Source organism: Fistularia commersonii, chromosome 7, assembly GCF_037954325.1.
Source record: "Fistularia commersonii isolate RoL2024-O1a breed Wild chromosome 7, RoL_Fcom_v1.0, whole genome shotgun sequence".
In the NCBI taxonomy this organism is placed as follows: Eukaryota; Metazoa; Chordata; class Actinopteri; order Syngnathiformes; family Fistulariidae; genus Fistularia; species Fistularia commersonii.
The window spans coordinates 1,931,425-2,219,782 of record NC_141290.1 but is presented as its reverse complement, the minus strand read 5'-3'; the positions used below and the strand labels follow the sequence as shown (position 1 = coordinate 2,219,782).

Here is a 288,358-nt window from a genome sequence, read left to right as displayed (position 1 = left end):
GAACCCAGGATCCGTGTCCGCTCAGCGTTCCCGCCAGGTTGGCGTGTTGCCTGCAACGCGTTGATTCCGACGTCATTCGAACGTCGTCCGGCGGGGGAGGAAAAAAAAAAATGGCGGAGGAGAGCGTTGGGGCCACTCACACGTCGTAGATCTTGATGTAGCCGTCGTCGGACGCCGTGACCAGCAGCTGGGAGTCGGGCGAGAAGGTGAGCGACCTGATGGGCATGGCGTGACCTTCTAGCGTGTGGAGGAGCTTCCCCGTGGCGATGTCGAAGATGTTGATGATCCCGTCGATGGCGCCGCTTGCCAGGTACTTCCCGTCGGGGCTCTGGGGAGCGAAAACAAAGGGGGGTTTGAGTCGGATTAAAAATTAAAAACAAACAAACATCGGCGTTTCACCGGGCGTTCCTTACGTAAGCTATGCTGAGGATGAATTTCCCCCGAGTGTCCAGGGAATATTCCTTCTTTCCGCTCTCCACGCCGAAGATGTTGACCTTGCCGAGGTGGCTCCCCGTGGCGATGTGCTTGGAGTCCGGGGAGAAGGCGACCGTCCACGCGTCCACTGGCGGAAGAAGACACGGGAACATTATCTTTTGTCGAAAAGAAAAGCGTCCCGCGGGTTTCGGTGTCGAGCCGAAGCCGCGAGTGTTCTTAAATGCCGGCAGAGGCCTCCGGGTTTCCGTGGATACATCAGAAACTGCACCCTTTTTTTTTTTCCTGTCTTTCCATTTCTGTGCACGAGTTGATTTCTTCTTCGGGCTTTTCCCTTCACAGCTAGTCAACCTTCTCACGCCTGAGCGTTTCATAACTACATGCAGAGAGCAGTATGTTCCTTTAATTGTCCCACGTTATGAACAGCCATACGGTCCTTTGGGCTTTTTCCTTTTGGGGTCACCATAGCAATTAGGGAGCGAAACTTGTATGTCTCTATAAGACGAGTGAATGGTTGTATGTCTCTTACTGTCATTCAAATAAGAGAGCGAATGTTGTGAGTCTCTGACGTATGAATGAGTGAGTGAATAAGATAAGAACGACTTTATTAATCCCAAAGGAAATTGTTGTGCCAGAGTTACAGAAAATATAACAGTAATAAATAATAAAAAGAAAAAGGCAGAATTAGAAATAAAAATAAACTACAAAGTGTCTCAGTGAAACTATAAAGTGTCTCAGTGAAACTATAAAGTGTCTTAGTAAACAAGTGATAAAACTATAAGTGTCTTAGTAACAAGTGAGGTAAAAATCGTAGTGTAGCTGTTATGAAATGAAATATTGCACAGTGAAATGAAATATTGCACAGCTTTTTTTTTTTTTTTTTTTTTAGGTTAAAGATAGGTTTTTATGGTTGTATGTCTCTTAATGTCATGTGAATTTGGGGGCCGATGTTGTATGTCTTCTTTTCATTTGGGCTTTTCCCTTCAGGTGTCGCCACAGCGGATCAACCATCTCCATCTAACCTGATTCTCTGTATCTTTCTCTCTCACACCAACTACCTTCATATCCTTTCTCATGACATCCATCAATCTTCTCTGGTCTTCCTCTAGATCTCCAATACCAGCATCGGTCTACCAATAAATTCACTCTCCTTCCTCTGTCCATGACCCAACCATCTCTGACCTTCTCTCCAAAACATCTACCATGTGTCGTCCCTCTGATGGACTCATTCCTGATCCTCTCCATCCTGGTCGCTCCCAAAGAGAACCTCAACATCTTCATCTCTGCCACCTCCAGTCCTGCCTGCTGTCTTTTCGTCACTGTTTCTAGATCAGGGGTTTCAAACTCAGTTACCCAGTGGGCCAAAATTTAAAACTGGGACAAAGTCACGGGCCAACATTGATATTTATTTAAAAAAATCTTCCTCCAGATATAACAAGTGACCCTTTTCACCCAAACAAGTTGTGCTTAAAAACTGTATATGGAACAAACAAAGCTTAATACTAGGCAATATATAACTTAATACTAAAATTGAAATTCAAATTAAAAAACACATCAATGGCATTTATTATTTATTTAAAAATTACATAAAAATCATGTGCTTCTTATTATTTGCAACCTTTTTTTATTTGCAACACAGGCTGATAAAAAATGTAAAAATGAAATAATAATTATAGTGCATCAAGAAAACGTCATTTTTAGCTCAGTTTGCTACACACTGATCCACTCTGATCATCTGCCTTTCTTTTTGCTATTTTTTAGAAGGATAGTGCGTTACCAGTATATTATATTATATTTCTAAGTTGGAAGATTATTGTGATCTTGAAATATCAAATAAAATTATATTTATTATTTTTCGCCGCTCAAAATAACGTCACACTCGCGGAAGCCGGTAAAGTCCCGATTTGCAGATGCTGTGCGCGGAAGTCCCATAAACCAGGTAAAAGAAATATTTATGAAGATATTTTGCAAATATTTATTTTTTTATTGTTTACTGACACTGTGATTTTTTTCACGATTTATTTTTAAAAATTCAGGTCAAGGCTCCGCTACACGCTCTGAAAGAGTTCATCACATAAATAAAATTGAATTTTCTCCGTAACACTTTGTGAATTTCAGAAGCAACACACTTGTTTATACAAAGTGTAAAGGTAATAAAAAGCAATATATACAGCGGTGCCTTTATTTTAGACGTCAAAAAAGTAATTGCGGCTCCCGGTGTTTTCTTTTCCGAGGAAACCGGGTCCAAATGGCTCTTTTGGGTGTTTCGGGTCGCCGACCCCTGACCTAAAGCATCTCAACACTGTCTGCGCTCTGGGATGTCGACCCAAAGTACATGAAATCCTCCAACTTCTCGATCTCCACTCCCTGCACCCTCACCGTCCCTGTCATTCACACATATAATCCCTCTTGCTGTGACTGACCTTCGTTCCTGCGGTTTCCAGAACAAACCTCCACCTCTCGTGATTTTCTGCTTAGGATTCATTGTTTTGTTTTTTTTAATGCCACCTATCTGGTGTCGCAGTGGACAGCGAAAATAATAATTTCACTGTTCATGTGACAATGAACACGTTGAATCTTCTTTTTAAAGAAGAGATCATCGAATGAACTGACCAACGAATGATTTATTGTATAAATATTGTGTAACATATATGTCGGCTAGTATCATGCAACTGCTAGCGCTACTGTTATTATTCGCATGAGATCATGAGCGTCTCTTTTGTGAGGTTTTCTTCTTTTTCATACAAAGTGTTTTGGTTTGTGGAGAAAAACATCATTTATCCCCCACTTGAGCAGAGTTTTCGACCGATACCCGGAAATTCAAACCCGTTCCTGTCAAACCGCTCGCCGAGTGCTTCGCTCGCGGGTTCCGTTTCTGTCGATCATCTTAAAGAGTCAACATGGAAAGCGTCACTTGTCAACCGCTCGAAATAATACCCGACTTACCCGGCCCCGCGTCCAAGGACTTGATCTGTTTCCCGGACTCCAGGTCCCAGAGGCGGATGTGAGCGTCCAGCGAGCTGGAGGCGGCGATGGCCCCGTTGTGACTGATGTCGACGGACACCACGCCCAGCTGGTGGCCCTCCAGAGTCCACTGCAGCTCCAGCTTCTCGTCCGACCTGCGAGGGGAAGTCGGATCCGGTACGTTTAACAAGAGCGCCGGGCGAAATGTCGAACGTGACACCGGCGGCGCGCCGGCTGCAACACCCGGCGTGACATATTTGTTTTGGGAGTTTCACACAAGAAGTGAAGACCGGAATTGTTTTGTTGTTTTTTTTTTTTTTTTTTTTCTTGGTTCATGCAGACTTTTTTCCTGGTAGTTTCGTCAAGACAAATAAGAATAACAAACCCGCACCATTTCCAGACTTTCACCAAGTCGTCCAGTGAGCCGGTGACGATGGTCTCCGAGCCGTCCGCCTCGCTCTTTCCCCACGCCGCCGTCCAGATCGCATCATCGTGCGCTAAGAGGAAGCAACATTTGCAATTTGAGGGGACGAGAAGAAAAAAAAGACAATAGCCTTTCATAGCCAGGTCACTGTGGCAAACTCCACTTAAGCAGGGGCGGATCAATACACCGGTAAAACAAGAAGGTATAGCCCATCTACATACACACATACATATATATACACTGCTCAAAAAAATAAAGGGAACACTTAAAAAACACATCCTAGATCTAAATGAATGAAATATTCTTATGAAATACTTTGCTCTTTACACAGTTGAATGTGCTGACAACAAAATCACACAAAAATGATCAATGGAAATCAATTGTATCAACCCATGGAGGTCTGGATTAGGAATCACACTCCAAATTAAAGTGTAAAAACAAACTCCAGGCTGATCCAACTTTGATGTAATGTCCTTAAAACAAGTCAAAATGAATCTGTGTTGCTTCCTGAGTGGACACTGATTTCACACAAGTGGGATTGACTTGGAGTTACATTGTGTTGTTCAAGTGTTCCCTTTATTTTTTTGAGCAGCATATATATGCATTGACGAAAAACATGGTAACTCGTGTAAGACGACTGTTGGTTCTAATGTTTTGTACATTGCTGAATAGAAGATATGGTAAACTGCCAACGTTACCATCAAGGCATGCTATGCTCATACAAACATACATATACACACACACATTTATACATATACATACATATATACAGGACTGTCTCAGAAAATTAGAATATTGTGATAAAGTTCTTTATATTCTGTTGTAATGCATTCTGGATTCATTACAAATCGACTGAAATATTGCAAGCCTTTTATTATTTTAATATTGCTGATGATGGCTTACATCTTAAGAAAACTCAAAAATCCGATCTAAAATATTAGAATATCGTGAAAAAGTAATTTTTTTTAAATTGCATTACAGAAGATAAAGAACTTTATCACAATATTCTAATTTTCTGACATACATGTATATATATATTACATGTATACATATATGTTTCCTCTCCACCCAAGAGAATAACTACCTTTTTGCAAATATCTTCTGAATGTAGAAAAATTCAATTTGATTATAATTAATAGCTAATCATTAAAAACAAATGTCCTTTTTTTTATTGTCAACTCTCCTTTTTTTGGCTGGATGACGTAATTTCTTGCTTACTTTGGTATTTTCTCTTGATGCTTATTCAGTCACATCTCACTTGTGCCTCGGGCGTTTTCTTACAAAATTTTAGGGAAATCTCATACTTGTTGTCAGTCATTTGCAAAATGTCATTTAAAAAAAAAAAAAAAAGAACAATTCAAGATTGTGATGTTAAAATAAAAAAAAATACTTCATTAAACAGAACCATCACATCACAACATGGGCAGCAGAGAAGAAGTGCATAACCACAGTGAAGCTAAAGAGGGTCACTTGGCAAAATATCTTTATCTTTATATGCAATTTATCCTTATTTATATATGTAAAGTAAGAGAGAGGCTTTGCACGTCGTGCAGAAAGATAATTCACATAAAAGCAGCAGAAAACTAGCATGACTGCAGGGAAAATCAGCGTGAGGGTGCATCCACTCACCGTGCTCTTGCTTGAACAGGATGCTGTACTGAAATGAAACATATAATTGGTTAAACCCGGCGTTATTATCTTTTATGAATTCATAATTATGGTAAGAATGTTGTGCTCACTTGCGTACTCATTGTTTGGTCACGGTCGTCGTAGAGCTTGTAAACGTGAAAACCCTTAAAAACATTTGTTAGCATTTATAACAACCACATCGGCCACCACAACATTGGGAAATGACGACTCGGGAATTAGTTGAGTGCACAAACAGACAGAGCTAAAATAAATCAAGTATTCATAATTGCCACGGCGGAAATATATGTAAATATAGTTAACAAACGCAGTCGCTCCTTTAAGATGACGAAGCTACACCGCTAATGCTACATCACAGTTAGCGAATTACGGGCTGCTAATTCCAAACCGTCCGCCGTATAAAGCGATCGGTCGACCAAATTTTAATCAAGATAAATAGTTAAATTGTTTCTTTTTGAGATTTGTGCATTTTCATACCTTCTATTTCCCTCGGAAATCTCCGAATCTGTTCCCCGAGTCGGTTGAATTATACGTGAGACGCCATGACAACATTGACTTCCGGTTTGCGTCTTCTTCGTGGGATAATTCCTCGTGGCCGTTTTTAACAGTCTTGCTCACCATTGCCCCCTAGCGGCCGGAGTGGGAAATGCACCGGATTGGGAAATACAGTGCTTAATATTTACTTTTACTGCTGCCACTATTGCAACTATTTCTGAAACTGCTAATAACAACAACGATAATAATAAAATTAATTATATATTTCTCATGATTAAGATCAAGATTCTCCACATGTACCAGTTTCAGAAGAACATTTACTTAAATAAATAGCATTCATGTAGAGCAAAAATGATGCACTGTTATCGTGCAAAAAGGCAGTAAAATGGAATATGTCAGTATTTGTAGAAGTATGACGGCATTGATTGTACGACTGTTACAAAACTTTATACAGATTGTGCAACCTTGCATGACTGTAACCCCAAAAACAACATATGACTATTCACCCTCAAATCAACATGGCATAAAGACTTAAAAAGAAATCTGGGCAATCAATGGTCTTCAATGAACGTCTGCATGTTTTCGGACTGCTTTTGGTAGAAATGTAATAAAAGAGGTGCACAATTTAAGAATTCATTTCCTAGAATGTGAGAAGGAAATTGCAAAGAGTGGATCTCTACTGTGCCACAAATGAGAGCAGGAAAGCAGGAACAACCGCAAGCATGAAGAATGAATCACATCGTGCTTCAATTGATGCCCAAACGCCTGATTGAAATTGAATATTAATGAAAATGAATGAATTAATTAAAAGTTAATGAATTGCTAAATTCATTATTGATTTTTACATTTTATTGTAACATAACGTTATTACTATAGGTCGACTCGCAACGTTATTACTATAGGTATTTATCTTAATTCATTTTAATTTAACATAATTACATTCTTATATATATAATTTTCATTTTATTTTATTGTATTTCATTTTAAAATAATTTCATTATTATATACATTATTTTTATTTCACTTTATTTTATTTGAACAAAATTTAAGTATTATATATATTATTTTCATTTGATTTCATTTTCACATAATTTCATTATTATATATGTTGTTTTTATTCCACGATATTTTATTTGAACAAAATTTCACTATTATAGATATTATTTTAATTTTATTTTATCTAAACAAAATTTCAGCATTATATATATTATTTATAAATATAATTTATATTTATAAATATATAAAAATATATTTTTATATATTTATTTCGTGTATTTGCAAGTGTATCTGAAGTGCCTATGTCCTCTATTGTAAGTCGCTTTGGATAAAAGCGACTGCCAAATGTAATGTAATGTAATTATTTTCATTTTACTTTATTTTCACATGATTTCATTCTTAAAATTTTATTTTATTTTTTTTTTAATTTAATTTTATTTTATTTAACATCGTATCATTATTATGTTATTTTATTATTCAGGTATTTACTATTGTTTACCAATTAATGAATTATCAGTGCATGGAGCAAGAGGCAGAGCGATTGTCCCCGGAACCGAAACACTCCCGGTTCGAATCCTGTCTCGTCGAAGACCCTGCGAACTCGTGGTTAAAAATGCAGAGGACGGATTTATAAATAATCCCAATAAAGATTTTTTTTCCGTCAAAGGATGCCACTCTGTCCGAAAGGGCCAAACGAAGCTCTATAAACACGACCCGACGCGTCGGCCTCCCTCTCCTGTATTAACGGGACAAAGGTTTTCCCCGGGAGGAGGGTGGGGGCTCCCCCGCATTTAAAAACGAAATCCATAAGGCGGCCGAGGACGAGAATCGCAGCCGCGGCTCATCAGGAAGCAGGGGAGCGTCGAGCGTCCGTCTGACAAAAACCCCCTCCGGGTGAGAGAGAGTCAAAGGGAGGCGGGAGGAGGAGGAGGAGGAAAGAGACGGCGGAACGGCACCGGGGGAAGCAGAGCCTTCAGAGCGTTGAACAGGTCCTTTTTCTGCAGCGTCGCGCTCACATCCTCAGCAGTCATGCCCAACTTTGCCGGCATCTGGAAGATGAAGAAGAGCGAGAATTTCGACGAACTTCTCAAAGCCCTGGGTACGTACGCCGGCTTCTCTTCTCCCGCCGTCGCCCTCCTCTTCCACTCCTTCCCTCCTCCGGCACGAGGCTGACCGGGTGCCCATGTAGAAAAAAAAGGGGGGATTAAAAAGATGCCAAAAAGAAGGAAAACGGGGCCGAGATGCCGCCGGATCCTCCGAGATATGAAAAAACGCCGGATGCTGAATTCCGGCCGGCACAGAAGTGTTATTGTTACCGGGGGGGGGGGACGTGAAGAAGAGGAGGGGTGCAGGAGGAGAAGGGGTGGCGGGGCGTTATTCATGTTAAGGATTTAAGTAGGCCAGGCATTTCAGTGCCTTTTTTCATCTGTCTTTCACTCTGTTTTAGTTTTAACTGATGATCGCCGCGCCGGGAGGTTTGGACCGGTGTTAAACTGGGTCATTGGATTCTCTTTTGCGCTGTTTTTGTCACGCTGTGAAGGGTGGGTGGAGGTGGTGGTGGTGGTGGGGGGGCGGGTCGCCGTCCCGGGGCAGGGCGGAAAAAAAAAAAAAAAAAAAAAAAGAGACAAAAAGCAAAACAAAAAAAACAAAACAAATCAAAAAAAAAAAAACCTCAACTTCCAATTTTTTTTTTTTTTTTTTTTTTTCACGCCGGTGGATGGACGGGGTCGGAGGTCGCCGTCCCGGGGCAGGGCGGAAAAAAAGAAAAAAAGAAAAAAAAGAGACAAAAAGCAAACCAAAAAAAACAAAACAAACAAAAAAAAAACTCGACTTCCAATTTTTTTTTTTTTTTTTTTTTCACGCCGGTGGATGGATGGGGTGGGAGGTCACCGTCTCGGGGCAGGGCAGGAAAAAAAGAAGAAAAGAGGCAAAATGCAAAAAAACAGAAAAAAAAAACTCCACTTCCAATGTTTTTTTTGTTTTTTTTCAGGCAGGTGGGTGGACAGGGTGGGAGGTTGCTGGGCGGAAAGAAAAAAAAAAAAAGACAAAATGCAAAAAAAACAAAAAAAAAACAAAAAAAACCTCAACTTCCAATGTTTTTTTTTTTTTTTTTTTTTACGCCAGTGGTTGGACAGGGTGGGAGGTTGCTGGGCGGAAAGAAAAAAAAAAAAGACAAAATGCAAAAAAAAAAACCCAAAAAAACCTCAACTTCTAATGTTTTTTTTTTAACACTTTTTATGCAGAATATTCTGCATTCGTGCAGGACAAACTGCCAGATATGCACTATAAATATTCTTGGTATTTTCATTCATTCATGAAACCGAAAAGCGATGCTTTGAAACGGGCAAAAAAAAAAAAAAAAAAGACAAAATGCGAAAAAAAAACAAAAAAAGAAACCTCAACTTCCAATGTTTTTTTTTTTTTTTTTTTTTAACACTTTTTATGCAGAATATTCTGCACTCGTGCACAAATAGGCGCTTTGAATATTCCCGGTAACGCGATGCTTTGAAACAGGGCTTTAGGACAGGTGTAAACTCATTGAGCGGATATTTTGAAGTGTAATCCATTCATCCATTCGTGATCCGTGCTGCTTATCCTGCACAGGAGGCGGGGCCACGGGGACGATCACGGCCGTGATTGGCCGAGAGGCGGCGTCGCAGTCAACCTGTCAATCACAGGGCCGCGTATAGCGACGTACAAACGTTCACCCTCTCATTCACACGTCAAATAGATACAAAAAATATAATAAAAAATAAAAATATAAACATGCAACCGTTCACTCGTTCACTCAAAAAGTCGTGGGAAAATTCATTCACGCATCTAAAGACAAGACGTCCATTCATTCACTCATTCACGCTTCAAAAAATAGGAAAATAGGAAAATTCACCCTCTCATTAAAGCAGTTGTCAAATATAAACATGCAACCATTCACTCATTCATTCATTCACACGTCCAAGAGTTATTTTCATTTTTTCACAAAAGTATTCAAAAGTCATATAGGGACGTAGAAAACATTCACCCTCTCATTCACGCGTCAAAACGATTAAAAAAAAATCGGCAAATATACAGGACTGTCTCCGAAAATTAGAATATTGTGATAAAGTTCTTTATCTTCTGTAATGCAATTACAAAAAACAAAAAATGTCATACATTCTGGATTCATTATGAATCAACTAATATATTGCAAGCGTTTTATTATTTTATCATTACATCTTAAGAAAACTCAAAAATCCTATCTCGAAATATTAGAATATTATGAAAAAGTTTTTTTTTTTTTTTTTTAAATTGCATTACAGAAGAACTTTATCACAATATTCTAATTTTATGAGACAGACGTGCACCCATTCACTCATTCATTCACACATCTAAATCCTACTTTTTTTTTTCTTAAATTAAAAATCATGTTATATAACATTACTGGAATTTCTCACTGAGACGGCTAATTATTGCTCGACATGAATCCGACGGAGGACTTCATAAATTAGCATAAACACACAAAACAATGGATGCAAGTTTTCTAAAATGCGGAAGGAATAGGGAACGGATTGAATCGTGCAAAGTAATCAAATTACTTTCTTGGAATTTGAGGTTAAAGTGCGAGCAAATGGAAACAGCGCAGCGAAGAAAAGGTACTTGCGGGGTGAAGTAAAGGTTGGGTGCGTTTATTTTTACCCATAAATCTATTAAAACCCGCTTATTATTACTAACGCTAGATTAGCAGGAGTCCTTTTTTTTAACGCCGACCAATCTGGTGCTGGAAACCGTTCACATCCCGGCGCAGGGGAAAAGATTTCGGGATTGTTTTTGCAACAGAGAGACAAAAAAAAACTTAAGACTCAAGGGTGCAAAAAAAAAAAAAAAGCATATTAATATTAAACAGCATCTGTGCTTCTAATTCCATGAATAAGCTCCTACGTGCCGTTCAAATCTGCATTCAAGCGTGGATTAACCACCGCTAGGCCGTGTGAACCGGTTTGTACGGAAAAAAAACAAAACAAAACGGATAAATACAAAAAAAAAAGGCGAAGACGCACTTCGGCGAAGATTTGAGGTCGTTTTTGGTTCCCTGTAAGTTTTCCCGCTGATTCCCTTGCAATGCGAAAATTTCATGACATATTTTCAAAGTGGGAATCATTCATTCATTCATTCATTCATTCATTCATTCATTCATTCATTCATTCATTCATTCATTCATTCATTCGTTCGTTCATTCGTTCGGTTGTTTGTGATCTATACTGCTTATCCTGCATTCAGGGCAGCATGAGGAGAGACATACAACCATTCACCCTCTCATTCACATGTCCAATAAACGTAATTCACCCTCTCATTCACATGTCATATAGAGACGGATAATATTCACCCTCTCATTCACAAGCCCTATCGATGTCGTTCACCCTCTCATTTACATGTCCAATAGACACGACCATTACAACCATTCACCCTGTCATTCACATGTCATACAGGGACATGGACCAGTTCAGTCACTCATTCACGTGTCCAATGGACATACAGTCATTTATCCTCTCATTCCCACACCATATAAAGATAGACAATCATTCACCCTCTCATTCACATGTCCAGTGGACGTAATTCACCCTCTCATTCGCATGTCTAATAGGCACCCAACCATTCACCCTGTCATTCGCATGTCATATAGAGACATAGAACCATTCATCCTCTCATTCACAGATCATATGAAGACACACAATCATTCACCCTCTCATTCACACGTCCAATAGACACAACCATTACAACCATTCACCCTGTCATTCACATATCATACAGAGACATAGACCCATTCATCCTCTCATTCACATGTCCAGTGGACATACTGTCATTCATCCTCTCATTCACATGTCATATAGAGACATAGACCCATTCACTCACTCATTCATGCGTCCTATTGACATACCGCCATTCACCCTCTCATTCACATGTCAAGTGGACATACAGTCATTCGTCCTCTCATTCACATGTCATATAGAGACAGATAATATTCACCCTCTCATTCATATGTCTAATAGACACACAACCATTCACCCTGTCATTCACATGTCATACAGAGACATAGACCCATTCACTCACTCATTCACATGTCCAGTGGACATACCGTCATTCACCCTCTCATTCATGTATAGAGACATTGAGCCGTTAGCCCTGTCTAAGGCCCCCCGTTGGAATCCAACCAGGGACCCTTTTTTTCCCCAGCGTGCCGTCTCGGAGCAAACATCTAAACGGCGTTTCCAAAGAAAGACCAAGCCACGACAGGCTGAGGGTCTCCGTCTTTCCGCTAAACCCGGATGCTTTATGTCTTCCTTCTCTTCTGGTGTCAACGCGAGCGTCTCCTCGGCCACATGCGCTCGGGCAGATCGCTTGTTGGCGCTTACGTAAGACCTCGGCCCGTCCGGAGCGGATTCCATCGCCGCGGGGCCGCCGCTTTCCATCAGCGTCTCCGTAATTATCTGGGGGAAGAAGGGGGGGGGGGGGGGACCCTGTGGCGGGACGGTTGGATGGGAACATGCTGGGCCTGCAGAGCTGTACCCAAATATCAGGCTCCAGAATTGAGCGCAGGCATGTGCTAAAAGGGGTTAGCTTGAAATTCGGCGCCGCCTCTTTTGCTAACGGGACCCCAGAGCGTGAACGCCGACGGCGTCTGAGTCCAAAGGGAGCCCTGTCACAGTTATATGGTTGTTATTGTTATTTTAGCGTCAAATTAGCCATAGCCAAATTAGCTTCATCCATATTTAATTCTGTAAAAACACCGAATCCCCCAGCTCATGGGTGGAGTCCTGTCGTTCTGATACGTTTTTATGTTTCAGCCGAGCGACACCGGAGCTGGGAGGATTCCTCCAAACTGGCTCTCTGGTGGAAATCAAGCTTTTGGGAAATATCAAATTCGGGGGAATACCTCACTTCTCCCCCTTTTAACGGAATAAGCCGGGAATGAAAAGGTTTATAGGATAGTTGTCATAACAATCTTGACCGCGGGGAATCAAAAAACATTAAATAATTTCAACCCAGGTTGGGAAATATCGCTCAGGGAATCTCACAGAGGTTCAGTCGATGTAAAGAGGTGGTGAAGCGACGCCGAATTTGAGCTCTGACTCGCCTGATCGGACGAAACCAACGTAAATCGTCGACGATTATCTGGGGCTCGGACCTCGGGCGGATCCTGGTTCAGCGACGGCGGCCTTCTGCCTCGACTGGTTGACAGCAAAAGGGGTTTGAGGGTTGGGAAGGAGCTTTTACTAATAATAGCTTAGCGCTAACAGCTACATGCTAATAGCTAGCATGATGCAAAAATAGATTTAAATGATACCAAACAATGGTGGACGCACTGCATTAGATCAAGCCGCACCCCTCGGGAAGTAATGCATGATGGGATATCCCTTAGCAGAGTTAGCTGATGGTCGCAAAGCTAAACGCTAGCCTGATGCTAACGCTTTTTTTTTTTTTTTTTTTTTTTTTTTTTTGGCTCATTCCTTAAAAACATGTTATTTTGGGGTTTTTGATCGTAACTGACGCGGACTCTCCTGTCAGGGGTGAACGCCATGCTGAGGAAGGTTGCCGTGGCGGCGGCCTCCAACCCCCACGTGGAGATCCGTCAAGACGGCGAGCAGTTCTACATCAAAACCTCCACCAGCGTGCGCACCACCGAGATCAACTTCCACATCGGGGAGGAGTTCGACGAGGAGACGGTGGACGGACGAAAGTGCAAGGTAAAGACTGTCATCCTCTAAGATCGGAGACGTTTTTTGGCAAAAGTAAACAGGAAGTACTTGTTTGAGGACTTGGTGTCTCCAGGAACCGCTTCGGGTCACCGGGAAATGGCTACTTTTTGGACGCGCTCAAGCACATCGATTCCCAAATATCTGATACAATTCTCGTCGAAATGTTCTCGTCGTGGCAACCAAACTTGAATTTCAAGAAATTATAAAAATTCAAGTTAAGAATTCACCGTGACCTGGATGACCGCGAACCTCCACAGAAGTGCTGTAACAATTAAAAAAAAAAAAAAAAAAAAAAAAAAAAAAATCCATTCTGAACAAACTGGATAATTTTCTAATTTTCAAAAATTTTGTAGTCATAATAATTAAGAAAATAATAATATTGAATCAGTTTGTTGATTTCTAAATTGCTAGAAATAAAAAGAGAACCTAGAATATAACACGACATGTAACATTTTATTTTTTTTTGCCTTCATGCTATGTATAAACGAAATATGTGTTGCATTTTTTTTTTTTTTAATCGATGAAGAGCTACAGAGAAAATTACATTTATGAGTGCAACAAAACATTTTGAACTCCGAAAAAAAGAGGTTGAAGGTTACTTTTTATCAAAATAAACAGAACTTAAATAATCAAACCAAAAACGCCGTCCTCTGTGTGTGCTGTCATACTTTAACAGGCGGCACAAAAATATTTGAACATTTTTCTTTAGATGTTACAAGATCGCCATCGTCTTCAAATTTAAAATGACATTTCAAAAAAAGGAACATTTTAATTAAATACTCACTATATTAAATTATTTTCAAAAACCACAAGGAGCTGCATCAGAGAGTTCTAAGAGCTGCAGATTGCCGACCGGTAGATCGGTGTACAAACGGCCCTGATCGCCAACAAATCGGTTTTTGATAAATTTGGAATTGAGCTGCGAACAAGCCTCTGTGAACGAACACACGACCGAACAAACACAAGGGCTTTCCGCGTTGTGTACATGGTTTATTGTTGCTTTTTTTTGTTGCTTTTTGTCAGAAAGCTGGGCTTCAGTATGCCTCCTCTCTCATTCAGTTGTTGATTATTGTATGAGGAGATCTGGAGTGGCAGAGAAGTATGCTAGAGTGGTGCAGGACATGTATGCTCGCTGTGAGACACTGGTACGGTGTGCTGTAGGGGTAACAGAGAAGTTCAAGGTGGAGGTGGGACTCCATCAGGGATCAGCTCTGAGCCCCTTCTTGTTCGCAATGGTGATGGACAGGCTGACAGATGAGGTTAGACAGGAATCTCCATGGACCATGATGTTTGCGGATGACATTGTGATCTGTAGTGAGAGCAGAAAACAGGTAGAGGAACATCTAGAGAGGTGGAGGTATGCTCTGGAAAGGAGAGGAATGAAAGTTAGTCGCAGCAAGACAGAATATATGTGTGTGAATGAGGGGAACTCGGGTGGAACGGTGAGGCTACAGGGAGTGGAGATCAAGAAGCTGGAGGTACTTGGGGTCAACAGTCCAGAGCATCGGAGAGTGTGGAAAAGAGATGAAGAGACGGGTTCGAGAAAAGTGTCAGGGAAATAGGGAGCCAAAAAACCCTTTTGAAATTTAAAATGAATTAACATGGCGTATTACTTTTTTTTTTCTTTGCCTTTATGCTTACGTATTAACAGAGCGCGTTGTATTTTTTTTTTCAAATCGATGAACAACTACAGAAAAAATTTCTGCACGCAACCAAATATTTTGAACTCAATGTCTATTTGACTCCTTCTTGTATTTATAAAAAAAAAAATTAAAAAAAAAGCCAAACTTAAATGATCCACCGGCAGCGAACCCCAAAAAAATGCCGTCTACTGTCGTGACAAAAATATTTGAATACGTTGTATTTAGATGTCACAAGATCGTCACCCTCCAGTTTAAAATAAAACTAAAATAAAAATACATTTTAATGAAATACTCGAGGCTCCGCGAAGCGAGGCTGCATTGGTATCATCGTCACGTCGGTGCGTCTCGATCGGAATGGATGAGATCTTCTTCGCCAACGTCTGCGGGCCTCGAGGGGGATCCGGATTTTGGGAAACGTCTAAAACCAGCTTTTGATGCTCGCCAGTTGAGGTTTAGATAAATTCATCAAACGGACGGACGTGACATCGGCGGTGAAGGACGTCTAGCAGGAGAAGCGGAGAAGATAACGAATGAGTAGAAGCAACCCTGAATACGGAAACAGGAAGCACGAATTTCCCGCAGGACAGTTAATTCACGTGCGCGTGTGCATGTTAGCGGCTGGGAACGGGCAAAAAACAAAAAAAAAAATTAGAAAATAAAAAAAATTGAATTTTAATGATATACCTTGAGTATAACTTACATGAAAATGAATGATACCATTTTTTGTATCACAACCTGCTGTTATTCAGTGATATTAATTCCTACATACCTATATGCATACATGCATACCCATATATGTGCATATGTACATGCAAACATATATACTGTATGTACGTACATTCATGCAGTCATTCCATACATACACACAAACACATGCCTACCCACATATGTGTATATATATATATGTATACATACATATGTACATACATGCATGCATGCATGCATTCATACATACATACTGAACATAAATACCCACAACATGTATGTATGTATGCACATGCATACTCACATACATGCATACATGCCTGCAAACGTACATATATATTCACATGCTGTGTATACATGCACACATACATATCTGCAAATTCACATACATACATACTCACATACTTTACATACATAGCAACAAACATACATACATACATGCATACATGCATACTCACATACATAGATACATGCATGCAAACATAAATACAGACGGATGTACATGCATTCATACATACATGCATACATATGTACTCACACACTGTGCATAAATACAGACATACATATCCACAGACATACATGCAAATTCACAAACATACATACATACATACATACATGCATACATACATACATACATACATACATACATGCATACATCCATACTCACACACATACATCCATACTCACATACATAGATACATGCATGCAAACATACATATGTATGATGTACATGCGTTCATACATACACATATATACTCATACTCACATACTTCATATTGTGCCAACCAACCACACCAACCAACATATATGAAAATTCACATACATACTCACATATGTGCATGCCTACATACATACATGCAAACATTTCCACAAACACACACAAATACCCACATGTGTACGCACATATATACATGCGCATGTATATCCATACACATTCATGTATGCATGTATATATATATATATACTGTGCAGACACATACATATACATACATACATACATATTCATACATACATGCATACGTACTCACATATATACATACATGCACACACATACAGATATGCAGATATATTCATTCATATACATGTACTTGCATATATACATACATATATATTCACATATTGTGCATACATGCATACATATACACAACATATATGCAAATTCACATACATACATACTCAATACATACATGCATACTTACTCACATATATACATACGTGCACACACATACAGATATGCAGATATATTCATTCATATGCATGTACATACATACATACATGCATATATACATACATATATATTCACATGCATACATATCCACGAACATATATGCAAATTCGCATACATACATACTCACATAAGTGCATATATACATGTGTGCATGTCTATATACACCTTAATTGTGACTGATGTGCGATTAAGGTGCTGTTGTGGAAAAACACTGAGCAAAAAAAAAACTTATTCTTTAAAATTGTATTATTTCAAAACCTTTTTTTTTCTTTAAACCTAGTATCTCATTCCTGCTGCACAAAGAAGAGAATCAGGGCTTCAGGACGGAAGAATTCGGCGACAAAGGCTCGAAGCGAAAGCGCTCAGAAGACGCGTTTTGTTTTTACGCAACGGCGAAAAGCATAGCTCAGCTTTCTGCAGACGCCGCGACGCCGCCATCGTAGGAGCTTTGTCACGCGAAGGAGCGTACAAACATTCCCATCGAAACAACATTTCTTTCTGTTTTGGCTCCACCTGGAGAAAACCTAAATTTCGGACACAATGAGCTCAGTCAGGATTCCGACCGAATTTCCAACGAGGTCCGGCGAGGGACGCGACGTTCCGCCGCTTCTTCCAGGTCGTTATTCAATTCTCGCTCATTGTGCGAGTCGATCAAGACAAACTAAGTTAGCGAAAGACGGGAAATACGGTCTTATCTTGTGAGACCGTTCAAGAGCGCCAACGATGGGTTCAGCTACGGGAAAGCTAGCTTTCGCTGCCGTGTGAAAACGTTCTGCTGCCGTCGTAGTTTGTCTTTTAATTCTCGGACAATTCGTTGGATGCTAACGTTAGCATTGTTAGCTCCACTTTGGTGTAGCCTGGTAATCGATGCTGCCTTATAACGTATTCGCCTTCTCATTTATCTTGAAACGTCCTTCCATCTGCAGCAACTTTTCTCTTCCTGGACATTTAGGGATCATTTGTATTCCTTAATTCCACTTGTCGATGTTGTGGATACACTGGGATCTAATGGCTGGATGATGTCACATGATCAGCATGAATAACGGGAAATGTAGTTCATGGCGAATGCACGCGTTTGATGTATTTATTTTAAGACGATCAGAACTTTACGATGTTCAGGTGGGACACATATAATGACATTTGACGCCGTTCACTCGGTCATTCACACGTCATCTGGAGACGCACTGTCATTCAGATGTCACACACACATACAAACATTCACTCTTGCTAACGTGTCATCTAAGACGTACAACCATTCACCTTCTCATTCGTTCATCTATAGAGGCATACAACAAATGTTTACTTTACTTTTTATATAACTCATTTGGCCAATCGATAGCATCGATGCATTCATTCATTTTTTTGTGTTTTTTTTTTTTTTTTGCCGTTTGCGCTCTCCCGCAATAATGTACCAATCCCTTTTCGTTTTTGTATAATTCCAACAGCAGTGATATGACTTTCCTGCCGAATGTATTGCTTGAGGTCGTCCAGCTAGTCTATATTTTTCTCGCTAACTCGCTAACTACTTTAGCGTCGCTGCATGTTTTTCAGAGCAGCACCTTTCTCACTGGAAAATGAAAAAAATCTCACCGCTTGTTCTTAAATTTGCACGTACTCCGACAGCCGTTCCAACTTAAAAGAACCAGATTTATTTTATTTTTACTTTGGTTTAATGAGTGGACGTATCACGTGCACCGGCCGCTCGTTTCGCCATAATCAGGGGTTAGCGTGTTAGCATTAGCGTCACTAGCGTAATTGCATCTTATCTGGACAGGCTGGACACCTGTTTGTACAGAAAAAAATATTATAAGTTAAAAAAATGTGTCATTCACCCTCTCATTCATTCATCTATAGAGATAATTAACCACAAAAAGGGAACGGCCGGACGGAACACCAACACCAGAAGCTCCACGGACACTTTTACGGGTTAAATATCCGGGGAAAGCCTGCGTTACGTAACACGGGTCGCACGCGAAACAACGTTTTCCACTTTTACTCTGCTTTGTTTCGGGAGGGAAAAATGATGATTCGATTTCCAGCGAGGTGAAAGATTCAGCGGATCGTTCCGTGTTTGCATTTATAAAGCGTTCGAAACAAGAGCTGCGGCATTTAATCGCAAATGTTTTACGCTCGTATTAAAAAAAAACGCGTAACAATTAGAGAATGAACGGTTCTGGATTTTTCTTTCTATAAGACACATGAATGAGAGAGTGAATATTTATCTGTCGCTATCTGACGTGTGAATGAATGAGTGAATTGTTTGTTTCTGTGACACGTGAATGTTTATCGGCCTCTATGACACGCTAATGAGGGAGTGAAAGGATGAATATGTGCAAATGAAAGGATGAACATTTACATTTCTATATGACACTTGAATGAATGAGTGAATGCTTGTGAACGTGTGAATGTCGATTCGTCTCTTTACGACGCGAACGAGGGAGCGAATAGTCCCGTGTCCCAATGGGATTCGTGAATGAATGAGTGAATGCTTACAGGTCTCCGTATCATGTAAATCAAGGGTGGGCACACGTTTTGGCTCAGGGGACGCATTGACTTTTAAAATTTGACAGACGGGCCGGGTCAGCACAAGATACATATAAAAAAAAAAAATGTAAAAAACGCATTCGTTAACCGTACACATCGGACTCATCCGACATTTGTTTTGAACAGCTTGATTTTGAAGTCTCTGACGTTTGCTTGCATTTCATGCACAAACCAGTTTTTCCCTTGTAGCTTCACGTCCAGCTCATTCATGTGTGTCAGTAAATCCACAGTAAAAGCTAATCAGCTAAGCTAAGTTAAGAGCTAATCTAAGAGCTAAGCTAAGCTAAGATAAGAGCTAATCTAAGAGCTAATCTGTGTGATTCAGCTCTGGAAAACTCTAAAGTGTTCTCAAGTAGCTGCCAAAATGAAATAAGGTGAATAAAAGGGTGAATGTTTACCGCTCTATGATAAGACAAATGAAAGAGTGAATGGTTGCATGCTATGCTAATGAACAAGTGAATTTATATTGGTCTCCATATAGTGGGAAATATGTCGAAATTTATGTATTCTTATTTTATATATATTTTACACTTTATACTTTTACACTTCACACTTTATTTATTTTTTCATGTATATTTTTAGCATGTCTTTTCCTCTAATTTCTTGTTCTCTAATCTAATCTCATATGACACGTGAATGAGAGGGTGAATGGTTGCATCTCTTTATGTCTTATGAATAAATGAATGTTTATTGGTCTCTTTATGACATGTGAATTAATTTGTATTTCTACATGAATCACGAATGAAAGGGTGATTAGTTTCATGTCTTTATGATTCCCGAATGAAAAAGTGAATGTTTATGAATGAGTGAATAATTAAATGTGTGTGAATGTTTACGTTTCTATATGACACGTGAATGATTGCACGTCTTCCTGTGATTCGTCACACCTGTCATAATGAAAAAAAAACAATAACGTAAGATTAATATTAACATTTTCCGCCGATCTGATTCATAATTGAATTTTCTGTATTATTCCAATCGTTTTTTTTTTTTAATGTTCTCAAGTACAAATCGCTGAATTCACGCATTTCCTGATCAAATGTACAAATATTTCTCAACATGTCGCCTATAGAATGCTTGCAGAAATATGTATTATAATATTATATACATTAGACCTTCTACAAGCTGTCTTTAGCCCAAACGTGTGACACAATTATTCTCGCTGATCGGAAAATAAACCGGAAAATAGAGAAAAGTCATGAGGTGAGGCAGGCAATTCCGTGCCTCACATCAATCAAAATCAAATCAATTTAGGATAAAATGAATAATATAACACAAATTTTGTTAATCGTCACAGGGGGCATTCTTTAGTCACATCAACATTAAAGGTATAGTGTCAATAAATATAAATATAAATAGAGACCAATTAGAAGACAATTTGAAGAAAAATAGCAAAAAGAGAACCACAAATAAATAGACAGCAGAGAGAACAACAACAACAACAACAAGGACCAGAATGGACAACAGAATGAGGAATAAAAGACAGTAAGGGTGAAAATAGACAACCAAAATGACAAGAAAAAGAGTGACAATAGCAATGACAAAAATAAAATAAACCAAACAAATATATTTTTAATTTAAAAAATAAAAATCCAAAAAATTAAATAAAAAAAATATAATTTTATAGATATATATCTCTCTCTATATATGTAATATATATATATTTTTTGCTTATTTGCATATATATATCTACATATATACATAAGCAAATAAAAGAAAACAAGGAGGCATTTACAAATTTATGTGCGTGGACTTCATAACAGAAATAAGGAAGGACCCCAAATTGTTTTCGGTTTATAAAAAAATGAGATGAGACTATCAGGATTAAAAAACTCTTTCGATTTCGCAGAATTTGTAAATATTCCCCGCAGTATTTTTAAAATAAATACAAACATATATTTTTCATCTAACTCTACCTTCCTTTTTTTTTTTTTTATGGCCTGAGCTACTTGTCGCAGCGTCGCCGTGACCTATTTATTCTCAGGAGGCAGCGAGGCCCCTCCTGTCTGAGGCCCCGGCGTGACGTCTCTCCACGCCGGGTCCAACCGGCCGCGTTGTCACCGCGCATTTGTCACATCGCTTTTGTTTGGGTTGGCGCCCCGACCTCGCGGCGCTTTTTCGTCGGGGTGCTCCGAAGACACCCGTCGGCCGGGGTTTAGGCGTTCGCGCCGCGCCTCACCTGTTGACAAGCGTCGACAATTCTGCAGACACTGGTTCAACCGGAGCCGATGAACAATTTCCATTTTCTCAACATTGAAACAGACGATGTATCGCGATGTTGATGCTCTCTGGACTCTTTGGAGTGCAGGGTGCTCTCCTAAGGCACCTTCTTCCACACTAGTGGTATCGGCCATTGTCTTTGGAGTAGTCTGGAGAAGACGGACAAGCTAGTTCCATCTCAGGGAGTCCCATGGAAGAGAGGTTGGTAGCTAAGCTATCACCTTGCAGAACTTTGTCCCCTTGCAGACGGCACTGAGCATGACACTCCGTGACTACGGTCATCTACTCACTTGGACACCATAGGAGTTACTCCTGCACTGCTGCCACTGCAAGTGATGCTGTTGTTGCTACTCGTCGACCACTTTGCACATTTTAATACTGTTTGTATATCGTCATATTGTCTGTGGAGGTTCTCAGTCATCCAGGTCATGGTGAATTCTTGTCGTGGTAACTGGACTTGTATGCCTTCACTTGCGATGTTTCAGCCCCCATTCCGGAGGCTGCTAGGGTTTTTGGTGGGTCTAGATTATGGGGGCTCGTTGTGTACTTGGAAGAGTTGGGCTTCTCGTTCGTTGGAACAACATAGCAATTCTGTGGGACTGCCTGGATTGGAATGTTGGTGAAGCTAAACAAAGGAAACCTGTTGGATCCCCGGTGAAAGTTACCGGGGGCTGCTTCTGGTGGTGGATCTTTCCTGGTTGTTTGGAGGGAGCAGAAAGTCCTGGTCCGTGTTTGCAAATCCGTCTTGGTGTTGATCCCTGTACGTTCTTGAAAGGTTGTGCCTGAGGTCATCGCTGGTTTTCTGTTCAGACAAAGATGGCTTCTTTGATTCCTCTCCGGAACCATCGACCTTCTCCGAATGGTCCTTGTCCTTCGGGTGTAGGTGGACCTTGGAGGCTTGTCCTTGGGCCGTCCGTTTGTGCAGAGGTTGTTTGGTCTCTCCAATGCAGACGTCATCACAATCCATTCTCTATCTTGTGACTGGGAGTTTTGTGCTTGGGGCGCACCAGTTTTTGCCCCATGGTGTTTGTCGAACACCCTTCGGAGTTCCTCCGAAACACCAGCGACACACGGTATGACGATGTTCTTTCGTTTGTTGATGTCTTCTGATATGGGGAAGGCCCAACTCTGGTAGCCACAGGAACTCGAGGCTTTCCCAATGTGTTGTACCTCGGTCCAGCTTCCTTCGGACGTTCTTGGCCCAGTGGAGTTCTGCTTACCCCGGTTTGTGCTCAAGGTGGTGATGTGAGTCGAAAAGTAGATACTGGTCTACTTTTATATTCGATTATGTGTGCAGTTGTATTGGGAAACTCCCCATAGCCTCTGGGATGAGGGGTAACGTGTGTCTTCAAGTGAAGACATACAAGTCCAGTTGCCAAGACAAGAAGAATTTCACAAGAATATTGTCAGATTGTTTAGGTGCAACTTGTTAATACAACTCCTACCTGTTTATATATTTTGTTAACACTTTTTATTCTCAGTTTTTTTTTAATTTTTGATCACTTTTCTTGCCCTCCCCCTCTGCGGAACGATACAAGGAATATTCTATTCTATTTAACTGTGTTTTTGAACGACGACAAAATAAAATTACCGATTGGTCGATTGTATGCGTGCTCTCGGATTACGAATCCGTATTCAGCTAAGAATTTTAAATTTATTTATTATGTCGTTATTTTGTATTTATTATGATTTATTTGTTGCTTTTTCGGGTGGCACGGAAAAAGCGCACAGCGGTCAGGGCTAAACCCCGGGAAAGAGATGTGCGTCAATGTTAATCCTGTAATTGACGCGAGACAACTTGCGAGTGTGTGTGTGTGGTGAGAGTGTGTGTGTGTGTGTGTGTGTGAGAGAGTGTGTGTTATGTACGTTCTCCTGCTCTTTCATCCTCATCCAATCACATTCCTGAGTATTAGTGTTGCACGGCATCAGCGTCAAGTTGGGTCGTCAGTTACGAAACATACATTGGCTTCCTGGGATTCGGCTCTTTTGGGTTTACGGGTTACAAGAACTGGGGACGGCACGTGGTAGATGTTCTGGAAGGAGGTTCGGAAGACGGATGGGGAAGATCTGGGTCGAATTCTCTTGTTTGCAAACGACATTGTGGTTTAAAGTGAGAGCGGGGAGAAGGTGAAGGAACATCTAGAGAGGTGGACTTGTGTCCTCAGTGGACTAAGATGGTCTCATCGCAGAAGAAGATTGTGCTGGAATTTATTCGGGACATTTTTAAGATGATTAAATTCGAATATATCACGGCTGTTTAAAAATATAGTCATTGTTTGCAGATGATACCGTGATCCCTAGTGAGAAAGGGGAGAAGGTGGAGGAACATCTAGAGGGGTAGAGGGATGGACTGGAGTGGAGGTCAGTTGGAGAAAGCGGGTTTACATGTGTTTGAACAAGAGGAACTTGAGAGGAGGTGAGGCTACAGGGAGCGGAGATGAAGAAGGTGGAGGAGTTGAAGTACCGGAGAGGGTGGAGAAACAGGAGGGATGGTGGAGATCTGGGTAGAAAGATGCTAGGGTAGAAAGATGAGGTGTGCGAGGAGATGGTTAGAAGGAGAAAGGTGGCTGTAGCCTCATCCAGGTTCTAGTCAACTCTTGTTTGGAACTGCAACTCCCTACCGCTGCCCCAATGGGGACCTTCAGGCTTCTGGAGATTGGGTGGCAGCCCACCTGGTGTTCAACCGTCCCAAATTCTCCCTCACAACTCCCCTTCTTGTGGCTCCCGGTAGCCTCCTGCATCAAGTTCAAGTCCCCGGTACTCGCCTTCCGCTAAGCTACATGTCCCTACCCGTATTTTCCTGCTTACCACCTCCGGGCGACCGTCCACCCCGTCACTCAGAGCCTCCGGCTGCCGATCCAACCGGTCTCGGCTCTTCTCGGCTCTCGGTGGAACGAACTCCCGAAAAAGGTCGGAACAGCTGAAAGCATACCTTTTCACCAAGCACTACCCTACTAGTCGCACCTAGCCTGCAACCCCCCGATGAACCCAATGAATATATGTACTATATGGATCTGAGACGGCTTTTGGTTGAGCGGTCACTTCTAACTCCCGGCTACCGGTACTTCGGATCTTGCACTTTTTGTAAGTCGCTTTGGATAAAAGCGTCAAATGACTGTCTTGTAATGTAACGTAATGGAAGGAAAAAGAGGTGTTGGGCTTGGCGGCCCCTCAGGTGGAGCAGTTGGCAGGAGAACCCCGAGCCGGTTTTTCCCCGACGCCGATTAAAGGGATTAAGCGCTGATCTGCGGCCGGTCGAGGAGCCGAGGGCCGATTAGCCGCCGCGGGGTCAAAAAGCTGTGGTTAATCCGTGTGAGTGTGACGGGCTCCGGGGCCTCCGGAGGCCCGAGGACGCCCAGCCAGCGGGAAGGGGAAGGTGGCAACTCCGGCTGATCTGGTTGGTTGGTTGATTTATAAATTAATTTACAAAAATTGTCGATCCACATGTCATATTTATTTTTAAATTTTAACACATCTTTAAATTTATTTTAATTTAATTATTCGGAAAAAAATATACTAGTCACTATTTTATTCTTTATTCTTTTATTTTTGTAATTATCAAAAAAATTCATATAAATACATTCAAATGAATTAGAATAAAAATACATATATGAAGGCGATTCGATTAAAATATACAATTAATTACAGGTAAATTTTGTGCTAACAGGCTAACCTTAGCCGGACTATATAATCGCTTTTGCGTGTTTTCACAAATACATGAACCCATTGATTAATAGGTTAAATATGAATGAATCGGTTACCTTATAAAGTAATTTACAAAACTTGTCGATACACATCTCATATTTATTTTCATATTTTCACATATCTTTAACTTTATTGTAAATTAATTATTTGGAAAAAAATATGCTATTCACTATTTTATTCTTTATTCTTTTATCTTTGTACTTATCAAAAAATTCAAGGAAATACCCTCAAATGAATTAGAAAAACAAAATATATATGAAGGCGATTCAATTAAAACATACAATTAATTATAGGTAAATTTTGTGCTAACAGGCTAACCTTAGCCGGACTATATTGTCGCTTTTACGTGTTTACATGCTCGAATGGTGGAGGTTTTCACAAATACATGAGCTCATATTGATTAATCGATTAAATATGAATGAATCGGTTACCTTATAAAGTAATTTACAAAACTTGTCAATACACATGTTACATTTATTTTGATATTTTTACATATCTTTGACATTATTTTCATTTAATTATTCAGAAAAAAATATACTATTCACTATTTTATTCTTTATTCTTGTATTTTTGTAATTATCAAAAAAATTCATATAAATACATTCAAATCAATTAGAATAAAAATACATCTATGAAGGCTATTCGATTAAAATATACAATTAATTTAAGGTAAATTTTGTGCTAACAGGCTAACCTTAGCCGGACTATATAATCGCTTTTACGTGTTTTCACAAATACATGAACTCATTGATTAATCGATTAAATGTGAATGAATCGGTAACTTTATAAAGCAATTTACAAAACTTGTCGATACACGTCATATTTATTTTCATATTTTCACATATCTTTAACTTTATTTTAAATTAATTATTTGGAAAAAAATATGCTATTCACTATTTTATTCTTTATTCTCTTATCTTTAATATCTCATACCCTCAAATGAATTAGAATAACAAAATATATATGAAGGCGATTCAATTAAAACATACAATTAATTAAAGGTAAATTTGGTGCTAACAGGCTAACCTTAGCCGGACTATAGTGTCGTTTTTACGTGTTTACGTGCTCGCATGGTGGAGGTTTTCACAAATACATGAACTCATTGATTAATCGATTAAATGTGAATGAATCGGTAACTTTATAAAGTAATTTACAAAACTTGTCGATACACATGTCATATTTATTTTGATATTTTTACATATCTTTGACATTATTTTCATTTAATTATTTGGAAAAAAATATACTATTCACTATTTTATTCTTTATTCTTTTATTTTTATACTTTATCAAAAAATTCATATAAATACATTCAAATGAATTAGAATAAAAAATATATATGAAGGCGATTCAATTAAAACATAGAATTAATTAAAGGTAAATTTTATGCTAACAGGCTAACCTTAGCCGGACTATAGTGTCGCTTTTACGTGTTTACATTCTCGCATTTTGCTTGTTTTTTGTTTTTTTTTGTTTTTTTTTTGCTCTTCCATTTATTTTCCTTTTTTAATGGCTTGAACCGGAACTTGGTATAAATCTATGGGTACAAAATGACAATAAAAATATCCTTGAATTCTTTAAGTAGGAGTTTTCTGAACCGGAGCTCAAATTCATCAAGTCGTAATCCGACGGGCTCATTAAAAATTGATCATCCTAATAAATAATTTACTTTCAGTATCTACCTTTAAATCCCTATAAATTCCATTTCACGCCGAAACAAATCTTTCAACCCAGCCGGTTGCCATGGAGACGGACCTTCAGCTGCCTGACAAACGATAGCCGGGAACGACAAACATTAGCGTTGGCGTTTGGACGTCGGTCGTTTAGCACAACCGGCCGCCGGCCTCCGACTTGTCGAGGATTTATTTTTTTTTTCGGTTTGAACCGCCGGGTTTTTCGCGATTATCACAAGTCTTTTCTTTTTTTTTTGAGCATTTTAAAACAACGGGATTTGTTTGCACCAAATCTGGAATGACTGAAAACAGTCTGAACACTAAGATCGTCTAAGTTGCACTTTTTTTTTTCCCACTTTTCATCTTTTTTACTTCTGTAATTTTGCTACATATTTATCTATTTATTATTCCCATTGCTATTTATATTTTTTTCTATTTTTTTCTATCTTATCTCTAACCAAAAGGTGCTGCTATGGTTGTAATGTTGTGCTGCGTCTTGCTTTTTAAGGTTGTTCTTGTCACTCGTCATCTCTAAATTTCAATAAAATACAATAAAAGTCCTTGAATCCTTAAATGAAATGAAAAAATGAGAGGATCCGGTGTTGAGCTGGTGATGAATCTTATTTTGAGACGATTTGGCGACACATAAAGGCAAAACAAATAAAAATACAGTGGACACTCGCTACTTTGCGGTTCGTCTTTCGTGCCCTCGCAGCTTCGGATTTTTTTTTTTACAATTCTTTTTACAATTTACAAAAAATTACAATTCTCAAAATTCAGATTTTTTGATCTGAATTAGCATTTTTTTTGGCAGTATTTGAATTTTTTTTTCGTGACAAAATAGCCATTTCCTAGCCTGAGAAGAAAAAAAAACAGTAAAAACTATAGTAAAATTATTCTTTTTAAATAAATAAATTCGAGATCTTCAGGGAAATTCATGTCTTGGAACGTAATCCTGCGAAAAGTGAGGATACACCGGCAAAATTTAGGTTTGACTGCAAAACAGCAGAGGCGATATCCGGGATCTGACGACGTGTTTTCCTCAAAAGTTCCCAAAAGCAAAGAGGGAGCCGAGTGGCAACCAAATCCAAAGGCAAACAAAATCGGAAAAGAAAACAACGCTCCGAAAAGGAAAGACTTTGAGGAAATTGCGTCGAGCAAATATCCGGGAGCCAGAAGAATCAAGCTGAGGATCTCACGGTCCGATGGTTGTAGAGCGGCGAGATTTGGCCTTACGGGTCAGAAAGCCGGGGGGAACCAAGAGGGGATCGTCCAAAAGCGACAGGAAGCCGAGAGGAAAGCTAATCGGGGGTGTTGACGACGGCAAAAGGGGAACATCCTGCAGGAGCAGGTGGAGCCGCCTCGGAGGTCCACCTCCGTTCCAGCGATGAGGGTCAAGACGGATTAGATCCTTGGACCTCAAAAGGAGGGGAAAGAGGACATAATCCTCTTGGGGGTTCAGCCAAACCCCACCGGTTGGACTCCGTCGGTGCGAAACGATGCGCAATAACTCAGGTTGAGGTCAAACTATGGAACAGCAAGACCAGTGGACCAGTGAGGCTACAGGGACTGGAGATCAAGAAGGTGGAGGATTTCAAGTACTTTGGGTCAGAGCAACGGAGAGTGTGGAGAAGAGGTAAAGAAACAAGAGTCAGGGGTACAAAGAAATTGAAGACTATCAGCCAGAATGTAAGGAAAGGTGGAGGAGACAGTGGGGAGACCGTTGGCATTGAGGAGACGACAGGAAGCAGAGCTGGAGGTGCAAGGGATGGAGATGTCTCTTCGGGAGTGACCAGGAGGAGTAGGATCAGGAATGAGTCCATCAGAGGGACATGGTTGGGTCACGGATAGAGGAGGGATGGTGAATATATTGGTAGACGGATGCCGGAATTGGAGGTCTAGAGGAAGACCAAAGAGAAGATTGATGGACGTAGCAAGAGAGGATATGAAGGTAGAGAGGAGGATACAGAGAGTAGGGTTAGATGGAGAAGGTTGATTCGCTGTGGTGACCCCTGAAGGGACAAGTCTAAAGGAAAAGAAGAAGATAGAGACATACAACACTGGCCCCTTAATTCACATGACATTGAGAGACATACAACTTTTGCACCCTAATTCACTGGCCATGGTGACCCCAAAGGGGAAAAGCCCAAACGAAAGGCGGAAGAAGAGCAATATGGCAGATGATTGAGACATACAACATTGGCCCCCTAATTCACCTGACATTAAGAGACATACAACCATTCATATGTCAAAGAGACATACAATACTTGCTCTCTTATTTGAATGACAGTAAGAGTCATACAACGTTGGCCCCCTCATTTGAATGAATTTAAGATCTGATAAAATGTGTGTTTAGTGGCTTTTGGAGGGCAGTAACAAGCAGAAGGTAGTGTGGGGCTAGCTAGCTAGCAGAAGGGTTACATCCGTCGTCATATAGAGACATACAACTTTTGCTCCCTGATTCACTGGCTGTGGTGACCCCGAAAGGGAAAAGCCCAAAGGAAAGGCGGAAGAAGAACGGTATGGCAGAAGATGGAGACATACAACATTGGCCCCCTAATTCCCATGACACTAAGACACATACAAAGCCCAGAGAAAAAGAAGAGGTCAAATCGTTTAAGAAGCAGGCGGCTCTTTTAGCTCGGACATTGCAGAACTTTCAGACCTCGGTCTCAGAGGATCCAAAGGCTGATGGAGGTCTGAGAAGTATCATAGGATTTGAGGTTGGAGCTGCTGGGCAGGAGGTCGAGAGGACAACCAAAGAAGAGACTTCTGGATGGAACGAAAGAGGACATTAAGTAAGACAACCCTGTCGTGAGAAGAAGGTTGATGGAGGAAGATGATTGGCTGTGGTGACTTGAAGGCAGCAGCATCACAATTCAGAGCTACAACTCGACCGGGTATCATCCCGTTAGAGGGTTTCAAGAGGAAGTGGAAGGTTGGCTGATGAAGGTGGAGCAGGTGCTCAGGCTGGCGCAAGACAGGAAGTACAGATGTGCAAATCTGGACTTTGTGGATGTTGGAGGCCTCTTGGTTGCCCGGGCATCTCCCAGGTCCTGAATGCTCGAGCCACAGCAGCACAGCTTCTACGGAACTCTTGGTACGAGACAATGGCTCATGAGCTAGCTGGACATGGGAGGGCTTTGGATCTTCCGGTATCTCCGACACCGAAACAAGTCCAGAGGTCCATCGTCCTCCGGACACTGAGCAAGGCTTTCAACCTCTGATGCCGGAGAAGACGTCCACTCCAGGTGGACAACTTGACCTTACTTGGTTTGCCTAGTGAGCAAGAAGTTCCCTCATTGGATTCCCACAGAAGTGCCTTCCTGTTTGGAGTCTCCATGTTGTCCCCAGGTCTGCATGAGGTTCCTCCTGCAGTCCAAACACCTGCAGTAGCCCAGATGTGAGTTGAAGGTCTCTATTTGACATGAGTAAGGGAGTGAGAAGTTGTATGCCTCCAGGGTGTACGACCCCATCTGTAGCCCTGTGATTGACAGGCGACCCCAGGTGAGCCCCACCTCTCGGCCACTGACAGCTATGATAGGCTCCGCCCCCTCCGGTAGGCTCCGCCCCCTCCATCACCCTGAGCGCAGGACAAGTCGGTATAGGAAAAGAATAAATGAATATTAGCGTTTCTTGATTGACCGATTTTTGGGACACCATCCGTAGACTCCGTCGTAGACGATTAAAAAAACATCCTCCCTTCCCTTTTTAGGTGCGTGACGGTTCGCACTCTCACGTTAGTTTGTTGTTGATTATGTTTTTTGTCCATTTTGCGAACAGATAAACCGCAAAGGCCTCGAGTCCCTTGCGACGGTTAAAAAAATTGAATTGATGAGAACACGAAGACCACGAGAAGAAATCGAACCTTCTAGCTCCGATGCCGAAGCGCTAACCACCACCGCCGCCGCCCTACAAATACATCAATAATCGGTATTGTGTGACGTTACTGGACGGAAAAGCTGAATCCAGGGGCGCAGGGAGGCCTCCACGCACTCTGCTCCGACACAAATCCGACCCAAAATCTCTAAACCGCGCAGGAAATTAGATGTTCTACCACTTCCGCGAGGCCAAACCCCAAAAAACTCGGGGCCCGATGTTCCGATTAAGCTCGTAAGAAACGTATCTAAACAAAACGGGAGTTCGCGAACCCCCGTGTCTGTTTAGAGAAGCGGCACTATGAGAGACTTTGCAACTTGTGGGAGAGAAAAAGAGCGAATCCATCCTCGTCACAGGCCGGGATTCATCCTCGCGCTCGAGCGAAGCCGTGGCGAATCGACCCGCTGGGTTCTGGCTTTTGTAAAAAAGAAAGGGAAAGGGAGGGGGGCGGCAGAACAGCCGGGTCGGTCCTCTTGGCAGAGGTTGTGGACGGCGACCCGTAGGGAGCCATGATGGCGTCCCTTACCTTTGATATGCTGATTAACATTTGCCTCGGAGCGTCTCCTGCTGCTTCCACCGGCGAGGAGCGCTCGAAATGTCAAACCCGGCGAGGAGGTCCCTTGTTTTTATTCGGAAACGTTTGCGACCAGGAGCCAAAAAAGACAATCTAAGTCCAACAGTCAAGCAGGACATGTCTCTTGCTTACCTGTACATGTGGTGCGATACTTGTATGCTTCTAGATCAGTGTTTCCCAACCACATTAGTGTGCCGTAAGAGATCATCAGGTGTGCCCGCTTTCAACCGTGAATGGTTGCCTGTCCATATATCGCACGTAAATGAGAGGGTGAAGGGCGGCATGGGGAGCATATATTTTTTTAATTTTTTTATATAGATTACACTTTATAGTATGTTTTATTTATATTTAAACGTCAGAGCATATTTTATTTTATTTATTTTAATTAATTAGTTAATTAGTCAGTCAGTTGATTCGTTGATTAATTAATTTGTTTTTTTTATCTATTTTTTTTAAGCTAGCTTGTCTTGTCTTGTCTTGCTGCTACCGCTAAACAATTTCCCAAGCGTGCATTGAAGTGCATCTCATCTGATCGTCTCATTTCCTGATCCGATGGGCGAATGAATGAGTGAATGGTTGTCGGTCTCCATATTCGGTCCTGCGATCGAACGGCGACCCGCCTCTCGTCCAATCACAGCTGGGATAACCTCCACGATGGAGCATTCACAACTACAGCAAAACGCTAGCCATGCTATCAGGAGCAAACTTCGAGATCGGGGTCTCGGCAACTTCGGCTGCAGAGACAAAGGCGGACCTTTTCCGATGGAAAAGGGACCGGAGATGGTTTCCCGCTCGGTGCCACTGAGGTCTGGAGGCGTCGTCGGCCAAAGAGGCGCAGATCATTCAAATCTGATGAAATCATTTTCCGCGGGTGTTGCGGCGCGACATAACAGCTATTGCGTCCAGATGTTCTTTCTAAAGGAAACACCGGCCCGCGCTCCTTCCAGGGACGCTGCTAGAATCATTTGGAGCTTCATTTTATTGACGTTGAACCGCAGAAGGAGTTCTGGCTGGAGGTTCAACGCCAACGTTCCAACGGCTGATCCCGAATTTCTTTGCATTTCGAAGAACGACAGTACGGAGTCAGTCCATGACTTGTATGACTGGACCTGAAGAAGGCGTTGAAGGGAAGCAGGAAACTTCTAGAGACCTGACAGCACCTCCTCTGATTCGAAAACTTTAATCAAGGGTTCAGATTTCTACAAAATTATTGTTTTTTTTTTTCCTTTCCAGTCATAAAACGGCACCGAATCAAGAAACTCCTGCCGAGATTTGGACCTTGTGAGAACGTTGCGGGTCCAATGAAGGCGTCGTTGGACACGACTTCCTGGCATTGCCCCTTACGTGATGCTCCTTCGTTATCTTTATCGCTTATCCTGCTCTATCCTCGCTGCGATTGGTCGAGAAGCAGCAGTTCACCTGTCAATCAAGGAGACAGACGACCTCTCATTCACAATGAGGCACTTTAGGGGTGAAACTTGGTGGCGCAGCGAGAAACTCCCTGGTTGTCCACGTTCTTCCCGTGTCTCCCCGGGGTTCTTTGGGTTCTCCGCAGTCCAAAAACCGACGTCGCGGTTCTACGTCCCTGTATGAGTCTGAAAATAGCGAACTGTCGATGTGAGGTGCGGGTGAGACAGTGAGCAGTTGGGTATCTCTTATGGACTGGTTAGCATCCGGCGCGATCCAGTCCCGTAGCCTCGGCAACCTTGAGTGCAAGATAGGCGGTAAAATCAATGAATGAACTACATGTTCACACCCGAGGAGCTTGATGGAGCTACAAGGTTCAAGTTTTTGTTTTAGGCTCGAAACAGGCAACTTTGGGCATGTTTTTGGACACTAGGACGTTGCCTCTCAAATAGTGGACCTCGGGGAACATGCTTATGGTGTAGTATTAGCTCTACGGTGTAGAGCGCAGGGAAGAAACGCTCAAGACACACCATGGAACGAGTCACCCGAAAGCGAAGACGAAGAAATATGACGAAGCCTATGTAGCGCTTAGCTTCACTGTGACGCTTCGCTTTTTTCTGCCGTAACATGCCGATTATCGGCAACAATCATCCCGCTTTGGGAAAACTACATCAGTAAACCAGCAAGCAATGTTATGTTCATAAAGTTACTCTTTGTTGCAAAGTTATTAATCCCTTGCGGGAAATTCGTCTCTGCATTTTACCCATGATGGATGAACCATGAGCAGTTAGCAGCTACCTAGCGGTGCCAGGGGGAGCAACAGCACTTGGACAAACAAGGACGATTGCTTTCCCCCCTGTGTCGCGCCACCCCCAAAATAATAATGAGGGTACAAGGTGTGCAGAGGTGTACGTACAACGGTTTTATGGACAAATGATACTATAGTCGCGGCGGAGAGAGTGGAGGCTGGGGCGGGAAATGTTCTTCCTAGCGGGAGGCGTAACAGACAATAATTTAGAAGCACTGCACTAAGGGGACTTGGAGTCTCAGAAGCATACCGAGGACCCTCTTGCTGTGCAGCAGAAGTGCGAACCCTTTGAGGGCTAAAGAGCGAAATCGGAGTTTCCATTGCCGCCGAACGCTTCGTACGTTGTTTCCCGACTCTTTACTAACTGCTAACGGCGCTGGTATCTCGGACCTCCGCACACCGATAAATGCTAAAGTTGCTATGAAAACAACAGGAGGCTAATTGCATTGTCCTCCCCTTTGTCGTCCCTCCCGCAGAGCCTCGCCACCTGGGAGTCGGAGAACAAGATGCGCTGTCGCCAGACCCTGGTGGACGGGGAGGGGCCTAAAACCTACTGGACCCGAGAGCTGAGCGGCGACGAGCTCATCCTGGTGAGTCCGGAGACGCCCGTGATGATGCTATCGCCCGCTGGGATAAACTAACTTGAGATCATCCCGCTTCCTGTGTCAGCGTGACGCTAGGAAAGCCGCGGTTATCATCTGATCTGCAGAACATGGGAACGTTAGCATGTCCGCGGCGCAGGCTAGCTCTCGGGGAGCTTCCGTTTCCCCGCTCTTTCCGTCCGGGAGGGAGAAACGGTTAATGAAAGCAACCGGGTAGTAGCGTGAAGGAAATGAGAAAGGCGTTTTTTTTTTCCCCAAAGAGCTGAGCTCTTCATCCGCCCCGTGGAGGAAAGATCTGAAAGCAGAACAAGAGGAGCTGCTCGGGCCGACGTGGCTGTAAAACCCCCGTCCTCGGACGGATTAGCAAGAGTCAATGAGGCTAAAGCCTCTCGGAGGACGCGCAAAACCCCGAGACCAACGGACGGGATGAGGAGTTCCCAGGAACTCTCTCTTTCCGACGCTCTCACAGCCGTCTTTTGTTTTTGTTATTCTCCCGAGAAGACTCGCTGGATGAACGTCCAAAGAGGCGAGAGCCTGAAACAACAACAACAACGCAGAGGGTTTGGGATCCCGGAAAAGCGTGTTTACGTAGGATAAAACGGGGAGCGCTGGTTGTTGACGTTAACCTCAGCGCTCCGGTGAGGCTAAAAGACTCGCGTCACGTCCAACCGTTACAAACTTTTATTGTCGCTCCGCAAGTTCCGATTTTGACCGTAATTAGTCCCAAAAAAAACAACCCTGAAGGGTTTTAATTAGAGGTGCTTTTAACCTCACGCTAACAATATCACAACAATAGCACTTTCAACTTACAAAATACATATTTTATTGCCTGTTTATATATTGTAGTTATCTTATTACGTATCTGTATATTTTATATTTTTGTATAATTTTTTTATATTATATATATATTTTTTTTTTTTTAATTTGTACTGCCGATTGTACTTGTTTTTAGTTTTATCCACCCCACTTGTAGTTTTTTATTTGATCTCATTCCTACTTGTTTTGAGTTTTATCTCCTGCTTCCGAACTGTCTTTAATTTAATCTCATTTTCACCTGTTTTTAGTTTATCTACTGTTTTTTTTATTTATTTCTACTGCCAATTGTACTTGTTTTTAGTTCTATCCACCCCCTTGTGCTTTTTTTTTTATTTGATCTCATTTTTTACTTGTTTCGAGTTTTATCTCCTGCTTCCGAACTGTCTTTAATTTAATCTCATTTTCACCTGTTTTTAGTTTATCTCCTGTTTTTTTTAATTTGATCTCATTTTATCGTTGTGCTGTGCTCTGCTTTGCTTGTAAACTTGTCGACCCTGAATGAATGAATGAATGAATGAATGAACACATATAGCTAAATGCTACGCGGACAGCAAAGTAAGAATTTCATCGCACAGGGAAACAATGTTTCCACAAAATGACAATAAACACTTCGATCTCGGATCTGCGTCGGTTCGATGTCGGGATCTTCTTGATGATGCCGTCGAATTAAACAACTCCGAGTATGACTCATCGGATTCCCAGAAGAAAGAGCGACGCCTCGGACCGGAGCGACCCGTCACGCGGCGACAGGCTGATCCTCCCTGGCAGTTCACACCGTATGTGGGACACATTTCCATACAATTTGCATGATCCGTTAAATTGGTTTTAATTGGAAGCACTTCGGCGGCGTCAACAGCGAAGGAACTACATTTGAAGAGGAGCTGAGCTTGTCCTTGCCTGACAGAACACCAGCTGATGGTTGATGTTCCTTTTCCGTGAAGCTTCAAGGACGTTGGAGTTCCGTTCGGTATTGTTGTTTTCCCGCCGGGTGAACTTGAAGGAACGTATTCTTGTGTCTTGCAGACCTTCGGGGCGGACGACGTGGTGTGCACGCGGATCTACGCCCGGGAATGAAGCCTCCCGTCCGGACAAGGGAACTCTTTTGGACCACAGTGTCGTTCGACAAACAGCGCGTCATGCTAACAGCAAACCCCCGTGTAACCTCCGATCCGCGTAGTCTCAGCTTACACTAGTAAATATCTCTGTAAACTTGTTATTCGTAGTAACCTGGCGGTCCACGCCCGCAACCCGTGGTGTCCACTAGCTGCCGTAGCTTAGCCCAGCATCATTGGTGAAGTTCTAACATTCGATAACCGCAAACAATAAAACAAGGGAGAAACTGCGTCCGGTGTCGTTCTTGTGGTATCGTCAACATAAACGCGCGTTGGAGACGTCAACCACCTTTTCTGAGGAGCACAGCGTCGATGCTAATGATGCTTCTCAAGGCAAACTGGAACAGATGAGCCAGCTGCAGGGCGACGGGAATAAAAATTAACTAGCCGCGACAGCTAATGTGTTTGCAACACGATGTTAGCGCTGATTGGAATTGAAATAATAGCGGTTTCCTGGAAAATGTCTTCAGCAGGGGTGTCAAATGTACGGCCCGCGGGCCGATACCGGCCAATCCGGCCCGTGGAGTAAATGTACAATTTGAAAAAATACATAAAAATCATGAATTACTTTTTTTAAAATAAAAATACAGTTCCCATACTGTCTGCTTGTCGGTGTTAGCAACACGGCACAACACTATGTGACTCACAACTTACAGCAGATGGCAGCAATGCGGCTTCCGGGTTTGTAAATAGCAAGTGGATGGAAACATATCACTTCATCACCTCTTTTACTTCCTCCCCCTGAATTTAGCTTTTCTTGAATTTAGCTTTTCTGTTTTGTGATGTTAGCTCGGATCTGATTATGGCCAATATGGCCACCGCTGTCTGTGAAGTGCCGCTTAAAGACAGTAGGACGCACTGCTAGCTAGCTAGCTAGCTAGGAGAAAATCATGGAAAAACACTAGCGAGGAGAAGTCGCCATCGGTAAGAGACCGTTAGCGATAGCATCGTCGGTGAGAAGGCGGGAGACATTTACGGGGATTTGGTTTAGCGGACGGCGGGAACGTTGACGGACGAGGCGTCGGAGAATCGTTCAAAGCGGTTGGGGGACGATTTGATGGTTTTAAAAAGTGGGTCGGCTTCGTTCGGTCCATAAATGAGGTTTCAACATAAAGCATAGCAAAGTGTGCATTTAGCAACACATTGTAGCGCTCAATGTGTAGCCAGTCAGTTAAGGATAAACAACCAAATAAAAATCTTAATTAAAAAAAAAAAAACACAACCTCCTCCACCCATCTCCTCCGTCACCACGGGCATCTTCCCTTAATGTTTATGTTTTATCATTTTTTATTATTATTATTTATACATTATTTTTCTATTGGCAAAGTACATTTTTCTTATTTAAAAATGGAAAAAACGAGGGGCTGCAATGGATTAGTAGCGTTTCAATCCATTTCAAATCGGGAAATTTAAATTTGATACACGAGCCGATTGATTTACCAGCTCGATCGGAAACTATCAAACTCCTGAGTTAAGGTATGACTGTATTAGCGACGCTCTTGTCCTGCGCCGTTAAGTCAGCACTACCGATCTACGTGCTAGCGATGCTATGATCTACGTGTTTAGCATTGAGGCGCTAACGGCTGGTGCAGCTGCTCCGGTGATTCTCGAACATTTAAACGCAAAGCAACTCAAATGCAGAGAAATATTCCCGGATGCAAATTAATCATCGGGTGGGATTAATTAATCTAAATTAATCATCGGGTGGGATTAATTAATCTAAATTAATCATTGAATTCGCACCACTCCAGCTCGATCACCGAAACTATCAAACTCCTGAGTTAAGGTATGACTGTATCAGCGCCACTCTTGTCCTGCGCCGTAAAGTTAGCATTACCGATCTACGTGCTAGCTACATGTTTAGCATTGAGGTGCTGACGGCTTGTGCAGCTGCTCCTGTGATTCGCAAACATTCAAACATAAAGCAACTTAAATGCAGAGAAATATTCGCGGATGCAAATTAATCATTGGGTGCCATTAATTAATCTAAATGAATCGTCAAATTCGCACCGCTCCAGCTCGATCGCGGTAACTATCAAACTCCTGAGATAAGGTATGACTGTATTAGCGACGCTCTTGTCCTGAGCTGTAAAGTTAGCATTACCGATCTACGTGCTAGCTACATGTTTAGCATTGAGGCGCTAACGGCGGGTGCAGCTGCTCCTGTGATTCGCAAACATTCAAATGCAGAGAAATATTCCCGGATGCTAATTAATCATCGGGTGCGATTAATTAATCTAAATTAATCGTCCACTCCAGTTTGGATCTTCGTCTTATAGTTTCCTCTTAAAAATGTCCGCCGGACTGAAAATCCGTCCTCTCTCCGCCTTGTGTTTACCTCTCTCACACTGTTTCCCCCCAGATGCCCCCGGAGAGTCGAGCCGAGCCTCGGTCTCGATTAAATTGATAAGAGCCGACAGGCCGGCGTGAAAAAACAGTCCGAATCTTCCCGTCACCGCGACGGTTCCAAAACGCTCGCCGTCGATCGATTCGAGGAGACGGCTCGTGTCTCGCGGTTCCTCGTGACGTTTAAAAAAAAAAAAAATTATATTCGGAGCAGAAGGAAAAACCACCGGCGAGATCGAAAAGGACGTTTTCATCCCGGAGAGGGATTGTAGCGGCGGCGCGGTCACTCCATCCAGCCGACCTCTTTCGCTTCGCTAGCCTCTCTAATCTGATTGCTCACTGGCGTATGATGCCCGTTGTTTTATCAACAAGTTTCGAGGAAGGGGGGCACTTTGGGGGATCTACATTCGGGGACCCCCACAGAGGCCCCGGAGAACGGCGATGGCGGCTTCCGAATGGGTTCGTTCAAGTTGAAATAGCGTTTGGGAAGGTTCGGAGCGGCACTCCTGTTCGAAAATCAGCTAAATTTGGACCAAATTTCAAAAAAAAAAAAACATGGGCGTGACACCGGACGTCACAGATCTTGTCCATTCCCGCATTGAAGGACGTGGTGGGAGCTGCAGCCAATCACGGCTGTCATTTGCCAGGAAGCCAGGACATTCAACCATTCACTCTGTCATTCACGAGTCCATGTGCATCCTACGTTCCCTGACCTTCTCCTGGATGCTTCTGGTCTGGAGAACCCTGAGGAGCCTCACATGGAGACTCCATCCCTGTGGAAACCTGCTAGCTGTGAGATGCAAGCGCTAACCGCTAACCGCTAACCGCTAACCGACCCCCCCCCCATTAATCATTCATTCAGTCATTCATCCTGTTGCCATGTAGAACCTTAGCCCATATTTTAGCCTAAGAAGACAAAAACTGTTAAAATATAGTAAAGTGAGACTAAAATTCATCTTATAAAAAATAAATAAACACAAGATCTCCTTTGCTAAGCGAGGATACCCAGCATCGCTAACTCTCGTACCCACGTGAGATGTCATACGGAATAACATTGGCTTGTTCTGTTCCTCATGTTGATTGGTTCATGGAAAGAAGCAGCTGATCTCCTTTAGCATCACGAAATTCACTTTTCGCAGGGGAACGTCTTGGAACGTAACTCCCCGGAAAAGTGAAGGTACACCGTATTTCGGTATTCTATCAACCAATGGAAAGAAAACTCCGAAAACATGTCATATTCAGTCACTCACTGCGTTGGCGTTCTTCCTGTGTTGGGACTCCTCCCTCCGACATGGACGCGACGTCGGACCACCCGCCCTGAAAACCGAACACAAACAGAAATGAAGCCAGAGGCGTGGATCTTTGGCAAACCGCGTTTCCTTCTGGAAATTTCAGCCCTCAATGTAACAGATAATTTAACAGATATTTTCTCAAGTGTTGTATGGAAACTCAAATAAGACGAGGTGCTAAAGTGAGCCAGATGTTACCCTTATGCTAGCTAGCTAGCCCAACGCTAACTTCTGCTTGTTACTGCCCTCCAAAAGCCATTAAATACACATTTTATCAGATCTTAATGTCATTCAAACAAGGGGGCAAACATTGTATGTCCCTTAATGTCACTCAAAGGAGGGGGCCAACGTTGTATGCCTTTATATGACATGTGAATGGTTATATGTCTCTTAATGTCATTATTAGGATTAGGGGGCAAATGTTGTATGTCTGTAAATGACGTGCGAATGAGGGGGCGAACGTTGTATGTCTCTTAATGACATTCAAGTAAGGGGGCCAATGTTGTATGTCTCTTAAATACATTCAAAGGAGGGGGCCAACGTTGTATGCCTTTATATGACATGTGAATGGTTATATGTCTCTTAATGTCATTATTAGAATTAGGGGGCAAATGTTGTATGTCTGTAAATGACATTCAAGTGAGGGGGCCAATGTTGTATGTCTATAGCTAGCTAGCACCATAAATGCTACCTTCTGCTTGCTACTGCCCTCCAAAACCTATTAAAGAGCCATTATATCAGCTCCGGGAGGCTCTAGCGCTGTTGTGAACTTAAACTGCTCCGTCGGCAAGAGGCGGATCAGAATGACGATGATGGCGTCCCCGTCTTGCAAACTTTCCGAAAAGTTCCTGTGCTACTTTGGATTTCTTGGTCAACATGCAGGTGATTAATCTTCCTTATTTATGGTTTGTTTGATGCAAAGAACCGTCTCAAATAAACCGAGCCTCTCCCGGTGGTCGGTCGCCGCGCAACACGTCGCTCCAGGCCGACTCTGAGCTCTCTATTTCAGCTTTTTACAAAAGCGGCGGAAATCTGCATTTTAAAAGTCCTGACAGATAAATCAGTCAAAAAAAAAAAAAAAAAAAGAGCCGAGGAGTCGCTCGGGGAGCTAATTCGCCGTTTGGCTTGTCGCGCCTGTTTCCTGCACCGCCGTCCAAAGAAGCGTCCAAAGAAGCAGGTGCAGGATACATGAAGTTTGGGGACGGCTTGCGGAGTCGACGGATACGGGGGAAGGGAAGGGAAGGGAAGGGGAAGACGTGGCACCACATCAAAAACAAAAAGCAAATCTGTCTCTGTCCTTCACGCCGCCGGGGGATTAAAAGGCCGTCCTTTCAGCGGTATGCTTTCGCGAGGGCCAGCATGGCGGCTCGGTGACTGTTCCCCATCCCTCAATGCCAGGGCTCCGGGGACGGGGCCCCGCACCGCCCCTGCCTTTTGACCCGGTATCCACTGAAAGAATGAGTTTCCCCCCGAGTGCACCACAATGCCCCGGGAAGCAGGAGCCAGGGCGTGCGCCCGCTGCGATGTTAATTTAATGACGAGCTACCGCTCAGACGGCGGATCCCGGCGGCTGAATGAGCGGATTGTTGGCGTTTTCTGGCAGGCGAAGGGGGCGGGAGGGGCTTCCCATCTTACGGTTGGGCGGCGAACAGTGAGTCCTCTGTGGTTCCAGCGGCTGCCTCCTGAAGGAGCGCCGCTGAACACAAAGCCTTTCCTCCTTGTCTCAATTAGCGCGAGTGAAACCCCTGTTTTGTGCAACGTGGCTTATTCCTTCCCCTGGCCGAGGGCTGCAGGACGGCAAGGTAGATAAGGACGGCGGGCAAATTGGAGAAAGTGACTCGTATTAATGTCTATCGAAAGTTTTGGTCGCTCACGGCAAGAAGGTCCCTGGTTGGATTCCCCACGGCGGGGCCTTGTGGAGCTTCCATGTTCTTCTCACATCTGCAAGGGGTTCCTCCTGCAGTGCAAACACATCCAGGAGCTTCATAGGAGACACTAATACTGTCCAGATGTGTGAATGAGGGGGTGTATGGTGGTATGTCCTTGTAAGATAAGATAAGATAAGAACAACTTTATTAATCCCGAAGGAAATTGTTGTGCCAGAGTTACAGAAAATATAACAGTAATAAATAATAAAAAGAAAAAGGCAGAATTAGAAATAAAAATAAACTATAAAGTGTCTCAGTGAAACTATAAAGTGTCTTAGTAAACAAGTGATAAAACTATAAGTGTCTTAGTAACAAGTGAGGTAAGGAGTGCACAATAGTATGATAAAAGGAAAAATTGTAGTGTAGCTGTTATGAAATGAAATATTGCACAGTTCTGTTGCACAGTGAAATGAAATATTGCACAGTTTTTGTTTTTTTTGAGGTTAAAGATAGGTTTTTATGGTTGCCGGCGGCTGAATGGAGAGGAGTTAAAAAGTCTGATCTGATTGTATGACGTGAATGAGTGAATGGTCGTACATGCATTTGATGTTTGAATGAGGGAGTGAATGGTTGTATGTCTCTTAACATCATTCTTATTAGGGGGCGAAAGTTGTATGTCTTTATATGACGTGAATGCTTGTTTGTCTCTTAATGTAATTAAAAATAGGGGGCGAATTGTTTGTCTCTTTGACGTATGAAAGAGTGAGTGAATGGTTGTATGTCTCTACATGACATAAGAAAGAGGGAGCGAACCTTGTATGTCCCTGACATATGAATGAGTGAGCGAATGGTTGTGTCTTTCTTAATGTAACGCGAATTAGGGGGCGAATGTTGTATGTCTATCGTCTTTTTCGTTCACAGTGAATCAACCCTATTCTCTGTATCCTCTCTCACGACTGTACATCCATGAATCTTTGGTTTTCCTCTAGACTTCCAATTCCGGCATCCGTCTACCAATATATTCACTACCCCTCCTCTGCACATGACCCAACCATCTGAGCGGCTTCTCCGACCTTCTCTCTAAAACATCTGCCATGCACTGTCCTTCTGATGGACTCATTCCTGATGCTTTCCATCCTGGTCACTCCCAAAGAGAACCTCAGCATCTTCATGTCTGCGACCCGCAGCTCTGCCTCCTGTCTTTTGGTCATTGTAACTGTTTCTAGTCCATAAAGCATGGCTGGTCTCACCACTGTCTTGTACACCTTTCCTTTCATTCTGGCTGATCATCTTCTATCTCATAGTAGTTGTATGTATCCATGACGTATACCTAAGGAAGTGAATGGTTGTATGTCTCTACATGACATGTGAATGAGGGGGCGAACGTTGTATGTCTCTCAATGTCATTCAAATGAGGGGGCGAAACTTGTATGTCTCTTTCTAACGCGTGAATGGTTGTATGTCTCTTAATGTCATGATTAGGAATTGGGGAGCAAATGTTGTATGTCTCTAGACAACGTGTCAATGAGGGTGCGAAAGTTGTATGCCTCTTAATGTCACTCAAGTGAAGGAGCCAATGTTGTATGTTTCCTAATGTCATTCAAATGAGGGGACGAACCTTGTATGTCCCTGTATAACGTGTGAATGGTTGTATTTCTCTTAATGTCATGATTAGGAATTGGGGGGCAAATGTTGCATGTCTCTCGATGACGTGTCAATGAGGGTGCGAAAGTTGTATGTCTCTTAATGTCACTCAAGTGAGGGGGCGAACGTTGTATGTCTCTGACGTATGAATGAAGGAGTGAGTGACTGCATGTCTAAATGTGGCCCCATGATAGGTTGGCGACCGGTCCAGGATGAACCCTTTTTCTCGGCCAATAACAGCTGGAATGGGCTTGAGACCCTTAATGCAGAATAAGCGGACAAAAACAATGAATGAATGAATGCTTAAAGTACATGGTTACATTTAAGGACTGAAAGCCACAGAGGAGGCAGGGGGTTCCAGTGCTGCTTTGGGCAACGGAGAAAATACATTTTTCCTGACCTCACCAGCATCATCTAACACCCTGCCTTCTAAAAACATAGCATCCTGAACACATATTTGTTTGGAAATGTAGTTTGCAGAGCAAAGGGCCAAGAACGGAGACGCACAGCCTTTCCTTATTAACAAATATCTCATATCTGAATCAAAAACGACTTTCGTTGTGGCGTTAAATTACAGGACGCAACCTTGAGAATTAAAAACATATCGATGTATATATCAGAATATATTACAAATGCTAATAATGGAGCGGAGGAACGCTCCAGCTGGTGAACAAGCAGCACATTAGCGTCCATCACTGACATCAGGTTGAAAAAGGTCAGCGCAATATGTGTGTGTGTGTGTGTGTGTGTGTGTGTGTGTGTGTGGAGTCGCTGTCACATTAAATCAGCCGGCCTGCCTCGCGCCCCCGACTTCCCCCGCTGACTTCATATCTCGTGATATATTCGGTCGCGCTTAAAACCAGCATAAATGTCATTTAAACAGATCCAACCGTTCGCTTATTTTAAGACGCCCGAGCCAGCGAGGAAGCGCTAACCTCCACCGCTGTCTGATATGATCACATAAATATTTTATCCCTGAAACAATAACAACCCACGTAAAATCATCATTCGTTTGTACAGCCAATCAGCTTTGGGAGGAGGCGGGGCTTAACCCAACATTTCATTCATTTTTATCCTTGTTGTCATTCTGTTGTCTTTCCCCATCCTTGTTATTGTTTTTGTCCTTTTAATCATCTCTTCAATTTATATCCAATTTAAAAAAAATGCATGTCTGCAAGCGATACAACCAGGAGAAAAGCTATGAAAGGAAGTGAACAGACCATTTGGAATTATTTAATAAGTATTCATGGACAAACTACAATTAACATCTGTGATTCAGATATTTTTTTAGGCCAGCAGAGAAGGCCTTGCAGGCCCTGACGGCCCACCACTGATATATATATATTTTTTTTTTTCAATCTTAAACCTCAAAAAAAAAAAAAAAATTTATATATATATATGTTTAAGTTTTAAGGTTTAAGATTGAATATATATGTATATATATATATATATATATATATATATATAGATTTTTTTTTTTTTTTTAATCTTAAACCTTAAAAAAACTCACCCACTTACTGTAAATTGTAATAATTTATCTGTGTATATATATTCATAACTGTGCAATATTTCATTTCATAACAGCTGCATGTACCATATTTTTTCATACTCTTGTGCACTCCTTATCTTTCACCAGGCACTTAAGACCTTGAGACACTTTATAGCCTTGACTTGTTACTTAGACACTTTATAGTTTATTTGTATTTCTTATTTTCCCCCCTTTTTACAATTTACTACTATTATTTATCGTTGTATTGGTTTTCTTGGAACTCTTGCACAACAATTTCCTTCGGGATAAATAAAGTTGTTCTTATTCTTATATATATGTACACACAATATAAGACAAGATTAGATTAGATAGATTAGATGAGATAAAATGAGATAAGATTAAATTTATTAATCCCCATTGGGGAAATTCTTCTGTCACAGTGGTCCAACAATTATCAATAAATATTGGTATGAATATAAGAAATAAATAAACAGCAGGGTGAAACAGCAACAAGATTAAGAATCTATAACAGAATGGAGAAAAAAAAGACAGCAAGGTTGAGAAATGATCCCCGAAATGTGATAATAAAGAGGTATAAGGAGTCTTGTATTTACTTTTTACCGAAATGCAATCGATATGGATTTAATAGGAATAGAAAGATGATAGTAAATAAATAGTAATAGTAAATAGATGATAGTAAATAAAAAGAAAACAGAGGAAACAACAATAACGTCAAGATTTAGAATAGACAACAGAATGGGGGAAAAAAAAAAAACAACCAAAACAACAACAACAACAAGAATAAGAACGTAAACAGTGACGATAGCGATGAGAAAAATAAACAAAAATAAGCAGCATGGGCTGAGACCGACAAGGATGATAAATTATATGAAATATCAAACGGATAAATAATTTGTTCCCTCCTGTGACGTCTCAGTCTGGATGGAAAAAAAAAAAATGAAAACGAGGAACATTTGCTCATCGAGCTGAACGGGAAAATGTTTTTCCCTTAAAAATTAACTCCGCGTCCCGATAAACACGTTACAATGTGAATAATCAGAGCGAAAACAATGGCGTTCTTCTTGTCGGGTCTTCTTTAATTAAACCCACAGCGGGGCTGTCACAATATTAGGAAGCTGGAGAAAAAGAAATAAATTACAATAACATTATTACGGTATAAAAGAAATTACACGGCGGGAAAATTAATGACGCTTTCATGCAAATGGCGCTTTATACGAGTGAGCTCAGGCGGAGAATCTGCAACTTTGTCGGGGTTCAAGGGCCGTTTTAGGTGAAATGTAGATTTTTTTTTTGAGTTTTTGAAACATATTGAATATAGCTGGGATTTTATGATGAAAAGAAACACGTTAGATACATTATTTCACTTAATTTTATTTCTTATGTAATTATACTATATTAATTATGTTTATTTATATAAACAGACAGAAATATCGAGATCGAGGAAATAAAGAAAAAAAAGCGGGGGGTTAAAAAAAATGTATAAAAAATACTTACAAAAAGATGTAATAAATAACAGAAATATCGGGAGTGAGAAAAAAAACAAAAAACAAAAATAAAGGTGGTTTGTGAAAAAAAAATAGAGACAACAAGATATAATGAGTAACAGAAATGATGGGAGTGAGAAAAAAAGGTATAAAAAGGGAGGGGGTGAAAAAAATGATATAAAAAAATACAGACAAAAAGATAAAATGAGTAAAAGAAATATAGGGAGTGAGAAAAAAGAAAAAAAAAGGGGGTGAAACAAAATTATTTAAAAAAAAATACATATGATATATACAAAAAATATATATACAAAAATATATAATGAGCAGCAGAAATATTGGGAATGAGAAAAACGGAAAAAAAGGGCGGGATTATTTATAAAAATACATTAAATACATACAAAAAGATATAACGAGTAACAGAAATGATGGGAGTGAGAAAAAATGATATAAAAAATACAGACATGACAGGAACCCCTCGTCGGTTAAAAATATGAAATAGGCGTAAAAAAATATGAAATAGGCGTAAAAAAAAATAGGCGTAATAAATATGAAGTCGTGATAAATATGTAATTTAAATATGTAATTTGCCCGATGAAGGTTCCTGTATACATATTTGAATCTGTATTTTGGATGTGTTTGAACTTGTACTAACAAAGTGGCTAAAATAAAATGTTTTCTATTTTTAGCTGTTGCATGAGGGTTCATTTTTTTACTTTTATTTATTTTATCCACTTCTTACTGTCCTTGTTTGTCGTTTAGTTTTAGTTGTCTACTTTCAACCTTACTGTCTTTTTTTGCCCCCATTCTGTTGTCCATTTTTATCCTTGATTTTTTCTTTTTTAAAATTAATAGGTCCGGCCTTTGTATTTATTTTTGTTTATTTTTGCTTATTTTTGTTGTTTCTATTGACGCTCTGTTTATGTCCTTATCCTTGTTTTTTTTTTTTTTTCTTTTTAGAAATTTTTACGTCCGGCCTTTGTATTTGTTTTTGTTTATTTTTTGCTTAGTTTGTTTATTTTTGTCATTGCTTTTGCCACTCTGTTTATGTTTATGTCTATTTTCACCCTTGCTGTCTTTCTTTCCACCCCATTCTGTTATTCTTGATCGTTTCTGATAAAAATTAGTAGGTGCGGCCCATATATTTATTTTTCTTTATTTTTGCTTATTTTTGTCATTTCTATTGCCACTCTGTTTATGTCTATTTTCACCCTTCCTGTCACCCCATCCATTTTGTTGTCCATTCTCATCTTTGATTTTTTCTTTTAAAAATTAGTAGGTCCAGCCTTTGTATTTATTTTTGTTTATTTTTCCTTATTTTTGTTTATTTTTGCCATTGCTATCGTTTATGTTCCTATCCTTGTTGTCGTTTTTTTTCTCCATGCTGTTGTTCATTCTTATCCTTGATGTTGCTGTAGTTTCTGCAGTCTATTTATTTGTGGATGTCTTTTGTTTTTTCTAATTATCTCTCTATTCATATTTAGATTCATATTTATTTGACACTTATAACTGTTATGCGGCTGTGATAAAAGAATTTCCCCTGTGGGGATCAATAAAGTTTAAATAAAACAAAATAAAAATTACGGATGTTTTGGGAAAACCCCTTCCGCGACAAGTTAGCAAAGTTAGCAAACGTGCTAACTGCTCCTGGCACACTCGATGTGAAAAGTTTACATCACGGGACGAAGGCAGGGAGGCGGACGAGTTAAAAGTTTAAATAAAACAAAATAAAAATTACGGAAGTTTTGGGAAAAACCCGACGACGGCGTTTCCCTTCCGCGACAAGTTAGCAAAGTTAGCAAACGTGCTAACTGCTCCTGGCACACTCGATGTAAAAAGTTTACATCACGGGACGAAGGCAGGGAGGCGGACGAGTCAAAAGTTTCCCCTCTTTTTTGGAAACACTTTGAAAGTTTTGAGCGTGACTGATTAAAATAATCAGGACGGCCAATAACCTCGGCCTCCTGTCCCCGTCCTCTCGGATTAGCTCGACGGGCGATTCCTTCCTGCTCGCACTCGAGAGCCCGTTTCGTCTGTTCGAGTGTGCAGGAGAGGATATTTCACAGCGGCGGCGGCGGCGGCAGATGCGCAGCCCCGGTGAGATAGCGAGGCTTTATAAGGCCGATTTGTCTTGATGATGATGAGAAAGCGCTGCCCCCGCAGGCTCCTCGCCCCTGTAACGGGATTAGTCTGGCGCTCTTACATAACCGCCGCCAGCTCCTGGGCTGAACGGTCGATTTTAAACGCTCAGCAACAGCAAACTTTGGCGGGTGAGGGGGAGGGGACTGCCCGGCAACTTTTTTTAACTGTTTAAATGCATATTTACAGGAGAGCTGGTGTCTCAATCCTGGTTTAACTGCGAACCAGCAGTGCACGAACCAGCAAGCAACCCTGACCGGTGCTGACACCACCTCAAATCTGAACGGCCAAGAATATCATTCACACGTCATGAGCCTGCATAACTACATGCATAGAGTATTCCTTTAATCGTCCCACATTTGAAGAGCCATACTGGTCTTCTTCCTCTGTTCCCTTTGGCTTTTCCCTTCAGGAGTCATCATAGTGAATCAATGAGGGAGCAAAAGTTGTATGTCTCTATATGACTTGTGAATGAGGGAGCAAAACTTGTATGTCTCTGTATGACGTGTGAATGGTTGTATGTCTCTTAACATCCTGCAAATTAGGGGGCGAAAGTTGTAGGTCTCTATATGACTTGTGAATGAGGGAGCAAAACTTGTATGTCTCTTAACCCTCATATTATGTTAAGGGTCAATTTGACCCATTTCACCCATTGACCCAATGGGTCAAATTGACAATTAACATAATATGAGGGTTAATATTGTGCCAATTAGGGAGCGAAAGTTGTATGTCTCTATATGACTTGTGAATGAGGGAGCAAAACTTGTATGTCTCTGTATGACGTGTGAATGATTGTATGTCTCTTAATGTCATTCAAAGAAGGGAGCGAATGTTGTATGTCTCTTTGATGCATGAATGTGTGAGTGAATGGTTGGACGTCTCTTGAAGTCATGTAAATATGGGGGCAAATATATGTCTATCTCTTCTATTGTCTTCTTTTTCTTTTGGCTTTTCCCTTCAACCCTATTCTCTGTATCCTCTATCACACCAACTACCTTCATATCCTCTCATGACATCCATCAATCTTCTATTCGGTCTTGGTCCAGACCTCCAATTCCAGCATCCGGCAAACCAATATATTCACTCACCCTCCTCTATCCATGACCCAACCATCTCTGACCTTCTCTTCAAAACATCTACCATGTGTCGTCCCTCTGATGGGACTCCTTCCTGATCCTCTCCATCCTGGTCACTCCCAAAGAGAACCTCAACATCTTCATCTCTGCAACCTCTAGTTCTGCCTCCTGTCTTTTGGTCATTCTTACTGTTTCCAGTCCATGCAGCATCTCTGGTCTCACCACTGTCTTGTCCACCTTTCCCTTCATTCAGGCTGATATTCTTCTATCTCTTCATACCCTTAACACGTTTCTCCACCCATTCCAGCCTGCTTGGACCCGTCTCTTCACCTCTTCTCCACACTCTTCTACACTCTGGACTGTTGACCCTAAGTACTAGAAATCCTCCAACTTCTCGATCTCCACTTCCCTGTAGCCTCACCGTTCCTCTCATTCACTCACATATATTCTGTCTTGCTTAACCTTCATCCCTGTCCTTTCCAGAGCATACCGCCACCTCTCTAGATGTTCCTCTAAAAAATAAACACTAAAAATAAACAATTAAAAAGTGTTAACAATATATCTAAACAGGTCAGACAATTTGATGACAATATATAAACAGTAGAAACAGTTTATACTGTTATACTGTTTTTGTCCTTGTTTTCTTTGTCCCTTTAATTGTCTCTTATTTATATTTTATATTAATATTTATTGTGATTGTTATGGCTAATGTTTCTGCGCTGCTGTGACAAAATCATTTTCCCTTTGGTGATCAATAAAGTACCATAATTTACAGACTATTGAGCGCACCTGAATATAAGCCGCACCGGGTGATAAAAACTAAAATAAATATATGTGAACACATTTCAGCCGCACTTGTTTATAAGCCGCAGGCGTCCACGTTGTAATTTTTTTATTTGACTTTTAATCAAATACATACCGGTAACATCCACAAATACGTACTGGAAATGCTTTTTTCCATATCAGTGTCTGTAACACGGCTGATGAACGAGATTAATATTAATTTTAAGGTCATTTCACTGGTTAAATGTTAAGGAGGCTAAATGTTTTGGCAGCTTGAAGCTCGTTAGCCAAAAAAAAAATCCATAAATTAGCCTCATTAGTGTTCAAGCCGCAGTTTTCATTCATTCATTCGATAATTCCTCATCTATTCTGCTTACGGGACAAAGTTGGTACCAGACCGGCCGGTGGAAGTTAGAATCGGCAGCTGCAAAATCAAAATGATCATCTCGGGATACATGGCTGGAAACTGGAAGTCACAGCGCGCCTCTTGGTTGGACACGATGATGAATTTATTATCTGTACCGCTTATCCTGTGCTCGGGGTGGCTGGAACCAACCCCAGCTGCAGCTAGACTGACTGGCCTTCCATCCCAGACCCAAATGTGGAGACATACGACCGTTCTTCCACTTGTTCACACACCTGGGTCATTTAGTCTCCAATGAACCTCCTGCATGTTTTTGGATGGTGGGAGGAAACTAAAGGAAGACAGAGGGACAACTTGGAGACTCTTTTTGGGATCCAACTAGGGGCCTTCTTGCTGTGAAGAAGAAGGACTTACCAGTGTCGTCCCTACAGAACTATACTTTGCAAATGTTGTATGTCTCTATATGACTTGTGAATGAGGGAGCAAAACTTGTATGTCTCTGTACTTCGTGTGAATGGTTGTATATCTCTTAAGGTCGTTTGAATTAGGGGGCGAATGTTGTATGTTTCTATATGACTTGTGAATGAGGGAGCAAAAGTTGTACGACTGTATTGTTTGTTTGTTTAGAAGTTTATTAGGACAGTGTACAATTACATTAAGCACAGAGGCAGAGATGTTTGTACCAGATTGTAGCTCGTAGCTAATTTCCATCTGTAGTCCTGTGTGACTATATGACATGTGAATGGTTGTCTCTTAATGTTGTGCAAATTAGGGGGCGAATGTTGTATGTCTCTATATGACTTGTGAATGAGGGAGCAAAACTTGTATGACTCTGTATGACGTGTGAATGGTTGTATGTCTCTTAATGTCATTCAAATAAGGGAGCGAATGTTGTATGTCTCTTTGACGCATGAATGAGTAAGTGAATGGTTGGACGTCTCTTAATATCATGAAAATTTGGGGGCAAATGTATGTCTACATTTGTATGTACCTTTGTATGTACAGTACCTCCTGCATGTTTTTGGAGGCTGGGAGGATTTTAAGTAAGACAGAGGGACAACTTGGACATACTTTAGGGATCCAACTAGGGGCTTTCTTACTGTGAAGCGGAAGGACTTACCAGTTTTGTCCCTACAGAACTATACTTTGGTCCAAAGTGTTTGGTTGACAGAATTGGTTAGCTTACCCATTCATCCCAAAACATGTATCAGCATCAGAATATCACCAACAAAAATGTATATATTCATTATATATGCGTGATGTTCATGTACTCACCCGCCTCTGCACTGCTGGTGCCGTTGTGATCTGTGAGATTTCCCTGGACATGTGAGACAGATGGACCCTTGCATCGCCACGGTAGCTTGTGGCGTGATCTTTGAGGATGAAGGACGACGAACTCCTAGCTTACAATAGGGGGGTCTGGCAATACCGAGCGTGCATTCACAAACCTCTTTAGGACATTTTGGGATTTGAATTTCCATGCCACTAAGGAGAAGAAGCAAGAGGTGCACAAGTTTCCTCTACCTCTACCTTAGATCAGATGGGAACCTGCAACTTCCCAAATAGTGGTTATCTTACCCAACCAAAAAAATCATACAGTACCACCAAATCACAAGACATTCAGTCATGTTTCAGGAGCTTTGGTCCATGTCGGGTTTACATCCTGAAGATCACCGTGCCTTAGTTACACGCAATGAAAAAGGTCTTGTTTCATTCGGAACTAATGCCCCGTCAGACCAATGGGATCATGTTTAACAAAGGGTGTAACGAACTATCTGATGCAACAATAATGTTAACATATCAAAGTAAAGGTACAGGGTTGGTACTTGAAATAGCTGCATGTATTAGCAAACACAAGTGATACTAGAACATCCCCTTGTAGTGCTTCAGAAGCCTCTGGGATAACAGTGACTGTTGCGTCTGCGAAGGCTCTCTGTCATTCAGGTGCTGGTCAATAGTTGTCAGTTCTTGTCGCGGCAACTGGACTGGAGTTTCTCTTCTCGAAGACGTCCCAACTCCCATCCGAGAGGCGTCATTTTGGGAAATAAAGTATGAATTCCAGGGACTCATCTCAGGGCCGCTGTGTACAGTAGATCGCAGGAACAAGAGGTCCATTCGTTCACCTGGGCCGAGCCTCGGGCAGGAGTTGCCAGGGCCTGGTTTGAGTTGTTGACCTCTCCGGAAGGTGCAGACAGGTCTAGTGTGCTTGTGTTGATCTGTCTTCGGGTGGATCTCAGCACAGCAAAGGTCGATGTAGCCTACAGGTTGCGTTGAAGACCCTCCTCCTCTGTTTAGTGAAGGTCTCCAGTTTGACAAAGGTGGCTTCTTCACTCACATCTTCTCTGGACAGAAGGCTGGACACTACTGTTGTCAAAGGAGTAGACCTTGTAGTCCTGATCTGAAGAGGCTCTCCCACATCGGGAGATCCGTTGGTGCAGAAGTAGTTTTGCACCACATTGCCTATCTTGTATCTGGGTGTTCCGTCCTTGAGGTGCATCAGTCTTTACCTTCGGGTTCTGCCGGGTTTGAAGTGCACCCATATTTGGTCTTTGTTGAAAACCCTTCTTTCTGAGTTTCCCCAAACACCAGCCATGTTCTGATATTGCAGTGTCCTTGCGCCTTGTTAGTGGTTCTTTCTCTATTCCCTTCTCAGGCCGAGTCTGGATGTCACGACTGTCACGGAGTAACTGGTTCACCTTATAAGACTCTCGTCAACTTCAGACCGTTACTTTTTGGGACTGCATTTAGCTCACATCTAGAGCTCAGTGGCTGCACTCCATGTTGCGCCGTGCTCTACGACGTATGCCTTCCCAAGCCAATGGGCACTGATCTAAATTTTGTTCAGAGGCACAAAAGGACCACCAAGTTTCTCCTCTCTTTCAAAACAGGTGCTGAAATGTTTGTCAGCAGCAGTGGAAGAAGAGCGGTTTGAGATAAATTGTGGAATTGGTAATAGTGACGCTAGGCAGATTAAATTTGTTTGCAAGGGAGAAAAGGTTGGATCCATTTAGGACCAGGCACCACACAAGGCAGCTGGGAGTTGATGACGGATTTGAACGAGCAGCTGGTTGTTCCAACATATATAGTTAGCACCTCGCTACCGACAGATATGTTGCCGTGGTCTGGGGCAGAGAGGATGGCGTACTTTATCGAATTTACGGTCCCCTGGGAGGATCGAGTTGAAGAGGCTAGTGAGCGCAAAAAAGCTGGGTATGCTGAGACGGCAGCAGCATCAAGGTATGCTAGGCATGGTAAGCACGGTAGCTGCTAAGGGCAGATTGTTTGCTTGTTGATCAACTATGTAGCATGGAAGGGTGTTTCCAGGACGCTAGATTTCACTGTCAAGCCTTCCTGAGGTGTCGAAACACTGACGAAGGAAGGTAACCTCTTGAAAACCCCAATGATATACTTCAGGCAGCTGTTGGCAAATGTAGGTACCGTAATTTCCGGACGATTGAGAATACCCGAATATAAGCTAGCTGATCGCTCTTCGTCTTCACGGTAATTCAATTGGTCCGATGTGACGAGGCTAAATGTTTTGGCAGCATGAAGCTCAATAGCCCCCCCCCCCCAAAAAAAAACATAAATTAGCCCCATTGTTGTTTAAAAAAAGTAGCGCCTTATAGTCCGGAAATTACGGTAAGTGCTGTCTGTTTGGTAGGGTATTAGCCTGCTGGTAGCTTGCGTCTTGTTCGGCATAGATAGCTTCTCTACACCCTGAATTGGGCTTCTAGATGTGGCACAAGGGACAGTAGCACCTTGTCCTGTGTATTCATGAAAACTGGATTCTTGGGCGCTATCGCAAAATGACTTAACAACACCTTAAGAGGCGAACGGGAAAAGAGTACGATTCCAAAGTTGTCCCCGGTGAACTCTTACTTGTATCACGTTCAGGTCGGTATCCTCAGTAAGGAAGGAACAAGGGCGCCCTCTACAGGACACCGGGGGGAACCACACCGTACATGTAAACCCCCAAAACAACCCATTCTGGATTTACCTTCAAGACCAAAGCCTCTGTCAACAAATGGAAAAAACAGGGCAATTTTTCTGAAAATACATTTGTAGATTTTATGTGAATAAAACTTTTTTTTCATGCTAGCTGACATGTTATAAAAGCTCAGCGGCCGTGAATCCAAATTACCCTTCACCTCCCCTCCTAAGGAGATGCCCGAAACAGAATAATGATTTGGAATTTCAAGTCTTTTGAATACTTATAAAAATGAATTTTATTTCTTGACGACTTCCTGTTAAACCTGAAGTCTTAAGCGTCTCCTGCCTGTCAACGGCAACAGGCCACTTTAAGAGATCTGAATGTAAAACATACAGAAACGTGAAAGGGTGAAATAAATACTCAACTCGGTGAATGTCCGTAGGCTACAAATGTTTTTTTTTTTTTTTTTTTTATTATTACTTTAAATAATGTCTAAATAAAGGGACTAAAGACATGCTCGTGTTGTGACTTCTTCTTCCGTTATCAAAAATATGGTTGGGGAAGGAGAGATAAAGGGGGGGGGGTCGCAGAAGAAATCTATCCAGGGGAGGTAAAGCGTGCTTCACAAGGCGGAACCGTTGTGGGTCGGATTTTTTAACCCCCCCAAAAAAAAAAGAAAAAAAAAAAAAAATCTCATTTAAAAACAGAAAAAAAAAAAAAAAAAACCTGGATACATTTCTACTTTTTTTTCCAACATTTTTTTAACTACAGAAATGAAAAAAAAATTAAAAAAAAAGACGTAAAAGAGCACACAAAGGGTGGGCGGAAGGGGTCGAGGGGGATAGCTAAGGTTTTATATTTAACTCCCTTTGGTAAAAACTGTAATAAATGGTCTTGCATTTGTTTGTTTTGTTTTTTTGTTTTTTTTTTGTCATATACATACTAACTTTAGCCGTTTACCCACTAAAGTCCACGGTGAGTTTTGGAAAGTGTTACTAGCACAACAAACGACGGATCCGTCATAAAAAGTCTGGAGGGTATGTACAGTGTATTTACAAGGCGAGCGCCGCGTGGACAGTCTCCCGTGTGTGTTTACGTGTGTGTGTGTGTGTGTGAGGCTGGTGTATTTGGTGGAGGGCAACGTTTTTTTTTTTTGTTTTGTTTTTTAAAAAAAAAAAAAAAAAGAAAAAAAAAAGGGGGGGGGGGTCGTCTCCCCGGGCGGCGAGGATCAGCTGTGTGTTAATAGAACTATATATAATATATATACACAACACATACACTGGAATACATGTCAATATCTGACATTAACAAGCTGTACAATTTTACAGGCTGAGACCAAACAGTGTTGTGAGGCTTTTTTTTTTTTTCCATAAAGATGCAATCGTGCTCTTTTTTTTTTTTTTGTTTGTTTATTTATTCTTATTTTTTTTAATTTTTCCTTTTTTTTTTTTTTATTTTTTTTTTTAAATCTAACCCGACAATACTGCTTGGGAACTCAGGCACGGATTCTAATAATGCTGCCGCGTGTTCTGGGGGGGAGGGGAGGAAGGAAAAAATAAAAAATAACAAAAAAAATAAAATAAAAATAAAAATAAAAAAACGTCCTTGCACGTACGCGATTGCGATTTGGCCTCGAAGACGCGGGATGGAGGAGGAAGGGTTTTTTTTTTTTTTAACGTCTGAACCGGATCTCGACTCCCCCTTGAGCTCCCGCCAGACCAAACCCTCATTTCTCTGCCTAAATAAGTGCACTTGTCCACCATGTTGTTTCTTTGTTTTTTTTTTAATTCTCTTTTCTTGATGCCGTTTTTAAAAACGGCGTGATCAAGAAATCCCTGTGTGATTGTTTCGTTACCGTTTTTTTTTTTTTTTTTTTTTTTTTTTTCGCGATGCCGCTCTGATGGCTTCAGGCGAGACAGAAGCCTGGATGTGTTAAAAAATACAAAAAGCACCGCAATATCTTTCCTTCTCGCTTCGCTTACGGGCTCGTGTTAGAAGTTTTGTATGTGTGTGTGCATGTGTGTGTGTGTGTGTGTGAGACGCGGCTCAGGATGCTGGTGAGAGCTCAAGGTCTGCGACTGGAAAATAAAAAATAAAAAAAATAATAACACCGTTTCCCAAGTTTTTGGCACCAAAAGGCCCTGTGAAAAAAAAAAAACAAACAAAAAAAAAAAAATGGGCCCAGCTAAAAACGCTGGTAAAAATCGCTAATTCTGCCGCCGCGGGCGCAACGTGGACGCTAACTAGCTTAGCCGCGCTCCCGTGTCGGCCTTAAAAACACATTAATAAGCCCAACCTCTCTCCCGACTTTCTCCCCGTCTTCTGGTGGCTCACGGCGCCTTGCCGGACGGCCCGTATTTCACGCGGTACTTGTTGATGTCCATGAAGTGGAGGACCTCCGGCTGGCGGCTGGTGCTGCAGGGCAATAGTCCGTCGCGCCCCTCGCCCATCAGCCACTTGTCCGTCTCGGCGCTCATGTCGCCGCTGACGTGCTCCTTGACCCACGCTTCCACCCACGCCTGGAAGCGCTTGTGCAGCCGCGTGCTAACCCGCTCGTGGGACTGCGAGGGGGGAAGAAGAGGTAGAAGACCGGTTATTAGCGGCGACGCTCGCCGAGGATACGACCTCGGAGGGTTCCCTCTGGCGACCGGAGGGAACTCGTATGCTAACGTCTGAGCGGTCGCTTCCTGGTTACCGGGGGGTGTTTTGGAGCGATAACGATAACAAACCGAGGTGTTTCTCGGTGTCACGTGAGCTAATGGTTGTATGTCTCGTTAGTTGTCTAAGTGAAAGGTGAACGGCTGGATGTCTGTATAAAGACTTTTATTTGTATTTCTTATTCGCCCTTTTTCTCTTTTTTTTTTACTGTTTTTACAATTTTTCTACTATAATTGTTAGATTTTTCTTGTAACTCAGACGCAACAATTTCCTTCGGTCGGGATAAATAAAGTTGTTCTTATTCTTATTATTCTTAACACTAGTGTTGTCTTGCGGGTCAAAAGTGACACCTTAACCTTAACCAAAAAGACACTTTAACTATTTTTTTCCAACTTGAAATTTTATGACTTTTTCTAAAGAGACCCCATAATTAGAAAAAGTGATACTTCTTTCTTTGTTTATGTTTCCATGTGGGCTGTACACCACTAGGGTACAAAGATTGTCTTATGGGTCATTTTTGACCCATAGGACAAGGAGAGTAAACAATGTTAAGATCGCACGAGGGTTAAAGAGTGCACGAGTAAAAGTTGTATGTGTCCATATGTGAGAATGAATGGTGGTGTCAAATAAAGGAGCGAATGTTGTATGTCTTTGACACATGACTTGTTGTATGTCTCTTAATGTCATGCCAATTAGGGGGCGAATGTTGTAGGTCTCTATCTTCTTTAGGGGTCGCCACAGTGAATCCACCTTCTCCATCGAACCATCTGACTTGTGAATGAGGGAGCAAAACTTGTATGTCTCTGTATGACGTGTGAATGGTTGCATGTCTCTTAATGTCGTTTGAATTAGGGGGCGAATGTTGTATGTTTCTATATGACTTGTGAATGAGGGAGCAAAAGTTGTATGACTGTATTGTTTGTTTGTTTAGAAGTTTATTAGGACAGTGTACAATTACATTAAGCACAGAGGCAGAGATGTTTGTACCAGATTGTAGCTCATAGCTAATTTCCATCTGTAGTCCTGTGTGACTGTATGACGTGTGAATGGTTGTATGTCTCTTAATGTCATGAGAATTAGGGGGCGAATGTTGTATGTCTCTATATGACTTGTGAATGAGGGAGCAAACCTTGTATGACTCTGTATGACGTGTGAATGGTTGTATGTCTCTTAATGTCATTTAAATAAGGGAGTGAATGTTGTATGTCTCTTTGACGCCTGAATTAGTGACTGAATGGCTGGACTTAATATCATGAAAATTTGGGGGCAAATGTATGTCTATCTCTTCTATTATCTTCTTTTCCTTTTGGCTTTTCCCTTCAACCTTTTCCATCTAACCCTATTCTCTGCATCCTCTATCACACCAACTACCTTCATATCCTCTCTCATGACGTCCATCAATCTTCTCTTCGGTGTTCCTCCACACCTCCAATTACAGCATCCGTCTACCAATATATGCACTAGCCCTCCTCTGTCCGTGACCCAACCATCTCTGACCTTCTCTCCAAAACATATTACATGTGCCGATCCTATCCATCCTGGTCACTCCCATAGAGAACAACCTCCATCGAACCATCTGACTTGTGAATGAGGGAGCAAAACTTGTATGTCTCTGTATGACGTGTGAATGTTGTATGTCTCTTAATATTGCACCAATTAGGGGGCAAATGTTGTATGTCTCCATCTGACTTGTGAATGAGGGAGCAAAACTTCATCTTTTGGTTGTTGTCACTGTTTCTGGACCGTACAGCATGCCGAGTCTCACCACTGTCCTGGCCACCTTTCCTTTCATTCTGTCCCGTCGGACCCCTGACATGTCTCTCCACCTGTTCCAACTTGCTTGAACCCGTTTCTTTGTGTGCCTCCCTGTGATCTAATTACAATCCTAGACTGTGGTTTGTTCAGTCATGGAGGTTTTTCAGATCTTCTCTGCACCAGAGTAGAACTTAAAACCCCTCTGCTCGTCTGTAAAGTCCCAAACGGTGCCATCGTATCTCAAAGAACCCTCAGAGCCACTAAGCCGGATCCCTGGGTTCTCAGGACGCTGGGCTACTTGTGGCCCCTTGAGGTTGAGGGCAGAGCAGGGGTCTGAGCGTTAGGCTACCGGCCTCCTCTTCTGTGGAACCGTCTTCCAATCTCCATCCGGGAGGCAGACATCCGCTCTTTGCTCGAGAACAGGCTTTCTTTCTACAGTTAGCACTAGCCTAGCCCCTAGTTATTTTGCCATCGGCTAACTCTGCGAAGAGACGGCAGCTGTTAGCATGTAGCTGTTAGCACAACTGTTATTTGTAAGATAAGCTGTGCCTGTCCCTCCCTTCCTTATACCCTTCTCTGCTTCTATCACGCTCTTGCTGTTCATCTCGGTCCTTCTCCCCTCCTGCCTCTATTTTCTTTTTCTAACCCCAAGCGGCCGACAACCGTCCCAAACTTCACAAAGTGCGTACAGATCACCTACCTGGTGGGCTCGCATCAGGGCGGTGCGTCGGTACATGTAATCCTCCGACTTGAAGACGTACACCATCTTGTACGAGTTGAGCTTGAACATGCACTCCATCTTCTCCTTGTCCAGGCTCTTCTTGGCGCCCTCACAGGCCTCCTTGTCCAGCTGCTCCCTGCCCTTCTGGTACTTCCTGATCCGCCTGAGGTTCCTGGTAACGATCCAAAAAGTGGTTTGCGCTCGATGTGGCGAGAAATACAATTCCATCGACAAACTGTAGGTCAGCAGGTTAGTGCCCTCAGAGGCCTCACAGTCAACTCAGTGAACTTAGGCTTACCTGGGGAGAAAGACCGGCTTCTGGGCGAGGTGTTCCCTCAGCTCGGGGGTGGTGGAATCCGGGTTCAGGTAGCGGCCGACGTAGTCAGACCAACGCTGCCGACGCAAGGATGACATTGAGTTTGATTTGGAATTCATTTGTGGGTTCCAGAATCCCGTTGGAGCATTTAGGCAGCCAACACTTGGATTTGTTACCATCGTCGCTAGGCTACCTGCCAGTTTTCAGAGGCAACCAACGGAGTAGGGATTAACAATTACCAGTTTGTTTTACGACTATTTAAGCTAATACTACATGATGTGTTAGCATGAAACTGCGAGAGCTCCGCTCGTGGCAGAAGGCCGCCCATACTGAACTGGGATCTGCCTGGCGTTTCTGCACCTTCTGCAAAAGGCAGTGTTTCCCCGCCGTCGTCTACGAGCCCCGTGATGGCACATTCCGAATAACACCGAAATGAAACGACGAGATTTTTGCGAGTCCCTCACCTCGGCCTCCATGGGCTCGTCGGAGTTCTCCTCCTCGGTGTCGAGCAGCTCCACGGTGAGCTGCACCTGGCCTCTGCTGCGCTGGAACATCACCTGGGGACACGGCAGAGTCGCTCATCCAGGGTGTCCTGGAAATCTAACGGCCGATCGGTAGTCCCGAAGTGGGTTTGTAGCACGACGGCGCTACCTTGAAGCAGTTCTCGTCCGCCATGAGCTGCTCGGCTTTCCGCTGGTAAGCCGACTCGGCGGGGCACCTCGACAACTGCGTGGCCGTCGTCCCGCCGCTAGCGCCGTTAGCGCTCTCTGCCAAGTAGAGGTCCGTCACCTGGACGCAGATCTCATCGCTTACGATGTGCTGGAGCTGTAAGGAAGGCAAATTCGAGAGTACGTGAGTCCCTCGGACGCAATAACGAAGGATTATCGTATCGGTTTCTAAAAGTTCGGGGGTTGTTCACCTGCCGGACGATGCTCTGTATGAGCTTGTCCATGGTGAACGCGATGTAAGCGTGAATGGTGAACATTTCCCTCAGCGAGTCCTCGTACTGCGAGGCCTCCATGTTGCCGTCCAGCAGGTTTCGGACCATTTCAAGGAACGCCGAGTAATAGTCTTCCACCTCGATGTCCACTGGGGAAGACAAACACACACACACACACACACACACACACCGGGAATCACAAGGCGTCCGCACATCTGCCAACCGAAGTTTCATTTATTTGGAACGGACAATTAGCGCAATATTGCACAATTTTGTAATTAAAGTAATTCATCTATAGTTAATATATCAATATATATATCTACAAATTTTCATTTTCATAATTATCCTTTTTTTTTTAAATATTTATTTTACATTTATTTATTTATTTGTTTGTTCGTTTGTTTATTTATTTATCGTAATTTCCGGACGATAAGCCGCCACTTTTTTCACGTAAACAACGCTGCGGCTAATATATGGGCTTTTTTGGGTTGGGGGGACGCTAGCGAGATGCTAACTAGCTTCACGCTGCAAAAACACTTATCGTCACACATTGGACGAAATCCGGAAATTCTGAGTCCGTTCAACTCCGACACCGAAGAAGACGACTTTGACGGTTTTAGCGCGCAGGAGGAAGCTCGAGATAGCGATCGGCTAGCAGGTGCGGCTTATATTGAGGTGCGCCCAATAGTCCGGAAATTACGGTAATTAATTCAATTTCCTTTTTACTTTACTCTTGATGTTCCCATGTTTACAACTTTGATACCCCATGTGCCCCCCAAGTGCCCCTTTGGGAACAAAATAAAGTTTTTCTGATTCTGATTCTCCCCAATCTTCTCTATCGATCTTATTTTTGTAAAATAAAACGTCACCAAAACAGATAGATTTGCAAAGCTCTTACGACGCAAACTGGAGAATACTCGACTCCCGATCTCTGCAGTCAATAAAAACTGGACTCCGAGGAGTTAAGGGTGCATCGACTCTGGGTTCGCGAAACAAACACTACAGTGTTCTGGACGCCTCGGGCGAAAACACGATGTGGGCGACCGCCAAAGTGCACGAGGCCGACACGGCTGGTGTGTGTGTGACTCCGGTTATTGATAAAGCTCGGAGGGTAACCTGATAGTCTGGACAGATCTGCCGCTAGAGGGGAGCTACAGAGAATCTGACAGTGATTCTGTTATCTTTTTGGGAACTGATGTAGGTGCAAGATACTTCTCGCAGACTGTGCCGTTATTTTAAAAACTATTGCGGTCGGATATTTTGTGCAACTTGCGAACAGGATGGACGGAACGAAGAGGTGCCATCTTTTGGCCTTCGACGCCAGAGGGGTTTCCAGGGCTCGCAAGGGAACATTTTGGAGTTCGCTAGCGGCTAACGGCGTTCTTCACGCGGGCGAAGCGGTGCAAGAAAAAACACTTCAAGCCATCTGATAGTCCATGGTTATTATTACCGCCGTGCAGAACACGAACCCTACGGCAGCTCGTTCTTCCCCTTCTCCTTCGTTTGAACTCGAGGCGCCTGTCGCGGTCCAGACCCTGGACCCCTTCCAGCGCAAGGGTACGACCCCGGACAAGTTGTTTGAGCTGCCTTCGAAGAGCCTTTGCGTCTGAATCCTCGCCGAACGTCGAGGTATCGATCCAGGACGGAAGAGGCTGGCTTCGGAACCACCTGACTGGGAGGTCGTACGTTGACTAAGGAGGTGAATTTGCGCCGTGACCGAGCTTGTGACTCGGTATGAAAATTGAATTTCCCCGTTTAGATGAAGTGAAAAGCTGTTCCGGCCCCCAGGTTTAGTTCCATGTTTTTCTTTTCTTTTCTTTTAGGCTTTTCCCTTCAGGGGTCACCACAGACAATCCAACTTCTCCATCTAACCCTATTCTCTCTCACAATGTCCATCAATCTTCTCTTCGGTCGTCCTCTAGACCTCCAATTCCGGAATTCGTCTACCAACATATTCACTTTCCCTCCTCTGTCCTTGACCCAACCATCTCTGACCTTCTCCATGCCGTCCCTTCCTGATCCTATCTATCCCGGTCACTCCCAAAGAGAACCATAGCGTTTTCATCTCTGCTACCTCTTGCTCCGGTGTGGTTATATGGTTTTAAATAAGAAAAATGTACTTTGAAAGAGTACCGCTCCATTCACCGCTCTGTCGCTTACCGTGTTTTCACCACTATAAGGCGCGCATAAAAGTCTTAGATTTTCTTCAAAATGTGCGGCGCGCCTTGTGTGTGTTGTTATAAGGTGGACGTAGTAGAGACACCATGAGAACGTTAAAGGGGGAAGTGTGGGCGTTGATTGGGTATAAAAGAATGGGTGTGTGCGTTATGCAGACCATCTTTGTTTTAACAACCCTGAAAACATCGCCGACAAACACAGCCAGCCTACCCACATGCTAACATGGACGAGGTGCCGCTAACTTTCAACATCCCAGTGAGTCACACTGTGGAGAAGAAGGGGACCGGCATGGTAGCGATACGCACAACGGGGCACAAAAAGTCTTCTTGGAGACCACAGTTTCCCCAAGTGATGGAAGGCAGCGATTGGATTGTAGACGCTCACGCTGACGTGCTAACGTAAAGCTGGAACAACAGTGCTAACGTGTCCGCTAGCACTGTTGTTCCAGCTTTCGCAAAAGCCGGCATCATTTCCGAGGAGCTGCTCGGCACGGAAAGTGACTGAAGGTGAAGAAAGTGAACCCGGCATGTTGGATGGAGATTTAGCGCAGCTGTTCAAATCAGAAACAGAGGATGAGGACTTCCGTGGGTTCGACTGATGACGATTACCGGTAAAAAAATGTCAATACCAAACTCAGTTTAGCTCCCGCTCTATTTTCAAATACCCACACTTGTATGCTTGTGTGTGTGTTGTTGTTGTAAGGCGGACGTAGTAGAGGACACCATGAGAACGTTAAAGGGGGCGCGCCTTATAATCAGGTGCGCCTTATATGTGAGTTAAATACAATAATGGCACCCGTAACTGAGACTGCGCCTTTTAGTACAGTGCGCCTTATAGTCGTGAAAATATGGTAACTTACTTGCTACACACTTCATGCTACACTGTGTTGCTAAACGTCACTTGCAATTTATGGCTAACGTTCATTTAGCGACGGAGCGAATCGGAATTTCAAACCGTCCCCTGACGGCTTGCTTGTTGGTTAACGTTCGAATCCCCGCGAACGTCTCTCGGCGAAAGAAACGCGCGCCTTGCGGTCGCTACTCACTGGGCTCCTTCAGCCTGAGCTGGACGGCCGGATTGTCGTTCTTCTCCTTCTTGAGTCCCAGCACCTCCCGCTCCCAGTCCCGTTCCCGGACGTCCTCCTCGATCTGCCGCTCGGCCTGCCCGTACAGCCGCAGCAGCCGCGAGCACAGCGTGTGGTGCAGGCGCAGGAAGATGTACCAGTTGTTGTTGACGTAGAAGAGGTTGTAGGCGTCGTCGCAGCCGCGCAGCTTCTGCGCCGCCGCCGCGTTGCCGAACAGCAGCTTGGACTTGGAGGGACTCCCGGCGCCGGGGATCCCGTTGTGCTTTTTGGAGGCGCCCTCCTCCAGGTCCATCTCCTCCTCCTCCTCCTCTTCCTCCACGTCCGACAGCTCGCCGCGCTGCGCGAACAGCATGTCCGGGACGAAGTGGTAGATGATCTGCTTGATCTTGTACTTGTCGTCCTTCTGGATGGCGGTCTGGCGCTTGACGTGGTGGATGATGAGGGCCGCCGCGTCCTCCAGGATCTGGCTGTCTTCGTACACCAGCGTCAGGTGGGGGCCGGAAGGCGTGGCGGCGTTGTCCTCGGAGGCCTGCTCCTGGCGCTGCGAGGCGGGAACCAACCAATGACAGCGCTTAGAGAAAAAAAGAAAAACTCATTCCCGACTTTTTTTTTTTTTTTTTTTGGACTTTCGATCCCCGTGGGCGCTCACTTCGTCGTAGATGCTTTCGATTTCGTTCAGCAGCGACTTGGATCGAAGCACTTTGGTGTCGTTCTGCTTGAAGTTGATCCCCTGATGGTCCAGGGACTTGAGGTAATACTTCTCGTTCTGCTCCCGCCAGATCTTGTTGAAGCCGCGCTGGGCTTCCCGCCACTCCTCCTCCTTGGTCTTTAGCCTTTAGCGCAGATGTGAAATAAATTACCGTCAATTCTGGACTATAAGACGCTACTTTTTGAACAACGGCGCGGCTAAAAATAACAACATAAATCCTATTTATTAGTGTTATGTTTTACTCGGAACTCTGGCACAACAAATTTCCTTCGGGATAAATAAAGTTGTTCTTATTCTTATAAATATATGTTTACATATTTTAGCTGCATTTATCTCTGAGCCGCAGGTGTCCATGTTGTGAGATGATATATTTACACAGAAACATTTTTTTTTTTAGTTTTAATTAAATACAGACCAGTAACTGGCTTAAATGCAGAGAACTGATTTCCCCATGAGGGATTAATAAAAGAAAAAAGTCGTTCTTTAAGCCATCATTTTTTTATTTATGGATGTCTTTTGCTATTTTGCTTCATTGTCGTCTCATCGTCTCTCTATTTATATTTATATTCCTATTTATTGATGCTATAACTGTTACGCTGCAGTGACAAAATAATAATAATAATAATCAATAAAGCTCATCTTATATTATTACTGTATCATGTCAGCTGTTAGCAAAAGTCAGCTTTATCGTCAATTTCTCCACATGTGCTGGACATCCAGAGGAACGGAGAAGATTTTCACCATCCAACGGTGACGTGGAATTAGCAAAACAATAATAATAATAATAATAATAGTAATACTAACAATAATAACAGTAATAACAACAATAATAATAATGACAATAATAATAATAATAATAGTAATAATAACAATAATAATAATGATAATAATAATAATAATAATAATACTAACAATAATAACAGTAATAACAACAATAATAATAATGACAATAATAATAATAATAATAGTAACAATAACAATAATAATAATAATAATAATAATAATAATAATAATGACAATTTCTTATTCTTCCTCCTTTCCACTATTGTCTATTATTGTTATGTTTTTACTTGAAACTCTGGCACAACAATTTCCTTCGGGATTGATAAAGTTGTTCTCATCTCATCTCATCTCATCTCATAATAATAATAATAATAATAATAATAATTGAGTGCAAATTAGCAGTAAAGTGCATCGTTACATTAAACAGTAAACATTAAACTATGAGGTGTGGCGTATAAAGTGCACGCGGCTACAAGCTAATACTTGACGGCATGAGAGGGTTTTTTTTGGACAGTTTTGTGCAAATGTAAGTATATATACTACCATAATGGGAAACGGTATGCTTGCAGGATGACGGTTTCCTCTGCAGCATGTAGCTTTTAACCCTCCTGCCATTATCAGCAGATCTTTGGTTGCTCCTCCGTCTACCACACTTGCGCTTTCTATCTCGCTCTTCCCTCCCAACCCGTCCTCGGCAGCCGCGCTTTTAGTCACAAATAAAATAAATCTACCCGCTCCCGTATCCCACGCCTACCTCTTTAAGACGATGGGGACGGAAACGGCTGGGTTTTTCTTGAGGCCGTCGATGATGTCCGGGGCCTTGTCGCCGTATATCCTCTGGATGGCTTTCCGGTGCAGGACCTCGGAGGAGCCCCCCAGCGTGTTGTCCAGGCGGAACTTGGCCTGCTCCTCGGCGGACATGCGGGACAGCTTCCGCTGCACCGTCTCCAGCGCCCTGATGGTCGCCAGGTTGGTTTCCAGCACCACGTCCAACTGCGAGGACGAAAGGACATGACCCCGTTAGCATGACCCCAACGTCACCGTCCAGGGTGAAGAGGTGGAGTTAGTGGACTCCTACAAGTACCTTTGGGTCCACCTTAACAATCGACTGGCTTAATGGCGTGGCTCACCTCGAACCGTTCGTCCTCGCAGCGGTAGATGTGCTCCTCGTACTGGGTCTTCTTGGAGCTCACGAACGTGGAGTCCTCGGACCAGGACGGGAAGGAGACCCAGGTGTCGTTCAAGACCTGAAAGAAGAAGCGTGGTCCGTGTTAGCTCTTGAAAGAGATGCAGAGAAGAAGAAGAAGAAGAAGAAGAAGATGAAGATGAGGAGGAGGAGGGGGGGCGGAGGAGAAGACAAAGAAGAAGAAGAAGAACGAGAAGAACAAGAAGAAGATGAGGAGGAGCAGAAGGAGGAGCAGTAGGAGGAGCAGAAGAAGAAGAAGAAGAAGAAGAAGAAGAAGAAGAAGAAGAAGAAGAAGAAGAAGATGAGGAGGAGGAGGGGGGCGGAGGAGAAGACAAAGAAGAAGAAGAAGAATGAGAAGAACAAGAAGAAGATGAGGAGAAGCAGAAGGAGGAGCAGTAGGAGGAGCAGAAGGAGGAGCAGAAGAAGAAGAAGAAGAAGAAGAAGAAGAAGAAGAAGAAGAAGAAGAAGAAGGAGGAAGAGCAGAAGAAGAAGGAGGAGAAGCAGAAGGAGGAGCAGAAGAAGAAGAAGAAGAAGGAGAAGGGGGAAGAGCAGAAGAAGAAGAAGAAGGAGGAAGAGCAGAAGAAGAAGGAGCAGAAGGAGGAGCAGAAGAAGAAGAAGAAGAAGAAGGAAGAGCAGAAGAAGAAGAAGAAGGAGAAGGAGGAAGAGCAGAAGAAGAAGAAGGAGGAGGAGGAGGAGCGGAAGAAGAAGAAGAAGAAGAAGAAGGAGGAGCAGAAGAAGGACCAGAAGAAGAAGAAGAAGAAGAAGAAGAAGAAGAAGAAGAAGAAGAAGAAGGAGAAAGAGAAGGAGGAGGAGCAGAAGAAGAAGAAGAAGAAGGAGAAGGAGGAGGAGCAGAAGAAGAAGAGGGAGCAGAAGAAGAAGAAGAAGAAGAAGAAGAAGGAGAAGGAGAGGAGGAGCAGAAGAAGAAGAAGAAGAAGAAGCAGCAGCTTCTGGTATCTGGAAAGAAGCCCTCACCTCTTTGCAAAGCGGCGTCCTTCCGGTGCACTTTGGCTGCTGGTAGCTCTTGGGCAGCGCCCTGTAGCTGGACCCCAGCCTCTTGCAGGAGGCGTAGTCGATCTCCATGGCGATGCCCTCCGTGGCCCTCTCCTTGGGGTACGTCTCGATGTGGGACATCTCCCGGTAGCCCAGGAAGTTCTTGAACCAGTTGAACAGCTCGGGGAACTTCCTGTGAGGACCAAGCGAAAGATTTAGGCGCTAAGAAACATACATGTGGATACCGCATGCGTCTTAATCGTCACTCACCCCAGGAAGGGCAGCACCAGCTGCACCAGCTCGGCCCTGGAGATCACCTCCTGGTTGAAGATGACCAGACACCGCAGGAAGTTGTCGTAGGCCTCCGCGCTTCGTAAGGCTTTGCGAACCTGCGCGCAAAAGAGAGGGGTAACTTTAGGGGACCGAAAGGGCGAGGAGGGGGTTGGTAAGCAGAGGGGCGGCTGCAAGAGGCGACTCGCCTTCTCGAAGAACAGGGATTCCGTGCCGATGCCGTGCTTGCTGGCTTCCGCCACCGAGGAGTCTTTCAGATTCAGGAGTTTGGGCTTCTTCTGCGGAAGGTACCGGCAAGTGAGCGCTTGAGAACCGACAAGGCGCGACGGTGAGGCGGTGACGAGGAGATACCTTGACGGTCGGTTGTACCCCCGGAGCCGGATGCCGACGGATCTGGCAGCCGTTCTGATTGGGTCTCTGCTTGTTGTTGAGCTGCAGCTTCTTGGCCGTGCCGCCGTGGTCGTTCCTTACGGACTCCGCCTTTTCCGCCGTGGTCTTGTTCAACAGCTGGAAAAGGAAAAAGCGCGACGCTGAGCGACCTCGGTGAAAGCGAGCCGAGGGGTCGTCTCGGAGGGGTTGCGGCGGACTCACCACCGAACTGTTGGCGTCGGGGAGAAACTGCCCGAACTCCGAGAGCAGGTCTTCCTGGTTTTTGAAGAGCTGGGCCACCTGAGCGTACACCTCCTGCTCCGTCAGGGCCGGAGTGTAGTTTCCTCCCGCCTCCTTGGCATTACGCTGCTCTTTCTGTGCGCACAGGATTACATACATTGCTACGTCAAGACTTCAACACGTTAAAACGGTCCAAATATTAGCTAGCGGGACATTAGCGGCTAGCCCCGCTCAAGGAACAGGTTCTTCGGCTCCAAACGTCACGCTAAAAAAGAAAGAACCGCCATAAAGAAGAGGAAGAGGAAGAGGACATGGACCTTCATGATGGTCAGATTATTATTCTCCCTGCGCTGCCATGTGAACCCCGTTAGCCGTTAGCTAACGCTGGTGATATTTTGGTGAAAATGTTGATGTTCTTGAGGTATCCGCTAACGGGCGTAGCTTATGAGTTCCACCAATCAGCAAGCACCGACATCACGAGTTGCTATGGAACCGTGAAAAAAGGCTCTTCCTGGTTCCTACGCTGTCCGAAAATACGAATTAAAAAAAAAAAAGTTCCTTAACAGGTTCTCGGAACCACGAAAAAGTTGCGAAAGTGGCTGCTGTTAGCCAGCAGATATTAGCCACAGCGACACCCCAAGCAGGAGGGCGCCTCCTCATATGATAGATGTTTAAATTGCAGCAGTGTGTGTGTGTGTGTGTGTGAGAGTGTGTATCGTTTGGGATTATATGTTTCATACTTGCATATTAAGCTAATTGGCTAGCACTTCTGATCTGGGGTTATGATTGGTTGCAAAGTATTCCATGCAGTAGCAGGAGTTGTTGCAGATGCAAAGATACAAATTTCATTCATTCCAGAAGTGGGTTCCTATCTTGATTTTTTTTTTTTGTATCTTAAATCAATTTTCCCCATTTAAAATAAAAAATAAAAAAATAAAAATTAATTCTTCACCCCTCCCACCAAAAGGTACATATCATGGATCCGTTATATTCAAGTGAGATATCGGGTCACATGTTCACCGCGTTCGTGCGTCGCTATTATTTAATTTCCATAGAAAGCAACCTCTTTCTGGGTTCCCAGCTTGCTCTCTTCAGCCGGGTGACGATTAAAATAAGTACAAAAATATAAAATATTGCCACGCGAGAAAAGCGCTAGCTAGCAGGACAAAGCGGGTGACGGATGCGGGGGAAAAAAAGCTGCGAGGCGTTCTTCAAGGTCAGATCGGCGAGCGGCGCCGATTCAGAAGACGCGTCCGTTTTTCAGAATTTCGAGGCTAAAATTTCCCCGCGGCGCGTTTTCGCGTTTTTAACCGAACCTGGTAGGTGTGGAGGATCTCCAGGAAGGCCTTGTAGATGTCCGGCTGACCCTGGAAGCGGTTCTTGATCTTGTTGACGTAGTTGATGGCGTGGTTGAACTCCACCGGCTGGTTGTTCTGCATGGGCGGGCCGGAGGGCGTCCCGCCGGGCGGCGGGTGGAGCTGCACGGGCGGCGAGCGCGGGGAAGGGTACGCGGGGATGGACGGGTTGCTCTGGCCGCTCGGCGTGATCGCCTGCGGCTGAAGAGGCTAAACGGGGAAAACGAAATAAACGACGGCGATCAGTTGAGATGTTTTGAACCGTCGGCCATGTTTTTTTTTTTTCCGGGCCCGTTACCTTGCTTATCTTGGCCGGGGTCGGTTGAGGGAGGAGGGGCGGAGCGCTGGTGGTGGCGGCGGCGGCGGCGGGGGGCGGCGGCGGCGGCGGCGGCGGCGGGGCGGCTTGGTGCTGGGCGGTCGCTCCCGTTATGGGGATGTTCTGGACCGAGATGCCGTGCGGCGTGATGTGATGGATCTGGCCCGGCGTCGTCACGTTGACCAGGTCGTTGGTCTGGACCTCGATCTTGTAGCCGGGCGGCAGGAAGGTGTTGAAGCCCATGATGAGGTCGGGGTGGCCTTTGAAAAGCTGCGACACTCGGCTGATCACCCCCGGGGTGTCGATGCTGCGAAAACAAACAAAATCCAAATAACGTGAGAAAACAAATATGAAGGTACTTTTTATCACCCTTTAAGAGGAATACGATCGTCGCTCTCATTCATTCTTATGTTGTAAATTCACACAAACAGGACTGTCTCAGAATATTAGAATATTGCGATAAAGTTCTTTATCTTCTGTCATGCAATTACAAAAACAAAAATGTCACACATTCTGGGTTCATTTCAGATCGACTGAAATATTGCAAGTTTTTCGTGTATTTGCAGTCGCTATGTCCTCTATTGTAAGTTGCTTTGGATAAAAGCGTCTGCTAAATGTAATGTAATGTAAAAGTTTTTTAACTATTTTAATGTTGCTGATTATGGCTTCCATCTGAAGAAAACTTTAAAAAATCAAAATATTAGAATATCATGAAAAGGTAATTTTTTGCTCTTTTAATATTCTAATTTTCTGAAATTAGAATATCTAATCATCTGGAATTTACGAAATGTTTCCTTTCAGTCAAGCAGGTTTTGCGGGACTCCCAAAAAATAAATAAAATTGTTAAAATTCAATCAAAATCACTTTTTATTCATTCATTAACTAGAATGTTTATCCTGCCTTCATTCCCACGTCACAAAGAGACGTACAACTATTCATTTTTATCCTTCTTCTTGTCCTTTTACCGTCATTTCCGACAAGCCGCTACTTTTTTGAACGCTGCGGCTTAAACGAATCTAAGCTAATTTATGCAATTACGTATTTGTGGACGTTAACGGTATGTATTTAATTTCAAAGTTAAAAAATGTTTCAATGTAAATATCTCATGTTCCACGTGGACACCTGCGGCTTATAAACAGTTGCAGCCTATATATGTACACATAGATTTATTTTGTTATTTTTAGCCTTAGCGGCTAATATTCAGGGGCAATCAATAGTCCTTAAATTACAATTATTTTCTCTCTTATTTACGTTTATATTTACGCTGCTGTAACAAACAAATTTAATCTATTATACTTAATTAATCCCTGGGAAACTCCTACTCTGAATATTATTCTATCTCTGTACGTTATGTAGAATTTATGTTAAAAGTATCTGTTTTCTTGGGCCTTTTCTCAAAGCATGTTAATGATTGTATTAAAATGAAAAAAAAAAAAATAGACAAAAATATAAACAAGTGCGGCCTATAAATTACATTACATTACATTGCATTTGGCAGATGCTTTTATCCAAAGCAACTTACAATAGAATATATATGCACACATATATTTAATTAGTTTACGAGCCGCTTTGCAATAGAAAATAAATGCACACATATATTTATTTAGTTTACGAACCGCTTTGCAATAGAAAATAAATGCACACATATATTTATTTAGTTTACGAACCGCTTTGCCACCTTGAGGTGGAATTATTAGCAAAAATAAAGACTATTTGATATCAATACACATGTAACGGCAAAGCCCTGTTTTGAAATCATCTTCTTTCCCTCTGTATTTGTAGTATTTGAGTATTTCTCACATGTTTACAAATCCCGGGTTTTATTTATCGACATTTTTTTCCTCACCTTTGAGACTTGAACTCTTTCATGATGTCCAGAAAGTCATTGTAAACCTGAGGCTGGTTTCCAAACTGCAGCTTGACCTGGTCCAGGTACGACAGAGCGTCCTCCACCTCGGGGAACAGAAAGCAGAGACGATTCACCGTTGTTTCGCTTCAGTTCATCCCCTGATGTGCTTTCGGGCTTAAAAAATAAAAACCTTAAACACTTTTTTGCATTTTCTTTTTTCCTTCTGATTTCATCTCATTTTAACTGATTTCAGGTTTACCTCAACCTCAACTCAATATCATTACAATTGTGAAAGTTATTGTGCATATATATATATATATATATATATTCTATTAAGGGTTGGGAGTCGATTAAAAATATTAATCTGGAGCTTTGTAATTAATTGATCACAATTAATCGCATTTCAATATTTGAAGTTGATGTAGAAATGAATATGCCATATCCTAAACGACATGTTTCCAGATGGTGGATCGTAGTTCTCATCATCTGATCTTCTACCGCGGAGAAGACGGCGGTCCGAGACGATCCACCTCGCCGGCGGATTGGTCGATTTATCCGACGTGGACTTGGGCGCTTTGTTTCTCGACTCGAACCCCATTGACCGGAGACGCTCTGCTAACTTTGTATTAGCGATGCCGTTGTCTTCTGCGGCCTGCGTGCTGGCCCTAGCATGTTTAGCGTTGGGATGCTAACGCTGCAAACTCCTTCCGGCGTGAATTGTTTCTACTTCTGGAAGATTTCCGATTTCCCCCCACGACCTTTCGTCACGCTATCTCACTGCGCATCTGTAATATAATAACAAGTTTTCTTGTACAAATTAAACTGCGATTAAAATGAGTTAATTAATCGAAATTAATGTTAAAGTCCCAGCCCTAAAACATACATTTAGTATGTTTATTTGATCACGGTAAATCACAAAGGAATCCCAGAGACTGTGAAAAAACCATCTTGAATGGATAATCAAATTTATACAAATAATCAGAGTCTTTAATTAAAATGCATTTTATTTTAGTTTGTTCGTTTTTAAAATGTCATTTTAAATTTGAAGATTACGTCGATCTTGTAAAATACTTTTGCGCTCTTAATAAACAACCGCAAACACCAGTAAAAGCATGACGGCGTTTTTTTTGGTTTGCTGCCCGTGGATAATTTACGTAAAATTACGATAAATTACGTTCTTTTTTTTTTTTTCGGAATTCAAAACGTTTTGTCGGGTGCAGAAATGTCATTTCGTAGAAATGTGTTTCCCTTTACGGTAAAATTCCTACTTCGCTGTCCGCAGTGCATTTGGACACATAACATGAAGGCAAAAAAAAAAAAAAAAAATTATAACGTTTAAATTTCGAAAGGGTTTTGCGGTGTTTTCTTAACAGTCCAAAAAAAAACAAAACAAAAAAAAAAAAAAAAAAAAAAAAAACGTCTCTTTTTCCGTTAGCTTTTTCCGGCGACCGACGCCGCCGACTGACCTTGAGCCTCTGGAACTGCTGCTGGCCCTGCGCCGAGGCTTGCGGGGCGGCGGCGTGGCTGTGCGCCGACATCCCCGGCGGGCCGTGGGACTGGACCGCCGGGCTGTGGTGGTGGGAGGCGGCGTGGACGGCCGGCGTGGGCGTGTGCCCGTGGCCTCCGCTGCTCTGCGCCACAGTGGGAACCTGTGGGAACGCAGACACCTGTAGCATGCAAACAGTAAACATCTAAGAAGGTGGGGAATCGGACGACTCGGACTCGGTGTTCCGACTCGGAGGTTATATTTCTGTGTTTGACCGGAAACTTCTCCTCCTTCCTTTAAAAGTCTGGACCTTCTGCATCGGGAACGTCCTCTTTATCGCCCCGTTTTGAGTATTCGGGGGGGTTTCCGGCAGAGTCGCGGAGGTGGAAATGAAAAACAAACAAACGTCCGAAGGTCTAAACCAGGGATGTCGAATGCATTTTGGTCCAATTCGGCCTAATTTGATGTCTTGGAAGCCGGAACGGGAAAATAATTACCTAAATCTGGAGTGTCAGATTCGCGGTCCTCGGGAAATATATTTTGTGCCCCCCCCCCCCCCGCCTGAAATCAAATCTTTGTTGGTGCAACCTGGGTGTTTTTTTTTTTCTCACATGCATCTGAAGGTTTTTAAACAGCGGGTTTAAAAAAAAAAAAAAAAAAAAAAACGGTTGTGGAAAAAATGAAAAAGTAACTTTGCAATGTTTTTTTTTTTTTTTTTTTTGGCTTCAAAATTTGAAAACAAAATGTTTTTTTTTTTGGGTGAAAAAATGTCGAGGGACATTGTTAAAATTATCTATTAAATTAATTAATTAAAGTACAAGACTAATTCATATTAAAAATAAATATTAAAAAATAATTGATGAAATGACAAAAATATTTTTGAGTTACAAAAGAAAATCTTGTCAGTTTGGAAAAACTTGCCACTAGAATTTATTAGAAAATTGATTGTTAGCATGTATAAGAGGATGTTAAATGTTTACAAGGCTATTCTAGTTATTAAATCAATCTTTTTAATTTTGCACGTTGTTTTTTTTTTTTTTTTGCTATGGCTTTTGTGTTTTTTTATAAAAAATAATAAAAGACAAGATCATTTTTTTCAATGTCCCTAGATGTTTTTTTTCCTCAAAAAAAAATCATTGTTTTCAAAATTTGAAGCAAAAAAATACATTGCAAAGTTACTTTTCCACTTTTTTTCCTTTCTTGGTTCTTTTTGAAACAGACTGTATAAAACCCTGAGACATGTGAGAAAAAACCCACGAGCCGCACCAAACATTGTTTAGTTTTAGTTTAGTTTTTAGTTTAAAAGTTTATCAGGATAGTGTACAAATACATTAAGCACAGAGGCAGTGATGTTTGTATCAGATTGTAGCTCATAGCTAATTTCCATCTGTAGTCCTGGGAAGACAATACAAATATAAAAAAGTACAAATAGACAATATATATAAAATCCGAGGGGCCGCAACTCTAAACTGCACGCCTGGTTTAAACTGTAAAAAAGTTGAGATTTAATTCGGTAATTTACATTGGAATTCGGTTGAAACTGCTCTTGAATTCTATGACCCTTTTCTTATCTGTTATTATCTGAAGGTGTGTTTGGACTGAGGCTCGCCGGGAATGTGAAATTTTGGGAAAAAAAAAACTTACGAGACTACGACGTAAAGCAAAATTCAAAATAAGCGGGACGTCACATGCAGCACCGCAGTACGAAATTCGCTCCCGTACGCTTGGAAGTTTACGCTTTTTATCATCGATGATCGTCAATGTCCTAATTTTGTTTATTATTGTTATGTTTTACTTGAAAGTCAGGCACAACAATTTCCTTTGGGATAAATAAAATTGTTCTTATTCTTTTTCTTATAATGGAGGCGATGGATTTTTTTTTTTTTTTTTTATAAAAAAAAAAACAAAAACAAAACAATAACAGCTGCAAACGGAAGTCCAAAAAGTAAACAAAGCAATCTTCTTCATGTAGCGTCGCGTGATGATGCACCGAATTCGTCCATTTCCGGACGACAAGCCACAACAACGACGCGGCTAATTTATGGATGTTTTTTGGGCACTTTTCGGAAAATAGTATTTCCGGTACGTATTTGAGGATGTTACAGGTGTGTATTAAAATAAAAGTAAAAAAAAAAAATGTTACCGTGTAAATATCTCATGTTACAAGTCGACACCTGCGGCTTCTAAACAAGTAGGCTCTATATGTTCACATAGATTTATTTAGTTATTTTTTTGCCGGTGCGGCTTATATTCAGGTGCACTCAATAGTCCGTAAATGACGGTAATTATTTATAGATTTATATCAATCCATCTTCTGACGCTTATCCTGAACTCAGGGTCACGGCATTATATTAATATTTATATTTATTGTTGCACTGCTGTGACAAACAAATTTCTTCCATGTCTGTACATATGTTAGGAGAATTTTTTTTTTGGGCCTTTTCTCAAAACATGTTGAGTATAATGTTTAAATTAAAAAAAAAGGAGAGAATCACATAATAAATATTTGTGGAACATATTTTGGTGAGCATCAGAAGACGATTTCTCAAAACGTCATGCTATAATAAATATTTTTTATTCTGTGTATAATAAATGATCTTTTATTTTGGAGCACTCTTGGTGTGCATTTTTTTTCCCTTTTCTCAAGCTCATATAAAAACAAACGACGGTTCACCCTTTCATTCACACGTCATAAAATAACTATTCACCTTCTCATCCAATTTTAGTCTTGCTTTTGTCTTCGTACGTTATTATATTTATATTCATGTTTTTTATTAATGTTGCGCCGCTCTGACAAATGAATTTCCCCTATGGGGGTCAATAAAGTATTTATTAGTCCGGAAATGACGAAAATTTGGGGTTGCAACCGGCGTAAGCCGGGATAAATGGAGAAAGTCAAAGAAAGTACGGGAGCTGGCGACGTCACCATGAAACGCCGTAGGTGGAGGACTCCCTCCAGCCTGTTATTCACGTCCCACGCTAAAAATGAGTAGCAATGCACGATCTGACACCCGGGGTGCAACGGAGCGGCGGGTTGTAATGTTTGTTTTGATCCGTCTTTGTTGGACAGCGAGGACATCGATCGCGCCGGATTGTAGGTCAACTGGATCGTTGAGCCCCCGACCGTGACCGATGGAAACCAAAAAGGGGGGCGGGGGGCTAAAAAGCGCTAGCCGACGCTAAGTGCTCCCTTCGAAGAAGCTCCCCGATTCATTTTTTTTTAAAATTCATCACATTTTGTACCTGGTATCCTTGGGGGACGGAGTACTGGACGCCGGTGGTGGGCTGCATGCTGTCCGACGCCGCCTCGTACGCGGCCGGCGCCGGCGCCGGGGCCGGAGCCAGCGCCCGGTGCTGAAATGTCTCTGCGTTGCCGGGGAGGCGCCGCTGCTGGGACGCAAAAACCGTTTCCTGATCCTCCAGTCGCCGCTTCATTGTGAACTCATACTCGAGGGAGCTGAGAGACCTGCGGGAGAACAGAGCGGCATATTGGGCGAATCCTCAAACCCGGGTTCGAGTTATCACGATCGATTTAGCCGCTTCCGTAAACCATTTGGCGTCTCGCGGTAACAAAAAAAATCCAAACTTACGTTTTACAGATTTGCACGACGGCGGCGCGGACGCCTGTGTTTCGGCGAGGGGGGTGAAATACTCATGGCGCCTTTGGAGAAATTTGGGAACGTGGCAAACATGGCGGCCCCGAGGGCGCGAAAAACTAGCGGCGCACGTCGCTCCGGGCCTCTGAGACGACTCGGGGAGACTTTTCAAAACATCCCCGGCGGCCATGATGATGAAGAAACACCGAGCGGCGTAAATCGGATCCTGCTTTTGAGTTGCGCTACGTCCCCGCGCTCGACCAATCCGTGTCGTTGCAACGGTTTTCTAGCGACATCACAGCTACCCAACGCCTTCCCGCTGCGTATAAATCTCTGCTTTTCCGCTGCCCTCTGTATGAAGTCATCACTTTCACTTTTAACATCCCAGGAGGGGCGGGGTCCTTGTGTGCGATCGGCTTCGTTTTGTGACATCACGGCGCGCCCCCCCCCCTTTTCATCCAGCCCCTTGCTAGCCTGAAGCTAGCATAAGTCCTTGATTTACAGGATGCGCCGAATACCGTGGCTTAGTTTCTTTAAATGCATTTTTTGAGAAATTAACTTTCCAATGAGCATTATTAATACTTGTGAAGAAAACCTTGTGAAACTCCGAGTAGGGCGTCATTGTTGGATCGATGTGATTCGTGAGACATGAGCGGGGGCCGACTTTCGCTTTTCTTGCCTTTCAAGGTTCGCTTGGCATTGATGCCGTTTCTGAAAAACTGTATTTCTCATTTCACGTGAAGTGATTGGGCGACACTATAATTGCATGTCATAATAGCTGCTAGAAACGACATAAATAAACACACGGGTGTTTGGCACGAAGGTGAAGACATCGACTAAATGTGACGATCTCCAAACCCCCAAAATCCAGAGGTCCGACGGCCACAAACCGATGGCTCGTTTGGGGCCTTGCATGGCATCGGTATGTGTGAATGCTATCAGGAGTAAAGCAAAATAAAATCCGCGACCATATCTTTATCTTGTTATTTAGACATGAAAACATTTCCTATGCTATTAAAGTAGCACTTCGTCTGGGATGGCTGAGCAAAATTAAACACTTTCACGGATAAATCAAACAAGCGCGACACCGTGAGTAGCGCTAGCACGTTGATGTGAAACGAATCGGACGACGTGCTGAATGCATGCTAACCGCAGGAGACATGGAGACTGATGGGCCGGTCGCTGAGCCAATCAGAGCCAAGGATACTGAATACCATGCTCCAATTGGTCGCCACCCTAGAAAATGCTCATTTTATCATAAACACAATTGTAATAACAAACGAATTTATACTGCAAAAGCGGTATAGAGAAAAAAAACATCATGTATGATTAAGTTAAGACAATTCATATTTCATTATATTTCTTATTCTTCCTCCTTTCTACTATTATCTATTACTGTTATGTTTTTTTTTGTACTTGAAACTCTGGCACAACAATTTCCTTCGGGATTAATAAAGTTGTTCTCATCTCATCTCATCTCTCATTAAATAAGGTAAAAAATCCACGGTACAGTGAGAGTGTGAAAGGTGGGAAGCGACTGTACATATATAGAAATATGTGTATATATATATATATATATATATATATATATATATATATATATGTAGAAATCCAATTCAGGATTCAAAGTGTTTATTGTCACATGTAGAGCGTGGAAATGTCTTTCCTTGTTCAATGGAATTCTTACTTTACTGTCCACAGTGCATTTTGGATATGTATTGACAATAAAAAGTGTAAACATTGTAAATATGAGCAACGTTGGCAGCGCAATTGCATCTCGGTGTGCAACTCAGAGCGCAAGGGTGAACAATGTACGAAGAAATTCTTACTTTGCTGTCAAAAAAAATAATAACAATAATAAACATACTCTCATAATTCCAAAGTAGCAATGCGGGGGAATTGCAAACGGTATGATCCACGTTACTTTTAATGAAAGTTTGTCAGTGAGAGTTTCAACTCGTCTTGTGTGACCTTCTCACACACACACACACACACACACACACACACACACACACACACACACACACACACACACACACACACACACACACACACACACACACACACACACACACACACACACACGGCAGCCAATCAAATAGACGCCCTACGTCATCGCTGCAACGAACAGGTGCTGGAGGGGGCGAACATGGGAGTCCACCGGGCCATTCACAACTTTCACTCGACGGGCACCAACTCCCGCGGTCTCTCCCGGTGAACGTCGTCGACGAAAACCGAGGAGAAACACCGGTGTTTTATAACGTCTCACTTATTAAAAGAAAAAAAGAAGTGTCCAAACCGAAAGCGGTTCTCGCTTTTGGTCACCGACTAATTCCTGGGTCGATAGCCGTCGCTCGGCTACGCTAGCGTTGTAGCCGAGAGCGGGGGTATACCGACGGCTCCGCTACGTGCTAGCCGCCGTTGCCTTTCTCTTTTTCTCTTTCACCCACCGTCCTCCTTCTGTTTCGGCCTAGCCATCACAAGCACCGACCTCGATTTAAACCGCGGCGGTTCCCCCCCCCCCTTTTTTTACCCCGACGCCCGCCATTTAAGAGCATGGCGCAGAGGATACGAGGGGGGGGAACCCGCTCCGTGTCAAGCAGGTAAGCAAAGTGGGGAGGGGGGGACAAAAAGTAGCCGACTCGCTTAGCCGCCAGCCTCGGTACCCAACCTTCGAGGGGTGGGGGTGCGGAGAGGTTTTGTAGTTTTTTTTTTTTAAGGTCCCGCGGAACTTGCCCTCGTCGGGCGGGTTTTTTCACCTCGACGCTGCGAATTAGCTGCTAGCTAGCTTGCTAGCTAATGTAAACAACATGAGTTGTAGCCCGACGCCGAGCGCCGTCCGGGGCTAACGGAGAGGAGGGGAAGCACATGCAGCTAACGATTCGCGATCGGTAGCCGAGGCGAGCGATTCGAAGCGAGGATTCGGTATCGATTAATTCAGGCGCCGGTAAACAAGCCTCCATTTCTCGGATAGTACACTCTAAGCGTCCGCTAATGATAGTTGTGTTGCTAACGGCGTTAGCTTCCTGAATGAATTCAGCTTAACTCACCCCTCTCCTTAACCTCGCAGGTGAAGCGTTGGTAATCCGTTATGATGTGATGTTTACCGCGGTACCTCCGGCCAGGGCGCGGGGGAAATAAATAAAGACGCCGAAGCGACGTTTGAGTAAAAGCCGATGTGTTCGTGGCGTGTGTAGGAAATAAACAAATCAACCTGTGAGCTGCAAAGTGAAAATCTTCCCCGAGAGGAAAACAATCTCCGTTCGGTTGGTTGTGTGTGAAGGCGTGGTCTGCTGATCAGACCACGCCCCCACGACGCTTACTATTGGACGATGCGCTCGGGGGAGCCACATAGGGGCGGGGCGGACGATCCGGATTGGCCGAGCGAGCTGTCAATCATGGATTTACATGCTGTTACCAAGCACACCCATTTTGAGTTGAAGCGCGACAATGCCCGACGAGGAGTCCCGACTTGTCTGCTGTGTGGAGCACCGACGTCCCACAAACACACAGAAAATGTGAAATAAACTTCATAAACATGATATCATTTGACAGCAAAGCAAAAGCAGAAAATTAAAAACGTCCGTCCCATTGCACCTATCTTCTTTAAAGTCACTTGGAACGACAGACAGCACGACCATCTGCAAAACGCCGAGTAGTTCAAATGCAGACATTACTTGTTTTTAAGTAGAAATATATGTGTATGTCGGCCTGTACAACACTGACGGACCAAAATAAACATTTTTATCAAGGAAAACCTTTGCTACGTGTATTATGTTCCCCACTGGCTGTTGTAGCTTAATCGTCTGGCATTTACTCATGAAAGATAAACTATTCTCTGTGCGTGACTGAACTTATTTTTAAGACGCTGTGCCACAGGCAAGATTTGGATGTGGAAATCTTACCGTACAAATAAATGGACTTTTGTGGTGTTTAAATACACACTCGCGTATTCACATATTTTCAAATTGTCTCGGAAGTCGGTGCTTTAAGGAACTATTTTTGTAAAACGAGGTCCGTGTGTTTTCGGGGAGGATCTTCAAGTAAACAACAAATGTAACACAGCTGCTGTTGCATGAGCGCGTTCTGCTCTCCATATTTTCGGGTGCGATACAAGTTAAACTTTGAATTTCGGTCCACATTTCCCAATATGGTGTTTTGTGAAGCGGTTAAAACCTACAAGCACCGAAAGTCCGGCTCCTTCCTGGACTCATGGTGACACTTGACTCTGTGGGGAGGAGGAGGGAGGGGACACTTCCGCCTTCCGGTCTAAGCTCCGCCCCCTTACAGCGCGGCGGCCAATCACGACGCGCGGCCGCCATAGCGACCCCCACTCCCACAGAAGAGGCGGGGACTTCCAAAATAAAGAATCGCCCACGACAGGCGGAGCTGCAGCGCAGGAATCCAGCCTGCAGCACACACACACACACACACACACACACACACTCACGGAAACACACACACACACACTGGCAGTCGTTCGCCCGACTAGCATGCTAGCGGTTTCCCCCCTCCGTGACACAAAAACACGCAGGCTTGCAGGGATCCGGCGATCCCGCCCCCCTCCCGGGCTGCACCGTGGGGAGGTGTCGCCCCCTTCCCGTGGTGCTTATCTCTCCAAAACACACACACACACACACATACACTCTCTCCACGAACAAAAGGCTTCACCGCATCCGCCGTGGGATCCACTCGTGTGGATACGCCGTGGGCTAAGCGACCCCCACCCCACGCAAACCCCTCTTTGCACCGAGTTGCCCTTAACGAACAATGCCAAAGTCAAACGGGGAAGGGGGTGGGGGGGGGAATCCACGGCACGCCGCGCCACCCCCACTCCCACCCCCCGCCACCTCCTCCCACCCCACGGAACCACAACAACAACACAACCCCCGTGGGGATGAATCTTTTGTTTACTCCAATGCACCGTGGGAGGGGGTGTATCTTACCAGGCTTTCAACACAACAACCCCCACCCACCCACTCACCCACTCGCAAACAATCCCCTCCACGCTGCAGCTCGACCCGGTTGCACCGCGGCGTGGGTTCGGTCCAGACCCGGAACCGACCCCAAGACCCCCCCCCACCCACCCACTCCACGGCGCGTCCACGTCCCGTGATTAAAAAACAAACAAACACCAAAACGTGTAAATAAATAAACCGTATCGTTCACGCGTGGACGCAAAGTGCGCGGACGTCTCCAACCCCCTCCACGGTTCACCCAGAGCGTATTTATTTTTATTTATATTTAGTTTAAACAGCTGTTACATACCCACGAAAAAGACTCCTCACTCCGGATTCGTGTTTGTGCCCGTGGATCCGGACACGCCCACGCAACGCCGCCATTGGCGAGACCGGAGGAGCGCGTCACGCCGGACCTTTGAACCGAGCGCGCCAACACGATCCACTGGGATCCACGGGTGGACCTATCCACGCAGATAGATAGATAGATAGATAGATAGATAGATAGATAGATAGATAGATAGATAGATAGATAGATAGATAGATAGATAATATTCATTTGAATTACTTTAATTTAATTTAATTTTATTTTATTATATTTTGTTTTAATTTTATTTTATTATATTTTATTTTATCCCTGCATTTATGTGTTTGATTTATACAGGGGATAGATAGATAGATAGATAGATAGATAGATAGATAGATAGATAGATAGATAGATAGATAGATAGATAGATAGATAGATAACATTAATTTAAATTACTTTAATTTAATTCTATTTTATTTCATTTTATTATATTTTGTTTTATTTAATTTTATTTTATTCTATTTTATTTTATTTTATCCCTGCATTTATGTGTTTGATTTATACATGGGGGTGGATAGATAGATAGATAGATAGATAGATAGATAGATAGATAGATAGATAGATAGATAGATAGATAACATTCATTTGAATTACTTTAATTTAATTTAATTTTATTTGATTATATTTTGTTTTAATTTTATTTTATTATATTTTATTTTATTTTATTTTATCCCTGCATTTATGTGTTTGATTTATACAGGGGATAGATAGATAGATAGATAGATAGATAGATAGATAGATAGATAGATAGATAGATAGATAGATAGATAGATAACATTAATTTAAATTACTTTAATTTAATTTAATTTTATTTCATTTTATTATATTTTGTTTTATTTAATTTTATTTATTCTATTTTATTTTATCCCTGCATTTATGTGTTTGATTTATACATGGGGGTGGATAGATAGATAGATAGATAGATAGATAGATAGATAGATAGATAGATAGATAGATAGATAGATAGATAGATAGATAGATAGATAGATAGATCACACATTCACACATTACAAAGGTAGTTTCATTTTTTTGACCACTTTTATTGCCTTTATTTGTTTCTTTAAAATATATATTTTGTATCCATGTATGTCTGAACCGTGTCCAGGAATGTCATGTAGGATGGTAAATATCATGTATTATGATTATTATTTACCCTAAATCATCTATATTATGTGATAATGAGGGGAAATGGTAATAAAAAAGTGACGCGACGCCTACCATGAGGCAGGGGAACTGTGTGCCTCACTTGGTGGCTCTTTGCAGCCGTTTTATGATCGCTAAGCACAAGAAATTAGTAAAAATCATACAGTTGTTGATAACAATGTAGTTGATATAGCAAAATTGTTGAAACATTTTATTAGCCACATACAGAGAAACATCAATCCAGTCTTAGTGCAGAGCATGCTAGCAGGCAGCCGTCACATCTACGCAGAGGCTCGGCAGTCCGCAGCCTCACCGCATGTCTCTTCTCAGTATTTGACCAGTAACTGTGAAAAATCCAGTTCTTTTGAATAAAAATCAATCTAAAAACCGGTGAAGCTAAATGAAAAATACAGTTAGAGGGCAAATTGCTGACAAACTTAACCATTTAATCCTTTTTTTCCTTTCCAGGTTTGGTAAGTGAGGCACAGCCTCTCCTGCCTCCCCTAACTCCACGTCACTTACAGCTTACCAACTAAAAAGACTTGAAGTATGAAAAGAGGTACTCTGTGTGTTCTGTTATCCAACTATTGAATATTAGAGCACATTACTGGCAATTGAAGCATTTTAATACTGCATTTTATCCAAGTTGGGTTCTTTTGAGACACTTGTACAAAGACAAAGGCTTCATTCGCTCACATGAATGTGTCGTATATGGTTATAGAAATAGTTGCTGTGCCGCAGAAGCTCAGAACTGCAAACTGGTAAAGAAAATGTGACCGTTTCCTATTTGCCGTGGACACGATTTGGTTCAGACTGCGTTTAAGACCTAAGAAGTTTCATGTACATTATGAGAAACTCCGGTCACCAAACTAAAAACGGTTTGAACTCCGTGGTGGCTTCTTGCTCAGGTCCAGATATGTCCCCAAAAGCAGAGGTAAAGGGTTGTGTGGGCGCCTGGACAATATTCCAATCAACTTCTCGAAAGGTCTTCACAGTCGGCAGCCAAGTTCTGCGACTGCAGGAACTCTCGCTGCTTTGCTGATGACTACATGATTCGCTAAAGCGATACGTTTGTGTGATCACAAGCACGTATATACATGCTATGACTATACATCTCAGATACTTCCACTAAGAATGGGGGTTCAGAACATGTATGCCTGGAGTGTCCAAACTTTTTCCAAAGAGAGCCATACTTGGTGAGGTGAAAATGTGTGAGGGCTTAACATTCAGCCTGACAGTCATTTCCGCTTCTGTCTCAGGCTAATGGAAAAAAAAGTCTAAACTGTTCCTTTGCCTCTGTCTCTTAATATCAGATGAGGATACTTCCACTAAGAATGGAGGTGCAGAACATGTATGCCTGGAGTGTCCAAACTTTTTCCAAAGAGGGCCATACTTGGTGAGGTGAAAATGTGTGAGGGCCGACTTTTTAGCCTGACAGTCATTGAGGCATCCGAGCTTTTACCGCAGGCTAGTGGAAAAAAAGTCCAACTCTGTTCCTTTGCCTCTGTCTCTTAATGTCAGTGAGATGTCTTCAACTCCCCGTACCAGCGTTACCATCCAGGGAAACATTAGCAATCTCTTGCTTCTTCTCAGGATACCATTTTCATCAGGCAGTCTTTATTAAATTCACCCTCAATAAAAGGTTTGCAGTGCTGAGGAATCAGCGTTGCTACCTCGTAGCTTACCCGTATGACATTTTCATTTGTTCCGTGGGGTCTTGTAAAAAAAAAAGCACAGCTGTGCCGTTAAAACAGCTTCCAGTTGCTTCCATTTTTCGCCCAGTCGTTCCCAGTTAGCTTGTTGTAGTTAGCGTGTTTCGTCTGGCGGTGCACCTCGATGGCGATATTAGACACACACAGTTGTTTTGTATTTTGGTGAAAAAAATATTCCAATTTCCACTTATCCTGAAAATGGCGCCCCCTCGCTGTCAACTTTCCAACCTTTTAGTTCCAGTCGCTGTTTTGGAAACAGGCCGGAAAGGATCGCACAATGCCCTTTGACCTTTGTGACAAGGGTCAAAGTTCCCCGCGGCGACTGTGGCAACAGGTCTACTGCCATCTTACGCTGTAACATAAAATAGCTTTTTGGACACTGTTTGGACACTGCCGCATTCGGCCCGCGGGCCGGACTTTGGATATGGGATACTTCCACTCAGAATGGAGGTGCAGAACATGTATGCCCGGAGTGTCCAAACTTTTTCCAAAGAGGGCCATACTTGGTGAGGTGAAAATGTGTGAGGGCCGACTTTTTAGCCTGACAGTCATTGAGGCATCCGAGCTTTTATCGCAGGCTAATGGAAAAAAAAGTCCAACTCTGTTCCTTTGCCTCTGTCTCCTTTGCCATGCCTGATGTTGGCGATATTTTATATTACAGATGAAATGCTATGCCAAAAAAAGAAAATAACAAGCCTCACACAAGCACACAATGACAGGTTTTGTATTTAATGTTGTATAGCTTGATTCAATAGTCATACGAATGATAAAGTAATAGGTTATAACAGAACAAATATAAAATTAATGTAGGTAACTGTATATCCTGGGCATTGTATGAAAACAGTTGAATACCATAGAAAAATAAAATAGGGCACATTTTGTCATCAGTCAGCGAAAAACAGGAGAAACAATCAGAATTCTTGAAATCATGAGTGCATGAGGATGGCAGACTTTCATGAACAATAAAATAATAAAAAATGCTTCACTACTAGCAAATTCAATATGAACTCTGTAGTAAAAAAAGAAAAAAATAAAATATTCATTTTCTTTTTTTCACCCAGCTACGACGTAATGCAAAGTACGACGGACAGACGGTTCGGGTCGGGAAACGAACCCTTGGAATAACGGCGAGACTCCGGGACTCGACGGGAAGCGAACGCCACGACCACAGTCTGTAGAACTTACGAAGTGACGCTATTGAAAATATAACTTTGCCGTTTCCTCTATACGGTGTAGGCACATGTTTGTGCGTTCTATCCTATGAACGTCTGCTTCTGCTTCCGTCCCGGTAAAGCTCCACGCGGACATTTACGGCGAGTCCGACGGTTTATATCCAGGCGTCACACGTAGACCAACAGAATTGCATAATGTCTAATTTCAGAGAGTCACTGAAAAGTGCTAAGACAAGATTTGTGTAAAAGCAAAAAAAAAAAATAATATATTGCACTACTCATGAGGTCTTCACTGATGATTTACACAGCTTCAATGGTGTAAGGACTGCTCTAAATGTGTGTGTGATTAGTGATACATTCTCGCTATCACCTTAGCACGATGGCGCCGCTAGCGAGCAAAGGCTAACATCGGACGCCGCCCGGGCTTTTTTCTAAAACGGAATTCACGGGTGTTTTTAAAGGGAACGCCGACGGCGCGACGGTTCGAGATGTGTTTCGCCTCTCCTCGCTGACACCTTTTTCGTCGATCAAGACATTTTGAAGTCCGGGAGGGGTTTTTAGCCACCTCGTGTTCGGTTGGGACGCTCCTGAGACGATGCCGAACCAGCTCGTACCGTCCGTGACGTATCACTTGAGTAGGTTGGCCGAGTATTCGACGGGACACACGAGATGCGGGAACAACGGCGAACTGGACACGTGCATCGGAGAAAGTGAAGGTACGTGTCCACGGTCTTGTTTTTCCCTGAGCCGAACGCACTGCGAAAGTGGTGGCGCGACCTTTAGCACGGTAATCCCGTTTATCCTGACGAGGTTACAGAAATGTGTTTTAAAAATACCTTTTTAGGTTGGAATTAAGCTGTTGGGTTGCAGTTATCCTGCACTCAACTGTGCCAGCTGTCATTGGGTAAGAGGCGGAGTCAAGCCTGGACCCGTCCCATGCCCACACAGAGGCATACAAGTCTTGTGGACATCTTCTCGTTGTGGCAACTGGACTCGAGTTTCTTCACCCCTTATCCGAGAGGCTTCAAAATGCAGTTGCCGTGACAAGAAGATTTCGACAAGAATTCACCATGACCCGGATGACCGAGAACCTCCCCAAAAATGAAGCATACAACTATTCACAATTTAGGGTATGCAACTGACCCCGCTGCCTGTTGGACACAGATCTTAGGGCAACATCTCGCCTGAAGTTGGAACGATTTTGGGGAACAAATCCGCCCCCATGTCAGTTGAAACTCACGTTTTTTTGTTGTTTTTTTTCGCTACTACCATTATCTGTTTTGTTTTCCATTTTGTTTGAATCCAATGGTCAGTGCGCCTGCGGCGGATTGAATAAGGCCGAGAAATGACACCGTCGTAACACTTTGTATTAGCTTGCACAAATTCAAATTAACAGTTGCTTGTTCACAAGCATATCGCTAACATATTAGCGCTTTGACTTCTAATAAGCAGGTGATATCCAACATAACCGTTAGTCTACAGCTACAATAACATGGACAGCTTTCTTTTAATAACACCCTTATTACTGTGTAGTGATTGGAAATCTTCCGTGCTAACGGCTATAACTGTCCCATTTTATGAAAAGAAAATCTTCACGGCTAATTCGAGAGCAGTTCGACGTGCATAAATTCATCAAGGTTCTCCCCTTTAAGAAGGTACCTTGCCTTCACGCTAACCGCCGACTCGAGGTTCGATCAAGGGCACGAGACTACGTCCGAGTTATAAACGCCTTATAAAGGTCTATATTAGCAAGATTATCATTGTACAACACAATGAGCTTCCTCGCCGATCAATAAACATTAATGAGGGAGTTATTGGCCATGCATAACTGCTTTAGGACGGCTAGCAAAGTGCTAATATGCTAAATGTAAATAGGCATTCTAAAAAGCGGCTAGTTAATAGCGAATGTGTACAGCTGACAAAGTGTTGAAAGCGAAGGACAAAACTTGAAATTTGGAGAATTTAATTTGTATTTTAATGGGAGTTTTAACTGACATGTTATCAGTACGAGGCAGGAGGTACGCGACTCATCTATGGTCCCTCAGCGATTTTAAAGTCCCAAATAAATAAACTAAAAGGTGATTGAACATCGGCTTTTCCTAACTCGCCCGGACGCGGACCGTAAAACGTTCTCGCCGCGGCGAAGAAAAGACGCGTTCCGGCGCTCGCTATTTGGTTCGGACAACACACAAGGGGTAACGACACGGGACTCCGGAGACGTCGGGGTTGGTGGATCGGTTAGGGGTGAGTCGACGCTGAAGCTCACTGATTGGCCGGGAGTAGACCTTGCCTTTGGGCATGCTCCAAAATGGCATTGTAGCAGAAGTAGTACTGGTCAGGGGTTTGAATGCTGAAGGCCCTCTGTGTTCTCATGCGCCGCACCGTCTGGCAGATGTTTAGCGATCCTACGTCTTGTAGCTGGGAAAGACAGATGTCCAGGGCACAGAAGGTACCTGTGGAGAAGCAGGCCTCGTTACCACCGAAAGGACACTTTTCCAAAACACCCTCAAAACCTTTGTTTCCACAGAACTTGTGAACCCGTTCCAGAACATGGCTGTTTTTTTTTCTTGCGTTCCAACCACCTTGTAACTGGGTACCTCCCTGGACCTCCCTGGGTTGTACCCCAAGGCACGGTTTTGACCTCAGAAGCAACTTCCATTGGCAGGTACTTCTTGCGGCCGGCCGGCGGAGCGGCATTTTCAAAAACCCGTGTGGTCACTTGTCAGATGTTTTTCTTGCGCCAAAATGTCCAGAAGCAGCTAGAAGTGGACTGACAAAGAGGTCCAAGCTCTTCTGGCTTGCTTCCCCTCGGAGGGGTTTCCAGGGCTCGCGGAGGAACATTAACATATTTGCCAAAAGCGAGCTCGCGGCGGGGTTGACTCCAAACGGAATCAGAAAACAGAACATTTCTGTGCGACGCATTCGTTCGAGTTAACAGTCAAATCACATTCCGCGAAACTGGACGGACTGAAGTCGAATATCTTGAAAACACCATCTGAACGGTCTCGGGGTGGGAAAACCCAAATGAAAGCAAATCTTTGCGAATCCCGACGACGCGAGTCGCCTTCCAGATCAGGTTACAACGCGGACACGAGGAAGACGAACATCTATAAACCTCTGGCCGCTGGCTAACATTAGCCCCCTGGGCTAATCGTCAAAAGGTAACGCGAGGTGGTACCAAAACGTGACCCTCACCAGTTCTCCCGATCCCAGCGCTGCAGTGGACCACCAGCGGAGGTCCCAGCGGGTGCCCTGTCCACTGGAACCCCAGGGCTTTTGTCATTTTCCTCTGCTGCCTCTTCACCGCCGCCAGGAAGTCGATGAGGGTCACCGCCGAGGTGGGGACGCCGTAGTCGGGCCAGCTGAGGTACTGGAAGTGACTCACTTGCCTCTGTTCGCACGTCTGAAAGGACGATAGGTTTGCAGGACGTTCAACAGCTGTTTAGTGCAGCTTTTTGGAGAACAACTTTCATGATATTCATTAATTATCTAGTTAAGTTTCCGACTTCCGGTCTCGGATGTTGAAATTTTTTCCCGAATGAGCAATCGTGCATCTACGCTTTATGTAAATATCGCCTGAAGCTCCTTCGCCTTCTAACAGGCAGAGTGAAAACACTAACACACTGCTTTTGCTTACCTAGCCAAAGCTGCTAACAAATGTGATGCATGTTCAGTTTTTGAAATGTTAGCGGAAAGATTTGCTTCAGGGAGCGAAAAACTGCCTTTGACAATCAATCACTTCTACACAAACATCACCTCCCCGTCACTACTCAGGTCTTTTTCCCGGCTCTGTCGATGTTCCGTACCAACATTAGCTTCTGGGTGTGTCAACGGCTCATATAGGCTGCCGTTGGTTTGTATATTATGAACCACAGTGGAGCCTCTTGGGGTACTCCGGTATTCTCGTGCAGAACCTTTTAGGATTTGAGCGGAAGGGATCTCAAACAGCATCTCCTGGCTATAAGTGAATATTTGACCCCTTCTGGGAAAGATAATCCCATTGACTCTGCCTTAGAAGCATGGAGAACCCAGGGAATTGGCTGAGCTCTTGCCATAACTTGCTTCTTCCTCTAAGATGGTTCAAGAGGGCTTTGAGCGGACTGGACTGACTCGCCAACTTCGTTGGTACTCTTGAGCTCGCCCAGCTGGGATCAGGCTCTCGGACAGATCCGGAACAGATGCGCTCATGCGTCACATCTGGCTCCAATAGAGTCCTTGGCTCTCGTGACAGAGCCCCGGGACTTGGGTGGGTGAGGCACATCTGGAGTCAATTGCTGTGCCCATCTTCTTCATCAGCGGCACAAGAAGGGAGGGAAGACGGAAGTTATCCGGATGTTTGCTCAGGAACAGAAGAACCTTGGGGAATGTGATCCGCTTGCCATGATCCCAGAAGATGGGTGCCCTTCTCTTCTTTTGGTTGCATTAAGAGACAAGACACGTAGCTCTTCTAGTCCAATAGATGGTGGCCTACAGGGTCAGTAGCCTTCTTCTAGTCCAATGGATGGTAGCCTACAAGGTCAGTTCCCTGTCAGTACCCAGAGGATGGGTGCCCTTCTCTTCTTTTACTTGCATTAAGAGACAAGACACGTAGCTCTTTCAGTCCAGTAGATGGTAGCCTACAGGGTCAGTACCCAGAGGATGGGTGCCCTTCTCTTCTTTTGGTTGCATTAAGAGACAAGACACGTAGCTCTTCTAGTCCAGTAGATGGTAGCCTACAGGGTCAGTACCCAGAGGATGGGTGCCCTTCTCTTCTTTTGGTTGCATTAAGAGACAAGACACGTAGCTCTTCTAGTCCAATAGATGGTAGCCTACAGGGTCAGTAGCCTTCTTCTAGTCCAATGAATGGTAGCCTACAAGGTCAGTTCCCTGTCAGTACCCAGAGGATGGGTGCCCTTCTCTTCTTTTACTTGCATTAAGAGACAAGACACGTAGCTCTTTCAGTCCAGTAGATGGTAGCCTACAGGGTCAGTACCCAGAGGATGGGTGCCCTTCTCTTCTTTTGGTTGCATTAAGAGACAAGACACGTAGCTCTTTCAGTCCAGTAGATGGTAGCCTACAGCATCAGTAGCCTTCTTCTTGTCCAATGGATGGTAGCATACAAGGTCAGTTCCCTGTCAGTACCCAGAAGATGGGTGCCCTTCTGTAACTTACATTAACAGACAAGATATGTAGTTCTTCTAGTACAACAGTTGTTAGCCTATAGGGTCAGTACCCTCTGTCAAAATCTTCTTGTCTTGCCTGCAGGTAGTACACGTGTTGTTCTGTGTCAAGTAGCCCTACCTCAGTGTTGTGCAGCTCAAGGGTGGTATGGTTGTAGTGGGTGTGGTGATCCACCCGTTGGTTCACCACTGCCATGTGTCCGTAGACCTCTTGGCCCCCTTCCCCCAGAGGCCAGTACTGGCCACACTTCCTCCGACTGCCCTCGTCCGTCCTGCGGCACAAAAACATTTCGCGTTTGGGGGTTGAAATTAGCAGCCGACACCTTTTAAAGACACCAAAAAAAAAAAAAAAAAAAGGAATGATTTTGTTACGGACCCCAAGATGTTCATTTACCTTGTTGTCATGACGATAACAAGCACATTTTGTTCCCAGACCATTCTCCAAAAATCACCGTAGGTCTTCTCCAGTGGTCCTGGAAAGGACAACGGTGTTTTGGGTCAGTCGGGTCAAACGCGAGATGAAACGAGCAGCCGCATAGAGAAGCAGTCTGATAAAGAGAACGACCCTCAAACACCGTCCACAGGAAATCCTCCCCAAAAGCTTGACCTTGATCGTCGAGTCTGTCGCTAACGTTGCACTCGGCCGCTAACTCTCCCTCATCAATGGCTGCATTCCTCTGAGTATTGCGCACTCCAAACTAATGTCGACAGAGTCACGTGTGGAGGCTGATGAAATAAGAGTCGCAATATAGGAGGGCTGGGTGGAACGAGGGTATCCATATTCTCCGAGGAACTCTTGTTCAACAGATTAAATTACCATCCCTGCTCCAACTCGCAAAGAATCGCAATATTTATTTATGACTAGCGTCACCAGGTGTGACACTGCGGTAACTTTTGGAGGCGGTTAACATTGGAAATGAGTGAATTAAAGACAAAAAAAGGGTGGCTTGATATGAATTTGTCCAGATATTTCAACTAGCATAATTTTCTGGAATTTATTAGCATCTTTATTATTATTTTTTTCAATACATCAATTTTTTTTCCAAAATTGGATTTATTTGATCAAATTTTAGGAAGCTGGAAATCAGATGATGTTTTAGGTCACATTTGAAAAAATTTGGGGAACGACCCCTTTCGTCCTGTAGGCACTTTTTGTGGTTCGTAGAACTAGTGGTTTTCAGGAACTAGGCCATTTCATGACCTCAGCTTCTGGAATTATTTTAGTTCCTAAAGAGAGGCAGCGTCTTTTTAGGGTTCCTTTGGAACTTGTATGATGAAGGTGCTTGATGGAACTCATGGGTCTCACCCATTGCCAGACTCTTGCAAAGTTTGGAGCGGCTATTTTCAAAAATACCGCGGACACTGGTCGGCAGTTTTCTTGCAAAAAAAAATGGACAGAAGCAACAAGGAATGGAGGACCGACCAAGAGGTCGAAGCTCTTCTGGCCTGCTTTGCCACAAAGGGGTTTCCAGGGCTCGAAGAGGAGACATCAACATTTTCGTCCGACATAAGTTTGGATTTAGCAAACGGCTAATGGGGTTCTTCCCGTGAAGCAGTGCAAGAAGATAAAACACTCCAAGCGGCTTCCACTTCCATGTTGTCTAGTCGTCCCCGGCTTCTTTGCGGTGAGTAGTTTTTGAGCACGGTGCTAAAGGACACACCGGCCCCTACCTTGGTTCCTTACTGCCTGTGCAAATGTAGAAAACTAAAAAGTTCCTACTTCCTGGAAAGGCTACTGGAAAGGCTACTTCCTGGTACCAAATTCCAGTTGGACACTTTTCTGTCCGAAAGCAGCTGTAGTCATAGTGTCACTGATCTGTTATGTTATCCGATTTCACGTTTGACACGCATTTCTGGTCTGCTTGATGTCTTTTTCGGGTGTTGCCTTGTTCACTGCGGGGTGTCTGCTCGCAGATGTGTAAAATGTTTGTTCGAAATTTGTTCGGAATCAGAATCAGACGTAACGATCGGGGTCCGGATACACAACATACCGCATATTAAAACAGCCGGGCAACATGTGGTTCCCAGTTCCGCTTGTTATGGTAGTAATAGTAGAAGTTGGGACGGATCTGACGGCGTGTTACTTCCATTGAACCTTTGAACATTTGTCATCGAAAATTTCCATTCGGCGCAAGTTTCACAAACGTGTTACCTTGAGTGCCGATGTACGCGTTCTTCTGTTTGTAGCCGTCCATGAAGCTCGCGTTGATGTAGTCGGGTCTCTGCGGAAGGACATTCTGTTGTTACTGTATGGCATACATGTCTTGTGGATAACATTTCTGTTAGCGGCAGCTGGTTGCCATTTGGCAGATTTCTTTTCACGGTCTTTTTATTTAAGTATGTCTTTCTTTTTTGGCACAAACCTCGTTCCTCCTGGGTTTCAAGGGAACTCGGGTTTGATCGAGGCACAGCACATCCCCGTAGCGATTCCTCTCCAGGTTGTAGGCTGCTCTGCGGACAGTTACACCGGAAAGGTTACCGCTGACGCATCCGGGGTGAGATGGATCACAATTACAAAACCAATAACTTGATGTGCATTCTTTTTTAATTGCTGAGGCAATGGATGAGGAGGTGACGGCCATACGTGTCCATATCAGGGATGCCCAATGTGTCCATGGTGATCTACCCGTCAAAACAAACTACTGCGCAGCGTATGAAATAGCTGTTAGCATACCCTTCAGCCCCACTGTGGCGCCGGCACTACGGAACAACCAATCTGAGATCTCGGTCCGAGTACCGTTCCACCGATGATTCTTTGGAAGTCAGAGAAGCTGGGCTATTGGCAACGACTGACTTCATCGGGGTAAGCGAACCTCCCAAAATGGACAAAATGTGTTGTTCTATACATGTTCATGCTGTTATTCAAGGTAGACAATGTTTATTTGAAATATAAAGTACATTCACTTGATATATACATGTTTTTAAGTATAGCCTTTTTATTGTTGGTAGATCATTTTGACTTGGTTGTTTTAAAAGTTGCTCGCGAGCCAAAAATAGAGCAGGCACCCCTGCTTTTTATGACTCATGAATGACAGGGAATGGTTATCTTTGCGGCCCTGCCATCCACGAGCGATGGTCTAAGGCAGGGGGTCGGCATTTCATTCATTTTTAAAATGTAATTCTAAATTCGAAAAGACTGTGACGATCTTGTAACATCTAAAGTGGAAAGAGTTCGTGGTGCCGATTGCTGCACTTTTGCATCAGCAATAAATCAGATGATCAAACAGATTATTTTTATGAAATGTGTTGCGTGGCGTGATGATGAACTCCCCGTAAGATGCCAGGAAACTCACTGAGCGCAGTGGAAGGTTCCAGGCGGCAGCTCCCTGCGGAGCTCCTCGTATTCCTGATGGACGCCGAAGCGTTGCAGCCGACCGAGGTGCGTCAGCAGCTCCTGCGGCCGCATGGACTCCGACCCCGGCACGTGGATGGACGTGTCCTCCACGGGGATACCGACCAGCTCATCCACCGGGTCCACCTGACCATTCTGGCCTGCCAGGAGCTGCTGGTTCCAGCTGTAGGCGTCCAGGGGGAGCAGGCCGCCGAGGTGCTGGGGGAGGCAGTCTCGAGGGAGGTGCTGACGCAACTCGGCCATTTTCACCATCTGGACCTGGAGTTTGGAGAGACCGCGCCCGCCAAGGGGCGATTCAAAAACCAGGACATACATGTTGAAGAGTTGAGTGCAAGATGGAGTCAACTTTTCCTTTGGGCTGCTCAACCGATCGCCTGCCTCACCCCAACTAACTTCATGTCCTCTTTCCCTCCATCCCTCTGGTCTTCCTCCCGACTTTCTTCAACCTCAGCGCCCTTCTGCCCACATCTTCACCATCCATCCCTTCTCTGTCCATGTCCAAACCATCTCAGCCTGACTTGCTGTCCCTCTGATGGACTCCTGATCCTCTCTATCCTACTCACTCCCAAAGAGAACCTCAACACCTTCATCAATTCTGTCCTATATGGAGTAGGAGGGTAAATCATACCAGAACAACCTCTGACTAAAATTGGAATTGTGAATGCCTGACAAAGGTACAGAACTCCAAACTCCAAAAAAGGTTCAAAACTCCAAATAGTACAGATAGGACATGATCCTCCTCTACGCTGATGCTGACCAGAAGATGATTCTGCTCCTTTCGAGGGATCACCCATTTCCAGCAGACCTCTAGCAGAAGCTACCGTCAGCTTCCAGGTGTCTTGGTCCTTTTTCTGTGATTTTTTTGGTTGTGCTACCAGACCCAACTTTAGGTCTTATTACGGAGTCCGCTGTGCCATCAAGGTGGCGGTTTGACATCGCAGCACCTCCTACGATGCTCCTTCAAGCCGTGTTGTCAAGAAGGTGCAGGGCAACATCGCCGGCCCCACAGTGACGAAACCTGAGATCAGCGTCCCGAATCCTGGTAATGTTCCCCAACTTCTACGGACTCCTTGCTGGACTCCCCCAATTCAGTCGCTCTGTGCTCAAAGAACAACTCCAGTAGGCCCATCTGACTTGACCAATCCGAACCTGTGGATTTTCCTGGCCATCAAAAGGTCTTTCCCTAGTTGCCTGGTTGTAGGAGAGGGTGAGGTGGGGTAGATGGTTGGCTGCGGCGACCCATGAAGGGAGCAGAAGGTACCCCTGCAATAACCTCATGGAGGTACTCAAGGGGGCAATGGCACTCGAGGTGGCCATTTTTACAGATTTACAAATTTTACGTCCTCGTGTAAATTTGAGCGATGAAAGACAAGCGGCCAGAAGGAAAGGAGAGGTGGAGAAGACAGGACGGAAGAGTTTTCTGGTTTGGAGACATTGAGGAAGAGCCAGGAGGCAGCAGAGGTGAAGATATGGACTCTTGGGGAGTGAGGATGGAGAGGATCAGAGGGACAGCGCAGGTTAGATGCTCTGAAGATAAAGTAAACTCAGATGGTTTGGAGACTTCAGGAACCTTCTCGGAAATCAACAAACTAAAGAAGAAGGCGTATTAGAAGTACTTGAGGCCAATATGGTTCAGAGCATACCCGCTCTGAAGGTGACGATAGAAGGATGCTGAAGGAGGTCTTGAGGAAGACCACAGAAGAGGTTTATGGCTGGAAGGCAGTAGGAGAGAAGACGGTTAGATGGTGGCAGGTGATTGGCTGAGGGGACCCTGGGAAGGAGCAGCCCAGGGAAAAAGAAGCAGATGTACCTTCACAGATTTGGAACCAAGATAAGAAAACCGGGGCAACTGAAACGAATCATTGTGTTTTCATTTGCACATTTGTGCAGTCGCCACTGTTTAGTCTTTGGGACGCTGCACGTCTCCGTGAGCTGTTTGGTGTAAACTCTGGGGCAGAATTATGGGATGTCAGGGACGTTATTCAAGGACACTCGAGTGAAGACGGGGAATAAGGAATGTGCAAATACCCCAACATGGTAAACAACTCGGTGGACCTCCTCCAGGCCCAGAACAACAACCAAACTACACCTTCTTCCTCTGGGAAACTAAACCACTCGCGGTAAATGCGGTCCACTAACATCTGCCAGGAGTTGCGACCCCGGGGAATACGTGAAGGTTAGATTGGAGAAACCTGTGATCGAATGATCGCTTGCGGATAGTTACCCTCTCCCTCAGCTTCTCCTTCAGGAGGAGGCTCAGCAGGTTGTAGGGGACCCGGAACCAGACGGGGGCCCCGACGATCAGCACCTTCTTGAGCCTGGCGGGGAACGCCCCCTGGTGGAGGGAGACCGGGGGCGTCACAAACTTCCAGGAGACAATCCTGACTGCTAAACATGCGCTATCGCCGTAAATTCCGGCGTTTAAACCGATATTTTCTTTCCCCGCACGCTTTGAGAACTAAGGCTTTTACAAGGATGCGGCTAGTTTAGGGATTTTTAAAGGTTAATTAAGGTACCTTCCTTCCTGTGTTTGGTCAAACCTGCTCGCGTTTATGATAGGAAGTAGAGCTGCTGCAAAATTGTGCAAAATTTGCGTTATGTACCATTAGTTGTAGATGTTACCGTCATTTATTGAATTAAAAGTTTGCAAAAAAATATTTCCTGTAACATCTTTCCGTGGTAAAACATGTCACTGCTGTGACAACTAAATTTATTTTATTGTACTTTATTAGTCCCTTGAGGGAAATTCCTTCTCTAAAAGTATCTATTTTCTCGGGCCTTTTCTCAAAACATTTTGAAGATAATGCGAAAATGAAATAATATATTTAACAAGAGAAGCAAAAAAAAAAAAAAAAGGGAATCACATGATCATTTTCTTTAAATGCTAATAAAATGTTAAATAAAAGAATCTGAAGAAAAGCGGATTTTTGTTTTCCTTTTTCTCAATTTCTTATAAAAGCTCTTCTAAAAACAGACGAACATTAACCCTCTCGTTCTTACGTCATAGAGAGACATACAACTATGGGGTAAATAAAGTATTACTATATTATTCTAATCCATTTTTATCCTCGCTGTTGTCTTAGTACTTTTAATGCTCTTTTTTATTTATATTTATATTCATATTTATCATTATAGTTGCGCTGCTGTAACAAATGATGTATTTTTATTATTATTATTATTGTTCCTATCTTTCAGACACATACAGTCATTCATCATATTTATCCTAGTTATTACCATCATTCTGTTATTCATTTATTTATTTTTTGTCTTCATACTTCTAATTGTCTCTTTTATTTATATTTATGATTATATTTATATCAATATTTATATTTATTGTTGCACTGCTCTGACCGATCAATTTCCCCTATGGGGATGTTATTGTTTTTGTTATTATTATCATTATTATTATTACTACTCACATTTTTCAGAAACATCCAATCATTCACCCTCTCATCCATTTTTACTCTTGCTGTTGTCTTAGTACTTTTTAATGGTCCTTTTTATTTATATTTATATTCATATTTATCATTAAAGTTGCACAGCTGTAACAAATGACCTATTGTTATTATTATTATTATTATTATTCCAATCTTTCGGACACATACAGTTGTTAACCCTTTCATTCATATTTATCCTTGTTATTGTCATAATATGTTATCTATTTTTTGTCTTTGTCCTTTTACTTGTCTCTTTTATTTATATTTATATTTATATTTATATTTATTGTTGCACTGCTGTGACCAATGAATTTCCCCTATGGGAATTAATAAAGTATTATTATTATTATTATTATAAATACTCACATTTTGCAGAAACATCACCCTCTCATCCATTTTTATCCTTGCTGTTGTCTTAGTACTTTTAATTGTCTTTTTTATTTATATTTATATTCATTTTTATCATTATAGTTGCGCTGCTGTAACAAATGATGTATTATTATTATTATTGTTATTATTATTATTATTATTATTATTATTCCAATCTTTCGGACACATTCAGTTGTTCACCCTTTCATTCATATTTATCCTTGTTATTGTCGTAATATGTTATCTATTTTTTGTCTTTGTCCTTTTAATTGTCTCTTTTATTTATATTTATATTTATATTTATATTTATATTTATATTTATATTTATATTTATTGTTCCGCTGCTGTGATCCACGAATTCCCTTTGGGGATCATACAGTATTACAATAATAGAAGTATTATTATTACTATTATTTTCAGAGACCGTTCACCTAATTTCCATATCCTGCATGTGACTATTTGATGGATTGAATTTTTTTTGCGTCCCAAAAAGCAGTCGGAGCGTCCGTTAGCCTCGTACCTTCAGCAGGTTGAGGATCTTCTTGCTCAGGTCCAGCTCGAAGTTGGTGTAGTTGGAACCCGCCATGTCGTAGATGAACACCAGGCCGTTCCTCTGGGTTTCAAAGCTGCCGAGGCAACGGATGCGTCACGGAAGGGACTAGTTTATCCAGTTTAACTAGTCTCATCATCGCTTCACAGAGGGTAAAACTCCCGACGAAATCACATAACATTATTTGCAAAATATATCTAAAAACTTGATTCATCCCCCCCCCCCCAAAAAAAAAACCCAAACGAGTGCAAAATAAATTAAAATAAAAAAAGGAAAAATAATAAAAATAGTGAAATAAAAATTGGAATAAAAGTAAAATTATTATAAAAAATAAAAAAAAAATCAAACAAAACTTAAGCAGGACAGACGATCGAAACAATTGCAAAGACATTGTTTGTCATTTGATCTGCTTTCGAATCTCACAAGGAAGCACAAATAAATAGAGATTAATATATGAGCAATGAATGTAAACAATACTTAAAATTGATTAGACAAGTTAATTTTTCACTTTCTAAAGTGTCTGCTCTGAAGGAGTGCCGACGCATCCGATTGGACGACGCTTGTCAAAGCGTGACGGCCTTTTTCGGAGTTACCTATCAGTTCCGGGTTTCTGAAACTAGGCTAGGGCCTTCTCTGCTGGCCTAAAAAATATCTGAATCACAGACTAATTTTGTACATGAATCCTTTAAATAATGGAAATTTAAATAACTCCAAATGATCTGTACCCTTCCGTTCATAACTCTTTATCTGGCTGTGCTGCATCCAATCATGTATTTTCATATTAAAGCATTTAACCAATCACATTACAGCCATTATTTGTTGCTAGGCAAGTCAAAGAAATCCGCCTGGAGGTCTGCGGAACTAGATTCACAGGCACTCTAGCAAAAAATAAGATTAAACTGTTGCTTGAACCTATCAAATTTTGAGTTGCCACACCAAGGCCTTCTAGAAGGCTTCGCTAATGTCAGCGTGTTAAACGACCCTTTGATTAGATAGTCAAAGAGCTAGCAGGCTGCTAGCGAGCTGCACAATCACAAATTTGTCAACCCGCGCTAGCTGAAGGAAGAGAAATAATTGCCGATTTATCGTCCAAGCCATTTACAAGACTGACTTTTCAAGAAAAGCTGGACATCGTTAAGAAAGGTCGGGCAATTCCAGAGCTAGCAGTGACGAAAAGCATTTAACAAGATGGTTTTTTAAAGCCATAAAACAGTTATTGAGGATTGGATTGATAAATTGAGCCCCTCTGAAGGCCTAGGTATCAAATGATATAAATATTTGTATAAATTAAGGAGTGGCTAACCTCTCAACGGCACGGTCCAGGAGGTAGAAGAGTGCCTGAAGCACGACGTGGTTGCCTGTTTTGTTGGGATGATGCAGTTTGGCTGTGTACAAGGCGATGGAGGCCCCCGAGGGATCACGAACACTCTGGAACACAACCGCGGCATGGGGTTAGCATTTTAGCATCCTCGGTGTTCAAAAGAAAAACAAAAAAAACAAAGAAAAAAAAGAAAAAACAAACGAAAAAAAGGTTAAATAAAAGGAGATAAAATAGAAGGACTCTCTCCGTCAGATGTCATTTTGAGACAAAGACGTGACATTATTCTCCAAAAGAATATTAAATCTTCGTTCAACCCAAAAACACTGAGGACTTTTTATTTTCTTTAAAAAAAAATTGCAAAATAACTTGAAACTATGAAAAAACATGTTAAAAATAATCAAATAAAAGTCCATTTAAATAAAAAAACAAAACAAAAAAAAACTCATTCACATGTTATTAAGACATAGACATTTGTGGATTTCTACATTATTCTCAATTTAATGTGAAACCTCGATTAACCCCCAAAAACGTTCAAGTATCTGGGAAAAAATTAAACTATAGAAAAAAACTAATAAAATAATGAAATAAAAGTACATTCAAATTAATAAATATCACTCATTCACATGTCATTGAGACGTAGACACTTGTGTATTTCTACATTATTCTCTAATTGAATATTGAACTTTATTCAACCAAAAAATTGAGGATTTTTTAATTTCATGAAAAAAATGTGCAAAAGAAATTAGAACAATAAAACTGAATGAAATGATCCAATAAAAGTACATTAAAGTAAAAAAAATTAAAAAAAATCACGAATATCAGACATAGACATCTGTACAAAAATTTAAAACAAAAATTGAATTCACTCCAAAAAACCTGGGGATTAGATTATCTAAAAAAAAAAAAAAAATGTGCAAAAGAAACAGACCTAAAAAAAAAATGTAAATAACGAAATAAAATCGCAAGAAAAGTACATAAAATAAATTAAAATAATTATAACTCATTTGCACGTCATACAGAGACCATTCACTCTCTCATGTAATGCATTTTATGTCTCCAATGAACCTCCTGCTTAGATTTTGCACTCTGGGAGGAAATCCTAGAGTGCAAAGGCTACTTGAAGGTGCAGAGAAAGCGGAATCGCCGAAGGATCTCGTCCCTCCATCAGAACGTGAAACCCTATTTTGCCCCCTTTGCAAGAAACGGACAAAGCGCGTCTGGAAAGAAGGTTCGGCAAATCGTCGCGATCATATGTTTTTCATTGAAATCATGTGGCGCCTTGAGCCACTTCAATGAGGTCAACCGGGTTTCGGAGGCGTGACGGCGGAGGAGGAACCAGGAACTCCCGACGACCACACGGGGGCGCTTTAGCGCCGCTTAGCCTCGGCGCCTTTTCCGCGGGGGCAGCTCTCCGCGATGACGCCGCCGCCCCCTCAAGGATTTCCCAGAAAGGGCCATCCGAGGGCTCCGCGGGAACGGGGCGGATGCTGGACGGAGCGCGGCAGAGGTATTCCGACGCCCTCCTTCCTCTGCAGGCGAACATGACGCGCGTTCTAGGACGCTAAAAATACACCCGGGCAGGATGTGAAGCGGCTGCCGAGGCTGGAGGGGGGCGACGCGAGACGTCAGGCGGGGGAATGCGCAGCATCGATGCTGATGTGGCGTGTCAGCGGGGAAGGAAAATGGGAAGTGGAGTGTGTGACAGTGTGTGTGTGTGTGTGTGTTGGGGGGGGTTCCTGTATCAGCCGACAAAAAGCTACATCTAGCTAAAGGGAAGCGATTATCGCGGTTATGGATAAATAATAAGCTAACGTTCAGAATATCTTGCTAGAAATATGAATTTGAACTCATTTAGAAATTGTTCCTCCACAACGTGGACATTTAAATGTCACAAAGAGACTATTTGCACATCCTTCAGGGGTAAACAACTAATCACCCTCTCATTCACCTGTTATATAAACAACCAACCGTTCGCCCTCTCATTTAAATGTTATTAAAAGACAAAGAACTATTCAGCCTCTCATTCATTCGTCATTGACGTACAAACACTCATTCTGTCGTTGCTAGTAGTGTAGAGACTGTTCACCCTCTCATTCACGTCTTTTTCGAAACATATCGCCATTCACCCTCTCATTCACATGTCAAGACGGGACAAAAAACAATTCACCCTCTCATTCACATCTTCTCGAGACACATCCCGTTCACCCTCTCATTCACACGTCTGTGCTATCTAGATAGCCTGCATGTCTCTATCGGATTCCTTTGTACACTCTGGCGGAGCCTATCTTCGCTGTGATTGGCTGAGAGGCGGTCACAGGGCCGCATTGGGAGACATTCAACCGTTCACGCGTCACATCGTCCAACCAAATGCGAGCATTCATCCTTTCATTCACACATCTGGGCACTGTTGGGTTTCCGGTGAACCTCCTGCGTGAGTTTGGACTTGCTAGAACATGCCATCAAGCCGAACTGCTAACCGCTAATCGCTAACCCCTGTGCCGCGCTATTGATATTAAATATGAATTTTATATTCAATATACAAATCTTGTTTTCAATCCATAACCTCGACGTTTCCCTGCAACCCAGAGGACGAGCTGATCTCATATTTTATAAAAAAGAAAATACACTTGTTTTTATTAGCATGCTATGTAGCTTCTGTGAGGAGCCGCCGTGGACCTACCAGCACGGTGAACTTCCCGCTCAGCAGCTCGGAGCGCAGCGGCTCTTCCTGAGGCTGGAGTCGGACGATTCCTTCTTTAAGGCGCGTTTCCTGGAGACCAAGAAGAAGAGGAGGGGGGTTACAGAAGGAGAGGAAGCTCGGCGAACCGATCCCATTTCTGTTGCGACTGTTGGATCGACGGCGTGGAGAAGGAATGAATAAATTAGCCTGTCCTAGGCAAATGGAGTATGACTGACATTAAAAGCCCGTCCAAGTTGTTTTGGCGATACATCTCTTTGGTGGAATTTCCACGCGAAAGTACCGGTCGGGGAAGGAGAAGTGCTGGATTTCACAACCTTTTGTCTTGACGCACGCGTGTGCGTTCATGCTAACCGCTACGATAAAAGGCTCGGAGGTTCAGAGAAGTACGTGGTCTCGCAAGGAAACCTAAAACTAGTTTAGCGAACCGCGGCGCGGAAGGCTAATCCTTCTCCCAAGTCACATTTGAGCCATTCATAAACCAGTAAGATCCTATGCTGGTGATCGGAGCTACTTTGCTAATAACTGTGCGCGGCGGTAAGGGAGGGTCGGGGGGGTAAGAAAAATCTGACGGAGCTATTCAGGTCATCGTGAGTCTGGGAACTCAAACCAGATCGGAGCAGATAAATGCCGTTTCTGCAGCAGAACGGCCCATTTTGGGACGAACTAGATCCTCGTCTTCCCCGGCAGGCTTTGCCGTTCGGCCTCGTGAAAAAGGCAAGTTGAGATCGCGCCTTGTTCTCGGGCCAGAAACCAAAGTGAGGACCGGAGACGGTATTTCCAGACAGTGTTTTCGGTCCCATAATTTGAATTTGTGTTGACGGTGAAAACTGGGACATGTGATTTTACGGTCTTTATCTGAAAGCAGATGGTTGTCTGATTTAAATCTTTTTTTTTTTTTTTGGACTGAATTGCCTATTTAGATGGTCTTGTTAGAAATGCTGGACTTGGCTTTCGCCAGAATTTCAATAAAAGAAGAATTACTACATTTACGAAGGACAATGTGCTGGTTATCTGAAATGTAATGTAATTTGGACATTCGTTCATTCATTAGCTACACCGCTAATCCTGCAGGCGGGGTCGTGGGGGTGCTGGAGCCGATCCCGGCCGTCACTGGGCGAGAGGCGGGGCTCCACTTTAGACCGGACGCCAGCGGGTCTTAGCGCCGCATATAGAGACCATCAACCATTGACACGTCATATAGACACATGCAACATTTAACCATTTAACCATGACATGCAGCCGTTCACTCAATCATTCATCCCGCATCTTATTCACACGTCATATATGGACATGCAACTATTCACATGTCATATATGGGCAGGCAACCATTCACATGCCATATATGGACATGCAACCATTCACCCTCTCATTCACATGCCATATATGGACATGCAACCATTTACATGCCATATATGGACATGCAACCATTCACCTTCTCAATCACATGCCATATATGGACATGCAACCATTCACATGCCATATATGGATGTGCAACCATTCACCCTCTCATTCACATGCCATATATGGACATGCAACCATTCACATGCCATATATGGACGTGCAACCATTCACCTTCTCAATCACATGCCATATATGGACATGCAACAACTCAACCGTTCATTCACATGCCATATATGGATGTACAACCATTCACCCTCTCATTCACATGTCATGTGGACATGCAACCATTCACATGCCATATATGGATGTACAACCATTCACTCTCTCATTCACATGCTATAGAAACATGCAACCCTTCACTCACTCCTTCACATTTCAGGCATAAAACCATTCACTTACATGTCACAAGAAACATTCACCCTCTCATTCACACATCAAACATCCATTCATTCACTTATTCATCCATCATAAAATGCTAATCCCACGTCTTATATGGACATGCAACCATTCAGCCTCTCATTCACACGACATTTCGAGACGCACAACAATTCATCCACACGTCATCATTTACCCTCTCATTCTACATCTACCATCTTCTGCAAAGACGTCCAGGAAGGTGTGGGTCGGTGATATCCGACCTCAGGCTGGAGGAGGTCCAGTTAGAAAGCAGTTTTTTTAAAAGTGCATTCCCTCTTCAGGTGCTGACAGAGCAAACATTCATGCCTTCCAGGATTCCGCATCACATCCCATATTTGATTAGGTTATTGCCGTTAAACAATTATAATGTAATTGGAAGCAGCAGTCAACCAGGGCTTTTCCCCTTTGCATCTCAACCCCTTTGCCCGGTCTCCAATTACTAAACTTCGCATCATTTAATCGCTTATTACGGACACAGACTCGACTGTTTTGTCTCCGGCGGGGGGGGAATTCCGTCAATATGGGGCGGCGTTCAGAATATTTTCATTGTGGAAGGTTTAAAAAAAAAAAAAAAAAAAAAAAAAAAAAAAAAAATTAAAAACAAAGAGACAGTGGCCCCATTTATGAAAAAAAAAAAAAAAAAACGGAAAAAAAAAACATTATTTCCAGGAATTTGCAATTTTCCTTATGAAAAAAAACAAAAACAAAGGCCACCAGTGGTGATCTGCAGGTGGGCGACCCCTGCTCCCTGCTCTGAATTATTTCTACAGGATTTTAAATAAAGCGGACTTATAAACAAATTAATCAAAATTTTTTGAGAAAATAGCAATATCGGGATTGCCGTAATTTTAGGACTGCTGAGCACTGAAAATAACAAAATAAATACATGTGTACATATACACACCCCACGTTGTAACATGAGATATTTACACAGAAACATTTTTTAGCTGTTAGCTGATCGCTAACTTCGTCTTCCGTCTGCACGCTAAAACCATTCAAGTCGTCTTCTTCCGTGTCGGAATCGAACGGCCACAAAATTCATTTTCATCGGTTCGATGTGACGAGGTTAAATGTTTCGGTGGCATGACGGGGGATAGCCCAAAAAAATCCATAAATTAGCCACATTGTTGTTAAAGCCGCAGTGTGAAAAAGGTCGCGGCTTATAGTCCGTTAATTACGGTAATTCTTTTTAATGCAGTTTAAGAATTTAAATCCCAGGTTGCAGGGGGGTTGGGGTTGATCTCCTACAACCGTCTTGCCAGGCGTCCACCATTCTTAACATTTTTTTTTTTAATATTAAAGCTATTATTTTATCATTTCAGCTATTAGCATACAACTGTTAGCGCTACTAGTAACAGATCACTCGTGCTTGACGCCAACCGGTCGAGGCAGAAGGCGGTTGTTTCCTGGCCGCCAAGAATGTTGGATTTCTGTGGAAGATCGGCGGTCCAGAACTGATTTGCCGCCGTGTACATAGAAGAAGATTCAAGATTTATTGTCATTGTCCAAAAGGCAACAAAATGATGTATGGAGCAACAACACGGCGTAGTTTGCTTCCTGAATTGGAGAGTATAATATAACCCCAGTGTAAACATTTAAGCAGTTTTAAGCAGTTTGAGGATTTGTAAGCAGTCGTTATCTTGAGTTTAAGGGTCTTATGGCCACAGGGTTCAGGCTGTTGGCGAGTCTTTTTGTTCGGGGCCTGGATGGAACTGTACCTTCTACCTGCGGGCAGTGGGTCCTACAGGTGCCGAGCTGCATGGTGGCAGTCAAGCGGGATGTTCTGCACCGCGGTGTAGATGGTACTGATCTCTGGGTCTGAGTCCCGGTGATTTTTTTGGAGTACCTTCTCGTCCACTTTTGCGGAGCTTGAAAACCACTGGTCGTAATTGTTCCCCAGCGAAGGCGACTCGTTACAGCAAATGGTCACCACTTATTAGCGCTATAAGCTAGGCGACTCGTTACAGCAAATGGTCACCACTTATTAGCGCTATAAGCTAGGCGGCTAGCTTCTAACCCGGCCATTGGGAGCAGCTTTGGGGTCTGGTGTCTCGCCCAAAGACTCTTTGGCACTGAAGCCAATGGAGGGATGTCGCTGGAGGTCCGGCGACTGACCCGCAACCGACCCAGGCTAAAGCTCAGTGACGCCCATGACCTGCCCTGCAGCAACCGGCGCCACTCAGGCCAGATACAAAACAAACCCGCTTGGCGGTGGGACTGAACCTGGACCATCTCCAATGGATGGCAGCGGGGAGGTTGAAGGGCAAACCGGGAGCTATCCTGGACCATCCTTCGCGCCCCCGGCACCACCAGCCCAGTCCCGGTGCAGAACCGACTGGCATCTGTGTGACCACGACCTCACCACCTCACCCGCTAACATGTCGTGTTTTAACTCTGCTGTCTTTTTTTTTATCCTTGTTGGTCTCAGCCCGCTAGCATCCTGCCTACTGTTGTTTATTTACTTTAGCCGTATCAATGCTATTGTCACTCTGTTTACGTTGGTGTTGTCTGTTTTTTTTTCCCCCATTCTGTTGTCCATTCTTATCCTTGTTGTTGTTGTTCTCTCTGCTGTCTATTATTTGTTTTTTTGGCTATTTTCAAATTGTCTCTTCATTCATATTTATTGGCACTTATACCTTTATAACAGTGACAAAACGCAAACAAATGCTATCTTTTAGCTTGAAATGAAACGCTGACTTTAAAATCCCGATAATCCGGTGAAACGTGCAAATCAATAACGTCGCGGGCACACGGAAGCCACCGCGCAGCTTTTAGCAACACAAGTTAGCATATCGTCGCCATAGCAATCACATGATCCGGACATACAAAACTCACATTCAACCAAATACCAAGATTTAAAACCGCAACTCTGCAGCTGTGTACGTCCAGCACACATGACTGATCAGATCGGAGATAATATACAATAATTTGAAAGTACTTCCATCAGCTAAAATGTACACAAAGGAGTCATTCAATCCTATACGATCACGTGACCCCGATCCAACCAATGGGGTCAGAGTGTAAACCCGCGTGCTGTCGCTTCGCTAGCTAACGCCGCTACTTTGCCGTAACGTCGACGACAACGCCGTCACTCGACAGGAATGTCAAATTTAAAAACGCCGCCCGAAGCGACCATGAAAACAACCGCCGACATCTTCATCCCTTTTTTTTTTTTTTCCCCAAAAAAAGGGCTCTATAAATAAAATCGATTCGGTTGTGTTTAATCTTGTGCTGACTCTCGGTCCCGCAAGCCCTCCCTCCGAAACTTCATCCGGTTTTAAGCTCTCTGGAAAGATGAATAAATCCCTCCTGCTGCTGTTTTTTTTTTTTTTTTTCTTTTGGTGTCCCTGGCTCGGGTCGAGGCTTCTGAAGAAATGGTCTTGACGAGAAAGTACTTGTGATACAAGTAGAATCGCGTCAGATCGTTGCATCTGGTTCTGTGGAAACGTATGACTGTGTTCGCTGGGAAATGAGAAATTGCTCAAATCTGGGAATGGGTTCAATCTGTGGTGCAACGGATATCGGTAAAAATGTCGTCCGGCGTAGCAACGCGAGTCACGTTGAATCAGAATTCGCAACACAGATGTCTCACCAGCTTTTTACAGGTCGGGACGTGCGTTATTTAAAATGGTTGACTGACTCCCGACATTCCTCCACGAGCGAAGTAGTTGGGCAGAAAGAAGGGGGTTCGAGGCACAAATGACGTCTTGGAGCAGCGACGAGAGTTGTATGCTAATAGCGGACATAATACATTAATAGCATAACAGTAAAAACAACAGTTGACCATACCAGAGCTAGCCTAGCGCTAACTATAAGGGAAAACCTGTAGAGCGCGGTAGCTGAGCGCTACGGCCACAACAACAATGGACCGTACCAGAGCTAGCCTAGCGCTAACTGTCAGAGAAAACCTGTGGAGCGCGGTAGCTCAACGCTACGGCCACAACAATGGTGGACCATACCAGAGCTAGCCTAGCGCTAACTATAAGAGAAAACCTGTAGACCGCGGTAGCTGAACGCTACGGCCACAACAACGGTGGACCATACCAGAGCTAGCCTAGCGCTAACTATAAGAGAAAACCTGTAGGGCGCTGTAGCAGAGCGCTACGGCTGCAACAACAATGGACCATACCAGAGCTAGCCTAGCGCTAACTATAAGAGAAAACCTGTAGAGCGCGGTAGCTAAACGTCTTCTGCCACAACAACGGTGGACCATACCAGAGCTAGCCTAGCGCTAACTATAAGAGAAAACCTGTAGACTGCGGTAGCTGAACGCTACGACCACAACAACAGTGGACCATACCAGAGCTAGCCTAGCGCTGACTATAAGAGAAAACCTGTAGACCGCGGTAGCTGAACGCTGCGGCCACAACAACAGTGGACCATACCAGAGCTAGCCTAGCGCTAACTATAAGAGAAAACCTGTAGAGCGCTGTAGCTGAGCGCTACGGCCACAACAACAATGGACCGTACCAGAGCTAGCCTAGCGCTAACTGTAAGAGAAAACCTGTAGAGCGCGGTAGCTCAACGCTACGGCCACAACAATGGTGGACCATACCAGAGCTAGCCTAGCGCTAACTATAAGAGAAAACCTGTAGAGCGCGGTGGCTAAACGTCTTCTGCCACAACAACGGTGGACCATACCAGAGCTAGCCTAGCGCTAACTATAAGAGAAAACCTGTAGACCGCGGTAGCTGAACGCTACGGCCACAACAACGGTGGACCATACCAGAGCTAGCCTAGCGCTAACTATAAGAGAAAACCTGTAGACCGCGGTAGCTGAACGCTACGGCCACAACAACGGTGGACCATACCAGAGCTAGCCTAGCGCTAACTGTAAGAGAAAACCTGTAGAGCGTGGTAGCTCAACGCTACGGCCACAACAATGGTGGACCATACCAGAGCTAGCCTAGCGCTAACTATAAGAGAAAACCTGTAGAGCGCTGTAGCAGAGCGCTACGGCCACAACAACAATGGACCATACCAGAGCTAGCCTAGCGCTAACTATAAGAGAAAACCTGTAGAGCGCGGTAGCTAAACGTCTTCTGCCACAACAACGGTGGACCATACCAGAGCTAGCCTAACGCTAACTATAAGAGAAAACGTGTAGAGCGCTGTAGCTGAGCGCTACGGCCACAACAACAATGGACCATACCAGAGCTAGCCTAGCGCTAACTATAAGAGAAGACCTGTAGAGCGCGGTAGCTGAACGCTACGGCTACCGTTCCGCTCTTAGAGACTCCACAAGTAGCCCGGGAGCGTAGCGATGCTGCTGGCTGGAGGGTTTAAAGAGTGACGTGGCTCACGCTATCCAACATGCTAACATCCCAAACCCCCGGAGCGGAGCTATCATGATCGTGTATCATTCAGGCTGAAGACCACCTAGCTCGAAACCCCGGCTCCATTTCAACAGAGGGCAAAGATGGCTCAGGAAGGGTAGAAAGGATCGAGATAATATCTAAAATAGAAGATCATCGGCTGTGACGGTTTCCCCAGCCGGCCACTGAAGCTGTTAAACATTGATGGACGTCGGCCGGGAATGTAGGCCACGGCATTAATTCGATATCAGCCTGTCCGGAGCCAACGGTTTGAAAGCAACGGCAGCTGATATTGATAAGCTGAGCGGTAAACAAGCCAGATCCCAATATCCGCTGGCATTCGGTATTCCCGGGATGTTGACGTTTGGCGAAGTGTGTCCGATCCAAATCGGGACAAATATTTTAAAAGCGATAATATATAACCCTTAAGGTGGTTATCACGGCAAGAAGGTTCAATTTTGAAGTCCCCATGTTGTCCTCGAGTCTGCCTGGGGTGCCAAAACATGCAACGGATTCATTGGACGCCTTACATTGACAAGACGTGTGGAAGAGAGGGTCAATACTTGTATGCTTCTATATGTCGCCTTGTAATCAAGTGGCAACCGGTCCAGGTTGTACCCTGCCTATCGCCCAATCACAGCCGGGATAGGCTCCAGCAACCGCGCTACTCTGAGCGCAGGACAACGTCCCAGTTTGTAGAAAAGTATTATCTATCCGACCTCCAAAAATCCAAGTACGGATCTATTACCGACCTGTCAATGCGACTACAAGCGGTAAAACGATCTTGAAAAACAGATGTGAGCGAGCCAGGAGCGTGAAGTTCTTGACTTCACAGTTTATTTATCTTCATTTGTTTAAGATTCGAACGCAGTAACATCAAATCTTCCATCCAGACAGTCATGTAAAAGCATTCAAATGTCCAACCGCACCGCGTCCGTGAGTGTTCCTGGCCCGCGGCCACATCAAGAGTTAACTGCACCCGAGGTAAGACTCTTCTGACTCAGTCCTGACTTTGAGCTGAGTCAAACAAGAGACAAGATTGTGGTCACGGAGAAACAGAGACGTATAAAAACGGCACATCTGTGAAAGTATATGAGCTCATAGGAACAACTATGAACGTTTTTACGATTGGAATCTGTGAAACTCCACGTGTCAGTGCCGTCGGTAACAGAAGAGTCCACTCGTGGCGGTTAAAGGGAGTCGTAGAACCGATTCCTGTAGAGTAATACGGTTACAAATACACAAACCTTTGGATGGGGGAGTTGTTTACATTCATTCAGCCGTTGTCTGAACCGCTTAAGGCTCATTTATGCTAAATCGGACGGAGCCTTCTGCCCGTCCTCTGCGTTCCCTTCCTGTATGGTTTTGGGGAGCTAGCGGATGCCGAGCCGCTGGAGAAGTACCGCCGGAGTCGTGATGGGGGCACTGTTGCGTACGCTCGAAAACAGGGAAGTAGAAGCCAACACGGGGAGAAAGAATCCTTCGTCCACATGCCGACACGAGTTTAACGTCCGCTAGCGACTCCATCGTCCCCGTTTGCGTCACTTTCTTGGAATGTACAAGCTCGTCCCCCGACGCCACGTTTGTTATTGTCTGAAAGCTAACTTGGGAGTGAACTCTGACCTCTGCACTGCCCTCTAGTGGAAGTTTTGGCATCGTAAAGCACAGATGGGAAGTCACATGAGCATACATGAGCCTGTGTCCTATCAGAAAGGCCCGAAAGGTCAGACTCAAACCAGGGACCTTCTACTGTGATGCTAGTATGCTAATGTTTGTTTGCATTCAAAATGGTTGCAGGAAGCTTTAAAAAGAATGATAAAATTCCAGTCAATAAATCAGTACACCAGCCTCCTTGTCAAGTCCTTTTTGTGGACCTGACTTGTATGTCTCAGCTTGAGTTAAGTTTAACCCCGCCCCCGTGGTTCGGGCTTACCCTGTAACTGTGGAAGAGTTCGATGGCTCGGAGGACGTCGAACTTGCGCGCCATGAGGAACTTGATGGCCAATTCCTTGGACAGTGGCGACACCCCATGTTGACTGGTCCACTTGTTGATTTCCTCCAAAAACTGCCTGGTGGCCTGAAAGAGATGCAGATGTGGTCACAGAGGCTCTTACCCTTGAAATCACGGGGGTTAAGGAAGTGAAAGTCAGCCTTATGATTGTGGACGGTTTGTTTGAAATGTCTCTTATAGCGTCCTGCTCTACTTGGGTCCGGGGACACAAGTTTTGGAAGTTTCTCCAATTTGTCACGCCAACAGAAGCGCCATCATTCCAGCTCCGTGGGAGGACGCTAATTACAGCGTGACCGATAGCTCGTCGTTGGGCCAATTTCAAATCGGCCCACGTTATGAATGCTAACGTGGTGGAAACGTTGGGATCCCGTCAAGGGCGGATCGTGTTCGGATGTTAAGCACCGTCCCATTTAAGGGACGTTAGCATAAGTTAGCATAAAAATCTGAATTTGTCATTGCATGGATTATTAACCCCCCAGCCTTCCAAAAAAGGGAGATAGGTTGTTTCTGTTTCAGGAAGGAGGGGTGAGGAAGATGCTCACGAAACGATGGTCGAAGTCGACGTAAGTGCAAATTCTGCTAACTTTTAAGGCTTTCATTCATCTTGGGATTAGCTTACGCGGTTTAGCTGGCGCTCATTCAGGCGCTTCCTGCAGACCTCAAGAGTTCCCGAGCCGGCACCCGGTGAATTGTTTAAAAGGGCGACAGCGGAAGCGGTGAAAGCGCGCGCTTTCAAAAAAAAAAAAAACAGGGTTCCGCTTCTCGGGGCGTGCATGGGAGACAGGAAGTCCAGTCCTGGGATTCCACGGCTTCTCAAGGAGCACAAAACCATCACTGACGGGTGCCGAGTCCTGCAAAACAGGATGCTACTGTCTCTCCCCTGGAAAGCCAGCGCTTTCAAAGACGCGGCGGAGTGAAGCTTCTGCTCTGTTCTAGCGCCTTAGCATGCAAGGGACGCCGGGCGGCTGCACCTGACGGGGCTGAGGACCTTCCCTATACGGTTCTCCGGGGGGGAAAAAAAAACAAAAAACGTCAAAAACGGCATTTGCGGATGTCTTCCGAGAGGCTTGGAGTCCAAACCCGACTCGGGAACGCCGTTGAATACACAGAAATCAGTCCTACGGTGAAGCGTTTACCAAAAATAAGACAAAGATTAACTTTTTTGATCCCCATGGTGGAATTTCTTTTGTTACAGCAGCTTAACGGTTATAGTATCGATAAATATAAGATAAGATAAGAACAACTTTATTAATCCCGAAGGAAATTGTTGTGCCACAGTTACAAAAAAAAATAACGGTAATAAATAATAAAAAGAAAAAGGCAGAATTAGAAATAAAAATAAACTGTAAAGTGTCTCAGTGAAACTATAAAGTGTCTTAGTAACAAGTGAGGTAAGGAGTGCACAATAGTATGATAAAAGGAAAAATTGTAGTTTAGCTGTTATGAAATGAAATATTGCACATTTGCACAAATATTTGTATTTTGTACTTTTGTAATTGTACTTAAGACCTTAAAACACTTGATAGCCTTAACCTTGACAATTTATATTTTATTGTACTTCTTATTCTCCCTCCTTCCTACTATTATCTATTACTGTTATGTTTTTTTGCTTGAAACTCTGGCACAACAATTTCCTTCGGGATAAATAAAGTCGATCTCATCTCATTTACCAAAAATAAGACAAAGATAAACTTTATCAAGCCCCATCGTGGAATTTCTTTTGTTACAGCAGCTTAACAGTAATAGTATCAATAAATATGAATATAGATAGAGACAATTACGATAAGAGAGAACGACAATAACGTCAAGGATAACAATGGATGACAGAATGGAAAAAAAAAACAAAAAACAAGGGTGACGATAGGCAACCAAAACGACAACATCAGGGATAAGAACGGAAACAGAATGATAATTGCGATGACAAAAATAAAAATAAGCAGCACGCGAATGGGCCGAGACCAACAATTTTGGACAATGATTTGTGTCGTTGATTCGGTTTCCCCCTTGGATTCATGTGGGAACGTTTTTTGGCTTCAGGAAGCGGGACGTTTCTTGGTGCAGAGGTACCGTGGAGTCCTGAGGCCATCTGAGCTCCGACGCTAAGGCACGGTGTTTTTGCAGTTCCTTAGTAACTCATGCTAAGTAGATATTCCTAAATCTTAAGCCGTTCCTGTTACCGGTTCCGTCTTGTGGACCGCGTTGCGCCATTTTTAAAAACCGTTGTGCCCGACGGTTGCACCGAGGAGGCTCTTCTGGCTTGCTACGCCGCGGAGGGGCATGTTCGAAGGCAGCTAACGGCTAACGGAGTTCGAAACGGCGCAAGGAGGAGGTAAAAACACTTTATTTACACCCAGGTGATTTTTTTTTTGGCAAGATGGCGGGCGGGAGGACGCTAGTGCATTTGGCTGCCGCTTCCCGCTCTCCTACCAATCAACCAAACCAAAGACAAAGGCTCACCTGGACAGTCTCCAGCAAGCTACCAAACTAGCTTGCCGACCTGAGCAGGCTGGCTGGCTAGCTAGCCTCACAAAACTCCAGATCCCGACGGCGACCTGAGCAGGCTGGCTGGCTAACTAGCTAGCCAGCTAGCCTCTCGAAACTCTGGATCTCGATGGTGACCTGAGCTGGCTGACTGGCTGGCTAGCTCGCCGGCTAGCCTCTCAAAACTCCAGATCCCGACGGCAACCTGAGCAGGCTGGCTGGCTGGCTAGCTAGCCGGCTAGCCTCTCGAAACTCTGGATCTCGATGGTGACCTGAGCTGGCTGACTGGCTGGCTAGCTAGCCGGCTAGCCTCTCAAAACTCCAGATCTCGACGGCAACCTGAGCAGGCTGGCTGGCTGGCTAGCTCGCCGGCTAGCCTCTCAAAACTCCAGATCTCGACGGCAACCTGAGCAGGCTGGCTGGCTGGCTAGCTCGCCGGCTAGCCTCTCGAAACTCTGGATCTCGACGGTGACCTGAGCTGGCTGACTGGCTGGCTAGCTAGCCGGCTAGCCTCTCAAAACCTCCTCCTGCTCCACCATCTTTCCCTCCACCAAAAATCCATCTCCGACATCCAGCTCCAGCACTTGCCTCCTCACAGCAGCACGACACTCAGCTGCTCACCGGCGAAGCTCCTCCAGCTCGTCCCTGGACTGGCGCTCATCGCCACACTCTGCAATTTGGACTTCTTCCCAATAATTCTGTGTATGTTCTATTCCTTCTGTTTTTTTTTACTTGTGAAGCGTCTATGAGTGTCATGAAAAGCGCTATAAAAATCCCATGTATTATTATTATCATTATCATTTATTAGTCGTCTTCTCTTCGGTTTATTTTGGAGTGCGGCGCTGTGACATCATCCGTCTTCAAGTGTAACCAAATGCATGGCGTTTGCCTCTGATGGATCGTCGCGTTCCGTCAATACGCCTCTCTCTGAGCGCTGAAGGCTAAGGGTGTGCTACGTGACAGCGCTGGATCACGGGCCATTAAAATACCTCTATGGTCTGGTGGTGAGCGTTGTGCAACAGTTCATCTCTGCACGCATCCAGAGTTGTTTCACAAAGCTAGTAAACGCTGCTAAAGCCGCCTCGAGTCCCATTCGCACCCGATCGTGCAAAGAACGGTGACATACCGGACGTCTTCCGTTAGCAAGCCGTGCTACAGGGAAGTTGCCCTGTAGCACGGCTCGCTAACGGAAGACGTCCGGCCGGATACAATGACCAAGTGTCCTTGAGCGAGATCCCCGAACCGCTTCGTCGCTCCGAATCCCGCGCTATCCGGCGATCCAGCGGATTAAATTTGCCTGAGACCGAAAATAAATATGAGAATGAGTAGCGTCTTAAACTGATGTCATTTCCGTCATATAAGCCTCAACGGCTAAAAATAAATAAATAGACGTATCGAATCGGTTAGCGTGCTGCTTCAAATCACCACTTTGCTCATTAATTATTTCTGTGTGTAGAAACTTAACTCAAAAAAATATATGTATATCTTTTTACAGATTATACTTTCAAACTTAAGATTTTATTTATTTTTTAATTCTTTTTTTTTTTTTATCGTATTTTAAGCTAGTCCTTGTCTTGTCCTTGTGTGTCTTGCTGCTGCAAAATAATTTCCCAAGCATTTAAATAGATTTTTTTTTTTTTTACTAAATTAAAAATGTATTATTTTTAAAATATTTTAAATTATTATGAAAATTATGAAAGTAAATACATTTTTTAAAAAAAGGAGTTTAATAAAAACATCCACAAATACGTACTGGACATGCTTTTTTCCGTAACAGTTTTCCGTGTAAAAGTGCATGTTACACGGCTGATGAATTATTGTATGTCTCGACAAGACTGTCTCAGAAAATAAGAATATTGTGATAAAGTTCTTTATTTTCTGTAATGCAATTACAAAAACAAAAATATCATACATTCTGGATTCATTACAAATCAACAGAAATATTGCAAGCCTGTTATTATTTTGAATATTGCTGATTATGGCTTACATCTTAAGAAAAATCCAAAATCCTATCTCAAAAATTAGAATATCATGAAAAAGTAATTTTTGTTTTTTCAATTGCATTACAGAAGATAAAGAACTTTATCACAATATTCTAATTTTTCTGAGACAGTCCTGTATATGTCATATGAAAACAAAGAGACAATGGCCCCCATTTAGGAAACAAACCCAGAGCAAAAAAAAAACAAAACACAAAACACAAAACGCTTATTTGCGTGAATCAGCAATTTTCCTAAAAAAAAAAAAAAAAAAAAAAAAAGATTAAAAAAAATAATAAAATAAGGCAAACCCATGCTCTGAATCATTTCCTAAATAAAGCGGACTTAAAGAAAATGGATAAAAACTTTTAAAGCAAATAGCAATATATTTGGTATAATTATATCTTCTGGACTGTTGAGCACATCTGAATATAATCTCTGCCGGCTAAAAACAAATAAATATATGTGTGCATTTCTAGTCTGTTGTAACATAATGTTTTACACAGAAATACTTTGTAGCTGTTAGCTGATTGCTAACTCGGTCTTTAAAGTAGTCTTCTTCTGTGTCGGAATTGAACGGCCTCAGAATTTCACTGGTCCGATGTGACGACGCTAAATATTTTGGCGGCGTGTAGCTCTTTAAACCCTCCCAAAAAAAAATCCATAAATTAGCCACATCGTTGTTTAAGCCGCAGTTTTCAAAGCCTGTGAAAAAAAGTAGCAGCTTTTAGTCCGGAAATTAAGAGTACAACTCCTGCCCCCTCCCCGGGCGACTGGCAACAAATGGAAGTTTGGAACGAGGCACTTGCAAAACTCCTGGCATTGTAATGTACTTTGTACTGCTTCCTCTGAGCCATTGACTTTGTACCTTGGGTATCTTCAAAAAGCTAGTTGTGCTTCACTGACCAAGGAATGCTGCTCTGCAAGTACATCGGACACCCAGGGCGCTTTCACAGCGTGGGTCTTTTTCACAGTTCCAAGTTGTCGCCGAGATCTGATGGCCTGTTTACATCTGGGTACGAAACAAGAACCCGGTCCGACGCCCGTATTTACACTTTGCGGCTCGCGTGGAAGGGAAGTAATTCTGATGGTAAATAAATACAAGGTTTCTGCTTGTTCTGCTTTTGAAAAGCGCTCAGAGCCTTGTCCTCCGTCGGCCTTTTCCGTCGTCTCCGGCGGCAGCTCCGTGAACGTTACGTCACGTAATAGGCCAAATTTGCGTCGACGTGGAGCGTCTAATCTGTCCGAGGAGATGACAGAGCCGCTGCCAGAAATGGGATCCAAAGTGAATTACTTCCAAAAAGACTTTGCTCATGTTTCTAGTCAGCGTCACATGGGAGGAAGGAAGAGGCCCGGAGGAAACGAGCAAGGTCATGTGTCAACTTGTGGGCATCTTGGCGGACAGGAAGACGTCGGCGTGCGGCCTTGAACGAGACTTTCCGACTTGTCAAATAATCTGACGCGAGAACCCCGAACCCGAGACGTACGCGGCGTCGGAAGGCGAAACGCCGCATCGAGCATACCGCAAAGGGCATACCGCAAGGAGCATACCGAAAAGAGCGCCGCCTCTCTTGGATCGAACTGAGCGGTCTTTGTTGTCGCGGCGATCCTTTAGCGCTTGCCAAAGATAACTTCCTGTCAGATGGCTGTCAGGTACGCTCGCGTTTCCAAGATCCCAGTGTCTTGACAGCTGCTCGCTCCCTTTTAGCCTTTTAAGGAGAGCCTGCCAACTCCAGGCAGTGACCCTCTGTTCCGAGAGAAGCCGGTCGTGTTTGGTTTCTCTGCACTCGGGGCCACATCCGCAGGAGCGGAATTCGAGGATGGACCGATTTGTTTTTCATGACAAGCGCGCAGCACTGCAGTGGAAGAGTCACTGCGGAGGAGTTACTTATTCAATTCCACCGGGACGCATAAATATTTGCCTGACCCGCTCCTGTTTCCCTGAAGTTCTGGATGATTCAAAAAAAAAAAAAAAAAAAAAAACACTCGACCGGGCCGAGCGTCGGCTGACTGCGGTGACGACAGAGGTAAAAAGTAGAACTTAACATCACAGATCTTATTATTTCCGCATTTTTGCTTGTTCCGGAAACAGTCTACTTCCCGGCCTCCCAGGTTGTTCCTTTACGAGGGTTCCTGACTTCCCGGCGATAAACCAATCCACCGTTCTTTCGGGGGTATTCGGATCGCGCCGAAGCAAGCGGGCTTTGACAAGCTTCTGATCCCAGTGTCCAAAAAAAAAAAAAAAAAAAAAAAAAGTTGGGAAGTACTCGCTGGAAAGACGGTAAAGTTGCAAAAAAAGTCCCTGGACATCAGGAAACCAATCAGTGCCGCGCAAGACAATAATCTTTTAAGGTTATCATTCTTATTATTATTGATTTTATCGAATACATTTGCAGCATCAGGTTACTTCAGGTGATCAAACATCCACCGATTATGTCCGTGGAGGTTCTAAGTCATACGAGTCATGGTGAGTTCAGATGTACTCTACTAGAAAGGGCAGAGCAGGGTCTACTTCCACAGGAGCCTGAGGTCCTTCCATGTCTGCAACAAACTCCTGCTGATGTTCTACCCCGTCCGTTATGGCCAGTGTGCACTTCCATGGGTGGTATGTCGGGGTTCTAGAAAAAGAGATGCTGGATGTCCGGGCAGACTGGTGAGGAGGGCAGGGTCTGCGATGGGCAAGGAGTCTCACCACAACAACCGAGAGGAAGACCCTGAGCAGGATGCACTCTACTCGGCACAGTGACCGCCGCCCCCTGCAAACCATCTTCACCAATCAGAGGAGCTGGTTCAGCTACAGGAATGAAAGTTAGTCGCAGCGAGACGGAATATATGGGTGTGAATGAGAGGAACTCGGGTGGAACGGTGAGGCTACAGGGAGTGGAGATCAAGAAGCTGGAGGATTTCAGGTACTTAGGGTCAACAGTCCAGAGTGTAGGAGAGTGTGGAAAAGAGGTGAAGAGACGGGTCCAAGCAGGTTGGAATGGGTGGAGAAAAGTGTCAGGGGTACGAAGAGATAGAAGAACATCAGCCAGAATAAAAGGAAAGGTGTACAAGACAGTGGTGAGACCAGCGATGCTGCATGGACTGGAAACAGTAAGAATGACCAAAAGACAGGAGGCAGAACTAGAGGTTGCAGAGATGAAGATGTTGAGGTTCTCTTTGGGAGTGACCAGGATGGAGAGGATCAGGAATGAGTCTATCAGAGGAACAGCACATGTTAGATGTTTTGAAGAGATGGTCAGAGAAGCCAGACTGAGATGGTTGGGTCATGGACAGGAGAGGCAAGAGGTCTGGAGGAAGACCAAAGAGAAGATTTATGGACGTGGTGAGAGAAGATATGAAGGTAGTTGGTGTGAGAGAGGAGGATCCAGAGAATAGGGTTAGATGGAGATGGTTGACTCGTTGTGGCGACACCTGACGGGAAAAGCCGAAAGAAGAAGAAGAAGAAGAAGAAGAAGAAGAAGAAGAAGAGGTTCAGCTACAGACTCCAGTCCCTTTCCTTTAGGACATACATGCTGTGGAGGTCCTTTGTCCCCAAGGCCATACAGTTGTTCAAGGGCATCCAAAAGGAGTTGAGCATAACGAGCTGGGCTGCATGAACCCTCCCAACTTGGAAACTGCAAGACACCTTATCAGGACACTTTTCCACCCTCGTTGGATTATTAATATTATAATTTTCTTTTCTGTGTGCAAAATCTGTGCATTGAGTATAACATGTATGCTAGACTAGACACCTTCATTTCCTTCAGGATCAATAAAGAATCTCTACTACTACTCTACTTGTTGTGGCAACCGGACTTGTAGATCTTCACTTGAAGATGTTTCGGCCCTCATCCCAGAGGCTTCTTCAATTTTAATGACCTATGGGGAGTTTCCCAATATAACGTCCAGAGTTGCGGGTGGGTCTAGATCAGGGGTGTCAAACTCATTTGGGGTCCAGGGACCACATATGACCGAATTTGATGTCAAGGGGGCCGGGCCAAGCTTTATTACCTCAAAGTAACACTAAGTCCTGATTTTTTATTTGTTTCAGTGTAAAGGAGAACAGGTAAATGAGAAGAATCTGTATATGTAAAGAACTGTTCCTTTAAAAAAAATACACGACGAACAACTTGAGACTCGTGTAGAAAAGTAAGTGCCATTTCAACAAGACTATGCCTCAGTTCCGTCTCCTCAGTTCCCCGTTCATTTTGTCCTATTTTTCTCATAGTGGCAGCAAAACTAGCTGCATCCACACCGAGCATACAAGTTCCTTTTTAACCAACAAAGTGGTCCCTTTTTTCTTGGAAAACTCTACACTCAACGTAAAGTCCACTTTACTCTTTTTTTTCTGACAATGACATCTTGCTGATGAGGGTCCAACGGAAAAGCAGGTGCATTTCTAACAAAAAAAAAAGCTATTTACAAGAAGCTGCATTGCTGCTGTTAGCTTCAAATGTTGCGCCATGTTGCTAAAACTGACTAAAACAGTGCACCCCCGAGCAGACAATACAGATTTTTATGATTTTTTTTTTTCCGGTACCAGCCGGCGGGCCGAACATTTGACACCCCTTATCTAGAGTACGGTGGCTTGTTATGTAAATGGGAGAGTTGATGGTCAGACACTCGGGCTAAGGGCGGTTGTTATGCTAAGGGAGGTTGTTATGCTAACAGGGGTGCCGTTCGTTGGGGACTAAAGAGACTCTTGCGGGATCACCTGGATTGGAATGTGAAAAGGTAAAGCCAAACAAAGGACCCCGATGGACTGAGGCTCATGTGGAAAGTACCGGATCCTGGTTTAGGTGGTGGGTCTTTCCTGATTGTTTGGAGGGTGAAGGGAAAGTGAAGAAACCTCTGGGATAAAGGGTGAAACGTCTTCCAGTGGAGAAATTCAAGTCCACGACAAGAAGATTTCCACAAGAATCCACCAATTATCCAAACATAAATCAAGAGTTGTAACCATTTTACTGCCCAAAGTCCAAGCATATTGTAGGTTTTTATATTTGTATTAAACCACCAAAAATGACTATAACACATTAATTCATTCATATACCAATTATACTATTCAATAGGGTTTGTAGCTGGACATTTCTGGACTATTGAGCGCACCTGAGTATAAGCCGCACCGGATAAAAATAACTAAATATATATACATGTTCATATATAGGCTGTACTTATGTATAAGCCGCAGATGTCCATATTGTAACATTTAATATTAACGCAGATTTTTTTTTACCATTTATTAAATACATAACATTACATTAAAATATCATTTTTAAATTATTTAAATTTAATATTATTTTTTTTATCAAAAAGAGGCAATTAAATACATAACATTAAATTCAAATATCATTTTTTAAATTATTTAAAATTAACATATTTTTTTAATCAAAAAGAGTTAATTAAATACATTACATTAAATTAAAATATCATTTTTAAATTATTTAAAATAAACATATTTTTTTCATCAAAAAGAGTTAATTAAATACATTACATTAAAATATCATTTTTAAATTATTTAAAATTAACATATTTTTTTCATCAAAAAGAGTTAATTAAATACATTACATTAAATTAAAATATCATTTTTAAATTATTTAAAATTAATATCATTTTTTTAATCAAAAAGAGTCAATTAAATACATTACATTAAATTTAAATATCATTTTTTAAATTATTTAAAATTAATATTTTTTTTAAATCAAAAAGAGTTAATTAAATACATTACATTAAAATGTCATTTTTTAATTATTTAAAATTAATATTATTTTTTTTATCAAAAAGAGTTAATTAAATACATTACATTAAATTCAAATATCATTTTTTAAATTATTTAAAATTAATATTTTTTAAATCAAAAAGAGTTAATTAAATACATTACATTAGATTAAAATATCATTTTTTAATTATTTAAAATTAATATTATTATTTTTTAAATCAAAAAGAGTTAATTAAATACATACGGAAATGTTATTTTTTTACCGAACAGAGCCTTTAACACGGCTGGTGAATTAGATAGATTTTAAAGAACACGCACCCGTTCACACGTGACACACAAACATGCAACCGTTGATTCACCCTCTCATTCGCTCGTCTTCTCCCAAAATACCACCGTTCATTCACTTATTAACATATCCGACCTATTTTAGTTTATTTATTTCCTTCATTGTCGCCGGCGCCGGCGACTTGACTTCCAAACAGGAAGTCAACAACCATGTCACCCTTTCTCTTACACTACCGTGTCCTGGGAGTAAACACACACACACACACACACACACACACACACACACACACACACACACACACACACACAGTTTCTCTTTGCAACACAGGGTCCACGCACACAAACGCAAAAATCAAAAATACAGTTTCTCTATGCAACACATGGTCCATACACACACACACTTTCTCTTCACAACACATGGTACACACACAAGCACACACACACTTTGTAAAACACTGTGTACACACACACACACACACACTTTCTCTTCACAACACATGGCAAACACACACACAGTTTCTTTTGCAACAGAGGGTACACACACACACTTTGCAAAACACACAGTTTCTCTTTGCAACACATGGTCCACACACACACACATACACGCACACACACACACGGACCCAGTTTCTCTTTGCGACACAGGATCCACACACACACACACACACACACACTCAGTCTTTTTTTTGCAACACAGGGTACACACACACCCACAAACACAAAAACACAGTTTCTCTATGCAACACACACACACACACACACACATTTTCTCTTCACAACACATGGTACACACACACACACTTTGTAAAACACTGTGTACACACACACACACACATTTTCTCTTCACAACACATGGTACTCACACCCACAGTTCCTTTCTGCAACACAGGGTGTACACACACACTTTGCAAAACACACAGTTTCTCTTTGCAACACATGGTCCACACACACACACACACACACGCACACACACACACACACACACACTCCACCCCCAGCATCCAGTGGAAATGCTTTTAGCAGCTGCTTCCAGAATGAAGTTCCACTACACTCCTGCATGTTCCCGAGAGAGCGGCGCACACACACACACACACACACACACACACACACACACACACACACAGGCTGTGGATGTAATAAGGGCGTCCGGTGCCCGAGCGAGGCCCGAAGCTCACACAGGAAATGGAGGAGGCAGATAAGACTCGCTGCCGGCCAGATGCTGCAGGAGATGCAGGAGATGCAGGAGTTCATGAGCTCACCATCGCCACCAGAAATTATTTCCACGTCGCGGATTTTCATCTCGGACGATCACGGGACTCGATAACGAGGAAAAAAAAAAAAAAAAACGGAGCTTCTCGGAGAAGCTTGGATTCCCACAGGAGGGGATTCATCTGTGGGTTCTCCATGTTCTCCTCAGGGTTCCTCAGGGTTCCTCACACCATCCAAAACACACTTCACTGGAGACACCGAGGGTGGGCGATTCATTTTAGCTGCCGGGACTAGATTTCTTAATTTTTAAGCGCTGGCCAACTAAGTGTCACGCTATTGGAACAAAATAAAATTGAAATATAAAAAAAAAAAAAAAAAGAAAAAAATTGTCATTTTATGTCAACTTTAAAATTATTCATGGTCATATAAATGTACCAACATTAATTTGTATGTAATCATCCATACAAGATTTAAAAAATATATATATATATATTGTCATTTTATTTCAACTTTAAAATTATTCATGGTCATATAAATGTACCAACATTAATTCGTATGTAATCATCCATACAAGATTTAAAATATATATATATATATATATATATTGTCATTTTATTTCAACTTTAAAATTATTAATGGTCATATAAATGTACCAACATTAATTCGTATGTAATCATCCATACAAGATTTAAAAAATATATATATATATATTGTCATTTTATTTCAACTTTAAAATTATTCATGGTCATATAAATGTACCAACATTAATTCGTATGTAATCATCCATACAAGATTTAAAAAATATATATATATATATTGTCATTTTATTTCAACTTTAAAATTATTCATGGTCATATAAATGTACCAACATTAATTTGTATGTAATCATCCATACAAGATTTAAAATATATATTGTCATTTTATTTCAACTTTAAAATTATTAATGGTCATATAAATGTACCAACATTAATTTGTATGTAATCATCCATACAAGATTTAAAAAAACAAGTAAAAAAAAAAAGAAAAAATAAGGAGTTTCCAAATTCAATGCTGATTGAAAATACTTATTAAATTATCAAAAAAATAATAATTTGGCGGGTTGGATGAGCAAGTGAATCATTTTCTGTCAGTACACGACGTAGGAATGAGAATGAATGCATTTGAATGAGTGAGCGAATGTTTATATGTTTCTATATTACAAATTTATAAGAGCATAAACTGTCTTATGTTAATACCTAAAAGCGAGAGAGTGAATGGTTGTTTGTCCATGTGTGTGTATATAAATTAAAAAAAAAAAAATATATATATATATATGTGTGTGTGTGTGTGTGTTTCCTCTCGTCCAATCACAGCGTAGTTTGTTGGACTCCGGCCTCCACCAATCCTGACTGCAGGATGAGCGATGTAGATAATGAATGAATGAATGAACTTCAATGCTGATCCACTCCATTAGCTTAGCATACATTCATCCTGTTCACTCGTACGTCAGGATGATTGTAATAGATTACTTCCAGTTCCAGTTACCGCCTCATAAACGTCTTTCATTGAGCAAAAACGGTACTAAAAAAATACTTGCAAATTAACTTTTAAAAACAACCCCGAAGCAGAAACGGACATTTTTCGGCGCCGTCAGACGGACGCAGATGCGACTTTGTTTATATCGTCACCTCAAGTAATGGAAGTGGAATTCAAAGATGGCGAGATGATGGACCTGGAGTAACCCTGTGGAGCACGGCGGCTCCTCGTAACCGCCGGGTCGCCGTTAGAGCTTTTAACGGCACTTTCCATCTATTGTTCTAGCAGGAAGTGCCGGGAAACCGAACCGGGGTCAATTCTCTGATGGGATTCCGACGACGTTCAGAAAACCTGAGTCACGTTTACGGCGAGAAAAACAAGGAGGACCGCCGGTGTCCGACCGGGAAGTGGTTGGATGGAGATCCGGCGGGACATCGGGGAGGGGAAACGGACGGCTAATTTCAGGAACCGGGATTAGCGAAAGCCCAATTAAGACGGGATTTATTTCTGGTTTCAGCAGGCGTAAGGTTAGAGTTCCCGCTTCACAACAACAACGAGGCCTCCACGTTCTCCTCAGGGTTCTCCGGGTTACTCGACACCGGCGAAAAAATACGCAACGGCCTCACGATGATGGACCAACGTCCCTTAAAAGACGGGACGAGGAGTTAGCATGCAACCAGGAAGGATATAGCTTATATCCTCTATTTCTCTCGCCTCAACAACGATGTGGCTACTTTGTGGATGTGTTTGGGCTAACTAGCTTTAGCCTCGTCACGTCGGGCCGATGAAAAGACCGTGAAATTCTGAGGGCGTTCAATTCCGACACGGAAAAAAAGACGGCTTTACTTGTTTTAGCGCCTTGGAGGAAGATAGCGATCAGCTAGCCGGTGCGGCTAATGTTCAGATGTGCTCGATAGTCCGATTATGACGATATTTCTGATCTAGACGCTTCTCGGAGAAGCTCCATAACTTCCACGTTGGACGGCACTGAGTTGGATTCTCACAGGAGAGGATCTAAGGGGTGGTTCTCCACATTCTCCACGTGTCTACGTGGGGTTCTTCAGGGTTCTCCAGGTTCCTCACACAGTCCAAACACATGCAGGAGCTTCACTGGAGACACTACGTTGCCAAAACATGTGAATGAGCAAATGAATAGTTGTACGTCTGTATGCGATGTGTGAATGAGAGGGTGAATGGATATTTGTTGCTACATGAGCGAGTTAGCAAACTTCTGTAGCGCGAGTGAATGAGAGGGTGAATGGATGTTTGTCGCTACATGACATAGAACAAGAGAGTTAGCATACCTCTGTCGAACGAGTGAATGAGAGGGTGAATGCACGCTTGTCGCTACATCACAAGAGGATGAGCGAATTAGCATACCTCTGTAGCAAGTGTGAACGGATGTTTTGTCGCGACATGACATAAGAATGAGTGAGTTAGCATAATTCTGTACAACGTGTGAATGAGAGGGTGAATGGATGTTTGTCGCTACATGACACGAGAATAAGCGAGTTAGCATTGCTCTGTAGCACGAGTGAATGAGAGGGTGAATGGACGTTTGTCTCTACATGACATGAGAATGAGCGAGTTAGCATAACTTTGTAGCATGAGTGAATGAGAGGGTGAATGGATGTCTGTCGCTGCATGACAAGAGAATGAGCGAGTTAGCATTGCTCTGTAGCATGAGTGAATGAGAGGGTGAATGGATATTTGTCGCTACATGACATAAAAGTGAGTGAGTTAGCATAACTCTGTAGCGCGAGTGAATGAGCGGGTGAATGGATGTTTGACTCGACACGCAGCCCTGTGATTGACAGGGTGAACCCCGACTCTCGTCCAATCACAGCCGGGATAGACCCCCCCCAACACATACACACACACACACACACACAACCCTGACTGCAGGATCAGCGTACAAACAATGAATGAATGAACGGATGACTTTTAAAAAAATACACATTTGCAGCGGAGAGCGGCATAAATGCAAAAATGGGAGAAAAAAAAAAAGAAAATAATCACAAATTGAAGGTGAAAACAACTTTTGGAAAACAACTGGAAACAAAAGGAATAAAAATCTAAACAAATAAACACATCTCGGTCAGTGCGTGACCTACATTACACGGGGTTAAAACCCATGGTTCCGGCGTGACGTGAAATCCACGTAAAGCTTTCACGGCATTCCTGAATGGATGTGTGTGTGTGTGTGTGGGGGGGGGGGGGGGGGGGGGGGGGCGTGGAAGAGGGTGGGTGATGTGGAACCGTGACAGCGTGTTTTTTTTTTTGTTAAATCCATGCGTGACCGTCACGCAGGGGAACCGGAAGCGGTGATGCAACCGGTGCAAAATAAAAAAATGCGCCAGAAACGATGCGTTATTTCCGCTCCGCATTCGAGGAGGAAGGTGTGTGTGCGTGTGAGAGATGTGTGTGTGTGGGGGGGGGGGTCGCGCTCACACGCACACGCACCACATAAAGCACAAGAAGAAGAAGAAGAAGAAGGTCGGGCCTACCTGTTCCTCGTCCGCCGACAGGACGGCTGCCATGATCCCGTGTGATCACCTTTCTTCTCTCGAGACTTCCGTTCTCATAAAAGTAGCGTGGGGGACGTGCGTGTGCGTGTGCGCGTCGGGGGTTGTGGGGTTACGGGATGTCCCTCCGGCTCGAAGTTGGAGGCATCTGAGGAGCTTCTTCTCTCCGGATGCTGTTTGGAAGGGGCCCATCCAAAACTACAGGAGGAGGAGGAGAAGAAGAAGAAGAAGGAGAAGAAGGAGGAGGGGGTTAAAAAAAAAAAAAAAAAGAAAAAAAGATGCCGGTTGTTGTGTCAGATTTCAGCGAGAAAAAACGACGGGAGGGAAAGGAGGAAAAAAAAAAGAGAGAGGGGGAGGCAGCCGGAAGTGGAGAGGAAAAAAAAAAAAAAAAAAAGGAGGATCAAACCCCCTCCCCCCGTGACGCGACGTCCATCCCCTCCCCTCCACTCTGCGTGGATCCGTGCGTGGGGAGAGAGTTCTGCAGCAGCGTCGTGGAGTGGATGTCGCCTTTATGTTGCGTGAAAGAGAGAGAGAGAGAGAAAAGAGAGAAAAGAGAGAGAGAGGCTGGGCTTCCTGCAGGATGCTCTTTGGTCCCCCTAGTGGTGGAAAGTGGAATTACACCCACCCACCCACACACACACACACACACACACGTACGATGTCTCGCGATGTGTTTTCATTCATAAAAAAATAAAACAAAAAAAAGATTGAAAGCGAACAGCGGTAAACGAACAAAACGAATAAAAGAAATAAAGTTCTGTGTGTATCGGATTACATCCGGGGATTTGGACACGACTTCCGGGAAATGAAAGCGATGTGTGGTCGCAACGTTTTATACATGGAGGAAAAGGAAATAGTGTGTATAAGAAAATATATATATACACACACACACACACACACATATCGATGGCTGGAATGCAAAACCTCCTATTTAAAAAAAACAAAAACGTTTTTTTTAATGAAAAAAACGTTTCATTTGATTATAGTATGGTCTTTGTTAAAGATATTCAAGAATATGCTATTGTTCACAGACTATATTTCTGTTATAATTTAAAAATACAAAGCATGTATTCTTACCACTGACGATGCAGAGAAGTGTTTTTTGTTTTTTTTTCCTAATTTTTTCTGTTTCATTGTGCACATAGGAGTTTTGTCATGTGACATTGATGTCAAAAGAAAGGGCAGGATTATCTTCCAATTCCCATCCCAAAAACCCAAAATCGAAAAATTTGCAGATGGGAGGTTTTGCACTCCAGCCATCGATTTGTATACATATAATATATATATATGATTTTTTTAAAATATATATATGTGAGGTAGAATAGAGAACTGTGGCTTCAGGTTTGGGGTAATGTTTTATATATATGTATATATACATATATATAAAATATATATCTATATATGTGAGACAAAAATTGGAATGGGTTTGGGGAAATGTATAACATACGTGTTTATATACATACATATATCTTCATATACATATATATGAAGTACAAGACTGGGATTTGCTTTGCAGAGCTGGGTGCTGTCAAGGTAACATGTATATATATAAATATATATTTGTATATGTGTTTTTTTTTGTGTATATGTATACAATAGACGAGTGGAATGGGGTTTGTATATGTGCATTTATATTTATTTATCTGCAGATATATAGATATGATATCAGATTTCAGGGAGATGTTAGAGCTGGATGTGGTCGGCGTAGCGTATACATACACTCACACACACACACACACACACATATATATGTATTTTTCTGTCTTCTATCCGTCTGGCTGCACTGTGGAGCGCAAAATAAGGATTTGATTGGATGGAGAAACACCACCTCCTAAAACTCCTGATGAGAATCGTACAAAACGGCACTCGAATCCCGAAGCGTGTCACTTTATTTACACACAATGTCATTAATGAGACGTTTGCAAAAAAGCAGAAACGACACCTGGCATTTAATTTCACCCACATCCACTGTTAGAGAAGCACGTATTGCGTGGTGTGAACTGAACGCAGAAGCGAAAGTAGCAAGAAGCACCTGCTAGCGCCGAGTTCAATCACCGAGTTCCTCTCCCGGCCCGACATCGACGTTACGGAGCTATTCTGAGAAGCGTCGACATCATAGATACCCCCCTGGTTCCCACAGAACTCCTCACCCTTTCTTGTGAATTTCTCCCTATTTCCAAGCACTTTGTCATCATCGTCACCGTCGGGAAGCCTCTCCGTAATTTATCTTTGTCGAAACCGCCACGCAGACACAAGAAAGACCTTATTGCGTGTTGATATTCCAGGGAAAAAAAGGAGTATTACCTGCAGAAAAAGCAGCAAACTATTACCATAAGTACCCCGATATCACTCGGACTTGGCTTTCCAGAAATACCTTTTAATTTGAGGAGAAAAGAAAAAAAAAAGTTACCCCGGAGCTGCTCGGAAAGATCTGAAATTAAAGGTATGTTCACAAATAAATATATGTATCGAAGTACAAATATACCGCTCAAAAAAAATAAAGGGAACACTTGAACAACACAATGTAACTCCAAGTCAATCCCACTTGTGTGAAATCATAGTGTCCACTCAGGAAGCAACACGGATTCATTTTGACTTGTTTTAAGGACATTACATCAAAGTTGGATCAGCCTGGAGTTTGTTTTTACACTTTAATTTGGAGTGTGATTCCTAATCCAGACCTCCATGGGTTGATACAATTGATTTCCATGGATCATTTTTGTGTGATTTTGTTGTCAGCACATTCAACTGTGTAAAGAGCAAAGTATTTCATAAGAATATTTCATTCATTTAGATCTAGGATGTGTTTTTTAAGTGTTCCCTTTATTTTTTTGAGCAGTGTATATATGAAGTAGAAGAATGGGTTTGGAGATGTAGAGTGGGGTTTATTTACGTGTGTGCGTACGCACGTAATAAATAAACATTTATATTTCTTTTTCCACCAAAAAACAAGATCCCACAATAGGCCGACTGTAAATAATGAGTCGTGAGAAAGTCTGGGGGGTGGAAAAGGAGCGGATAACAATAGACTTCCTGTCGAAGCGGCTGACATCGTGTCATTTGGGAAACTGGGATACGCTAAGCTCCGCCTCCTCGATGGTAACCCTGACAAGGAAGAAAAAAAAAAAAAAAAAGATTTTCGGTTCATTTTCCATCGTCGAAACACCGAAGTGTCACTGCGCCGCCGCTTCGGTTCACACGAGCGTAATCGACGTTTTGGGCTCCATGTAAACAAGACATAGATGTCGCAGATATGAACAACAATGGGCGAACTTTCCCGCGTAAACACACTTCGGACACACACTTTGCGCCATAATAAACACGTTTAATCCTCGATTGCGACGTTTCTAATTCGGAATCTTCTATCTTAAATGCTTATTTTTAAATGTGATGGTGAATATTTGTACGTCTGTGAGTGAATGAGCTTTAAAGTCCCGGTTTTTGGTTTCCACCTCTTGGAGAAGTTCCTCCTTTAAAAGCCCAACTGAACATTTGGACAAACATTTACATTCTGACGAAGCGAGAGAATGCAGTGTTTCTACTTGACCTCCTTATTTGTGCGATCCAGGCCGCGCCGACCCACAAACAGATCAACTCCTTCTTCTCCGCCTCCATCTACCAACCCCACGTCCACTTTCACCTGATCTTCTAGACCTCGATATTCTTCTACCCAGATCCCCCTTCATCTCCAGGAACATCTAACCCTGGCTCCCAAAGACCTCAGCATCTTCATCCAGAGCAAGTACGCTCTGAACTGTCGATATTGGGTCTTCTGATTCGCGCCTTGGCGACGGAGGGAACGCTCGAAAAAGCGAAAGCGCGGGGTCGGCGAGTGCTTTCCTGGAAAGCGCTTCTGACTAATACCTAGATTCCTGCTTCGACCGCACGCTCGAGCGCGCGATCGGAAAGAATCGCCAAAAACAACCGTCGCTCGCTCTGCGCGGTCTGCCGTGCAGTTTCGTGTAAATTAACCCCTTCGCGGTCGGCAACAGGTTCCATCCAGAGCACGAAAACAAGAGTTTTCCGTTCAACGCCCCCAAGAATCTCCGCTGTTGAGTAATCTGGTCTTATTAATGCGGTATATTCCACCCTCCTCCCGTTCCTCGGGCTCCCACGTTTCCCAGAAACCGTTACAAAACCCCGCAAACGCAACGCGAAGGAGTTGTTTGGTGTTCCGTCGTAGGCGGTGAGAGAATTTCTTTTTTTTTTTTTTTTTCCAGTGTGTAAAAAAACCCAGCAGGGACGACCGCGCTTGCTTATCATAAAGCGGTCCGGCCGAGGACGCGGTTCTTTGAGGTCGATAAAAGTCCTGGGTTCGTTCGGGTTTTCTACCGTTTTTTCGGAAAACTGTAGTACGAGCGGCCGTCGGTTCATCGGAGACCCGAAATTTAAAAAGGTCGAATGTAAACTTTAACTTCAGACTTTGTATTTAGACTTTTTAATTCCTCTTCCTTCAGCCGAAGGGAATCTTCAAATCTTTGCACTTTTTAAGACCTTAAAACACTTGACAGCCTTAACTTTGACACTTTATATTTTATTGTATTTCTTAGTCTCCCTCCTTGCTACTATTATCTATTATTGTTTTGTTTTACTTGAAACTCTGGCACAACAATTTCCTCGGGATAAACCGAGTTGTTCTTATCTCATCTTATCTTATCAGAAGACATGTAAAAAAGCTTTTTCGTAAAGCTTTGCAGTTTGGGGATTCTAATTAAATTAAGTATATAATCACCGAGCACGGATCCGACGGATCTATTTATCCGTGAGCCGATTGTCGGGATGAATCTGAAGGTTTTTCCTTCCCGACAGGCCCTGAAGGTTACGCAGCGCGGTGAGTCACGTCTTACCGTCCGCCGGCGTCCGTGCGAGACAGCGAAGTCACGGTCGGGGCCCTGGCGGGGATCGCGGAGCTTCTGGATGAAACATTAAAACCTGGCAGTTGAAGGCGAACAGCAAAGACCGATTAAAAACAAAACATTTATTATGAAACTTTCGAGATCGATTCGGTGCAATTTTTTAAACGGTAAAAGAAAACGACCGTCTGTCCGGCTCGTGGTTTCCGAACCTCCTTCGGGAGTTCGGCTCCTCGGACGTTGGTTTCGGGACGGCGGCTCTCTGGAAGCTAAAAACGGAGATTTCTCCTGCGACGACCGGCGCAGGTTTCCACGGCGGCTTGCGAGTCGGGGAATGTTTTTTTTCTTTTTCCGCGCCCGGCTGAAGGCGGAGCTGCGGAAGCGGGCGCCGATCTGCGGGGTGCCCGAGCGGCGCCGGATAAAAACCAGCCGAGCTTTTAGCCTTTTTTTTTTTTTCCCGCTCAGCTCTCCATCTGCGCTTCCCTGATGGGCTTCTGGTTGAAGCAGTCCGGCCCGTCGCCGGCGTCCTGGCAGGGCGTGGACAGGTACTCCAGCTCGTAGCCGCCGCTTCGGCTGGCGGGCCGAACCTCGCCGGACGGCTTCTTGTGCTCGCGGATCTGCTGCAGCTGGTGGTTGGCGTACTCCGGCTTGGCGGTGAGGGGCCCCGCGGGAACCTCCATGCCCAGGATGTCCTGGACCATGTAGGGGCGGAGCCAGCCCACCAGAGGGGTGCTGCCGGGGGTGTAGTGCGTCTGCCGGTGGTAGAAGAGAAGACCGTCCACCTGGAGGCGGGAAATCTGGGTTGAGAGAACCTCCGGAGGTGGAGAGCGGGACTCCGTCGGAAGCCGGAAGACTCACGTTGAAGCCGTACTCGGTCGCCAGGGCCCGCCGGATGGATCCCGCCTCGCACGTCGTACTTTGGAGGCTCACGAAGCGGAACTGGCCGGACGATAAAAGCGGGAGAGATGAGCGGAGGGTTTATTTACAGAAGACAAATCACTCCGTCTGAACCGAGCGGAAGTACTTTTGATTTCTCCAAATGGCAGCGCAAGAGATCTCAACTTTTATTTGAATAACGTTTCCTCTACGGTCAATCGTTCGCGCGACGGCTAGCGTTAAATTATTTGCAGTGATCTGCCAGAAGCCGGAGGATCTCCAGTACCCAAGGGTCAAAGGTCCAGAGCAATGGAGAGGCTGGAGAAGAGGTGAAGAAATAACTCCGGGCCGGTCGGGACGGGTGGAGAAAAGTGTCGGAGGTGATAAAAGAAGGTCGGGAAAGGCGCAGAAGATGGAGGTGGGAGCAGCCGTGTGGAGATGTGGAGATGCGGAGGCTCCTCTTTGGGATCGAGGAGGACGGAGAGGATCGGGAACCCGTCCATCAGAGGGACAGCACATGCGAGATGATGTGAAATTAAAGAAGTAAATCTGGTTTGAGGTACTGGAGTGGAAGAGTGAAGCTACAGGGATGGAGATGTGGGGGGAGTTGGAGAACTTTAAGGGGTCATCAGTCCAAGGGATTCCTGCTCCACCAGCGGAGCCAGATGAAGACGTGGAGGTTCACTTTGGGACGGCACATGGTGGATGATCTGGAGGTAGAGGTGACTGAGATGGTTTGGACATGGAGGGAGGAGGTCTGGTGAGGAGGTCTTGAGGAAGACCAGAGAGGAGGTTTATGGTTTCAAATCTTTGTGCTTAAGACCTTAACACACTTGATGGCCTTAACCTTGACAATTTATATTTTATTGTATTTCTTATTCTCCCTCCTTCCTATTATTATTGTTATGTTTTTGCTTGAAACTCTGGCACAACAATTTCCTTCGGGATGAATAAAGTTCTTATCTTATCTTATCTTATGGACGGAGGTCAAGAAGACAGGAAGTTAGTTCCTTCCTCGGTTCCGAAAGCAAGCAGAAGAAAGAAGTAGCAGTAAACTGACAGGACTTCGACATTAAGGTTGGGATCATTTTTACATTACGTTACATTTGGCAGACGCTTTTATCCAAAGCGACTTACAATAGAGGACATAAGCACTGCAAATAAAACACTTGAAAATACAAGATGCACGGGAAATATACAGAACAGTAAGCTGGGGTTAGTGAGTTTTTTTTTTTTTTGACAAAGACATACACAAACGTACACACACACACACACACACACACACACATTGCATAGCCTAACTTGCTGCCTAACCTGATCTGGGGCATCAGCGCAGTAAAAAGTCCTGAAAGAGAACAGTTTTTACCTGTTTCTTGAAGGTTGAGAGAGATGATGCTCGTCTTGTTGCTTCCGGGAGTTTGTTCCACCACTGAGGTAGTAGAACTGAGAACAGTTTTGCCCGAGATCGCTTAGAGCGAGCAGAAGGTACTGCTAGTAGGTTTGTATTAGAGGAACATAAGGTCTTATCATTTGGTTCAGATATGCTGGACCTGTTCCTGAGGTGGTTTGGAATGCCAGGGTCAAGGCCTTGTGCTTGATCCTGGCAGCTGCTGGATGAACAGAGGCGTAATTTCCCGCTGATTCCTAGCAAGGTTAGTCCTGCCAGGATTTTATTCTATTTTATCTGCTTCTTCCAGATGAAGCCGGCAGGTGAGTCCAAGCACTGGATTGCCGGTTCTGACTTCCTGCCCCGCTCGACATGCATGTCGCTTCCAGTGAGGAGCCGGGGGATCCCAGGAGGCCTCAGGAGGCTCAGATCTTTCAACGTCTGCAGGACCATGCTGCAGGTGTTTTACCACTCGCTGGTGTCCAGCGCCATCTTCTACTCAACAAGCTCATCAGGAGAGCTGGATCTGTCCTGGGAGTGGAGCTGGAGTCTGTGGTGCAGGTTTCAGAGAGGAGGATGATGAGGAAGCTCCTCAGCATCATGGACAACCTCCATCACCCCCTGCGTGCCACGTTGACGTCCTGTCGGAGCTCTTTCGGTCGTAGACTGATACCACCGAGGAGCTCCACTGAACCCCACAGGAGGTCTTTCCTACCTGAGGCTATCAGACTTTTTAATTCCTCTTCCCTCAGCCGCAGGGAATCTTCAATCTTTGTAGCTACTGCTAACAGCTGAGACAATTCATATTTCATTATATTTCTTAATCTTCCTCCTTCCTACTATTATCTATCACTGTTATGTTTTTTTACTCGAAACTCTGGCACGACAACTTCCTTCGGGATAAATAAAGTTGTTCTCATCTCATCCCGGCAGTCGCGTCGAGCGTTGGAATGCCGTCTCGGCAAAGCGCCCTGAAGAAGGAGTCTATAAATAGCAGCGGAGCCGGGGACCGTCGGCCTTCGCCAGCCGTGCGGCAGATGGACGGTTCACGTATGTGGCCCAAACACACCAAATTGGAAAAAAAAAAAAATAGAATAAACAGGAGGAAAGAGACGATTCTGTTTCTCACCGGGTTGCGTTTGGCGATCTCCGATAGGCCGTCCGTTTCCTGGACTTTGGACTGGAGCCAGTAGAAACGGAACTCGGTCTATAGATGAGAAAAACCAGGCACTGAACAACAAAAACAAACAAAAAAAAAAAAAAAAAAAAAGTTCTGTTTTTTTCAAAATCCGAGCCAATGGGATGGCAACGTGGCAAAAGCGGCACATCTGCGGCCCAGACTTCGCTACTTAAAGCAATTAGACAGGCATTCCGGGACGGCCGGCGGATTTCGGGGGGCGCTGCTTACCGGGCAGTCGTACACCGGGTGTCCTCGCCAGCACATGACGTCCAGGATGTAGTACGTTCGGTCCACCTCGCTGTAAATGCAGTCCAGGATGGTGAAGTCTGCGCAGGAAGGTAAGATCCAGGTTTGAAACTTCCCCTTTTTTTTTTTTTAGCGCGGGAATCTCGGCTCACCTTTTCCCATGGCGGAGTTGTGGCGATTCCCGCCGGGCAGCAGCGAAGGGAAGCGGTTCACGCAGTAGCCGCTTTTGGTGTAGGCGGCGGTGGAACCCTGTGAGCACGGAGAGGAGACGGGCGGCGCCGCCGGGTTAGACGTTTACGCGACGAGCGTCAAAAACCACAACATCCGAACTCTTTGTTTTCCCACTGTGATCCCCTGGGTTGTTTTTAAATTTGCCGTTTTTCCCGCGTCTTGACACTCGACTTTTGAACCAAAAAAGAAAAAAAAAACGATATCACGTCGAAGAATCTGGCGACAATCAGGAGATTGCTAGCTTGGCCTCAGAGCTCAGACTGGATGAGGGCGAACCATTTTTTTCCTTTTTTTAAAGTAGTCCAAAGCAGACGCCAAAAACTACAAAGGTTCCCTCTGGAACAGGAGCTCTCTGATAAAAAAAACAAAAAAACAAAACAAAAACAAACACAATACAGACCCGAACGTAACCCTTTGTTTCAGAGAGCCTTTTGGTCGCCGTTGCGCAAACAGGGTCAAAGAGAGAAATGTGGCAATCGTGGAACTGAAACTGCGGACGTACTTGCGGCGTTTTCTTGCATCACAGGGTCTGCGGGATGTCTTTCAAAAGTTAGCCGAAATGTGCTTTTCAAAGCGTTACAGCCCGGTGTCGGGACATTTACGGACAGATGTCTTCATGTCGCGGTTTATCTGACCAAACATGAACGCCTCCGAATTCTGACGCGACAATATTCGTAAAAGTATTACCGTGAATATCGATTTCCCGGTGACTGTTTTACGCAACGATCTTCGAGATTCTCGAGAAGAATCAAGAGTTAATACGGTTCCTTGGCGACCGAGACCGACGTTCTTCTTTAAGGTGTCGTTTCTTGGCTTTGCGGCGATGATGGAGCAACAAGATTCAGGCGGACGCTGTTTCAAAACAGGAAATATTTGGGGATTTTAGGTTAAAGAGTTGCTGGAAATGGGTATTTTCTCAAGGCAAAAATGGTTCCCCTGGCAAGACATTCACATTCCCTCATGTAGTGTTTAATTTAAATCTATTTAGTTTCAGTTCGCTATTTTTTTTTTTCTTATTTAATGTAATTCTCCATTTTAAGATTACGGTGGTCATGTCACATTATAATAAAACGTGTTTAATTTAAACCGGCAATGTGCGACACCCGCCGGCAACTGCAATTATTGAGCTTTCACAGCCCTGGAGTGGAGAGGAGAGGAGAAAAAATAAATTTAAAAAATCATAATAATCAGATTTTAAAAAAAATAATAATTAAAAATCATATTAACCAGATTAAAAAAAAATATTTTAATTGGCTGTTTCATTTGCAAATATGTATTTTGCAGAGTTGAGTGAAATTTTCTTTTTTTTTTTTTTTACTTGCGGTCACAAAAAGTGCCGTCATAAAACGATGACGGCACTCGGACGCGAAGGCCGTTTTTGATTTTTCAACCAAATAAAACTTCGGCCTTTGATTTTTCTCAATACGAGGGACTCGAGTCGACATGGAGGATGTGACTCGAACGTGACCTTCAACCCAGAGTCTCTTTATTCAAAGTCGAAAATGGATTTGGTTTTTCTTAGTAGCGGTTCGTGGATTTCGTAAAGGAGGGAAAATAGATCAAAAGCGGTGAGATCTTCATTTTAGATGTCAGAAGGGTTTCGGCGGCTTCTGTTCGTTTTTTTTTCGGTTAGAAACGGATCCAAACGGTTCTTATCGACATTGAAGATGACATGAGGAGAACATGGACGCTCCCTCCTGGGAATCCAACCAGAGACCTTCTCGCTGTGAGCCGGAAGCGCGAAACCACTGCGCCGTCGCCAACATGCACTTATAACTGATGACTTTTACTATTTTTCCGTGTTGCTCTTTGTTGCCGCTTTAAAATGTAAAAAAAAAAAAAAAAAAAAAAATCCAACATAAAAGTGAAGTGAAAGCAGCTCAGAGTCACACGGAGGAAGGAATATTTTTCCATTTCCTTTCATTCGTCAATGATTTCTTTACCGTACAAGTACATCGGGCGGGAATCCTGGATTCAATATCAACTTCATTTCAAAAATGGAATATTTAAGTGAGTTGAGGAATAAGACGGTTTCTACCTTGGAGGCAACAATGAGGGATCTTTTCCCCACGGGACAAACGACCATCACCCAGTCGGTGTCCAGCTCCGACGGCACGTCCACCAGCCACTCGGACAGCATGAGCTGGGGGCGAAGAAGCGCTCGGTCAGCGAAATGCATCCGACATCGAACGGAGAGTTCAAACTTTTGCACGGAGTCGGACGTCGGGATCATCGCAGGGACTCGAGCCCCATCTGCTGGACAAAACTCAAAACCATCGAGTGCTGCTTCAACGCTTGGATGGAACGATGTGGACGTAGTCGCATCACCAGGATAGTTCATTCCCTGCTAAGGATTAATAAAATATACATATATGACAAAACCGAAAGAAATTAGGAAAGAAAATAGCGTCAGCGATATAGCTACACCTTTTTGAGCAGAGCGACAAAGGAGCAAAACAACAGGTATTTTGATATCAGTCCAGTTGATGCATAAAAAATGGACATGTCGGACAGAGTGCAAGTAGTTTAGTCATATATTTTGTGATTATAACTATTTAGCAAGTTTAGTGCAAATGCTCACGCATGCTCTGGGAAGGAGAGGAATAAAGGTGGGTTGCAGCGAGACAGAATATATGTGTGTGAATCAGAAAAAACTTGATTTGTTCCCGAGGGGAACCTGAAGGGCGCATGAGGAGGCAGCATAAAAATGTGAACATAAAACAAAAAATAAATTGAATTGATAAGTTAATTAATAAATTGAAATTATTGAATAGACACACAAACACACACACACACACATATATATAGATATATATAGATACTATAAATTACTGTCCAAAAATGTGCAAATTGTGAGTAATAAGAGTGAATGTAAGTGAAAGAGAGGACCTCAGATGGAACGGTGAAGCTACAGGAGTGGAGATCAAGAAGTCCAGAAGAGTCCAGAGTGTGGAAGAGTGTGGAAAAGAGGTAAGGAAACAGGTTCAAGCTGGTTGGAACGGGTGGAGAAAAGTGTCAGGGGTACGAAGACATAGAAGAACATCAGCCAGAATGAAAGGAAACGCAGAGGAGACGGTGGGGAGATGCTCCAGAAACTCAAATTCAAATCTTTGTGCTTTTTAAGACCTTAAAACACTTTATAGCCTTGACTTTGACACTTTATAATTTTATTTGTCTTTCTTATTCTCCCTCCTTCCTACTATTATCTATTATTGTTGTGTTTTACTTGATACTCTGGCACTACAATTTCCTTCGGGATAAATAAAGTTGTTCTTATTCTTAAACAGTGACAGTGACCTAAAGGCAGGAGGCAGAGCTGGAGGACGCAGAGATGAAGATGTTGAGGTTCTCTTTGAAGGTGACCAGGATGGAGAGGATCAGGAATGAGTCCACCGGAGGGACGGCACATGTTAGATGTTTTGGAGAGAAGGTCAGAGATGGTTGGGTCATGGACAGAGGAAGGAGAGTGAATATATTAGTAGACGGATGCTGGAGCTGGAGGTCTAGAGGAAGACCAGAGAGAAGATGGATGGACGTCGTGAGATAGAATATGAAGATAGTTGGTGTGAGAGAGGAGGATACGGAGAACAGGGTTAGATGGACAAGCACTCTCCTATTTGGGGTGGCAACATCTGAAGGGTAAAGCCCAAATGAAAAGAACAAGTGCAAACTCACATTTTTGAGTTAATCCTCACATTAAATTGTCCACAGTTCCTGTCTGTGGTCTGCTACACTGACTGCGCTGACTGCGCAGACTGCGCAGACTGCGCTGACTGCACGCATCCATCTGTATAACATGGTCTTAGCAGCCTATCTGTTTATCACCTGGAAATTACTGCCATAATAAATCATGTACAAACAGACAATTTATTTATAAAATCTGCACCTACTGCTCTTTTGCACTACTGGTTAGATATTAAACTGCATTCCGTCGCCCTGTCCATGTGCATGTGTACTCGTGCTCAAGTCGAATCCAATCAAATTCAATATATTTACAAGGTTACTATCGGGTTGGAAGGGCGTCGCGTTTTCACGCCGACTTTGCGCGTTGAGACGCGGCGGCGTCCACCGCAGCACCGACCTGGTTGGCGTAGTGCTTCGGCAGCTTCCTCCTCTCGATCTCCATCTCCTCCTGCTCCTCCGCCTTCTCATCCTTCTCCCGTCTCCCTTCCTCCTGGTTGTCCATATCCGGCTCCCCATCGCTGTCCGGCCCCGTCCAGTCCCCGTCGGCCAGGCGTCGCGCGTGGTTGACGTAGTTTAACCTTTTGCTGCGGGTGAGACGAAGAGGAAAAAGTCCTTTTTAGATGCTAAACGGTGACGTTCCAGAAACGAGAGCGACGCACGTGGATAAAAACGCATGACGGTTTCCACACGGGACACGTCCTTGAGACACGCCAGCTGTGGCACTTTCTGGAGTCAGAAGAACACATTTTGATGGATGCGAAGGACATCAGGGTTTTTCTTCCCTTCCTTCATTTTTATCTTCTGTCTGGATGATTTTCACGTCCTTACTTGCTGATGCCGGGGATTTTTTTTTTTTTTTTTCCCCCACAGACTGACTCATTTGTGTATTTTGATAGTATGACGAGTCTCGACTGATGTAGTCAAGATCTTCTTCCCACGATTCGAAAACTTCAAAGTCAAAATCTACTTGTCGTGGAATCTGGACTTGAAAATTCTCCCGAACTTCTTAGAAAGTGAAGAATTTACCTTTTCAGATTCTAATCCCCAGAAGTTGTACTTTTGTCCCCACCGTTAGCATAACAACCCCCTTTGACCTGAATTCTGTCCATCAACTCTTTCCATTTGCATAACAAGCCGCGATAACCTCGACCCGTCGACTCCCCGCAGGCCGTTGGAGGGGCGAAACATCCACAATTGAAGAAATTCAAATCCAGTTACCAAGACAAGAAGATTTTTTTTTTGCCAAGAATGAAATGAAAATGCACCCCCGAAACGCAAATCGTTTTTCAAAATGAGAAAAAAAGGCCGAGTTCACGTGTTTTTAACTCATCGCTTCAATGGGTCGAGAATAGAAAGCGTTCAAAGTACGTTTTCTGCAGGTCAAGGAAGCGGCGGCGCCGCTCGCTCTGCTCCAGCACGCTGTACTTGCTCTTGTACTGGGCCAGCCGAGGGTGGGGCGCCGCCGTGCTGTTGGGCTCCTTGGACACGGCGAAGCTGGCCGAGAGGGCCTGGGTAAGGTCATCCATGGGGACTCTGAAGACAGGCAAAAGACAGGCATCATCAGTAAGAGGGTTCGATTCCCGAGCTCCTAAGTGTTGTTGAGCAAGACATGGAACCCCGAATAGGGTGTGGGTTGAATGCAGAAGTTGAATTTTGCTGATGTGCTAAAATAAAGGGACTTTTTTAAACACTCGAATTTCAGCTTTTCCTACCGCGGGGTCAATAAGGATGCATCTTACCGTATTTTGCGGACCATAACGCGGACCGCATCATATGGGTCTATTTTGACTTGTTACTTTGACACTTTGTAGTTTTATTTGTATTTCTTATTCTGTTATACAATTCTGTTGATACAATTTCCGACTATTATTTATTATTGTTGTGTTTTACTTGAAACTCTAGCACAACAATTTCCTTCGGGGTAAATAAAGTTGTTCTTATTCTCATTTCATACATAAGGCGCATGATAAAACATACGGCTTATAAAGCGAAACAAAACAGTCAGTTCAGTCACGCTTTGTTTGGTCTTCTTTACTCGGTGCAGTTCATCCGCTCGCTTCCTCCACTTCCGAACCATTCATTCATTAATGTTAAATTCTTCTCTATTCCCATGATCGACTGCATTGATGATAGTCTTGAGTTTGAATTACGTTTCTTTACACATGCCATTTTTGGGGGTCCTGAGTAATATTCCGCTGAAGCACAGTACGTAACGGTGTTACAAAAAATGGCAGATGTAAGTATACTATGTACACGGATTGTGTTTTGGTTGCCACGGACACCTGGATTTCGTGTGAGGTTGAGACAACGTTGTATTCCAGAACTAAAACATTAGTTGTCTGACGTTGCCACCCACATTTAACTTTAATACAACATCCCTGTGTCGTATCACACGCGGTCCGACAATCGATCAAGCGGCGCGGCTTCATCGTTTTCCAAAGTCACGCTTAAACATTTTGACAAGTTTTTGAGCGTGATGCAAAACATTAAATTGGTTGGAGGTCAGGAAGCACAACAAGAATTCATACATAAGGCATATGGCCGATTTTTGAGAAAAATTAAGAATTTTAAGTGTGCCTAAAAAGTGCAAGAAATACAGTGTCTTATTTTTGTCTTTAGTGGTCTCACAGTATATAACAATAATATTAAATTCTAATTTTTTAATTTAAATTGCGGGTTATAGCTGAGAACAATTGTGATTTTGTTGTTTTATGGTTTGCAGATTCACAGTAATGAGATGTAGGATTGATCATCCTGCACGAAAAAATCAGTAAAGATGGTTCACTCATGTTCTTATAACCTCAATTTTATTACTTCAGTTAAGTAAATTGGATTCATTTAAATTATTTAAATATTGAACTGAAATTTATGTTGATGGGTCACAAATCACAACACTGTTTCAATGATTTGAACTGCTGATCTAAAGAAAGCATTTAATTTGTTTATAGTGTTGTTGTATTTTTTCCTAAAATAAAGAGAATATACAACATTTTAAACCCTCTATATTTGCTTTTTTATGTGAATTTAAACGATTTTTGTGTTAATAACGTGTTTTCTGCTGCTGTGAACCTGAATAGCCTGAACCACTGGCTGCCTTTCAGGAAGTAGTCGGTACCATCATCTACTTTCACGTTCACCATCATCTTATCCGACTCTTTGACAGCGTGTTTAAACCCTTGTAACCGAATTGTTATCACGTATGATCAGCAAAAACATGAAAACAACTTTTCGAACAAACGACATATCTTCCATTTGGGTATTAGAGACATAAAATAACCTCCCCCAGTCCACGACTCTATTGACACACTGCTCGCTAGCCGGGTACGCTAGCAGCTAACAGCTAGCAGAGTGCTAACCCCTGCTAGCATGTTGAGGGCCGACCAGTCGCTAACGACACGAAGCCTGCGTCCTTTCTGAAATGTCAAAAGGCTATAAAACCATTTTTGGGTCTATAATAACGACTGGACTGTGATACGAAACGGTCGCGGATGATATATGGGTTAAATTCATACCTCGGATATCCACGGAGGCTGCGGCTAAAACATCACGCTGTCATTTTCCCACCAATGGCGACTTTAAGTTGGCCGACCAAAAACTGCAAACTATCCCGGAGTTTTTCCCCCCTCTCTCTCCATCTAATAATAAAAAAAAACAAAAAAAAAACAGCAGTATAATATATAATTTAAACTAAGTGAGTACTTTGTTGACAATATATTTGGATTGATAATAAAAAATACAGTTCATTTAAACTCGACACTAAAGGACACAGGATTAAAAAAACAATAAAAATGAAAACAATACACTTGACAAAGTGGTAAAGTGATCATATTATCATATATATTTGTAATGTAATCACAAAAATTAATAGTGGTAAAAAATAAGTGACAGATACACTTGGCCAGAGACTTACAACACAGTAATATAAAGGAGGATTCCCGTTAGCAGTATGAAGCTTATTTTATGATTTTTTTTTTTTTTGGTGTATATTTTCATTATACCAAATCTTTTGTGAAATTATCTCGAAATAAACCTCTCACCGTGGTTACTCATTGAGATTAAACTTTTTTTTTTAATCTTTTTACTTGTGTGTGTGTGAGAACGGCAGAAGGCATTTTTTTGCTGACGTCATAACCTCCCGTCTGAAATTCGATTTATTCATTTTTTTTTTAAAATTCAACTTTTCACTTAAATAATCTCACATCGGCGTATAATTCTGTTTTTCACCCTCCGATTTATTCTTTTAAATTTATTTTATTTTATTTTTATTTTTATGTGTGTGTTTGTAGGGTGTAATTACAAACCCGACCGATAGGGGTCGCAGTTGAGCCGAAAGTCTCTCCGCCCGGAGCCCCATAAAGGATCCGACGAAAGCGGGGCGAAACTTGCCCTCCGATTGTCTAAACCCGGCGTCACGGAAAGAGTTAGTTCGGTGCAGCAGCGCGCAAAAGCAGCACAGAAATAACGCCGGCTCGAAATACGGGACGATGCACAGCTGACTCAGACCTTCCGGTTGCCGGTTGCACACCGTTTGTTTACTTTGTAAGGACCGAGCGGAGGTGGAGATGCGCAGGAAGAACCTGTTTACAAGGAGAAGGAAGCAAGTTTCCGTGTGAGGGAATGTGGATTTGGATCCACCAGAGCACCGCTATCCGTCTGTCTCCTTCCTGTTTTTCTTTTTTTTTTTTTTTTGTCTTCTTGGAGATACCACAACCTCCCTACACACACACACACACACACACACACGGGATTCTTTTCTAGGATGTTGAAACAAGTGTCCAAAGAAGAAGACTCGAAGTCCGCTTTTATTCAGGATTAAACCCGCCGTCGCTGCTGCTGCTGCTGCTGCTTTTTCTTTTTTTTTTTTCTTTCTTTTTTTTTTGGAGGAGCTCTTCGCCTCCAAAAACCGTTGCTTGTGGAATTGAGGTGATGCAAAAGGAGGTCGATTTATTTCCACGTGTGATAGATTTGTGTTTTAAATTATCGAGCTTTTAGACAATAGAGCCCGGTTTCAATGGGCTAAGGAGCCTCAGCAGATGCATGTTAGTCCAACTATTCTCTCGGAGTCGTTAAATTTAAATGGACCATTTCGTGCCCGCCGCACACCTGATCCGATCGTTGCCATGTAATTTAAGACGATCTTAAATATTACAGCGAGCTAGACGTTTCCAGCTTAGCATGCACCAGGACGGACGTGTGGCGTAGGCGCTATGCGCGTTTAGATTTGTATTTATTTTCATTTTTTTTTTTTTTTTTATTTGGAGGTCCCGCCGGAGAGTCAAGATGTCAGTGAAAGCCAAAGCCATATATACGTTCCAGAGCGAGAACAAAGAGGAGATCAGCATCCAGGAAAACGAGGAACTGGTGATCTTCGACGAGAACTCGGTGGACGGTTGGTTTCAGGGCGAGAACAGCCGAGGGGAGAGGGGACTCTTCCCGGCGTCCTACGTGGAAATTATCCGCACGCGTTCGAACTCCAACGTGACCGACTGCTCGATAAGTCCGGCGGGTTCTTTGGGAAACGACTCGTACTACTTCCCGACGACCCCGAACACCACGCTGCACATGCAGCAGGGTTTCTACGACGACGACGACGACGATTGGGACGATTGGGACGACAGGTCGACGGTGGTGGAGGACGCCGATCACGGCAGGAGCCCCGGCGCTAACGGTCACGCTCACCAGAGCCCGTCGTCCAACAACCCCAACGTCCACTACCGCGCGAAAGCGCACATGGAGCGGCAAGACAGCATCTCCAGCTCCAGGAAGGGCAGCATGGTGGGCAGGAACTTGAACCGCTTCTCCAGTTTCGTGCGCTCCGGCGTGGAAGCGTTCGTGCTCGGCGACGTACCCATGATGGCGAAAATAGCCGAGGCGTACTCCATCGAGATGGCGCCGCCGGGGCCCCGGTGGAAGGAGAGCCCGCAGCCTTTCTCCTGTTCCATCGAAGACCCGACGAAGCAGACCAAGTTCAAGGGGATCAAGACGTACATCTCGTACCGGGTCACGCCGAGTCACACGGGTCGCCCGGTTTACAGGCGCTACAAACACTTCGACTGGCTGTACAACCGCCTGCTGCACAAGTTCACTGTGATCTCCGTGCCTCACCTGCCCGAGAAGCAGGCCACGGGGCGCTTCGAGGAGGACTTCATCGAGAAGCGCAAGCGGCGACTGATCCTGTGGATGAACCACATGACCAGCCACCCGGTCCTGTCCCAGTACGAAGGCTTCGAGCACTTCCTGATGTGCGGCGACGACAAGCAGTGGAAGCTGGGCAAGAGGCGAGCCGAGAAGGACGAGATGGTCGGCGCCCACTTCATGCTGACCCTCCAGATACCCAACGAGCACCAGGACCTCCAGGACGTGGAGGAGCGGGTGGACTCCTTCAAGGCGTTCGCCAAGAAAATGGACGACAGCGTCATGCAGCTCACCCACGTCGCCTCCGAGCTGGTTCGGAAGCACCTCGGCGGCTTCAGGAAGGAGTTCCAGCGGTTGGGGAACGCGTTCCAGTCCATCAGCCAGTCCTTCATGCTGGACCCCCCGCACAGCTCGGAGGCCCTCAACAACGCCATCTCCCACACGGGCCGCACCTACGAGAACATCGGGGAACTCTTCGCCGAGCAACCCAAGTACGACCTCTTTCACATGCTGGACAAGCTGTCGCTCTACCAGGGGCTGCTCGCCAACTTCCCGGACATTATTCACCTCCAGAAAGGTAATCAGTCGCGTCTCACATCGACTAAGTTGCGAAAGCTTGCGGTTTTTTTCCGGCGGCCACGTTTTTCCGGGTTACGCCGATCGATAAGAGAAGCAACGGGGAAAGTACAGTTTGTCTCCAGTAAATGAAGCGCTACATTCCTTGTACTGTTTCCCCTCGACATGTTGCATCTCCTGTTTTGCCAAAGACGAAAAAAAATCCTCGTCCTTGCCGCAGCATATTTTTCCACAAGATAATGTTAAACTCGTTCCAGGAGTTGCGTAATCCCGCTAACAGTCCGACCTTTGCGGAGGCGCTACTTCACTTATACAACGTTCGCATAGGTTTTACGGTTTAGCTGACTCGCTAAAATGACGACACGGATAAAACTCTCCAGCGTGTGTTTACGTTTTATTTACAGCGAATGCAGGCATCGACGACGAGTCCCTCCGTCCAGCTCGTTAGCGCTTAGCTTCCTTTTGTTTGGATTTTACTGCTTTGTTTTCCACTGAGGTTTACCCTTAAAAAAATTCCTCCGGAATTATAAGAGCGTCGTTCCAGTGCCGATTCACCGCAAACAGCCGTGACGTAACAAGGACGCCCGAGCGGAATCGGTCAGAGGGAGCTGTTTCCGCGACGTTAACCCGCGATTTATATCCATCGGATTTTAGCGACCGCGCTATCGCACCGTAGGAGACGGCTAACAACGCTATGTATCTCGCTAGCTGTATTCCTGATTTCCCTTGGATTCCAAAAGAGGCCTTGACAACGGGGAAGTTCCAGGGAAGGGGAGGCGTTGGGCCTTAAAGTGGTTTCGGGTTCACGCCCTTTAATAGATGCGCAGAGCTGGAAACCAGTCCGACCACCGGCGGCGGGGATCGAAACCCGCTTATGTTTCTTGGCTGGAGTGACGTAGGAGATGCGAGGCAGCAAGGAAGGCCTCGATTTGTGCTTTGTAGATAAATATAAGATGTTTCCTCTTGATTTGTAAGGAAGTCCCACCAGCCTTGAAGCGGAGAGAACAATGACCGCCGTTATCGGTACAAAAAAAAAAAAAAAAAATCCTCTCGGTCTTCCGCAAACAGGGTTCAACTGTCGTCGCGCGCCGAAGGGTAACGCCTTCGTGGAGGGACAGATGTGACAGTCGAAGAACATCCCTAAGAGGAAGTCGAGATTGATTTCTGATTTTATAAGAATCGGACGTGGACGTCAAATCACACCACCAAATTTTAGAGAAATACATCAAGAAAGTACTATTTTCCAACCTGAAAGGCACCGTAGAGTCATAGGCATGTAGCTTGGCACGTTAGCTTGGCACGTAGCGATGATCACCACTCCCTGCTGCGAATGATGCAGATACACTGGAACCCAGAAATACATAGCAACAAGTGCGAGTCAGAGGTTTCACGATAGATGATGTGAAAACAACAATATCGCAGTCGTGAAGTTGCACACGTGCACGCTAGCACGTTTGTTTGTTTGTTTAGAAGTTTATTAGGACAATGTACAAATACATTAAGCACAGAGGCAGAGATGTTTGTACCAGATTATAGCTCATAGCTAATTTCCATCTGTAGTGAAACCACAGAGCCTCTGTACTCATTGATTTTTATTATAACCGTCATGAAACATTAGCTGCAATGAAGATTAGCATGTCAAACCCAGGGCGTATAGCTATGTAGCTACATAAGTTGGCACGTAGCGATGGTTGCCGCTCCCTAGTGCGAATGATGCAAATACACTGGAACCCAGAAATACGTAGCAACAAGTGCGAGTCAGAGGTTTCACGATAGATGATGCGAAAACAACAATATGGCAGTTGTGCAGTTGCACACGTGCACGCTAGCATGTGAAGCCACATAGCCTCTATAGAATATTGCACTCATTGTTTTTTATTATAACCGCCATGAAGTACTAGCTGCAATGAAGATTAGCATGTCAAACCCAGCGCGTATAGCTACGTCGCTACATAGCTTGGCACGTAGCGGTGGTCACCGCTCCCTAGTGCGAATGATGCAAATACACTGGAACCCAGAAATACGCAGCAACAAGTGCGAGTCAGAGGTTTCACGATAGATGATGTGAAAACAACAATATCGCAGTCGTGCAGTTGCACACGTGCATGCTAGCATGTGAAGTCCCAGTGCCTCTGCAGAGCATTGCACTCATTGTTTTTTATTATAACCGTCATGAAACATTAGCTGCGATTAATATTAGCATGTCAAACCTAGGGTGTGAATAGCTACGTAGCTACATAGCTTGGCACGTAGCGATGGTTGCCGCTCCCTGCTGCAAATGATGCAAATACACTGGAACCCAGAAATGCGTAGCGACAAGTGAGAGTCAGAGGTTTCATGATGGATGATGTGAAAACAACAGTATCACAGTTGTGCAACCACACGCGCACATGCTAACACGTGAAGCTACCGGGTCTCTGTAGTGTTCATTGATTTTCATAATACCCGTCATGAAACATGAGCCGCGATTAAGATTAGCAAGTTGGGCCGGGTTGTCCCCTGCTAAACCCAGGGCACATATCTACATAGCCACTTAGCAACAAGTGTGAGTCAAATGTTTCACGATAGATGATGGGAACGCATCGATATCGCAGTCGCGCAGTCGCATGTGCTAACACGTGAAGCCACAAAGCCTCCGCGTTGCTCATTCATTTTCATAACGCTCATCGTGAAACTTTAGCCACGATTAGCCTCCGCAGTGCTCATCGATTTTCATTAGCCTGTTGTGGAACATTAGCCGCGATCAAGATTAGCAAGTCAGTCCAGGTCATTTCCTGCTAAACCCAGGGCAGGTAGCTACATAGCTTTGCACGTAGCAACTACATAGCAACAAGTGCGAGTCAGAGGTATCACGTTAGGTTATGTGAAAACATCGATATAGCAGTCGTGCAGTTGCACGCGTGCACGCTAGCATGTGAAGCCACGGAGCCTCTGCAGGGCATTGCACTCTCATTTTCAAAATACCTGTCGTGAAACATTAGCTGCGATGAAGATTAGCATGCTACATCCATGGCATATAGCTACGTAGCTTGACGCACAGTGATTATCACCACAACCTGCCGCAAATGATGCTAACACACCGGGACCTGAAAATACGTAGCAACAAGTGCGAGTCAGAGGTTTCACGATAGATGATATGAAAACATCAATATCGTAGTCGTGCAGTCACACGCTAACACATGTAGCCACATAGCCTCTGTGGTGCTCAACAATTTTTATAATCCCTGTCTTTGAATATTAGCCGAGATTAATATTAGCATGTCGGGTCATCTCCCGCTAAACCCAGGGCACATAGCTACATAGCTAAATAGCTTGGCACGTAGCGACGATCGCCGTTCCCTTCTGCTAATGACGCAAATACACCAGAACATGAAAACACACAAGATAAGATTAGCAAGTCGGTCCACGGTCATCATCCGCTAAACCAGGGCGGTCAGAGCGGCGGCGGCGGCTCGAGATTCAGTATCAGATGGACTCGGACAAACAAACCCTATCGGCGAGGAAGGAAGGGGCTGCCGGTTGTCGGGGAATGGCTCATTATCTTTTTCAAACACCTGGCGCTCATTCTATCAGAGGTCATTTGTCACGCCGTTCGCTAACATTTAGCCGCTCCACCCAAGGAATGAACGAGAACGGCTAATCCAGGCACGTCCTAGCGACACGAAAGCGGCCGGACCACCGCAATAAAACAACGTGTTACTCAATCCTAGCTTTTTTGGCTGCCGCCTCAAAGCAAATTGCAATTTAAAAAAAAAAAAAGGCGCTCCTCCACCTCTCTGGGTCAGGAACAGCGCTACGTCATGTCGCTCTTTGGCTTCTACGTCCGCTCTTTCCTTGCGGTTTCCCATCGAAAGCTACTCGCGGGATGCGATCACGGTTCATTCGGAGTCCTTGGCTCGAGCCTCATTTGCGATCTTGTTTGGCCGGAGGATCTGACGGATCCTTCTCAGGCAGTTTGTTGGCAAGTGCCTTTCTGGACGTCCCTCGTAACAACGTTCCCGACATTCAGACCCCGAACAGTTCTGTTTGGACTTCATGTGTCGAGGATCATGTGTTTACCTCGAAAGACAAGATGGACAAATGTATAGATTTTACACAGATATTTTGATAATGGATTAACTCCCGGTTGCAAAACTTGGACACTTCAAACCCGGATGGTGAAATTGTGGACGATTCATCACGACAGAATTGTTTTTTTTAACGCAGCGTGACGGACGAGGATCAGGTGACGTGATGTTTGGCTAACGTCATGCGCTGAAAAGTAACTATCCCACTTTGGAGGGTTTTGATTGGACGACAAAGCTCGCAATGTTTTTTTTTTTTTTTATTGATACTGATTTCCAAGGATCTAGCAATCGTATAAATTCTCAATTCTGAATGATTAGATTGTACCTTTTGTGAAATGGTATCTATGGAAGCTTTTGCAAAAGCGGAGAAGATGTAGACCAGGGGTGCACACACTTTTTTAGCATGCTAGCTACTTATCAAATGTCCACGTCAAAATGATCTACCTACTATAAAAATGCAAAACTTCTTTTTTTATTTTGTGTCTGTGGAGGTTCTCAGTCGTCACGGTGAATTCTTGTCGAAATCTTCTCGTCTCGGCGACCGGACTCGCGTTTCTTCGCTTGAAGGCGTTTCACCCGAGAGGCTTCTTTAGTTCGAAAGACCTATGGGGAGTTTCCGAATATAATATTGATTTTTATTTCTCAAAAAGAAAAAAAAAAACTTGCATAACTGCAAAATTCAACTGTGCATTTGTTGTCATGATCTCACTCTGATGACCTGCACTGAGTTGCTCCACCTTTCCCTTCTTGGGTATAGCGACAATAGCGACATACTTCGAAAATGCCCCAAAAAAGTCGTCCTCCAGCTCCCTTTGGTATGTTTTTGGCTTCTTACTTGCTCCAGCTCCCCTTTATTTTAATGATAAGTTAAAAAGAACTACAGTATACCCTTGTTTTTCGCGGGGGTTACGTTCCAAAAAGAACCCGTGATAGGCAAAATCCGTGAAGTAGAAACCTTTATTTTTTTTTTTACAATTATCATACAATTCAATACTCTATTATACATCGCTGCTGTCGTCCTTATGTTTTTTTCTTCCTTCTTTATGGAACGAACGGAAGATTCTTTAATTCCGTAATGCCGACCTACAGCCGCATAGCTGTTAGCTTCCCTTAGCATGTCCAGAAGTTTAGCTTTATCTGCGATAGATAGCATCTTCCGCTGCCTTTTGGGCGCTTTTGTCACTCCAGAGCGTTTTGTCAACATTATGGGTTTTAGAGAAACTCGAAATTGCAAGAGAATTTGCACGTACGTCATGTGAATTCGGCAAGCTGTTTTACGTACGTGTACATATTAAACTGCGACGTTATTGACGCACAGGTAGAGAAGAAGCGGAGTGACTTTTCAGCCAATCAGAATGCAGAACACGATGCACCATGCAAATCCGCGAAGTAGCGAAACCGTGAAAAGTAAACAGCGTTATAGCGAGGGATCACTGTAAACTGGTGGATAACTCGGTAGCTTGCTAGAGTTTTGCAGCACTTAGCGCCGTAGCGCAGTAGCGCCGTAGCGCAGTACCTTTGCGATCCACGTATTGGGCACCCCTGATGTAGACGGTTTGAGGAAAAAATTTTTTTTTCGAAGGGATCTTTTCCTTCCGCTGAGTCTTCCTTGTAGTCCAGCCAAGTCGGCTTGATGCGACTTGAGCTCTGCTGAACCAAATACAGCTGTGGCAACACTGGAACGCACGCCGCTGAGGTCAGCATCCTCCTCCTCCTCTTCCCCCCGACTCGCCGCCGTATTACCGCTCACATTTTCTCCCGGGCGGTTCTATAGGAGCCGGTGTTTTCGACCGATCAAACCGCAACCCGCGAACAAGAATGTTAAACTCGTTGCTAGGCGATGACAGCATGCGGCCCGGATAAAACGAATTCCTGCGCGGGGGCGTCCGTGGGGAAGGAGGTGCCGACCTTCCACCGATCCTCTCTTGTAGTTTCGACTTGAACTGGACTCGTATGCTTCCCCGCCGCCCCCCTGTTGACGAATCCGCTAGCGAGACTCGCCGTCGCTCCGCTTCTCCATCATCATCCTACGTCCGTCTGCTTCTTTTCATCTTCTCTCCTGCTGTTTCCTCATAAAGGCGTCCATGTATGACCGGATGGTCTTTACCGCCCCCGCTCTTCTTTGCACTTCTGATACAACAATAGGACCTTGATGCTCTTGAATGTAACTGGAAATTCTGATTTGAAGGGTTAGTGACATCACATTGTTGGAGAAGAAAGGACCTCTCAGGCTCATGCGCGAGTGCAGATGTGCACACCGCTGGCAACGGCGACAATCGGCCCCTTTGTCGGAGATTCTGATCTTTGAAATTCACCGTGATGTCCGTCGTTGGACGGAAAGGCGGACGCGCTTATTGGCACCGCTAGCGCCGCTAATCGGAGACAAACCACCTTTAAGAAACTCTGATTCAAGACAATAGAGAACACGAAAGGGCGAGAAGAACCCGATCGCGCCGGAAGGTATCACTCCCGTCGGACCCGATCGAATGTTGCGCGAGCTGATATCTGAGATGTCTGAGGTCTGGCCTCCGCTTGAACCGTGTCCTCAGACCGACACGTTCGTGAAAGCGAAACAACGGTAGCTGGGATTCCATCCCAATCAAAAGGGATTTGAAGCCGGCTTTTATATAGCCCCGGGGGCAAAAAAAAAAAAAAAAAAAGCAAAACAAATACAAAGTTGATGTGAAGCACATGCGCTATCCTATGGACGTTCACAGGTTTGAACCAGGGACCTTCTTGCTATGTGGCTGAGTACCTTCTTCACCGCCTCAAATGTATCCTGTACATCCTATTCTAAGCCTCGGACATTATATAACTTACAGCACTTCTTATTTTCAGCATTGCCCAGAGAAGAGAGGTTCGACTCCAGCCTGAGAATCATCTGAAATCCAATTTTATTTTCCCCCGTCGCCCCCCCGGCCCATTTATGTACTGCCCGAGACATTTCAACCCTTAAAATCTCAGAGGGGCGATTTTGTGACTTGTATGCTTACATGGCAAGAGAATTTGATCGCCCCTTTTTGGCGTCCGGAGAAACGCCCTTCAAACAGCCTGAACGACCTTTGTACGTTCGAGGAAGCTCGGGCTTTTGTCAAACTTTCCGTACTTCAAAATTACCTTGACGCAAACACGGCTATCGACCGTTCAGCTTTCGGTGGAGTTTGGAGCTCTTTTTTTGGGGGGGGCCAAACAAGGCCTCGCTTGAGTGATTAAAAAAGAAATTCAAAACCCATATCCTGCATATTGAAATGCAAATAATACCAGAATCTACGCCGTTTGCTTTTCGTCATATCTCATTCGCGGTTGCACGCCTGAAAAACAAAAGAGTAGCTCCTCCCCTGGCTTGTTGCCTACAGAAGTGCCAAACAACAGCTAAGATAAGGTATGATTCACTGTCAATATGAGGTTGCGCCCCCCCCCGGGAGGTTCCCCGCTGGCCATGCCAGACTTTTTAATCTGGACAAGAGGTTAATTGTCCTCCATATGGCAGCACATTACTAAACCACATGCTGACTGTATTAGTTTAAAGGAAAAAGATACTTTGTTCTTTGTTGCAACTGCTGAGGGAACGTACAAGGCAAAGCCCCCCCCCTCCGATCCCCATCCCATTCCCTGATCCATCACTGCAGTTTTGCTTTTTTTTTTTTTTTTTTGAAGATTTTGCCAGCACACACACTTTTGTTTTCTGGCTGAAACTCGAACCCCGTTGGAGACTGTAGCCGGAGTTCAGCTGCATGGCGTAAACCCCTTACCGCCCCGCCCCTGTGACACACTCGGACAACAGCTCCGAAAGCCAAATTTGAGAAACAAGCTCGCGTGCGAGTCAGATCAACTTCCCGCCGGTGCTCGTTTCAGGTGATACATGTCACGACAACAGAGTGCCTTATTTCCAAGAGAGTATGGCTAATAAGAGCAGACTTGTATGCTCAGGAAATCTCTCCTTTAAGAAGCTGCCTTTTCACTCCCAGATGTTTGTCATCCAGCCCAGACTTTCTGAAGCCAAATTAAATCAGAAGGAAATGTGAGCGAACGCTGTAATGTGTATATTTACTTTGAAATACAAGTAGCGTAGATACGTAGCAGAGATTGAAGTCCTGTAACTGCTGTCGCGCAATACAAAAAAAAAAAAAAAAAAAAAAAGCATCGTAGTACGGCTTCATTTTTGCAGCTGTCTAAAAACGTTGCTGCGCCGCCGGCTCTTACGTAAAGAGCAGAAACATATGGCCTGACTAACACGTTACAGATTAACAGTCTACCAAGAACGTACTTCCTTGTCAACAAGTACACAAAAGCTTTGGTCGGGGCGCAGCGCGGCGTCATGGCAACTTTTATTTATCACATGTAACGTTGCCTTGTCCTTCTTAAATCACGTCTGCAGAGAGTAAATGTTTTCTTTCTACTGTTTGCCCACTCATAAATCTAGAAGGCCGGGCCGCCGTCTTCACGCCGTCTGTCCGCATGCCCCTGCATTCCTGTCTGCGCTGGCCCATATTCTCTGCTCTGAAGGAAATTACAGATGTGTCTGAGGACTGACTTTGCCACCGCTTCCCCCTCCAAGAACCTCAGATTCTGTCATCTGACTGAAATAGTCATGAGGTAATAGAGGAGGAAGCTAACATCAGAAAGCCCCAAGGAGCATCGACAGAGTTTTCAACTCTGTCCAATTTGTGCAACTTACTGAAAGCACAGAAACTCCCATCAGCATCTGTGCACTACCAGAATTTACCTGATGATGATGATGGATATTATTGTGTTTTAAGTACGTGTCAGACTCCTAGATGCTAAATCAAAGCTACGCTAACAAGTACACCACGGTGTCAATGTTGGATACTTGCTCAGAAATTGCCGGTATGGAATTTCAACACCAATAGACCAATGATTGACTTGATGTAAGCTTGATTTAAATGTAACTGTTGCGATTGAGAAGGGGGTTGGGATTAGAATCGGTACCTCCGTGGTCGTCAGCTGGTCGGGGATGAAGTTCCTGCCCCAATTGGAGGTGTTCAAGCATCTCAGGGCCTTGAGCAGGAGGTCGACAGGCCACTCATACGGACTCTGCTACCACCTGTCCTGGTAAAGAAGGGTTAAGGTTGCCGGATCGTGACTGGTAGAACCAAAATCAGGGATAGAGGCAGGGACTTGGCCATCCGCGAGGGGCTTCTCGCTCCGCTGTCACCTGGTCTAGATGCCTCCTGGACGCCTCCTTGGTGCGGTTTTCAGGGTACGTCCCACTTGAAGGAGGCTCCGGGGAAGACCCAGGACATGCAGGACGAACTATGTCTCTTGGAGATCCCCCCCGATGAGCTGCACCAAGTGACCAGGGAGGGTCCAGGTCCGTCTCTCAAACCTGGATAAAGCGTCAGAAAATGTAAACAATCGTCGTACGGTTGCCCATCAGGAGTCCCGATAGTGCAACAACACATCTGTTTCTTGGACTCGACGTCAGCGACGCCCTTTGCGTTAGTTAAAGCTTCGCTCATTCTCCTGCCCTCCAAAAAACTTGGTGTCCACTGTTAATTTAGGTGAACGCTTGTGTAGCTATCTGTATAAACACGAGACCTCCTTAGTTTACCACGTCCTTGACCTGCGCCGTTTCTTGTTTACGTCGCCGTCACTCAGATATTTATCAAGAAAGTCTTGTTCGGTCGTCCCGATGTACGGCGTTCATGATGTTAAAGTATATTTCGTTGCCGAGCGATGTGGAGGGGATGGATACATCGTCCCCTGCAGGCATACGAGTAAGAGTACTTAGACAACACTGTAGGCCATATTGGACTGCGCCACAACATCTTGCCCTTCAGTATGGCTCCCGCTTCCACTTATGCAACTATTTGAGTTCCGCGATATCACTGAATCTGCGCTTGTAGGGAATTAGATCTCAAGAGGTCAACCGGGACGTTCTCAAATCTATCTCAGTGCTCGCGAGAACTTTGGGAACACCAGAAACGGCGCAGTGTACATGTTTGCCCAGCAGTTGGCGGTTTGATTTTGTGATGAAGTGAAACACTTCTTGTTTGGGAGCAGTTAAAAGTCAGCGGGCGCGAACGATACCGAGATGTCAGAATTTGTAAGAACCGATGACAGGGTGGAATGATTGTAAACTCCCAACTCCCATGTAGACTGGAAATACTTTGGAGTCGGCCATTGTTGTTCTGAGCTCGCCACAGTCGAGTCGTGCTCACCCTCTCCCAAGGCCCTCACCTAATCAAATTCTTGCAGAAAAAACATCGCTGCCTTCCTAGCTTATTAATGCTTCATCATGAAAAACTGGAAAATTGTACATCAGGAACATCTGTAATTGTTTATCCTCTGGATCACTTTGTTCTCCGGCATCCTTTCAGTCAAAACAGATAATATTTTGGCTCAGCTCTGGCAGAAGATACAGTTTGGACCTCCAGCGCAGATTAGATAGAACTAGCAAAGCCAGCTCAGCTCTTCTTTCTTCCTACTCCGCTTCTTAATCTTTTTACTCCCACGATGAGAAACAAGCCCCTAATCACGAGAACGTCTCTGGGAGCCTGCCAACTGTAGCCTTGCAGTCATGGTAACGCGAATCTGGTGCTTGCATTTAAAAGGGAGCTATCATCCCTCAGAGGAAAGCTTTGTATTCTCCGGTTTGGTGTCGTCACCCACTTTTGAAAGTGGAGGCCCGGCAGTGGCGATCAAGGACTGCATCGTGATGTTTGATGGAGAGGCCGGAGAAAATGTAACGTGGTAGAATCCGTCATTTGAACGGAAGTCTATCCGGTTTTAATCGACCGATACTTTCACAGTTGGTTGTTTTTTTTTTTTTTTTTTGAACCTTTAACCGTCCACGTGAATACCATCAGACGCGGGTGATGGTTAGCCGCTCCGACAGGAGGCCCTTCCATTTCCCCTCCATAGCTTTCCTTCCACCTACAGTACCCCAAAAAATTTGAAAGTCAACGTCAACTTTATCGTCAATACTGCCATACGTTAGCATTGTAATAGTGTTAGCATATTTTGCGGACCATAATGGACAGATGGTGGGATGGACGTATAGTGACGCCTTTGTTTCTTGCAGTGGTCCATTCCCTGGAAGCTAAGTCTCATGGATGTAGCTTACTTTGCCACTAGCGTTGTGATGGAAGACGCCCTCTTGGCCAAACAAGTCCGCCAGAGTCTTTAAGATCAAGACTTCTGAACATCCAAAAGATGGAGTACCCTATTTTGCGGACCAGAAGGCGCACCGCATTATAAGGCGCAATATCAATGAACGGGCCTATTTTCATACATAAGGCGCGCTCCATTATAAGGCGCACTGCATTATAAGGCGCACTGGATTATAAGGCGCATGATAAGGTCGCTTACCAAAGTAGCACTGTCTTATGGATGTAGCTTACCTCGCCACTACCGTTGTGATGGAATCTCGCCTGCCTTCTCTATTTGAGCGGGTATACAACATCCAAGGACAATGCTCTATGCTGACGACGCCCTCTTGGCCAAACAAGTCCGCCAGAGTCTTCAAGATCAAGACTTCTGAACATCCAAAAGATGGAGTACCCTATTTTGCAGACCAGAAGGCGCGCTGCATTATAAGGCGCACTGCATTATAAGGCGCGTGATAAGGTCGCTTACCAAAGTAACACTAAAACATTTTGATAGCTATTTGAGCTCAGTGTACCACATAAAACTGGTTGGAGGTCAGTAAGCACAACAAGAATTCATATATTTTTGAGAGAAGTTAAGAATTTTAAGTGCGCCTTAAAATACGGTATTCTAAGACCCGAGGTGCAAAAAAATTTGAACTAATTTGTCACAAAAAACAATGATGAGTTATGCCAAGGTAGTTATGGTTAAAGTTCAATATTCTTTTGATCTGTTTTTAAAACGACAGTTGTAAAAAGGTGCAGTTGCAAGAAAAAAAAGTGACAGTCTACAATCTACATCGGCATTTTGACACCAAAACACGGAGCTAAGATTGCTAAAGTTAGCTTTTCAGAAAATCAACAAATTGTCCACAAATTAAAAGCCAAAATTTTACATATACATTTGCAAATATTCTAATTCTATGCAAATATATATGTAACATTTTGGATTTGAATGAGCAATAAATTTAGAGCTATTTAACATTAATGAGTTACATGTATTTTCAGAATCAGAATACTTCATTAAATTGCTGTTCGCTGCTTCAGAGTCAATTGGGGAAGAATCAGAACAGAACTCGATATAAAAAATAAAGAACAAAATTAACGAATAAGAAAACTAAAATAAAAAGAGCAGTAAAGATTGAAATAAATAAATAAAAATATAGTTAAAGGTATGGAAAAATACAAAACATATGACGTACTTGGCAGAACCAAAAGCCAAAAGCTCTATAGGAATAATACCAAATCTATTGTCAACGGGCTAGGCTAGGCTAACTTGTAACTTTTCACATACACTAGGTTAATGTTTAGGCTACGTTAGGCTAGCCTACCGTAAGGCGACACGGTATAGTACTAACACATGACGATTTCAGTTGAAAAAGGAAATCCTCCCCTGAACGACGTGGTTATCGGAACGGATCATCACGTAATAAATGCAATTTTACATTACAATTGGATCCAAGTAAATTTAAAATTACATTTTGGTTCCACCGATACCGTTCCATTTGGCTAGCATTATGCTAATGTGTTTCGAGTTATTTCACGCTATCAGCACAGCGGTGAGCAGATCGGTATGCGTTTGGGAATAGTGGCGTTTTCTGCGCACGGCAAGAATCCTTCGGCTTGAAAAGAAACAGCCGTTGAACATTTTTTTGATATATTTATATGACTATAATAACTGCATTTCAAAGTTTTTCTCCATACAGTTCTGGGAACCCCAACATGAAATTGGATAAAGATAAACCCGGTGCTAATAGTCCCCGGCTGTGCTCCGTGATTTATAATTCCCATGCCGAACACATGTTATACATCGATAGCAACATCTGAGTTTGGGTTCACGGCGGCGCGTGCGAATCATGACAGGCGTGGCGGTTTTAGATCGCGTTCTCGCTTCACGCCAAAATTAAGGAGCGTCTGTTGAGTATCTCCACGCAGCTCCGTCGAGGTAACAGTCAAGGCTGCGCTTTCAAGGACGACTTCGATCGGCGCGAAAACAAATCCCGGTTCTCGGCATCTCTGAAGCGGCGAGGAAAAACAAAACGGCACAAAGAATTGGAAATATTTGTTTCGGTATGCTAACGTCGTTTTTAGAACAAGTGTCCCGTGGAGACGAATGGACAAGGGATTTGTTAGATGTTGTGAAGGGCTCAAGAGGCCACTCCGGCCCTTCTGTTTTTAAGGGATTTGATTCTGTAAACAGTATGACGGTCGTCTTACTCAGCAACCTCCCTTGTTTGTTTACCCTCCAGGCTTTTAAAACTCATTTTTAAACACTGTCATCAACATCTCTTCAAAATCCCCGCCCCCCCTCTTTCCTCTTCCTGTAGCTCTTCTGCTAATCCCCAGAGAGAGAGATTTAAAGTCATTACGGCGTTTGTTTTGGATGGGGGGGGGGTCGCAAAGAGATCGTGGCGCTGTCCTGAGAAGAAGTGGTCAAAGGGATGATGTTTGTTTTTCATGCGGAATTTGGGAAGTCATACCCGCGGCGTATCCGTGAAGGTTCTCCGTCATCTAGTTCGCGGTGAATCGTTGTTTTAATCTCCGCAACGGAGTCTTGAAGATGTTCCTCTACTCGTCTAAGAAGCTACTTCAGCACTCCCGTGGGGAGTTTCCGGTAAAAGCTGCTGCGGTTGGGCGTTGGTCCAAATCAAGAGGGTTTGTTGTGTTAATGAGTAGGTTGTTTTGCAGCAACTGTTGTTAACGACAAAAAACAGGCCCCACAAATCAACCAATGGACTTCTTTTGTTTTACGCAAGCTACCCGTTAGCCTGACAGAGGGACGGCACGTGTTAGATGTTTTGGAGATAAAAGTTAGATGGAGACATGTGCAGAGGAGGGATGGTGAAGGACGCTGAGGGTGGAGCTGCCAGAGAAGATGGTTTATGGACTTCGGGAAAGAGGAGTTGAAGTTAGCGCCGGGTGAGACGGAGGCAGGAAACGACGGCCGGACAATTACCTATTCTGAGAGTTCTCTCGGTATGCTTTTAGTCGAGGAACAACGGAAAGCATACATGTCATCAGATCACTGTGGTGCTTGATACAGCCTCCCCACCCCGACCTCCCCGTCCCAACACACCCTCGGGCCGTCCTCTGATGCCCACTGTTTCGCGGTGACAAGCGCCATTTGTCCTCGGCTGACAAATGTTTTTGTCTGCGATATAAATAGAAGCCATTAAGGTTTTTCTGCTCCGTCCCCAGCGGGTTCAAGGCCTTCAAGCAGACTTACGAAATACCTCGATTTTCGGCGCGGGGCGACCGGCGAAATGAAACCTTACTTCGACATCGAAGTAGATCAGCTGACCAGAGTATCTCTTCAAGGTCAAGTCAGTTTTGACTCATCAAATCAGCAGCAGGGTTGTCTCCTGAGACTTTCCAGAAAGAGCAGGTCTGGACACTCTTTGGAACGATTCCTAGAAACCCAACATTCCCCTATGAGGGGCAGAGAAGGGGAAGAGCTGTATGCTCTCCCGAAAAAGGTTTCAAACCTGTTCTTGAACAAGGACAAGGTGTCCTTCCGTGGATGGAGATGGGACGATGGTTCGGCAGAAGAAGAGCGCACTAACCAAGCTTGTGTTGCTTTTTCCTTTGCCCTATTAAAGAAACACTGAAATCATTATACACTCGTGACTCTGCTCTCCAACAATGCGGCGTTATACCTTGTTTTTATTGCATCCAGCTCTCCTTTAAAAGGCAAAGTAGCACTTTATGTGGATGATTTCTCCATTTGTACGACTGATGATGTCACTTCATTGCATTATAACAGTTTCCTAATATCTTTCTTACCTCCGTCAAGAGGTTTCAGAGGTTCTTCACACATCTGTTGGTTGTTTGCTTTGTCTTTGTCGGTCATTAAGCTTTCCTTTTTTTCAGTTTTCAAACTACTGGGGCGTTTCTCAAGAAGTAATTAGACAGGCTGTATTGAGAGCCAAGGAAAGAGAACTCATTAAATGGCAGCCCAGGTCTGTTTAGCATAGTGGAAAATAGAATTTTATATCGCTGGCCCATAATCTCTGGTCTGATTGGCCCCCCTGTTGAAAGGATCGTTCAGAAACCACCTGGCCGGCATTCATCGCGCTCTCGGAGGGGTGGGAGCGGGAGGGGGGATGTCTGGGCTGAAGAAGAAAGCGATACATTTTGGAGAAAGGTACGGGTACTCTCAGCACGGAAACAAAAAATGATATAAATATCGGACATACGAGTCCCCAAAAAGGTGCGACGCGTTTGGTCGATCTGAAAAGGGCTTACGGTATCCATGAACCGTGAGTTTACCTGGAGAACGTGACGTCGTCACCCACTCCGCTTTCTCCTTTCCCTTTTGACTGCTCTCCTCAGTGAGCCACCGCAGCCAATCATCTGGCACCATTAAAGTTGCTAAACATTAAATACGCAGATGGACGGAACCCTCTGTCATCATTTCATGCGTAACTCTTTATGTTTTACGAGGAGCCACCTGGTCGTGGCCAAACAGAGCAGTACCATTGGCAGTCGTGGGGGCAGTGTTGCGCGGTATGCTCGAGTGTGACAAGCGAAAGGAGAAGGCAGAGAAGAAGGCATCGTCGTAGCCATGTAGCTAACGGCCGCAAACACCGCGCTGTCGGCACACTTGCTATCATCTGAAACAGAATACGGGACTTGGAACCTGCCCTTGCCCTCTTGTGGATGTACCTACCGCCTGAGAGCCACGGCAATGTAAAGGGCGCATGACATGTATGCCTGTTTGGAACTGATGTACCTATTGACGTACTTCATGTTTGCGCGAATTAGCGGTAACCTGCTCGCTGAATCCTCCCAACTCAACTCCGCGACCATAGTGTGGAACAGGAAGTAGCAGATTACCGCGTTTTATCTTAGCATTCAGCCACGCTGTGAACATCGCTGTTCCTCAGTGGGCTTCTCGAAGGAAGGGGGAGGGAGGACGTCTTGCAACGTGCTGATTTTCTGCTGCGGTGACACCGGGCCGGCTGTGGGAACAGATTTTTTTCAGTCGCCCAGAGGTTTGTGGTCATAGTTCATCCGAGCGTCTTCATTTTTTTGGTCCTTCTCTCGCTCGTACCCACATACTGCACTGCCCGGAGATGCCGCGGTCTGTCCGTCTTCCACCGAGGTCTCGTATCTGCCAAGGCACAGGCGGATAAATTCTCCCTGCGTCTGCCGCCGTACGCCGCGGCCAGATGAACAAATCCCTGCCTGTGTGGAACGCTTGCACTCCCAATACTTTTCCTACTTTTTTTTAAGAAGACTTAACGGTCAACATTCATTCCTTCAAGTCATGTAAAGACACTCGTCCATTCGCTGGATTGTGACGTGAGAACTTATATCATCAGAGGTGATTATTGCCAACATGTTAAACGCAATCTTGGCTAGTTTGGGGGTTTTTCATCGGTACATTTGCGGTTTAAACAACCCCATTAAGTTTTCTTCTTGATGAGATCTTACATTGCCCGCCCCAAAAATGTCAACTCAACCCTTATTATTTCACACACAGGCCTTTTTCCTTTATGTCCCACAGACGTGCTATCTGGCGATGCACATTCTCCTCTCATGTGGAAAACAGAACACATGAATGTAGGTCAGTGCCACAGACTGCCGTCCACACGCCTCTGCGCTGGAACAGGCGGGGAAGTGCTGTTCATGCTTTCCCAGACTCCTGCCAGAAATTCCTCACAAAATCCAGGGCAGGAGGAACTCGCAGATACAGCGAAGGGGGTTGGAGGGGTTGAGGCCCGGGCCCGTTCGTCGCGGCCGATGCGTCGGAACAACAACTTGTCCGAGCTCGTCCGGTTCAAATGAAAACGCCTCCTCCGGTCGCAGAGGGTTCAGGTTGTGCCCGAATTGGCGACCCCTGCAAGGGGTTGTTCGGCCTCTTAGAAAGTCACTTCATGGTAGACCGGGTGACCTGCGGTTACAACTCGCCCACTTGGCCGTCGGCATGTAAAGGCTTTTGAAAAGACTTGCGTAAAAGTGTCATCTCACAGCAGTTTTTAGAGTTTCGGCTTAGTTTTTTTCAAAGACTGTGGCTCTTACAGGGTCGCTAATGATAAGGCTACACCTGATATGGTCCATGCCGGACCGTTCTGCCCACAACTCCGTCATCAGCTCCGCCGGTGTTCTGAACGTCCTTCACCGTTCCCGTTCATCCATACAAATCCCGTCTCTGCCGCCATTACATTGCAGTCATTCGGGAGACGCTTTTATCCAAAGCGACTAACAAGAAGTGCAAGTCAGTCACCGGAGACCCGAAGTAGCAGTAGTCTGATGTCGGAAGTGACCACTCAACCAGATAGCCATCTCAGAACCATATACATACGTGCATTAATTTCATCCTTTTTTTTTTTTTTGGGTGGGGGGTTGGGGGGTAATCGCGATTAGTAGGGTAGTGCTTGGTGAAGAGGTATGTTTACAGCTCATGGCGAAAGATGGGCAGCGACCCAACGCCGTTCTGACCTTTTTCGGGAGTTTGTTCCACCACTGAAGAGCCGAGGCCGGTTCGATCGGCAGCCGGGGGCTCTGAGTGACGGGGTGGACGGTCGCCCGGAGGCGGCAGATCGGAGGGGACGGGTAGGGACATGTAGCTTAGCTCTAGGCAACCACAAGGGACTTGAACATGATGGGGGCGGCTACCGGGAGCCAGTTAAGGGACATAAGAAGGGGAGTTGTGTGGGAGAATTTGGGACGGTTGAACACCAGGCGGGCTGCTGCTTTCTGAATAAGCTCCAGAGGCCTGATGGTCACCACTGGGGTACCGGCAGGGAGTTCCAGTAGTCCAAATCAGAGATGACAAGAGCCTGGATGAGTATCTGCGCTGCCGCCAATACCGCTCTGGTGACCGTTTGTCCGCCGGGTTCTGCTTTTAGAGCTCATCTGTCGGTTGTCGATTGTGTTACGTCATCGTAAAGACAGAAAGACTCACGATAGCATCAAACCATCTGAAATTGCGGTAAGCCCATTCGGAAAAGGCAGAGCTACGACTGCGCGAAGACTTAAGATTACCACCTTGCACTCAGCAACCTAGACGAGGGGAGCTGCTCCGAAGATGTCCTTCCGATTTTCAGTTTTAGGTCTGCGGCTGTTAAATCGTGAGCTGTGAACTCGGCGTTAGACCTACGGTATGCCGGGAAAAAAAAGTAGCATGTTGTAGGTTTTTGGGAAGCTAGCCGAACCCAGTAAACAAAGGTAGCGGAAGTCGGAAAGGGCAACTCCTCCATCGGCGGCGTTTCGGTATCACATTTCATGACTCCTATGGAGAAAACCTTGTTCCATCCTTATGTACGCCATTCGAGACGTTAAAAGAAAATTAGCAGGGGAGCTACTTGGCAAGCAGAGCCGGTGAATACGTGGTCATTTTACATTCCCTGGTTAGATTTTCCTTTTCATTTGTGCTTTTTTTGTTTGTGTACTCTCGTGGAAGAAAAAGGCATAATGGCGTCCGTATAGAATAATTCTCCATTCACAAGCCGCCATGTATTATTAGCCGCCGCTCCTCCTTTTTCTACATTTTTGTTATGAGTCTTAACTCTATCAGAACAAACATCCAAAAATGCAGATCCACTACTTTCCACTGCTCTTTACGTCAGCTGGTTATCACGGAGTCATTTTAGCAGAGGGTCATTCTGACCATGTTGCGGAAAATCATCTTAAAGCCGCAGATATATAATGTTACCCTTTGAAAACGTTTATTTTTAAAAATGTATTGACATTACTATCAGTGCCCTTCAGGGTGATTTATATGTTAATAATCCTCTCAGAAAAACAGATTCACGCCGATATGATTGTTTTGATGCGTTGGATGTGGATTTTTTAATGCCTTGATATTAACGAGTTATTCATGAAAAATTAACATTTTAATCGCTCTTTGATTTCTGAACGTCTTTCAGCGATCTCCGGATGGAAGTGCAGACAAACATGGCGTTCTTAGCGCGATTGCATGTCGCAGGAACAGCTCTACCCTCAGTTAGCATCTTAATGCTAAAAGTGGGAGTTAGCACGCAGATTGGCAATGCTAACTTCGCCGCAGAAGATAACATAATTGCTAATGCAATGCTAGCAGAGCCTCGTTAAATTCAGAAACGAAAAGTACGAGGCCACAGGGGAGCCGGACTGGAGGCCGCTACCCTCTCTCGTTAAAATGTGATTAATTAATCGAAAATTAATCGTCATTCACTTGATTCATATTTTAACGGAGTCACGGAATCACGAACCGCCGTCCAGAAAGACGGTGTCAAAACAAATCCGGCATCTGGACGAGGACGGAGGGGGGAAGTAAAGCAGATGATACTCTGCGTTTATTTCTAAGTCTGTGTCGTAGGTGGACTCGAAAATGAAGGTATTGGAAGCGCGATTAAAATGCGATTAATTAATCGCAATTCATTTGACTCATATTTTAACATATTTTAACGAACTCTTCTTAACGTCCATCTGGGGACGAATCACGACTGCTTCGTTCGCCGTCTCACGGGTATTTTGGCAACAAACACTCCCATCGGTATTGATCTTCTCTGCGGTAGAAGATCGATTTAGAAGATGAGAATCACGAACCGCCATCCAGAATCCAAATCCGGCATCTGGACGAGGACGGAGGGGGGAAGTAAAGCAGATGATACTCTGCGCTTATTTCTAAGTTTGTGTCGTAGGTCGACTCGAAAATGAAGGTATTGGAAGCGCGATTAAAATACGATTAATTAATCGCAAATTAATCGCAATTCATTTGACTCATATTTTAAGGAACTCGTCTTCATTCGCCGTTTCACACGTATTTTGGTGACAAACACCTCCATCGGAATTCAGTGAAACCCACCTGAGATGCAGGACAACATGGATGTTGAAGGTCCCTTTTGCCTTTCCAGGTGCCTTCGCCAAGGTGAAGGAGAGCCAGCGGATGACCGACGAAGGAAAGATGGACCAGGACGAGGCGGACGGCATCAGGAAGCGCTGCCGGACGGTCGGGTTCGCCCTCCAGGCCGAGATGAGCCACTTCCATCAGCGGCGCGAGGTGGACTTCAAGGACATGATGCAGGCATACCTCAGGGAGCAGATAGCCTTTTACCAACGCGTCGTCCAGCAACTGGAACGCACCCTGCGCATGTACGAATGCCTGTAGAGACGTCGGGCCTCCTGGTGCGAGAAGCCCCCCCCCCCCCCCCCCCCCAAAAAAAAAGACACGAATCGGTGGCGTCTTTTTGTATCGATCCAGTTAAAGACCAGTTGGAAAGACGTGCAAAGCCAGTCTTTTTTTTTTTTTCTCACTTTGATGGATTCAAAGTCACATTCCTCGTTGTTTTAATGACCTACTGTACCTTTTTATTTGGAAAAATACGCGTCACGCGAACGGGCAGCGTCTCAACGCGCCGGTTGTTTTTACCTAATTTAAGGCGCTTGTGATATTAAAACGCGAGCGTAGGTTTGAAATCCTTGGCAGTTTTTCGTCAGTAGTCTGTTCGGTGTAGCGCGTGGAATCCGCGAAACGGGTTTTGTCCCCTTCTCTTCGACATCATGCACTTTGGCAACTTATTCCAGTTACATTCAAAATAAAAAGAAACGTATAAAATAAGTGGGAATTAAATTCAGAAACGCTAATCAATTATAACTCTGGTTTCATGCCGTCGTTGCTTTTTGTTGACGTTGCATCACCCATTCATCAGCACTCATTCATTCATTCATCCTCTCAATTCCACGCAAGGGATTCTCTAGAAATTAAACATTCACCCTCTTATTCCCATGTTTGGTCAATATCGAGTCTCCACTGCGTGCTTCGATTAATCGATTAATCTGATTAATCGACCAACCGATTAATCCAAATGACTGTTTCCAATTATTCTAAAATGAAGGTAATGTCAAGACGCCCTGGAACTCCCTTCGGGTTCCTCGCCTACAGAGCAGGTAGATCATCGCATCTCCGTAAAATAAACGGCATCCCAATTTTTATTTTTTCGCCTCGTCGGTAAGTGCCTTAGAGGAGGCTTCTGGCGGCCGAGCCGGTGTTTCTTTATCGCCGCGGCGATGCGTTTCAGGGCAGGTTCGGACGCGTTGGTTCATTATCTGCGCCGCTTATCCTGCTGGAGGCGATCGCTTCAAGAAACATACAACTATTCGCCCTCTCATTCAAACGCATGGCCAACTTATGTTGGTCTCCAAAAGTTTGCACATTCATTTTTAGTTTTTGACTAGTGAGCACACCTGAAATAAGCTGCGCTTGCTAAAAAAAAGAATAAATGAATGTATGTGTACCGTATTTTCACAACTTTAAGGCGCACATAAAAGTCTTAGATTTCCTTCAAAATGTGCGGTGCGCCTTATAGTGCAGTGCGCCTTATAGTGCAGTGCACCCTATAGTGCAGTGCACCCTATAGTGCAGTGCGCCTTATAGTGCAGTGCGCCTTATAGTGCAGTGCACCCTATAGTGCAGTGCAACCTATAGTGCAGTGCGCCTTATAGTGCAGTGCGCCTTATAGTGCAGTGCGCCTTATAGTGCAGTGCGCCCTGAAAATGGCAAAGAGACACGCTTATGAAGCACAGTTTTAAACTGAAGGCCATCAGCTATGCGGAGGAACATGGAAATCGAGCAGCCGCGAGAGAATTTAAGATTAAATTCTCCCAAGTGGAAGAAGCCGGACAACGAGCTCCGACAGGCGAAGAAGACGCAGATGAGTTTCCGCAGACGTAAGCCGAGGTGGCCCGAGTTGGAGGAAAGACTCGAGCAGCGGATCATCGAGCAAAGAACGAGCGGGAGGAGCGTTTTGACGGTCACAGTTCGACTAAAAGCGGAAACGCTAGAAGAAGAAATGAAAATCGAACATTTCCAAGGAGGTCCGTCTTGGTGCCATTTTTCCGGACCAGGACAACGGTGGCGCGGCAACTTCCAGCGGATTATAATGAAAAGCTGTAGTAGAGGACGCCATGAGAACGTTAAAGGGGGACGTGTGGGCGTGGATTGTATTTAAAACCCGCGCCTTATAATCAGGCGCGCCTTATATGTGAGTTAAATACAGTAATGGCACACATAACTGAGACTGCGCCTTTTTTAGTACGTGCGCCTTACGGTCGTGAAAATACGGTACATATCACACTTGTCTATAAATAAATAAAAATAAATAAAATCAAAATAGCTGAATAAATATATGTGTACATACATAACATGAGATATTCACGCAAACAATTTTTTTCAAACTTTTTAACCCTTGTGCGATCTTAACATTATGTTTACTCGCCTTGTCTTATGGGTCAAAAATGACCCATAAGACAAATCTTTGTACCCTAGTGGTGTTCAGCCCACATGGAAACATAAACAAAAAAAGAAGTATCACTTTTTCTAATTATGGGGTCTCTTCAGGAAAAGTCATAAAATTTCAAGTTGGAAAAAAATAGGTTAAGGTGTTTTTTCTACAGTTAAACATGGTAGTGGGTCACTTTTGACCCGCAAGACAACACAAGGGTTAAATTAAATACATACTGGAAATGGGTTTTTCCGAACAGTGCCTGCAACACGGTTGATGAAAATGATGAAAAATAAATAACACAAGGAAAAGTCCATCCATTTTCGCTAAAAAAAAAAAGGTAAAGTCGTCTTTTTCGGCGTCGCAATTCGAACGGCTTCAGAATTTCACGCTAATTTCATCACCCTGATGGGTAAATACTTGTTAGCCCAAAAAAAGTGTTTTTAAAGTAGCGGCTTTTCGTCCGGAAATTACGTTAAACATTTGATTCAGAAGCACTTTCTTACGTCTGGGTTTAAAAAAAATAAACAACCCAGTGGATCCGAGTCAGAAGGTTATTTCATACTGTATTTCCCACAAATGCTGATTTCGACTCGCTGTTTCGTCGTAAACAGGCGGTGTGTGTGTGTGTGTGTGTGTGTGTGTGTGTGTTGGCTGAATCGCTGTTCTGCTCAGACCACATTTAACTTGCGGATTGGCTTTCCTTCCCCTTATTTTCAGCAAACCTTTGCTTTTTATACGTCAGCGTTTTATATCTCAGCCTTTTTTTTTTTTTTATTTCTCACATTTTCTTACCAAGACCAAAGAAGTTGGATTTTTTTTCGGACTGGACCTCCTTTTATTTTTATTTTTTTAAAAAAAAAAAAAACAGATTTTGGGTTTTTAGAAAGTAAGCATTTCCTCTCCAGTTCCGTTCTTTAAAAATATGCAGGGAGAAACCGGATTTCACAACATCGCGCTCGACCAGTTTCCCCGTTGAACGCAAGGAATTTCGCGCAGGCGACTCTTGTCTAAACAGGCGCTCATGATTCGGAGTTTCGATAAAGCATTTTTTTTTTTGTTTCTGACAGAACGGATGTTTCCCACAGTAATTTGTCTCTTGCTTTAAGGGAAGGGGACATAAAAATAAAACAAAATTTAAAAAAAAAGCTTAATAAAATATGGACGATGAACACTGCCTGGAACTGATCTCGCTTCATGCGTTCGGAATATTAGCGCTGAATTTAAACGTGATGCTAAAAACCAGACCTCGGACTTTTACGTTATTTTGTTATGAAACATCTAAGTGAATTACAGATTTATATTTGTCCTGGTGACGTCGGAGGGACAGACGTGGACGGGGAGCAGATCCAGATACAGCAGAGCGCCGTTCGGCTTTTGTGGTAATTTACAATTTTTTTTTTTTGTAATTTGGTTTTTTAGATTTATCAGTCTTTAGCGTTTTTTTTTTTTTTTTTTTTTTTCAGTATTTGAAAAAATTTTCAGGATGAAATAGCCACATTCCAGCCCAGCGGTGGGCAATTATTTTAGCTGGCGGGCCACATTTCTTATTCAATTTTTATGCGCGGGCTAACTTGGTATAATGTAAGTTGAACCAAATGAAAAATTGCAATTTAAATTTTTAAATTTAAATTTTTTCGTCATTTTATTTCAACTTTAAAATAATTAAAAATCATATAAATGTACTGAAATTATTTTGTATGTAAGCATCCATACAAAATTAAACAAAAGGGGAAAAAATAAGGAATTTCTAAATTCAATATGGATTGAAAATACTTATTAAAATATTAAAGAAAAAAAAAAAAGGGCTGAAAAATGCCCAGGTCTGAAAAAAAACAGTAAAAAAAAAAAAAGTAAAATTCAACAAAAAATTACTTTATGAAATAAATAAAATACGCGATCTCCTTTGCTAAACAAACATCGCCAACTCGTCATCACCAACTCTTTGATGACGTGACAAAATAATTGAATTGGCGCTGCAAAGTGTTTTCCAAAGGTGAGTACCCTACAAAATGATTTAATTCCTCTCCATAAATAATTTCTATTTACTTTACATCTCATGATACTAATTTGCTCATTTACTGTACATCTTGTATTGTAATTCACTGTTAATTGTTGGTTCCAATGATCCGAAAGTGTTTAGTTTCGTGTATAAGAGCGTTGGAAGTAAAATCCAGTCGACGGTAGCTTGATAACAGTTTGCAGGAGGTTCATAAAGGATCGAGTGAAGTTTCTTGAGGGTTAATATATCCGTAAATACCATCAAAATGATCACGTCGCTACTTCGCGGAAATTCATTTTTGGTGCGCGAGATGCTAACCAGGCTATCGGGAGCTACTTGAGGCTTCTTTGTTTTTACCGAGGACACTTGGAACTGCCGACTTTCCGATCGGAGAGACGAGCGAGCCGACGTAGGTCGGGAATTTGGGTTCACAAATACTTGGTAAGTAGCGTTTGGGAGTTTCTTGACAATGGACTGGAAAAGATATGAGATAAGATATACTTTATCGATCCCCATATGGGGAATTCCTTTTGTCACAGCAGCGCAACAAGAGAGACAATTAAAAGATAAAAGACAAATAAATACCGAAATTTTTGGACTATTGAGCTAAATATCTAAATATTAGCCGCACCGGCTAGCCGATCGCTATCTTGGGCTTCCTCCCGCGCGCTAAAACCGTCAAAGTCGTCTTCTTCGGTGTCGGGAGTTGAACGGACTCAGAACTTCCTGGTCATTTCATGTCCGCTGTGACGAGGATAACTTGTTAGCTCGTTAGCACCCTCCCTCCAAAAAAATCATGATATTAGCCGTATTGTTGTTTAAGTGAAAAAAGTCACGGCTTATCGGCCGGAAATTACGCTAGGCAACAACATCGCAAACAACTCAACACCTCCAGGACCAAGGAGTAGTTGTGGACCTCCAGAAGAATCGGCAGAGACAGGTACCCATCTCCACCCGGGGTGAGGATAGTGGACTCCGACATGTACCTTGGTGTCCACATTCTCCAAAACTGGACTGGACACGCAGCACTGATGCACTCTACAGTACAGGAAGGGTCAAAGCTGAGGTGGTTGGGCGTCTGGAGCTCCTCAAGAACTTCTACTGGTCCGTGGTAGCCAGCGCGCTCTTCTTCGGCAAGGCGTACCGGTGGGGCAGTGCCAGGACTGCTGAGGTCAACTGGCTCAACAAGCTAGTAAGGAGAGCCCGCTTGAACCACATTGTCTAGTTTTATCCTTGTAGGTCTCAGCACATTCACATCCTGCTTATTTTGGATTATTTATTATTCATTTTTTTTTTTTTTTTTTGTCATTTCTTTGCAACTCTGTTTATGTTGTTGTTCTGGTTGTCTCTTTTCAACTTGTCCTTTTTTTTTTTGGTTTTCATTCTGCTATCTACTAATTGTCTCTCTATTTATATTTATACCCATATTTATTGACGCTCCGGTGACAAAAAAATTTCCGCGATTGGGGATCAATGAAGTTTCTAATTTTAACAGAAGGGAAAAAAAAAGAGACGGTTAGCGTGAGAGTAGACAACCGAAACAACAACAAGGGTAAGAAGAGAAACAGAGTAACACTAGCGATGACAAAAATAAAAAGGATGCAAGTGGAGTAACACCAACAAGGATTGAAAAATGTAAAAAAAAATAGATATTGGGTGTTAAGGCATGACATGTGTTGAATGAGTGAGGTTGTGAGGTTGTCGTCAAAACAACGGATTCCTTCCAAGCCATTGACCCTCAGCAGTCCTGATATGGACCCGATGGTTCAGGAGGAAACCCATTCAACCGATATTCTACTGGTCGTTTTCAAATAAAAGAGACGGTCCATTCCGACGTCCCCTTCCCACATCCACAGTCTCGGGTGTTCCCAGCACTTCCTTTGCGGTGAAACATTAGGCGCGTTCCAAACAGGAGGACGACGTCTGAAGCAGCGGTCGCGCTTCAAGGACTTTGTAAACTCAGACGTTTCCCGAAAAAGGTGGGAGGAACCGGTATAAACAAAGCGTGCGGTTTACTTTCGGTACTCCAACAAGTCTCTGTTAACAACTCCAGGTTGATGTTCACATGAGGCGCAAGTCTGGCGCAGGGTATGCTTAGATTCTGCCAGGGAATTGTCCGTAAGAACATTCGCGGCAGAAGTTGCGAGAATTATCTGCGCTGAGTTGTCAGGGCTTCCCTTTAGAGTGAAGAAGAAGCGTACTTTGCAGAGGAACGGGCCTGCAGGGTCCAAGAAGGGTCTCAAAGTTCTTCACGCTGGACTCCATTCAGGGGCAACTCAGTGGTTTACCCAAGGACACTTGACGGGGATAGAACCGCCAGCCTTCCGGTCAGGGCCGAACCGTAGTCGCCCCTGAATCGACAAATTTAACCGAGCCAGCTATGGACCTGTCTGATGCGGTTACGGTCACGGCGTTGGGTTTTCTGATCACGCCGATGAGTAACTTGTACGTATTTTCACGTGGAATCTTTTAAAATCGGAGTATTTTCACCAAAGCCTGTTGACAAACAATCGCCCGTTCCTGGAAAGAAACTACAAAAAAAAGCTTTTCTGAATTCACAGCGGGGCAAGAATGAATCCATTGTGATCAAATATTCGGAGGTACGACATATCACTAGACCTCGCAGACTGATTTCATGACTTGCAATCCTTTCCAGTTTGAGGAAAAAAAAAAAAAAAAACCAGCAGATGTTTCTCTTTAAACAGTTCGCAGGCTTGACGGTAATGCTTCTAAGGAATGCAACCTGATGAGGTCATCTCTGCGATAAGTGCCAGGAGGTCATCGGGTTCACCGGCAAAATTGTGACTGGCAGAAGGGCGGGAGTGTCTGAAACGCCGCGCTAATTTGGCGGTTTTCAAACTAATTTAGAAAGCAGGCCGAGTTTGGACCAATTAAGGCTGTCAGCCTCGCGCTTCGAGGAGTGACCGAGCGCTAGCATAAGCAAAAGATCCCTCCACGGCTGGAAAAACGACACCTTGGAAATCGTTCCAAAACCTGGAGGAACTGCCAAAGTAATGCTAACGTCGCACTTCTCCACACAACCCGCATTATGTTAGCCGGGGGGGGAAAGCGGGGTGACGAAAACCAGTGAACTTTGCTTCCATCGAGGCTTTTTTCCATCGGACGTGGCTACGCTGGAAGGAAACCTACCCCTAGAAGGCAAAAGAAAGGTTGGCAAAACGGACATAAACGTACTAAAGTCAGAAATGTATGGCTAATATCGCAAAAACAAAGTCCTCTAAGTGTAAACATGCTTGTTAGCGATCTTGACAGGCTTGTGCTTGAAGTCTTAAAACCTCGCATTAACCTACTCAACACATTCCTGACTTCTTTGAAGGTACTAATCTACCAGAGCGTTCATCTTGGTTCACTTGTCTTAAAAAGGGCAAAAGCGGCGCTGCAGTGACACATGCTAAAGGCGTTACGGCCCGTATATGCCAGCAGATGTCCATAAAAAGACTGAAAAAAAAAAAAAACGCTGAGTGACGGAAAGGAACTGTTTCATGTCGGCGCAGCTTGAGGAGAAAAACTGCACCTCCAGCTTTTCATACCTCAGAGGACACCGCGTACCGAGAGCCCTCCTCGCTTTCCCATAATGACAAATCAGCGAGCGCTCCGGTGAGAAACGCTTCGGGGTCCCGGCAGCCTCACAGCTGTTTTCATCCCGTTTGGTTTTTGCAGACATGAATCACACAACCTTTTTCGCAGAAACGTCCTCGATGCCAAATATCTTTGATTTGCAGACGAACTCCCGTGTGCGGCCGCCTCTTTGGGGAACCGGTATGGACTCGAGTTCCTGTCGATGCTCGTACCCTCGCGCATTTGAAGAATACAACTCTGCTCCGCATCTTCTCTTACACCAGCTAGCATCCTAGCATCCCTTCATCCATAATCCCCTCTCTGGTCGTCCTCTGGACCTTCTGTCCTGGGAGTTCTGATGTCAGCATCCTCCCAAGTTTCCCGAATGATGTACACGACGTGGAACTGTGATAGGTTGCAACAAATCCAGTTGTGAAATTTCCTCACTCCTAAATATTCCACAGACAACCGTCAGCCGGATTAGAAGAACATGGGAGTGTTTGGGTACGTTAGCAACTCAGCCATGAAGTGTTGGGCTACGTAAACTGATGGAGCGGGGTCAGCGGATGGTGGAGTACGTAGTGTGAAAGGGTCGCCTACAGACCTCCAAACTTCATGTGGCCTTCAGATTAGCTCAAGAACAGTGCGCGGAGAGCCTCATAGCATGGGTTTCCATGGAAGAGCAGCTGAATCCAAGCCACATATCACCAAGTGCAATGCAATGTGGTGTGAAGTGGTGGATTCTAGGGCGAATTGTGCTTCTCCATCTGCTAATCTGATGGACGATTCTGGGTTTGGCTGTTGCCAGGAGAACGGCACTTGTCTGACTGCATTGTGCCAAGTGTCCAGTTTGGTGGAGCGGGGATTTTGGTGCGGGGTTGTTTTTCAGGAGCTGGGCTCGGACCCTTAGTTCCAGTGAAAGGAACTCTGAAAGCTTCAGCATACCGAGACATTTTGGACAATTCCATGCTCCCAACTTTGTGGGAACAATTCTGAGCCGGATCCTTCCAGTGCACAAAGCAAGGTCCATAAAGACATGGACAACCGAGTCTGGTGCACAGAGTCCTGATCTCAACCCGATAGAACACCTTTGAGATAAATTAGAGCAGCGACTGAGTGCCAGTCCTTCTTGTCCAACATCAGCATGTGAAGAATGGTCGAACATTCCCCTTCCCAACACGATCCTGAACCTTGTGGGCAGCCTTCTCAGAAGGGCCTCAAAGGGTGAACCGATGTCATATTGAACCCTGTGGATGAGGAATCACTTAAGTCCCTAAGCGAGTAAAGGCAGATGAGCTAATACTTTTGGCCTTATAGTGTACAGTCACTTGAAACAAGATTGCTGTCAGGTCACCTTCTTGCAGAAAGGGCAGGAGTTGTATAGTTTGATGGCCACAGGTAAGACAGACCTTCTGTGGTGCTCCTTGTTGGTCTCAGCTTAAAAAGTGCTCTGGTAGGACTTCAGTCCAGCATTAAAGGGGTGAGAGATGTTGTCCCGGATGCTAAGCAGCTTCTTCAGCAACCTCCTCTAGGACACCTCTGCGAACCAGTTACACTCCCGGGACGGACCCAGTCTTCCTGATGAGCTTATTTAGACTGTAGGTGTGATCAAATATCTGCAGACCCGAGTCTCCTGAGAAAGAAACGGGTAGCTGACCTTTCTTGTGTACACCTTTAGTCCACTTCTAGTTTGTCTACATGGACAACCAAGCACTTGTACTCGTCCACTATCCTTCCTCTGCAGGTCTAAACCATCCCAGTCTGACATTATCTCCAGAGCATCCACCATGAGGACTCCCTCCTGATCCTTCCCATGCTCCTCACTCAGCATTCAAATTGGTGACTTCACTGGATTTGTTTGGGGCAGAAGAATTTTGGCATCGAAATGGACGGATAAGACTTTTGAGTTGCACAAGAGTAAGGAAGCAATGGGAAAAAAAAAATCGCATTCCCGTGGTGGCTTCTTATCTTTTCAGCTTGTGTTGCCAAAAAACAAAACAAAAAAAAAAAAAAACTCACTGGACACTTGAAGTCCAACCGAAGAACTAATTTTATCCACTTTTGCACTTTTTCATGGAGTCATTTCCCATATTTGGCGACATTTCATTTTCTAAATCCCCCCACAAACATTTATTATCTGTTTCCCATTTCGTGTCCTGAGCTATTCCATCTCCATTTATGACACAATCTCTGTTTTGTCCTCCTGAGATCCAGATGTACCGGTTCAAGGTTTGCCTGACGTCAGACGACAACGTGAATTACGGCCCGGCTGAAAGAAAATTTCAAGTGTGACGAATCCATGCTAATGCAGTTGCTAAGTGGCGCCCGACACGGTCACAGCAGAGTGTCTTCACTTTGGCCTTGACGGCGCGAAAGTGAGCGGAACTGTGATTCTGCCCAAAAGAGATGTTTGGGAAAAAAAATAAAAAATAGCACAACCCGCGTCTGCTTCCATTAACTGAGCGTTCGTCCGAAGTGGATCAGAGGTTCCAACGCTTCTGGGTTAAAGGGTCACGTCTCCGCCGGCTCCCCGATCCAAGTGAAGTAAGACTGGACGAATGCTCTGCCTGGCGACAGAACACATTCCATGGTTTGGCCCAAAAAGCCTCCTTATTCGACAGGAAAGTCCCAAAAAGTGTTATTTTTGCGGTGGGTTTCCAACAAATTCATCAGGCCACAGAATCCTCTGCGAGCTGCGCAAACATTTTCTGGAAGAGGACCTGGCCTCGAGGCTAATAGCAATCTGATTTGTTTTTGAACGGCATCAGAAATACAAAGAGGTCTGTTTTGTAGAGCATCAAAAAAGGCGTTTTGTACTACAAAAACTGATTTTTGAAGTATAAACAACAAACCGAAATTTTTGATTTTTAAAATACTGTATAGTGACAAGTATCACAGGGTCTTGTTCACAAGTGAGGGAAGGACTGAGCGGGAGATTGCTAGGTGGATCGGTGCAGCATCTGCAGTGATGCGAACTCTGTCACGGTGAAGAAGGAGCTGAGCCAGAAGCAGGACTGCCCTCTTCGGGTCGGGGAAGAAGTCCTACCCCAAGTGGAGGGGTTCAAGTATCTCAGGGTCTTGCTCAGGGCTGAGGGAATGGTGGAGCAGGAGCATACCGGTCTGTCGTGGTGAAAAAGGAGCTGAGCCAGAAGGCGAAGCTCTCAGTAACTTCACCTATGCTCAAGAGCTTTGGGTAGTGACTGAAAGAACAAGACCGTGGATACAAGTGGCTGAAATGAGTTTTCTCCTCTCCCTTAGAGATAAGGTGAGAAGTTCCGCCAGCTGGGAGCAACTTGGAGTAGTTCCCTATGCTCCTCCGCATAGAGAGGAGTCTCAAGAGGTGGCTCGGGCATCTGGTCAGGATGCAGGGAGGTACTCCGGGCATGTCCATCTGGGAGGAGACCACGAAGAAGACCCGGGACACGCTGGAGAAACTATGTCACTATGCTGGCCTGGGAACACCTCTGGATCCCCCCCAGAAGAGCCGGACCATGTGGCCGGGGAAAGGGAAGTCCGAGCCTCTTTGCAATGGCTTCTGCCCCCGCGACTTGACTCCGGATAAGCAACAGAAGATGGATAGATTGATGCATGGATGTATAGATCTTGTCCGCCTTCCCTATCCGAGCGGGCATACAACATCCACGGACACTGCTCTATGCTAACGGTGCCCTCTTGGCCAAATGAGTCCGCCAGAGTCTTCAAGATCAACCTCCAAAAGAGCTGGACCATGTGGCCGGGGGAAGGGAAGTCCGAGCCTACCTGATTCCGGATAAGCAACAGAAGATGGATACAAGCAACAGAAGATAGATTGATGCATGGATGTATAGTTACACCTTTGGATGTATGATTGTTTCTTGCAACAGTCAAGTCCCTGTTTTCTATGTCAGACGGACGTAGCTTACATTGCCGCTAGCATGGTGATGGAACGCCCACAACACCCATGGAAACTACTCTATGCTGACGATGCCCTCTTGGCCGAACGAGTCCACCAGAGTCTTCAAGATCAACCTCCAAAAGAAGGAGTACTTTACTTTGCGTACCATAAGGCACACCGCATTACAAGACACATGATAAAACATATGGTGCAGAAAGCAAAACACAACAGTCAGTTTAGCCGAACTCTATCCATTTCATTCATCTGAAACTCTGTTTGCTCTTCTTTACAGTTCATCCGCTTGCTTCCTCCACTTCCGTACCATTGATTCATTCATGTTGAATTCTTTGGCGGCTGCTTTGTTCCCATCATCTACTGCATGACTGATAGCCTTGAGTAAGTGCGTCTCTTAACAGGAGCCAAATTTGGGGGTCCTCAGTAACGTATCGGTATTACAAAAAGTGGGGGAGGTAAGCGTACTATGTACTGGTCTCTGATTGGTTTATGGTACCAGTGACAGCGGACACCTGAAGTTCCCGTAAGGTTGGAGCAATATCGCAATCCAGCACTGGAATACTGTCGGTAAGCGCAAAAGCGAGTTAGCCTAGCGCAGGTGAGTTAGCCTAGCGCAGGGGTCGGCAACCCATGCGGCTCTTCCATCTTTACACTCCGGCTCCGAGTGTCTTGGGAAAATAAGTTATAAATATTTAATTGAAGTGTATTTCATTTGTGTTAATTCCTTTTTTTTGACTTTTATTTCTAAGTTGGAAGATTATTGTGATCTTGAAATATTAAATAAAATCATATTTATTATTTTTTGCCGCTCAAAATAACGTCACACTCGCGGAAGCCGGTAAAGTCCCGATTTGCAGATGCTGTGCGCAGAACTTCAGGAGCAGAAGTCCCATAAATCAGGTAAAATAAATATTTATGAAGATATTTTGCAAATATTTATTTTTTATTGTTTACTGACACGGTGATTTTTTTCCGGATTTATTTTTAAAAGTCAGGTCAAGGCTCCGCTACACGCTCTGAAAGCTCAAAATGAGTTCATTACATAAATAAAATTTCAATTTCTCTGTAATACTTTGTGAATTTCAGAAGCAACACACTTGTTTATACAAAGTGTAAAGGTAATAAAAAGCAATATATACAGCGGTACCTTTATTTTAGACCTCAAAAAGTAACGGCTCTTTGGGTGTTTCGGGTTGCCGACCCCTGAACCAGCCGGATGAAACGGAGTCAGGTCACCTCTGGAGCCGCAAAACACCCGTCAACTTGAAGTCCAAGATTCCCCGTTGCGTACTTGGTCGCCCTAAATGGCGCTGATTCCTACAAACCGACAAGCACCGGCAGGCGTTGCGTGCCGTGGAGACGCGCCTGCACTCGGCCTCAGGCGGTAACATCACACCAGGGAGTTCGCTAGTAGCGCAGATAATATCCGCAATACAAGAAGCGTCTCCGGCAGGTACGGACCTGGACGCGCTCCAACCACATGGACGTCCCGACAAGCGACCGCTAGTGTCGCCCCGGGCGACGCCTGCGATCAGAAGCGGAGATCGGCTTGCGGGAAAGCAGGTCCGGCGGCGGGAAGTAGCTCAGATGAGAGTTGGAACGACATCATCAGAGCGGTAATACGCGCCTCAGGCGAGCCGAGTACAAATATTCGTCGGCAAAGGAGTTTCTCTAGTCGGGTTGGATTTTTTTTTTTACGGTGCCAAATAGTGACGTGCGGTGAGGTTCATGGCTGGTGACGTCATCGCAGTCAGATTTACAAACATAGGAACCCTACAGAGTAGCTTATTCACCATTTTATTGGCAGCGGTTGACGTGTTTTGCTTAAAATATCATCATCATTAGCTTTCTTTACATATGCAAACTGTAGCATAGAAAAAAAGCACATGTAAAAAAACGTTATTTTCTCTTAGTTTACTTGGAAATGAAGTCCATGCGCTGCTCCTCTGAAGAAAGTCTCAATGGAAATCGCTGGCAGTCCTGTTCCAACTGTTTGTTTTGAGGCTTTTCGGCGCTGAGAACGAGCGCCCTGCCGATGCTATCGTAGCCGGAACGGTGACCAACTTTGCAACTTTGTCGCCTCGGGAACAGTTTGGATGAAATCCTTCTGGGCCAAAAATTGGAGAAGCTGCTCACTGTTTGTGAGCTATTCAGCCCGATGAGATCGGCAAAAAAAAATAGCTGGATGGCTGCACTTGACTTGCTAACTGTTTACCGTAGCATGCTAATGCTAACTGTATTATTCTGTAGCCGAGTAGTAAGAAGGATCCCTGGGATCAGTGGTGCCCCCTAACATGAGGCACCGTTACTACGTGCCTCACTTAATGTCTCTTCGCAGTTGTTTTATGATTACATGTTACAGTTGTTGACGAAAAACATTCGACGCATCAGCTAAACTATGGAAACGTAGTTCATATATTAAAAGTGTTTTTTAATAGTGACATCCACAGAGACAGCAATACGGTCTCAGTGCATAGCGTGCTAGCACCGTTAGCAGAATCATTGAGCAATCCATAGTGGGCTCAGCTGGTTGCTGCGTCACCGCACGACTCTTCTTCATATTCGAACGGTAAATGTGAATTTTTTTTAGCGATTTTGAAAAAAAAAAAAACTAAAAATGGTGAAGCTACGTGGATCACAGAATAAATATAACCATTTCATTTATTTTTTTCATTTTGCATTTTTTTCTTTCCATGATGACAGGTGAGACCCAGCCTCTCCGTGTTAATTAATTTGCATTTGGGAGCAAATGTTGTATGCCCGACGTATCAAAAAGTGAGTGAATGGCTGTATGCCTCTACATGACATGAATGAGGGAGCAAACGTTGTATGCCCGACGTATCAATAAGTGTGTGAATGACTGTATGCTTCTACATGTGAATGAGGGAGCGAACGTTGTATGCCCGACGTATCAATAAGTGTGTGAATGACTGTATGCTTCTACATGTGAATGAGGGAGCGAACGTTGTATGCCCGACGTATCAATAAGTGTGTGAATGGCTGTACGCCTCTACATGACGTGAATGAGGGAGCAAACGTTGTATGCCCGACGTATCAAAAAGTGTGTGAATGACTGTATGCTTCTACATGTGAATGAGGGAGCGAACGTTGTATGCCCGACGTATCAATAAGTGTGTGAATGGCTGTACGCCTCTACATGACGTGAATGAGGGAGCGAACGTTGTATGCCCGACGTATCAATAAGTGTGTGAATGACTGTATGCTTCTACATGTGAATGAGGGAGCGAACGTTGTATGCCCGACGTATCAATAAGTGTGTGAATGACTGTATGCCTCTACATGACGTGAATGAGGGAGCGAACGTTGTATGCCCGACGTATCAATAAGTGAGTGAATGGCTGTATGTCTCTTAACATCATGAAAATATCACTGTCTTGTCCAATTTGTCCACTTGTCCACAGAGATACTCTTCTATCTCTTCGTACCCCTGACATTCCTCTCCACCCTTTCCAAAGGATGGTTTATGATTTGGGCAAAAACAAATGAAGGCACCGAACTGATCGAAGGAAGGCGTTGAAGGTACAGGCCTTGGGATTGGCGGCGGTCAGATGTGGGTCGGCTGGGGATTCTGAGTTACCTCTTTTCCAGACTCCTGGACTGTTGACTAAGTACTTGTAATATCTATTTGAGTCCTCCTTGTATTTATAGAAAAAAAGCTTAAATTATTCAACCAAAAATGCCACCTTCTCTCTGTGTGCTGTCATCATTTCACCGGCGCCACAAAAATATTTGAAAACCTTTTATTTAGATGTTACAAGAGCGCCCTAAGATAGAAAAATGACCTCACTCAGTGTTATCCCATGATATAGTCCTCACGCTGTTTTACGGCGCGCAACGTTTCCCGTTTTGATTTTCCCATCATTTTCATTGCATCCCTTTGGACCGCAACGTGGGTTCTGTTACTGAAAATAAAAAATATAAATGCTCTATAAACTCCTCCATGAATGTTCGCTGTCTGGAGCGGCAGCAGACGGACAAATTAACGGAATTTAAAAGAGCGAGGTATTTATAAGGCAGACGGCCCGAGGGCGAGGGGATGTTGAAGTCGCGCAACGACGGTTAAAAAAAAAAAAAAAAAAGACTGGGAAAAGCGAAAATATTTTTCTGACAAGAGCCAAACATCTGGAAAGTTCTGATAAAAATATGGTCTGAGCGGCGGCCAGAGATCGCGCGGCTAATGAGGCGTTGAATCGACGCGACGCTAAGCACGATTCGGCGTTTAAATTTCGGATATCGTACACTGGTCGCGTTTAGCGCCGGTTAGTTTCACAGTGCGAATTCACATCCGGGTGCCAGTGGAAACTTGACATGAACCTTGTTTTACCCGTCCGTGTCAGAAGCGGGTTGAAAATTCAAGACATTGCTAATCCTGGCGCAGAAGTTAGCGCTTCCACTTCACAGGCCTTTCTGAGTTTGGCACTTCAATGGTCGCGTCCAACGATGGTTCCAACCTCCCTGCTTCCCCGAGAGCGGAAGAACATCGTCATACCAACCTCAGGACGGGACTCCGTGGTCCCCTGAAGGACAAGGGCCATTCACTTGAAGACTAGAGAAGACAGAAGGTTCCAGAGAGGAGTCAAAGAAGTCATCGTTGACCTATAACGCTGTACTCGAGTGCCAAGAAGGATTTGCACCTTCAGGACCTTCTGCACCCTCCAAAAAAGCAGGAAAGATGTACCGCCACAACCAGTCCTGGTAACTTCCTTTTCACAGACTACCTTTTCACATTCCAATCCAGGTCATCACCAAAAGTTGCTCCTTTGTCCCCAACAAACGACACCTCCGTTAGCATAACAACCCAATGTCGAACTAGTTTCTGTCCATCAACTCCTCCATTGATATCACAAGCCACCGTGATGTAGACCCGCCCACAACCCTGGTGGTCATATTGGGAAACTCCCTCATCAGAAGAGAAGAAGCCTCTTGGAAGAAACGTCTACAAGTGAAGAAATACAAGTCCAGATGCAGAAAATTGTCATACCCTATGTTGCTGGTATTTCATAGAAACTCCGAAGGGGCTACATTTGAAACACCACAACAGCCTGAGGCAAAGACTGGTGCGCCCCAAGGAGTAAACACCCGAGCAGAAGATGGAGAGTTTGCTGTCACCTGGACTGAGGATTGTGATGACACTAGACAACCTCTGCACAAACAGACGGCCCAACAGAGTAGAGCCACCACTTCAGGACAGGACTCCGCGGTCCACCTACACCCGAAGGGCAAGGGACGTTCACTTGAAGACAGCAATGTCCGAATTCTGGACGGACAAGACAGATGGTTCGGGAGAGTCGTCGAAGAAGCCATCGGGTGGGACGCAACCTTTCACAAACCTATAGCGCCGTATTGGGATCGATACCAAGAGGTACCAGAACTTCCTGCACCCTCCAGACAACCAGGAAAGACTCACCACCAGTAACTGAGCCTCAATCTATGGGATCCTTTGTTTACATTCCAATCCAGGTAATCCCACAAAAGTTGTTCTTTTGTCCCAACTGATGACACCCCCGTTAGCACAACAACCCCCTTACACCTAGCATCTGCCCATCGACTCCACCATTGACATAACAAGCCACCATAACCTCGACCCGCCCACAACCCCGGAGGTGATATTGGGAAAACTCTTTTAAGGTCATTAGAAGTGAAGAAGATCCATCACAGAGCCACATATAGGGACATTTAACCCTTCATCCTCTCATTCACACGTCATATAGACACAACACTATTCACCCATTCATTCACACGTCATAAAGAGACATACAGCGATTCACCCTCTCGTTTATGTCATGAATGAATTATTACTTTTAAAAGATTTTCATTCATTCATTCATTCATTCATTCATTCATTCATTCATATCCCAGCTGTCCTTGGGTGAGAGGTGGGGTTCACCATGTTCATATAGAGACATACAAGTACTCACCCTCTCATTCACATGTCACAGGGACATACAATTCACCCGTTCATTCACACATCATATAGGGATGGACAACTATTCACCCTCTCATTCAGACATCAGAGAGATACAATTCACTCATTCATTCACATGTTATATAAGGACACAAGTATTCATCCACCCATTCACGTGTCGTAGAGACCCACAAGTATTCACTCATTCACACACCATACAGAAACAACGTTATTCATTCACATGTTCTAAAGAGACAACTATTCACCCTCTCAAGCAAGTTATATTGATATATAAGTATTATTATTCACCCTGTCATTCAAAGGTCACAGAGAGACATGCAATACACTTGTTCATTCACACGACATAAAGAGACATGCAACATTAACCCTTTCATTCACATTTAAATATGTATTTCTCTCATTATGTGAGTACACACACACACACACACAGGTCCTGATTCTGTTTCCTATTTTTTTCCTTGTCGTCCTCGTCCTTCTAATTGCTGCTTTTATTTATTGATAATATTTATTGCAGGGGTGTCAAATTCATTTCTCGTGTCGAGCCACATACAGCCGAGGAAGATGGACCATTAAAATGATAGCATACTCAGCAATAAATGACCAAAATATCATGTCTTTCCTCTGTTTTGGTGTGAAGAAGGACAAGGACATTAAGAAAACCTTGGAATTTGATGAAAAATCCCTTTATAAATCATGAAACACCTCATATATCCTTAGACAAACGTGTGATTTACTTTTATCATTCACATGGATGCATTGCAACTGATCGTACAAAGGCACAAAACTTTAACAAGTAATTGGGATTGAAAAATATAGTAATGCACTTTACTTATAAAAAACTTATAAAGAAAGGGATTTTAAAACCATTTCCACATGTGCATATAAAATCTAAAGTGAATCCCTGCCTACATCTTACAAACTAAAGAGAGTGCTATTAAATGTGTAAGGAAGAAAGTATTTACCTGTCCTGTAAACATGTAAACTTCATACATGAAACATGCAAACACATACAATACATACTTAAAATATATGGAGTTGCATGAACAGTAGAATTCCAACATACTCTTTGGTAGTGATGCTGGTGACTAACATTAAATTGCACATTTTCGCTAGCAATTAGCTAGCTAGCTTCACTGATTTCTTGGCTATGGGTGGAAATGGACGCTGTTTCCTCAGACCTGCCAGTGATTTGTTTATCTTATCTCTTCTCAGTCGTCTTTGCAAGCTGTCATATTTTTCGCGGCGATGAATTTCGTAGTGGCACCGAATATTATATTCCTTAAATACCGAAACTTGCTGCAAACACGCCGAGCACAAAGGTTTCCCGTGCGTCTCCGTAAATAAATAGGACGCAGTCCATTTTTCTTAGAAAATTCTACACTCTTTATCTACTTTTCTCTGTTTTGCTAACGACATTTTGGCTAATGAGGGCGTAGCGGGGTGGTAGCGAACAGGGTAGAAACAACGTGCTAACAAGAAGCAGACGGCGCATCGATAACATCTGCTGATTGGTCCGTCTCAGAGATTCAGCTTGTCTTCTATTCCGACCAAAACAGTGCGCCACCTAGCGGAAAATTCTCGAATTGCATTTAATAAAAAAAAAAAAAAAATCCTCTTCTTTTATGCATTGTTGCATGTTTGACACCCCTGATTTATTGTTATTGTTGCACTGCTGTGACAAACCCAATGGGAATCACAAAGGTGTTATCTTACACACACACATGCATGCAGAACGTGCAGGTACGTTACATCAAGGCGTTGCAAAAAAATAAAAAAAAAATTTAAAAAAAAGCACATTTGAACGGAGACAAAAAGGCCCGTCCCTTTTCCTCCCGGTGTCTGCAGCCGGCCTGTGGAAGAAGCCTCCGGAGAAAACAACCATTTCCTCAGAGCGCAGTCTGCATTCCTGAGACGCCGTCCAATCCCTGTAAACAGAATTCCTACTTCGGGAAACCAAACCACAAAAAAAAAAAAAAAAAAAAAAAAAAAAAAAAAGACATTATCTAAGTGTCCCTTCCAGAAATAAACATTTCGTTAACCCTTTTGTTACAATTTTAACTTCTTTTTGGTAAATGACGTTTAACCCGGCCTTGACCTCGAATGACCCCGTCACATTTCCTCATATTTGCACAGAGACGAATGCATTTAGCAAGAAAAGGAACCGAACGCTTCGCTTCTCGTACGTCTCTTAACAGGAGCCAAATTTGGGGGTCTTCAGTAACATATCGGTATTAAAAAGTGGGGGAGGTAAGCGTACTATGTTCTGGTCTCTGATTGGTTTATGGTACCAGTGACAGCGGACACCTGAAGTTCGCGTTCGGTTGGAACAATATTGCAATTTAGCACTGGAATACTGTCGGTAAGCGCAAAAGCGAGTTAGCCTAGCGCAGGTGAGTTAGCCTAGCGCAGGGGTCGGCAACCCATGTGGCTCTTCCATCTTTACACTGCGGCTCCGAGTGGCTTGGGAAAATAAATTATAAATATTTGATTGAAGTATATTCCATTTGTGTTAATTCCTTTTTTAGTTTTAAGTTGGAAGATTATTGGGATCTTGAAATATTAAATAAAATTATATTTATTATTTTTCGCCGCTCAAAATAACGTCACACTGGCGGAAGCAGGTAAAGTCCCGATTTGCAGATGCTGTGCGCAGAAGTTCAGGAGCAGAAGTCCCATAAACCAGGTAAAATATATATTTATGAAGATATTTTGCAAATATTTATTTTTTATTGTTTACTGACACAGTGATTTTTTTCCCGATTTAATTTTAAAATTCAGGTCAAGGCTCCGCTACACGCTCTGAAAGCTCAAAATGAGTTCATTACATGAATAAAATCAATTTTCTCTGTAATAATTTGTGAATTTCAGAAGCAACACACTTTTTTATACAAAGTGTAAAGGTAATAAAAAGCAATATATACAGCGGTACCTTTATTTTAGACCTCAAAAAGTAATTGCGGCCAAATGGCTCTTTGGGTGTTACGGGTTGCCGCCCCCTGACCTGGGCGTAAACACACCGGGACTGTTTTAAAAAACACAAGCTACGATCGGCGTCCCGGTATTGACATCAGAGTCTGAACCACCGCACACACACACACACACACACACAAACACACACACACTCGGAGAGGAAGAGGCCAGCCAGTTAATATTTCTATAACTGATTCTCCGTCTGGTTACAAGGAACAAATAGAGTTCAGTTGAACTGAGAAACTATTCATCATGAATAAAGGGGGGGATTTACTCCCTTTAAAATCTGAAAATATTGAAAGTCGTTGGCAGTTTAGCATGTTGATCGATGCTATTCAGTCATTGCAAGTGGGAATCCAATCAGAGGCCTTGTTGCTGTGAGGCGGAAGCGCTAACCGCTAAGTCGCAGCGCACCGACCCAGGTTGGAATTACAGTGAATCCTTGATTTTTTTTTTTATAATTCGGTTCTCTAGAGGTTTCTTGCTGTATTTTATTTTATTTTTTTGTAACTATATTCTAGCCTTGAAAAAAAAAAAAAAAAAAAAAAAATTAAATCAAACTAAAATTAATAAATAAAAAGATACAAATAAAATAAATAAAATACAAGATCTCCTTTGCTGGCATCTCGGAGGAAAAGGCAGACGAGGACCTCACCGAGATGATGACGTCTGCCGTCGAGGAAGAGAAACGACAAGAATAAATAATGTTTTTTTAATTTTATAAACAATAAAATAATAATAATAATTTGACGAGACAGGTCTTGCACTCGAACGACTGGCAGCTTTAACAAATAAATAAAAACTGCCAAAAAGATCCTTGAAAATCAGTCCCACGTCCATAAAAAACAGCAGTAAAGCATATAAACAGTAAGGTTCCTAAACGTTTATATATCGAACAAAATTATCACATCTCTACTTCGCTGAAATTCACTTTTCGTTGGAGGGAACTCCCGCAAAAAGTGAGAGTACACTGTATTTGCGATTACCCACAAAAAAAATAAACAAATACGCACCGTTTTTGATATAAATACGAATGTATCTGCGGGTCCCACCTCACTTCCTGGTTCCTCATCACATGTCCACGAACTGGCCAATCAGACGCAGAGGGGCTCACGCCATGCTCAAGTCACACAGGCGGATTCACAAAATTATTTTCAAACCTGCTCTAAATATTTCACATGAACACGAAAAAAAAAAAAACCCAGCACAACACTTGTGCGTGCTACTTTGAGTTGTTAACACTGTTTACGGTTGTGTTCTCCTGATATAGCACTTTTTTCAGTAAGCTAGCCCTCATTATGGCTCCCAAAGAGGTTAAAAGGGCTAGTGCTAATTGGCCTATGAATAGATTTTTTGATCAAATTTTGACAAAACACACAAACAAACAAAATCACAGGGTTCCCGAGTTGTGTTGTTGTAGCCTAGCGGCAGTTTCGGCGCTACTCCGCATTGTTTACATGATACATCGTTGCGTTCTCCTGTTTTTAACACTTTCTTGTGTAAGCTAGCCCTCATTACAGCTACCAAAGAGGTTAAAGGTGCTAATGCTAGTGGTGTAAACGAGAAGTTCGATCTGAAGAAGGAAATAATAGCTAAAAGGTGAGAGCGGTGTTGGTGTCACAGATCTTTCCAAGCGCTACGACATGGCTAAGCTAATCATCTGCACAATCCTGAAGAACAAAGATATGCTAAAGATGCCCGACTTGGCTAAAGCGGCGGCTACGTTAATCAAGCAAAGTTCTCAGGTCTCAGGAGGAGTAGAAAAGTGATTGTTAGTTTGGAAGAATGACAGACAGCTAGCTGGAGATAGTGTTAGCATTAGCGAGCATCTCATATGCAAGAAGGCTTTACTTTTGCTGATTTAGTGAAGGAAACAAAGAATACAAGTTCTGGCAAGAAGAGAAAACAACAGCAGCAACAAGGAAATATTTAAGGTTATCTTGGATTCCGTTCTGTATTTTATCCACGAACAACCCATAAAAAGTTTCCAAAGAGTGCAGCTTGTTTTTGGGTCTGGAGAACGGATCAATGGGGCTTCACTGCAACGGGAAACACTGATTCCGTCCAAGTCAGAGAGCAAATCAAATTGGTATGCCAAGGCTCTAATATATATCAAAATTATAACCACTGCACCACCCATATTTATATATATGAATATAAAATAATTAGCAGCATGAATATGCTTATAGTAAACAGTATCCAGTCAACCAAACTAAAATACACAAACGTGAAGGCACGGGACGGGAAAAATCATGCAAAACCCTCACTTTCGGCTCATAAATGCTGTTTGGGTTTTTATGGAGCTGCATTTTATTCACATTTCCATTCCCGTCGCGTGATCGCAGTCAGGGTGATATCTGAGGTGAGCTGGGAGGGGGGGGGAAGCACGCCAGATAGCATAGCATAGCAAAGCAGGAACGACATTGTTTACCTGCAAACATCACACCCTGTGCAAATATTAGACAAACGTTCCAGCTTCACTTGACTTTCAGCCCTCGGGCCGAGCGGCGGCGGCGGCGTCAAAACAGCAAATTGTGGGAACGGCGCTACGCAACGTTACCAAGATAGGCTACTCGAGCACCTCCGTGCGAAGGGCCGGGTCGGGGTTTGGGGACTCGCTGTTACCAGGTGGGTTTTTCATTTGCAGAAGCGACTGCGGCTCCTCGCGCACCGGAGAGAAGTTAACTATTTATGCCAAAGGAGAAATATGAGTCATGATGACAAAACCGTCCGCCGCTATTTATCCTCCCGGTCAACCAATAGGAGAAGTTAGCATTCCTCTTGAGTTTGTCATGGCGCTTTTTGACGTGCCTTCAAATCAAAAGCGCGACAAGCCGGCTTCCAGCTAACCGTCGGCCCCTGAGCCGACGCGCCGCGGAAATAAAGTCTAACTGTGGCGGCTTTGCGTGTCGTAAAGTTTTTACGCGTGGTTTTCAACGCCGCTACGCGACCGCCGCCGCGGCTATCGCGGCGCTGAGTAGATTTCCAGACGGCTTCTCCAGCCCAAAATAACTTCCAGCTCGCATTCTGCATTGGCTCGACTTCGAATCCCCGGCCCACCCACATCTGACCGCCACCAATCCCAGAGCAAGTACCTTCACCACCACTGGACAACCTTCCTTCGATCTCTTTGGTGCCTCCGAAGGGTTCAAGCACAGATAGAAACAGTAACAATGACCAAAAGACAGGAAGCAGAGTTGGAGTTGGAGAAAGAATATTCGTAACAGAAATAATGATGGTACCACTGATCTCAGGAGAAGATACAAAGTTACCATCATGCATTGATGAAGGGATGTGAGAAGAATGATAAGAGGTGCATCATGGGGTTACCTCGCCTATGGTAGCATTACCAGGAGGTTGCCTAGCGCCAGCTATACGCTTTCTAGAAAGATTTTAAGTCTGCTTTTGACCAAAGAGAGAGTGTCTCTGCTCCCCGGATGGAGACTGGAAGCTGGAGAAGAGGAGCCACAAGTAGCCCTGTGGACGTTTTTTTGGAGAGATGGTTGGGTCATGGACAGAAGGGGGAGAGGGAATATATTGGTGGACGGATGCTGGAAGGTCTCGAGGAAGAACAAAGAGAAGATGTATGGACGTCGTGAGAGAGGATATGAAGTCAGTTGGTGTGAGAGTGGATGATCCAGAGATGGAGAAAGTTGATTTGCCGTGGTGACCCCTGAAGGGAAAAGCCCAAAAGAAGATAAAGATACAACATTGGCCCCCAAATTCACATGACATTAAGAGACGTACAAGCATTCAGTCACTCATTCATACGTCAGAGACATACAACATTCGCTCTCTTATTTGAATGACAGTAAGAGACATACAACCATTCACTCTTCATATAGAGACATACAAGTGTCGCTCCCTAATTCACTGGCTGTGGTGACCCGGGAGGGGAAAAGCCCGAAGGAAAAGAGGACAGACAGACAAACCATCCTTTGGAACCTGCAACATTGGCCGTGTCAAGTCATTTTGTGAATCCCAGTTTACCCATGGGAACAGAAACTACCCCAAAAATTCTCGTCAAAATCTTGTCTTGGCAACTGGAAATCCATTCAAACCTGGCTTCTCTGACCTTCTCTCCAAAACGTCTAACATCTGCCGTCCTCTCCTCAATGGCACTGTCTCCAAAGGATACATCATGACTGGTCTCACCTCCAACTTGGAAGATTTTGACAAGATCATGACTGAGAACCTCCACAGACATACCTCCCAAAAAAAAAATCCAAGCTTACTTTAAATCTGCTACATACAAACGATGTAGTTTAATTTCCTTCTTCTGTATAATGACATTAAAAGCTGCTTTGAGAGCACCACCCATCTTATCCGCTCCAAAGGTATGTTCTTCCAGGTTCCAGGAAGGGAAGGAGGAACACCCTGACGATTTCCCACGGGGTCGACATTCTGCAGTCGGTCTTGAGGCTACAGGAGGGTATAATTGGATGAAAGGTGCATGGGAAAGGAGGGGCGGGGGGGGGCAAGATGAGAGGGTGGGAAGCAATTTTGGACCGGCGCTGGTGTTGTTTTTGGCCTGCGACGGAGTCTGTCCCAAACCACTGTGAGGGTATCACGCTCACATGCGCACGCGCGCACGTGAACGGGCCAAACAAAACAAAGATTTCCATGACAATAGCGCTCCGGCCGGTGGGAGTAGCAAAAAGGGGAGGAGGAGAAGGGTGCTCGACCCAAGGAATCATCTGCTCCGGTGGTTTGGGCGCAAAATAAGCAGTGTGGAGAATTCACAGGCGGGCTGGTGTCTGGGGTGGAGGTGGGGAAGCTGAATATGGGGTTGTTGTAAGAGGAGTGCCTTTCATCCAGAGGGCGGTATGCTTTGCTAACGGTATGCTCCCGGTTAGAAGGCTGAAGGACGACCAGAGGGTACGTACGGAACCGCAACGTTGCTTTCATGGAGCAAAGGGAGTTCTTTGATATCTGGATTTGAGTGGGATCCCGACCATCTGTCGGGCAGCTTTAGAAATACATAACCAAAAGTGAGACAGATGCAGGTCCGGCCAGAACATGTGGTCTACTGGCTGCCCTCCACGCTGAGGGTGAGACAGTTCAATGATTCCAGGTGATTCCTGTCCACAGAAGTCCAGGCAAGGAGGTCTCCTCATCAGAGGAAACTGAACCCGCCTACCTCTCGTATTTTTTGTAAAGCTTAATTGATAGATTTCGGAATTCGTCGTGGTCTGTTTTCCTAATCGAGGGGGGGGGGGGGGGGGGCGCTTCCAGATTCTAAGATTTCAGCCTCTTATATGGGTCTCTGGGGTCTGAGAGCAGAGCTTAGAAACTCCAAATTTTAGGACGCCATATCAGGCGCTGAAAAAAAAAAAAAAGGGATTAAAATGTACTCGTCCAGGTTTATACCTTTTGACCGGATGCCGTCGTATCTCAAAGAACTCTTTGACCGGCACTCCACGCTGGTCTCACCACTGTCTTGTCCACCTTTCCTTTCGTTCCGGCTGATGTTAGCAAGTAGTATTAGCATGAAACTGTTAGCTCCACTTGTATTATTAGCATGAGATCAACTGTGCCTGTCCAGCCTGACCTTCGTACCCCCTCTGTCACACTCCACTTTCTACCGCAAGGGGTCGAGGCAGAAGGCCGACCTCATTGTGGTCCGGACCTGCTCTGCATGGAAAGTACCACGGGACAACCGTGTTGTGATTCGACGCCTTATAAATAAAATCCGACTCGCGCACATGGTTTTGCTCATGGTTATAGCAGATCCAAGCAGACCATGACTAAGACAAACAACCACCCGGACCTGTGGACATTTTGAATTCCAAACTCAACATAGAAACCACCGCTGGTGGCAGAATGACTCTTTTTCAATGATTCCAAATTCAAGCCGTCTCTATTTTAACTCCCCGTCCTCGTAAACTTGTACCACTGTCCACCTGTCGTGTTTGCCTTCATGTTCAGACTTTCATCTGTACCTTAAAACAGTAGGATGCTGTGAGTCAAGCTGAGGGTTAAATGATGAAAACAGATCCTGTTTTGACTTTATCTCCATTGTTTAAGAGCTTGCAAATGTCTGTCCCAGACGCACTAATTCAATTACCTAGTTTTCGTGACGCGCGGCGAGTGGAATGCGGCGTTGCAGTTGTTGTGGAAAGATAGTTCAAAGTAGCCGTTGTCATAATAATATCTGGATAATAATTAGAAGCTTTCAAGGTCTTTCTAGAGTCCGCTATTATTGTGGAATTGTATCATGTTCTCCTTTTTCTCCCTCGTTTTCATTATGTGATTCACTCCCGGGACAAAACTGGTGACTTCTGTCAATGACATATCATATAGAGGCATACAAGTACCCAGCCTGCCCTCGAGGCGTCGTATGGGAGCATACGAGTACATCTGCATACGAGTACTCAGCCTGCCCTCGAGGCGTCGTATGGGAGCATATGAGTACATCTGCATACGAGTACTCAGCCTGCCCTCAAGGCGTTATATAGAAGCATACAAGTACTCGGCCTGCCCTCGAGGCGTTATAAAGAAACATGCAAGTACTCAGCCTGCCCTCGACGTGTCATATAGAAGCATACGAGTACTCAGCCTGCTCTCAACGCGTCATATAGAAGCATACAAGTACTCAGCCTGCTCTCAATGCGTCATATAGAAGCATACAAGTACTTAGCCTGCCCTCGAGGCGCTATATAGAAGCATACAAGTACTTAGCCTGCCCTCCAGGCGCTATATAGAAGCATACGAGTACTCAGCCTGCCCTCGACGCGTCATATAGAAGCATACGAGTACTCAGCCTGCCCTCGACGCGTCATATAGAAGAATACGAGTACTCAGCCTGCCCTCGACGCGTCATATAGAAGCATACGAGTACTCAGCCTGCCCTCGACGCGTCATATAGAAGCATAAGAGTACTCAGCCTGCCCTTGAGGCGTTATATAGAAGCATACGAGTGCACAGCCTGCCCTTGACATGTCATCTTTCGGCATGCAGGTACTCAGCCTGCCCTCGAGGTGTCATCTAGAAGCATACGAGTACTCACTCTGTCCTTCACAAGTTATATAGAATTTTATATATATACAATTATATACAATTTTCCAGTCTGAATCTCTTGCATGTTTTTCATACTGTGTGAGGAACCCGGTGAACCAAGTGGAACCTGTGGCAGACATGGGTAGGAATCCAACCAGTGACCTTCTTGCCGAGAAGCAGAAGCACTAACTCAATCCACTAATGTGCTGCCGGCCAGGAAACAACAAGATACACATAAAAAAACGGAAAGAGGGAAGCGATAATTTACTTGCAGATTGGACGCGCTGGAAAGGCTGCTGCTGCTGAAGAAGAAGAAGAAGTCAATGTCTCTGCGGGTCTCAGGTGGCAGCCGTGACAGTTTCTGGGGAGAACGGTCCACAGGTGCAGTTCGTTGAAGCGAATCACTTTCACACTTGCTCATTAGCTGCATGGCAGCATGAGCAGAGTCACTGTGTTTGCCACATGCCTGACAAGACCACAGTTAAAGATATCAACTTCATTCCCATTGATCCCCAAAAAACATACTGCACTCTTTTGAAATGTTTTTATTAGTTTATTTGTGGAAAAATACAGAAAGGAAAAAAAGAACTTTAACCGTTACTGTGTTTTTTCTTGCCAACACTTGTACTCTTTGTTTCTTTCGTTAAATCAGCAAAAGTAAAGTCTTCTCGCATAAGAGACTCTCGCTAACACTAATGCTAATTCCAGTTAGCTGTTTGTCATTCGTCAAAACTAACAGGAATTGTTCTACTTCTTCTAAGACTTAAAACCTCTGCTTTGTTAACATAGTCCCCCCTTTTGCCACGTCAGCCATCTTTTGCGCATCTTTGTTCTCCAGGATTGTAGAGATGGTTAGCTTAGCCATGTTGTAACGCTAAGAAAGATCTGTGACAACAACACCGCTCTCACCTTTAGCTATTATTGCCTTCTTCAGATTGACCTTCTTGTTAACACTGCAAACACTAGCTCTTCTGACCTTTATGGGAGCCGTAATGAGGGCTAGCTTACGGAAAAGAAGCACCCAAAAAAAGTATTAAAACAGGAGGACACAACGATGAACCATGTAAACAACGCAGAGTAGCAGCTAGGCTACATCAACACAACAGAGAAAGCCTGTGACTTTGTTTGTTTGTGTGTCAAACTTTGACACACAAACAAATTAGCACTAGCACTAGTGCTGACAAATAAGTACAAGCACTTTTAACCTCTTTAGGAGCCATAATGAGGGCTAGCTTACGGAAAAGAGGCACCCAAAAAAAGTATTAAAACAGGAGAACACAACGATGAACCATGTAAACAACGCAGAGTTGCAGCTAGGCTACACCAACACAACAGAGAAAGCCTGTGACTTTGTTTGTTTGTGTGTCAAACTTTGACACACAAACAAATTAGCACTAGGGCTAGTGCTGACAAATTAGCTAGTGCTAACAAATCAGCACTAGCACTAGTGCTAACAAATTAGCACTAGCACTTTTAACCTCTCTGGGAGCCATAACAAGGGCTGGCTTACTGGAAAAAAAGCGCTATATCAGTAGAACACGACAGTAAACAGTGCTAGAGTAGCATGCACGACTGCGGCTAGGCTACAACAGCACATCACAGAAATACTGCGACATCTTTGTGTTCATCAAAATTTGATCCAAGACTCTGTTCGTAGGCCGATTTGCTGGTGATCATTTGCCCGGGTTCGACTGCACCTTGATTATGACCGCGTTCTTTCCCTCTCTGGTTGGAGTTTCGGTTCCGCCGCTGCCCGACGGACGCGTTCCCACGCCCGCATACCAAAAAAAAAACAACCCCACCTTGCGAGGAATCAGCTAATTTAACGCCTGCGTCGTTCCAGAAATCGCGGCCCGATGAGATCATGGGTTTCGGTGCGTCATCCGAAAGCGTTGGGGGTCCAGACCCGCCCTCCACGGAAGGCGCCATCAGTAAACAGCGCCGTGATTGGACGCCGTATAAAGAACACCTGAGGGATACACACTGTCCGCTAGCAGCGATCCACAAAGCAGGATGGGCTATCTGCGCTAGTCCATCTGTCTGAGTGTGTGTGAGTGTGTGTGTGTGTGTGTGTGATCTCGGTTGAAAGGGCCTTTCTTTTCACCGGGCCATGCTGCAGCAGCGGGGCGGTGTTCGACTGTCACCCTGGCCCCGGCCCAGAACATGACGCCGCTCTCCTGACCCCGACATGTGGCCCCTTTGGGGGTTCCACCTCCGAAGCCTCTGACAGCTGTGTGGAACAACGGTTCTACATGTGTTCACGCATGTTAGCGTCTCCTGCAGGTCCTTCGTGTCGTTTGCCACTTTTACTGCTGCTGGCAAAGACTCCGGTCGAGATAAACTCCCTCTAAGAGGTGCTGGGCGCTAATTTATCCACAATTTTTTGGACAAATTCATTCATTCATTCATTATCTTTACTGCTTATCATGCTTATCTAAACATGCTACCGTTCACTCATTCATTCATACCAAAAAAGACATAAATGACATATAAAAATTCATTCACTCATTTATGTCGTATCGGGAAAAACAACCATTCACCCTCTCATTCATACATCATTTTGAGACATGCAACTGTTCACTCATTCATTCATCCCAAAAATAGATGTATAAACATTCATTCACTTATTCATGTCATACAGAGACATGCTACCGTTCACTCATTCATTCATACCAAAAAAGACATAAATGACATATAAAAATTCATTCACTCATTTATGTCATATTGGGAAAAACAACCATTCACCCTCTCATTCATACATCATTTTGAGACATGCAACTGTTCACTCACTCATTCAGTGTTCTGGGTAATTCAGTGTTTCTGATGCAGCTGCATGTATTTTGGACCAGCGAACATGTATTCTTGTGGATACCTTCTTGTCGTGGGAACTGGACTTGCATGTCTTCACTTGAAGATGTTTCATCCCAGAGGCTTCTTCACTTCTTATGACCTGTCAGGAGCTTCCTAATATAACCTCCAGGGTTGTGGGTGAGTCTAGGGGATGGCCGACTGTTACGTGAATTGAAGAGCCGATGTGCAGGAACTAGGTCTCAAGGGGTTGTTATGCTAACGGGGGCTTCGTTCTTTGGGATACATCGGTAGATTTGCCGGTGGAGGTTCTCGGTCATCCAGGTCATGGTGAATTCTTGTGGAAATCATCTTGTCCTGGCAACTGGACTTGTATGTCTTCACTTAAAGACGTTTCAGCCCTCATCCAAGAGGCTTCTTCACTTCTAATGACCTGTAAGGAGTTTCCTAAAGTAACCTCCAGGGTTGTGGGTGAGTCTAGGGGATGGCCGACTGTTACGTGAATTGAAGAGCCGGTGTGCAGGAACTAGGTCTCAAGGGGTTGTTATGCTAACGGGGGCTTCGTTCTTTGGGATACATCGGTAGATTCGCTGGTGGAGGTTCTCAGTCATCCAGGTCATGGTAAATCATCTTGTCTTGGCAACTGGACTTGTATGTCTTCACTTGAAGATGTTTCTTCTGAAGAGGAAGCCTCTGGGATGAGGGCTGAAACATCTTCAAGTGAAGACATACAAGTCCAGTTCCCATGACAAAGCGCCTGGATGCGAACCGGGAGCGACTCGGGGATTTTGCATCTCGGGCACGCAGACGGCAAGCTTTTAAAACACGTACGTCCTCGCTTTTTTCTCCGGATGCTTCCGAGAGCCACTAAGAAACTAAGAATACACAAAGGAAGCGGCTGATCAGCACTTTGATTCCAGAGATGTTGAGTCAGTGGAAGTTCAGTCGGTGATGCACAAAGAGAGTCTGAGGGACGTCTGGGGCACCGGCGGGAACGCAAAAACACAACCAGGCTTGTTTGGTTTCCTCTTTAGACGCCGCTGACGCCAGCAGATGCCGTCACGAAGACTCGCCCCGTTATTGGAGCCCCGACCGGCTCGGCGATTTCCCGGAACGTGACAGGGGGACGGGGATAATGCTGATTTTATTGCCTTTTCGTTTGACCGGAGGATAAACCCGAGGTTATCTAGATGGGTTGTCAAGATGAGCTTAAACATCTGGTTTCGATTCCGAGCCGCGGGCGCCGTCCGGATCGACCGACGGCGGCTCGCGCGGTCCATCTATCGGGGGACTTTAACCGGATGCTCGCAGTTGGTGTTACGAAATACAGAAAAAAAAAAAAAAATCACCTCCCAGATCGCAAAGTGAAACCATGTTGCCGGCTTCGGGGATTTATCTCCATGGCATCCCAAGAATGGTTCCTCCTCCTCCTCCCTCTGTGTTTTCCTTTCTGTCTTTCGGGAGGAAGGAGGAGCCGGCTCATCCGGCGCATGCTATTCAAACAAAAACAAAAAAAAAAAAAAAAGAAAGAAAAAACAAAATTCCTTTAGCTTCGAAAGAAACAAAACAAACCCCGAGATGCTTCGGCGGGGAAATAACGTCCCTGCAGTCAGAAGGGAGTGTCCCGGTTTGCGAACCCGTTTGGCCGAATTGTTTGGATGTTTGGTGGCGGAGTTAAAATCCCCCAAAACCGCAAAAATAATAATAATAAAAAAAAATAAATAAGTAAAAGGCGTTTCTGCGCCAGATCCATGCTAGAAGCTGCTAGCATGTTGTTTCACTTTGAGGCTGTTTTTTTCCAGACGTTTTACAAGCTCTGATTTAATTCCATCGCTTCATAAAAGTTGAATAACATCAAAAGCCGCGTTTCGCAATATTTACTCGGGTGCGATTTTGAAAATAATCCCCCCCCGAGAGCCTCGACGTCAGCTGACACGTGTGGAGGAGCAGCTGTGCAGAAACATCTCGGAAAGCCGAGCGAAGCGGAGGGAGATGTTCTCGAAGTAAAAAGGCCATTCATTGGAAAGAATGACAGCCGGAGAGAGAGAGAGAAAGAAAAAAGAGAGAGAGAGAAAGAGAGAGAGATGTGAAAAAGCTGACAAAAGGCTGCAAGAAACGTTGATTCCTGCAAGTTTGCGTTTTACCGCCACCTAGTGGTCAAAAGGGTGTATTGCACCTTTAAACACAACTATAATAATTTGATGTTTGGAAATATTTTTCTTTGATTTGTGAAGTTTTCTCCGTGAAATTATACACAGATAAATAAAGGATTATTTTTTGTGATTATTTTGATTTTTTTTTATTTTTTTTTACGTCGCACACATCATATTCCTATAGCGATCTATCAACTTTATTTTGTAGTGCCCGAAATTTCCGCGTCGTGTTTGAATTTGGGTAAACAAAAGTGTGAGACAGTGGTGAGACTAGCGATGCTGTACGGTTTGGAGACATTAGCATAGCTTGAGGTTTCAGAGATGAAGATGTTGAGGTTCTCTTTGGGAGTGACCAGGATGGAGAGGATCAGGAATGAGTCCATCAGAGGGGACGGCACATGGTTGACGTTTTGGAGAGAAGGTCAGAGATGTTTGGGTCATGGACTGAGGAGGGAGAGTGAAGATACTGGTAGACGGACGCTGGAATTGGAGGTCTAGAGGAAGACCAAAGAGAAGATTGTGGCAAGTATTTAGGGTCAACAGTCCAGAGTGTCGAAGAGAAGACGGTTCAAGCGGGTTGGAATGGGTGGAGAAAAGTGTGAGATAGAAGACTATCAGCCAGAATGAAAGGAAAAGTGGACAAGAAAGTGATAATGTCATGATATTAAGAGACATACAGCCATTCAGTCACTTATTCATACGTCAAAGAAGCATACAACGTTCGCTCCCTCATTCACATGTCATGTAGAGACATACAGCCACTCACTTTCTTATTTAAACGTCATAGAAACATACAAGTACTATGAGATAGAAGACGTTCAGCCAGAATAAAAGGAAAGGTGTACAAGACAGTGGTGAGACCAGAGATGATGTTTGGACTAGAAACTGTGACAATGACCAAAAGACAGCAGGCAGAACTGGAGGTCGCAGAGATGAAGAAGTTGAGGTTCTCTTTGGGTGCCACCAGGATGGAGAGGATCAGGAATGAGTCTATCAGAGGGACGGCACATGTTAGATGTTCTGGAGAGAAGGTCAGAGAAGCCAGATAGTGAATATATTGATAGATGGATGCTGGAATTGGGGAATTGGAGGTCTAGAGGAAGACCAAAGAGAAGATGATGTGAAGTGAGTTGGTGTGAGAGAGGAGGATCGGGTTGATTTGCTGTGGAGACCCTTGAAGGGAAAAGCCCAAAGGAAAAGAAGAATTGTCACAGGGGTGCAGGACATGTACAACCAAGACAACGGTTTGGATATGAACACCCTTTCTGTTCATGTCCAAACCAATGTGAAGATCTTGGTAGAAGGTTGCTGAAGGTGGAGCTGCCAGGCAGGAGGTCTAGAGGAAGACCAAAGAGAAGATTTATGGACGTAGCGAGAGAGGATATGAAGGTGGTTGGTGTGAGAGAGGAGGATCCAGAGAACAGGGTGAGATAGAGAAGGTGGAGACCCCTGAAGGGAAAAGACCAAAGGAAAAGAATGATTTGTCACAGGGGTGCAGGACATGTATGACCGAGACAAAGTGATGACCGAAATGGTTTGGACATGAACGCTCCTGTGTCTAAACCCTGGTGAAGATCCGAAGAAGGTTGCTGAAGGCGGAGCTGCCAGGCAGGAGGTCTAGAGGACGACCAAAAAGAAGTTTTATGGAGAAAGTGAGAAGGTGTGAAAGAGGAGGATACAGAGAATAGGGTTAGATGGAGACGGTTGATTTGCTGACATCCCTGAAGGGAAAAGAAGAAGATTTGAAACAAACGCTCCTTTAAACGTCTTCAAGTTCATCGCAAATCCGGACGCGGGTAAGAGATCGAACGGCGCGTGAATGAATGAGCGAACGGGCGATTGACAGACAGACATACGAGCCCTTCTCAGAAAGATTTATTGAGTTTCTTCCTGTCGCCCAACACTTTCCGCCTTCGTTTCGACATCCAACCACCAGATGGGCCGCGGGGGGGCGGGAGTTGGTCCCGATTTTTTTTTTTCCCATCCTTTTTCGACATACAAAACAAAGCCTAAGGAGCTAAAAACAAGGAGAAATCAGGAATTTTCAGTATAAGACTCTCTCTATATTCAGCTTACGTATGGAATGCTTAAAAAAAAAAACAAAAAACAAAAAAAAGTAGCTTCGAAGTGACGCTTCCTTCCTCCTCGCCGGAACGGCGAAAATCCATTTCGTGTCCAGTGGATATTCGCGAAAATCGGGAGGGGAAGGGGAGCTAAATTCAATCGAACCGGGCGTTCTCTAAAAAACAAAACTACCGACATATTAGTGTGATGACATCAAACTGAATTTAGCCCTGAGGACAAAAATATATATATATATTTATAAAACATTGACAAAAAACAGGCAGTTTGTCATCTACTCTGCAGCACAGTATATATTTAATCCATCATTTATTTACATTTTTTTGATCTCTTCTGTCGAAACAAAAGCTAAAGTCGAACTCGAATGGATAATATTGGCCTTCGGGTATCAAAACGTTTTTTTTTTTTTTTTTTTTTTTTTTTTTGCAAACACAAAAAGCATGTTCATGTCTTTTTAATTCGTCGACGACGACGAAGAGGAATGGAAAAAGAGACTAAAAATAAATAGCTTTTCCGAGATAAGAAACTGCCTCTTTCTTTGCCAATTCAGTGTTTTTGTCGCCTGAGAATCTGTCCACGGTAACGTCGAGATGGGCGGTGAAGTGACCGATGGCGTCGGAGAAAACGAAAAATTAAAAAACGGACGAATTGAACTGCCGTGGCAAGAGGTCTTTGATACTGAGAGGAATGACGGGGAAACTCGAGGGTCGCCTCTCCCTGCGTCCCGTTTCGCCGGTTTCAGACCCAGTACTGGTTCTTTTTCAACGCCGGATTCGTCGTCCGACAACTCTGCAACAACTCCGGGTCCGCCTCTTTGGACTCCATGTTGGACATGGGGATGCTGTTGGCCGGGTCGGTTTTCCGGAAGGTCTCGGCGCTGGCCACCTCGCCGTTTTTGGGTTTGGAGGCGGCCGTCTGGACGTTGTGCTTGCCCGTCTTGTTCTTGCGGATCAGGTAGTACGCCAAGACGGCGGCCAGGAGGAGGAGGATGAGGATCACCAGGATGGGGATGAGGATGGACCAGAGGTTGCCGCGTCGGGTTACCACCGGGTTCTTCCGGGAGTCGGCGTCCGCGGAGGCGGTGGTGGACGCTTCCCCTTGCGCCCAGTCGCCTCCCCGGCGGGGGTTAGCGGGAGTGGCGCGAGGCGACCCCGCCACGCCGGGGATTTCGTTGGCGTCCTTGGACGTGTCCGCGGGGACCCTCAGCAGGGTGGCGGGGTAAACCCCGGAGGCGTTATAGGGCGCCGTCTTGAAGGAAAGCACGCATTCCGCCGGAGGTACCCCGTGCGCTTTGAGCAGGAAGCGAGCCTCGTCTTGGGACGCGGCGCCTTCGGAGCTTCTCGGGATCTCCACCGCGACCAGACCCTCGTCCAGCTCCCTCTGACTGAAGGAGTCCACCGGCTGACCGGCGCCGGAGCCTCCGGACCGGACGAACCTGGCCCCCCTCGGCTGCTGGATGACGGTGAAGGTGGGGGACGTTCTGGTCTTGTTGGCCAGGGGCGTGGCGTCCAGAAGCTTCCGGTCGAGTCGCACCAGGGAGCCTTGCGGCAGGAGGGGGTTCCGGGCGATGTCGGCGAGGGGTTGGACGGCGATGTTGAGAACCGACGACACGTTGGCGGCGCGGCTTCGAGCCACGAAGGCCACGCTGTCCCGCGGCGAGGTGGACTTCACGAAGCGGACGCTCACTCTGCCTTCCTTGATCTGCTTCTGGGTGAAGGCCGACGTGGGCTGGCGGTCCACCATGACGGCGGCGTACTTGGGGACGCTCGTGATCTTGTACAGCACGTCTTCCTCCACGGGACCGCCCGTACGAGCTTTCAGCATCTCCTCGGTCACCAGGGTTTCGTCGTCGCCCTGCTTCACCTTGATCTCCGGGGTTTGGTCCAGGAACAGCTTGCGGGCGAGCACTCCGATGTGCAGGGTGTGCGGCTCCGTTTCGCGCTCCCCGTCCGACACCACGAACTCCACGAAGCCGTCGGCGAGGCTGCCGTCGCTTTGGAAGCCCACCTGCCCGCGGTTGACCATCTCTTGCGTGAACTCCGAGACGGGCGCCCTGGTCTGCAGGTCCACCAGCCGCCCGTTCCCGGGAGCTTTGGTCACCTTGAAGTGCACCTCGTCCGGAGGGCTGTCTTCATCCTGGGTGTTGAGGTGCTTCTGGGTCAAAGTGGTGAGGGAACCCTGGAGAACCTCCAGCAGGGTGTCGATGGTGACCAGCTCGGGGGCGTCCGAGCCCCTTCGTTTGACGGAAATGTTGAAGATCTCGTTCAGGACTACGGAGTTGGAAGGGGAGGCGGCGCCGTCCCCTTTCGGCCCGAGTCGGGCCTTGAAAGAAACGCTGTCCAAGGAGTCCCCGGAGTCGTCGTGGAGGTACTCCAGTTCCCCCCGGACCAGATGCTCCTGCCGGAAGAACGGGGCGTCGCGGGGGAGGTCCTGACCCCCCAGGGTGACCCGCCCGTGGTTCGGGAAACTCTGGATCTCGAAGATCACGTCCACTCCGCTCCTGTCGGCCTCGGGGACGCTCGCCAGGAGATTCGACGCGTCCAGGACGGAGTTGTCAATGGCTTTCCTCTGGCCCTGAACAACTTCCAGACCTGAGTGGAAAACAAGGGGGGGGGACTTTAAACATCGGTCCATTAAGCTGTCAAGGAGTTTCAGCGTCCCGTTTTTGGCTCGACGCTACTTTTTAATCAAGCCGCGAGACGGACGGAGCGAAGGGGGCCCTGGGATTTACCAAGAAGAGAGGCCTTCAGACCGTCCCGCAGAGGCCGCGGAAGAAAACCATACCGTTTGCCAAATTCCAAAAGAGTTCCCATGTTGAGGATTTAGTCCACCGAGGGTATCGGGTGTGGGGTTATGTGGTTTTTGATTGACGGTTGGTGAAATTACCATCCCAGAAATCTCCAGGAAACGCATATTTTAACCTTCAGAGTGCCCCGTCAATCAAGCGCCGCTCAGACGCGATGGCAGTCGGGGTTTCCTTCCAAACATGGCACAAACATGCACCTGAAGCTCCTCACTTAAAGTCAAACCGCAGAAGAAGAAGAAGAGGAAGACTTCTCCCTGCACTGCTTTGCCTTGTGGAAGAACCCTGTTAGCCTTTTGCTAACTCTGCACTTATTTTGCCCAGAATGTTGATGTTCCACATCACCCAGCGACTGCAGTCGTGCCACTCCATGGTCCGCAAGAAGTATCCGGTAATGTCCGTGGCTTACGAGTTCCACGGATCACCGAGAATCTACGTCAAGCAGGAACCGTAAAAAGATCCCGCCTCGGACGAGGAGCTAAATTGATTCTTGGACTTCTGACATGGACTGTCAGACGGGTGGAAATGTTTTCATCTTCTTGCACTGCCTCGTCTTGTGAAGAGCCCTGTTAGCCGTTAGCTAACTCCGGACTTATTCCAGCCAAAATGTTCATGTTCTAATGGCCAACCAGTACCCACGAAGTTCTGCGGTCTGCAAAATGTATCTACTCCACCAAGCAAGTGCAAACTTACACTTGAAGCGCTGCACTCAAAAACAAACCGACAAAGAAGAAGAAGAAGAAGAAGAAGTAGAAGAAGAAGGAGGAGGAGGAAGAGCAGAAGAAGAAGAAGAAGAAGAAGAAGAAGAAGAAGAGGAAGAGGAAGTGAAGATCCCTGTTAGCCGTTAGCTAACTCCGTACTTATTCCAGCCAAAATGTTCATGTTCTAATGGCCAACCAGTACCCACAAAGTTCTGCGGTCTGCAAAATGTATCCACTCCACCAAGCAAGTGCAAACTTACACTTGAAGCGCTGCACTCAAAAACAAACCGACAAAGAAGAAGAAGAAGAAGAAGTAGAGGAAAAAGAGGAAGTGAAGATCCCTGTTAGCCGTTAGCTAACTCTGCTCTTATGTTGCCCAAAATGTTGATGTATGCTACCCCGTGCCCATGGTAGTTCCACTCCGTGGTCCACAAGAAGTATCTGGTAATGGCCGTGGCATACGAGTTCCACAGATCACCCGGAACCTGCATCAAATAGTTCCTGTGGAACTGTAAGAGGACCCCGCCTCGGGCGAGGAAGCTACAGAGGTTCTCGGAGCTGAGGTCCCTGGTTTCCCCGCCGGCAAGAGGCGGTCCACTTCCTGAAAACGGTCTAGGAAGTGCGATACAGTGTGAAAGCGGCTAACGGGTGACCCTGAAATGGTACGACAGGAGCCAGCAGCTCCGGAAAATCTCAGCTTTTGTGAATTTGTGACGATTAGCATTAGCAGGAAGGGCGTAGGCTACGTGGACGCAACCTGAGTTCCCGCGCAAAAACCGGCTTCTTCTGAATGTCGCACCCCAACTTCGAGTGGCCCGCTGTCCTTTTACGTTCGTAGCGAACAAATGGTATGTCTTGCGTGGGCGTTTACCCTTGTTCCTCCACAGCTGCGAGGAAATGTTGCTGTGCGTAGCGTAGTAGGAGACGGTGATGGGAAGGACGTGCCGGACGTCCGGCGCCGGTCGGGACGACAGGATGAGCTCCACCGAGTCCCTCACCACCCAGAACGGCTCCTCGGGCATCTGGTGCTCGTAGAAGATGGCGCCCGATTCCAGCTGTGCGAGAAGGACGACGTGGTCAGGCTACGGGAGCAACTTTTTGTGTTTTAGCTTAGCATTGCACCTGCTTGAATAGGATGTATTTCTGTTTACGTTTCCATTCGCTCTTCCATATTCCCCTCACTCATAGGGATATTTTATAAATATTTTATATTATTCTTTAATTATATATATATATTTATTACATATTCTACATCATATCTATAATATATATTGTATAAAATATACATTTATTTTTAATGAATAGATGAATTCATATTCATCTATTATTGTTCCAATTCCTAAATCTTCAACATTAAATTGACATATTTTCCATTATTAAATTTTTCTATTTGCTCTTATCCATCATTTCCATGAACCCTTCATTGATAGTGATCGTTTCTACATATTTCATATTATTATTCTTCTTATATTATATATTTTTTATAGAATATATCTTAATTTTTATACATATTTCATATTCATCTATAATTTTTCTAGTTCCTGAATCTTCAATAAGTACATTTATTTAACACATTTTTCAACCATAAGGAATGAGTGAATGAAACGAGAATAAAATATTATATTATATTAAAATATTATATTAAAAAATATATATATATATGTATATGTATGTTTGTATAACATTTAAAAGTAAAAAACAATCAAAAGCTCAAGTGCTATTATTGATCAAATATCTCCATCAATAAACGGAGGTCAATCAATTTTTCAAGTAATGATGTTTTAAAAAATCTTTGTTAAATGTAATCGATCATTCATTCATTCATTCATCAAGACACTATGTGGACCAGATGTGTGAATGAAAGGGTGAATGACTTCTGAATGAGTGAATGTTGGTGTAACATTTTCTGTGATATAAGAGTGAGAGGGTGAATTTTTGTGTGTCTGTATACGACGAGTGTATGAATGGATGAATGGTTGTATCTCCTTTCATGATGAACGAGTGAAAGGTGAATCTTCATACGTCTACATGACTCATGAATGAGTGAATGGTTGCATGTCTCTATATGTCTTATGAATGAGTGAATGGTTGCATGTCTCTATATAACTTATGAATGAGTGAATGGTTGCATGTCTCTATATGTCTTATGAATGGATGAATGAATGAATAGTTGCATGTTTCTATATGACTTGTGAATGAGTGAATGGTTGCATGTCTCTATATGTCTTATGCATGGATGAATGAATGAATGAATGAATTGTTGCATGTTTCTTTATGACTTATGAATGAATGAGTGAATAAAGGAATTGTTGCATGTTTCTATGTGACTCATGAATGAGTGAATGGCTGCATGTCTCCATAAGACTTATGAATGAATGAATGAATTGTTGCATGTTTCTATATGTCTTATGAATGAATGAGTGAATGGTTGCATGTCTCTATATGACTTATGAATGAGTGAATGGTTGTGTGCTTCTTGATGGTGTGTGTGAGAGGGTGAATGGGTGAAACATCACACGTCTCCATATGATGTATGAATGAGAGGGTGAATAGGTGCATATTTCTTCACGACATGTGAATGAGAGAGTGGATTATAACATGTCTCGGTGTGACCGGTGAATGAGTGAATGAATGGTTGCATGCCGTTTATTATAACATGTGAGTGAGAGGGTGAATTTTTGCATGTCTCTATATGATACATGAATGACAGGGTGAATGATGTATGTCCTTATATGATGAATGATTGAGCGGGCAAATCTTTACATGTCTCTATAACTTATGAATAAGTGAATGGTTGCATGTCTCTATATGACATATGAATGAATGAGTGAATGGTTGCATGTCAAGGGTGAATAGTCTTATCTCTTTAAATGATGAGTGAGTAAGAGGATGAACTTTGTATTTAATTGACTTATGAATGAGTGAATGGTTGCATGTCCCTCTATGATGTATGAATGACAGGGTGAATGGTAGCATCTTACGGGCACCTATATGCCGCATGAATGGGTGAATTGTGCACACTTCTCTGTGATATATGAGTGAGAGGGTGAATATCTGTGCGTCTCTAAATGATGAGTGAATGAATGGGTGCGTCAGAGGATGCGTTTTGGTATGTATATCATATATGACTTCTAAATGAGTGAATGGTTCTATATGTTGTGTGAATGAGTGAGTGAATGCTGCCCTATCCGGCGACTGAATAAGAGGGTGAATGTTACGTAGTTCTTGATCACATATGAACGCAAGGGCGAATATTTGTATGTCTCTATATGATGCATGAATGAGAGGATGAATATTTGTACGTCTCTATTTGACACGTGAATGAGAGGGTGAGTTATTGCACGTCCCTTTGTGACTTGTGAATGAGTGAGCGAATGGCTGCATGTGAATGTTTGCAAGTCCCTACATGAATGAATGAATGAATGAATGAGAAAGTGTGTTTAAATTCCCATTAAACCAATGATTTTCTTATGAATGGAAGCGATGGAGAAGTCAAAAGCAGGATGTAGGATCATTCAGACGATTTAATAGGAAAGAATGGCGGGTGCAGCCACGCCATATGGCGAGGAGAGGATTAACCGCTCTTAATGCCGTAAACCGCCATTGTGTCTCCTCATAAGTCTGTCTTTTTTTTTTTTTTTTAATGCAACAGATGACTTTGACACTTCCTAAAATAGAAACATCAAACTTGAAAGTTGGGAGGATTAAAAAGAAAGCGCAATCGTTGAACTCCGGTTGCTCTTTTAATACGGGGATTAATGGAAAAAAAAAAAAAAAAAAAGCTCTCAAAAAAATTGAAAGTTCCCATCCGTACGCGACTTAGTATTTTTTTTTTTTTTTCCCAAAGAAATGAGCCACAACAGGAGAACATGTCTCTTCCAGAAATTTGCGAAAAAAATTTTTAAAATGATAAAATAATTATACCTGGGTTTGGGAGAAGCGGGTAATTTCTTCGTACTGGTTTCGATCGCTAGCCAGGATTAGCCTCCCCAAACGCGGCGGGTGGATGAGGGAGTAGCTGATCTCGTTTCCGTCCTCGTTGGTCTCGGCTCGCAGATTGGCGTTCGTGATCGGCTGCCGCGTTCCTGTGAGGGAAAAAAAAAAACGCCTTTTTGAGAAAAAATTTCTCCTAAAGCGACGGTTCATCCGGACTTCGGCGGGTTATCGCCTGTTTATGCATGAAAATATCGAGTCCGAATAACCTTGGCGACGGTGGATAGATAAGAGGTCAAATAAACTCACAACCCACTTCGCTATATTTTATTTAAATTGTCAATGACGGCGTATTTCATTTTTGCCCATGAATCTTTAGCTCTAAATTTTTGCCATAATTCCTGTATTTTTTGACGGCTATGCTAACAAATGGCTGCGCCCCCCTGCAGCATGCACCCCTAAAATAAAGCCTGCTAGCTCCTTGACATATGGGTGAGGAGATGCAAATATTAAGTGAAATAAAATAAAATAAAATAAAATAAATTCAATTAAATTAGATTAAATTCAATTAAATTAGATTAAATTCAATTAAATTAAATTGGGAACAATTATTAAAAAGAAAAAAAGGAACTCAGGCATGATGATAGTACTTTTCCGTTCACTTTCTATTGTTTTACTACTTTGGTACTTTTATTTTTCTTTATTTTATCGTTAGTTTTAAATCTGTATTTTGTGTCTTTGATTGACAGTTAAAGCGCCCTTAGATGAAATGTATTCTTCTTTCTTTTATACTTTATTGATCCCCCAGGGGGGAAATTGCTTTTTGTTGAAAGAAGCTCCTGCTACAGACTCAAGTGGGGAAGAATCTAAATAGAACTCTAGATAAAAATAAAATAAAAAGAAGAAAATAGTGAAAAAAAAGATAAAAAGAACAGTAAAGATCAAAATTAATAACTAAAAACAAAATTAATGTAAAAATATATGTTATGTATATACATGTGTATTTACAACTACATGTATATGATTACACACATAGTTATTATTATTTAATTTTGTTTAATTATTATTGTTGTTTTTATTGTTTTCATTTTTCTTCCCATTTTTTCATTTCATTGTTATTATTATTAATGTTGTTCTTTATTGTTCTTCCTCTTCTCTCCTTCTTCTTCTTTTTCTTCTTCTTCTTCTTATTATATTAAATATTATTATATATAATAACTTTAATTCACACATTCATTTACATGCTTTTTTTTTCTATATATTTATCTCATAGTGCAGACCTTCATGAATTTCTCTACTGATGACCGTCCTTGTTATTATTTCAAATAAATAAGAACCCGTCTAGATTTAACGACGTGTTCAAATCTTAAATAAGGACAAGAAACTCGCCGCTGACAAGTCGCCACGCCAGGCCAGGCCAGGCCAAGCCACGCCGCCGTTTATTAAAAGTTGGAGGGATTTTGACATCGTACCTGGGAACACCATGAGCTCCTCCTGTGTTACCATGGTGATGGTAAGAGGTCTGGCTGTGACGACAAATTGGTAGAGCGGCGACGTGTGCTCGCCGTCTGTCACCGTGAAACTGAAGCCGCCGGACTCCTCGCCTGGGAGTGAAATGTCAAGAAGAGATCACAAAAAAAAAAAAAAAAAAAAATCAATACACAAAAATATAAGAATGACTGAATGGATCATTTTAAATATATTTATATCAAGCTCTTAACAAATTGTGCAGAAGGCCTCTATAGCGACGTTGTGCTTGCAGTACCCTCTTTGACCACAAGGGGGCGCCAAAGTGCCAAGCTGAACAAACCCAAAGCATGAGATTCTTCCGGGTGACTTCCAGTGGGCGCACTTGTGTTTTAACATTTTTAATTATATAATGCTAGCAAATATACTATGATAGAAGACAATCATCCAAAATGAAAGGAAAGGTGGAAAAGACAGTGATATTGAGGAGAAGACAGGAAGCAGAGCTGCTGATCGGAGGGACGAAGATGTCGAGGTTCTCTTTGGGAGGATGGAGAGGATCAGGAATGAGTCCATCAGAAGGAGAGAAGTTCAGAGAAGCAAGACTGAGATGGTCGGGTCGTTGGAAATACACTGGAAGACGGATGCCGGAATTGGAGGAAGACCAAAGAGAAGATTGTGGCTATTATTTAGGGTCAACAGTCCAGAGTGTCAAAGAGAAAACGGTTCAAGCTGTTTGGAATGGATGGAGAAAAGTGTGAGATAGAAGACTATCAGCCAGAATGAAAGGAAAAGTGGACAAGAAAGTGATAATATCATGATATTAAGAGACATACAGCCATTCAGTCATTTATTTATACGTCAAAGAGGCATACAAGGTTCGCTCCCTTATTCACATGTCATGTGGAGACATACAACCATTCACTTTCTTAGAGACATACAAGAACTATGAGATAGAGGACTATCAGCGAAGAGAAGATTGATGGACGTAGCGAGAGAGGATATGAAGGTAGTTGGTGTGAGAGAGGAGGATATAGAGAATAGGGTTAGATGGAGAAGGTGGATTTGCGAGGGCGACACCTGAAGGGAAAAAGAAGAAGAAAGACAAGCCATCCCTTTGGACAAATAGAACCTGCATTTTTGGCCTTGCCAATTGGGACAGTTTGGGTATGCTAGTCTACCCAAGGGAACAGAAACTACCCAAAAAAATCTTCTTCTTCTACACTAAAAGTTGTCCATCTCTACTCCGGTCCAAACATACGTCCCTACAATTTCCATGAGTTCACCTCAAGGTGGAAGCGGAAGAGTTGATCTGCAGATGCTAGGTGTTGCGATGCTAACGGAGGGGGTGTCCTTCGTTGGGGACAAAAGAGCTACTTCGTGGGATTACCTGGATTGGACCGTGATAAATTAAGCTAAGCTAAGGGGTGAAAGCTGTTGGATCACATGGACTGAGGCTCAGGTGAAAGTTCTAGTGGTGAGTCTTTCCCGGAGGGTGCAGAAGGTCCTGGTCCGGGTGTCCAAATCCGTCTTGGTGTTGATTCATGAAGTGCTTCTGTCTTATCCTTTCATTTTGAAGCTGTCATTGGGTTTTTCTGAAGGATGCCGTCTGCTCTAGCATAGCATTAGCACCAACCCCCTTACACCTAGCTTGACTGACTCTTCGTTGTTTCCTGGCTGTCTTGTTTAACTCCCGCACAAGTCGAAGCGTGGTCGTCCCAATTGGTGAATCAATGTTATGAAACGAACTACACCCACATTAGCATAGCATTAGCATAACAACCCCCTGACACCTAGCTTGATCGACTCTTCCCTGTTTCCTGGCTGTCTTTTCTAACTCCTGTACAAGTCGAAGCGTGGTCGTCCCAATCGGTGTATCAATGTAATCCAACGAACGACACCCACATTAGCATAGCATTAGCATAACAACCCCCTTCCACCTAGCTTGATCGAGTCTTTGTTGTTTCCTGGCTGTCTTTTCTATATTTGGAAACTCCCCCAGGTCATTAGAACTGAAGAAACCTTTCGGATGAGGGCTGAAACGTCTTCGAGTGAAGACATACAAGTCCAGTTACCAAAAGAAGATGAAAAAGGAGTGTAGAATTGTAAAAATGAATGATAGAATAAATGAACTAAAAAAAGAAAATAATCAAAAATACATGTTTTGCAGCTCGGGTTCGAACATCATCACATATTCGCCTCATTGCATCCCGATCACGGCGATCAGGATCGATCAGGATCAATACCGAAGGCCCAGATGCCGGCGTCCTCACCCTGGTGGATGAAGATCACCTCCCCCTTGTTAATTTGCGCCTGCGTGAAGTTAAGAACGGCCACCTCGGGCTCCTCCTTCAGCGCCACCATCCCGCTCGTGAACGTCTCCACGTTGTAAACCAGCTCCACGGCGGGCGTGTCGGCGTCCTCGGTTCTCAGCATGCCGGGCGTGATGTCGGCCTCCTCGCCGGCGAGGACCTGCGTGACGGACATTTTTTTTTTTTTTTTTTAATTGCAAGGTATCCTGCTGCAAAAAAAAAACAAGCCTGTATTTATTCTGCAAAGAGCACAGGTCTGGTCGGGCCTGTTATGGGAAGATGGAGCGCCGCCTCCGCGGTCGGCCGGGGGGTTTAATTGACTTCTAATGGCGGAACGGCTGAGAGGAGCATTAATTGAAAGAAATGGTCCGGCTCCCCGGGAAGTCGGGCTTAAATAGGTGGAATCAAGGCGTGGGGAAGGGCCAGGCTGCGGGGAAGGAGGACGCATCCATCCTGAAGGGGCCTCTTCACCCTCGGATAAAGGTGGAAACGTGGAGGCTTTGGAGACGCGTTTGGTAATCGATACTTCGCGTTTTCAGCCGCTATCTGGGTCTTGTTGTCGATTCATTGACGTTTTCCGCGTCTCATGATCTGCGGAAGAACTCTGGACCTTCAGTGTGAAGCACAAACAGGCTTCATTCATTCATTTATTCATTCATACTCAATATCGTAGCATTCAGCCTCTCATTCACATGTCATATAGGGACATACAACCATTCATTCCCTCATTCACGCATCCGGACAATTTATGGTGTTTGAGGAACTTCCTGGAGGTTTTTTGTACATGCACCCTCATCTATCACACATCAGTCAGTCACTCTTTCACTCACGATGAGCCTTTTGCAGGTTTAGGGACATTCAGCCTCTCATTCACACGTGATATGGAGACATGCAACCATTCATTCACTCATTCACGCGTCCGGGCAATTTATGGTCTTTGATGAACATTCACCCTCTCATTCACACATGTCATAGATGGACATACAACCATTCACCCTGTCATTCACACATCATGAAAAATAATGCATCATTCATTCGCCTCCTCGATATTTTTGGACATTCACCCTCTCATTCACATGACAGAGCGAAGAATGCAATCATTCATTCAGTCATTCACCCGTTCCGGCAGTTTATGGTCTCCGTTGAGCCGCCTGCATGTTTTTCGACGTTCACCCTCTCATTCACGCTTTATATAGAGACAACCAACCATACACTCACTCATTCACATGTCATCGATAGACACACTCACATTCACCCTCTCATTTACATGTTATCTGAGGACATCCAACCATTCACCCTCTCATTCACACATCTGGGCAACGTAAGGTCTCCAGTGAAGCTCCTGCAAGCTTCAACTCGGAAAAAACATGCAGGACGTTCATCGAAAACCATAAATTGCCCGGACGTGTGAGTGAGTGAATGAACGGTCGTCTCTTTTTTTACATGCAAATGAAAGAGTGAACGGTTAAGTAGCTTCATAAGATTATATCAGGAAGCAAAGGAAGACAATATTCCTTGCATCAGCGGCGCTGAAACAGGAAATAAATCTAATTACGTTCCTCAGTTTGTTTTGCCGTCAGATCTGCTCGAATCCCGGAAACTTCATGACAAATGTCACATGTTTGATTTCTTTTTTTTTTTTTTGTGGAATATCTAAATGAGCAGCCTCGCTTCACGCTGAGATCCGGTCGTCTGCAAATTTGGGTGGCAGCCCAACTGGAAAAAAAAAAAAAAAAGTTCTGCAGCGAGCGCGCCGTCAAAATCCGGGATTATCCCTGGACTATTAGCGTGGAGCGGAGACAGGCCGCGCCGCCGCTCGGATCGGGCGGCGACCGCTGCGATAACGCCCGAAGCATCTGGATCTGGTGCGGTTCCTGCCAGGGTTCCAGCAGGGATAGCTTAGCATAATGCAGCTGCGCCTGCAAAGGCACAAGAGGGTCCGCTGACCGTTTGACCTCGTGGGACGAGGAGTTCAACGGAGTCCCCCGACGTTAGCGTGACGGGGACGGCCGCGGCGTCGGGTTCGGTCCCGACGGACGATCGCGTGGGAAGGAAAGGATCTCAAACCAGCGTCCGGGCCCGGCTCGGACCGGACGCGAGCCTTATAAGGTGGCAAAAGCGATACGATGCGGTATGAAAACAAACACGGGCCGGTCAAGTGGCAACAGATGTGGACAGAACTGAGCCAGACGCCGATTCTACGCCCGGGAAGAGGAAGAAACCGCCGGCCTTAAGGTTCCACGGTGAACCTCGGGGACACGCAATCCTTGGAGCGGCTTGTGTTTATTTATTAGACGAGTAAACAAAAGCAGAAGACGGCTTTGCGCGGCTAAGCGCGCACTAACGTTAGCTTTAGCAAAGGGTTTTTCAACTTCTTCATCCAAGCAATGTAGCGATATTAAGCCAGTCATCCTCTCATTCACGTGTCATATAAAAACATACAACCATTCGCAGGACACGGGGAGAACATGGAGGCTCCACATAGCAAGAACCCCTGGTGGACTCCAACCAGGGACCTTCTAGCTGTTAGCCGGTTAGCTAAGCTCTGCGCTCACCTTGCCGCCCACAGGGAAGTTCACACGGTCCATGATAAATACGAGTAAATATTGATTCATGATTAAAAAGCGACTTTTAAAAGCGCCGTTTAGCAAAAAAAGGGAAAGTCATCTGGATATTAATTTCTTTTTTTTTTTTTTTTTTTTTTGCAAAAGGGACCAAAGCAATTTCCCACCTGGGATGAACAAAATAGAGCAACCAGAAGCTGCACCGTAAACAGTTTTTGCAAAACTTCCGGAAAATAGTAGTCCCTGCGGTCGCCCCGCCGTGATATGCGGAGGACAGAAGCGGCGTCGCTGCAGCCGATTCTTCATCATTAAGAAACGACGGGGGCGAAAAACAATCCCCCGACAAGAAGCGACAGAAAACACGATTATTAAAATGCTAACTTCGGGAGCCACCTCAATGTCACCTCGCCGGAATCTCGTGTTTCGGCGTCGGCGGTAACATCCTTAAAAGATTATCATAGTTAATCGAGCGTTCCCAGGTTTCCTTGTCCGGGCCGCGATTCGTTCCGGGTGCGCGGAGCGAAAAATCCAAAAAGTCAGCGCTAATCTTATCAACCCGCAGCGCAAATACCCCGAAATCCAAGCGCCGAGCCGCCGCGGTACAGAAGGAGCTGTTTTCCATAAACAGCGAGGTCGTTTCCACCACCCGCGAGAGGGTGAATGGTAGCGTCTCCATTCGACGTGTGAATGAGTGAGTGAATGGTCGTATGTCTATATTTCGGCCGCCTGGTGCAGGACAAGCGAAACAAAAATGAATGAATTATGACGATTTGAGTATTTATGAATTATCATGAGAGCAGATTTTTGTAGTTTTTATTCTGGATCACACAGAAAGGCTTCCTGGGACCTTCTTAACCACTGTGCTAGCCGTGCTAAGTGCTAATCATCGCCCCCAAAATGTATTTCCTACATTACTTTTGCATGTTCTCTCCCTGCATCTCTAACAATTTACTGTACTATTATATTTTATTATGTTATATTATATCATAAGAGACATGCAACCATTCACCCTCTCATTCACGTGTCAAATAGAAACAACCATTCCCTCTTTCATTCATACATGATATAAAGCAGAGTTTGGCAACCTTTAACATCCAGAGAGCCATTTGGACCCGGTTTCCACGGAAAAGAAAACATCGGGAACTGCAGTTACTTTTTGACGTCTAAAATAAAGGTACCACTGCATATATTGCCTTTTCATAATTTACCTACCTCTGGTTTAAAGTTTCGACAAATTGACGGCGTCTTGGCGGGTTTACCGGCTTCCGCGAGTGTGAAAATATAATTATATTCTAATATTTCAACATCACAACAATCTTGAGGTTGCCGACCCCCGATATAGAGGCATGCAACGATTCACCCTCTCATTCACACATCTGGACCACGCAGTGTCTTTGGCGAAGCTCCTGCATGTGTTTATCAGTGCAGATACTGGACTACTGCAACTCCCTTCTTGCCGGTGACCATCAGACCTCTGGAGCTTCTTCAGGAAGCGGCGCTCCGCCTGGTGTCCAAGCGTCCCAAATTGTCCCACACAACTCCCCTTCTTATGTGCCTTTACTGGCTCCTTGTGGCCAAGATCAAGACCCTGGTGCTAGCCTAGCGCTAAGCTAGCGCTAACCCTTCCCTTCTCCTCCGATCTGCCACCTCCGGGCGACCGTCCACCCTATCACTCCGGACTCGGCTCTTCTCTGCGGTGGAAGGAACTCCCAAAAAAAGTCGGAACAGCTGAAAGCATACCTCTTCACCAAGCACTACCCTATTAACCGCACTCCAACTCCGCAATGAACCCAATGAATGCACATATGTATGTTGTTCTGAGATGCTATTTGGTTTAGCGGTCACTTCTAACTCCCGATGACTTGTACTTCAGCTCTTCCGTGATGGAATTTCACTTTTTGTAAGCTGAGAAACCCCAAGTGGAGAAGATGTAGCCTCCCTGCTGGAATGGAAGGTCCGGCGGCATCTGGAGGACACATGGTGGAGCTCCTGCAGATGCACAGAAGTCCACTAGATGGCGGTATCAGCCTACTAGCCAATCCGGGCAATCTGGGGCAAATAATCTGCAAATGGCTTTTTAAAAATTTTTTTTTTTTTTTTTTTACAAATTAATGGTTCATATAGCAATCGATGCTTTTAGCGTCGAGCCGAACAAGCCGGCGTGATATTAACTTCGGAGGCAGTCGTGAAGGACTCGCTGCCGGCCGATGACTTATGATGACTCGACTTGGATGCGGCGGCGAGGGGAGGCCGGATGTCCGACGCCGTCCGAGTTTCCAAAAAAAAAACATTCACCGTCCGGTTTCTCCGAAACGACCGACGAGCGCGAGAAAACACGTCGGCGGTTCGCCGGTCTAGAGAAAAAAAAAAGCTAAAAAAAAGCTAAAAAAAATCACCTCGTCTGACGAAACGGGGCCTCGGCGAACGTATCGCCGTGTGAGATCCCGCAGAAAAGCCGCGGTCTCGTCGACCATCTTGGTTTTTTCCAAAAATACAGGTTGCCATGGAGACGGGGAGCCACAGGCAGAGCAGGGAGGGCTGAATGACACAGTCGGTTTCCAGTTCTGTGAGCTGATTACTTCTGGCTTTTTCCAATTGCCCGCCTGCTCTCCAGAGCCGAGTCGACTCCGGTGATTCTTCAAAGAAAACTTTTTTTTTTTTTTTTTTTTTCCATCGCGAACGGACGCAATCGGTTTTGAGGGAAAACGTTGAAATGGGTTGAGATTAGACTTCGGGTAATTACTAATTTGAATCGAGCATTTGAATCAGGAATCAAAATTGTGAACAGGAGTAATAGAATAAAAAAAATAAATAAATAAGGGAATAACTTACATATATATAAATATATATATATATATATATATATAAATAACTTTACAAAATTGTGCAAATTGTAGGTATGCTCGCCCTGCATTTGTATAATAAATATACTGCTAAGAAAATCAAGAGAACGTCTGAAAAACACAATAAATGTGTATTACATATACTATGCATATGTATATATATATATAGTGTATATACTATATTATATATGTATAGCATATAAGCACATATATGGATATATTTTATATGTACATATATAGGGATATATGTATACACAATATACAATAAATAACATATTATATATGTATATATATATACCGTATATATACACCATATATATATTATACATACATAAAATGGTGTATATCGTGTATATACTATATTATATATGTATGGTATATATGTACATATATGGATATATTTTATATGTACATATATATGGAGATATAAATATACACAATATACTATTATCATGTATCATATATGTATAGTATATAAATACCATATATAGTGTATCATATATATATAGTACATAAATACCATATATAGTGTATATGCATATATATACATCATATAATGTATATACTATCATATTTATGTAGAATATATATGTATATATATGTACATATATATGTGTTTTATATATAACACATATATGCGTTATATATACACTTTACAATATATACACTATATTGACAATACATATACACTATATTTCCACACTATATATATATATATATATATATATATACACTATCTTTTCACTATATACTATATTTTTAGTATATATAGTGTAGATATATACACCATATATACGGTATATACGAACACACACAAGTATAACTATATATACATAAAAATAAATATCTGAACTAAATTGTGCAAATCGTAGGTTCGTTGGCTCTGCATTTGTATAATAGATACATCATGAACGTCGTCCCGATGAGGGGTTTGCAGGGCTGCTGGGAATGGAGGAACTGAACGGCTCTGGAGACGAAGGTTGAACCTCGAAGGTTTTTACAGGAGAGCCACTCCAAGGTCGGCCTTAAGACGCCGGAACGATCCGCCGGGATCTTTTTGCGTCTTTTTTTTGAATATTTGACAGTCATTGAAGCGGCAGAGAAGGTCTGAGAGGTCGGCCAATTATTCCCGAGCGGATCAAGGCGGCGCTCAAGGCGATTCTTATCGTGTCGGGTGATGGAGTGAAACCAGGAGGTTTGCAAAAATACGTGATTATAAATCACGATTCACTCGCCGAATCCGTCGACGAATATTTAAAAAAATGTTTTAACCGTATTTTCCGCACTATAAGGCGCACCTTCAATGAATAGCCTATTATAACACTTTTTTCACATATAAGGCGCGCTGCATTATAAGGCGCATAGAGTAGAAACTACAGTAATGGCTGGGGTTGCGTTATGCATCCACTAGATCAGGGGTGCCCACACTTTTTCACCTTGTGAGCTACTTTTTCAAATGACCATGTGAAAATGATCTACCTCCACTAAAAATGCTGAATATATATTTATTGATGTATCTACTGAGTATACTTAACACAATAAATGTTTGTGGATCTTGCATAACTGCATGAACCCTCATGACACACTACAACACAGCACTTTTTTGGTAAATATTTTTGGTAAATATAAATAAATTATGTAATAAATATAAAAATAAATAAATATAAAATATAATAAATATTTTGGTAAATTATTCTGATGACTTGAATGGAGTCAGCAGCATAGGTGAAGTTAGCTGGGAGAAAAATGGCCACTCCTGACCTTTCTCCTCCTCGCCTCACTTTTCGGAGGGGAGTCGGCGTCGTCGTTTTTATGAACGGTCTGAAAATGACGCTCCACATTTCCCTTTTTTTGGGGAAATACTTTAGGCGTCATAAATTGGAGGCTAACTCGCTAGCTTGCTAGCCGTTATGTGCACAAGCGCAGTAACGCCTGTGTCAGAAAAGGTCAGTCGAGTGACAAATTTCTCAGTGAGGACGAGACGTTTACGTTTTAACGCCATGCGATCGACCCACGCTACCTTTGCGATCGATCGGTAGATGGCGATAAACGTATCGGGCACCTGCACTAGATGCAGCTGCGCTAAAGGGAACGTAAACAAAACAGTCAGATAAGTCAGTCCAACTTCATTAATAGAATGCAAACCAACGTTCTGACGACTGCGTTCACTACGAAAACAAGTTAGCGCATTCAGAATACGGTAGCGTACGTACCGCTAGCTCATACCCATGATATCGATCCATATATAAGGCGCATTGGATTATAAGGCGCGCTGTCGGTTTTTGAGAGAATGAAAGGCTTTTCGGTGCGCCTTATAGTGCGGAAAAATAAAAGACGTCGTCAATTATACTCGCGTGAATGAGAGGTTGAATAAATATATGTGAATTGTTGCTGGTCTCCGAGGCAAATGAGAGGGTGAACGGTTACATGTCTGATTTGTGAATGAATGAATGAATTGTTGTATGTCTTTATCAGACCTGGGTATTTTAGGCGCCCGTTTTGCTATTTTTTCTCGTTGAATATTTTCAATCAATATTAAATTTAAGATTTTTTTTTTCCTTTTGTTTAATTTTGTATGGATGATTACATACTAAATAATGTCGGTATATTTATATGATCGTAAAATCGCTGAAATAAAATGCCAAAAAATGTAATTTCGATTTAAATTTTCAATTTACATGATACCGAGTTGGCCTGTTCAGAAAAATTAAATAAGAATAAAAATGTATGTCATGGAAACTGAAATGAAATCGGATTCAACTCATGTTATTTCTTCTGAATCAATGTTTTTTACTTCTAATCAACGACTTTGGCGTCAAACAATCGCCGAATTCTTGGTGAAAGAACGTCATTATCGTTCCTCTTCTGTGCTTTTGATGTTTTAAACTCTTAAAATAGAAAGTGTGTGTTCCTTCTATAACACATGCCTGTGGTCACCTCCAATTCCAATCAGTTTAGCCGCTGGAAATAAAGCAAACAGCTACTAAAGAGTTCACAATTTAAAGTTTGAGAAGAATTTCCCCTCGTCGTCGCTTTTCATCGCCGAAAAGTAAAAACGAAAGAAAAAAAAAAAAGAAATAAAGGCGTTACCTCCAGTCCCGTGTTGCGCGTCAGCTGCGGCGGCTCGTCGTTGACGGCGATGACGGCGACCGAGATGGTGATGGGGAGGCTTCGGCGTTCGATCTCGTAAGCCGAGGCGGAGATGGTGAAGCGGTCCTCGGTGGTCTCGGTGCTGTCGTGCATGTAGTAGATGCTTCCGTTCTTCACCTGCGGAACAAGGGAATCGGACTTGACTGGTCGGGAATGACGGAAAACGGAAGCGGGCGCTCGGATTTTTTTTTCGGACGATTCTTCTTCTTTAATTCCGGCACCATGCCGATTCCGCGAAAACTCAACATCGGGGGATGCTGGTGTGAGAGGGTCAGCTGTTCGGGGCGGGCCGGGAGAAAGCGACATTTGAAGCTTTTGCTGCGGGAAATCTTGAAATCTGCTTTGAGTCCCGACACCTGATGTTTTTTTTTTGTTTTATTTTAACCCGAACCGGCATTTTGCCCGCCCTCGCCGAGTGCCTCTTGTGCCCAAACAGAACAAGAGCACTCCAAGAACACTTCCAAGTATTTGGTTCCAGGAACGAACCTTTTAGCTTTGCGTTGTCACGGGGTAGGTACCTCTGGGACGCAAGCGTCCGAGATGTGTACCTTAAGCTCCGAAACAAACCGCCGAAGAAGAAAAAGAGGAAGGCGACACGGACAAGACGGAGGTAGAAGCTGCAACAACGTTTGGGGAATAATAACCGTGGACTATCAGATGGTGGGAGATGTTTGTCTGCCGTGTGAAGACCGCTGTTAGCCATTAGCGAGCGCTGCACTTATTTTTCCCAGTGGAACACATGCTACCGAGTGACCGCAGTAGTCCACTCCATGGTCCGCAAGAAGTATCTGGTATTGGGCGTGGCTTACGAGGCTTTAACCAATCACTGCTTCAACGTGTGATGAACCCCGTTAGCTGTTAGCCAAAATGTTAATGATCTGCTAGCCAACCAGTACCCACAAAGGTCTGCGGTTTGCAAAGCGAATCTATTCCACACTCAAAAACAAACCGCTGAAGAAGAAGAAGAAGAAGATATGGACAGCATGGAGGTGGAAGCTGCTCATCAACGACGGTATATCAGATGGTGGAAGTGTATCTTCTCCTTGCACTGCCCTGCCCTGTGAAGATCCCCGTTAGCTGTTAGCTTACTAACGCTCATGTTCTGCCAGCTAACCGGTACCCATAGCGAATTCCGCACTTCTTTTGCCCAGAATGTTGATGTTCTACATGCTAACCAGTGGCTGCTCTGGTTCCACTCCATGGTCCACATGAAGTATCTGGTAATGGGGGTGGCTAACGAGTTCCACCAATCATCAAGCAACCCTTTGGAACTGTATAAAGACCCTGCCTCGGACGAGGAGCTAAAATAGTTCTTGGAGTTCTGACATGGACTGTCAGATGGATGGAGGTGTTTTCATTTTCTTCGCCGTATGACGAGCCCCGTTAGCCGTTAGCTTCCTTAAGTCCATGTTCTGCCAGCTAGCCGGTACTAACGAGTTCCACCAATCATCAAGCAACCCTGTGGAACTGCATAAAGACACTGGAAGCATTTTCATTTTCTTCGCCATGTGATGAACCCCGTTAGCCGTTAGCTTAGTAATATTCATGTTCTGCCAGCCAACCAGCACCCACAAAGGTCTGCGGTCTGCAAAACATGGAACCTACGTCTCAAACCGCCTCAGAAAAGAAGCTAACATTGGTTTTGGGAACCGAGGTCCGAGTCCCCGTTCTGTGCGAATGCTCGAGGAAACGGCCTTGTTCCTGGAAAGGAAAAAAAGAAACGAATAAAATAAAATCACTCTCCTCTTGCCAACCTCTTACCGTCTAATCTGTCCAGCTGTTTCACACTAAGAGCCCGGCTGCGAGCGCACAATGCCGGGATTGTACCGCCGCTGGAAGGACGGACTCATATAAGGTTGTTTTTCCCGCCGACTGGGTTTGCGGACTCGCTTCGTTCGCCGCCCTTTTCTCTGAAGTCGTCGCGAATGTGACGTGCACGTGGAGAAACCGGCTTGGCACGACAAGCGCGATTAAGATTTTAATCAATTTAATCGAACTGAATCTGAAATAATCGCCGGAAGTCGTTCGTTAGCGCTTACAATTCGGCGTTAGCTTATCATTCACGGCTATTCCTGTTAGCACGTCATTTATCCCACAACTTTTCCGACGATTCCACCCCGTTTCGTTCGCAAAGTTTTTTTTTGTTTTTTTTTTTAAATAAAAGTTAACCTTATTGCTGAGAGCTATGTTTTCTTTGGAAGCCGAGAAAAATAAAGCGTAAGCGATATCACCGCGCGGCCGGGCTATTTTTTCGGAGGGGAGGTTTTTACAATGATAATATATCTTCTCAAACTTTTTGAGACAAAAGCTATAATCAGGTTGTAAAGTTTGGCCGGGGGTGGAGGGGAAGGCCGGAGCCGCATCGCTTCTCCCCGCGGGATGAAAACGCAGCACAAAGGAATCAGTCATCCGACGTCGAGCCAGCTCGATGGAAAACAGCACCTGTGGCCGAGCCAAGCTAGCTAGCTCCCCGCGCTCCGCGCATACAAATGAGAGCGCCCTTCCCCACCCCGACCGGTACGTCCCTTCTCCGATAGCGACGCTCCGTCCTCTGAACCCGGGGGTTCGGAATTTAAAATGAATGAACACGGCATGTAAGGTTATTTAATTTAATTTTTTTTTTTTTTTTTTTTTTTTTTTTTTTGCATTTATGCTATGTTGAAACAAAACAAACAAAATTAAAATGCAGAGAAAATGACGTTTCTACATGCAACGGAATATTTCTATTGCACTCCTATATTCTTATTGAATATAATCTTATATTGCACCTGGTACTTAAGACCTTAAGACACTTTATAGCCTTGACTTGTTACTTGGACACTTTATAGTTTATTTGTTTATTTTTCTTTTTTTTTTGACTGTTTATACAATTTTCTACTATTATTTATTATTGTTATGTTTTACTTGTAACTCTGGCACAACAATTTCCTTCGGGATAAATATGTTCTTATTCTTATTCTTATATTTTGAGAGGTGGTGGGTTACTTTTAAGTGAAATAGTCAGTTTCTATTTGAGTCCTTCTTATATTTATAAAATAAAAAACTTAAATGATCCACCGGCAGCAAATCAAAAAAGTCATCCTCTCTCTAACCGGCGTGTGAAGTCAGTTACAACATTAACAAATTCTTTTATATATTTTATAATAGAATTTTTTATCTGATATAAATGAAAAATATTATAATTTTTTCTTTTTTTTAGATATTACAAGATCACCATCATCTTCAAATAAAAACAAAATTAAAAAAATAAATAAACGTTTGAAAACTAAAATGAAACACATTTTAATTAAATACCTGTGCATTATTTCAAAAAAATATATCAAAAATTATATCAAAAATCAAAGAGTGTTGTCAACCCCCTGGACTAGCCAGACCTAATAATCGGACTTGTTTCTTTTAATTTTATTTCCGTATAAAAATCTCTTTCTTACTCTCTCTTCGGGCGACGTTGGAAATTGGTCGGGGATGAACGCCAGCGAGTCGCAGGACTCGCTTCGGGGAGCAGGAAGTGCTAAATGGATCCCATATGACCGGCATCCTTCTGGAATAATGACCCCGTCATTACCGACAGGGAAAAGTCAGCGAGACAATCAGTCTGCAAACAGCCGGCGGTCGTTGGACGTATCAATTGCGCGGGGGAGAACGCCCGATTATTGACGTCGCGTCAATGCGTGGCTATTATTTAGCTTACCTGAGCCCTGGGTTGAAGCAGAAACTCGGCCTCTGTATAAATCTGAAGTTAAATCAATAATCAGTCAACTGTCTGTGCGAAACGCGATGAAAAATAAAGACGGGCATGGATTTTATGCGCACGGGTGAACGATGGGAAACCCAAGGAAGGGAGTCATGCGTTCTACATTTCCTCACGTCCCGTTAGCACGTTAGCTTCTGCCCGACACATGCCGGCCACATGGCTCGCGGAGTGGACGCCGCATTTTAGCGTAATGCTAACGTTTTAGCGTCGGCGTCGCTTACGTAACCCGGCGACGTGCAGTCAGTAGAGCCTCACCTGGGATCATGGAAAGAAAAAAAAAGTAAAATGAAAAATTTTTTTGAATGGTTCTATTTATTCAGGGATTTGTACTATAAAGTTATTTTCCACCTAACTTCACAATTTTTAGTCATTTTTTTTCAAAATCGCGGAAAAAAAAAAAAAAATCACATTTCGTGTTTAAATATCAAGAAGAGCCGTGATGTGACGCGGCAGCTTGCGGAGCCCGCTACGGATTGCGCAGTGATTCTGCTAAGTGTGCTAGCATGCTATGCGGCTAAGACCGTATCGCTGTCCCTGTGGATGTCACTATTAAAATTTTCAAACACTTTAAGCACTAATATAATTTCCATCCTTTAGCTGATGTGTATAATTTTTTTCGTCAACAACTGTAACATGTTTCTCGTGCCGAGCGATAGCAAAGCGGCAGCGAAGACACACAAAGTGAGGCACGCAGTGACGGTGCCTCATGCTAGGGGGCGCCGCTGATCCCAGGGAGCCTTTTTACTACTCGGCTAAAGAATACTAGAATTAGCAATAGCAAGCTACTGTAAACAGTTAGCAAGTCAAGTGCAGCCATCCAGGTATTCTTTCCTCTTGCTTCTAAAATGGAGGATTACATCGCCAAACTGAAAGAATTTTCTAAACTGGACTTTCAGTCGAAGCAGGAGATAGTAAGTAAGGGAAGACGGCGCTAACGGATTAGCTTCAGACTAGCAGACGGAAGACTCGGTCTTTTCAAACGGAGCGGTAACTCGAAAACGCTGGCTATGTGGATGTCCAGTGAGACGTTTTCTACTTTTCCTGCATTCTTTTCTCAACTTCTGACAATCAAACATGAGCGGTCGGCCGCTCGCATTCAAAGTCAAATGGCGCTAAAAACATTCGAAATGTCCAGGATAGATTTGGCTTTGAATGAACAGCAAAGACTCAACATTAGCATCCACAATGCTAAGCTAAAGGAAAACCGCTCAGCGCCGCATGGACTTCATTTATAAGTAAAGGTAAGAGATAATAATTTTTTATGTGCTTTTTATATGCTACAGTTTGTATATGTAAAGAATGCTGATATAATATTTCAAACAAAACACGCTAACCGCTGCCAATAAAATGGTGAATAAGCTGAATAAGCTAGTTTCCACTTTCGCACGATCACGCAGGTTTTCAATTTTCGTCCGAGTCGGACGTTTACGCTCCAACGTGGAACTCAAAAGCTTCGTCCTGCCTTGCGACCGGCGCTCGTGTTATTACAGGAACACAACGGGACGGCTTATTTTGGCCTCGGGCGGTCCGGAGGCCATCGTCAGTTTTTCCACGACGGCTCAGGAGAACAGAAGTGACTCCTCCGGACTTAGGCTACATGTAGGAGCAGCAAGATTTACTGTCTCACAGCAAAGCATGCGGTCCGTGAGGTTTTCTTTCTTTTTTTTTTTTTTTTTCCGTGAGTAACTACTCATGCATTTTTTAATATTTTCCTTAAGCTGGCGAGGGGGGAAGGGTTTCTGAACCACATGGCGCGAGAGAAGATAGCCGCTACAACACGGCGAAACCCCCGCAAACAGCGGCGAGGAGTGAACTTTCCGGGGGGAAAGTTCCATGATGAGAGGAAGATGTTTCGCTCCCCGGAGATATTAAGACGGGATAAACTGTGTAATTACTTTTTGGAACGTGTTATGGGAATTTTTTTTTTCTTTTTTGTGTTCCGTCAGTTACATAAACAATAAACAGGTGACGGATCCGGACAATGAGCCGTGGAGAAAGTATTAATAAAGACGGAGAGCTGGTGTGTTCATGGATTTGCCGTTCTTCTTCTTCTTCTTGAACTTTCGGCTTTTCCCTTCAGGGGTCGCCACAGCGAATCCAACTCTCCATCTAACCCTCTGTCACGCCAACTACCTTCATATCTTCTCTCACTTTGTCCATAAATCTCCTCTTTGGTTGTCCTCTAGACCTCCTGCCTGGCAGCTCCACCTTCAGCAACCTTCTTCAGATATTCACCACGGTTTAGGCAGAGGAGCGTTCATGTCCAAACCATCTCGATCATCACTTTGTCTCGGTCATACATGTCCTGCACCCCTGTGACAAATCATTCTTTTCCTTTGGTCTTTTCCCTTCAGGGGTCTCCACCTTCTCTATCTCACCCTGTTCTCTGGATCCTCCTCTCTCACGCCAACTACCTTCATATCCTCTCTCACTTTGTCCATAAATTTTCTTTTTGGTCTACCTCTAGACCTCCTGCCTGGCAGCTCCACCTTCAGCAACCTCCTTCAGATCTTCACCACACTTAAGACAGAGGAGCGTTCATGTCCAAACCATCTCGGTCATCACTCAGTCTAGGCCATACATGTCCTGCACCCCTGTGACAAATTCTCCTTTTCTTTTGGTCTTTTCCCTTCAGGGGTCTTAACCTTCTCCTATTCCAGCATTCACTATCCCTCCTCTGTCCATGACCCAACTTTTTCTGACAAGCCCTGGATTTTTTGTTGACTTTATGCAAAACTAGAAAAGAATCCGGAAACGTCTGACAGCGGAGCTTATTAGCATTCGCGATCTCCGTACCTCTTCCCAGGAGAAGTAGGTAAGCTCGTCTCCGTGCAGGTAGCGAATGTCGCCGTGCTGCGGCAGCTCCTCCACGACGAAATCGACGTTCACCGCGCCGTAGAAGGGATGTACGATGTTGATTACGTCGGTGTCAATCACGCGGCTGAAGCCTTCCTTCACGGTGAAGTTGAAGGCCTGGACGGGGATGAAACGGGGCAGGATGTTCACAGAGATCTGCAAGTCCTCCACGGCGGTGAATCCATTGCTGACGTCCACCGTGAAGCTGTCGGTCCCCTGTAAGAAGAAGACGCTCCCATTAGCGACGGGGAAACTTTTGAAGAGTCCCGCGAAGGAGCGGGGAGGGCGGCAGCAAACCTGAGTGGACGCCGAAACGTAGAGGATGCGCTCCTGGTCGATGTCCTCCTGGGAGAAGGAGTGGATGTAGTCCAGGACGGGGGAGGCCGCCACGTCCGAGCTGTTTGTCAGCTTGACCACGTGGCCCAGGCGAGGGAACACCTTCAGGGTGAAGATCATCTCCGTCGGCAGGATATCGGCCTGCTCCACCTGGGAACGCGAACCAGTCGATAAAAGATGAGGCATTTGATTTTTTTTTTGGGGCCGAACCTTCTACGAGTTCCAGAAAAATGAGTCCGAACAACTCAAACCCTGAAAAAAAGCCTTTTTTTTTTTTTTTTGGTCTTTATCTCCAAGCTAACTTAGCTAACTTAGCTAACTTCCAAGCTAACCGACTATACAGTATAGCCTTGTTTTTCGCAGGGGTTACGTTCCAAAAAGAACCCGTGATAGGCAAAATCCGTGAAGTAGCAACCTTTACATTTTTTTTACAATTATTATACAATTAAATACTCTATTATAAATTGCTGCTGTCTTCCTTCTTTATGGAACAAACAGAAGATTCATTAATTCCGTAACGCCGACGTACAGCCGCATAGCTTTTAGCTTCCCTTAGCATGTCCAGAAGTTTACCTTTATCAGCGATAGATAGCATCTTCCGCTGCCTTTTGGGCCCTTTTGTCGCTCCAGAGCGTTTTGTCAACATTATGGGTTTTAGAGAAATGCGCAAGAGAATTTGCACTTACGTGATATAAATTCGGCAAGCTGTTTTACGTACGTGTGCATATTAAACTGCGTAGTTATTGACGCACAGGTAGAGAAGAAGCGGAGTGACTTTTCAGCCAATCAGAATGCAGAACACGATGCACCGTGCAAATCCGCGAAGTAGCGAAACCGTGAAAAGCAAACCGCGTTATATCGTTACTGTAAAACTTTAATTCTTTCATACATTAGCTGCTTCCTCTGCTTATCAAGGTCGCTTACATACATTTAGCGTCTTCGGAGACGTATAGTTTCACATCATCGGACTCTGGCATCCTCGAGAAAACCAACGAAAAGGACGCGGTGGCATTTAAAGCCGCCGGCGTATTTATAAACAAACGCGGATTTGCGGTCAGTCGACTTTGAGGAGTTTTTAATCAGCTCCCGGGAGCCCGAGGCCTGCTCGCCGCACACGCCCGCCTTTCCAGATCATGCTACTTTGCATTTCATAGCAGGGCACATAATAGATAAGCAACCGAAAGCCAAGTCAATATTTTACCTCTTGTAAAGACCCTTCTGTCGAGGCTTTGTTCACTGCTGGGTTTTAACGCCGCGTGTCCATATCTTCCCTCATTAATACTGCATATATGAGATGAACACGCCGACAGGAAATTTAAGTATAAAGATCAGCCCTGCGATACAGTGTGTCTGCGCGTGAAAAAAAAATTAAAAAAACAACAAGCCAGCTGCCGTTTGTCTCGAGATAAATTAAAGTAGATAAATATGCTTTTTTTTTTTTTTTTTTTTTTTTAGTTTTCCAGTTTGTTAGTTTGGTCCATGAAATAATGACAGAGTTCATTTTCAGGGATTGAGACCTTGAATTTTTTTTCAAAATACTACATATTATTTTGCTGGACAGTTTCTCTATGATAATAATACAACAACAACAACAATAATAATAATAATGATAATAATAATAATGATGATGACATTTATGATGACATTTACAATAACAACAGCAATGATAATACTAATAATAATAAAAATAATAATAATGATGATGATGATGATAATAATAATAATAATAATAATAATAATAATAATAATAATAATAATAATAATATTGATGAACACAATTACAATAACAACAATGATAATAATAATAATAATAATAAAAATAATAATAATGATGATGGTAATAGTAATAATGATTATGATAATAACTGTAATGATGATGATAATTATAATAATAATAACAATAATAATAATAATAATAATAATAATAATAATAATAATAATAATAATAATAATAATAATCATAATGATAACAATAACAACAACAATCATAATAGTAGTAATAATAATAATAATGATAATGAAAATGACAGTGACGATGATAATAGTGATAATGATTAGAATAATAACTGGAATGATGATGATGATAATCATGATAATAATAATAATAATTAGAACAACAGAAATAGTAATAAAATCAACAATAACAAAAAAAATAATAATCTCATAACATATTGCGGATAACAATGTAATAATAATAATAATAATATTAATTATAATAATAAAAACAGGAATGGTGATTATGATAATAATAATGATAATAATTACTATAAAAGTAACAGTGATGACGATGATGATGACGATGATATAAATTTGAATAAAGAAAATATTTTTCCTTGGGATAAGGAGTGATAAAAGGATTCATGTGGCCCTCATTGTTCTGTACTTCTGAGAACTGTTATTTTCCCATTCACATGTTTTGAATTACAAATTCACAGTGAGCATTTAGCAGTGAATAATACGTAATGTTTCCAATAAACCCAGATATATTTAATCTTTCTGATTTTTTTTTTTCCCCAGACAGACTGTTTCCTCATTTTATGTGGTATTAAAATCTGAAAAACAGAGTGATTTGGGCAGAAACTTTGATGAATCTAAACTTTAGATTTATGTTCAGTATTAAGACAGTACACTGCAATAAATAAATACAATAGAAAAAAAACAAAAAAAAACATTTTTTTCTCCACTTTTTACTTTTTTTTCCTAGGTGTTTATCTATTTATTCTTCTGGATGATTTATATTATATATATATATATATATATATATATATAAAATAAATTTAAATGTATCAAATATGAAATGTACATTTAATATACATTTTTGATTTATATTTATTTCTCTTTTTTTCCGTCTTATATCTCTAACCCAGAGATGCTACAGTTGTTGTATTGTTGTGTTGCGTCCTGCTTTTTAAGGTTGTTTTTGTCTGTTTTTGATTCCACTGTACCTGAAAGCTACAATCTCTAAATTGCATTTCACCTTGTTTAACGACAATAAAAGTCTTGACTGAAATGCAGCGCTCAAATTTTGCGAATGTTGTGCCTGATGCATAACTGAATGTGACAATAAAGGTAATATCTTCTAAAATATATACAAATATATTGATATGGACATATAGCCACTGTGGCTACATGGCTAGCACTTTCGTCACCTAGGAAAAAGGTTTGATTCTCCGTGTTCTTCCGGGTTCCTTCAGGTTCCCCGACTTCCTCCAACAGCGGTAAAGCATGCGGGAGGTTCATTTGGGACTGGATTGCCGAGACGCGTGAACGGCGGAGTGAACGGTCGGCAACCGACGATTGGCCAGTGACAGCGAATGCTAACATATAATTTAAAATCACGTAAAATACAGCAGAAGCGTCACTGTAATCAAACTCCTGCGCGGGGACGCCAAAAACATTGAACATTGTTGTTGAAGCTGGGCTATTGCTATAACGAGACGATGCTAACGCGTCCGGGGCGGATCGACGGCCCGGGTTTCCCCCAAGCGGGACAGTTTTTACCAATTAAAGAGGGCCTCGCGAGACGTAACGTCCTGTTTTTCGACACTTAATAGACCGTAATTTAGTACGTAAACTAGATCAAAAGCGGTGAACCCTGGTAGCATGCTAGGACGCGCTTTCATGTGGTCTGGATGCGAATTAGAGGCTGCAAAACAAGGCCGTATTCCCGAGTGAGTCATGTGAAAGACAAAGATAATCGCTTCCAAACCGCGCAGGTTCGAGACAAAAGCGATTTTACACTTCGCTAACGGTACCTTGAGTTGAGACAAAAGCCATTCTACGCTTTGCTAACGGTACCTTGAGTTGAGACAAAAGCCATTCTACGCTTTGCTAACGGTACCTTGAGTTGAGACAAAAGCCATTCTACGCTTTGCTAACGGTACCTTGAGTTGAGACAAAAGCGATTTTACACTTCGCTAACGGTACCTTGAGTTGAGACAAAAGCCATTCTACGCTTTGCTAACGGTACCTTGAGTTGAGACAAAAGCCATTCTACGCTTTGCTAACGGTACCTTGAGTTGAGACAAAAGCCATTCTACGCTTCGCTAACGGTACCTTGAGTTGATCCATGCTGATAACGGAGTGTTCCCCCTCATAGGAGATGACGACGTTGTTGTTTACAACTTCCGGCTCGGACAGGTAGCCTTGCTTGAATATCTTGATCCGGAACGTCCCCTCCTCCGAATGTCCCTTCGCCGTCACCATAAAAGCGAAGGAGTCTTTGGAACTCAGGCTCTCGTAGTTGTGCTCGTAAGACACGACCCCCTTGTTCAGATCCTCCTGGGTAAAAGCCGTAGCCTCGATCCCGCTGACGATGATCCTGCCGTCGTTTGGAGGCGACGTGACCTCGAATTCGATCTCGCCGTCGTCTCTGACGTCCAGGTTGGAGTCGGCGCTCAGCAGGGTGGTGTTGAGGGTCTTGGTGCCGCCGTGGTCGATGACGATCATGGTGTTGTTCGCCACTCTCAGGTAAGGTTCCCCCGCCTGGATCTGGAGGAGAGCGGTGGTCTTGTGGAACCCGTCGGACACCTGCAACGGGAAGCGCTCTCGGTCGGCGCCGCGGTGGACGAAGAGGACTTTGCCGTCCCGCAGGTCGGCTTGGGTGAAGCGGAAAAGGGAATGCGAGGGGTTCTGCGTGGAGACGATGTTGCCGGAGAGGATTCCCTCGCGGGCGAAGACGACGAGGCTGTCGTTGAAGCCGGGGTCGTCGTCCTTGAACCGGATGACGTCGGTCGTTAGCAGACGCTGACCGTGGCGAGCCACGTTGAAGACTTTATCCACAACCCTGACGGGAGCGTGATCGTTCTTCGACTGGACGGCGATTTTAAAAACGTTATCCGCCGTCGCCTGGTCGAAAGACGACTCCCCTCCGTGGAACACCGAAAAACCGAACTCGTCGGCGTCCGTCCGGGAAGCGTCGTGCTTGTAGATCAACCTTCCGAGCTGGATGTCCTCGTTGCTGAAGAGTCCGACGGCTCCTTCGAATCTGGGCTGCCCGGGCGGGGAGTCCCTTATGAGACGCCCGTGTTTGGGCTCCTGCGTGATCTTATAGACGAAATCCGACGAGCTCGGCGATTGCGTCCAAAGGTAGCTCTTGTCCAGGATCGTCTCGCTCCCCCGTTGGACCACCAGCATCTCGTTGGTCAGAACGGGGGCGTCGGAATCGGCGGGGATGCTAATCGGGAAGGTGTAGAGGGGCGAGTACTGATCGTCGGCGAAGACCCTGAACAGGAAGTTATCCACGCGTTCGACCGATCTTCGCATCCGGACCTTGTAGTTGACGACGCTGTCCAGCAGATTTTTTTGGGTGAAGACGTCCCCTTGCGCCAACTCTTTGGTCATCAGCTGTAGGCTACCTTCCGTCGGAGGCTTGACGATGACGTATTTCAGACTTTCCGGATCCGTGTTTTTCCCCTTCACCTCGGCTCGGAGCTCCGTGGTGATGATCATCACGTCTTGTCCGACCCGCATCTCCAGAGGAACCAGGTTGGAAAGGGTCACTTGAGAAGGCGTGATTTTGACCAAGAAGGTGTTGTTTCTGAGCGCGAAACCGCCAAGCCGGGAGTCGAACCGGACGCGCTCGACGACGGTATCGTCCTGGCTTCCGGAATCGGTGCTGAGGTACCTGAGGCGACCGTGGTCGATATCGGACTGACGGAACGAAGTGACCTCCTTGTACATCCCGTCCTTGGTCGTGATCTGCAGTTCCCCGAATCTCAGCGGCTCGATGACGTCGTAAACCACCTCGCCGTTGCGAGGATGAGCGAGGCCGGCTAAATTTTGGACGGTGATGGAAGCGTTGCCGCCTTGAGGTAAGAGGAGGCCGGCGTTGGTCACGATGGTCATGTGGGGCTCGGTGACGGTCAGCTTGTAAGTGGCCGAACGGCTCACCGAGTGTCCGTCGGACGCTTTCAACGTAATTCCCGCCGCTCTGCCGCCTCTGTGCACGAAATGAATATTCCCCTCCGTCAGATCCCTGCAGGTGAACTCGGTGACGCCGCGTCCCGGCTCTTTGCTGTTTTCCAAGAAACCGACCTCGGCGGAAGGCTCGGAGACGACGCTCACGACCAAGTCGTCGCAACGGTTGTCCGAATCCGCGATTTTGACGACGGCGGGGGTCAAACGAGTCCTCCCGTGCTCCGCGACGGCGATTTCTCCTCCGCTGAGTTCCGGTACGTCGTTAACGGGAGCGATGTTTACCGGGAGGATGTAGTTGCGGGGAGCCTTCAGGCACTCGGGAAGGTACCCGCTACTCTGGACGACCACCTCCAGCTGAACTTGATCCCCGTACCTTTCGTGCCCGTCGTGCATGTACTTGATTTTCCGATTGACCACGTCCAGGAGGGTGAACTTGTGCGTGCGTTTGGTGGCGATGTCCATGTCGATCAGGCCGTACCAGGGTTCGTTGGTCAGGGTGAAGACGATCTGAGAATGGCGCATCCCCGCGGCGCTGAGGTCAAAGGTAGGACTCAGGTTGTCGACCTCGAGGTATGCTTCCCCGCCTTCGGGTACCAGCAGCGGCGTCACGTCCAGGAGTTTCGTCACGTTCCTGAACACCTCCGGCAGGTCGTCCGTCGGGTAGCAGTGCTGTTCCATCACGTCTACGTCGCCGTGCTGGATGCGAACGGGCGGAGACGTCGTGGTCGTATCCACGTCGTAGTAACTGGAGTAGTCGTAGTCCTCTCCTTCACATTTGACGTGGACGTCTTTCGTGACCAGAGCGTCCTGTAAGCTCCTGTCCTTCTGATTCACTTTGATTTCCCCCAAACACCCGATGAAGGATTCGGCGGTCATCTCGTCCTCCACGCGATTCAGGGACCCGCTCTCTCGGAACAGATCCTTCATTTTTCCCTGGATGCCTCCGAGGTACAGGTTTCCGACCAGGTCCAGTTTTTCCGAAGCGTCCAGGGAAAGGGACACCGTCTGGCTGTCGACGTTGATGTTAAAGGAACCCTGGCTGACCTGAACCCGAACTCTGTGCCACTGGTCGTCGTCCAACTGCACCAGATTGTTGTCCAGCACCTCCGCGCCGTTGCCGTAGTCCAGCATACCTTTGAGGTATCCTTTCACCACGCCGATAGCCAGAAAGTCGGACTCCCTGCCGGGATGGAACACCAGCAGGGCGTCCTCGATGGTGGTTTTCATGAGGAACTCCAAAACCCTCGCCGTGCCGCCGGACTCGCTCCAGGTGGGGAAGGACACGAACGAGTCCGGGGTGCTGAAACTGGTGGCCTCCCCGTCCCCGGCCTCGAACTCCGAGCTGCAGGACTCCTTGGTGTCCTTGCACTGTTTGAAGACCCCGCTGAGAATATCGAATTGATGGGACTCGAATTTGACGTCGGTCATGCAGCCGCGGAAGGGGGCGATGGCGGTGCTGAGGTACGGCGCTTCCAGTTCCCCGGTTCCTCCGAGCCAAATCCCCAGGTCGATATTGAGCCGCTCCCCGCCGTCGTCCACGGGAACGTACGTCGGGTAGAGCTCGTCGATCGTCATCGTGAGCTTGGCGTCCCTCAGCGCGAGGGAGACTCTGTGCTCCACCAGGTTGTTCAGCTGGACGGCTTGAGACGACGACAGAATCACCTCGCCCGCTCCCATGTTCATCCGCGCCTGTGGGAAAGCACAACTTTCTATTAGCTTCTCGCGCTATAAGGTGCACTTGAAATTTTCTCAAAAATCGTCTGTGCGCCTTGTAATCCGTTTTTTTTACGGTACACTGCGCTCAAACTTGTTCGCAATGGTGATGGACAGGCTGACGGATGAGGTTAGACAGGAATCCCCATGGACCATGATGTTTGCGGATGACATTGTGATCTGTAGTGAGAGCAGAGAACAGGTGGAGGAACATCTAGAGAGGTGGAGGTATGCTCTGGAAAGGAGAGGAATGAAGGTTAGTCGCAGCAAGACAGAATAGATGTGTGTGAATGAGAGGAACTCGGGTGGAGCGGTGAGGCTACAGGGAGTGGAGATCAAGAAGCTGGAGGATTTCAGGTACTTCGGGTCAACAGTCCAGAGCAACGGAATGTGTGGAAAAGAGGTGAAGAGACGGGTCCAAGCAGGTTGGAATGGGTGGAGAAAAGTGTCAGGGGTACGAAGAGATAGAAGAACATCAGCCAGAATAAAAGGAAAGGTGGACAAGACAGTGGTGAGACCAGCGATGATGTTTGGACTAGAAACTGTTCCAATGACCAAAAGACAGCAGGCAGAACTAGAGGTTGCAGAGATGAAGATGTTGAGGTTCTCTTTGGGAGTGACCAGGATGGAGAGGATCAGGAATGAGTCTATCATAGGAACAGCACATGTTAGATGTTTTGGAGAGAAGGTCAGAGAAGCCAGACTGAGATGGTTGGGTCATGGACAGGAGAGGCAAGAGGTCTGGAGGAAGACCAAAGAGAAGATTTATGGACGTAGTGAGAGAAGATATGAAGGTAGTTGGTGTGAGAGAGGAGGATCCAGAGAATAGGGTTAGATGGAGGAAGTTGACTGGCTGTGGCGACACCTGAAGGGAAAAGCCGAAAGAAGAAGAAGACGACACTGCGCTCAAACATCTGTCAAAGTCTTTCAGTGTGACTTTGGTTAGCGACCTAGCCGCTACGCTCGATCGATTATCGGACCGTTCCCACCTGATACCGGGACGTCATTTTGAAGTCGGTCCCCGGTTGGATACGGGTTGCAACATCAGATCATTAGATATGTAGTGCTGGAATACATCGTTGTTCCAACCTCACGCTAGCTTCAGGTGTCTGTGGCAACCATACTTTTAGCAATGGCAGTACATACTGTGCTTCAACATGATGCTACTGAGGACCCCCAAAAATGGCACTTGTTAAGAGACATGCTTGGGAAGCGGAATTCAAACTCAAGGCAAGTCACGCAGCCGCTAAAGAAGTCAACATGAATGAATCGATGGTGCAGAAGTGGAGGAAGCAAGCGGATGAACCGCACAGAGTAAAGAAGAGCTAACAGAGTTTCAGAGGGAACAAAGCTCAATGGATAAAGTTTGACGTATGTTTTATCATGTGCCTTTTTACATTGGATTACATTACATGACAGTCATTTGGGAGACGCTTTTATCCAAAGCGACTTAAAAGAAGTGCAAGTCAGTCACCAAAGACCCGAAGCACCAGTAGTCGGATGTCAGAAGTGACCACTCGACCAAATAAGAGGTATGTTTTCAGCTCACGGCAAAAGATGGGCGGCGACCCCGCTGTTCTGACCTTTTTCGGGAATTCATTCGAGACCGAGAAGAGCCGGGACCGGTTCGATCGTCGGCCGGGGGCTCCGAGGGATGGGGTGGACGGTCGCCCGGAGGTGGCGGATCGGAGGGGGGGACGGGTAGGGACATGTAGCTTAGCGGTAGGCAAGCGCCAGGGACTTGAACTTGATGCGGGCGGCTACCGGGAGCCAGCGAAGGGACATAAGAAGGGGAGTCATGTGGGGGAATTTGGGACGGTTGAACCCCTGCAAGGCTGCCGCTTTCTGAATAAACTCCAGAGGCCCGAAGGTCACCGCTAGGCTACCGGCAAGGAGGGAGTTGCAGTAGTCCAAACAAGAGATTACTAGAACCTGGATGGGTATCTGCGCCGTATCCTCCATGAGGAATCTGCGAACCTGATGCAAAAAACTAGACCCGTTCGTTGATATTGTGCCTTATAACGCGGTGCGCCTTATGGTCCGCAAAATACGGTACTCCATCTTTTGGATGTTCCGAAGTCTTCATCTTGATTAACAACCATAAACCAATCAGGGAACAGTACAGTCCACCACTTTTCGTTATACCGCTGCCCTCCTGTTAAGACACATGTTTACGAAGAGGAATTCCAACTTGAGGCTACCAAAGATTTCAACATGACTGAATCAATGGTACGGAAGTGGAGGAAACAAGGAAGTAAAGGAGACCAAAAAGAGTTTCCGAGGGACCAAAGCAAGATGGACAACATTGAACGACGGGTAGAAGCATCTCTACAGTTTCCATTCGACTCAAGGCGCGAGCATGCAACGTGAAGATCCACGGTTTTCGATGAGGTCCTTCTTGTTCGAAGAGGTCCTTCTTGGTGCTTCCGTTTTATCGAAAAGCGTCAACTCGCCATCTGCACAAGAACTACCGTCTCGCAAAAAATGCCAAAAGATTGCTAAGAAGCGCTCGCCTTCTTCTGCACCTTCTGCAAGAACAAGATCACCGAAAAAAAGATCCGTCCAGACCAAAATGGACGAGGTCATGCTCACTTTTGACATCCCTGTTGAAAAACCAGGGAACCAGAAGTTATCCTCTACTGTGTTGTGAATGAGTTGAATAAAGTTTAACTAAACTGTTTTGTTGCGCTTTATATACCCTTATGGGGCGCAAAAAACGGTATTTGTATTCATAAGACCGGCGGAGCTGTCGCACGCCGGGTTCTGCTGTTTACTTACGTCTCAACTGTTTCAACCGGATTAAATAGACCGGCTGAAACAAGGCTCTGATTTGTTTGAGAAGAAACAAGCTGAAGTATTTGAACCTCGCTCTGCTGCAGACTGCTCCTTTGGCCAGGGTACGAGTTTGTCTTGGCAGGAGGAGGCATACGAGGGGGGGGTGACAGTCGCAAAGTTTGTCGGGCTTGAATTCATTTTAATTACACCGGGAACCCGTTGCTTTTGGATTTCGCGAATCGACAGGTGTTTGATACCGAGAAAACCTTTTGTGAATCGTGAATGGAGGAGGATCGGTTGGGTGGTAACGACATGCTCACTTGTGTTACTGGATCATAGTTATCAACACTTCCTTTTCTTCTTCTTTTCCTTTGGGATTTTTCCTTCAGATGTCGCCATAGCGAATCCAACCTTCTCCATCTAACCCTTTTCTCTGGATCCTCCTCTCTCACACCAACTAACTTCTACTACATGTATCTTCTCTTTGGTCGTCCTCGAGACCTCCTGTCTGGCAGCTCCACCTTCAGCAACCTTCTACTCGGATCGTCACCACGGTTTAGACAGAGGAGTGTTCATGTCCAAACTGTCTTAGCAATCACGTTGTCTCGGACATACATGTCCTGCGCCCCCTGTGGCAAATTCTTCTCTGCCTCTGGGGTTTTCCCGTCAGGGGTCACCACAGCGAATCCACCTTCTCCATCTAACCCTTTTCTTTGGATCCTCCTCTCTCACACCAACTAACTTCATAGCCTCTCTCACGACGTCCATAAATCTTCTCTTTGGTCTTCCTCTACACCTCCGATTCCAGCATCGACTAGATTCACTCTCCCTCCCCTGTACATGACTCAACCATCTCTAAAGTTCCCTCCAAAACCTCTACCATATGCCGCCCCTCTGATGGACTCATTCCTGATCCTATCCGTCCTGGTCCCTCCCTGTCACAGGGGCGGACTCGGGCAGGGAACCACACCTTCAAGGCTGAAATCAGGGTTGAATCGCTTTATTTAGGTAGACAGGGTGTCTCAGGTAGGCAGGCAGGGTGTCGCTGCCAATTCCCTGGCCGAGACAGAGTCGCACAAGGCTGGGTCTCACCAGGACGGGCCCCAGGCAGGGTGGCAGGAAGGGCAGGGTCAAGCCAGGATCTCGGACAGGGTCAGGTGGTCCACCAGGGGGTCTCACGGGGTCAGGGTCCAAAGGGGGCTCTCTCAGGGTAGGGGTCCGGTCGTGACAGGCGTCGTGGGGATGAACATGGCAAAAAGGAAGTCCAGGACCCACGGCTAGGTCTGGACGTGACAGGGGTCGCGGGGACCCGCTGTGGTCAGGGTTGTTGGGCAACCACGATCCCCCAGCGCCAGGCGGAGCGTGCCGCTGCCCTTTATAGGGATCTTGATTAGCGGCCGCTGCTGCAGCTGGCGCCGATTACGAATTGAACCCAGGTGTGAGACCCCGACAGTCCCAAAGAGAACCTCAGCATCTTCATCTTTGCCTCCTGTCTTTTGGTCAATGTCACTGCTTCTGGTCCATACAGCATGGCTGGTCTCACCACTGTCTTGTCCACCTTTCCTTTCATTCTGGTTGATGGTCTTCTATCTCACGGTAGTTGTATGCTTCTATGACGTTTAAATAAGAAAGTGAATGGCTGTATGTCTCTTCATGACGTGTGAACGAGGGAGCGAACGTTGTATGCCTCCTGTATGTCTCTTAATATCCCGACAATATCGGTCTTGTCCACTTTTCCTTTCATTCTGGCTGATATTCTTCTATCTTTTCATACCCCTGACACTTTTCTCCACCCATTCCAACCCTGCTTGAACCCGTCTCTTCAGCTCTTCTCCACACTCTCCGTTGCTCTGGACTGTTGACCCTGAGTACTTGATATACGGGATCATAATTATAAACAAAGGAATGATTTTAATTAGCGAAACCGCATCATCGCTAGAAAGTCGACACAACCTTGAACAGTCCCGGATTCTGTTAAAGCTATATTTTACAAAAGCTAAAAATTGTCAAAGGTATAAGTCAGTTCTACGTATGTGTCAGACACAGCAATTTCACCTTATATAACGCCGCGACTATATTTGCTCGGTGCATCTCATATAACTTCCACGGAGCAGAACACAGGTAGAAAAGGGAGAGGCGATATTAGCTCGGCGCTTAGATCTCACCCTTTTGAAAAATGCAAAGATATTGTTCCCCGTTCGGCCTTTTGAAGCTGCCGGTGAAGGCCGTCATGGTTCTCGTAGCAATGATGGAAACAGAGGAAAGCTAATAAATGAGCTTCCTTTTTTTAAAGTGAAAAAAGCTCACGCCTTGAAATTCGAGGACCTCTTCCGACGAGCCATTTTGAAGTTTCTCGGAGTGAAGATCAGGACATGGGGTTAGTATTTAGGGGCGAAAAGGCAACTGCGGTTGCCAAAGAGCGGAAGGCGGTGTGCGGTATCTCACAAATACGATCCTACGTTCACTCGTTTTTTTATTCAAACAAGTCGAGATGCATCCTCGGTGCTCGCGCCGTCCGAGCATACATGTCTCGCCCCAGGCGTCAGCGGCCACCCACCTGCACTCTCCCATTTTGGAGCTCCACAAAAAGGTAGTCCTCCATCCCCGCCGCCAGGAGCAACAAGCCGCTTCTCCGGCTCGTCTTGATGTTCAGCGACACGTGGAAGGTGGAGACATCTTGGAAGGCTTGTACACTGCAGGAGCTGTCCCCGAAGTAGGATTCTGTGACGACAAAGAAAACGTGTTGGGGCGCGAAAGGTGAAACAACGTGCGGTGAACGTAGCCGCGCTGCCGACAAAGACGGTCCCTTCGCCTGCTTACCGAGAACTTTTCAAAATGAACTAAAAACAAAACCGGCTCGCGCTTCTTTCGCGTCCGCATGGCCTCGCTCCGCGCATACCACCTCCGTACGAAACTTCCAAAAGCGCTGACTTCACCGCAAGAATGTTGAAGCTGCAGAAAAAGCAATTAGGTCGGTATTCTTGGATCCCTGTGCTACGACGGTACCTGCCCGGGACTGATTTATACATTTTCAGGTGTCCCCCCGCCCCCAGCTGCTCCGGAGCGGTAAGAAGCTCCGCTGGCCTCGGAGGTATTTTCTCGCTGAGACATTAGTCATTACCCCTGCAGAGGTTTCCCGGGCATGTCAAAGCCTCGGGATGCGGGATTTCCTCGGCTTCAGCTGTTTCATTTCCAGCGATATGCAAATCCAGCCACCTGCCTCGGAATTTTGCTCTCAAGGGCCCTCCACAAAATGCGAACCGTGGAGGGAGTCAATTATTTTCCAAGTGCTCAGAAATGAATCTGGACCGCCTCCAAGGCCCCGGCGCCCTCGACGCGGATTTTCAACGGCTTCGGACAAGATATGTTTCCCGAACGGGGCTTTTCCGCGACAGCTCGAGATGCTAAACCCAGAATATTTTGAATAGCGGAGCAAAAGAAAGACACTGGGGTGTCAAAGTTGGAACATTCCTATGAGATCACGAGGCTCGGAATATTCCCTGAAAATCAACGGCGGCATTCGGCGGCTTGTTGGGCCCCGTAGCCAAAGAGCGAAACCCCTGAAATGACAGAAATAAACTCCCGCAAATGACCGGCGTTAGCATTCACGGCTACGAAATGTATTTTCTCACGACTCTACATGTCCAGCCTCGATGCAAGAATCGCAACGTTCGTCCGTAAGCGAACCCGTCCGTCCTCCGAACGGCGGCAAAAAAAAAAAAAAAAGCTTTTATCATTTCGATCTTTTATCAGATCGCGCCAAGAGGCACTTGGTGTTGGTTACAGGGTGGGGGAGTTGAAGCTAACCGTCTCATCAGAGAGCCAAACACACTCGCTGACTTTTGATTATAAGCCGTGGAACAGCAGTACCCTCTGTCTGCAGCACCAAACAAATACCACATGAAAATTCCTTTCCACCGCGTGCAGCCGATGTCTTGTACGCAGGCCTGAGGGTTGAAATCGGATTGCTAACAAACGCCCGTTCGCTTTTTTGCGGACCAAATGATCCGCGGACCGGTACCGAAATCTTGTTTTTTTTTAATTTGACCTCCCTGATATTATTTTGCTACACTTTTTTCCGCCTTCGCCTTAGTGTCGCATTTAACGCTGTCGTGCCGTTTCGCACATTAGCTACCACGAGCTAGCCAAAACGAGCCAGGATCAAAAGTCGGCGGAATCGAGCAAACGATGGGATCGCAGAAGCGTCGCAGACCGCCGACAAAAAGAGAGACGCATTTCACATCAGGATTTCTAGCTAAGTGATGGGTTCGTCGCAACTGGCGATGCGCAAACTTTGCATAATCAGTTATGAACGGCTAGCTCATGAAGCTATGAAGCCTCAAACTTTGTATTCATTTATTTATCTATTTATTAATTATTTTTTATTATTATTTTGGATTTATTATTTATCAATTTCTAATGCAGTGCAAAATTATTGTTACTGCTTAATATAAAGTGTAATTGTACATGCATTATTAGCGGTGAACGGCTAACTAATGAAGCTTTGAAACCCTCAAAACTTTATTTTCATTCATTTTTTTTTTTTTTTTTTATTAGAGTGCAAAATTATTATTACTGCCTAATATCCTAATGTAACGTATAATCATCTTTGCATGATTTATGGTGACTGACTAGCTAATGAAGCTATGAAACCCTCAATAATAAATAATAAATAAATAAAATAATGTTTCCTTTTTTTATTTAGTTCTTTTAGTTTTTTTAGTTTTTTCATTTTTTTGTTATTTTTATTTTGTTTTTATTTTATTTTTTTTTTAGGTTTTTCAATTTTTTTATTTATTTTTTTTGAATTTATTTTTTATTATAGTGCAAAACTGTTGTAACGGCGTAAATTCAAAGTATAATGTGTAATGGTTGTATTCAAATTAAATATACTTTGAACTGTTTTTGTTATTTGACCCCCCGCGCCTCTAACCAGTCCACGGAAATATTTTCATGCATAAAACTGATCGTTGGCACAAAAAAAGGTTTGAATGTGCTGGCTTACATGGAATTCTTATGTTTAAAAAATGCTAAACGTTCAGTCGTTCATACTTGATAGCGCTTATCCTGCAGCCGGGGTCCACGAGTGAGTAAAAGGCCGACAACAACCATTCACCCTGTCATTCACGTGTCATATAGAGACACATGGACATTCAGCCTCTCATTCACATTTCATGTAGAGACAAACAACTATTCACTCAGTCATTCATATGTCACATCCAGACACACAACTATTCACCCATTCATTCATACATCATGTAGAAATAGAACCATTCACCCTCTCATTTGCATTTCTAACACAACAATTCACCCACTCATTCACATGTCATATGGAGACACAGGAACAGTCACCCTTTCATTCATAGATCATATAGAAAAACACACCATTTCATTCACAAATCGTATAGAGACGTGTCACCGTCTCATTGACACGTCTGGAAGAGGGGAAGCTAGGGAGGGAAGCTAACCCCAGGCAACCGGAGACACGTGAAGAACATGCTAACTCCACTGAGGTCAGAACCGAAGCGGGTGTAGCGAAAAGCACCAATCACTGATTGCGACACCTCGTGTTCAAGAGCTAACTGAACTGGAGCTGTTAGCGCTGGCTAATTCCTCCGGCTAGCGCTGCTGCAGATCTGTTCAGGTAAGGCTCTTCAAAAACAGCTAGCGTTTGCTAACTGCGCTCGAGCCTTTCGGCAGAGACCGAAAAATACAGGGCGCCCTTTGCCGCCTGGAAAAAAAAAACAGCATTTTTATTTTCTGATGATGCACACAATGACTCCTCTCTCGGCCGCATACCTGAACCTGGAATTCATTAGTTCTCCCCCGACTAGGAGAGCCGTCCACACTTTTTTCCAAAACGCCGTCGGTACAAACCTTCACTTACAACAGGTACGCTACATCGCCGCGTCATCGCTTTAACCGCGAAAGCATTAGCTTTAGCATTAGCTAGTCTCCGAAGCGCCGCGCCCCTCCTCACACTGCTTTATTGTGCTTTAAGTGGAATCCTGGTTCGGGGCCAATGCAGATGGCTATAATTTGAAGACTGACTGCGTTTGTATTCATAATGCTCGCAGGAAACCGAGTCTTCCTCTCTTTCATCGGGAGCTGAATGAACTGCCCTGTTGTCTTCCTTCTCCGCCCCTCTATCTCGCGACACATGTCCGGAAAAAGCCGCGTGGAAGAGCTAGCGGGTGACCACATGTGAGGGAAGCTTGGAGACACTCCGTCGACTTTTTTGAGTCCTGCAGCCGATGAGTCAGACTCATGCCCTTCAGAAATATTTAAAGAGTGTGTAAAGATGTGCCAGAAAGAAAAGAAAATTTGTGCCTGAAGGCTGTTGATTCCCGCCCCGTATTTTGGTTACCAAAGATACGACCGGGAATCACATGGCGCAACATCCCGGAGCCTCTTCGGGTTTGGATGGACGCGAGTGACGCTCGTGTGAGCAGAATTTTTTTTTTTTTTGGTTTATTTTATTTTTATTTTTTTTACACAAAATATACCAGCTGCGTGTTCTCCCTACTACAATTTCGCCATGGCAACACGGACCGGAATCCAAACAAACCGCCGTCTTACGTTACTCATGGTTAAACCCTGGTTAGCTTAGCTATAAATAGCGGTCGTGTCGGTCATTTGTTTGCTTTACTGGGCCGTGCCCGTACGGCAGGACATCCCGGCAGCTGGTTATAATTATATAAAGGAGCGGGTGTTGTTAACCATCGCTCCGACGACGGCGAGGGCGGACGGGAACACCGGTCGGAAACGTATCATTATCCCGATCGGCGGTTATAACTCTTCGATGCGTCGATAGAGATGAACGTCCATGCGGTTTATCGCCCGTTTCCTCGGAAACCTCCGCGCACCTGCGCATTCTTCGGAATTGAGTTCCTCGTTCGGCTCAAACGGGCGTACCGAGACCATGTCGTGCTAACGCGAGTTGGGGATGCTAAATGACATTAGCATCGGCGATTTTGGGGCGGAGGCAGGATTTCGGCATCGCTCAGTGGTCAACTTGTGACGATTTCTTCCTTAATATGTGAATCCCTTCATGCTAATTATGTGGAGCAAAACAAGAAATTGGTCGGACGAATATGTACAATATGGATTCACATGTATAACGTGATGGGAGTTGAGCGTTCTAGTCGAGCACTGGCAAAACTACGGAAACACTTCCCGACGCTGCAAGGAGACGGGAATACAAGAACACAACACTTGCTGAATTCAAGCTGAAGAGAAACGGAGTCGATAAAAAGGCTACTTTGCGCTTCGTACCCGTCGACGAACCGATCCTCACAGCATCGTACGAAGTTGCTAACCTGCTCGCGAAGCAGGGTAAAACCGCACACCAGCTGAGTTGAAGATGGTAAATATCATGCCGGGAATCCCAAATTCCACTTTTAAATGACATCATCGATGACAAAATAGAGGACGTGAGCAAAGATGTTGGCTCGAGTCGTTGCGGATCTGATTTCGAACCCGGCAAAATTCCGACCGAAGACGATCTAAGCTAGCTCGCGCGCGCTACGTGAAAGACGACATGATACAGGCGGATTTTTTTATTTTGCAAGCGTCTTACAACAACGACTAAGGCGGCGGATGTGAAGGAACTTCTTCGGAGATAACGATCTTTCTTGGGATATGGTTTCTGCAGTTTGGGGAAGAAAGTCTGGTTTTGGTGCGCTAGCGAAAGCCGATGCACCGCTAATCATTGCTAGGCATTGTATTCCGCACAGGGGTACGCGCATGAAACCTGATTTTCCGTGAAGATTTCTACAGGACGGACTATTTTGTGGGCGTTGCCCGGCGACAACGAGTCAACAGGAAGATTTAAAAGTGCCGCTCGAATACAGTTTCCCGCGATTATCCTAGCGACGCCGTCACGGCGCTGTCACGGCGCTGTCACGGCGTCAAGAGGAGTACCTTTTAGCGTTTGGGGTTTTCAGGTGAACTGCAATTTAATGCTCCCGTTGCAGCGTTCAATGACAAATACTAAAAAGGATTTCTTCAAAAGAAAGGGGAGAACCCTGGCTGTTTGGTCTGCCGAGTATTTTGGACGGACACCGAGTCTTGAAACGTCTCCTTGAAAGGAGCGTGTTTACAGATCCGAGCGCGGCGGTCCGCGGATGAAAACGCCGCAAGCTGCGACGCCGTCAAGACATCAGAGGAAGCCGAGCCACAACTCTGCATACTTCCACAAAGACCTCCCCCGACTACTTTTCAGAAAGTCTCTCCGGGGATTCGTTTTTTTTTTTTTTTATTACGGAGCCATTTTTCACTGCGGTGTCATTTTCAAACCCCCCGTCCGCCCCGGCGTCCTGCAGGGCGAGCGAGGAGGCACAATGCTGAAAAAGCTACGCCGGCTTCTCAGCCCTCCGTTCGTAAAACGAGCGCTTACACGGCGCACAAGGGGCGGTGGCAGGACGGAGAAATTATGACCTTTCTCCATGAATGGAGATCGGTAGTCCGGTGTCGTTTCGGCTCGGGGGGAAAAGGACCTGGGAGAAAAGAAGCGGGGCGTGGAAAGAAGGTTGTAAAAGAGCCAGTGTTGTCTGCAAGAGAGGCCTGAAAGACCGGGTTTCTATACAAACTCCCCTTTCGGGGTTACGGCGTACCCTTATTTTGCGCGGGAGGTACGTTCCAAGACGTCCTTCCCCAAAAGTGACTTGCTGCAACATAGAGACATGATAATTTTGAGGGTATTTACAGATATATTAACCCTCAACGAACCTCAATACCTGCGCCTTCCACCTCCCGTGGGAAGAGATCGGAAGAACCCTCTGCTGTCGGACGTTTCCTGATTGTTTTCTCGTTTTACAAGAAATCAGCACAGAACCCAGGCCGTGCCTTCAAGCAACATGATTTCAGTAAATATTATCATCAACCCAAATACTAACAAAAGTCAGCGACATTTTTACCTTTTATAGAGATCTAACTCAGGGAAGGATGATTTCAAGGTTCCTGGTTCTGTTCCCTGTTTCTATATGGAGTTTGCAGGGTAAGCCCAGTGTGTCTATGGGCTTTCCTTAAACATGCAGTAGTAGGGGACCCTAAAGTGTCCAAACATATGGATGAGAGGGTTGCACGTCGCCGAACGAGGCCCTCTGATGGATACAGAAGGAACTCGGTGACATCCTTCAACCCTGGCGGCAGGGCGAGTAACAACAAGGATATTTAAAGAGCAAATTGCTAGCAAGTGTTACTGCTTTACTGCTTGTGATTGACAGCCGACTGACTCCGCCTCCAAGCCAGTCGCGTTCACCGGGTTCTTCTGATATTCTAAACAAATCAGTCACATCCAAGACTTTTGTTCCCCACGTTTTGAAAACTGCGGCTTAAACAACCAATTTATTTATTTTTTGGCGCGAACAAGCTTCACGCCGCCAAACATCATGCCGGAGAAGCCATCTCCTCTAAGAATGCAAAGGATATCTCATATTTTATTTATTTTAAGAAATGAATTTCAGTTTAATTTTCCAATATTTATGATTTTTTTTTTCAAATACTACAAAAAAAGGCTAAAGAATGCTAAAACGTGGAATCAAATTACATAAAAATATCTGCAAAGTAGCAAGGGTTCACTGTATATTTTTTTTTTTTTTTTTTTTTTTCTTCGCCAGTATATTTCCGCCACCATTTTCTGGCTCAAGATTGGCGTAAAGGGAAGGTTCGCTCCAAGATGAAAGATCACGAAGGAGAGGCTCGAGTCCACGTAGCATCAAAATAAATGTTCCTCACTGGAAAAACAAAAAAAAAAAAGTTGCAGGCGTAGCTTTCAGTCGCTGGCCTTGAACTCCAGATACGAAGGCCTGCATGTTCTCTTGCGCGACTGCCAGGGAAAATATTTCCAGCGAACCCCCTTTGGCTTTATTTCCGCGCTAACTCACCTCTTTGAGACGGCGACTGCAAAACAAAGGCGCATTGTGCGGGTTCAGAGGGTTGCACAGCAGGACGTTGTCAACGCTTCAAGTCGAAGCGTTAGCTAAAAGGTAAACATCTTTTTAGCCAAATAAGGCGCGGCGGCTCATCGCGCACAACGACTTCAGGCCGATGATCTCATTGGCTCAACGACGTCGTAAGACAAACACAACCCCGAACAGAAGCGGCGGCTTTTTTTTTTTTTTTTTTTTTTACGACCGCCGCTTCACAAAGCGCGCCTCTGTTAGCGCGCGGAAAACGCGGACCACGAGGGTCCCGGAGGGCGGGTCTTGTTAAAATAACACCCACCCGTGACATCACACGGACGACTCCTTAACATTTAAACCTCCGGCGCTCGTCGGGAAGCGGTTTAACGAGTGATTGTTTACACATAAGGCTTTCTCTGTTTCGCTTCGGCCGGCTGGAGGAAATTTTTTAACGCGCCGGTAATGAATTCCGCCGTGTGAGAAGAGGTTGTAACGAGACAAAGTCGGTCCAAATAGCGGCAAAAATCACGAATGCCGTATTAAACTCCTGGCTTTTCACGGTGATGCATGTCTCGCCTGTCTCAGACCTCCACACCTGACGGAGTCGGATAAATCTAATTAAAGGTCATCAGAGGGTTTCCATTATCCTCCCCCCTCTCGGCTCTTTATTTTCCAGAAAGGTAGAAAAAGGACGAAGTGAGTGACACGACAGCCCTGGCTTTTGTTTCCGCTACGCTGATGTTCGCCGTGTAATGGCAGGAGGAAATTAGCCTGCAGTTAAAGAGAACCACCTACTTTTACGATATTTATAAAGTCAACGCAAGGAGGCCTTGCGTGGAACCGAGGATTCGGCGGTTTGCGGTTCGGTCAGCTGTTTCTGTCACGGATGTGACGTCATGCTAAGAAGTACACCGTTTTTTTGGAGCTTTTTTTTTTGGAGCTTCCCTCGGTGTTCTCGATAGAAAGACCGTCCTCTCGGCCTCTTCGCTATTCTGCTCCAACAAGAACCATCACATCGTATTCAGAGTCGACTGTTTAAATGTTTAAACACTTTTGCTTTATGAATTACATGTTTTGTCAACAACTGTATGTATGTGACTGTTTAATTGTACTACTTTCGGCAAACTAAGTGAGGCAGGCAGTTCTCCTGCCTCACGTTAGGGGTGCTAGCAAGTTTTGTGACCCCTTGGCTGGAGAATACAGCGACAGCAAGCTAGAGTCAATCCGTCTCCTCGCCTCTAAAGCCTTCCAAGGCGCCAACATATCTCCAAGACCTGATTACCGAAGTCTCAAAAAGCAGAGTCGGAGCATTCGAACCATCCTCCAATCTCCATTGGGGGGCAGACGTCCTCTCTTTGTCTAAAAACAGGCTTAACTTTTGGCTAACTTGGCTAACTTTTGGCTAATTTTTGAGAAGGCTTGGAGTTAGCGTTAGGCTAGCCACTTAGCTATGCTACCACAGGCTTACTCTGGCGAGGGATAGTGTCCTCACCTGTATGCACTCATGTCCCTTTATCAATGCGTGATAGCAACCTCGTACCTTCTCCCATGGCTTGTTCAACTGTACCATTGCTTTTTCTTTCATGAGTATTAGCATGTATTATTAGCGGGAGCTCGCTCGTGCCGGTCCCTATCCCAGAGTACATTAGAATTAGCATTAGCATACACCGATTTCTATCGGCAAATACTCATTCGCTGTGATTCCATCGTCTTGAGATTCACCCCAAAGCATCAAATTTAGCCGTTTATTCTCAACACGAAGTGGGAAAGAATCCATCGCACAAGTGGCTTCAGAATTTTCCACGAATATTTGTTTATGTTTTCACACTCATAGTTCCCATTGTTTTCATTGGAATCGAAACTGTTGTTTTAAGTGGGCTGCAATTGCCGAGGCAGATGTGGGGTTGGCTTTTCGCTCCTGCCGCCATCAGATCTGGGTTACTAGCTTTTCGCTCCCGACGGGAAATGAAGTCAGCGTCTAATTTAAGATTACTGACATAATCCAGCTGTGAGTTAGTCTGACCAATTTTCACAGAAGCATCGGTATCCTAGAAAACGGGGAGGGGCGAAGAAATTCGCACCTTCGTAATTTGAGTGTTTTAGCACCTTCAAGAAGCCTTTCTGAGCTTCTTGGTGGCTCCAAACTTGTATGCCTTTATCAATTTTTTTTCCGTTTGCCACCAGATCTTCCCTTATTATCCGGGTAATATCCTTTCCTCAATCATCCCCCGGGCTACCGTCCAAACCCTTGACGGCACTCGGGGGGTCTCCACTTGTACCATTCTGCTTCTGGGGATAATGAACAGGCATGACCGCGTGCTTACTGTAATCCGGATTCTTTCCACGCACGCTTCATTCACCGCTCGGAGTCATTTTTTTGACATATCAATAGCTCCATTCAGGTTCGGAGAACGCCGGGGCGTCAGTCGCCTCACCACTAATTGTCGACGTGACACTCCGGTTTTTTTCGACAGGGCTGGAAAACGCTTCGGCGGATTTTTCGCCGCGAGGTTTGGAGGTTTTAAGGCCTCGGAAACCCGAGACGCACCTCAGCCGGTTTTCCCCAATTAAAATTCCCTTTTTCTACATTTTTTTTTTTTTTTTTTAATTTTCTCCTGTTTTTACTAGTTACACCTCATCTGGATCTCATTTTGAAAAAAAAAAATTAAAAAATTTGGAGAAGATTTCACCGGAAGGACTTTCTTTCGATACGTTGAAATATTTCACCGAACAGAGGATTAAATGTTTTTTTTTTTTTTTTTTTTCTGTCAGACTCGGCGAGCGTCTCCAGAGGTCGAGCGGTTTGTTCGTTTATCATTCAACGCCTGCCTTTCGTTTATCCTTCCCAGATGTCGGAGACCTCGTGCACGCCGGGCCGCGATCGTGGCGTTCACCATTTCACCGTTAGGAGCGGAGAAAATAAAGAAACAACCGGACGATATGAAGTATCCTTCCGATCCTTCCTACCCGGTTAGCGCCTAGCACCGCTAGCACCGCTAGCAGATGAGAAAACCGCATAAACAAACAAGCTACCCGCCGTCGGCTAGCTTTAGCTTCATTACTCGACAGTTTTTCCACCTTATCGCGGGGGCCTTTCCGTAAACGGGGCCCCCTTGTCTGGCCGGGAGCCGCCGCCAAGGGGCCTCCCAGAACCCATAAGCCGGGTCTCCGCGACGTCGGTGTGTGTTTGAGATCAGAGCGTCACATCAGACCCGTAATGAGATCCAGCTGAAGACACACACACACACACACACACACCACCAGACTGACCCTCGCCGGCTCAGACGAACCCCACCGTTTTTTTTTTTACTTCCCGACGTGAAATGCCTTATCCAGATGCTGGCGCTGAAACCCTTCCAGCGTGCACGCCCAAAGACACGAGTACATGCAAACAGAAACGCTACACACACACACACACACACTCTTGTTCTTTACTTACACATCTCACAACCTGCTGGCTGAGTCAGCCCACCAACTCCCGCCATTTATACGACTACTTTCCACCACGCTACCGTTGAGGAGGCCCACCCTGCTCCACCCGGCCACTGTTTTCCCCTCCTAAACACCGTTTTTGGAGACGTTAGCTAGCTTGCGCTCCCCTTTCCTCCTCCCTTGAAGTCGTTTTTTTTCGTTTTCAGCCCAAAATAAACCGGTGTAATGTGGAAAAGGACGGGAGTTTTTAGAGAAACGGCGCGGGAGATTTTTTTTAAGAGGAAGGTTCGGTTGGTTGCGGGGTGTGCGGGGCTCCCCTGTTTCTTCTTTTTTTTTTTTTTTTGTTTTGTTTTAAACACTTAATTAAGCGGGGAAACTCTCCTGAGAGTGGAAGCAATTTTCCGAGGCGAGGCTCGTGGAATTAAAACACGGCAGACTGCCGACACGGGAGCGAGCGGGAAGGCGGCAGACGTCAAAACAAACAAAGCTATTTCGCATCCGAGATAGCGAGAATTAGTAAAGTGTGGAGGATTTGTGTGTTATGTAAATGATCCCAATGCTGGAGTGCAAAGTAGAAGGGGGCTAGAATGTGGTAAAAACACAGCTGGAGTTATATTTATTAACCCGCGCCCTGATTTACTGCTAAGATCACAAAGAACTGAACTGTGAGTTTATTCTAATTCCTTCGGGTCTCGACCGGCGACTTTGCAAACACTCGGGCGCGAGAGAGACTCGAAGAGGTTTGAATTTTATTCGTGCAAAAATAAGGATGATTAAAATACCTGCGTTCAAAAACGGGAACACCGAATGTGCGGCCTCGTGATCGACAGCCGACCGAATCCTGCCCGGCGAGTGAAAAACTCGTGATTTTCTAAACAAATCGGTCACGTCAACAGACTTTTTCACATGCTTTGGACACTGCGGCTTAAACAACGATGGGGCTAATCTATGTTTTTGTTTTTTTTGGGCTAACAAGCTTCACGCCGGCAAAATATTTAGCCTCGTCACATCGGATCGATGAAATTACTGTCAAATTCTGAGGTTGTTCAATTCTGACACAGAAGAATACGACTTTAACGACTTTAACGAATACGGCAATCGGCTGGAGGAGGACAAAGTGGCGACTTTTAATCGTCCTATTTGTTATTACTGTAATTTCCAGGCCATTAAGCGCACCTGAATATTAGGTAGGTGATCGGTATCTCCGTCTTCCTCCTATGCACCAAAACAGTTCAAGTCGTCTTCTTGATTAGGCATACAACTCTTGCCCCTCGAATCTAATTGTCATATAGGATAAAAAAAACATTGAATCTTCTCGTCCTATTCAGCCCACCTGAATATTAGCCGCAGCGGCTAGGTGATCAGTGTCGCCGTCTTCCTCTTGTGCACTAAAACAGTTCAAGTCGTCATCGTCATCAGACATACAACTCTTGCCCCTCTCATCTAATTGTCCCATAGGATATAAAAGCATTAAGTCTTCTATAAACCTCGTCCTACTCAGCCCACCTGAATATTAGCCGCACCGGCTAGGTGATCAGTGTCTCCGCCTTCAACCTCTGCACCAAAACAGTTCAAGTCGTCTTCTTGATCAGGCATACAACTCTTGCCCCTCGAATCTAATTGTCAAATAGGATATAAAAGCACTGAGTCTTCTATGAACCGCCGACATGGGAGGGAACCAGAGAACTTGGAAGAAACCCACGGGTAGAAGATGGAGACTCCGCACAGAAAGGTCTACCTTTCAGGATCAAACCAGGGGTCAAGTGTCATCTCGTCTCACCTCTAGGTATCTCTGTGTGAACGCAGGAAAACTCGACGCCTAGAAAACAGACATAGGTAGACCATAAAAACAACAAGCGCCCGCTCCAGAGCACTCAAGAGCATGGAAGTGAACTCTTCCATGCCCTTCTAGCTGAGATTTTGGTTAACAGCCACGCATGGGACGACGTCTGAAGCGGACATACCAGATTAAAAACGCGAGCGAAAAAAGAAGCTTCACTTCGTAGCGTAAACGGCGCTGAGCAGAGCTAACAAGGACCAGAAGAATTGCATTAACTGTGCAAGATTTGAGAGTTGAGAGTTCCCCTCTGGATGGTGATGTAACGTGGTTTCGAAGCAGGACGGAGGATTCCGATGTTTGGCCGCCGCTGCAAGTGTGATGATGGTAAAACAAAAAAAAAAACTATTTATACTCGCATTAGAAAGACTGCTTTGCGAGGTCATACTGACGGTTTACAACCGGATTACAACGATTCAGTAAATAAAGATTGAACAAACGTGGACAGGAGTGGAGGAAAACATACAATAACGATCCTTTAACAAAAGGCCGTCGTACTTAGAGGTTAAATTAGCGACTGGAAGCTTCAGCCAACCGTAGTGAAGATAATAACAATAATAACAATAACAACAACAATAGTAAGAGGAAAACAACTCAACCAGTCCAATCCATGAAAGTAGAGATCATTGGCCAATCGAGATAGATAGATAGATAGATAGATAGATAGATAGATAGATAGATAGATAGATAGATAGATAGCTAGATAGATAGATTGTGAATCCGCTATTTAGCTAGCTTAGCTGGCTAGCTAGTTGATAGATAGATAGATAGATGGATAGATAGATAGATAGATAGATAGATAGATAGATAGATAGATAGATAGATAGATAGATAGATAGATAGATAGATAGATGGATAGATAGATAGATTGTGAATCCGCTATTTAGCTAGCTTAGCTAGCTAGCTAGTTGATAGATAGATAGATAGATAGATAGATAGATAGATAGATAGATAGATAGATAGATAGATAGATAGATAGATAGATAGATAGATAGATAGATAGATAGATAGATAGATAGATAGATAGATAGATAGATGACTGAGGCGACTAAACTCAGCTTCGCTAAACCGCCATCCCGTCTTTCATCGACAATTCGGCACATCCTGTTTCTTTTTTTCCAGGTTGGGAAAACGGAAACCCGAGTCCCACGGCTGCTCCCGGTTCGCCGAGCCCTCATGGTTTCATGTGCAGGGTAGCTTGTGAGGGTCACGCGTCATATTAAAAAATAAAAAACAACAAAAATAAACACAGTTGCCACGAGTTTGTGCGCGTCGAGCTGAACCTCAGGGACTTTTTGCCCCGACGCCAAACACAAGGATGATCAGACGAAACAACAGCAAACAGAAAAAGATCTTGGAAAAATTTTTTTTTTTCTATGGGGAGAGCAAAAAATATTAAAAAATTATAAAATAATCACTAGAAAGGTATTATCAACGCCAGACAGCCATTTGACAGACGGCATCCTTGTTTCAGACATTTGCATTTTGCACTGAAATGAGCGCTCGCTAACAGCATAGCAGCGCTGGGTTAGCGATTAGCGGCGCAGAGGTTAGCATCTCTTTCCCTGTGAGGTTTGCGTGCTCTCTCGGGGTTTTTCGGTTTCCGCGATCACGCAGGAGGTTTCACTGCGCTGTGGAGGATCGATGAATGAGTGAATTTCCCTTGTTTTGATAGAATATTGTTTCCAAAACCGACGGGATTCTTCGTCTGTGAGATGACGTCTGACTCCGGACTCAACGGGGGAATTTCTGGAGGAGGCGAAAGCGCCAAGGATGACGAAAAAACAAAACAAAACTCTTTTACGCTCGAAGTGAACGGCGGTTTGATTCCCGCCGTCATTTCGTTGGATGTTGGAGGTTTGAGACGCTTTTTTAAAAAAAATTTTTCAAACCTTTGTTTAGTCCATATCTTTAATCCGGCGCCCATCCCGACTGGGATTTTCATCTTTTCTCCAGGATCATATGAAGATAAACCACCAATCACATGTCATATATCAATAGCAATAATTATTATAAAGGATCATTATTATTATAATTATTGACACATAAAAGCATTCACCCTCTCATTCATGTCATGTATCAATAATCATAATTCATTATTATTAATAATCAGCATTATCATTATTGTCATTGACATGTAAAAACATTCACCCTCCTATTTATGTCATGTATCAATAATCATAATTAATCATTATTACTAATCATTATTATTTTTATTACTGACATGTAAAAACATTAATCCTCTTATTCACGTCATATATCAATAGTAATAATAATTATTAGTAATGGTCATTATCATTGACATGTAAAAACATTCACCCTATCATTCACATGTCATATATCAATAATAATAATGATTATTGATGATCATTATTACTCTTATTATTGACATGTAAAAACACTCACCCTCCTATTCATATCATGTATCAATAATCATAATTAATCATTATTAATAATCATTTTTATTTTTATTACTGACATTTAAAAACATGAATCCTCTCATTCACGTCATTTATCAATAAGAATTACTATTATAAATGGTAATTATTATTATGATTGACAAGTTAAAAGATTCACCCTCTCATTCACTTCATGTATCAATAATCATAATTAATCGTTATTAATAATATTCATTATTATTATTATTGACACCTAAAAACATTCACCTCATTCACATCATGTATCAATAATCATAATTAATTATTATTAATAGTATTCATTATTATTATTATTATTGACACCTAAAAACATTCACCTCATTCACGTCATGTATCAATAATTATTATTAATTATTTTAAATAATAATCATTATTACTCTTATTATTGACACGTAAAAACATTCACCCTCTCATTCAGCCTTTGCCAGTTTATGGTCTCCTTTTTCACTCCCAATCACCCAGAAACGATGTCATATATTTACCTTTATTTAACTTCCACATAAAAGCATTTCCATGCACATTATTGTATTTTTCTATACATTATTTCTATTAAATATCTGCCGTGCTGCACGGCACGATGAGCCAATAAGCAAATGTCATTTTGCGGATCTGGACGTTAAATTTTGGCCCTCTGCCGTTTTATTGCCGGTGAAATAACAATCCCCGAGGCCTTTTTTTGTAAATAATCCAGGCTTCGGGAATATTTTCCCGCCCCGAAGAAGACGTCGTCGGTGTAATCAATAAGCCATCACGCCGTCCATTAGGGTTCTCGCGTTTTCTGCAAACCCGCCGAATCTTTTATCCGCCGACAACGCAATTACGCTCGCTGATGAAAGCGCCGCGCGCCGGCGAGCGATTTCGCGTTCCCGTTAGCGCAGATGGCGCGTGCGGATTTTTTTACACGGAATAATATAATATATTTAGATTTACGTTTTGTCGATCTCATCTTAGCCCGCTTCAGGTGGTGAATATCGACAAGGCCGACGGGGTTTTTGACGGCTCCGGCCTGCAGGAGCGTGAGTAACTGGCAAAAGGGAAAGTGAAAAACGCCTTTTTTTTTTTTCTTTTCTTTTTTTTTTTTTTTCCCCACCGCTGGAGGCGAGAGCTCCTCCGAGAGTCGCTTTCTTGACTAAAGACTCCAAACAAAAAGCCCGCGACTGAAATCGATGCTCGCCTCCGTGTGACTGAGAACAGAGGAGAAGCCCGATGGAAAAAGCGCTGTAAACTTTGATCCCGACCGACAAAAGAGAGAAAACGCGATCCTGGAGGTGGTTTCCAGTCGAGCCCGATCGTTCCGCTTATTGCCAGAATGAAAAGTTCTATTTTTTTCCATCTGTAAGTTTTGTGATATAATTCAAAGCGCTGGGTTTTATTAAGGTTGTTCATCTTTGCGGCGGCAAACGTAAAATCAAACATGCGAGTGTTATTGCGTAGCGATGATTAGCTGGAGGCTAATCACTAGAAGGTCACCGGTTTGACTTTCTACCAGTTCTACCAGTAATTTTTGTTTTTTTAAGAACTTTATCACAAATATTATAATTTTCTGAGACAGTCCTGGATATGAAATGTAAACAAAAGGGTGATTGTTCCTGTGTCTCCATGCGACATGTGAATGAGTGGCTGAATGGCGATATTTATGTGGCGTTTGAATGAGTAAATAGTTGTACGTTTCTATATGAGGTGAATGAAAGGGTGAATCGTTGTGTCGAAAAGAAATGCAAATAAAAAGTAAATGATGATTTTTCTGACATTTTAGTGACTCAGTGAATTATTGTATGTACCTATATGACACATGAATGAAAGGGTGAATGGCTGTATGGGTATATAATATATGTATAAAAGGGTTAATATTCATATTTGAATGGGTGAGTGAATGTTTGTATGTCTTTATTATGACATGTGAATGAATGAGTGAATTAATGGATATACGGTAAACCCTTGTTTTTCACGGGGGCTACGTTCCAAAAAGAACCCGTGATAGGTGAAATCCGTGACGTAGAGACCTTTATTTTTTTTTTACAATTATCATACAATTAAATACTCTATTATACATCGCTGCTGTCGTCCTTATGTTTTTTTCTTCCTTCTTTATGGGACGAACGGAAGATTCATTCATTCCGTAATGCTGACCTTTAGCCGCATAGCTTTTACCTTCCCTTAGCATGTCAAGAAGTTTAACTTTATCTGCGATAGATAGCATCTTCCGCTGCCTTTTGGGCCCTTTTGTCGGTCCAGAGCGTTTTGTCAACATTATGGGTTTTAGAGAAATTCAAAATTGCAAGAGAATTTGCACGTACGTCATGTAAATTCGTCAAGCTGTTTTACGTACGTGTACATATTAAACTGCAACGTTATTGACGCACAGGTAGAGAAGAAGCGGAGTGACTTTTTAGCTAATCAGAATGCAGAACACAATACACCATGCAAATCCGTGAAGTAGCGAAACCGTGAAAAGTAAATCGCGTTACAGCGAGGGATCACTGTATGTCTTTATATAATATGTGAATGAAAGGGTGAACGGTTGCATGTCTCTATATGACACATGAATGAGTGAGTGAATGGTTGTATTGGTCTATAATTGTCCCTGTGATAGACATGCAGCCGGTCTAGTGTTTACTAATGAAAGCTGGCATAGGCCACATCCCCTAGCGGCTAACGGATGAATGAATGAATGAATGAATGAATGAATGAATGAATGAATGAATGAATGAATGAAAAGCAAAAGCGCTTCTCGCTGTGTAACATGCAATAGTTGGAATCCAACTTTATCAATCCACAGTTGGTAATTAAGCAGAAACGAAGCTGAGCAAATAGCATCCGCGCAGCCTTGCTGCCGCTAACCTTCCGAGTTCACACAACGCACAGCATTCATACGTTTGAATCTATAAGGGACCCTTAACTAAATGCATGTTCACAGAGCCGTCGGCGTCCGCGCACGAACTCTATACCTGGTTCAAAATATGTAAATGGTCGTCATTACGGAGTCTACTTGTCTGCTTCCGCTCCCTGTGGAGAAGCCAAAGTATTTCATGATGTTTCTATTACTGATAATAGTCCCTTCTGCTGAAAATGTTCTGTCCTTCACTTTGTTCCGTCCTCGCTTCCCCCCCTTGCTAATGTTTTGCAGAAGCGCTCCTCAGGCCGTCACGGCCGGACCCTCGCGCCGCCGACTCTTTGTTTAGCCGGCCGTCGCGGCAATTTTGACGGCGCGGCGTTCACAGCGGCTAGTATTAGCAGACGTTTAGCTTCTCGGGGTAACCCTTGTTAGCGCTTCCCGACTGCATGTTCTCCCCTTGGCTGTACTGCGTCCAAAACTATCGTATGCCCCTCCATGTTCCCATGGCAACCGTTTCTTGCACCAATGACAGCAGAACGATAAACGGAATGGATAACATATGAATGAAACTGAACATTTAAAACTGAATGGACGATCTAACCTGTCGAAATGTTATTGAGCGACACACTGAACTCCTAGATAGCGGCTAACTGCTAACGGTTCATCCGTGATGGGTTAAATGCAGAGATAAATAACAAAATTAAAGTTAAAACAGCGTTAGCGCCTACAGGTATAGCTGCGCCGCTAACGGGGTCATCCAAGTTGCGAAGGTCGCCGTTATCGGCATGCGATACACGTCGCGTAAAAAAACAACAAGATAATCCCGGACGTCGGGTTTTGGGATTTCGGTTTAATAAAGCTTTTCGGGGTAATTTCCCATTCCATAACCCGGGTCCGGACGTTATTGCTCTTATTATTATGATGGTCCAAGCACTCCAGATCAAGATTTATATGTTTGGAGAGCATTGGGGCGTTTCCAAGTACGCCGCGCTCTTCCTCTGGATATTTCCTTCGGTTTCTTCCATTTCTCGTGAAGCAAAAGGGAAGGGGGAGGCCGACGCTTCACCGGCGCGCATGCTAAAAAAATAAAACGATCCCAGAAGAAGCTGGGAAGCGATTTAGCGAACGCAACATCGGGTGAAATGACCCCGAACCCATCGAGAAACGTCTGGGGATCCATGCGAAGAGCGAAGTAGACGCGGGAGGAAAGTTTAGGGATGATAAAAGCGTATTGTTTTTGTTTGTCGTCTTTTTTTTTTTTTTTCTTTTTTCCTTCTTCGTCTTGGATGCTACGCGAGCGAGCATTCCCCGCTCAGGGCCAAACAGACTTGCAAATTAGCCACGTAGCCGTTGTAATAAAGGAGTTACGTATATACAGTATACTCTTAAGATACCAATCACTTTATATGCTAATTTTTTTAAGATACAAAGTGCAATTCGAGTAAATGTTATCCTTGAAATACAAAAAAAAAACCATACAAATACGAGATAATCAGAATTTGACATCCGCGCGGTCAAGCTAGCTCCAGCAACTCAAACATGCTTCATATTATAATAACCATGATTTTTTCCTTTTTGATTTCTCTTACGTTATTAATATCCTTCTTTTTCAGGGTTTTTCTACGTTAATATCCTTATTTTGTAAAGTTCAGGGGCGTTCAGGAGGAATTCATTTTAATTTTTTTTGTTTTGAATGGGTAAACTTTCTTTCAGATAACATACGAGCCCACTTCTGGAACCAATTAAATTCGTATCTTGAGGGGCCGCTGTATATTTGATTTATTCGGGGTAAGACTTCAATTGGTGGGATTTGATGGGATCAGAAACATCCTGGCGTCTGTTAGCGAGCGGAACCTGAGCAGCGGTCGGCCTCAGGCAGGTCAACAATCCATTCGTTCATTCATTCACTCGATATAGATGTACCGCCTTTCCTGCTTGGGTATGCATGGATGCTAAAGCTTGTAGATACATCCGACCGTTCACCCGCTCGTTCACATGCTACGTAGAGACATACAGCTGTCATTAGCATACAGGATCCCGGTCCGACATGCAGCCATTCACCTTCACATTCACACATCTGGACAGTTGTTGGGTCTCCTATGAACCTCCTGAGGCTGAAGCAGAAGCGCTAACCAGGACTACGGTACTAGCCTGTTTTGCTCTTTTTGGTGTGGACACAGTGTGGACACAGCCTGGTTATCTGCTTTTGGACCGTGCGTTGGTCGTGCCGTCGCCTTGACGACGAGTGGACGTCTAACATCGGATGACGAGTGGAGTCGTCACGCTTTTCCAATCGGCGTGCGGAGGATAATGGGAAGCCTATCGGTAACCAGATGCACAGCGGAAGGCCACAGAAATGGCATCAGCGGCGAAGATCAGCTTTCGTGAGGCGTCAGAGGCCGATTGGCTCTTTCACGTTCTCAAATATGCTTTGGTTGCGCATCTTCTCAGGGGCAGAAATGAAAACAAGAGCAGCTGCCCCACCTGATTTCTGAAGGTGGACATCATCAAAGAGATGGCGGGTGAAAAACTGAGCAAAAGACATCGAAATTTCAGCCAGCTGTTTGCACTTCAAGCACTTCAAGGGACCCATCTGTCAAACTCCTGAAGTTTGCAGACGATACAGTGGTCATGGACCTTCATCTCCATGATCCATCATCTCCAAGGATCTTAGGCGGTCATACAACATACTTGGTGTGACCAGAAAGGCCCCAAAAGAAGGATTCCCTTCTTGCACCAGCTCAGGACGACTGCCGTCCAGAGCTGGATCAGCAGCTCCTGCCTATTCTCTGCACCTCTTCAGCCACAATCAAGACTACGTTGCAGACTCATAAGTGCCAAAATGCACTCTTCTAGACCTGGGAACCGGTCAGTAGACATCTCTGCAGATCACTGTACGCCAGCGCCACCGGACACAAGAGCAGCTTCTTCCTCCATCATGGCTAAATGTAATTTTTGTGGAAATCTTCTTGTCGTGGTAACTGGACTTGTATGTCTACACTTGTTCCAGCCCTCATCCCAGAGGCTTCTTCACTTCCCATGCCCTGTAGAGAGTTCCCCAATATAACCACCAGGGTTGTGGGCAGGTCTAGGTGATGGCCGACTGTTACGTAAATTGAAGAGCCGATGTGCAGGAACTAGGTCTCAAGGGGTTGTTATGCTAACGGGGGCTTCGTTCTTTGGGATACATCGGTAGATTTGCCGGCGGAGGTTCTCAGTCATCCAGGTCATGGTTAATTCTTGTGGAAATCATCTTGTCCTGGCAACTGGACTTGTATGTCTTCACTTGAAGATGTTTCTTCTGAAGAGGAAGCCTCTGGGATGAGGGCTGAAACATCTTCAAGTGAAGACATACAAGTCTAGTTCCCATGACAAAGCGCCAGGATGCAGGCAGAAACTAAGTCTAAAGGGGTTGTTATGCTAACTGGGGTGTTGTTCGTTGGGGACAAAAGAGCAACTGTTGTGGGATTACCTGAAATGTAAAAGGGTATAGCTAAACAAAGGGAACCTGTTGGATCCATTGAACTGAGGCTCATGTGGAAGTTAAATTGAAAGCTTCACCTTCTAGCTCAGTTCCTTCTTCACCACGACAGACCGGTATGCTCCTGCTTCACCCTTCCCTCAGCCCTGAGCAAGACCCTGAGATACTTGGACTCTTCCCCTTGGGGTAGGACTTCTTCCCCGACCCGAAGTGGGCAGTCCACCAGTTTCCGGTTGAGCACCGCGGTTTTGGATTTGGAGGTGCCACTCCGCTTCAAACTCCCCAGTGAGAGCTGGAGATCGTGGCCTGATGAAGCCAAAAGAACCACATCATCTGCCAAAAAGAAGAGACTCGGCCACCAAACTGGATCCCTGAGAAACTCTGTCCACAGAAGGGCAACCCTGGCGGAGTCCCGACTTACGACTAAACAGTTCAAACCAAACAAAACAAGGAAAAAACCTTCATCACGATCACGAAGCCAAACATCCAACAGTCGGGAAAACGGTGAAAATCCCACTTAAAGGTTTGATTCTTTCCGGTCTCCCCAGGCTTCGGGCAGGATTTCCGCGTTATCCTCGCTCTTCTTCTGACCTCCCTGAGAAACCCTCCCCCATCCCATCCCTCGCACACCTGCTCGCCGGATCTTCATCGCCATTCATCGGTTGTCATTTCGATCTCGGCTCTGTTTTAAGCATTCGCGTCCCGTAAAAGGAAATGATCGCGCTTTACGTTCGTGCTCACCTGGTGGACCGGGAGGGTTTTTCCGCCTGTAAAAAGTGATGGAGTTTCAAGAAAGTTTCTTGTCTTTGCTTTCCTTGGGGTAAATTATATACAGTGATCCCTCGCTAGAACGCCATTTACTTTTCACGGTTTCGCTACTTCACGGATTCTGCATTCTGATTGGCTGAAAAGTCACTCCGCTTCTTCTCTACCTGTGCGTCAATAACGTTGCAGTTTAATACGTACACGTACGTAAAACAGCTTGACAAATTTACATGACGTACGTGCAAATTCTCTTGCGAGTTTCTCTAAAACCCATAATGTTGACAAAACGCTCTGGAGCGACAAAAGGGCCCAAAAGGCAGCGGAAGATGCTATCTATCGCAGATAAAGCTAAACTTCTGGACATGCTAAGGGAAGCTAACAGCTATGCGGCTGTAGGTCGGCATTACGGAATTAAAGAATCTTCCGTTCGTTCCGTAAAGAAGGAAGAAAAAAACATAAGGACGACAGCAGCGACAAGTTTTAATAAGGATGCAAAAAGGGTTGCAACTGTCGGCAATTTTTTTCATAATCATTTTTAATTTTCTCCCGTTTAATCTAATTACTCGGGTCGCGGTGGGCGGAGCTAATCTCCGCCATTTGAAGCCTTCTGTTCACATTGATGATTAAAATTATTATATGACAGTGCAGTACAGAAGTTGTTGAAAAAAACATTTCTAAAGTGCAGTACTTTTATTTTTGAAACAAATGATTGAGCCTGTAAAATGGTTTGTTCTTTCTTTTCAATGTATAATAGAGTATTTAATTGTATAATAAATGTAAAAAAAAAAAAAAGGTTTCTACTTCACGGATTTTGCCTATCACGGGTTCTTTTTGGAACGTAACCCCCGCGAAAAACAAGGGTTTACTGTACTTTCACCCAAGAAATGTGAGGAAATGCGGGGGGGGGGGGGGGAGGCGGGTCCGCAAGCGCTAACCCAAACTATGTGCAGATGTGGTTCCAGCTTCCTTGTCAGAACGTGAGAAGCGATGTTCTCCTTGACCTCCCCGAACATGAGGAGTTCACAGCTCGCCTGCAGATCACACTCCGGGCCCGCGGTGGCTTCGCTAATCATAAATCTGAGGATTAGCGTGAAAAATGTTTCGCAGATCTGGATGATCTACCGAGCTGGTGAGCGTGCTTCCTGTGGAACATCTCTTGAATGTCGGTGGAACAACCAAGGAAGGGTTCATCTTTAGGCTTATTTATGCTCGCGCTAGTAGGTACGTCCGTTTCAAACACTGTCAGGTGTCAATGCCTATATATTTCCCGCGAGTTTCCACGGCTGAGAAGCAACACGTCCTCTAGGGGCCGGCATAGAGCTCACTTCCAACTTCCGAGTTCCGGTTTGGACGGTAGCTGCTTTCGGACGGAAAAGAGTACATGTCCAAGAAGTGTCCAACTCGAGTTGTCCAAGAAGAAGAATGCCGGAAAGAATAACCAAGGACTGATAAGTTGTTTTTATCTTCTCCTTGCACCGCTTCACAGTGTGAACTCCACTGTTTGCTAACTCGGGACTTGTTTTGGCCAAAATGTAGATGTTCCTCTGCGAGCCCTGGAACCCCCTGCGAGGCGTAGCAGGCCAAAGGAACTTGGACCTCCTTGTTGCTCCATTTCTCACTGCTTCATTTGACGAGAGACCAGGATCGTTTTTAAAAAAGAAGTGTCTAGTAAGGGCCGTTGCTTAGGACTTCCACCAATCACCAAGCACCTAAGTCATACAAGTTCCTAAAGAACACTAAAATGGTTCCAGGAAATGAGATTCGAGTTGCAGGAACTGCTAAAATTTGCGCAATGCTAACGGGGCTCATAAACATGCTAACACGGAGACACAAAAAGAGGTAGCGCAGAAGATAGCGATCTCTGCGGTCGTTAAATATATAAATGCCGACATCTTTTTCTTTGCTAATTCTGCGGGTCGCACGTTAGCATACCGTGGATCATCGCCCCCCCCTAAGGCTTCCAGTGGTACTGCCCCGTGTGCTGCTTTTGGCTAGGCATCCGCCAGCTCGACGTTGACTATTAATGAGCCACTGCTAACGCGACAGCAACGCTTTAGTTTAGTCTTAACTTGAGACGAAATTTAGTCTTAAGATGTTTTCCAGAACCGCGGAATTAGTCACAGACGTCAGATCGGTCTGCTCTTGCTCCCCGACCCCGAGGCTTAGCCTACGAGCTAAGAAAAAACAAAAAAACAAAAAAACACTCAGACGACCATGCGAAAACATTTATGTGAGAGCAATTAAAATTTCGGCGGATTTAAATACATTCTCACGCGTGCGTTAACGGTTCTTTCGGGAGCTTTTCCCGCTCTAATCGGGGAGACGGCGCGGCGCGAGCTAATGGGTGAACACATGATTTCACAGCTCCCAATGCGATTACGCTCTTATTAAGGTCAGACATTCATAAAAACTCATCAGCGGCTTCGCTCCGCCGTTTGCGAGGCGCTATCGTTTCCATCTCTTTCGTAGTTTGGACTCTTTTCTTCTGATTCCCCCCTTCGTCCTTTCCCTTGCCGACGACTCCTTCGCACCCAAACCTCACCGGGGCTTCATAACAACCGCCGGGACGAAAGAAGCTTCTTTCAGCCGGTTTGATGTTACAAGATGTTTCGGATTAAGACAAACACGGAGTGATCAAGACGCGGTTAGCTTCCCGACAGATTAAGAACCCTTCATTTTTTTTTTTTCTCCCCCTCGATATCCCTTTCCTTTGCCATAAACGCCGGGGGAAACAGAAGAAAAACCCACGGCCAACCTTTAATTTAGAGGGACGGCTCCAACTCGGAGCCTGGGATTCATTTTTAGTTTTTGATTTTAAACTCAAATCAGGTTTTTTAAGCCCTTTCCCCTCCGTAGGAAGTTTCTGCAACTCCGCAAGGAAGCGGGAAACATCGACAACAGTTTCTTGGGACCGTTTTGCAGGCACTCGGTGGTCGGTGGAACTCATAAGCCACGCTCATCACCAGATACTCGATTTAAGAAAAAAACAAACGTTCGAGGTCAGCTGTTTTTCGACGAAGAGCAACAACATCCGGGTCAAAATAAGTGCACAGTTAGCTAACGGCTAACGGGGTTCTTCACAGGGAGAAGATAAAAACCCATCTGATAGTCCACATCAGAAGTAAAAGGTTCACCTGGAGGAGGGTAGTTCAAGTCTGGACGCTTCTCAGAACTGCACTCTTGGAACTTTTCTGTTTAAAAGTGACTTTTGAGAGGACGCCGGAAAATAATGAGACTGACCCTGGTCTGCTTGGGGTTGGAAAAGACGGCTAAAATCCCTTTTTGTACGTCCGCTGACAGCTTCACGTTATCCAGTCATTACCTGAAGTACCTTTATAAGCGACCGAAAATGTCAGAGTTAGCGGTTCACCGAAGCCGTTGAGTTAGCGCAGAAAATGTACTTTGGTACGACGAGCATACCGCCCTAACAGCCGGGTTGGTTTTCGATGGCGCAGTGTGTACACGGTTTCCGTAGAAATAAACCCATACAAACGTCTGACGTGCAGGGCGCAATTTGACCTCGGCATTAAGCCAACCCTGCAGGGCAGCGGCCAGCGGGGAGAATCGGCCTCCTGTTTTTGGACTAACAGGAGCCACGTGGGCAACGTGGGAGGACGTCCGGAAAGAAAGGGCCTCGTCGGGATTCAAACCCGCGAAAACGGCAACCCTCGGTTCATCCGTTCATTATCCGAGATGCTTCTCTGGGTGAGGCCTTGACCCTTTGGGCTTTTGCCTTCAGGGGTCGCCAGTAAATCCACCTTCTCCAACTCTGGATCCTCCTCTCTCACAACAACTACCTTCATATCCTCTCTCACGACGTCCATCAATCCTCTCTTTGGTCTTTTTCTCGACCTCCACTTCCAGCATCCGTCTACCAATATATTCACTATCACTGGCATACATGTCCTGCACCCGTCTAACATACTTCTCTGTTGTAACATATAAATAAAACGTGTTAAAGTATTTCTTAATAATGTTTTTAATTTAAGATAATATTATTCTCGTAATAAGTGACTGCAGGCCCCAATTAAATTTGTCTTTTTTTTTTCGTAAATCTCAAGGACTCAAATATAACGTAATAACGTATAACGTAAATGCCGTGTTAATTCATTTTAAATTTCAAAAGGGTTGTGTGGCTGCCGGTGTTTTCTTTATTACGGGGAAAAGTTGTAGACGCATTGACACTTTTTGATAATACTTATTTTTATTATTATTTATTATTACCATTATTATTTTTTATTTTATTTTAGTGCATCACCTTCTGTTCTTAGAATGTTATGCTGCTACCGCCAAATAATTTCCCAATCATTTCTTATTTTGAAAAACGACTGTTTCCCCCTTAACTCCATCGCGCCATTTCAACACATCAGCTAACACAAGCTAGCGACAAAAGTGGCTGGAGAGCTTTTTTGAGAGAAAATGAGCAAACGATCAGAATCACAATCTGAATACTTTATTGATCCCCCAGGGGGAAATCGCTTTTCGTCGAAAGCAATGAAAGCAGAAATGAGACAGCGGAAGTGTCGCAAAAAAAAAAACTATTTAAAAGAAACTCTGCACCGCTATGCATTATTAGCGGTGAACGGCTAGCTAAGAAAGATATGAAACCCTCGAAACTTTATTTGTATTTATCCACAATTAATAATTTATTTATTATTTGTTGTTATTTATTATTATAGTGCAACATTATTGGAAAGTGGAATGGCTGTGTGAAATACTGTGAAAGATTTTTCAAAATTTTTTTATTATAAAAATAACCGGTCCGCGGAAACATTTCCACCCATAAAACCGGTCGCTTGGACGAAAAAAGGTCGGGTTTATGTCGAGACATACAACTTCATTCGCTCTCATTCTCACGTCATTTGGAGACGAAAATGAATGTCCTGCATGTTTTTGGAGAACACGGAGACTCCGGACAGAAAGGCCTCCAACCAGAGGTACCGAAAGTCATGATTCAGAAAGGTGAGCATTTTATGATGCTCTCAAAGGTTTCGCATTTGTGGCGCTAACGCGGCGAACCATCGCTGACGTAGGAACAAACTCCGAACAAACGCCACTTTGTATTTTTCGGCGGCGGTGTTTTCGCAAAAGCTACGTGACATTTTGTTTCCTTCCCCTGAGTCATACGAAGGGGGCGCGGCAGCGGCACAAATAACTCCTGGGAAGTTTTTTCGTTTGCTCCGTTCGGCGAAGCCAGTTTTCATACCTTCCGAGGTCGGACGACCGTTAGCATCGGCGCCGCGGCGCCGCGGGGGCTATAACGTTCCCAAAAATACAACATGATTCGAAACTCCGGGTGATAAATATATATTTACAAACCATACGTGGATGTTATTTCAACAGATCCGACAGATAGAAATGCATCGACGGGAACAAACGCGTTGGCAGCGAGACAACCGAGGAGTGTGTGACTCATCCATCTGTTTTCGCGCTTCAAACGGGCCACACACACACGGGAAAACTCTCACACACACACACACACACATGTATCCCTAATTCCTGCTCTTGCAGATTCGTCCAAATGAGCGGCGGTCACGCCGGATTCATCCAGTTCGGGCGGAAAAATACACACAGCCTTTGATGCAGATAAAGAGTTTTCCGACGAAGCGAAAAAGGCATTAGCATACGCCGGTTGCGCCGAGGTTGCGGAAGAAGGGGACGTCAGTTTGAATCCTCGAAAACGCCCTTCGCGAGAAACGCTAGCTGCGCCGACGGCTCCCGAATCTTTCGAGTTTATCCACGTCGCACGCGATCTACCGGCGAACGTGGAGTTCCCTAAGTCATGGATTAACTGTGTGTAGCTTTGCTAGCTTGAGGGACCTGAGAACCAAAACCAGCGAATGGCGCGAAGCGTTTCGTTTCTTGCGGCTACTGTAAAAAGGCGTCTTTGTGTCCTCAAAAATCCGCTCCAACCGACACTTGACTAAAGGGGAAAGGACGAGTGGAAAGAAAAACTCCAGAGTAGAGTACGCAATGTACCCAGTGGGAGGAGGGGATTTTCTGGTTAGCGGCAATAGATGTATTTTTTTTGGGGTGGGCGGGGAGTGTGTGTGTGTGTGTGTGTGTGTGTGTGTGGGGGTTCCTTCTGGGCGTTGGTCTTATTTCCAGTAACGTCACTAGCTCCGCGACACAGCTCTTTAAGACCATAATAACGCGTTTTATTTTTAACCGCCTCGGTATATTTGGCTTCCCTCGCGGCATCTCCACCAATCAGCGAGAAAAAGGGGTACGCGCCTAGTTGGTGAGCCAATCTCTTTCAGCAGATGGTCAGCGATGCTTCCGGCCGTTGCCGTGCGACGACAGGAATTTAGTTTTGAAATCATACGTGTGCAACTTGTGAGTACATGTGCGAACTGCCGGAAAAGAAATCGGGCTTTGTAACGTTGCGCTTTCTTGTTTACGTTCGGGTGAAATCGAAGCTCCCAGAGGTCTCCGGCGGGATCCATCCGTCGCCGCGGTTATTAACTCGGAACATGTATGTTCGAAATATTCTCAACATCGGCCCCGCGGATGTGACGCAAATGAATCCTGGCCTTTAGTTATGAATAAATTTACAGTTGTTTATTAGAATTTAAATGAGGTTGAGGAATCTAATTCCACGGGCGCCGTATAAATGCGCTGATTCTTGATAATCCTGCCAAAGGCGACCGATGGCATCCAGCTGGCATTCAGATACTCCACAGATGCTTCCTGGCGTAAAAAAAAAAAAAAAAAAACAAATCCTCTGGATAGAAGTGGTTGAGAACGCCGCATCGGCAGTATGGATCGTGCGAATGATGCATTTTCATGAACATACTCAGCCCCGTGGCTCCCAAGCAAATATTTTAGCATATGACATACCCTGTGGAATAACAGCCGGCCATTTGTATCCGAGTGTACTGGATCCAGCGGGTTGTGTGATTCATACATACGGTCTCCAGTGGGTTTCAGATGTTAGCTACATTAGCACACATGCGCGGGCACATTGTCAGGTTGCTGAGGCAAACATCCCAGATGGAGACTACAAACATGGCCTCTCCCCTCCTGGTAATCTCTGGCGAATCCAAAATACGCCGGTTCTCCCTGGAGGTCACCTGACCAAAACCCGCGTTTTTTTTCCAGGTGGCTGGATGTTTTTTCCCGGAATGAGGCTAAAGGAACGGGTACGTACATGCTAATAAGCCGATAAGCCGATAAGTACATGCTAATAAGCCGAATCTAGAACTGGAGGTTCTAGATTCGTTCACATGCGGCGATGGTAGTGGGGTGCTATGCTAGGCGCTAACGTCGCGCTAACATCGGGAGTTTGGAGACAGATACGTTCAAGGAAAGACAGGAGGCAGAGGAGTTGTGGGCACATGGTAGATGTTGAGATGGTTTGGACAGAGAAGGAACTAGAAGGATCCAGAGACTGGAGGACTTGAGAGGAGGTTGATGGATGGAGGCGGACGATTGGCTGCGGCAGCCGACGAAGAAATACGACAAAGTCCTACATCTTATCACGAATACTTCCTAGGTTTCCTCATTCTTCTCAGACGGGTTTCAAAAAACGTTCGTTGTCTTGAGATTGTCTGAGATGTCATTCTTCATTCCTTCTCTTCGGCATGTAATCGGCCAAACAATCAGCTCAGCTAATCATAAAAAGAACATAATCACTAGCTAGCATGTCCTTGGTTCTTAGTCAGAGGCAGGAGAAGCCGTGCCCATCTTGGAAAATGAAAAAAAAAAAAGAAAAAAAGAATGAAATGTTCATATTTTTCAGTGATTTATTCAAAATGGCTGGATTTTTACATTACACTGTTCAAATAGTGAGAAGAGATGTGCGGTGAGGCGGTAAACCGTCGAGCCTCAACGTAGATTGCGCCATGACAACTGACCGCTAGCATGCTCTGCACTGAAACCGCATCGCTGTCCCTCCGTATGTTAAAATTTTTAAACACTTTTGCTCGATGAATTACGTTTTTGATAAACAAAAACAAAAATTTGGATACGTGTTACTCGCTTCTTGTGCTGAGTGATCATAAAACAGCTGCGAAGAGCCACTAAGTGAGGCACGCAGTTCTCCTGCCTCACCGTCAACCGATATTTGAAAAACTCTGCACACCAAAAATGCTCCAAAAATAAAGATAATTTCTTTTAAATATAGCACAAAAAAAATATATATCCCGCATAACGTTTCGAGCTAACAGGCTCTTCCTCGGACGCTTACCAGAGATATGTTTGCTAAACGTTCCCAAAAAGGGAATGATCATGTGATTTTAATTTTTTTTACGCCTCTTATTAGATATGATATAAACATTTTAATATTTTACCATTATTTTCACAATTTTTGGAGACAAGATCCTAGCATTGGATGCCTTTTCATGTACACTATGCGGCTAAAAGTATTAGCTCACCCGCCTTGACTCGCATATGAACTGAAGTGACAATCCCTTGGGTTCAATATGACGTCGGTCCACCTGATGCAGCTACAACAGCTTCGACTCTTCTGGGAAGGCTGCCCACGAGGTTCAGGAGTACCGTTATGGGTACTTTTGACTTTTTGGAACGTTGGATGAGAAGGCCTGGCGCTCAGCGTCGGCTCTACTTCATCCCGAAGGTGTTCGATGGGGTTGAGGTTGAGGCTCTGAGCACCAGACTCTGTCGTTCATGCCTAAACGGACCTTGTTTTGGGCACTGGTGGGCAGTCGTGTTGGAAAAGGAAGGGTCCAGTTCCAAACTGTTCCCCCAAAGAGTGGAGCATGGAATTGTCCAAAAGGTCTCGGTACAATGAAGCATTCAGAGTTCCTTTCACTGGAACTAAGGGCCCGAGCCCAGCTCCTGAAAAACAACCAAACTTCACACTTGGCACAACGCAGTCATACAAGTACCGTTCTCCTGGCAACCGCCAAACCCTGACTCGTCCATCATATTGCCAGATGGAGAAGCGAGATTCGTCACTCCGGAGAAGGCGTCTCCACTGCTCTAGAATCTAGCGGCGGGGTGCTTTACACCACTTTGCATTGCACTTGGTGATATGTAGCTTGGATGCAGCTGCTCCGCTATGGAAACCCTTTCTATGAAGCTCCCTGCGCACTGCTCTTCAGCTGATCTGAAGGACACATGAAGTTTGGAGCTCTGTGGCCTTTGATTCCGCAGAAAGAAACAATCTGCATGCCGAGGTGCCGCGAAAGTGATTAGCACCGGCGATTCCGATTATTTGGATTGGCAAGCGAATACTTTTGGCCATGGGAGTGTATGTCCATATATGGAAACTACCAAATGGTCCCAGAATACCCAAAGATATGGAGTCCACATAAGGGAGGTGGAATTAGGCAAACAGAGCACGACGATACAGACGGAAAACAAGGACAATCCTGGATGGACAACAACGGGCAAACCTTTAGAAAAGGCCTCATGACCCTCAGCGCACATCATGGTCTACATCAGGGGTTCTTAACCTTGTTGGAGATACTGAACCCCACCTGTTTTACACGCGCATTCACCGAACCCTTCTTTATTGGATGGAGGATCGTTTCGTCGATGGGTACAAAGAACAGGCAGAGGAGCCTTTTCATGGAATCTGGCTCCCTTCACCTTGAATCCAGCAAGCGCTATGTTCTTGTAGTTCCCATCTCCATGAAGCTGAAGGAAGCCTTCCCTTAGTTTTGCCGGTGCCGGACTAGAATTGCTCATCTTGTCATTCCAAATCATGCAGTCAGGACATGGATTCCGATCACGTTCCGTCATACATGTGAATCCGTATTGTACGTGTTCTTCCGGCCGTTTTCTTTTTTTGCCCGACATAATTAGTATGAAGGGATTAAAATATTAAGACAGAAATCACATGACGTACCATCACGACAGTCACAAGTTACTACAACTGAGCGCGCCGAAATCCCCGCAGCACGGATAGGCTAAGCTATGTAGCGTCTTCAAACTGAAGAAGAAGAACTGCCCGAGGAGACAAGAAGGTCCCTGGACGAAGAAGACCCCTCCGTCCAGGGACCTTCTTGCCGTGAGACGGAAGCGCTAACCGCCGCGGTTAGCTAGCGGGTGCAGCTCCCTTTCCTTTAACGAATATCCGGCTGCTCCGCATGACGTCCCGAAGACGCGTCTTTGCAGATTTTTCGATGAGCGAGGCTTTAATTAAGTGGGCTGCGGCGCAGACGTGAGCGTGAGGGCGCGGCAGGGTGGAGCCGCGGGCTAGCCGGCCCCCGTCCTGTTGAATTTGGCAATAAAACATCCCTACTCTACATGCCTCTGGAAATATTTCCTTTTTTAAGCGCCGCGCTGGAGCCAAGCTACGTCCACCGGGGGATCCGCGCTCTCTGGGGTTTCGATTTTATTTATCTGTATGTCACTCAACTATTTTCATTTTTTTTTTTTTCAGAAGCTCAGCGGGAAATATATATTCCCGCGGCGCAAGACACCTGCTCAGAGTTAAAGCCGCGCTCCCGAATCCGCCGTACGCTTTCAAGGGCGACGGCAACCGCCTGCAGGACCCGCCTTACAGATTTATTAGCGATTTTAAAATCAGATGCGGATTATCTGAGTGCGAAAGAGCTTCCGGACGCGCGTAGGTGTGTTCGTCCTGTCCTTAAGTAACTTTGCCTGGAAAACAAATATCGGTTCACTTTTTCCTCGGCTTGTGGAAACAAGAAATAAAGAAAGGAGTCGACGGGGAAAAGCCGTCATTTCTTTAAAAACATCACGTGGGGAGTTTGGGGTTCGCATCCGATCGACTCACTTCTGGGAACGATTGGCGATTCGAAGGTTTCCTAAATGTCTGATTCATAAATAATGTCGCTTATCCTGCAGGAGACCATCTCAGCTGTCATTGGCCGAGAGGCCGGGCTCACACCGGATTGGTCCAGTCGAGATCAGACACGTGCAATCATTCTTGACTTTGACACTTTATATTTTTATTTGTATTTCTTATTCTCCCTCCTTCCTACTATTATGTATTATTGTTATGTTTTACTTGAAACTCTGGCACAACAATTTCCTTCAGGATACATAAAGTTGTTCTTATTCTTATTCTTATTCTTATTCTTATTCTTATTCTTATTCTTATTCTTATTCTTATTCTTATTCTTATTCACCCTCTCATTCACACCTCATTTAGGGACATACAACCGTCCATTTAGTCATTCAAATTATACTAAACTATTTATACGCAATTCATCCTCTAATTCATGTCTTTATCGACAAACAAGCATTCAAGCCCTCATTTATACATTATTTACAGATGTAGAGCCGTTCTAATTGTCTCTATATTCATATTTATTAACACTATAACTGCTACCCTGCTGTGACAATAGAGTTTCCCTCATAGGGGATCATTAAATCTTATCTTATAGAGACAAAAAACCACTCACTCATTCATTCACACATCATTGAGGGACACGAAGTCATTCACCCTCTCATTCACACCTCATTTAGGGACATCCAAACGTTCATTTAGTCATTCAAATTATACTTAACTATTTATACACAATTCATCCTCTAATTCATGTCTTTATCAGCATACAAGCATTCACGCCCTCATTTATACATTATTTACAGATGTATAGCCATTCTAATTGTCTTCCAATTGTCTCTATATTCATATTGATTAACACTATAACTGCTACCCTGCTGTGACAATAGAGTTTAATCTTATCTTATAGAGACAAACAACCATTCACTCATTCATTCACACCTCATTTAGGGACATACAATTCAAATCGATTCAACACGGAGGCAGGCAACCGTTCACCCTCTCATTCACGTGTCATGTTGGGACCTTCAACCTTAAACCTTGTGCGGGAACGTACAACCATTCATTGAGTTGTACGATTGACAAACATCAATTCAGTCGTTCACACGACATTTAAAGGCATAAAACCGTTCAAGCGACATATAAAGACATGAAGTCATTCACCCTCTCATTCACACATCCCGGCGTTTTAAGTCTCCAATGAACCTCCTGCATGTTTTGGAGGCAAACAGGAGCATCTCCCCATGTTTATCATCTAGAAAGCAAACAGTTTTCCTGTTTGCTACCAGAAACCATCACGCCAGACGACTTTCTCCGTTGGGTCAGGGAGGCCGAACAGGGTTCGACACGGCAGACAGAGAAAACCACAACAAAAAAAAAAGAAAAAAACAACTCTAAAACAGACTTTCTCCACCGGCTGTTAACTATTAGATCATCTATTTAGGTTTGGGTCTCAGTCGCTCGCTCAACAGCTGCTGTTGCCGGGACTCCGAATGTCATCCAATATGCGGCGAGTTTCGCGCGCAAATATTTTCCTGGCAGCCGGAGAAGAGCGGAATAATCTGGGTCACTTTCACGGCGAGTTGTCGGTGTGATTTCCAGATATAAGGGAACAGTGTTTGGCTTACATGGCCCCTTTGTGTGTCCGCCCCCGCCACATTTACAGAGCCAGGCCGCCGTCGTGTCCGCTATCGGTTGCGATGGAAACAAGAAATGCCCGTGAAAGGACGAGGAGGCTGCACACCGCCGAACCGCTGCCTGTAGCGAAATTCCGATATGCGCTGATTGAACACATGTTGAAAACCTTGCTTTTTAAAATAAGAAAAAAAGAAAACAAAACTCTCGACTTTCTGAGCGTTCTTGCTAAGCAGCCAACTTCGCCCCGGCCCAAAAAAAAGCGTCCGCCGGGAACGCCGTGGAGGAGACGCGTCCAGCGCCGCAGTGAAAAGTGAAGCTTGTCCGTAGTCGAAGCTAAACATGTCTTTTTTTTTTCGCGCCGGGAACTTTACTGGGGGGGGGGAGTGCGAAAACCATTACCTGACATCTGTCTTTGTGCGAGCAGGTCGGCATTCCTGGGCCTGTGGTCGGGGCCGAGGGCGGGGGATACGGTTTTGGGAACCGACGCGGGGAATTAACTCCTCAGACTCCTCAGAAGCTGCATTCGGACAGAACGAGGTGTTTTCTCGAGACCATAATTGAGCTGTCCTTCCTGATACTGTAGTAGATGAGCATACAAGTCTGGAGCCAGCTTTGCCAGCAATGTGTCCAACGACACGCCGGCGATAACCGTAACCCTTTTTCTGAAAAGTTCACCAGTCAGGCGGCAGCAGAACCTGTGAGGATATTAAAAGTGGAACTCGGTGACCTTTTCAGGCTTTCACTTTCCACAGGACACCTGTATCCATCGGCCGGAAACTCGAGGCTTGGTTCCCCTGACTTGAACTTGAAAATCAGAATGAAGCAAGTGCTCAGAGCTTCTGCCTCCACATCAAGTAGGTCCCAAGTTCAATTCCAGGGGGGTACCTGCTCAGAGTCAGCAGTTCCCCCCTTGTCTACGAGGTTCTCTGGTGTCCAAAAACATCCAAAAGGTAAATTGGAGACCCTACATTGTATGCTTGTATGTCTCGACGGGACTTACAAATGAGAAGGTACCTCTGTATAAAGTGGGCTGAACATGTATGTCCCCATGAGGATGAATGGTTGTAACTCTTGATACGCCACTTGAATGAAAGGGTGAAGACTTGTATGTCCCAAGATGTGATGAACTGTGATGACCCCGAGTGAATTCTGCATCTCGGCCAACGACAAGCGGGATAGGCTACAGCCCCGGCAACCGTAAGGAATGAATGAATACATGAATTATCCCATAACTTGCTATTCTAAAATGTCTTTCCAAATTATTTTCCTTCGGATCGTCCGCGAGTCCCAAGTCAACCATCGTGTCTCCTCCGACCTCGAGTTCCGTCCGTCGACGGAGGTAACGAAGGGATTTCCATTCCCGTCGTCGTCCCGTTCGTCAGCCGATCCTTCCGCAGACGGGCGTGGGTCAATTTTCACGAACGCCGTCCTCTTGAACGGAGAATAAAGAAGAAGCGAATATATTGCCTCGCCGCACTGCTGTTATTTCCCTGGCACCGATAGCCGGCAGGCTCAAGGTTAAATTATACATCTCTGCATTGTGTTTTTGCATGATGACTTTTAATTTACTTGTTGAGGCAAGTTATGCACTTTCTGACCGCTCTTTATTTACTGGAACCGGTGAGAAAGTTTGTTTCTATCCAAACAAAAACAAAAAAAAAATCCCGGAAACAACGCTGAATTGCAGGTCGGCGGTGCTCCTTCCGTTTTGGTTTCGATCGAGACGAGACAAATTGAACCCGAGCCAAACGTCTCCAATCTCAAAGTTGTCGGTTAGATTCTCCTAAAAATACAACCGGCCCCTTTGTATGATAACTGCAGCGCGCAAAACCCGTAAAACGCTTTCATTAATATTTCGGGAAATCTAGCATCGCTTGGGTTGACACGTGTTGCAAAACCAATAACTGACAGTGTAACCCGGCAGCAGTGCAGAATGAGAGGGTGAATGTCACGTCTCCATATGACTTGTGAACGAGTGAGCGAATGGTTGCATGCGTCTCTCTGGACATGTGAATGAGAGGGTGAATGATGCTCGTCTCTATGTGATGAGTGAATGAGAAGATGAATCATACATGTCTGTATATGAAGAGAGTGAGAGGGCGATTTATTGCGTGTCTCTATGTGACTTGTGAATGAGTGAGTGAATGGTTGCATGCGTCTCTCTCGACATGTGAATGAGAGGATGAATGGCTGCACGTCTCTGGATGGGACGTGAATGAGTGAGTGAATGTCCTCACGTGTCTCCCTCCTCATGTGAATGAGAGGGTGAATGATGGACTTCACTGTCTGATGAGTGAATGAGAGGGTGAATTATTGTATGTCTCTATATGATTTGTGAACAAGTGAGTGAATGGTTGCATGCGTCTCTCTGGACATGTGAATGAGAGGGTGAATGGAGCATGTCTCAATGGGATGAGTGAATGAGAGGGTGAATGAGGCCTGTCTCTGGATGAGACGTGAATGAGAGGATGAATGGTAGCATGTCTGTATATAAAGAGCGAGGGAGAGGGGGAATTATTGCACGTCTCTATATGATGAGTGAATGAGTGAATGAATGGTTACATGCGTATTTCTGGACATGTGAATGAGAGGGTGAATGATGGATGTCACTGTCTGATGAGTGAGTGAAAGGGTGAATTATTGCATGTCTATATGATGAGTGAATGAGTGAGTGAATGTCTTCACATGTCTCCTTCCTCATGTGAATGAGAGGGTGAATGATGGACGTCTCTATATGATGAGTGAATGAGTGAGTGAATGGTTGCACGTCTCTTGACGGGACATGAATGAGAGGATGAATGGTTGCATGTCTGTATATTAAGAGTGGTGAGTGAATTATTGCATTTCCCTATATGATGAGTGAATGAGTGAGTGAATGTCTTCACATGTCTCCCTCCTCATGTGAATGAGAGGGTGAATGATGGACGTCTCTATATGATGAGTGAATGAGAGGATGAATGGTTGCACATCTGTATATGAAGACTTAGTGAGAGGGTGAATTATTGCATGTCTCTATGTGACTTGTGAATGAGAGGGTGAATAATGGACGTCGCTGTCTAATGAGTGAATCAGAGGTTGAATTATTGCATGTCTCTATATGACGAGTGAATGAGTGAGTGAATGGTTGCACGGGTCCCTCTGGACATGTGAATGAAAAGGTGAATAGTTGCACGTCTCTATGTGACTTGTGAATGAGCGAGTGCATGGTTTCTATGCTTCTTTATAGACATGTGAATGGGAGGGTGAATGGTAACACGTCTCTATATGATGCGTGAAAGGGTGAATGGTTGCACGTCTGCATCTGAGACGCAAACACGACAATTCAAAGTGTCTCTTCTCTTATATACAGTCTGCCAACGCGTCTCCCTGTACAACAACATTCGTATTTTATCAGAACAAGAAGTGAATGAACAAATGAACGCGTTTCTTCACAAAATAACCCCAATTCCAATTTTTTTTCGCTGAACAGACCGCGTGGATCTTTTCACCACAACCCATAACACACACATCATCCCGTGGCTCCGTCGCTTCAGAAGCTGAAACCCGAATCCGCATTTGCAATGCGCTGCAGCCGTGCTGCATTAGCCAAGAAACGCTCCGTTTAGGAAACGAAGAATATGGAAATACTTCATCTCGGCCCCGCGCGTTTGATCAAAGTTGTGATTAAAGGTTTGGGCGCAGCCGCAGAAGATTTTTCCCCATTTTAAATCAAGCCGCAGCGAGCTTAATTGTGGGAACGGTTGATGTAGACTGTCTCCGCTGTGGCCATGTATACAATGAACAGTTGTCCTGAAGAGAAGGTTCAGAAATTCGCTTTTTGGACGATGTCGGAGCGAGCGCTCCAGGGGTCGCACACGGTCGAATTTCCTATTCCATCTCGTAACCGTCGACGCAACCGGTACGCTCGTTCATCTTTCTTTACGCATTTGGAAATAAGACTTGCTCTTTAATTTAAAAATTTTCAACATGCCATCAATTTTCATGAAAATTTTGAGAAAAAATGTCAAAAGTCAGTAAAATTGGAAAAAATGCGGAAACCATAAAACATTGCATAATTGTTGACAAACAAATTTCGTTGGTCGGTAAATTGGATAAAATGTGAAAATTATAAAGTATGACGAAAATTGTTGACAACGTCAAAAATATTGGAAAAAGTGAAAAACTGGCAAAATGTCACAATGCATATATGTTCATGAAAATTTTGAGAAAAAATGTCAAAGGTCAGCAAATTGGAAGAAATGTGAAAACAATAAAGTATTGAAAAAAATTTCACCAAACTGAAAATTTTGGGAAAAGTGAAAAATTGGCAAAATGTCACGATACACATTTATTCATGAACATTTTGAGAAAAAATGTCAAAAGTCAGTAAAATTGGAAAAAATGCGGAAATCATAAAACATTGAATAATTGTTGACAAACAAATTTCATTGGTCAGTAAATTGGATAAAATGTGAAAATTATAAAGTATGACGAAAATTGTTGACAACGTAAAAATATTGGAAAAACTGGCAAAATGTCACAATATATATATATATATATATTCATGAAAATTTTGACAAAAATGTCAAAGGTCAGCAAATTGGAAGAAATGTGAAAACAATAAAATATTGAAAAAAATTTCACCAAACTGAAAATTTTGGGAAAAGTGAAAAATTGGCAAAATGTCACGATACATATATATTCCTGAAAATTTTGACAAACAAATTTCATTGTTTATGAGTTCCTTCACCCGAGCGCAGATTCGTCCCCGGACATTCGACCCAAGACATGTATGCTTCGGATTCAGGACGGCGTAAGTCCTCGTCACGGCGAAGACTTACATTTTTATTTTCCGCCGATTTTAACAAATCTTCAAAAGGACCACAGGGCGCTCCGCAAAGAGATATCCGTTCGGTCAATATTCGCTTCGGCGCCGGGACGAAGCCTCGCCGTGTAGGTGGGAAACGGATGACGTTCACCGCATTAGCGAAACGGCGGGTAGCGCGGCGAGACGAGCTAATCCATTAGCGCGACGGGGAAATCAATAGAAATGCCGGGTCAGGATTCCCCCGGGAAATACTCGCTAACGTCAACAAGGGCGCCGTTTCCTCGGCTTTTTGTCCAAGAAGCATCATATTCATTCATTCATTCATTCATTCATTTATTACTTTTATTTTCTGCAACGTCCAACAGAAAATACAGGAAATATTTCCCAGCTCATGTCGTCACCCTGCACAATAACTGACTCCGGTTACAGCGCAACTTCACATTTCCACTTTGCTATTTCTTTATTCCTTTATATTGGTAAATAAATGTTTCTACTATTTAAATGTCTCTTCTATTTTATGCTTACATTCTTATTCATTGAGTTGGTTATTGTTGCACTGCTGTGACAATCAACTTCCCTGATAGGGATCAATAAAGTAGTATCTTATATTATCTTATCGTATCTTATCTTATCTTATCTTATCTTATCTTATCTTATCTTATCTTATCTTATCTTATCTTATCTTATTGTATATTATCTTATTTCATCATATCATGTATCTTATCTGTTCTTATTTATCTTATCATATCCTATCTCATCTTGTTTTATGTATATTATCTTATTTATGTAATCTTATATGATCTTATTTTATCTTATCTTATGTATCCTATCTTATCTTATTTATCTTCTCTTCTCTTATTTTATCTTGTGTATCTTATCTTATCTTATCTTATCTTATCTTATCTTATCTTATCTTATCTTATCTTATCTCATCTTATTGCCACTTTGCTCATTGTTTATTTCTGTATATTTGTATATTATCTCATCTTATAAGGTGAGTCTTATTTTTTAGATTATTCTTTATACTTATACACTCACTTCAGATTTTATTTCTTTTATCTATTTTTCTATGTATTTATATTTTTAGCCAGCTTGTCACTGTCTTGTGCTTTTCTGTCTGCTGCCGAAAAACAATTTCCAAATCACGGGATCATTAAATTACATCTCATCTCTCATCATTTTTTTATATAACATCTAATCTTCATCCTCAGACGAACAAAAATCTCAAAAAAATCTCAAAAAAACAAACAAAAAAAAAAAAAATCCATATTCGAGCTTCAATTCCACGAAACAAATTTTTCTCTTTTCGCCGCCGTCCGTCAACCTTGACGGGTCACGTGACTTCCCTTATCTCTTTCTGATTCCCGGTAAACACACACACACCAACCCTCCAACCTGGAATCCCCCTGCAACATCTTCTTCTTGGCTCCGACTATAAATATATCTATGTATGTGGTGCGAGGCGGCTCCGCTGGGCCTGCCGGGAGCTCCGTCGGGCGTCAAATTACTTCACGGTGCTTCCTCTTCCCCCTCGGTGGTCCCGATGAAGATGTTATGGAGGCCGGCGGCGTAGCCTTCCGTAGCGGCGCCGCTCTCCCCGCGGCCTTTCCCATCAAAACTATCAGCGATTGTGCGATTTAACACTTAAGAAGTCACGCAAATACATCGTCGGTCGATTCTACTGCTTTTCCGTTGCGCCCTGGAAAATTGCTAATAGCGCCCTTTGGCCTATCAGAGACCTCCGAGGACACTCGTGGCTCTAAAACTGATCCGGTCTTCCAGGGAACCATCTTCCGATCTCCAGCCAGGGGGCGCCACCCACCTTTCTTTCTGAAAACGCTATAAATTAGCGCTAGGCTAGCCCCTAGCTAGGCTACCATTAGCTTAAAGGGTTGCCGCGTGATGCGCCTCCTTTCTGCACTCGGGTACCGTCACCAATGCGTGACTTTCTCCCAAGAGGCGGCGCTTAATCTACCGCCAGGCGTCCACCGTTATTTCTCACAGCTATACTTGTACGGTGTCAGCTATTAGCGTCAAACCGTTAGCATTAGATCCTTGACGTCTGTCCCTTCACCGCCCCGACTCTTTCTATCTTCTTTCTACCCCGACTGGTCGAGGCAGAAGGCCGCCCACATCGGATCCGTCCGAGGTTTCCACTCGCACACGGTCGCGTCAAGGAGTGGTGGTTCGAACGAGCTCCTCATGCAAACGTCAACAAGCCTCTCCTAAAACTACCTTTAGTGAGGTGCGTTGAGGCTCACGGCTGGCGAGGCACTGACGTCATCACAATCAGATTTACGAACCTCTGAACCCGACAGAGTAGCTTATTCACCGTTTGATCGGGTTTAAAACCTCATATTAGCTTTATTCACATTACTATAGCGCTCTAAAAGGCACATTTAATTAAAAAAAAAAAAAAAAGTTATTCAGGTATTACCTTTAATTTTAAATGAAGTCAACATATTCAAAATGATTGGATATGTAATCCTGTATTGTGAAAGTGAGGAGAGGAAAGAAAAATAAATGGATAGCTGCGATTGACTTGCTAACGCTAGCTTAGCCCCCCTAACATGAGGCAGGAGAACGGCCTGCCTCACTTGGTGGCTCTTTGCGGACGTTTTATGAGCGCGCAGCACAAGAAACTAGTAACACGCTTACGGCTGTTGATGAATTGGAAATATACTTCATAAAGCAAAAGTGTTTAAAACTTTTTAACGGCGACATATAGAGAGACAACAATACGGTCAGCCGTCATTGCGCAAGCTAAGTTGAGGCTCGACAGTCCGCTGCCTCACCGCACGTCTCTTCTCGCTATTTGAACATTGAATGTGAAAATCGAGCCATTTTTAATGGAAAAAAAATAACTAAAAATGAAATGAAAAATACCTTTATAGTGCAAATCACTGATGCTTTTACCCAATTAATTCTTTTTTACAATTTACATCCTTTTCAAGATCGCCAAGTGAGGCACGGCCTCTCCCGCCTCCCCCTGCCTGCACGGCGCCGGTCGACCTTCAGGAAGTCATCGGGGTCACGATGAATTCTCGAACCGAAGAAGCCTCTCGAACGAGGCGAAGAAATTCAACTCCAGTTTCCACGACAAGAATATTCGTCCGACTGACCGGATGATTCCCGCAAAAACCAACAAGCAAATGTTTTTAGTCGCGGCTATTAGCGCTTGGAGGCTGCGACCACAAGGGCGTTAGCGGCGAGGCGCTGGGATTCCGCTGCCGCCGAGATTTAGGGGAAAAAATGCACGGCTTCGGGTTAAATTGTCCGATCTAACGGGGGGGAAGTGGATTCCTGCGAGGAGCCTCGCTTTTCGCTGGAGTGACTTTGCAAGACTCACTGTGAAAAGCGAATTTCCATGTAGAGACGTGATCGTTTTGATGGTATTTACAGGGATATGCCGAGCAAAATATTTAAAATAACGCTTAAACAACATAATGTAACTCCAAGTCAATCACATCATTGAAATACACTATAAAATGTACAGTAAATGGGTACATTAAAAATTAAATTTAAAGTAAATTGAGATTATTTATGGAAAGAAATTAAATTTGATTTTTTTTTTTTAATAAATCAATTTATCGGGTATTCACCATTTAAAATATTTTGCCGCACTTTAATGTTTTTTATTTTCTTCTCCGGCGAAAATATGGCGATTTCATCAAGAAAAAATAAAGCAATAAATTGCGAGAACCGAATTACAAAAAATTGAGTTGTCGATGCTGGGCATCTTTATTTAGCTTAGGAGATCTTGTATTTTATTTATGTTATAACATTAATTTTAGTTGATTTTTTTTCTCTTAAGCTAAGATATTGCTACTTCATCACAAAAAAAAAAAAAAAAATCTGCAAAAAATCAATAAATCACGAGAACCGATTTACAAAAAAGGAGTTGTTGGTGCTGGCATCTTTATTTAGCGAAGGGGATCTTGTATTTTATTAATCTTATGAATGAATTTTATTTAAGTTTTTTCCTCTTAAGCTAAGATATTGCTATTTCGTCACATAAAAAAAAAAAAATCTGCAAAAAAAGGATAAATCGCAAGAACCATCTTTACAAAGAGAAGTTGTCAATGCTGTGTATCTTTATTTAGCAAAGGAGATCTCTTTTATTTATTTATGTCAGAAAATTAGTTTTATTTAAATTTTTACTCCTTAGCTAAGATATGGTTATTTCATCACAAAAAAAAAAACTGCAAAAAAACAATAAATCACGAGAACCGATTTACAAAAAAATTGAGTTGTCGATGCTGGGCATCTTTATTTAGCAAAGGAGATCTTGAATTTTATTTATGTTATAAAATTAATTTTAGTTGATTCTTTTTCCTCTCAAGCTACAAAAAAAAAAAAACTGCAAAAAAATGATCGATCGCGAGAAGTGATTTACAAAAAATTGAGTTGTCAATGCTGGGTATCTTTATTAAGCAAAGGAGGTCTTGTATTTTATTTATGTGATAGAATTAATTTTAGTTTAATTTTTTCCTCTGAAGCTAAGATTTTGCTTTTTCATCACAAAAAAAAATCTGCAAAAAAGCAATAAATCGCTAGAACCGAATTACAAAAAAAGCAGTTGTCGATGCTGGGTATTTTTATTTAGCAAAGGAGATTGTGTATTTTATTTATGTTATAAAATGACTTTTAGTTGAATTTTTTCCCCTTAAGCTAAAATATTGCTATTTCATCACAAAAAAAAAAAAAAAATCTGCAAAAAAAACCCGATAAATCCCGAGAACAGAATCACAAAAAAAGTCTGCAAAAAGGCTCCACCGTTTACATTTAAAACATCTTGAAATGAAACAGAAACAGACGGCCTTTTTTCCCCCGTTAAAAAGCCCACGGACAAACATTTTGCGCGGATTTCATTTAATTTTTTTCAACCCTCTCTCTCCATTATATTTTCCAATATATGACATTTCTTCCGATATATTCCCGGCTTTATGCTAAATGTTCTCGGACAAATAAACAGCGGGTCCGCCCTCCCGTTTCGGGCGTTCCGGCTGCTAAATCGCTGGATTTGTGAACATAAATATAAATGTCGGGATTATCTGATAACCGGCGAATACGAGGCCGATAACAAAGTGCTGTTGTAATGACTTTTCGGTTTTCAATACGTTGTCGAGGAAAAACATCCTATTTTTTTCTTATCTCTCGACAAAAGCGTGCGTGGCGTGTGAATGTACGTCTCCGTGTGACGTCACAATGAGAGGGTGAATTATTGTACATGACGCGGAAATAAATGGGTTTATTTCTCTGTATGACGTGTGAATGAATGAGTGAATGAATAATTAGATGAGAAATCGGTTTTGATCGGCCTCTCGTCCAACGCTAGCTGGTTAAACTTGACCGATCACGAATGAACGAATGAATGAGTGAATGAATGAATGAATGCATGCTTGTACATCTTGATTTGACCTGTGAATGAATGTTTGCCAGCTCTACAAGTCGTGTGAATGAATGAGTGAATGGATAGACCAGGGATAAGCGGTACATAGAAGGAATGAATGAATGAATGAATGAATGGTTATATGTCTTTATATGACATGTGAATGAATGAGTGAATGAATAATTAGGTGAGAAATTGGTTTTGATCGGCCTCTTGTCCAACGCCAGCTGGTTAAACACTGCAGATCATGAATGAATGAATGAATGAATGAATGGTTGTACTTCTTGATTTGACCTGTGAATGAATGATTGCACGGCTCTACAAGATGTGTGAATGAATGAGGGAAGAATGAATGAATGAATGAATAATTACATGAGAAATTGGTTCGATCTGTGAACGATTGGACTCTTGTCCAATGCCAGCTAGTTATAAAGTACCGATCACGAATGAATGAATGAATGAATGGTTGTACTTCATGATTTGACCTGTGAATGAATTATTGCGCGTCTCTACAAGACGAGTGAATGAATAAGTGAATGGATAGACCAGCGATAAGCGGTACACAGAATGAATGAATGAATGAATGAATGAATGAATGAATGAGTGAGTGAGTGAATGAATGAATAATTAGATGATAAATTGTTTTGATCTGTGATCGATCAGCCTCTTTTCCAATGCCAGCCGGTTAAACAGTGCCGAACACGAATGAATGAATGAATGAATCTCTATATCGTAAATGAATGAGTAAATGGTTATATGTCTCTATACGACATGTGAATGAATGAGTGAATGAATAATTAGATGAAAAATTGGTTCGATCCGTGATCGATCGGCCTCTTGTCCAACACCATCTGGTTAAACAGTACCGATCAAAAAAGAATGAATGAATAAATGAATGAATGAATGAATGATTGTACATCTTGATTTGACCTGTGAATGTATGTTTGCACGGCTCTAAAAGACGTATGAATGAATGAATGAGTGAATGGAGAGACCAGGGATAAGCGGCACACAGAATGAATGAATGAATGAATGAATAATTAGGTGAGAAATTGGTTTGATC

The 288,358-nt window shown here is 44.1% G+C and overlaps 7 protein-coding genes across 9 annotated transcripts in view; 2 read left to right on the top strand and 5 right to left on the bottom strand.

Moving 5' to 3' along the window:
• skic8 (SKI8 subunit of superkiller complex) overlaps nucleotides 1–6,053 on the bottom strand; it is a 10,187-nt gene extending 4,134 nt beyond the window's left edge. The window contains exons 1-8 of the mRNA XM_086149086.1: nucleotides 5,945–6,053; nucleotides 5,560–5,613; nucleotides 5,450–5,477; nucleotides 3,788–3,893; nucleotides 3,379–3,551; nucleotides 414–562; nucleotides 141–328; nucleotides 1–50 (exon numbers count right to left, since the gene is read on the bottom strand). The exon at nucleotides 1–50 is cut by the window's left edge and continues 43 nt beyond it. Of these exons, the coding sequence (XP_086005212.1) occupies nucleotides 1–50; nucleotides 141–328; nucleotides 414–562; nucleotides 3,379–3,551; nucleotides 3,788–3,893; nucleotides 5,450–5,477; nucleotides 5,560–5,571 (706 nt within the window). The 5' untranslated portion in view covers nucleotides 5,572–5,613; nucleotides 5,945–6,053. The remainder of the gene's footprint in view (nucleotides 51–140; nucleotides 329–413; nucleotides 563–3,378; nucleotides 3,552–3,787; nucleotides 3,894–5,449; nucleotides 5,478–5,559; nucleotides 5,614–5,944) is intronic.
• Nucleotides 6,054–7,782: 1,729 nt separating this feature from the next.
• crabp1a (cellular retinoic acid binding protein 1a) lies at nucleotides 7,783–36,832 on the top strand. The gene is made up of 4 exons (XM_086149083.1): nucleotides 7,783–8,057; nucleotides 13,499–13,677; nucleotides 34,549–34,662; nucleotides 36,514–36,832. Exons 1-4 carry the CDS (start codon nucleotides 7,988–7,990, stop codon nucleotides 36,562–36,564), a joined length of 414 nt encoding a protein of 137 aa, XP_086005209.1. The 5' UTR covers nucleotides 7,783–7,987; the 3' UTR covers nucleotides 36,565–36,832.
• Nucleotides 36,833–55,468: 18,636 nt separating this feature from the next.
• On the bottom strand, nucleotides 55,469–81,098 carry sin3aa (SIN3 transcription regulator family member Aa). Of its 2 annotated transcripts, none has more exons than XM_086149081.1 (21): nucleotides 80,906–81,098; nucleotides 77,503–77,725; nucleotides 74,240–74,422; nucleotides 72,771–72,877; nucleotides 70,907–71,231; nucleotides 70,570–70,818; nucleotides 69,236–69,388; nucleotides 68,996–69,151; nucleotides 68,833–68,922; nucleotides 68,624–68,742; nucleotides 68,336–68,546; nucleotides 67,308–67,424; nucleotides 66,932–67,170; nucleotides 65,335–65,518; nucleotides 64,647–65,256; nucleotides 61,403–61,572; nucleotides 61,135–61,308; nucleotides 60,948–61,040; nucleotides 60,466–60,560; nucleotides 60,147–60,339; nucleotides 55,469–57,594 (listed from the first exon to the last, which is right to left on the bottom strand). In XM_086149081.1, exons 2-21 carry the CDS (start codon nucleotides 77,692–77,694, stop codon nucleotides 57,364–57,366), a joined length of 3,891 nt encoding a protein of 1,296 aa, XP_086005207.1. In that variant the 5' UTR covers nucleotides 77,695–77,725; nucleotides 80,906–81,098; the 3' UTR covers nucleotides 55,469–57,363. The 2 variants fall into 2 exon arrangements, with proteins under 2 accessions (XP_086005207.1, XP_086005208.1); XM_086149082.1 differs by having other exon boundaries at nucleotides 64,647–65,226.
• Nucleotides 81,099–86,750: 5,652 nt separating this feature from the next.
• Nucleotides 86,751–129,125, bottom strand: ptpn9a (protein tyrosine phosphatase non-receptor type 9a). Its single transcript, XM_086149077.1, has 13 exons — nucleotides 128,918–129,125; nucleotides 113,163–113,306; nucleotides 104,076–104,165; nucleotides 101,378–101,502; nucleotides 100,045–100,150; nucleotides 97,943–98,053; nucleotides 95,660–95,976; nucleotides 94,730–94,817; nucleotides 94,519–94,588; nucleotides 92,761–92,839; nucleotides 92,488–92,638; nucleotides 90,403–90,610; nucleotides 86,751–89,660 (listed from the first exon to the last, which is right to left on the bottom strand). Exons 1-13 carry the CDS (start codon nucleotides 128,948–128,950, stop codon nucleotides 89,470–89,472), a joined length of 1,713 nt encoding a protein of 570 aa, XP_086005203.1. The 5' UTR covers nucleotides 128,951–129,125; the 3' UTR covers nucleotides 86,751–89,469.
• Nucleotides 129,126–131,796: 2,671 nt separating this feature from the next.
• snupn (snurportin 1) lies at nucleotides 131,797–145,026 on the bottom strand. Of its 2 annotated transcripts, XR_015106341.1 has the most exons (11): nucleotides 144,905–145,026; nucleotides 142,761–142,925; nucleotides 141,790–141,976; nucleotides 139,747–139,851; nucleotides 137,630–137,726; nucleotides 137,460–137,557; nucleotides 137,181–137,258; nucleotides 134,647–134,727; nucleotides 134,001–134,570; nucleotides 133,783–133,867; nucleotides 131,797–132,040 (listed from the first exon to the last, which is right to left on the bottom strand). XR_015106341.1 is itself a non-coding variant. In XM_086149079.1 (9 exons), exons 2-9 carry the CDS (start codon nucleotides 142,916–142,918, stop codon nucleotides 134,250–134,252), a joined length of 1,125 nt encoding a protein of 374 aa, XP_086005205.1. In that variant the 5' UTR covers nucleotides 142,919–142,925; nucleotides 144,905–145,026; the 3' UTR covers nucleotides 133,894–134,249. The 2 variants fall into 2 exon arrangements, 1 of the variants encoding a protein (XP_086005205.1); XM_086149079.1 differs by lacking the exons at nucleotides 131,797–132,040; nucleotides 133,783–133,867 and having other exon boundaries at nucleotides 133,894–134,570.
• Nucleotides 145,027–146,057: 1,031 nt separating this feature from the next.
• Nucleotides 146,058–168,856, top strand: snx33 (sorting nexin 33). Its single transcript, XM_086149078.1, has 3 exons — nucleotides 146,058–146,315; nucleotides 146,654–148,104; nucleotides 168,123–168,856. The coding sequence occupies exons 2-3, from the start codon at nucleotides 146,673–146,675 to the stop codon at nucleotides 168,374–168,376; spliced, it is 1,686 nt and encodes a 561-aa protein (XP_086005204.1). The 5' UTR covers nucleotides 146,058–146,315; nucleotides 146,654–146,672; the 3' UTR covers nucleotides 168,377–168,856.
• Nucleotides 168,857–202,266: 33,410 nt separating this feature from the next.
• Nucleotides 202,267–288,358, bottom strand: part of cspg4 (chondroitin sulfate proteoglycan 4) — a 98,186-nt gene continuing 12,094 nt past the window's right edge. Inside the window, exons 2-11 of the mRNA XM_086149073.1 lie at nucleotides 242,602–242,765; nucleotides 233,694–237,245; nucleotides 229,599–229,787; nucleotides 229,242–229,517; nucleotides 222,632–222,808; nucleotides 214,096–214,294; nucleotides 211,828–211,959; nucleotides 210,347–210,507; nucleotides 207,294–207,477; nucleotides 202,267–205,509 (exon numbers count right to left, since the gene is read on the bottom strand). Coding sequence (XP_086005199.1) covers nucleotides 203,657–205,509; nucleotides 207,294–207,477; nucleotides 210,347–210,507; nucleotides 211,828–211,959; nucleotides 214,096–214,294; nucleotides 222,632–222,808; nucleotides 229,242–229,517; nucleotides 229,599–229,787; nucleotides 233,694–237,245; nucleotides 242,602–242,765 — 6,887 coding nt within the window. The 3' untranslated portion in view covers nucleotides 202,267–203,656. The remainder of the gene's footprint in view (nucleotides 205,510–207,293; nucleotides 207,478–210,346; nucleotides 210,508–211,827; nucleotides 211,960–214,095; nucleotides 214,295–222,631; nucleotides 222,809–229,241; nucleotides 229,518–229,598; nucleotides 229,788–233,693; nucleotides 237,246–242,601; nucleotides 242,766–288,358) is intronic.

Coding starts and splice junctions, on each gene's coding strand:
- snx33 (XM_086149078.1), top strand. CDS start 146,673: ATGTCAGTGAAAGCCAAAGCCATATATACGTTCCAGAGCGAGAACAAA. Junction 148,105..168,122: donor CATTATTCACCTCCAGAAAG/GTAATCAGTCGC, acceptor TTGCCTTTCCAG/GTGCCTTCGCCAAGGTGAAG.
- crabp1a (XM_086149083.1), top strand. CDS start 7,988: ATGCCCAACTTTGCCGGCATCTGGAAGATGAAGAAGAGCGAGAATTTC. Junction 8,058..13,498: donor CGAACTTCTCAAAGCCCTGG/GTACGTACGCCG, acceptor CTCTCCTGTCAG/GGGTGAACGCCATGCTGAGG. Junction 13,678..34,548: donor TGGACGGACGAAAGTGCAAG/GTAAAGACTGTC, acceptor TCCCTCCCGCAG/AGCCTCGCCACCTGGGAGTC.
- sin3aa (XM_086149081.1), bottom strand. CDS start 77,694: ATGAAGCGGCGACTGGAGGATCAGGAAACGGTTTTTGCGTCCCAGCAG. Junction 65,519..66,931: donor GTCCCCATCGTCTTAAAGAG/GTAGGCGTGGGA, acceptor TCTGCGCTAAAG/GCTAAAGACCAAGGAGGAGG. Junction 61,041..61,134: donor CGGACGAGAACTGCTTCAAG/GTAGCGCCGTCG, acceptor CCGTGTCCCCAG/GTGATGTTCCAGCGCAGCAG.
- ptpn9a (XM_086149077.1), bottom strand. CDS start 128,950: ATGGCAGCCGTCCTGTCGGCGGACGAGGAACAG. Junction 104,166..113,162: donor AACTCTTCCACAGTTACAGG/GTAAGCCCGAAC, acceptor CTTGGTCTCCAG/GAAACGCGCCTTAAAGAAGG. Junction 100,151..101,377: donor CTGGACCGTGCCGTTGAGAG/GTTAGCCACTCC, acceptor TTGCCTCGGCAG/CTTTGAAACCCAGAGGAACG.
- snupn (XM_086149079.1), bottom strand. CDS start 142,918: ATGGATGACCTTACCCAGGCCCTCTCGGCCAGCTTCGCCGTGTCCAAG. Junction 137,727..139,746: donor CCCTCATTGTTGCCTCCAAG/GTAGAAACCGTC, acceptor CCGTGCTCACAG/GGTTCCACCGCCGCCTACAC. Junction 134,728..137,180: donor AGATCGCCAAACGCAACCCG/GTGAGAAACAGA, acceptor TCGTCCGGCCAG/TTCCGCTTCGTGAGCCTCCA.